Genomic DNA, 288,358 nt, shown 5'->3' with positions numbered 1-288,358 from the left:
GCTTGTTGGGAACACAAGTTACATTTCAGTTGCAAACTACTCTACATACATATATATGTGGAGGAACTACTTCTAAGTCGGTTTTACAGTGAAAACTGCAGGAACTTCAAACCGACACTAGGAAACAGACTGACAAACCCGAGTAAAATTTTCCCTGCAAATTGTTCCCTTTGTTCTAGATGAACGAAAGTCGTTCCACATGCTCAGTTCTGAGAGATAAGTGTGTGTGAAAGCCGTCCTTCACCTAGCTTGTTGGGAACACAAAGTTTCCATACACTTGCAAACTACTCTCTATACATATATACTGGGAGGTACAAGCTCCAACACTGTTTTACAGTGAAAACTGCAGGAAATTCAAACCGGCATTTGGAAACAGACTGAGAAACCAGAATAAAAGTTTCTCATGCAAACTGCACAATTTTTGCTTGATGAACGAACCTCTCCCCACATGCTCAGTTCTGAGAGATAATTGTGTTTGAAAGTCGTCCTTCACCTAGCTTGTTGTGAACACAAAGTTTCTATACAGTTTCAAATTACACTCCATATATATATATGGGGAGGTAAAGCTCCAACTCGGTTTTACAGTGAAAACTGCAGGATCTTCAAACCGGCACTAGGAAACAGAGTGAGAAACTAGAATAAATGTTTCTCCTGCAAACCGTTCCCTTTGTGTTAGATGAACGAACGTCGTTCCACATGCTAAGTTCTGAGAGATAAGTGTGTGTGAAAGCAGTCCTTAACTTAGCATGATGGGTACACAAAGTTTCTATACAGTTGCCAACTACTCTCCATACACATATATGGGGGGTCTAGCTCCAACTCGGTTTTACAGTGAAATCTGCGGGAACTTAAAACCGGCACTTGGAAACAGACTGAGAAACTAGATTAAAAGTTTGTCCTGCAAAGTGTTCCATTTGTGCAAGATGAACGAACGTCTATCCACATGTTCTGTTCTGAGAGATAAATATGTGTGAAAGCCGTCCTTCACCTACCTTGTTGGGAACACGAAGTTTCTATATAGTTGCAAACTACACTCCATAGATATATATGGGGAGGTACTAGCTCCAACTCGTATTTACAGTGAAAACTGCAGGAACTTCAAAGCGGCACTAGGACATATACTGAGAAACCAGAGTAATAGTTTCTCCTGCAACCCGTTCCCGTTGTGCTAGATGAATGAAAGTATCTCCACATGCTCATTTCTGAGAGAATATTGTGTGTGAAAGCCGACCTTCAAATAGCCTGTTGGGAACACAAAGTTTCTATACATTTGCAAACTAAACTCCATACAAATATATGGGGAGGTACTATCTCCAACTCGGTTTTACAGTGAAAAATGCAGGAACATCAAACCGGCACTAGGAAACAGACTGAGAAACCAGATTAAAAATTTCTCCTGCAACCCGTTCCATTTGTGCTACATGAACGAACGTCTCCCACATGCTCATTTCTGAGAGATAAGTGTGTTTGAAAGTGGTCCTTCACCTAGCTTGTTGGGAACACAAGTTTCATTTCAGTTGCAAACTACTCTACATACATATATATGTGGAGGAACTACTTCCAACTCCGTTTTACAGTGAAAACTGCAGGAACTTCAAACCGGCACTTGGAAACAGACTGACAAACCGGAGTAAAAGTTTCCCTGCAAACTCTTCATTTTGTTCTAGATGAAAGAACGTCTCTCCACATGCTCAGTTCTGAGATAGAAGTCTGTGTGAAAGCCGTCCTTCACCTAGCTTGTTGGGAACACAAAATTTCTATAAAGTTGCCAAATACTCTCCATACATATATACGGGGAGGTACAAGCTTCAACTCAGTTTTACAGTGAAAACTGCAGGAACTTCAAACCGGCAGTTGGAAACAGACTGAGAAACTAGAGTAAAAGTTTCTCCTTCAAACTATTCCCTTTGTGCTAGATGAACGAACGTCTCTCCACATGCTCAGTTCTGAGAGATAAGTTTGTGTGAAAGCCGTCCTTCACCTAGCATGTTGGGAACACAAAGATTCTATAGAGTTGCAAGCTACAATCCATTCATATATATGGGGAGGTACTAGCTCCAACACGGTTTTACAGTGAAAACTGCAGGAACTTCAAACCGGCACTTGGAAACAGACTGAGAAACCAGAGTAAAAGTTTCTCCTGCAACCTGTACACTTTTTGCTAGATGAACGAAACTCTCTCCACATGCTCAGTTCTGAGAGATAATTGACTGTAAACCGTCCTTCACATATCTTGATGAGGAACACAAATTTTCTTTTCAGATTCTAACTAACACTCCATAAATATATATATGGAGGTTCTAGCTACAACTCTATTTTACAGTGAAAACTGCAGGAACTTCAAACCGGCAATTGGAAACAGACTGAGAAACCTGAGTAAATGTTTCTCCTACAACCCGTTCCCTTTGTGCTAGATGAACGAACGTCTCTCCACATGCTCAATTCTGAGAGATAAGTGTGTGTGAAAGCAGTCCTTCAACTAGATTGTTGGGAACACAAATTTCCTATAGAGTTGCCAACTACTCTCCATAAATATATATGGGGAGGTACTAGCTCCAACTCGGTTTTACAGTGAAAACTGCAGGAACTTCAAAACGGCACTTGGAAACAGACTGAGAAACCAGAGTAATAGTTTCTCCTGCAATCTGTTCCCTTTGTGCTAGATGAATGAAGGTCTCTCCACATGCTCATTTCTGAGAGATAATTGTGTGTGAAAGCCGTCCTTCACCTAGCTTGTTGTGAACACAAAGTTTCTATAAAGTTTCAAACTACACTCCATATATATATGGGGAGGTACAAGCTCCAACTCGGTAATACAGTGAAAACTGCAGGAACTTCAAATCGGCACTAGGAAACAGACTGAGAAACCAGAGAATGTGTTTCCCCTGCAATCCGTTCCCTTTGTGCTATATGAAAGAACGTCGTTCCACTTGCTCAGATCTGACAGATAATTGTGTGTGAAAGCCGTCCTTCACCTAGCTTGTTGGGAACACAAAGTTTCTATACAGTTTCAAATTACACTCCATACATATATATGGGGAGGTACAAGCTCCAACTCGGGTTTACAGTTAAAACTGCAGGATCTACAAACCGGCACTAGGAAACAGAGTGAGAAACTAGAATAAATGTTTCTCCTGCAAACCGTTCCCTTTGTGTTAGATGAACGAACGTCGTTCCACATGCTAAGTTCTGAGAGATAAATGTGTGTGAAAGCAGTCCTTAACTTAGCATGTTGGGTACACAAAGTTTCTATACACTTGCCAACTACTCTCCATACACATATATGGGGGATCTAGCTCCAACTCGGTTTTACAGTGAAATCTGCAGGATCTTAAACCCAGCATTTGGAAACAGACTGAGAAACTAGAGTAAAAGTTTGTCCTGCAAACTGTTCCATTTGTGCAAGATGAACGAACGTCTATCCACATGCTCTGTTCTGAGAGAAAATTATGTGTGAAAGCCGTCCTTCACCTACCTTGTTGGGAACACGAAGTTTCTATACGGTTGCAAACTACACTCCATAGATATATATGGGGAGGTACTAGCTCCAACTCGTATTTACAGTGAAAACTGCAGGAACTTCAAAGCGGCACTAGGACATATACTGAGAAACCAGAGTAAAAGTTTCTCCTGCAACCCGTTCCCGTTGTGCTAGATGAACGAAAGTATCTCCACATGCTCATTTCTGAGAGATTATTGTGTGTGAAAGCCGTCCTTCACATAGCTTGTTGGGAGCACAAAGTTTCTATAAATTTGCAAACTACACTCCATACATATATATGGGGAGGAACTATCTCCAACTCGGTTTTACAGTGAAAAATGCAGGAACTTCAAACCGGCTCTAGGAAAGAGACTGAGAAACCAGATTAAAAATTTCTCCTGCAATCCGTTCCATTTGTGCTACATGAACGAACGTCTCCCACATGCTCAGTTCTGAGAGACAAGTGTGTTTGAAAGCGGTCCTTCAGCTAGCTTGTTGGGAACACAAGTTACATTTCAGTTGCAAACTACTCTACATACATATATATGTGGAGGAACTACTTCCAACTCGGTTTTACAGTGAAAACTGCAGGAACTTCAAACCGGCACTAGGAAACAGACTGACAAACCCGAGTAAAATTTTCCCTGCAAATTGTTCCCTTTGTTCTAGATGAACGAACGTCGTTCCACATGCTCAGTTCTGAGAGATAAGTGTGTGTGAAAGCCGTCCTTCACCTAGCTTGTTGGGAACACAAAGTTTCTATACACTTGCAAACTACTCTCTATACATATATACGGGGAGGTACAAGCTCCAACACTGTTTTACAGTGAAAACTGCAGGAACTTCAAACCGGCACTTGGAAACAGACTGAGAAACCAGAATAAAAGTTTCTCCTGCAAACTGTACAATTTTTGCTTGATGAACGAACTTCTCTCCACATGCTCAGTTCTGAGAGATAATCGAGTGTAAACCGTCCTTCACATAGCTTGTTGGGAACACAAATTTCCTTTTCAGATTCTAACTAACATTCCATAAATATATATTTGGAGGTTCTAGCTCCAACTCTATTTTACAGTGAAAACTGCAGGCACTTCAACCCGGCAATTGGAAACAGACTGAGAAACGAGAATAATAGTTTCTCCTGCAATCTGTTCCCTTTGTGCTAGATGAATGAAGGTCTCTCCACATGCTCATTTCTGAGAGATATTTGTGTGTGAAAGTCGTCCTTCACCTAGCTTGTTGTGAACACAAAATTTCTATACAGTTTCAAACTACACTCCATACATATATATTGGGAGGTACAAGCTCCAACTCGGTTTTACAGTGAAAACTGCTGGAACTTCAAACCGGCACTAGTAAACATACTGAGAAACCATAGTAAATGTTTCCCCTGCAAACCGTACCCTTTGTGCTAGATGAATGAAAGTCGTTCCACTTGCTCAGATCTGACAGATAAGTGTCTGTGAAAGCCGTCCTTCACCTAGCTTGTTGGGAACACAAAGTTTCTATACAGTTGCAAACTACACCCCATTCATATATATGGGGACGTACTAGCTCCAACTCGGTTTTACAGTGAAAACTGCAGGATCTCCAAACCGGCACTAGGAAACAGATTGAGAAACCAGAATAAATGTTTCTCCTGCAACCCGTTCCCTTTATGTTAGATGAACGAACGTCGTTCCACATGCTCAGTTCTGAGAGATAAGTGTGTGTGAAAGCCGTCCTTCACCTAGCTTGTTGGGAACACAAAGTTTCCATACACTTGCAAACTACTCTCTATACATATATACGGGGAGGTACAAGCTCCAACACTGTTTTACAGTGAAAACTGCAGGAACTTCAAACCAGCACTTGGAAACAGACTGAGAAACCAGAATAAAAGTTTCTCCTGCAAACTGCACAATTTTTGCTTGATGAACGAACCTCTCCCCACATGCTCAGTTCTGAGAGATAATCGAGTGTAAACCGCCCTTCACATAGCTTGTTGGGAACACAAATTTCCTTTACAGATTCTAAATAACATTCCATAAATATGTATTTGGAGGTACTAGCTCCAACTCGGTTTTACAGTGAAAACTGCAGGAACTTCAGAACGGCACTTGGAAGCAGACTGAGAAACCAGAGTAATACTTTCTCCTGCAATCTGTTCCCTTTGTTCTAGATGAATGAAGATCTCTCCACATGCTCATTTCTGAGAGATAATTGTGTTTGAAAGTCGTCCTTCACCTAGCTTGTTGTGAACACAAAGTTTCTATACAGTTTCAAATTACACTCCATATATATATATGGGGAGGTAAAGCTCCAACTCGGTTTTACAGTGAAAACTGCAGGATCTTCAAACCGGCACTAGGAAACAGAGTGAGAAACTAGAATAAATGTTTCTCCTGCAAACCGTTCCCTTTGTGTTAGATGAACGAACGTCGTTCCACATGCTAAGTTCTGAGAGATAAGTGTGTGTGAAAGCAGTCCTTAACTTAGCATGATGGGTACACAAAGTTTCTATACAGTTGCCAACTACTCTCCATACACATATATGGGGGGTCTAGCTCCAACTCGGTTTTACAGTGAAATCTGCGGGAACTTAAAACCGGCACTTGGAAACAGACTGAGAAACTAGATTAAAAGTTTGTCCTGCAAAGTGTTCCATTTGTGCAAGATGAACGAACGTCTATCCACATGTTCTGTTCTGAGAGATAAATATGTGTGAAAGCCGTCCTTCACCTACCTTGTTGGGAACACGAAGTTTCTATATAGTTGCAAACTACACTCCATAGATATATATGGGGAGGTACTAGCTCCAACTCGTATTTACAGTGAAAACTGCAGGAACTTCAAAGCGGCACTAGGACATATACTGAGAAACCAGAGTAATAGTTTCTCCTGCAACCCGTTCCCGTTGTGCTAGATGAATGAAAGCATCTCCACATGCTCATTTCTGAGAGATTATTGTGTGTGAAAGCCGACCTTCAAATAGCCTGTTGGGAACACAAAGTTTCTATACATTTGCAAACTAAACTCCATACAAATATATGGGGAGGTACTATCTCCAACTCGGTTTTACAGTGAAAAATGCAGGAACATCAAACCGGCACTAGGAAACAGACTGAGAAACCAGATTAAAAATTTCTCCTGCAACCCGTTCCATTTGTGCTACATGAACGAACGTCTCCCACATGCTCATTTCTGAGAGATAAGTGTGTTTGAAAGTGGTCCTTCACCTAGCTTGTTGGGAACACAAGTTTCATTTCAGTTGCAAACTACTCTACATACATATATATGTGGAGGAACTACTTCCAACTCCGTTTTACAGTGAAAACTGCAGGAACTTCAAACCGGCACTTGGAAACAGACTGACAAACCGGAGTAAAAGTTTCCCTGCAAACTCTTCATTTTGTTCTAGATGAAAGAACGTCTCTCCACATGCTCAGTTCTGAGATAGAAGTCTGTGTGAAAGCCGTCCTTCACCTAGCTTGTTGGGAACACAAAATTTCTATAAAGTTGCCAAATACTCTCCATACATATATACGGGGAGGTACAAGCTTCAACTCAGTTTTACAGTGAAAACTGCAGGAACTTCAAACCGGCAGTTGGAAACAGACTGAGAAACTAGAGTAAAAGTTTCTCCTTCAAACTATTCCCTTTGTGCTAGATGAACGAACGTCTCTCCACATGCTCAGTTCTGAGAGATAAGTTTGTGTGAAAGCCGTCCTTCACCTAGCATGTTGGGAACACAAAGATTCTATAGAGTTGCAAGCTACAATCCATTCATATATATGGGGAGGTACTAGCTCCAACACGGTTTTACAGTGAAAACTGCAGGAACTTCAAACCGGCACTTGGAAACAGACTGAGAAACCAGAGTAAAAGTTTCTCCTGCAACCTGTACACTTTTTGCTAGATGAACGAACCTCTCTCCACATGCTCAGTTCTGAGAGATAATTGACTGTAAACCGTCCTTCACATATCTTGATGAGGAACACAAATTTTCTTTTCAGATTCTAACTAACACTCCATAAATATATATATGGAGGTTCTAGCTACAACTCTATTTTACAGTGAAAACTGCAGGAACTTCAAACCGGCAATTGGAAACAGACTGAGAAACCTGAGTAAATGTTTCTCGTACAACCCGTTCCCTTTGTGCTAGATGAACGAACGTCTCTCCACATGCTCAATTCTGAGAGATAAGTGTGTGTGAAAGCAGTCCTTCAACTAGATTGTTGGGAACACAAATTTCCTATAGAGTTGCCAACTACTCTCCATAAATATATATGGGGAGGTACTAGCTCCAACTCGGTTTTACAGTGAAAACTGCAGGAACTTCAAAACGGCACTTGGAAACAGACTGAGAAACCAGAGTAATAGTTTCTCCTGCAATCTGTTCCCTTTGTGCTAGATGAATGAAGGTCTCTCCACATGCTCATTTCTGAGAGATAATTGTGTGTGAAAGCCGTCCTTCACCTAGCTTGTTGTGAACACAAAGTTTCTATAAAGTTTCAAACTACACTCCATATATATATGGGGAGGTACAAGCTCCAACTCGGTAATACAGTGAAAACTGCAGGAACTTCAAATCGGCACTAGGAAACAGACTGAGAAACCAGAGAATGTGTTTCCCCTGCAATCCGTTCCCTTTGTGCTATATGAAAGAACGTCGTTCCACTTGCTCAGATCTGACAGATAATTGTGTGTGAAAGCCGTCCTTCACCTAGCTTGTTGGGAACACAAAGTTTCTATACAGTTTCAAATTACACTCCATACATATATATGGGGAGGTACAAGCTCCAACTCGGGTTTACAGTTAAAACTGCAGGATCTACAAACCGGCACTAGGAAACAGAGTGAGAAACTAGAATAAATGTTTCTCCTGCAAACCGTTCCCTTTGTGTTAGATGAACGAACGTCGTTCCACATGCTAAGTTCTGAGAGATAAATGTGTGTGAAAGCAGTCCTTAACTTAGCATGTTGGGTACACAAAGTTTCTATACACTTGCCAACTACTCTCCATACACATATATGGGGGATCTAGCTCCAACACGGTTTTACAGTGAAATCTGCAGGATCTTAAAACCAGCATTTGGAAACAGACTGAGAAACTAGAGTAAAAGTTTGTCCTGCAAACTGTTCCATTTGTGCAAGATGAACGAACGTCTATCCACATGCTCTGTTCTGAGAGAAAATTATGTGTGAAAGCCGTCCTTCACCTACCTTGTTGGGAACACGAAGTTTCTATATAGTTGCAAACTACAATCCATAGATATATATGGGGAGGTACTAGCTCCAACTCGTATTTACAGTGAAAACTGCAGGAACTTCAAAGCGGCACTAGGACATATACTGAGAAACCAGAGTAAAAGTTTCTCCTGCAACCCGTTCCCGTTGTGCTAGATGAACGAAAGTATCTCCACATGCTCATTTCTGAGAGATTATTGTGTGTGAAAGCCGACCTTCACATAGCTTGTTGGGAACACAAATTTCCTTTTCAGATTCTAACTAACATTCCATAAATATGTATTTGGAGGTACTAGCTCCAACTCGGTTTTACAGTGAAAACTGCAGGAACTTCAGAACGGCACTTGGAAGCAGACTGAGAAACCAGAGTAATACTTTCTCCTGCAATCTGTTCCCTTTGTTCTAGATGAATGAAGATCTCTCCACATGCTCATTTCTGAGAGATAATTGTGTTTGAAAGTCGTCCTTCACCTAGCTTGTTGTGAACACAAAGTTTCTATACAGTTTCAAATTACACTCCATATATATATATGGGGAGGTAAAGCTCCAACTCGGTTTTACAGTGAAAACTGCAGGATCTTCAAACCGGCACTAGGAAACAGAGTGAGAAACTAGAATAAATGTTTCTCCTGCAAACCGTTCCCTTTGTGTTAGATGAACGAACGTCGTTCCACATGCTAAGTTCTGAGAGATAAGTGTGTGTGAAAGCAGTCCTTATCTTAGCATGATGGGTACACAAAGTTTCTATACAGTTGCCAACTACTCTCCATACACATATATGGGGGGTCTAGCTCCAACTCGGTTTTACAGTGAAATCTGCGGGAACTTAAAACCGGCACTTGGAAACAGACTGAGAAACTAGATTAAAAGTTTGTCCTGCAAAGTGTTCCATTTGTGCAAGATGAACGAACGTCTATCCACATGTTCTGTTCTGAGAGATAAATATGTGTGAAAGCCGTCCTTCACCTACCTTGTTGGGAACACGAAGTTTCTATATAGTTGCAAACTACACTCCATAGATATATATGGGGAGGTACTAGCTCCAACTCGTATTTACAGTGAAAACTGCAGGAACTTCAAAGCGGCACTAGGACATATACTGAGAAACCAGAGTAATAGTTTCTCCTGCAACCCGTTCCCGTTGTGCTAGATGAATGAAAGCATCTCCACATGCTCATTTCTGAGAGATTATTGTGTGTGAAAGCCGACCTTCAAATAGCCTGTTGGGAACACAAAGTTTCTATACATTTGCAAACTAAACTCCATACAAATATATGGGGAGGTACTATCTCCAACTCGGTTTTACAGTGAAAAATGCAGGAACATCAAACCGGCACTAGGAAACAGACTGAGAAACCAGATTAAAAATTTCTCCTGCAACCCGTTCCATTTGTGCTACATGAACGAACGTCTCCCACATGCTCATTTCTGAGAGATAAGTGTGTTTGAAAGTGGTCCTTCACCTAGCTTGTTGGGAACACAAGTTTCATTTCAGTTGCAAACTACTCTACATACATATATATGTGGAGGAACTACTTCCAACTCCGTTTTACAGTGAAAACTGCAGGAACTTCAAACCGGCACTTGGAAACAGACTGACAAACCGGAGTAAAAGTTTCCCTGCAAACTCTTCATTTTGTTCTAGATGAAAGAACGTCTCTCCACATGCTCAGTTCTGAGATAGAAGTCTGTGTGAAAGCCGTCCTTCACCTAGCTTGTTGGGAACACAAAATTTCTATAAAGTTGCCAAATACTCTCCATACATATATACGGGGAGGTACAAGCTTCAACTCAGTTTTACAGTGAAAACTGCAGGAACTTCAAACCGGCAGTTGGAAACAGACTGAGAAACTAGAGTAAAAGTTTCTCCTTCAAACTATTCCCTTTGTGCTAGATGAACGAACGTCTCTCCACATGCTCAGTTCTGAGAGATAAGTTTGTGTGAAAGCCGTCCTTCACCTAGCATGTTGGGAACACAAAGATTCTATAGAGTTGCAAGCTACAATCCATTCATATATATGGGGAGGTACTAGCTCCAACACGGTTTTACAGTGAAAACTGCAGGAACTTCAAACCGGCACTTGGAAACAGACTGAGAAACCAGAGTAAAAGTTTCTCCTGCAACCTGTACACTTTTTGCTAGATGAACGAACCTCTCTCCACATGCTCAGTTCTGAGAGATAATTGACTGTAAACCGTCCTTCACATATCTTGATGAGGAACACAAATTTTCTTTTCAGATTCTAACTAACACTCCATAAATATATATATGGAGGTTCTAGCTACAACTCTATTTTACAGTGAAAACTGCAGGAACTTCAAACCGGCAATTGGAAACAGACTGAGAAACCTGAGTAAATGTTTCTCCTACAACCCGTTCCCTTTGTGCTAGATGAACGAACGTCTCTCCACATGCTCAATTCTGAGAGATAAGTGTGTGTGAAAGCAGTCCTTCAACTAGATTGTTGGGAACACAAATTTCCTATAGAGTTGCCAACTACTCTCCATAAATATATATGGGGAGGTACTAGCTCCAACACGGTTTTACAGTGAAAACTGCAGGAACTTCAAAACGGCACTTGGAAACAGACTGAGAAACCAGAGTAATAGTTTCTCCTGCAATCTGTTCCCTTTGTGCTAGATGAATGAAGGTCTCTCCACATGCTCATTTCTGAGAGATAATTGTGTGTGAAAGCCGTCCTTCACCTAGCTTGTTGTGAACACAAAGTTTCTATAAAGTTTCAAACTACACTCCATATATATATGGGGAGGTACAAGCTCCAACTCGGTAATACAGTGAAAACTGCAGGAACTTCAAATCGGCACTAGGAAACAGACTGAGAAACCAGAGAATGTGTTTCCCCTGCAATCCGTTCCCTTTGTGCTATATGAAAGAACGTCGTTCCACTTGCTCAGATCTGACAGATAATTGTGTGTGAAAGCCGTCCTTCACCTAGCTTGTTGGGAACACAAAGTTTCTATACAGTTTCAAATTACACTCCATACATATATATGGGGAGGTACAAGCTCCAACTCGGGTTTACAGTTAAAACTGCAGGATCTACAAACCGGCACTAGGAAACAGAGTGAGAAACTAGAATAAATGTTTCTCCTGCAAACCGTTCCCTTTGTGTTAGATGAACGAACGTCGTTCCACATGCTAAGTTCTGAGAGATAAATGTGTGTGAAAGCAGTCCTTAACTTAGCATGTTGGGTACACAAAGTTTCTATACACTTGCCAACTACTCTCCATACACATATATGGGGGATCTAGCTCCAACTCGGTTTTACAGTGAAATCTGCAGGATCTTAAAACCAGCATTTGGAAACAGACTGAGAAACTAGAGTAAAAGTTTGTCCTGCAAACTGTTCCATTTGTGCAAGATGAACGAACGTCTATCCACATGCTCTGTTCTGAGAGAAAATTATGTGTGAAAGCCGTCCTTCACCTACCTTGTTGGGAACACGAAGTTTCTATATAGTTGCAAACTACACTCCATAGATATATATGGGGAGGTACTAGCTCCAACTCGTATTTACAGTGAAAACTGCAGGAACTTCAAAGCGGCACTAGGACATATACTGAGAAACCAGAGTAAAAGTTTCTCCTGCAACCCGTTCCCGTTGTGCTAGATGAACGAAAGTATCTCCACATGCTCATTTCTGAGAGATTATTGTGTGTGAAAGCCGACCTTCACATAGCTTGTTGGGAACACAAAGTTTCTATACAGTTGCAAAATACACTCCATACATATATATGGGGAAGTACTAGCTCCAACACGATTTTACAGTGAAAACTGCAGGAACTTCAAACCGGCACTTGGAAACAGACTGAGAAACTAGAGTAAAAGTTTCTCCTGCAACCTGTTCAATTTGTGCTAGATGAACGAACGTCTCTACACATGCTCAGTTCTGAGAGATAATTGTGTGTGAAAGCCGTCCTTCACCTAGCTTGTTGGGAACACAAAGTTTCTATACAGTTGCAAACTACCCTCCATACATATATATGCGGAAGTACTAGTTCCAACTCGGTTTTAAAGTGAAAACTGCAGGAAATTCATACCGGCCCTAGGAAATAGACTGAGAAACCAGAGAAAAAGTTTCTCCTGTAAAACGTTCCTTTGTGCTAGATGAACGAAAGTATCTCCACATGCTCATTTCTGAGAGATTATTGTGTGTGAAAGCCGTCCTTCACATAGCTTGTTGGGAGCACAAAGTTTCTATAAATTTGCAAACTACACTCCATACATATATATGGGGAGGAACTATCTCCAACTCGGTTTTACAGTGAAAAATGCAGGAACTTCAAACCGGCTCTAGGAAAGAGACCGAGAAACCAGATTAAAAATTTCTCCTGCAACCCGTTCCATTTGTGCTACATGAACGAACGTCTCCCACATGCTCAGTTCTGAGAGACAAGTGTGTTTGAAAGCGGTCCTTCAGCTAGCTTGTTGGGAACACAAGTTACATTTCAGTTGCAAACTACTCTACATACATATATATGTGGAGGAACTACTTCCAACTCGGTTTTACAGTGAAAACTGCAGGAACTTCAAACCGGCACTAGGAAACAGACTGACAAACCCGAGTAAAATTTTCCCTGCAAATTGTTCCCTTTGTTCTAGATGAACGAACGTCGTTCCACATGCTCAGTTCTGAGAGATAAGTGTGTGTGAAAGCCGTCCTTCACCTAGCTTGTTGGGAACACAAAGTTTCCATACACTTGCAAACTACTCTCTATACATATATACGGGGAGGTACAAGCTCCAACACTGTTTTACAGTGAAAACTGCAGGAACTTCAAACCAGCACTTGGAAACAGACTGAGAAACCAGAATAAAAGTTTCTCCTGCAAACGGCACAATTTTTGCTTGATGAACGAACCTCTCCCCACATGCTCAGTTCTGAGAGATAATCGAGTGTAAACCGCCCTTCACATAGCTTGTTGGGAACACAAATTTCCTTTTCAGATTCTAACTAACATTCCATAAATATGTATTTGGAGGTACTAGCTCCAACTCGGTTTTACAGTGAAAACTGCAGGAACTTCAGAACGGCACTTGGAAGCAGACTGAGAAACCAGAGTAATACTTTCTCCTGCAATCTGTTCCCTTTGTTCTAGATGAATGAAGATCTCTCCACATGCTCATTTCTGAGAGATAATTGGTTTGAAAGTCGTCCTTCACCTAGCTTGTTGTGAACACGAAGTTTCTATATAGTTGCAAACTACACTCCATAGATATATATGGGGAGGTACTAGCTCCAACTCGTATTTACAGTGAAAACTGCAGGAACTTCAAAGCGGCACTAGGAAATATACTGAGAAACCAGAGTAATAGTTTCTCCTGCAACCCGTTCCCGTTGTGCTAGATGAATGAAAGTATCTCCAAATGCTCATTTCTGAGAGATTATTGTGTGTGAAAGCCGACCTTCAAATAGCCTGTTGGGAACACAAAGTTTCTATACATTTGCAAACTAAACTCCATACAAATATATGGGGAGGTACTATCTCCAACTCGGTTTTACAGTGAAAAATGCAGGAACATCAAACCGGCACTAGGAAACAGACTGAGAAACCAGATTAAAAATTTCTCCTGCAACCCGTTCCATTTGTGCTACATGAACGAACGTCTCCCACATGCTCATTTCTGAGAGATAAGTGTGTTTGAAAGTGGTCCTTCACCTAGCTTGTTGGGAACACAAGTTTCATTTCAGTTGCAAACTACTCTACATACATATATATGTGGAGGAACTACTTCCAACTCCGTTTTACAGTGAAAACTGCAGGAACTTCAAACCGGCACTTGGAAACAGACTGACAAACCGGAGTAAAAGTTTCCCTGCAAACTCTTCATTTTGTTCTAGATGAAAGAACGTCTCTCCACATGCTCAGTTCTGAGATAGAAGTCTGTGTGAAAGCCGTCCTTCACCTAGCTTGTTGGGAACACAAAATTTCTATAAAGTTGCCAAATACTCTCCATACATATATACGGGGAGGTACAAGCTTCAACTCAGTTTTACAGTGAAAACTGCAGGAACTTCAAACCGGCAGTTGGAAACAGACTGAGAAACTAGAGTAAAAGTTTCTCCTTCAAACTATTCCCTTTGTGCTAGATGAACGAACGTCTCTCCACATGCTCAGTTCTGAGAGATAAGTTTGTGTGAAAGCCGTCCTTCACCTAGCATGTTGGGAACACAAAGATTCTATAGAGTTGCAAGCTACAATCCATTCATATATATGGGGAGGTACTAGCTCCAACACGGTTTTACAGTGAAAACTGCAGGAACTTCAAACCGGCACTTGGAAACAGACTGAGAAACCAGAGTAAAAGTTTCTCCTGCAACCTGTACACTTTTTGCTAGATGAACGAACCTCTCTCCACATGCTCAGTTCTGAGAGATAATTGACTGTAAACCGTCCTTCACATATCTTGATGAGGAACACAAATTTTCTTTTCAGATTCTAACTAACACTCCATAAATATATATATGGAGGTTCTAGCTACAACTCTATTTTACAGTGAAAACTGCAGGAACTTCAAACCGGCAATTGGAAACAGACTGAGAAACCTGAGTAAATGTTTCTCGTACAACCCGTTCCCTTTGTGCTAGATGAACGAACGTCTCTCCACATGCTCAATTCTGAGAGATAAGTGTGTGTGAAAGCAGTCCTTCAACTAGATTGTTGGGAACACAAATTTCCTATAGAGTTGCCAACTACTCTCCATAAATATATATGGGGAGGTACTAGCTCCAACTCGGTTTTACAGTGAAAACTGCAGGAACTTCAAAACGGCACTTGGAAACAGACTGAGAAACCAGAGTAATAGTTTCTCCTGCAATCTGTTCCCTTTGTGCTAGATGAATGAAGGTCTCTCCACATGCTCATTTCTGAGAGATAATTGTGTGTGAAAGCCGTCCTTCACCTAGCTTGTTGTGAACACAAAGTTTCTATAAAGTTTCAAACTACACTCCATATATATATGGGGAGGTACAAGCTCCAACTCGGTAATACAGTGAAAACTGCAGGAACTTCAAATCGGCACTAGGAAACAGACTGAGAAACCAGAGAATGTGTTTCCCCTGCAATCCGTTCCCTTTGTGCTATATGAAAGAACGTCGTTCCACTTGCTCAGATCTGACAGATAATTGTGTGTGAAAGCCGTCCTTCACCTAGCTTGTTGGGAACACAAAGTTTCTATACAGTTTCAAATTACACTCCATACATATATATGGGGAGGTACAAGCTCCAACTCGGGTTTACAGTTAAAACTGCAGGATCTACAAACCGGCACTAGGAAACAGAGTGAGAAACTAGAATAAATGTTTCTCCTGCAAACCGTTCCCTTTGTGTTAGATGAACGAACGTCGTTCCACATGCTAAGTTCTGAGAGATAAATGTGTGTGAAAGCAGTCCTTAACTTAGCATGTTGGGTACACAAAGTTTCTATACACTTGCCAACTACTCTCCATACACATATATGGGGGATCTAGCTCCAACACGGTTTTACAGTGAAATCTGCAGGATCTTAAAACCAGCATTTGGAAACAGACTGAGAAACTAGAGTAAAAGTTTGTCCTGCAAACTGTTCCATTTGTGCAAGATGAACGAACGTCTATCCACATGCTCTGTTCTGAGAGAAAATTATGTGTGAAAGCCGTCCTTCACCTACCTTGTTGGGAACACGAAGTTTCTATATAGTTGCAAACTACACTCCATAGATATATATGGGGAGGTACTAGCTCCAACTCGTATTTACAGTGAAAACTGCAGGAACTTCAAAGCGGCACTAGGACATATACTGAGAAACCAGAGTAAAAGTTTCTCCTGCAACCCGTTCCCGTTGTGCTAGATGAACGAAAGTATCTCCACATGCTCATTTCTGAGAGATTATTGTGTGTGAAAGCCGACCTTCACATAGCTTGTTGGGAACACAAATTTCCTTTTCAGATTCTAACTAACATTCCATAAATATGTATTTGGAGGTACTAGCTCCAACTCGGTTTTACAGTGAAAACTGCAGGAACTTCAGAACGGCACTTGGAAGCAGACTGAGAAACCAGAGTAATACTTTCTCCTGCAATCTGTTCCCTTTGTTCTAGATGAATGAAGATCTCTCCACATGCTCATTTCTGAGAGATAATAGTGTTTGAAAGTCGTCCTTCACCTAGCTTGTTGTGAACACAAAGTTTCTATACAGTTTCAAATTACACTCCATATATATATATGGGGAGGTAAAGCTCCAACTCGGTTTTACAGTGAAAACTGCAGGATCTTCAAACCGGCACTAGGAAACAGAGTGAGAAACTAGAATAAATGTTTCTCCTGCAAACCGTTCCCTTTGTGTTAGATGAACGAACGTCGTTCCACATGCTAAGTTCTGAGAGATAAGTGTGTGTGAAAGCAGTCCTTAACTTAGCATGATGGGTACACAAAGTTTCTATACAGTTGCCAACTACTCTCCATACACATATATGGGGGGTCTAGCTCCAACTCGGTTTTACAGTGAAATCTGCGGGAACTTAAAACCGGCACTTGGAAACAGACTGAGAAACTAGATTAAAAGTTTGTCCTGCAAAGTGTTCCATTTGTGCAAGATGAACGAACGTCTATCCACATGTTCTGTTCTGAGAGATAAATATGTGTGAAAGCCGTCCTTCACCTACCTTGTTGGGAACACGAAGTTTCTATATAGTTGCAAACTACACTCCATAGATATATATGGGGAGGTACTAGCTCCAACTCGTATTTACAGTGAAAACTGCAGGAACTTCAAAGCGGCACTAGGACATATACTGAGAAACCAGAGTAAAAGTTTCTCCTGCAACCCGTTCCCGTTGTGCTAGATGAACGAAAGTATCTCCACATGCTCATTTCTGAGAGATTATTGTGTGTGAAAGCCGACCTTCACATAGCTTGTTGGGAACACAAAGTTTCTATAAATTTGCAAACAACAATCCATACATATATATGGGGAGGTACTATCTCCAACTCGGGTTTACAGTGAAAAATGCAGGAACTTCAAACCGGCTCTAGGAAACAGAACGAGAAACCAGATTAAAAATTTCTCCTGCAACCCGTTCCATTTGTGCTACATGAACGAACGTCTCCCACATGCTCAGTTCTGAGAGACAAGTGTGTTTGAAAGCGGTCCTTCAGCTAGCTTGTTGGGAACACAAGTTACATTTCATTTGCAAACTACTCTACATACATATATATGTGGAGGAAATACTTCCAACTCGGTTTTACAGTGAAAACTGCAGGAACTTCAAACCGGCACTAGGAAACAGACTGACAAACCCGAGTAAAATTTTCCCTGCAAATTGTTCCCTTTGTTCTAGGTGAACGAACGTCGTTCCACATGCTCAGTTCTGAGAGATAAGTGTGTGTGAAAGCCGTCCTTCACCTAGCTTGTTGGGAACACAAAGTTTCTATACAGTTGCAAAATACACTCCATACATATATATGGGGAAGTACTAGCTCCAACACGATTTTACAGTGAAAACTGCAGGAACTTCAAACCGGCACTTGGAAACAGACTGAGAAACTAGAGTAAAAGTTTCTCCTGCAACCTGTTCAATTTGTGCTAGATGAACGAACGTCTCTACACATGCTCAGTTCTGAGAGATAATTGTGTGTGAAAGCCGTCCTTCACCTAGCTTGTTGGGAACACAAAGTTTCTATACAGTTGCAAACTACCCTCCATACATATATATGCGGACGTACTAGTTCCAACTCGGTTTTAAAGTGAAAACTGCAGGAAATTCAAACCGGCCCTAGGAAATAGACTGAGAAACCAGAGAAAAAGTTTCTCCTGTAAAACGTTCCTTTGTGCTAGATGAACGAAAGTATCTCCACATGCTCATTTCTGAGAGATTATTGTGTGTGAAAGCCGTCCTTCACATAGCTTGTTGGGAGCACAAAGTTTCTATAAATTTGCAAACTACACTCCATACATATATATGGGGAGGAACTATCTCCAACTCGGTTTTACAGTGAAAAATGCAGGAACTTCAAACCGGCTCTAGGAAAGAGACCGAGAAACCAGATTAAAAATTTCTCCTGCAACCCGTTCCATTTGTGCTACATGAACGAACGTCTCCCACATGCTCAGTTCTGAGAGACAAGTGTGTTTGAAAGCGGTCCTTCAGCTAGCTTGTTGGGAACACAAGTTACATTTCAGTTGCAAACTACTCTACATACATATATATGTGGAGGAACTACTTCCAACTCGGTTTTACAGTGAAAACTGCAGGAACTTCAAACCGGCCCTAGGAAACAGACTGACAAACCCGAGTAAAATTTTCCCTGCAAATTGTTCCCTTTGTTCTAGATGAACGAACGTCGTTCCACATGCTCAGTTCTGAGAGATAAGTGTGTGTGAAAGCCGTCCTTCACCTAGCTTGTTGGGAACACAAAGTTTCTATACACTTGCAAACTACTCTCTATACATATATACGGGGAGGTACAAGCTCCAACACTGTTTTACAGTGAAAACTGCAGGAACTTCAAACCGGCACTTGGAAACAGACTGAGAAACCAGAATAAAAGTTTCTCCTGCAAACTGTACAATTTTTGCTTGATGAACGAACTTCTCTCCACATGCTCAGTTCTGAGAGATAATCGAGTGTAAACCGTCCTTCACATAGCTTGTTGGGAACACAAATTTCCTTTTCAGATTCTAACTAACATTCCATAAATATATATTTGGAGGTTCTAGCTCCAACTCTATTTTACAGTGAAAACTGCAGGCACTTCAACCCGGCAATTGGAAACAGACTGAGAAACGAGAGTAATAGTTTCTCCTGCAATCTGTTCCCTTTGTGCTAGATGAATGAAGGTCTCTCCACATGCTCATTTCTGAGAGATATTTGTGTGTGAAAGTCGTCCTTCACCTAGCTTGTTGTGAACACAAAATTTCTATACAGTTTCAAACTACACTCCATACATATATATTGGGAGGTACAAGCTCCAACTCGGTTTTACAGTGAAAACTGCTGGAACTTCAAACCGGCACTAGTAAACATACTGAGAAACCATAGTAAATGTTTCCCCTGCAAACCGTACCCTTTGTGCTAGATGAATGAAAGTCGTTCCACTTGCTCAGATCTGACAGATAAGTGTCTGTGAAAGCCGTCCTTCACCTAGCTTGTTGGGAACACAAAGTTTCTATACAGTTGCAAACTACACCCCATTCATATATATGGGGACGTACTAGCTCCAACTCGGTTTTACAGTGAAAACTGCAGGATCTCCAAACCGGCACTAGGAAACAGAGTGAGAAACCAGAATAAATGTTTCTCCTGCAACCCGTTCCCTTTATGTTAGATGAACGAACGTCGTTCCACATGCTCAGTTCTGAGAGATAAGTGTGTGTGAAAGCCGTCCTTCACCTAGCTTGTTGGGAACACAAAGTTTCCATACACTTGCAAACTACTCTCTATACATTTATACGGGGAGGTACAAGCTCCAACACTGTTTTACAGTGAAAACTGCAGGAACTTCAAACCAGCACTTGGAAACAGACTGAGAAACCAGAATAAAAGTTTCTCCTGCAAACTGCACAATTTTTGCTTGATGAACGAACCTCTCCCCACATGCTCAGTTCTGAGAGATAATCGAGTGTAAACTGCCCTTCACATAGCTTGTTGGGAACACAAATTTCCTTTTCAGATTCTAACTAACATTCCATAAATATGTATTTGGAGGTACTAGCTCCAACTCGGTTTTACAGTGAAAACTGCAGGAACTTCAGAACGGCACTTGGAAGCAGACTGAGAAACCAGAGTAATACTTTCTCCTGCAATCTGTTCCCTTTGTTCTAGATGAATGAAGATCTCTCCACATGCTCATTTCTGAGAGATAATTGTGTTTGAAAGTCGTCCTTCACCTAGCTTGTTGTGAACACAAAGTTTCTATACAGTTTCAAATTACACTCCATATATATATATGGGGAGGTAAAGCTCCAACTCGGTTTTACAGTGAAAACTGCAGGATCTTCAAACCGGCACTAGGAAACAGAGTGAGAAACTAGAATAAATGTTTCTCCTGCAAACCGTTCCCTTTGTGTTAGATGAACGAACGTCGTTCCACATGCTAAGTTCTGAGAGATAAGTGTGTGTGAAAGCAGTCCTTAACTTAGCATGATGGGTACACAAAGTTTCTATACAGTTGCCAACTACTCTCCATACACATATATGGGGGGTCTAGCTCCAACTCGGTTTTACAGTGAAATCTGCGGGAACTTAAAACCGGCACTTGGAAACAGACTGAGAAACTAGATTAAAAGTTTGTCCTGCAAAGTGTTCCATTTGTGCAAGATGAACGAACGTCTATCCACATGTTCTGTTCTGAGAGATAAATATGTGTGAAAGCCGTCCTTCACCTACCTTGTTGGGAACACGAAGTTTCTATATAGTTGCAAACTACACTCCATAGATATATATGGGGAGGTACTAGCTCCAACTCGTATTTACAGTGAAAACTGCAGGAACTTCAAAGCGGCACTAGGAAATATACTGAGAAACCAGAGTAATAGTTTCTCCTGCAACCCGTTCCCGTTGTGCTAGATGAACGAAAGTATCTCCAAATGCTCATTTCTGAGAGATTATTGTGTGTGAAAGCCGACCTTCAAATAGCCTGTTGGGAACACAAAGTTTCTATACATTTGCAAACTAAACTCCATACATATATATGGGGAGGTACAAGCTCCAACTCGGGTTTACAGTTAAAACTGCAGGATCTACAAACCGGCACTAGGAAACAGAGTGAGAAACTAGAATAAATGTTTCTCCTGCAAACCGTTCCCTTTGTGTTAGATGAACGAACGTCGTTCCACATGCTAAGTTCTGAGAGATAAATGTGTGTGAAAGCAGTCCTTAACTTAGCATGTTGGGTACACAAAGTTTCTATACACTTGCCAACTACTCTCCATACACATATATGGGGGATCTAGCTCCAACTCGGTTTTACAGTGAAATCTGCAGGATCTTAAAACCAGCATTTGGAAACAGACTGAGAAACTAGAGTAAAAGTTTGTCCTGCAAACTGTTCCATTTGTGCAAGATGAACGAACGTCTATCCACATGCTCTGTTCTGAGAGAAAATTATGTTTGAAAGCCGTCCTTCACCTACCTTGTTGGGAACACGAAGTTTCTATATAGTTGCAAACTACACTCCATAGATATATATGGGGAGGTACTAGCTCCAACTCGTATTTACAGTGAAAACTGCAGGAACTTCAAAGCGGCACTAGGACATATACTGAGAAACCAGAGTAAAAGTTTCTCCTGCAACCCGTTCCCGTTGTGCTAGATGAACGAAAGTATCTCCACATGCTCATTTCTGAGAGATTATTGTGTGTGAAAGCCGACCTTCACATAGCTTGTTGGGAACACAAAGTTTCTATAAATTTGCAAACAACAATCCATACATATATATGGGGAGGTACTATCTCCAACTCGGGTTTACAGTGAAAAATGCAGGAACTTCAAACCGGCTCTAGGAAACAGAACGAGAAACCAGATTAAAAATTTCTCCTGCAACCCGTTCCATTTGTGCTACATGAACGAACGTCTCCCACATGCTCAGTTCTGAGAGACAAGTGTGTTTGAAAGCGGTCCTTCAGCTAGCTTGTTGGGAACACAAGTTACATTTCATTTGCAAACTACTCTACATACATATATATGTGGAGGAAATACTTCCAACTCGGTTTTACAGTGAAAACTGCAGGAACTTCAAACCGGCACTAGGAAACAGACTGACAAACCCGAGTAAAATTTTCCCTGCAAATTGTTCCCTTTGTTCTAGATGAACGAACGTCGTTCCACATGCTCAGTTCTGAGAGATAAGTGTGTGTGAAAGCCGTCCTTCACCTAGCTTGTTGGGAACACAAAGTTTCTATACAGTTGCAAAATACACTCCATACATATATATGGGGAAGTACTAGCTCCAACACGATTTTACAGTGAAAACTGCAGGAACTTCAAACCGGCACTTGGAAACAGACTGAGAAACTAGAGTAAAAGTTTCTCCTGCAACCTGTTCAATTTGTGCTAGATGAACGAACGTCTCTACACATGCTCAATTCTGAGAGATAATTGTGTGTGAAAGCCGTCCTTCACCTAGCTTGTTGGGAACACAAAGTTTCTATACAGTTGCAAACTACCCTCCATACATATATATGCGGAAGTACTAGTTCCAACTGGGTTTTAAAGTGAAAACTGCAGGAAAATCAAACCGGCCCTAGGAAATAGACTGAGAAACCAGAGAAAAAGTTTCTCCTGTAAAACGTTCCTTTGTGCTAGATGAACGAAAGTATCTCCACATGCTCATTTCTGAGAGATTATTGTGTGTGAAAGCCGTCCTTCACATAGCTTGTTGGGAGCACAAAGTTTCTATAAATTTGCAAACTACACTCCATACATATATATGGGGAGGAACTATCTCCAACTCGGTTTTACAGTGAAAAATGCAGGAACTTCAAACCGGCTCTAGGAAAGAGACCGAGAAACCAGATTAAAAATTTCTCCTGCAACCCGTTCCATTTGTGCTACATGAACGAACGTCTCCCACATGCTCAGTTCTGAGAGACAAGTGTGTTTGAAAGCGGTCCTTCAGCTAGCTTGTTGGGAACACAAGTTACATTTCAGTTGCAAACTACTCTACATACATATATATGTGGAGGAACTACTTCCAACTCGGTTTTACAGTGAAAACTGCAGGAACTTCAAACCGGCACTAGGAAACAGACTGACAAACCCGAGTAAAATTTTCCCTGCAAATTGTTCCCTTTGTTCTAGTTGAACGAACGTCGTTCCACATGCTCAGTTCTGAGAGATAAGTGTGTGTGAAAGCCGTCCTTCACCTAGCTTGTTGGGAACACAAAGTTTCTATACACTTGCAAACTACTCTCTATACATATATACGGGGAGGTACAAGCTCCAACACTGTTTTACAGTGAAAACTGCAGGAACTTCAAACCGGCACTTGGAAACAGACTGAGAAACCAGAATAAAAGTTTCTCCTGCAAACTGTACAATTTTTGCTTGATGAACGAACTTCTCTCCACATGCTCAGTTCTGAGAGATAATCGAGTGTAAACCGTCCTTCACATAGCTTGTTGGGAACACAAATTTCCTTTTCAGATTCTAACTAACATTCCATAAATATATATTTGGAGGTTCTAGCTCCAACTCTATTTTACAGTGAAAACTGCAGGCACTTCAACCCGGCAATTGGAAACAGACTGAGAAACGAGAGTAATAGTTTCTCCTGCAATCTGTTCCCTTTGTGCTAGATGAATGAAGGTCTCTCCACATGCTCATTTCTGAGAGATATTTGTGTGTGAAAGTCGTCCTTCACCTAGCTTGTTGTGAACACAAAATTTCTATACAGTTTCAAACTACACTCCATACATATATATTGGGAGGTACAAGCTCCAACTCGGTTTTACAGTGAAAACTGCTGGAACTTCAAACCGGCACTAGTAAACATACTGAGAAACCATAGTAAATGTTTCCCCTGCAAACCGTACCCTTTGTGCTAGATGAATGAAAGTCGTTCCACTTGCTCAGATCTGACAGATAAGTGTCTGTGAAAGCCGTCCTTCACCTAGCTTGTTGGGAACACAAAGTTTCTATACAGTTGCAAACTACACCCCATTCATATATATGGGGACGTACTAGCTCCAACTCGGTTTTACAGTGAAAACTGCAGGATCTCCAAACCGGCACTAGGAAACAGAGTGAGAAACCAGAATAAATGTTTCTCCTGCAACCCGTTCCCTTTATGTTAGATGAACGAACGTCGTTCCACATGCTCAGTTCTGAGAGATAAGTGTGTGTGAAAGCCGTCCTTCACCTAGCTTGTTGGGAACACAAAGTTTCCATACACTTGCAAACTACTCTCTATACATATATACGGGGAGGTACAAGCTCCAACACTGTTTTACAGTGAAAACTGCAGGAACTTCAAACCAGCACTTGGAAACAGACTGAGAAACCAGAATAAAAGTTTCTCCTGCAAACTGCACAATTTTTGCTTGATGAACGAACCTCTCCCCACATGCTCAGTTCTGAGAGATAATCGAGTGTAAACCGCCCTTCACATAGCTTGTTGGGAACACAAATTTCCTTTTCAGATTCTAACTAACATTCCATAAATATGTATTTGGAGGTACTAGCTCCAACTCGGTTTTACAGTGAAAACTGCAGGAACATCAGAACGGCACTTGGAAGCAGACTGAGAAACCAGAGTAATACTTTCTCCTGCAATCTGTTCCCTTTGTTCTAGATGAATGAAGATCTCTCCACATGCTCATTTCTGAGAGATAATTGTGTTTGAAAGTCGTCCTTCACCTAGCTTGTTGTGAACACAAAGTTTCTATACAGTTTCAAATTACACTCCATATATATATATGGGGAGGTAAAGCTCCAACTCGGTTTTACAGTAAAAACTGCAGGATCTTCAAACCGGCACTAGGAAACAGAGTGAGAAACTAGAATAAATGTTTCTCCTGCAAACCGTTCCCTTTGTGTTAGATGAACGAACGTCGTTCCACATGCTAAGTTCTGAGAGATAAGTGTGTGTGAAAGCAGTCCTTAACTTAGCATGATGGGTACACAAAGTTTCTATACAGTTGCCAACTACTCTCCATACACATATATGGGGGGTCTAGCTCCAACTCGGTTTTACAGTGAAATCTGCGGGAACTTAAAACCGGCACTTGGAAACAGACTGAGAAACTAGATTAAAAGTTTGTCCTGCAAAGTGTTCCATTTGTGCAAGATGAACGAACGTCTATCCACATGTTCTGTTCTGAGAGATAAATATGTGTGAAAGCCGTCCTTCACCTACCTTGTTGGGAACACGAAGTTTCTATATAGTTGCAAACTACACTCCATAGATATATATGGGGAGGTACTAGCTCCAACTCGTATTTACAGTGAAAACTGCAGGAACTTCAAAGCGGCACTAGGACATATACTGAGAAACCAGAGTAATAGTTTCTCCTGCAACCCGTTCCCGTTGTGCTAGATGAACGAAAGTATCTCCAAATGCTCATTTCTGAGAGATTATTGTGTGTGAAAGCCGACCTTCAAATAGCCTGTTGGGAACACAAAGTTTCTATACATTTGCAAACTAAACTCCATACAAATATATGGGGAGGTACTATCTCCAACTCGGTTTTACAGTGAAAAATGCAGGAACATCAAACCGGCACTAGGAAACAGACTGAGAAACCAGATTAAAAATTTCTCCTGCAACCCGTTCCATTTGTGCTACATGAACGAACGTCTCCCACATGCTCATTTCTGAGAGATAAGTGTGTTTGAAAGTGGTCCTTCACCTAGCTTGTTGGGAACACAAGTTTCATTTCAGTTGCAAACTACTCTACATACATATATATGTGGAGGAACTACTTCCAACTCCGTTTTACAGTGAAAACTGCAGGAACTTCAAACCGGCACTTGGAAACAGACTGACAAACCGGAGTAAAAGTTTCCCTGCAAACTCTTCATTTTGTTCTAGATGAAAGAACGTCTCTCCACATGCTCAGTTCTGAGATAGAAGTCTGTGTGAAAGCCGTCCTTCACCTAGCTTGTTGGGAACACAAAATTTCTATAAAGTTGCCAAATACTCTCCATACATATATACGGGGAGGTACAAGCTTCAACTCAGTTTTACAGTGAAAACTGCAGGAACTTCAAACCGGCAGTTGGAAACAGACTGAGAAACTAGAGTAAAAGTTTCTCCTTCAAACTATTCCCTTTGTGCTAGATGAACGAACGTCTCTCCACATGCTCAGTTCTGAGAGATAAGTTTGTGTGAAAGCCGTCCTTCACCTAGCATGTTGGGAACACAAAGATTCTATAGAGTTGCAAGCTACAATCCATTCATATATATGGGGAGGTACTAGCTCCAACACGGTTTTACAGTGAAAACTGCAGGAACTTCAAACCGGCACTTGGAAACAGACTGAGAAACCAGAGTAAAAGTTTCTCCTGCAACCTGTACACTTTTTGCTAGATGAACGAACCTCTCTCCACATGCTCAGTTCTGAGAGATAATTGACTGTAAACCGTCCTTCACATATCTTGATGAGGAACACAAATTTTCTTTTCAGATTCTAACTAACACTCCATAAATATATATATGGAGGTTCTAGCTACAACTCTATTTTACAGTGAAAACTGCAGGAACTTCAAACCGGCAATTGGAAACAGACTGAGAAACCTGAGTAAATGTTTCTCCTACAACCCGTTCCCTTTGTGCTAGATGAACGAACGTCTCTCCACATGCTCAATTCTGAGAGATAAGTGTGTGTGAAAGCAGTCCTTCAACTAGATTGTTGGGAACACAAATTTCCTATAGAGTTGCCAACTACTCTCCATAAATATATATGGGGAGGTACTAGCTCCAACTCGGTTTTACAGTGAAAACTGCAGGAACTTCAAAACGGCACTTGGAAACAGACTGAGAAACCAGAGTAATAGTTTCTCCTGCAATCTGTTCCCTTTGTGCTAGATGAATGAAGGTCTCTCCACATGCTCATTTCTGAGAGATAATTGTGTGTGAAAGCCGTCCTTCACCTAGCTTGTTGTGAACACAAAGTTTCTATAAAGTTTCAAACTACACTCCATATATATATGGGGAGGTACAAGCTCCAACTCGGTAATACAGTGAAAACTGCAGGAACTTCAAATCGGCACTAGGAAACAGACTGAGAAACCAGAGAATGTGTTTCCCCTGCAATCCGTTCCCTTTGTGCTATATGAAAGAACGTCGTTCCACTTGCTCAGATCTGACAGATAATTGTGTGTGAAAGCCGTCCTTCACCTAGCTTGTTGGGAACACAAAGTTTCTATACAGTTTCAAATTACACTCCATACATATATATGGGGAGGTACAAGCTCCAACTCGGGTTTACAGTTAAAACTGCAGGATCTACAAACCGGCACTAGGAAACAGAGTGAGAAACTAGAATAAATGTTTCTCCTGCAAACCGTTCCCTTTGTGTTAGATGAACGAACGTCGTTCCACATGCTAAGTTCTGAGAGATAAATGTGTGTGAAAGCAGTCCTTAACTTAGCATGTTGGGTACACAAAGTTTCTATACAGTTGCAAACTACCCTCCATACATATATATGCGGAAGTACTAGTTCCAACTGGGTTTTAAAGTGAAAACTGCAGGAAATTCAAACCGGCCCTAGGAAATAGACTGAGAAACCAGAGAAAAAGTTTCTCCTGTAAAACGTTCCTTTGTGCTAGATGAACGAAAGTATCTCCACATGCTCATTTCTGAGAGATTATTGTGTGTGAAAGCCGTCCTTCACATAGCTTGTTGGGAGCACAAAGTTTCTATAAATTTGCAAACTACACTCCATACATATATATGGGGAGGAACTATCTCCAACTCGGTTTTACAGTGAAAAATGCAGGAACTTCAAACCGGCTCTAGGAAAGAGACCGAGAAACCAGATTAAAAATTTCTCCTGCAACCCGTTCCATTTGTGCTACATGAACGAACGTCTCCCACATGCTCAGTTCTGAGAGACAAGTGTGTTTGAAAGCGGTCCTTCAGCTAGCTTGTTGGGAACACAAGTTACATTTCAGTTGCAAACTACTCTACATACATATATATGTGGAGGAACTACTTCCAACTCGGTTTTACAGTGAAAACTGCAGGAACTTCAAACCGGCACTAGGAAACAGACTGACAAACCCGAGTAAAATTTTCCCTGCAAATTGTTCCCTTTGTTCTAGATGAACGAACGTCGTTCCACATGCTCAGTTCTGAGAGATAAGTGTGTGTGAAAGCCGTCCTTCACCTAGCTTGTTGGGAACACAAAGTTTCTATACACTTGCAAACTACTCTCTATACATATATACGGGGAGGTACAAGCTCCAACACTGTTTTACAGTGAAAACTGCAGGAACTTCAAACCGGCACTTGGAAACAGACTGAGAAACCAGAATAAAAGTTTCTCCTGCAAACTGTACAATTTTTGCTTGATGAACGAACTTCTCTCCACATGCTCAGTTCTGAGAGATAATCGAGTGTAAACCGTCCTTCACATAGCTTGTTGGGAACACAAATTTCCTTTTCAGATTCTAACTAACATTCCATAAATATATATTTGGAGGTTCTAGCTCCAACTCTATTTTACAGTGAAAACTGCAGGCACTTCAACCCGGCAATTGGAAACAGACTGAGAAACGAGAGTAATAGTTTCTCCTGCAATCTGTTCCCTTTGTGCTAGATGAATGAAGGTCTCTCCACATGCTCATTTCTGAGAGATATTTGTGTGTGAAAGTCGTCCTTCACCTAGCTTGTTGTGAACACAAAATTTCTATACAGTTTCAAACTACACTCCATACATATATATTGGGAGGTACAAGCTCCAACTCGGTTTTACAGTGAAAACTGCTGGAACTTCAAACCGGCACTAGTAAACATACTGAGAAACCATAGTAAATGTTTCCCCTGCAAACCGTACCCTTTGTGCTAGATGAATGAAAGTCATTCCACTTGCTCAGATCTGACAGATAAGTGTCTGTGAAAGCCGTCCTTCACCTAGCTTGTTGGGAACACAAAGTTTCTATACAGTTGCAAAATACACCCCATTCATATATATGGGGACGTACTAGCTCCAACTCGGTTTTACAGTGAAAACTGCAGGATCTCCAAACCGGCACTAGGAAACAGAGTGAGAAACCAGAATAAATGTTTCTCCTGCAACCCGTTCCCTTTATGTTAGATGAACGAACGTCGTTCCACATGCTCAGTTCTGAGAGATAAGTGTGTGTGAAAGCCGTCCTTCACCTAGCTTGTTGGGAACACAAAGTTTCCATACACTTGCAAACTACTCTCTATACATATATACGGGGAGGTACAAGCTCCAACACTGTTTTACAGTGAAAACTGCAGGAACTTCAAACCAGCACTTGGAAACAGACTGAGAAACCAGAATAAAAGTTTCTCCTGCAAACTGCACAATTTTTGCTTGATGAACGAACCTCTCCCCACATGCTCAGTTCTGAGAGATAATCGAGTGTAAACCGCCCTTCACATAGCTTGTTGGGAACACAAATTTCCTTTTCAGATTCTAACTAACATTCCATAAATATGTATTTGGAGGTACTAGCTCCAACTCGGTTTTACAGTGAAAACTGCAGGAACATCAGAACGGCACTTGGAAGCAGACTGAGAAACCAGAGTAATACTTTCTCCTGCAATCTGTTCCCTTTGTTCTAGATGAATGAAGATCTCTCCACATGCTCATTTCTGAGAGATAATTGTGTTTGAAAGTCGTCCTTCACCTAGCTTGTTGTGAACACAAAGTTTCTATACAGTTTCAAATTACACTCCATATATATATATGGGGAGGTAAAGCTCCAACTCGGTTTTACAGTGAAAACTGCAGGATCTTCAAACCGGCACTAGGAAACAGAGTGAGAAACTAGAATAAATGTTTCTCCTGCAAACCGTTCCCTTTGTGTTAGATGAACGAACGTCGTTCCACATGCTAAGTTCTGAGAGATAAGTGTGTGTGAAAGCAGTCCTTAACTTAGCATGATGGGTACACAAAGTTTCTATACAGTTGCCAACTACTCTCCATACACATATATGGGGGGTCTAGCTCCAACTCGGTTTTACAGTGAAATCTGCGGGAACTTAAAACCGGCACTTGGAAACAGACTGAGAAACTAGATTAAAAGTTTGTCCTGCAAAGTGTTCCATTTGTGCAAGATGAACGAACGTCTATCCACATGTTCTGTTCTGAGAGATAAATATGTGTGAAAGCCGTCCTTCACCTACCTTGTTGGGAACACGAAGTTTCTATATAGTTGCAAACTACACTCCATAGATATATATGGGGAGGTACTAGCTCCAACTCGTATTTACAGTGAAAACTGCAGGAACTTCAAAGCGGCACTAGGAAATATACTGAGAAACCAGAGTAATAGTTTCTCCTGCAACCCGTTCCCGTTGTGCTAGATGAACGAAAGTATCTCCAAATGCTCATTTCTGAGAGATTATTGTGTGTGAAAGCCGACCTTCAAATAGCCTGTTGGGAACACAAAGTTTCTATACATTTGCAAACTAAACTCCATACAAATATATGGGGAGGTACTATCTCCAACTCGGTTTTACAGTGAAAAATGCAGGAACATCAAACCGGCACTAGGAAACAGACTGAGAAACCAGATTAAAAATTTCTCCTGCAACCCGTTCCATTTGTGCTACATGAACGAACGTCTCCCACATGCTCATTTCTGAGAGATAAGTGTGTTTGAAAGTGGTCCTTCACCTAGCTTGTTGGGAACACAAGTTTCATTTCAGTTGCAAACTACTCTACATACATATATATGTGGAGGAACTACTTCCAACTCCGTTTTACAGTGAAAACTGCAGGAACTTCAAACCGGCACTTGGAAACAGACTGACAAACCGGAGTAAAAGTTTCCCTGCAAACTCTTCATTTTGTTCTAGATGAAAGAACGTCTCTCCACATGCTCAGTTCTGAGATAGAAGTCTGTGTGAAAGCCGTCCTTCACCTAGCTTGTTGGGAACACAAAATTTCTATAAAGTTGCCAAATACTCTCCATACATATATACGGGGAGGTACAAGCTTCAACTCAGTTTTACAGTGAAAACTGCAGGAACTTCAAACCGGCAGTTGGAAACAGACTGAGAAACTAGAGTAAAAGTTTCTCCTTCAAACTCTTCCCTTTGTGCTAGATGAACGAACGTCTCTCCACATGCTCAGTTCTGAGAGATAAGTTTGTGTGAAAGCCGTCCTTCACCTAGCATGTTGGGAACACAAAGATTCTATAGAGTTGCAAGCTACAATCCATTCATATATATGGGGAGGTACTAGCTCCAACACGGTTTTACAGTGAAAACTGCAGGAACTTCAAACCGGCACTTGGAAACAGACTGAGAAACCAGAGTAAAAGTTTCTCCTGCAACCTGTACACTTTTTGCTAGATGAACGAACCTCTCTCCACATGCTCAGTTCTGAGAGATAATTGACTGTAAACCGTCCTTCACATATCTTGATGAGGAACACAAATTTTCTTTTCAGATTCTAACTAACACTCCATAAATATATATATGGAGGTTCTAGCTACAACTCTATTTTACAGTGAAAACTGCAGGAACTTCAAACCGGCAATTGGAAACAGACTGAGAAACCTGAGTAAATGTTTCTCCTACAACCCGTTCCCTTTGTGCTAGATGAACGAACGTCTCTCCACATGCTCAATTCTGAGAGATAAGTGTGTGTGAAAGCAGTCCTTCAACTAGATTGTTGGGAACACAAATTTCCTATAGAGTTGCCAACTACTCTCCATAAATATATATGGGGAGGTACTAGCTCCAACTCGGTTTTACAGTGAAAACTGCAGGAACTTCAAAACGGCACTTGGAAACAGACTGAGAAACCAGAGTAATAGTTTCTCCTGCAATCTGTTCCCTTTGTGCTAGATGAATGAAGGTCTCTCCACATGCTCATTTCTGAGAGATAATTGTGTGTGAAAGCCGTCCTTCACCTAGCTTGTTGTGAACACAAAGTTTCTATAAAGTTTCAAACTACACTCCATATATATATGGGGAGGTACAAGCTCCAACTCGGTAATACAGTGAAAACTGCAGGAACTTCAAATCGGCACTAGGAAACAGACTGAGAAACCAGAGAATGTGTTTCCCCTGCAATCCGTTCCCTTTGTGCTATATGAAAGAACGTCGTTCCACTTGCTCAGATCTGACAGATAATTGTGTGTGAAAGCCGTCCTTCACCTAGCTTGTTGGGAACACAAAGTTTCTATACAGTTTCAAATTACACTCCATACATATATATGGGGAGGTACAAGCTCCAACTCGGGTTTACAGTTAAAAATGCAGGATCTACAAACCGGCACTAGGAAACAGAGTGAGAAACTAGAATAAATGTTTCTCCTGCAAACCGTTCCCTTTGTGTTAGATGAACGAACGTCGTTCCACATGCTAAGTTCTGAGAGATAAATGTGTGTGAAAGCAGTCCTTAACTTAGCATGTTGGGTACACAAAGTTTCTATACAGTTGCAAACTACCCTCCATACATATATATGCGGAAGTACTAGTTCCAACTGGGTTTTAAAGTGAAAACTGCAGGAAATTCAAACCGGCCCTAGGAAATAGACTGAGAAACCAGAGAAAAAGTTTCTCCTGTAAAACGTTCCTTTGTGCTAGATGAACGAAAGTATCTCCACATGCTCATTTCTGAGAGATTATTGTGTGTGAAAGCCGTCCTTCACATAGCTTGTTGGGAGCACAAAGTTTCTATAAATTTGCAAACTACACTCCATACATATATATGGGGAGGAACTATCTCCAACTCGGTTTTACAGTGAAAAATGCAGGAACTTCAAACCGGCTCTAGGAAAGAGACCGAGAAACCAGATTAAAAATTTCTCCTGCAACCCGTTCCATTTGTGCTACATGAACGAACGTCTCCCACATGCTCAGTTCTGAGAGACAAGTGTGTTTGAAAGCGGTCCTTCAGCTAGCTTGTTGGGAACACAAGTTACATTTCAGTTGCAAACTACTCTACATACATATATATGTGGAGGAACTACTTCCAACTCGGTTTTACAGTGAAAACTGCAGGAACTTCAAACCGGCACTAGGAAACAGACTGACAAACCCGAGTAAAATTTTCCCTGCAAATTGTTCCCTTTGTTCTAGATGAACGAACGTCGTTCCACATGCTCAGTTCTGAGAGATAAGTGTGTGTGAAAGCCGTCCTTCACCTAGCTTGTTGGGAACACAAAGTTTCTATACACTTGCAAACTACTCTCTATACATATATACGGGGAGGTACAAGCTCCAACACTGTTTTACAGTGAAAACTGCAGGAACTTCAAACCGGCACTTGGAAACAGACTGAGAAACCAGAATAAAAGTTTCTCCTGCAAACTGTACAATTTTTGCTTGATGAACGAACTTCTCTCCACATGCTCAGTTCTGAGAGATAATCGAGTGTAAACCGTCCTTCACATAGCTTGTTGGGAACACAAATTTCCTTTTCAGATTCTAACTAACATTCCATAAATATATATTTGGAGGTTCTAGCTCCAACTCTATTTTACAGTGAAAACTGCAGGCACTTCAACCCGGCAATTGGAAACAGACTGAGAAACGAGAGTAATAGTTTCTCCTGCAATCTGTTCCCTTTGTGCTAGATGAATGAAGGTCTCTCCACATGCTCATTTCTGAGAGATATTTGTGTGTGAAAGTCGTCCTTCACCTAGCTTGTTGTGAACACAAAATTTCTATACAGTTTCAAACTACACTCCATACATATATATTGGGAGGTACAAGCTCCAACTCGGTTTTACAGTGAAAACTGCTGGAACTTCAAACCGGCACTAGTAAACATACTGAGAAACCATAGTAAATGTTTCCCCTGCAAACCGTACCCTTTGTGCTAGATGAATGAAAGTCGTTCCACTTGCTCAGATCTGACAGATAAGTGTCTGTGAAAGCCGTCCTTCACCTAGCTTGTTGGGAACACAAAGTTTCTATACAGTTGCAAACTACACCCCATTCATATATATGGGGACGTACTAGCTCCAACTCGGTTTTACAGTGAAAACTGCAGGATCTCCAAACCGGCACTAGGAAACAGAGTGAGAAACCAGAATAAATGTTTCTCCTGCAACCCGTTCCCTTTATGTTAGATGAACGAACGTCGTTCCACATGCTCAGTTCTGAGAGATAAGTGTGTGTGAAAGCCGTCCTTCACCTAGCTTGTTGGGAACACAAAGTTTCCATACACTTGCAAACTACTCTCTATACATATATACGGGGAGGTACAAGCTCCAACACTGTTTTACAGTGAAAACTGCAGGAACTTCAAACCAGCACTTGGAAACAGACTGAGAAACCAGAATAAAAGTTTCTCCTGCAAACTGCACAATTTTTGCTTGATGAACGAACCTCTCCCCACATGCTCAGTTCTGAGAGATAATCGAGTGTAAACCGCCCTTCACATAGCTTGTTGGGAACACAAATTTCCTTTTCAGATTCTAACTAACATTCCATAAATATGTATTTGGAGGTACTAGCTCCAACTCGGTTTTACAGTGAAAACTGCAGGAACATCAGAACGGCACTTGGAAGCAGACTGAGAAACCAGAGTAATACTTTCTCCTGCAATCTGTTCCCTTTGTTCTAGATGAATGAAGATCTCTCCACATGCTCATTTCTGAGAGATAATTGTGTTTGAAAGTCGTCCTTCACCTAGCTTGTTGTGAACACAAAGTTTCTATACAGTTTCAAATTACACTCCATATATATATATGGGGAGGTAAAGCTCCAACTCGGTTTTACAGTGAAAACTGCAGGATCTTCAAACCGGCACTAGGAAACAGAGTGAGAAACTAGAATAAATGTTTCTCCTGCAAACCGTTCCCTTTGTGTTAGATGAACGAACGTCGTTCCACATGCTAAGTTCTGAGAGATAAGTGTGTGTGAAAGCAGTCCTTAACTTAGCATGATGGGTACACAAAGTTTCTATACAGTTGCCAACTACTCTCCATACACATATATGGGGGGTCTAGCTCCAACTCGGTTTTACAGTGAAATCTGCGGGAACTTAAAACCGGCACTTGGAAACAGACTGAGAAACTAGATTAAAAGTTTGTCCTGCAAAGTGTTCCATTTGTGCAAGATGAACGAACGTCTATCCACATGTTCTGTTCTGAGAGATAAATATGTGTGAAAGCCGTCCTTCACCTACCTTGTTGGGAACACGAAGTTTCTATATAGTTGCAAACTACACTCCATAGATATATATGGGGAGGTACTAGCTCCAACTCGTATTTACAGTGAAAACTGCAGGAACTTCAAAGCGGCACTAGGAAATATACTGAGAAACCAGAGTAATAGTTTCTCCTGCAACCCGTTCCCGTTGTGCTAGATGAACGAAAGTATCTCCAAATGCTCATTTCTGAGAGATTATTGTGTGTGAAAGCCGACCTTCAAATAGCCTGTTGGGAACACAAAGTTTCTATACATTTGCAAACTAAACTCCATACAAATATATGGGGAGGTACTATCTCCAACTCGGTTTTACAGTGAAAAATGCAGGAACATCAAACCGGCACTAGGAAACAGACTGAGAAACCAGATTAAAAATTTCTCCTGCAACCCGTTCCATTTGTGCTACATGAACGAACGTCTCCCACATGCTCATTTCTGAGAGATAAGTGTGTTTGAAAGTGGTCCTTCACCTAGCTTGTTGGGAACACAAGTTTCATTTCAGTTGCAAACTACTCTACATACATATATATGTGGAGGAACTACTTCCAACTCCGTTTTACAGTGAAAACTGCAGGAACTTCAAACCGGCACTTGGAAACAGACTGACAAACCGGAGTAAAAGTTTCCCTGCAAACTCTTCATTTTGTTCTAGATGAAAGAACGTCTCTCCACATGCTCAGTTCTGAGATAGAAGTCTGTGTGAAAGCCGTCCTTCACCTAGCTTGTTGGGAACACAAAATTTCTATAAAGTTGCCAAATACTCTCCATAAATATATACGGGGAGGTACAAGCTTCAACTCAGTTTTACAGTGAAAACTGCAGGAACTTCAAACCGGCAGTTGGAAACAGACTGAGAAACTAGAGTAAAAGTTTCTCCTTCAAACTATTCCCTTTGTGCTAGATGAACGAACGTCTCTCCACATGCTCAGTTCTGAGAGATAAGTTTGTGTGAAAGCCGTCCTTCACCTAGCATGTTGGGAACACAAAGATTCTATAGAGTTGCAAGCTACAATCCATTCATATATATGGGGAGGTACTAGCTCCAACACGGTTTTACAGTGAAAACTGCAGGAACTTCAAACCGGCACTTGGAAACAGACTGAGAAACCAGAGTAAAAGTTTCTCCTGCAACCTGTACACTTTTTGCTAGATGAACGAACCTCTCTCCACATGCTCAGTTCTGAGAGATAATTGACTGTAAACCGTCCTTCACATATCTTGATGAGGAACACAAATTTTCTTTTCAGATTCTAACTAACACTCCATAAATATATATATGGAGGTTCTAGCTACAACTCTATTTTACAGTGAAAACTGCAGGAACTTCAAACCGGCAATTGGAAACAGACTGAGAAACCTGAGTAAATGTTTCTCCTACAACCCGTTCCCTTTGTGCTAGATGAACGAACGTCTCTCCACATGCTCAATTCTGAGAGATAAGTGTGTGTGAAAGCAGTCCTTCAACTAGATTGTTGGGAACACAAATTTCCTATAGAGTTGCCAACTACTCTCCATAAATATATATGGGGAGGTACTAGCTCCAACTCGGTTTTACAGTGAAAACTGCAGGAACTTCAAAACGGCACTTGGAAACAGACTGAGAAACCAGAGTAATAGTTTCTCCTGCAATCTGTTCCCTTTGTGCTAGATGAATGAAGGTCTCTCCACATGCTCATTTCTGAGAGATAATTGTGTGTGAAAGCCGTCCTTCACCTAGCTTGTTGTGAACACAAAGTTTCTATAAAGTTTCAAACTACACTCCATATATACATGGGGAGGTACAAGCTCCAACTCGGTAATACAGTGAAAACTGCAGGAACTTCAAATCGGCACTAGGAAACAGACTGAGAAACCAGAGAATGTGTTTCCCCTGCAATCCGTTCCCTTTGTGCTATATGAAAGAACGTCGTTCCACTTGCTCAGATCTGACAGATAATTGTGTGTGAAAGCCGTCCTTCACCTAGCTTGTTGGGAACACAAAGTTTCTATACAGTTTCAAATTACACTCCATACATATATATGGGGAGGTACAAGCTCCAACTCGGGTTTACAGTTAAAACTGCAGGATCTACAAACCGGCACTAGGAAACAGAGTGAGAAACTAGAATAAATGTTTCTCCTGCAAACCGTTCCCTTTGTGTTAGATGAACGAACGTCGTTCCACATGCTAAGTTCTGAGAGATAAATGTGTGTGAAAGCAGTCCTTAACTTAGCATGTTGGGTACACAAAGTTTCTATACACTTGCCAACTACTCTCCATACACATATATGGGGGATCTAGCTCCAACTCGGTTTTACAGTGAAATCTGCAGGATCTTAAAACCAGCATTTGGAAACAGACTGAGAAACTAGAGTAAAAGTTTGTCCTGCAAACTGTTCCATTTGTGCAAGATGAACGAACGTCTATCCACATGCTCTGTTCTGAGAGAAAATTATGTGTGAAAGCCGTCCTTCACCTACCTTGTTGGGAACACGAAGTTTCTATATAGTTGCAAACTACACTCCATAGATATATATGGGGAGGTACTAGCTCCAACTCGTATTTACAGTGAAAACTGCAGGAACTTCAAAGCGGCACTAGGACATATACTGAGAAACCAGAGTAAAAGTTTCTCCTGCAACCCGTTCCCGTTGTGCTAGATGAACGAAAGTATCTCCACATGCTCATTTCTGAGAGATTATTGTGTGTGAAAGCCGACCTTCACATAGCTTGTTGGGAACACAAAGTTTCTATAAATTTGCAAACAACAATCCATACATATATATGGGGAGGTACTATCTCCAACTCTGGTTTACAGTGAAAAATGCAGGAACTTCAAACCGGCTCTAGGAAACAGAACGAGAAACCAGATTAAAAATTTCTCCTGCAACCCGTTCCATTTGTGCTACATGAACGAACGTCTCCCACATGCTCAGTTCTGAGAGACAAGTGTGTTTGAAAGCGGTCCTTCAGCTAGCTTGTTGGGAACACAAGTTACATTTAATTTGCAAACTACTCTACATACATATATATGTGGAGGAAATACTTCCAACTCGGTTTTACAGTGAAAACTGCAGGAACTTCAAACCGGCACTAGGAAACAGACTGACAAACCCGAGTAAAATTTTCCCTGCAAATTGTTCCCTTTGTTCTAGATGAACGAACGTCGTTCCACATGCTCAGTTCTGAGAGATAAGTGTGTGTGAAAGCCGTCCTTCACCTAGCTTGTTGTGAACACAAAGTTTCTATAAAGTTGCCAAATACTCTCCATACATATATACGGGGAGGTACAAGCTTCAACTCAGTTTTACAGTGAAAACTGCAGGAACTTCAAACCGGCAGTTGGAAACAGACTGAGAAACTAGAGTAAAAGTTTCTCCTTCAAACTATTCCCTTTGTGCTAGATGAACGAACTTCTCTCCACATGCTCAGTTCTGAGAGATAAGTTTGTGTGAAAGCCGTCCTTCACCTAGCATGTTGGGAACACAAAGATTCTATAGAGTTGCAAGCTACAATCCATTCATATATATGGGGTGGTACTAGCTCCAACACGGTTTTACTGTGAAAACTGCAGGAACTTCAAACCGGCACTTGGAAACAGACTGAGAAACCAGAGTAAAAGTTTCTCCTGCAACCTGTACACTTTTTGCTAGATGAACGAACCTCTCTCCACATGCTCAGTTCTGAGAGATAATTGACTGTAAACCGTCCTTCACATATCTTGATGAGGAACACAAATTTTCTTTTCAGATTCTAACTAACACTCCATAAATATATATATGGAGGTTCTAGCTACAACTCTATTTTACAGTGAAAACTGCAGGAACTTCAAACCGGCAATTGGAAACAGACTGAGAAACCTGAGTAAATGTTTCTCCTACAACCCGTTCCCTTTGTGCTAGATGAACGAACGTCTCTCCACATGCTCAATTCTGAGAGATAAGTGTGTGTGAAAGCAGTCCTTCAACTAGATTGTTGGGAACACAAATTTCCTATAGAGTTGCCAACTACTCTCCATAAATATATATGGGGAGGTACTAGCTCCAACTCGGTTTTACAGTGAAAACTGCAGGAACTTCAAAACGGCACTTGGAAACAGACTGAGAAACCAGAGTAATAGTTTCTCCTGCAATCTGTTCCCTTTGTGCTAGATGAATGAAGGTCTCTCCACATGCTCATTTCTGAGAGATAATTGTGTGTGAAAGCCGTCCTTCACCTAGCTTGTTGTGAACACAAAGTTTCTATAAAGTTTCAAACTACACTCCATATATACATGGGGAGGTACAAGCTCCAACTCGGTAATACAGTGAAAACTGCAGGAACTTCAAATCGGCACTAGGAAACAGACTGAGAAACCAGAGAATGTGTTTCCCCTGCAATCCGTTCCCTTTGTGCTATATGAAAGAACGTCGTTCCACTTGCTCAGATCTGACAGATAATTGTGTGTGAAAGCCGTCCTTCACCTAGCTTGTTGGGAACACAAAGTTTCTATACAGTTTCAAATTACACTCCATACATATATATGGGGAGGTACAAGCTCCAACTCGGGTTTACAGTTAAAACTGCAGGATCTACAAACCGGCACTAGGAAACAGAGTGAGAAACTAGAATAAATGTTTCTCCTGCAAACCGTTCCCTTTGTGTTAGATGAACGAACGTCGTTCCACATGCTAAGTTCTGAGAGATAAATGTGTGTGAAAGCAGTCCTTAACTTAGCATGTTGGGTACACAAAGTTTCTATACACTTGCCAACTACTCTCCATAAACATATATGGGGGATCTAGCTCCAACTCGGTTTTACAGTGAAATCTGCAGGATCTTAAAACCAGCATTTGGAAACAGACTGAGAAACTAGAGTAAAAGTTTGTCCTGCAAACTGTTCCATTTGTGCAAGATGAACGAACGTCTATTCACATGCTCTGTTCTGAGAGATAATTATGTGTGAAAGCCGTCCTTCACCTACCTTGTTGGGAACACGAAGTTTCTATATAGTTGCAAACTACACTCCATAGATATATATGGGGAGGTACTAGCTCCAACTCGTATTTACAGTGAAAACTGCAGGAACTTCAAAGCGGCACTAGGACATATACTGAGAAACCAGAGTAAAAGTTTCTCCTGCAACCCGTTCCCGTTGTGCTAGATGAACGAAAGTATCTCCACATGCTCATTTCTGAGAGATTATTGTGTGTGAAAGCCGACCTTCACATAGCTTGTTGGGAACACAAATTTTCTATAAATTTGCAAACAACAATCCATACATATATACAGGGAGGTACTATCTCCAACTCGGTTTTACAGTGAAAACTGCAGGAACTTCAAACCGGCACTAGGAAACAGACTGACAAACCCGAGTAAAATTTTCCCTGCAAATTGTTCCCTTTGTTCTAGATGAACGAACGTCGTTCCACATGCTCAGTTCTGAGAGATAAGTGTGTGTGAAAGCCGTCCTTCACCTAGCTTGTTGTGAACACAAAGTTTCTATAAAGTTGCCAAATACTCTCCATACATATATACGGGGAGGTACAAGCTTCAACTCAGTTTTACAGTGAAAACTGCAGGAACTTCAAACCGGCAGTTGGAAACAGACTGAGAAACTAGAGTAAAAGTTTCTCCTTCAAACTATTCCCTTTGTGCTAGATGAACGAACTTCTCTCCACATGCTCAGTTCTGAGAGATAAGTTTGTGTGAAAGCCGTCCTTCACCTAGCATGTTGGGAACACAAAGATTCTATAGAGTTGCAAGCTACAATCCATTCATATATATGGGGTGGTACTAGCTCCAACACGGTTTTACTGTGAAAACTGCAGGAACTTCAAACCGGCACTTGGAAACAGACTGAGAAACCAGAGTAAAAGTTTCTCCTGCAACCTGTACACTTTTTGCTAGATGAACGAACCTCTCTCCACATGCTCAGTTCTGAGAGATAATTGACTGTAAACCGTCCTTCACATATCTTGATGAGGAACACAAATTTTCTTTTCAGATTCTAACTAACACTCCATAAATATATATATGGAGGTTCTAGCTACAACTCTATTTTACAGTGAAAACTGCAGGAACTTCAAACCGGCAATTGGAAACAGACTGAGAAACCTGAGTAAATGTTTCTCCTACAACCCGTTCCCTTTGTGCTAGATGAACGAACGTCTCTCCACATGCTCAATTCTGAGAGATAAGTGTGTGTGAAAGCAGTCCTTCAACTAGATTGTTGGGAACACAAATTTCCTATAGAGTTGCCAACTACTCTCCATAAATATATATGGGGAGGTACTAGCTCCAACTCGGTTTTACAGTGAAAACTGCAGGAACTTCAAAACGGCACTTGGAAACAGACTGAGAAACCAGAGTAATAGTTTCTCCTGCAATCTGTTCCCTTTGTGCTAGATGAATGAAGGTCTCTCCACATGCTCATTTCTGAGAGATAATTGTGTGTGAAAGCCGTCCTTCACCTAGCTTGTTGTGAACACAAAGTTTCTATAAAGTTTCAAACTACACTCCATATATACATGGGGAGGTACAAGCTCCAACTCGGTAATACAGTGAAAACTGCAGGAACTTCAAATCGGCACTAGGAAACAGACTGAGAAACCAGAGAATGTGTTTCCCCTGCAATCCGTTCCCTTTGTGCTATATGAAAGAACGTCGTTCCACTTGCTCAGATCTGACAGATAATTGTGTGTGAAAGCCGTCCTTCACCTAGCTTGTTGGGAACACAAAGTTTCTATACAGTTTCAAATTACACTCCATACATATATATGGGGAGGTACAAGCTCCAACTCGGGTTTACAGTTAAAACTGCAGGATCTACAAACCGGCACTAGGAAACAGAGTGAGAAACTAGAATAAATGTTTCTCCTGCAAACCGTTCCCTTTGTGTTAGATGAACGAACGTCGTTCCACATGCTAAGTTCTGAGAGATAAATGTGTGTGAAAGCAGTCCTTAACTTAGCATGTTGGGTACACAAAGTTTCTATACACTTGCCAACTACTCTCCATAAACATATATGGGGGATCTAGCTCCAACTCGGTTTTACAGTGAAATCTGCAGGATCTTAAAACCAGCATTTGGAAACAGACTGAGAAACTAGAGTAAAAGTTTGTCCTGCAAACTGTTCCATTTGTGCAAGATGAACGAACGTCTATTCACATGCTCTGTTCTGAGAGATAATTATGTGTGAAAGCCGTCCTTCACCTACATTGTTGGGAACACGAAGTTTCTATATAGTTGCAAACTACACTCCATAGATATATATGGGGAGGTACTAGCTCCAACTCGTATTTACACTGAAAACTGCAGGAACTTCAAAGCGGCACTAGGACATATACTGAGAAACCAGAGTAAAAGTTTCTCCTGCAACCCGTTCCCGTTGTGCTAGATGAACGAAAGTATCTCCACATGCTCATTTCTGAGAGATTATTGTGTGTGAAAGCCGACCTTCACATAGCTTGTTGGGAACACAAATTTTCTATAAATTTGCAAACAACAATCCATACATATATACAGGGAGGTACTATCTCCAACTCGGGTTTACAGTGAAAAATGCAGGAACTTCAAACCGGCTCTAGGAAACAGAACGAGAAACCAGATTAAAAATTTTCCTGCAACCCGTTCCATTTGTGCTACATGAAAAAACGTCTCCCACATGCTCAGTTCTGAGAGACAAGTGTGTTTGAAAGCGGTCCTTCAGCTAGCTTGTTGGGAACACAAGTTACATTTCAGTTGCAAACTACTCTACATACATATATATGTGGAGGAACTACTTCCAACTCGGTTTTACAGTGAAAACTGCAGGAACTTCAAACCGGCACTAGGAAACAGACTGACAAACCCGAGTAAAATTTTCCCTGCAAATTGTTCCCTTTGTTCTAGATGAACGAACGTCGTTCCACATGCTCAGTTATGAGAGATAAGTGTGTGTGAAAGCCGTCCTTCACCTAGCTTGTTGGGAACACAAAGTTTATATAAAGTTGCAAAATACACTCCATACATATATATGGGGAAGTACTAGCTCCAACACGATTTTACAGTGAAAACTGCAGGAACTTCAAACCGGCACTTGGAAACAGACTGAGAAACTGGAGTAAAAGTTTCTCCTGCAACCTGTTCAATTTGTGCTAGATGAACGAACGTCTCTACACATGCTCAGTTCTGAGAGATAATTGTGTGTGAAAGCCGTCCTTCACCTAGCTTGTTGGGAACACAAAGTTTCTATACAGTTGCAAACTACCCTCCATACATATATATGCGGAAGTACTAGTTCCAACTCGGTTTTAAAGTGAAAACTGCAGGAAATTCAAACCGGCACTAGGAAATAGACTGAGAAACCAGAGAAAAAGTTTCTCCTGTAAAACGTTCCTTTGTGCTAGATGAACGAAAGTATCTCCACATGCTCATTTCTGAGAGATTATTGTGTGTGAAAGCCGTACTTCACATAGCTTGTTGGGAGAACAAAGTTTCTATAAATTTGCAAACTACACTCCATACATATATATGGGGAGGAACTATCTCCAACTCGGTTTTACAGTGAAAAATGCAGGAACTTCAAACCGGCTCTAGGAAAGAGACCGAGAAACCAGATTAAAAATTTCTCCTGCAACCCGTTCCATTTGTGCTACATGAACGAACGTCTCCCACATGCTCAGTTCTGAGAGACAAGTGTGTTTGAAAGCGGTCCTTCAGCTAGCTTGTTGGGAACACAAAATTTCTATACAGTTTCAAACTACACTCCACACATATATATTTGGAGGTTCTAGCACCAACTCTATTTTACAGTGAAAACTGCAGGCACTTCAACCCGGCAATTGGAAACAGACTGAGAAAACTGAGTAAATGTTTCTCCTACAACCCGTTCCCTTTGTGCTAGATGAACGAACTTCTCTCCATATGCTCAGTTCTGAGAGATAAGTGTGTGTGAAAGCAGTCCTTCCTCTAGATTGTTGGGAACACAAAGTTCCTATAGAGTTGCCAACTACTCTCCATAAATATATATGGGGAGGTAGTAGCTCCAACTCGGTTTTACAGTGAAAACTGCAGGAACTTCAAAACGGCACTTGGAAACAGACTGAGAATCCAGAGTAATAGTTTCTCCTGCAATCTGTTCCCATTGTGCTAGATGAATGAAGGTCTCTCCACATGCTCCTTTCTGAGAGATATTTGTGTGTGAAAGCCGTCCTTCACCTAGCTTGTTGTGAACAGAAAGTTTCTATAAAGTTTCAAACTACACTCCATATATATATGGGGAGGTACAAGCTCCAAATCGGTTTTACAGTGAAAACTGCAGGAACTTCAAACCGGCACTAGGAAACAGACTGAGAAAACAGAGAATGTGTTTCCCCTGCAATCCGTTCCCTTTGTGCTATATGAACGAACGTTGTTCCACTTGCTCAGATTTGACAGATAATTGTGTGTGAAAGCCGTTTTCACCTAGCTTGTTGGGAACACAAAGTTTCTATACAGTTTCAAATTACACTCCATACATATATATGGGGAGGTACAATCTCCAACTCGGTTTTACAGTGAAAACTGCAGGATCTTCAAACCGGCACTAGGAAACAGAGTGAGAAACTAGAATAAATATTTCTCCTGCAAACCGTTCCCTTTGTGTTAGATGAACGAAAGTCTCCCCACATGCTCAGTTCTGAGAGGTAAGTGTGTGTGAAAGCCGCCTTCACCTAGCTTGTTGGGAACACAAAGTTTCTATACAGTTGCCAACTTCTCTCCATACACATATATGGGGGGTACTAGCTCCAACTCGGTTTTACAGTGAAATCTGCAGGAATTTAAAACCGGCACTTGGAAACAGACTGAGAAACTAGAGCAAAAGTTTGTACTGCAACCTCTTCCAATTGTGCAATTTGAACGAACGTCTATCCACATGCTCAGTTCTGAGAGATAATTATGTGTGTAAGCCGTCCTTCACCTAGCTTGTTGGGAACACGAAGTTCCTATATAGTTGCAAACTACACTCCATAGATATATATGGGGAGGAACTAGCTCCAACTCGTCTTTACAGTGAAAACTGCAGGAACTTCAAAGCGGCACTAGGAAATATACTGAGAAACTAGAGTAAAAGTTTCTCCTGCAACCCGTTCCCGTTGTGCTAGATGAACGAAAGTATCTCCAAATGCTCATTTCTGAGAGATAATTGTGTGTGAAAGCCGTCCTTCACCTAGCTTGTTGGGAACACAAAGTTTCTATACAGTTCCAAACTACACTCCATTCATATACATGGGGAGGTACTAGCTCCAACTCGGTTTTACAGTGAAAACTGCAGGATCTTCCAACTGGCACTAGGAAACAGAGTGAGAAACCAGAATAAATGTTCTCCTGCAACCCGTTCACTTTGTGATAGATGAACGAACGTCGTTCCACATGCTCAGTTCTGAGAGATATTTGTGTGTGAAAGCCGTCCTTCACCTAGCTTGTTGGGAACACAAAGATTCTATACAGTTGCAAACTACACTCCATATATATATATGTGGAAGTACTAGTTCCAACTCGGTTTTAAAGTGAAAACTGCAGGAAATTCAAACCGGCACTAGGAAATAGACTGAGAAACCAGAGTAAAAGTTTCACCTGCAAACCGTTCCCTTTGTGCTAGATGAATGAAAGTATCTCCACATGCTCATTTCTGAGAGATTATTGTGTGTGAAAGCCGACCTTCACATAGCTTGTTGGGAACACAAAGTTTCTATAAATTTGCAAAGTACTCTCCATACATATATATGGGGAGGAACTATCTCCAACTCGGTTTTACAGTGAAAAATGCAGGAACATCAAACCGGCTCTAGGAAACAGACCGAGAAACCAGATCAAAAATTTCTCCTGCAACCCGTTCCATTTGTGCTACATGAACGAACGTCGCCCACATGATCAGTTCTGAGAGATAAGTGTGTTTGAAAGCGGTCCTTCACCTAGCTTGTTGGGAACACAAGTTTCATTTCAGTTGCAAACTACTCTACATACATATATATGGGGAGGTACTAGCTCCAACTCGGTTTTACAGTGAAAACTGCAGGAAATTCCAACCGGCACTAGGAAACAGACTGACAAACCCGAGTAAAATTTTCCCTGCAAATTGTTCCCTTTGTTCTAGATGAACGAACGTCGTTCCACATGCTCAGTTCTGAGAGATAAGTGTGTGTGAAAGCCGTCCTTCACCTAGATTGTTGGGAACACAAAGTTTCTATACAGTTGCAAACTACTCTCTATACATATATACGGGGAGGTAAAAGCTCCAAATCGGTTTTACAGTGAAAACTGCAGGAACTTCAAACCGGCACTTGGAAACAGACTGAGAAATCAGAATAAAAGTTTCTCCTGCAAAATGTACACTTTTTGCTAGATGAACGAACCTCTATCCACATGCTCAGTTCTGAGAATAATCGACTGTAAACCGTCCTTCATATAGCTTGTTGGGAACACAAATTTTCTTTACAGATTCTAACTAACATTCCATAAATATATATTTGGAGGTTCTAGCTCCAACTCTATTTTACAGTGAAAACTGCAGGCACTTCAACCCGGCAATTGGAAACAGAGTGAGAAACCTGAGTAAAAATTTCCCCTGCAACCCGTTTTTTTTTGTGCTAGATGAACGAAAGTCTGCCACATGCTCAGTTCTGAGATATAATTCTGTGTGAAAGCCATCCTTCACTTAGCTTGTTGGGAACTCAAAGTTTCTATACAGTGGCCAACTACTCTTCATATATATATAAGGGGAGGTAGTAGTTCCAACACGGTTTTACAGTGAAAACTGCAGGAAATTCAAACCGGCAATTGGAAACATAGTGAGAAACCAGAGTAAAAGTTTCTCCTGCAATCTGTTCCCTTTCTGCTAGATGAACGAACGTCTCTCCACATGCTCAGTTCTGAGAGATAATTTTGTGTGAAAGCAGTCCTTCATCTAGCTTGTTGGGAATATAAAGTTTCTATAAAGTTGCAAACTACACTCCATACATATATATGGGGAGGTACTGGCTCCAACTCGGTATTAGAGTGAAAACTGCAGTACCTTCAAACAAGCAGTAAGAAACAGGCTAAGAAACCAGAGGAAAAGTTTCTCCTGCAAACCGTTCCCTTTGTGCTAGATGAACGAACGTCTCTCCACATTCTCATTTCTCAGAGATAAGTGTGTGTGAAAGCAGTCCTTCAACTAGATTGTTGGGAACAAAAAGTTCCTATAGAGTTGCCAACTACTCTCCATAAATATATATGGGGAGGTACTATCTCCAACTCGGTTTTACTGTGAAAATTTCAGGAACTTCATAACGGCACTTGGAAGCAGACTGAGAAACCAGAGTAATACTTACTCCTGCAAACTGTTCCCTTTGTTCTAGATGAATGAAGATCTCTCCACATGCTCATTTCTGAGAGATAATTGTGTTTGAAAGTCGTCCTTCACCTAGCTTGTTGTGAACACAAAGTTTCTATACAGTTTCAAATTACACTCCATACATATATATGGGGAGGTACAAGCTCCAACTCGGTTTTACAGTGAAAACTGCAGGATCTTCAAACCGGCACAAGGAAACAGAGTGAGAAACTAGAATAAATGTTTCTCCTGCAAACCGTTCCCTTTGTGTTAGATGAACGAAAGTCGTTCCACATGCTAAGTTCTGAGAGATAAGTGTGTGTGAAAGCAGTCCTTAACTTAGCATGTTGGGTACACAAAGTTTCTATACAGTTGCCAACTACTCTCCATACACATATATGGGGGGTCTAGTTCCAACTCGATTTTACAGTGAAATCTGCAGGAACTTAAAACCGGCACTTGGAAACAGACTGAGAAACTAGATTAAAAGTTTGTCCTGCAAACTGTTCCATTTGTGCAAGATGAACGAACGTCTATCCACATGCTGTGTTCTCAGAGATAATTATGTGTGAAAGCCGTCCTTCACCTAGCTTGTTGGGAACACGAAGTTTCTATATAGTTGCAAACTACACTCCATAGATATATATGGGGAGGTACTAGCTCCAACTCGTATTTACAGTGAAAAATGCTGGAACTTCAAAGCGGCACTAGGAAATATACTGAGAAACCAGAGAAAAAGTTTCTCCTGCAACCCGTTCCCGTTGTGCTAGATGAACGAAAGTATCTCCAAATGCTCATTTCTGAGAGATTATTGTGTGTGAACGCCGAACTTCACATAGCTTGTTGGGAACACAAAGTTTCTATAAATTTGCAAATTAACTCCATACAAATATATGGGGATGTACAATCTCCAACTCGGTTTTACAGTGAAAAATGCAGGAACATCAAACCGGCACTAGGAAACAGACTGAGAAACCAGATAAAAAATTTCTCCTGCAACCCGTTCCATTTGTGCTACATGAACGAACGTCTCCCACATGCTCATTTCTGAGAGATAAGTGTGTTTGAAAGCGGTCCTTCACCTAGCTTGTTGGGAACACAAGTTACATTTCAGTTGCAAACTACTCTACATACATATATATGTGGAGGAACTACTACCAACTCCGTTTTACAGAGAAAACTGCAGGAACTTCAAACCGGCACTTGGAAACAGACTGACAAACCGGAGTAAAAGTTTCCCTGCAAACTGTTCATTTTGTTGTAGATGAAAGAACGTCTGTCCACATGCTCAGTTCTGAGATATAAGTCTGTGTGAAAGCCGTCCTTCACCTAGCTTGTTGGGAACACAAAATTTCTATAAAGTTGCCAACTACTCTCCATACATATATAAGAGGAGGTACAAGCTTCAACTCAGTTTTACAGTGAAAACTGCAGGAACTTCAAACCGGCAGTTGGAAACAGACTGAGAAACTAGAGTAAAAGTTTCTCCTTCAAACTATTTCATTTGTGCTAGATGAATGAACGTCTCTCCACATACTCAGTTCTGAGAGATAAGTTTGTGTGAAAGCCGCCCTTCACCTAGCATGTTGGGAACACAAAGATTCTATAGAGTTGCAAGCTACACTCCATACATATATATGGGGAGGTACTAGCTCCAACACGGTTTTACAGTGAAAACTGCAGGAACTTCAAACCGGCACTTGGAAACAGACTGAGAAACCAGAGTAAAAGTTTCTCCTGCAACCTGTACACTTTTTGCTAGATGAACGCACCTCTCTCCACATGCTCAGTTCTGAGAGATAATCGAGTGTAAACCGTCCTTCACATATCTTGATGAGGAACACAAATTTTCTTTTCAGATTCAAACTAACACTCCATAAATATATATATGGAGGTTCTAGCTACAACTCTATTTTACAGTGAAAACTGCAGGAACTTTAAACCGGCAATTGGAAACAGACTCAGAAAACTGAGTAAATGTTTCTCCTACAACCCGTTCCCTTTGTGCTAGATGAACGAACAACTCTCCACATGCTCAGTTCTGAGAGATAAGTGTGTGTGAAAGCAGACCTTCCTCTAGATTGTTGGGAACAGAAAGTTTCTATAGAGTTGCCAACTACTCTCCATAAATATATATGGGGAGGTACTAGCTCCAACTCGGTTTTACAGTGAAAACTGCAGGAACTTCAAAACGGCACTTGGAAACAGACTGAGAATCCAGAGTAATAGTTTCTCCTGCAATCTGTTCCCTTTGTGCTAGATGAATGAAGGTCTCTCCACATGCTCATTTCGGAGAGATATTTGTGTGTGAAAGTCGTCCTTCACCTAGCTTGTTGTGAACACAAAATTTCTATACAGTTTCAAACTACACTCCATACATATATATTGGGAGGTACAAGCTCCAACTCGGTTTTACAGTGAAAACTGCTGGAACTTCAAACCGGCACTAGTAAACATACTGAGAAACCATAGTAAATGTTTCCCCTGCAAACCGTACCCTTTGTGCTAGATGAATGAAAGTCGTTCCACTTGCTCAGATCTGACAGATAAGTGTCTGTGAAAGCCGTCCTTCACCTAGCTTGTTGGGAACACAAAGTTTCTATACAGTTGCAAACTACACCCCATTCATATATATGGGGACGTACTAGCTCCAACTCGGTTTTACAGTGAAAACTGCAGGATCTCCAAACCGGCACTAGGAAACAGAGTGAGAAACCAGAATAAATGTTTCTCCTGCAACCCGTTCCCTTTATGTTAGATGAACGAACGTCGTTCCACATGCTCAGTTCTGAGAGATAAGTGTGTGTGAAAGCCGTCCTTCACCTAGCTTGTTGGGAACACAAAGTTTCCATACACTTGCAAACTACTCTCTATACATTTATACGGGGAGGTACAAGCTCCAACACTGTTTTACAGTGAAAACTGCAGGAACTTCAAACCAGCACTTGGAAACAGACTGAGAAACCAGAATAAAAGTTTCTCCTGCAAACTGCACAATTTTTGCTTGATGAACGAACCTCTCCCCACATGCTCAGTTCTGAGAGATAATCGAGTGTAAACTGCCCTTCACATAGCTTGTTGGGAACACAAATTTCCTTTTCAGATTCTAACTAACATTCCATAAATATGTATTTGGAGGTACTAGCTCCAACTCGGTTTTACAGTGAAAACTGCAGGAACTTCAGAACGGCACTTGGAAGCAGACTGAGAAACCAGAGTAATACTTTCTCCTGCAATCTGTTCCCTTTGTTCTAGATGAATGAAGATCTCTCCACATGCTCATTTCTGAGAGATAATTGTGTTTGAAAGTCGTCCTTCACCTAGCTTGTTGTGAACACAAAGTTTCTATACAGTTTCAAATTACACTCCATATATATATATGGGGAGGTAAAGCTCCAACTCGGTTTTACAGTGAAAACTGCAGGATCTTCAAACCGGCACTAGGAAACAGAGTGAGAAACTAGAATAAATGTTTCTCCTGCAAACCGTTCCCTTTGTGTTAGATGAACGAACGTCGTTCCACATGCTAAGTTCTGAGAGATAAGTGTGTGTGAAAGCAGTCCTTAACTTAGCATGATGGGTACACAAAGTTTCTATACAGTTGCCAACTACTCTCCATACACATATATGGGGGGTCTAGCTCCAACTCGGTTTTACAGTGAAATCTGCGGGAACTTAAAACCGGCACTTGGAAACAGACTGAGAAACTAGATTAAAAGTTTGTCCTGCAAAGTGTTCCATTTGTGCAAGATGAACGAACGTCTATCCACATGTTCTGTTCTGAGAGATAAATATGTGTGAAAGCCGTCCTTCACCTACCTTGTTGGGAACACGAAGTTTCTATATAGTTGCAAACTACACTCCATAGATATATATGGGGAGGTACTAGCTCCAACTCGTATTTACAGTGAAAACTGCAGGAACTTCAAAGCGGCACTAGGAAATATACTGAGAAACCAGAGTAATAGTTTCTCCTGCAACCCGTTCCCGTTGTGCTAGATGAACGAAAGTATCTCCAAATGCTCATTTCTGAGAGATTATTGTGTGTGAAAGCCGACCTTCAAATAGCCTGTTGGGAACACAAAGTTTCTATACATTTGCAAACTAAACTCCATACATATATATGGGGAGGTACAAGCTCCAACTCGGGTTTACAGTTAAAACTGCAGGATCTACAAACCGGCACTAGGAAACAGAGTGAGAAACTAGAATAAATGTTTCTCCTGCAAACCGTTCCCTTTGTGTTAGATGAACGAACGTCGTTCCACATGCTAAGTTCTGAGAGATAAATGTGTGTGAAAGCAGTCCTTAACTTAGCATGTTGGGTACACAAAGTTTCTATACACTTGCCAACTACTCTCCATACACATATATGGGGGATCTAGCTCCAACTCGGTTTTACAGTGAAATCTGCAGGATCTTAAAACCAGCATTTGGAAACAGACTGAGAAACTAGAGTAAAAGTTTGTCCTGCAAACTGTTCCATTTGTGCAAGATGAACGAACGTCTATCCACATGCTCTGTTCTGAGAGAAAATTATGTGTGAAAGCCGTCCTTCACCTACCTTGTTGGGAACACGAAGTTTCTATATAGTTGCAAACTACACTCCATAGATATATATGGGGAGGTACTAGCTCCAACTCGTATTTACAGTGAAAACTGCAGGAACTTCAAAGCGGCACTAGGACATATACTGAGAAACCAGAGTAAAAGTTTCTCCTGCAACCCGTTCCCGTTGTGCTAGATGAACGAAAGTATCTCCACATGCTCATTTCTGAGAGATTATTGTGTGTGAAAGCCGACCTTCACATAGCTTGTTGGGAACACAAAGTTTCTATAAATTTGCAAACAACAATCCATACATATATATGGGGAGGTACTATCTCCAACTCGGGTTTACAGTGAAAAATGCAGGAACTTCAAACCGGCTCTAGGAAACAGAACGAGAAACCAGATTAAAAATTTCTCCTGCAACCCGTTCCATTTGTGCTACATGAACGAACGTCTCCCACATGCTCAGTTCTGAGAGACAAGTGTGTTTGAAAGCGGTCCTTCAGCTAGCTTGTTGGGAACACAAGTTACATTTCATTTGCAAACTACTCTACATACATATATATGTGGAGGAAATACTTCCAACTCGGTTTTACAGTGAAAACTGCAGGAACTTCAAACCGGCACTAGGAAACAGACTGACAAACCCGAGTAAAATTTTCCCTGCAAATTGTTCCCTTTGTTCTAGATGAACGAACGTCGTTCCACATGCTCAGTTCTGAGAGATAAGTGTGTGTGAAAGCCGTCCTTCACCTAGCTTGTTGGGAACACAAAGTTTCTATACAGTTGCAAAATACACTCCATACATATATATGGGGAAGTACTAGCTCCAACACGATTTTACAGTGAAAACTGCAGGAACTTCAAACCGGCACTTGGAAACAGACTGAGAAACTAGAGTAAAAGTTTCTCCTGCAACCTGTTCAATTTGTGCTAGATGAACGAACGTCTCTACACATGCTCAGTTCTGAGAGATAATTGTGTGTGAAAGCCGTCCTTCACCTAGCTTGTTGGGAACACAAAGTTTCTATACAGTTGCAAACTACCCTCCATACATATATATGCGGAAGTACTAGTTCCAACTGGGTTTTAAAGTGAAAACTGCAGGAAATTCAAACCGGCCCTAGGAAATAGACTGAGAAACCAGAGAAAAAGTTTCTCCTGTAAAACGTTCCTTTGTGCTAGATGAACGAAAGTATCTCCACATGCTCATTTCTGAGAGATTATTGTGTGTGAAAGCCGTCCTTCACATAGCTTGTTGGGAGCACAAAGTTTCTATAAATTTGCAAACTACACTCCATACATATATATGGGGAGGAACTATCTCCAACTCGGTTTTACAGTGAAAAATGCAGGAACTTCAAACCGGCTCTAGGAAAGAGACCGAGAAACCAGATTAAAAATTTCTCCTGCAACCCGTTCCATTTGTGCTACATGAACGAACGTCTCCCACATGCTCAGTTCTGAGAGACAAGTGTGTTTGAAAGCGGTCCTTCAGCTAGCTTGTTGGGAACACAAGTTACATTTCAGTTGCAAACTACTCTACATACATATATATGTGGAGGAACTACTTCCAACTCGGTTTTACAGTGAAAACTGCAGGAACTTCAAACCGGCACTAGGAAACAGACTGACAAACCCGAGTAAAATTTTCCCTGCAAATTGTTCCCTTTGTTCTAGATGAACGAACGTCGTTCCACATGCTCAGTTCTGAGAGATAAGTGTGTGTGAAAGCCGTCCTTCACCTAGCTTGTTGGGAACACAAAGTTTCTATACACTTGCAAACTACTCTCTATACATATATACGGGGAGGTACAAGCTCCAACACTGTTTTACAGTGAAAACTGCAGGAACTTCAAACCGGCACTTGGAAACAGACTGAGAAACCAGAATAAAAGTTTCTCCTGCAAACTGTACAATTTTTGCTTGATGAACGAACTTCTCTCCACATGCTCAGTTCTGAGAGATAATCGAGTGTAAACCGTCCTTCACATAGCTTGTTGGGAACACAAATTTCCTTTTCAGATTCTAACTAACATTCCATAAATATATATTTGGAGGTTCTAGCTCCAACTCTATTTTACAGTGAAAACTGCAGGCACTTCAACCCGGCAATTGGAAACAGACTGAGAAACGAGAGTAATAGTTTCTCCTGCAATCTGTTCCCTTTGTGCTAGATGAATGAAGGTCTCTCCACATGCTCATTTCTGAGAGATATTTGTGTGTGAAAGTCGTCCTTCACCTAGCTTGTTGTGAACACAAAATTTCTATACAGTTTCAAACTACACTCCATACATATATATTGGGAGGTACAAGCTCCAACTCGGTTTTACAGTGAAAACTGCTGGAACTTCAAACCGGCACTAGTAAACATACTGAGAAACCATAGTAAATGTTTCCCCTGCAAACCGTACCCTTTGTGCTAGATGAATGAAAGTCGTTCCACTTGCTCAGATCTGACAGATAAGTGTCTGTGAAAGCCGTCCTTCACCTAGCTTGTTGGGAACACAAAGTTTCTATACAGTTGCAAACTACACCCCATTCATATATATGGGGACGTACTAGCTCCAACTCGGTTTTACAGTGAAAACTGCAGGATCTCCAAACCGGCACTAGGAAACAGAGTGAGAAACCAGAATAAATGTTTCTCCTGCAACCTGTTCCCTTTATGTTAGATGAACGAACGTCGTTCCACATGCTCAGTTCTGAGAGATAAGTGTGTGTGAAAGCCGTCCTTCACCTAGCTTGTTGGGAACACAAAGTTTCCATACACTTGCAAACTACTCTCTATACATTTATACGGGGAGGTACAAGCTCCAACACTGTTTTACAGTGAAAACTGCAGGAACTTCAAACCAGCACTTGGAAACAGACTGAGAAACCAGAATAAAAGTTTCTCCTGCAAACTGCACAATTTTTGCTTGATGAACGAACCTCTCCCCACATGCTCAGTTCTGAGAGATAATCGAGTGTAAACCGCCCTTCACATAGCTTGTTGGGAACACAAATTTCCTTTTCAGATTCTAACTAACATTCCATAAATATGTATTTGGAGGTACTAGCTCCAACTCGGTTTTACAGTGAAAACTGCAGGAACATCAGAACGGCACTTGGAAGCAGACTGAGAAACCAGAGTAATACTTTCTCCTGCAATCTGTTCCCTTTGTTCTAGATGAATGAAGATCTCTCCACATGCTCATTTCTGAGAGATAATTGTGTTTGAAAGTCGTCCTTCACCTAGCTTGTTGTGAACACAAAGTTTCTATACAGTTTCAAATTACACTCCATATATATATATGGGGAGGTAAAGCTCCAACTCGGTTTTACAGTGAAAACTGCAGGATCTTCAAACCGGCACTAGGAAACAGAGTGAGAAACTAGAATAAATGTTTCTCCTGCAAACCGTTCCCTTTGTGTTAGATGAACGAACGTCGTTCCACATGCTAAGTTCTGAGAGATAAGTGTGTGTGAAAGCAGTCCTTAACTTAGCATGATGGGTACACAAAGTTTCTATACAGTTGCCAACTACTCTCCATACACATATATGGGGGGTCTAGCTCCAACTCGGTTTTACAGTGAAATCTGCGGGAACTTAAAACCGGCACTTGGAAACAGACTGAGAAACTAGATTAAAAGTTTGTCCTGCAAAGTGTTCCATTTGTGCAAGATGAACGAACGTCTATCCACATGTTCTGTTCTGAGAGATAAATATGTGTGAAAGCCGTCCTTCACCTACCTTGTTGGGAACACGAAGTTTCTATATAGTTGCAAACTACACTCCATAGATATATATGGGGAGGTACTAGCTCCAACTCGTATTTACAGTGAAAACTGCAGGAACTTCAAAGCGGCACTAGGACATATACTGAGAAACCAGAGTAATAGTTTCTCCTGCAACCCGTTCCCGTTGTGCTAGATGAACGAAAGTATCTCCAAATGCTCATTTCTGAGAGATTATTGTGTGTGAAAGCCGACCTTCAAATAGCCTGTTGGGAACACAAAGTTTCTATACATTTGCAAACTAAACTCCATACAAATATATGGGGAGGTACTATCTCCAACTCGGTTTTACAGTGAAAAATGCAGGAACATCAAACCGGCACTAGGAAACAGACTGAGAAACCAGATTAAAAATTTCTCCTGCAACCCGTTCCATTTGTGCTACATGAACGAACGTCTCCCACATGCTCATTTCTGAGAGATAAGTGTGTTTGAAAGTGGTCCTTCACCTAGCTTGTTGGGAACACAAGTTTCATTTCAGTTGCAAACTACTCTACATACATATATATGTGGAGGAACTACTTCCAACTCCGTTTTACAGTGAAAACTGCAGGAACTTCAAACCGGCAATTGGAAACAGACTGACAAACCGGAGTAAAAGTTTCCCTGCAAACTCTTCATTTTGTTCTAGATGAAAGAACGTCTCTCCACATGCTCAGTTCTGAGATAGAAGTCTGTGTGAAAGCCGTCCTTCACCTAGCTTGTTGGGAACACAAAATTTCTATAAAGTTGCCAAATACTCTCCATACATATATACGGGGAGGTACAAGCTTCAACTCAGTTTTACAGTGAAAACTGCAGGAACTTCAAACCGGCAGTTGGAAACAGACTGAGAAACTAGAGTAAAAGTTTCTCCTTCAAACTATTCCCTTTGTGCTAGATGAACGAACGTCTCTCCACATGCTCAGTTCTGAGAGATAAGTTTGTGTGAAAGCCGTCCTTCACCTAGCATGTTGGGAACACAAAGATTCTATAGAGTTGCAAGCTACAATCCATTCATATATATGGGGAGGTACTAGCTCCAACACGGTTTTACAGTGAAAACTGCAGGAACTTCAAACCGGCACTTGGAAACAGACTGAGAAACCAGAGTAAAAGTTTCTCCTGCAACCTGTACACTTTTTGCTAGATGAACGAACCTCTCTCCACATGCTCAGTTCTGAGAGATAATTGACTGTAAACCGTCCTTCACATATCTTGATGAGGAACACAAATTTTCTTTTCAGATTCTAACTAACACTCCATAAATATATATATGGAGGTTCTAGCTACAACTCTATTTTACAGTGAAAACTGCAGGAACTTCAAACCGGCAATTGGAAACAGACTGAGAAACCTGAGTAAATGTTTCTCCTACAACCCGTTCCCTTTGTGCTAGATGAACGAACGTCTCTCCACATGCTCAATTCTGAGAGATAAGTGTGTGTGAAAGCAGTCCTTCAACTAGATTGTTGGGAACACAAATTTCCTATAGAGTTGCCAACTACTCTCCATAAATATATATGGGGAGGTACTAGCTCCAACTCGGTTTTACAGTGAAAACTGCAGGAACTTCAAAACGGCACTTGGAAACAGACTGAGAAACCAGAGTAATAGTTTCTCCTGCAATCTGTTCCCTTTGTGCTAGATGAATGAAGGTCTCTCCACATGCTCATTTCTGAGAGATAATTGTGTGTGAAAGCCGTCCTTCACCTAGCTTGTTGTGAACACAAAGTTTCTATAAAGTTTCAAACTACACTCCATATATATATGGGGAGGTACAAGCTCCAACTCGGTAATACAGTGAAAACTGCAGGAACTTCAAATCGGCACTAGGAAACAGACTGAGAAACCAGAGAATGTGTTTCCCCTGCAATCCGTTCCCTTTGTGCTATATGAAAGAACGTCGTTCCACTTGCTCAGATCTGACAGATAATTGTGTGTGAAAGCCGTCCTTCACCTAGCTTGTTGGGAACACAAAGTTTCTATACAGTTTCAAATTACACTCCATACATATATATGGGGAGGTACAAGCTCCAACTCGGGTTTACAGTTAAAACTGCAGGATCTACAAACCGGCACTAGGAAACAGAGTGAGAAACTAGAATAAATGTTTCTCCTGCAAACCGTTCCCTTTGTGTTAGATGAACGAACGTCGTTCCACATGCTAAGTTCTGAGAGATAAATGTGTGTGAAAGCAGTCCTTAACTTAGCATGTTGGGTACACAAAGTTTCTATACACTTGCCAACTACTCTCCATACACATATATGGGGGATCTAGCTCCAACTCGGTTTTACAGTGAAATCTGCAGGATCTTAAAACCAGCATTTGGAAACAGACTGAGAAACTAGAGTAAAAGTTTGTCCTGCAAACTGTTCCATTTGTGCAAGATGAACGAACGTCTATCCACATGCTCTGTTCTGAGAGAAAATTATGTGTGAAAGCCGTCCTTCACCTACCTTGTTGGGAACACGAAGTTTCTATATAGTTGCAAACTACACTCCATAGATATATATGGGGAGGTACTAGCTCCAACTCGTATTTACAGTGAAAACTGCAGGAACTTCAAAGCGGCACTAGGACATATACTGAGAAACCAGAGTAAAAGTTTCTCCTGCAACCCGTTCCCGTTGTGCTAGATGAACGAAAGTATCTCCACATGCTCATTTCTGAGAGATTATTGTGTGTGAAAGCCGACCTTCACATAGCTTGTTGGGAACACAAAGTTTCTATAAATTTGCAAACAACAATCCATACATATATATGGGGAGGTACTATCTCCAACTCGGGTTTACAGTGAAAAATGCAGGAACTTCAAACCGGCTCTAGGAAACAGAACGAGAAACCAGATTAAAAATTTCTCCTGCAACCCGTTCCATTTGTGCTACATGAACGAACGTCTCCCACATGCTCAGTTCTGAGAGACAAGTGTGTTTGAAAGCGGTCCTTCAGCTAGCTTGTTGGGAACACAAGTTACATTTAATTTGCAAACTACTCTACATACATATATATGTGGAGGAAATACTTCCAACTCGGTTTTACAGTGAAAACTGCAGGAACTTCAAACCGGCACTAGGAAACAGACTGACAAACCCGAGTAAAATTTTCCCTGCAAATTGTTCCCTTTGTTCTAGATGAACGAACGTCGTTCCACATGCTCAGTTCTGAGAGATAAGTGTGTGTGAAAGCCGTCCTTCACCTAGCTTGTTGTGAACACAAAGTTTCTATAAAGTTGCCAAATACTCTCCTTACATATATACGGGGAGGTACAAGCTTCAACTCAGTTTTACAGTGAAAACTGCAGGAACTTCAAACCGGCAGTTGGAAACAGACTGAGAAACTAGAGTAAAAGTTTCTCCTTCAAACTATTCCCTTTGTGCTAGATGAACGAACTTCTCTCCACATGCTCAGTTCTGAGAGATAAGTTTGTGTGAAAGCCGTCCTTCACCTAGCATGTTGGGAACACAAAGATTCTATAGAGTTGCAAGCTACAATCCATTCATATATATGGGGTGGTACTAGCTCCAACACGGTTTTACTGTGAAAACTGCAGGAACTTCAAACCGGCACTTGGAAACAGACTGAGAAACCAGAGTAAAAGTTTCTCCTGCAACCTGTACACTTTTTGCTAGATGAACGAACCTCTCTCCACATGCTCAGTTCTGAGAGATAATTGACTGTAAACCGTCCTTCACATATCTTGATGAGGAACACAAATTTTCTTTTCAGATTCTAACTAACACTCCATAAATATATATATGGAGGTTCTAGCTACAACTCTATTTTACAGTGAAAACTGCAGGAACTTCAAACCGGCAATTGGAAACAGACTGAGAAACCTGAGTAAATGTTTCTCCTACAACCCGTTCCCTTTGTGCTAGATGAACGAACGTCTCTCCACATGCTCAATTCTGAGAGATAAGTGTGTGTGAAAGCAGTCCTTCAACTAGATTGTTGGGAACACAAATTTCCTATAGTGTTGCCAACTACTCTCCATAAATATATATGGGGAGGTACTAGCTCCAACTCGGTTTTACAGTGAAAACTGCAGGAACTTCAAAACGGCACTTGGAAACAGACTGAGAAACCAGAGTAATAGTTTCTCCTGCAATCTGTTCCCTTTGTGCTAGATGAATGAAGGTCTCTCCACATGCTCATTTCTGAGAGATAATTGTGTGTGAAAGCCGTCCTTCACCTAGCTTGTTGTGAACACAAAGTTTCTATAAAGTTTCAAACTACACTCCATATATACATGGGGAGGTACAAGCTCCAACTCGGTAATACAGTGAAAACTGCAGGAACTTCAAATCGGCACTAGGAAACAGACTGAGAAACCAGAGAATGTGTTTCCCCTGCAATCCGTTCCCTTTGTGCTATATGAAAGAACGTCGTTCCACTTGCTCAGATCTGACAGATAATTGTGTGTGAAAGCCGTCCTTCACCTAGCTTGTTGGGAACACAAAGTTTCTATACAGTTTCAAATTACACTCCATACATATATATGGGGAGGTACAAGCTCCAACTCGGGTTTACAGTTAAAACTGCAGGATCTACAAACCGGCACTAGGAAACAGAGTGAGAAACTAGAATAAATGTTTCTCCTGCAAACCGTTCCCTTTGTGTTAGATGAACGAACGTCGTTCCACATGCTAAGTTCTGAGAGATAAATGTGTGTGAAAGCAGTCCTTAACTTAGCATGTTGGGTACACAAAGTTTCTATACACTTGCCAACTACTCTCCATAAACATATATGGGGGATATAGCTCCAACTCGGTTTTACAGTGAAATCTGCAGGATCTTAAAACCAGCATTTGGAAACAGACTGAGAAACTAGAGTAAAAGTTTGTCCTGCAAACTGTTCCATTTGTGCAAGATGAACGAACGTCTATTCACATGCTCTGTTCTGAGAGATAATTATGTGTGAAAGCCGTCCTTCACCTACATTGTTGGGAACACGAAGTTTCTATATAGTTGCAAACTACACTCCATAGATATATATGGGGAGGTACTAGCTCCAACTCGTATTTACAGTGAAAACTGCAGGAACTTCAAAGCGGCACTAGGACATATACTGAGAAACCAGAGTAAAAGTTTCTCCTGCAACCCGTTCCCGTTGTGCTAGATGAATGAAAGTATCTCCACATGCTCATTTCTGAGAGATTATTGTGTGTGAAAGCCGACCTTCACATAGCTTGTTGGGAACACAAATTTTCTATAAATTTGCAAACAACAATCCATACATATATACAGGGAGGTACTATCTCCAACTCGGGTTTACAGTGAAAAATGCAGGAACTTCAAACCGGCTCTAGGAAACAGAACGAGAAACCAGATTAAAAATTTTCCTGCAACCCGTTCCATTTGTGCTACATGAAAAAACGTCTCCCACATGCTCAGTTCTGAGAGACAAGTGTGTTTGAAAGCGGTCCTTCAGCTAGCTTGTTGGGAACACAAGTTACATTTCAGTTGCAAACTACTCTACATACATATATATGTGGAGGAACTACTTCCAACTCGGTTTTACAGTGAAAACTGCAGGAACTTCAAACCGGCACTAGGAAACAGACTGACAAACCCGAGTAAAATTTTCCCTGCAAATTGTTCCCTTTGTTCTAGATGAACGAACGTCGTTCCACATGCTCAGTTATGAGAGATAAGTGTGTGTGAAAGCCGTCCTTCACCTAGCTTGTTGGGAACACAAAGTTTATATAAAGTTGCAAAATACACTCCATACATATATATGGGGAAGTACTAGCTCCAACACGATTTTACAGTGAAAACTGCAGGAACTTCAAACCGGCACTTGGAAACAGACTGAGAAACTGGAGTAAAAGTTTCTCCTGCAACCTGTTCAATTTGTGCTAGATGAACGAACGTCTCTACACATGCTCAGTTCTGAGAGATAATTGTGTGTGAAAGCCGTCCTTCACCTAGCTTGTTGGGAACACAAAGTTTCTATACAGTTGCAAACTACCCTCCATACATATATATGCGGAAGTACTAGTTCCAACTCGGTTTTAAAGTGAAAACTGCAGGAAATTCAAACCGGCACTAGGAAATAGACTGAGAAACCAGAGAAAAAGTTTCTCCTGTAAAACGTTCCTTTGTGCTAGATGAACGAAAGTATCTCCACATGCTCATTTCTGAGAGATTATTGTGTGTGAAAGCCGTCCTTCACATAGCTTGTTGGGAGAACAAAGTTTCTATAAATTTGCAAACTACACTCCATACATATATATGGGGAGGAACTATCTCCAACTCGGTTTTACAGTGAAAAATGCAGGAACTTCAAACCGGCTCTAGGAAAGAGACCGAGAAACCAGATTAAAAATTTCTCCTGCAACCCGTTCCATTTGTGCTACATGAACGAACGTCTCCCACATGCTCAGTTCTGAGAGACAAGTGTGTTTGAAAGCGGTCCTTCAGCTAGCTTGTTGGGAACACAAAATTTCTATACAGTTTCAAACTACACTCCACACATATATATTTGGAGGTTCTAGCACCAACTCTATTTTACAGTGAAAACTGCAGGCACTTCAACCCGGCAATTGGAAACAGACTGAGAAAACTGAGTAAATGTTTCTCCTACAACCCGTTCCCTTTGTGCTAGATGAACGAACTTCTCTCCATATGCTCAGTTCTGAGAGATAAGTGTGTGTGAAAGCAGTCCTTCCTCTAGATTGTTGGGAACACAAAGTTCCTATAGAGTTGCCAACTACTCTCCATAAATATATATGGGGAGGTACTAGCTCCAACTCGGTTTTACAGTGAAAACTGCAGGAACTTCAAAACGGCACTTGGAAACAGACTGAGAATCCAGAGTAATAGTTTCTCCTGCAATCTGTTCCCATTGTGCTAGATGAATGAAGGTCTCTCCACATGCTCCTTTCTGAGAGATATTTGTGTGTGAAAGCCGTCCTTCACCTAGCTTGTTGTGAACAGAAAGTTTCTATAAAGTTTCAAACTACACTCCATATATATATGGGGAGGTACAAGCTCCAAATCGGTTTTACAGTGAAAACTGCAGGAACTTCAAACCGGCACTAGGAAACAGACTGAGAAAACAGAGAATGTGTTTCCCCTGCAATCCGTTCCCTTTGTGCTATATGAACGAACGTTGTTCCACTTGCTCAGATTTGACAGATAATTGTGTGTGAAAGCCGTTTTCACCTAGCTTGTTGGGAACACAAAGTTTCTATACAGTTTCAAATTACACTCCATACATATACATGGGGAGGTACAATCTCCAACTCGGTTTTACAGTGAAAACTGCAGGATCTTCAAACCGGCACTAGGAAACAGAGTGAGAAACTAGAATAAATATTTCTCCTGCAAACCGTTCCCTTTGTGTTAGATGAACGAAAGTCTCCCCACATGCTCAGTTCTGAGAGGTAAGTGTGTGTGAAAGCCGCCTTCACCTAGCTTGTTGGGAACACAAAGTTTCTATACAGTTGCCAACTTCTCTCCATACACATATATGGGGGGTACTAGCTCCAACTCGGTTTTACAGTGAAATCTGCAGGAATTTAAAACCGGCACTTGGAAACAGACTGAGAAACTAGAGCAAAAGTTTGTACTGCAACCTCTTCCAATTGTGCAATTTGAACGAACGTCTATCCACATGCTCAGTTCTGAGAGATAATTATGTGTGTAAGCCGTCCTTCACCTAGCTTGTTGGGAACACGAAGTTCCTATATAGTTGCAAACTACACTCCATAGATATATATGGGGAGGAACTAGCTCCAACTCGTCTTTACAGTGAAAACTGCAGGAACTTCAAAGCGGCACTAGGAAATATACTGAGAAACTAGAGTAAAAGTTTCTCCTGCAACCCGTTCCCGTTATGCTAGATGAACGAAAGTATCTCCAAATGCTCATTTCTGAGAGATAATTGTGTGTGAAAGCCGTCCTTCACCTAGCTTGTTGGGAACACAAAGTTTCTATACAGTTCCAAACTACACTCCATTCATATATATGGGGAGGTACTAGCTCCAACTCGGTTTTACAGTGAAAACTGCAGGATCTTCCAACTGGCACTAGGAAACAGAGTGAGAAACCAGAATAAATGTTCTCCTGCAACCCGTTCACTTTGTGATAGATGAACGAACGTCGTTCCACATGCTCAGTTCTGAGAGATATTTGTGTGTGAAAGCCGTCCTTCACCTAGCTTGTTGGGAACACAAAGATTCTATACAGTTGCAAACTACACTCCATATATATATATGTGGAAGTACTAGTTCCAACTCGGTTTTAAAGTGAAAACTGCAGGAAATTCAAACCGGCACTAGGAAATAGACTGAGAAACCAGAGTAAAAGTTTCACCTGCAAACCGTTCCCTTTGTGCTAGATGAATGAAAGTATCTCCACATGCTCATTTCTGAGAGATTATTGTGTGTGAAAGCCGACCTTCACATAGTTGTTGGGAACACAAAGTTTCTATAAATTTGCAAAGTACTCTCCATACATATATATGGGGAGGAACTATCTCCAACTCGGTTTTACAGTGAAAAATGCAGGAACATCAAACCGGCTCTAGGAAACAGACCGAGAAACCAGATCAAAAATTTCTCCTGCAACCCGTTCCATTTGTGCTACATGAACGAACGTCGCCCACATGATCAGTTCTGAGAGATAAGTGTGTTTGAAAGCGGTCCTTCACCTAGCTTGTTGGGAACACAAGTTCCATTTCAGTTGCAAACTACTCTACATACATATATATGGGGAGGTACTAGCTCCAACTCGGTTTTACAGTGAAAACTGCAGGAAATTCCAACCGGCACTAGGAAACAGACTGACAAACCCGAGTAAAATTTTCCCTGCAAATTGTTCCCTTTGTTCTAGATGAACGAACGTCGTTCCACATGCTCAGTTCTGAGAGATAAGTGTGTGTGAAAGCCGTCCTTCACCTAGATTGTTGGGAACACAAAGTTTCTATACAGTTGCAAACTACTCTCTATACATATATACGGGGAGGTAAAAGCTCCAAATCGGTTTTACAGTGAAAACTGCAGGAACTTCAAACCGGCACTTGGAAACAGACTGAGAAATCAGAATAAAAGTTTCTCCTGCAAAATGTACACTTTTTGCTAGATGAACGAACCTCTATCCACATGCTCAGTTCTGAGAATAATCGACTGTAAACCGTCCTTCATATAGCTTGTTGGGAACACAAATTTTCTTTACAGATTCTAACTAACATTCCATAAATATATATTTGGAGGTTCTAGCTCCAACTCTATTTTACAGTGAAAACTGCAGGCACTTCAACCCGGCAATTGGAAACAGAGTGAGAAACCTGAGTAAAAATTTCCCCTGCAACCCGTTTTTTTTTGTGCTAGATGAACGAAAGTCTGCCACATGCTCAGTTCTGAGATATAATTCTGTGTGAAAGCCATCCTTCACTTAGCTTGTTGGGAACTCAAAGTTTCTATACAGTGGCCAACTACTCTTCATATATATATAAGGGGAGGTAGTAGTTCCAACACGGTTTTACAGTGAAAACTGCAGGAAATTCAAACCGGCAATTGGAAACAGAGTGAGAAACCAGAGTAAAAGTTTCTCCTGCAATCTGTTCCCTTTCTGCTAGATGAACGAACGTCTCTCCACATGCTCAGTTCTGAGAGATAATTTTGTGTGAAAGCAGTCCTTCATCTAGCTTGTTGGGAATATAAAGTTTCTATAAAGTTGCAAACTACACTCCATACATATATATGGGGAGGTACTGGCTCCAACTCGGTATTAGAGTGAAAACTGCAGTACCTTCAAACAAGCAGTAAGAAAAAGGCTAAGAAACCAGAGTAAAAGTTTCTCCTGCAAACCGTTCCCTTTGTGCTAGATGAACGAACGTCTCTCCACATTCTCATTTCTCAGAGATAAGTGTGTGTGAAAGCAGTCCTTCAACTAGATTGTTGGGAACAAAAAGTTCCTATAGAGTTGCCAACTACTCTCCATAAATATATATGGGGAGGTACTATCTCCAACTCGGTTTTACTGTGAAAATTTCAGGAACTTCATAACGGCACTTGGAAGCAGACTGAGAAACCAGAGTAATACTTACTCCTGCAAACTGTTCCCTTTGTTCTAGATGAATGAAGATCTCTCCACATGCTCATTTCTGAGAGATAATTGTGTTTGAAAGTCGTCCTTCACCTAGCTTGTTGTGAACACAAAGTTTCTATACAGTTTCAAATTACACTCCATACATATATATGGGGAGGTACAAGCTCCAACTCGGTTTTACAGTGAAAACTGCAGGATCTTCAAACCGGCACAAGGAAACAGAGTGAGAAACTAGAATAAATGTTTCTCCTGCAAACCGTTCCCTTTGTGTTAGATGAACGAAAGTCGTTCCACATGCTAAGTTCTGAGAGATAAGTGTGTGTGAAAGCAGTCCTTAACTTAGCATGTTGGGTACACAAAGTTTCTATACAGTTGCCAACTACTCTCCATACACATATATGGGGGGTCTAGTTCCAACTCGATTTTACAGTGAAATCTGCAGGAACTTAAAACCGGCACTTGGAAACAGACTGAGAAACTAGATTAAAAGTTTGTCCTGCAAACTGTTCCATTTGTGCAAGATGAACGAACGTCTATCCACATGCTGTGTTCTCAGAGATAATTATGTGTGAAAGCCGTCCTTCACCTAGCTTGTTGGGAACACGAAGTTTCTATATAGTTGCAAACTATACTCCATAGATATATATGGGGAGGTACTAGCTCCAACTCGTATTTACAGTGAAAAATGCTGGAACTTCAAAGCGGCACTAGGAAATATACTGAGAAACCAGAGAAAAAGTTTCTCCTGCAACCCGTTCCCGTTGTGCTAGATGAACGAAAGTATCTCCAAATGCTCATTTCTGAGAGATTATTGTGTGTGAACGCCGAACTTCACATAGCTTGTTGGGAACACAAAGTTTCTATAAATTTGCAAATTAACTCCATACAAATATATGGGGATGTACAATCTCCAACTCGGTTTTACAGTGAAAAATGCAGGAACATCAAACCGGCACTAGGAAACAGACTGAGAAACCAGATAAAAAATTTCTCCTGCAACCCGTTCCATTTGTGCTACATGAACGAACGTCTCCCACATGCTCATTTCTGAGAGATAAGTGTGTTTGAAAGCGGTCCTTCACCTAGCTTGTTGGGAACACAAGTTACATTTCAGTTGCAAACTACTCTACATACATATATATGTGGAGGAACTACTACCAACTCCGTTTTACAGAGAAAACTGCAGGAACTTCAAACCGGCACTTGGAAACAGACTGACAAACCGGAGTAAAAGTTTCCCTGCAAACTGTTCATTTTGTTGTAGATGAAAGAACGTCTGTCCACATGCTCAGTTCTGAGATATAAGTCTGTGTGAAAGCCGTCCTTCACCTAGCTTGTTGGGAACACAAAATTTCTATAAAGTTGCCAACTACTCTCCATACATATATAAGGGGAGGTACAAGCTTCAACTCAGTTTTACAGTGAAAACTGCAGGAACTTCAAACCGGCAGTTGGAAACAGACTGAGAAACTAGAGTAAAAGTTTCTCCTTCAAACTATTTCATTTGTGCTAGATGAATGAACGTCTCTCCACATACTCAGTTCTGAGAGATAAGTTTGTGTGAAAGCCACCCTTCACCTAGCATGTTGGGAACACAAAGATTCTATAGAGTTGCAAGCTACACTCCATACATATATATGGGGAGGTACTAGCTCCAACACGGTTTTACAGTGAAAACTGCAGGAACTTCAAACCGGCACTTGGAAACAGACTGAGAAACCAGAGTAAAAGTTTCTCCTGCAACCTGTACACTTTTTGCTAGATGAACGCACCTCTCTCCACATGCTCAGTTCTGAGAGATAATCGAGTGTAAACCGTCCTTCACATATCTTGATGAGGAACACAAATTTTCTTTTCAGATTCAAACTAACACTCCATAAATATATATATGGAGGTTCTAGCTACAACTCTATTTTACAGTGAAAACTGCAGGAACTTTAAACCGGCAATTGGAAACAGACTCAGAAAACTGAGTAAATGTTTCTCCTACAACCCGTTCCCTTTGTGCTAGATGAACGAACAACTCTCCACATGCTCAGTTCTGAGAGATAAGTGTGTGTGAAAGCAGTCCTTCCTCTAGATTGTTGGGAACAGAAAGTTTCTATAGAGTTGCCAACTACTCTCCATAAATATATATGGGGAGGTACTAGCTCCAACTCGGTTTTACAGTGAAAACTGCAGGAACTTCAAAACGGCACTTGGAAACAGACTGAGAATCCAGAGTAATAGTTTCTCCTGCAATCTGTTCCCTTTGTGCTAGATGAATGGAGGTCTCTCCACATGCTCATTTCGGAGAGATTATTGTGTGTGAAAGCCGTCCTTCACCTAGCTTGTTGTGAACACAAAGTTTCTATAAAGTTTCAAACTACACTCCATATATTTATGGGGAGGTACAAGCTCCAAATCGGTTTTACAGTGAAAACTGCAGGAACTTCAAACCGGCACTAGGAAACAGACTGAGAAAACAGAGAAGGTGTTTCCCCTGCAATCCGTTCCCTTTGTGCTATATGAACGAACGTCGTTCCACTTGCTAAGATTTGACAGATAATTGTGTGTGAAAGCCGTTTTCACCTATCTTGTTGGGAACACAAAGTTTCTATACAGTTTCAAACTACACTCCATACATATATATGGGGAGGTACTAGCTCCAACTCGGTTTTACAGTGAAAAATGAAGGAACTTCAAACCGGCACTTGGAAACAGACTGAGAAACCAGAGTTAAAGTTTCTCCTTCAACCGGTTCCTTTCCGCTATATGAACGAACGTCTCTCCACATGCTTAGTTCTGAGAGATAATTGTGTGTGATAGCCTTTCTTCACCTAGCTTGTTGGGAAGAAAAAGTTTGTATAGAGTTGCAAACTACACTCCATATATATATATGGGGGTGTACTATCTCCAACTCGGTTTTACAGTGAAAAAAGCAGGAACTTCAAACCGGCACTAGGAAACAGACTGAGAAACCACAGTAAAACTTTCTCCTGAAACCCGTTCCATTTGTGCTACATGAACGAACGTCTTTCACATGCTCAGTTCTGAGAGGCAAGTGTGTTTGAAAGCGGTCCTTCAACTAGCTTGTTGGGAACAAAAGATACATTTCAGTTGCAAACTACTCTACATACATATATATGGGGTGGTACTAACTCCAACTCGGTTTTACAGTGAAAACTGCAGGAACTTCAAAGCGGCACTAGGAAACAGACTGACAAACCAGAGTAAAATTTTCCCTGCAAATTGTTCCCTTTGTTCCTGATGAACGAACGTCGTTCCACATGCTCAGTTCTGAGAGATAAGTCTGTGTGAAAGCCGTCCTTCACCTAGCTTGTTGGGAAAACAAAATTTCTATACAGTTGCAAACTACTCTCCATATATATATACGGGGAGGTACAAGCTTCAACTCAGTTTTAAGTGAAAACTGCAGGAACTTCAAACCAGCTCTTGGAAACAGACTGAGAAACCTGAGTAAAATTTCTCCTGCAATCTGTTCCCTTTGTGCGAGATGAACGAACGTCTCTCCACATGCTCAGTTCTGAGAGATAAGCGTGTGTAAAGCGCCCTTCAAATAGCTTGTTGGGAACACAAAGTTTCTTTTCAGATTCTAACTACACTCCGTAAATATATATTTGGAGTTTCTAGTTCCAACTCTATTTTACAGTGAAAACTGCAGGAACTTCAAACTGGCACTAGGAAACAGACTGAGAAACCTGAGAAAAAGTTTCTCCTTCAAACTGTTCCCTTTGTGCTAGATGAACGAACGTCTCTCCACATGCTCAGTTCTGAGAGATAAGTTTGTGTGAAAGCCGTCCTTCACCTAGCATGTTGGGAACACAAAGTTTCTATAGAGTTGCAAGCTACACTCCATACATATATATGGGGAGGTACTAGCTCCAACTCGGTTTTACAGTGAAAAATGAAGGAACTTCAAACCGGCACTTGGAAACAGGCTGAGAAACCAGAGTAAAAGTTTCCCCTTCAACCTGTTCCTTTGTGCTAGATGAACGAACGTCTCTCCACATGCTCAGTTCTGAGAGATAATTGTGTGTGAAAGCCTTCCTTCACCTAGCTTGTTGGGAACACAAAGTTTCTATAGAGTTGCAAACTACACTCCATACATATATATGGGGGGTACAATATCCAACTCGATTTTACAGTGAAAAATGCAGGAACTTCAAACTGGCACTAGGAAACAGACTGAGAAACAATAGTAAAACTTTCTCCTGAATCCCGTTCCATTTGTGCTACATGAACGAACGTCTCCCACATGCTCATTTCTGAGAGATTATTGTGTGTGAAAGCCGACCTTCACATAGCTTGTTGGGAACACAAAGTTTCTATAAATTTGCAAACTACACTTCATACAAATATATGGGAAGGTACTATCTCCAACTCGGTTTTACAGTGAAAAATGAAGTAACATCAAACCAGCACTAGGAAACAGACTCAGAAACCAGATTAAAATTTCTCCTGCAACCCGTTCCATTTGTGCTACATGAACGAACGTCTCCCACATGCTCATTCTGAGAGATAAGTGTGTTTTAAAGCGGTCCTTCACCTAGCTTGTTGGGAACACAAGTTACATTTCAGTTGCAAACTACTCTACATACATATATATGTGGAGGAACAACTTCCAACTCCGTTTTACAGTGAAAACTGCAGGAACTTCCACCCGGCACTTGGAAACAGACTGGCAAACCGGAGTAAAAATTTCCCTGCAAACTGTTCATTTTGTTCTAAATGAAAGAACGTCTCTCCACATGCTCAGTTCTGAGATATAAATCTGTGTGAAAGCCGTCCTTCACCTAGCTTGTTGGGAACACAAAATTTCTATACAGTTGCCAACTACTCTCCATATATATATACGGGGAGGTACAAGTTTCAACTCAGTTTTAAGTGAAAACTGCAGGAACTTCAAACCGGCTCTTGGAAACAGACTGAGAAACCAGAGTAAAAGTTTCTCCTTCAACCTGTTCCTTTGTGCTAGATTAACGAACGTCTCTCCACATGTTCAGTTCTGAGAGATAATTGTGTGTGAAAGCCTTCCTTCACCTAGCTTGTTGGGAACACAAAGTTTCTATAGAGTTGCAAACTACACTCCATACATATATATGGGGGGGTAAAATATCCAACTAGATTTTACAGTGAAAAATGCAGGAACTTCAAACCGGCACTAGGAAACAGACTGAGAAACCACAGTAAAACTTTCTCCTGCAACCCGTTCCATTTGTGCTACATGAACGAACGTCTCCCACATGCTCAGTTCTGAGAGACAAGTGTGTTTGAAAGCGGTCCTTCAGCTAGCTTGTTGGGAACACAAGTTACATTTCAGTTGCAAAGTACTCTACATACATATATATGGGGAGGTACTAACTCCAACTCGGTTTTACAGTGAAAACTGCAGGAACTTCAAACCGGCACTAAGAAAGAGGCTGACAAACCAGAGTAAAATTTTCCCTGCAAATTGTTCCCTTTGTTCTAGATGAACGAACGTCGTTCCACATGCTCAGTTCTGAGAGATAAGTGTGTGTGAAAGCCGTCCTTCACCTAGCTTGTTGGGAACACAAAGTTTCTATACAGTTGCAAACTACTCTATATACATATATACGGGGAGGTACAAGCTCCAACAAATTTTTACAGTGAAAACTGCAGGAAATTCAAACCGGCACTAGGAAACAGACTGAGAAACCAGAGTAAAAGATTCTCCTCCAACCTGTACCATTTTTGCTAGATGAACGAACCTCTCTCCACATGCTCAGTTCTGAGAGATAAGCATGTGTAAAGCGTCCTTCAAATAGCTTGTTAGGAACACAAAGTTTCTTTTCAGATTTTAACTACACTCCGCAAATATATATTTGGAGGTTCTAGTTCCAACTCTATTTTACAGTGAAAACTGCAGGAACTTCAAACTGGCACTAGGAAACAGACTGAGAAACCTGAGAAATAGTTTCCTCTGCAAACCATTCTTTTTGTGCTAGATGAATGAAAGTCTCTCCACATGCTCAGTTCTGAGATATAAGTCTGTGTAAAAGCCGTCCTTCACCTAGCTTGTTGGGAACACAAAGTTTCTATAGAGTGGCCAACTACTCTCCATACATATATATGGGGAGGTAGTAGCTCCAACGCTGTTTAACAGTGAAAAATGCAGGAATTTCAAACCGGCACTTGGAAACAGACTGAGAAACTAGAGTAAAAATTTCTCCTTCAAACTGTTCCCTTTGTGCTAGATGAACGAACGTCTCTCCACATGCTCAGTTCTGAGAGGTAAGTGTGTGTGAAAGCCGCCCTTCACCTAGCATGTTGGGAACACAAAGTTACTATAGAGTTGCAAGCTACACTCCATAAATATATATGGGGAGGTACTAGCTCCAACTCGGTTTTACAGTGAAAAATGAAGTAACTTCAAACCGGCACATGGAAACAGACTGAGAAACCAGAGTAAAAGTTTCTCCTTCAACCTGTTCCTTTGTGCTAGATGAACGAACGTCTCTCCACATGCTCAGTTCTGAGAGATAATTGAGTGTGAAAGCCTTCCTTCACCTAGCTTGTTGGGAACACAAAGTTTCTATAGAGTTTCAAATTACACTCCATACATATATATGGGGGGGTACAATATCCAACTAGATTTTACAGTGAAAAATGCAGGAACTTCAAACCGGCACTAGGAAACAGACTGAGAAACCACAGTAAAACTTTCTCCTGCAACCCGTTCCATTTGTGCTACATGAACGAACGTCTCCCACATGCTCAGTTCTGAGAGACAAGTGTGTTTGAAAGCGGTCCTTCAGCTAGCTTGTTGGGAACACAAGTTACATTTCAGTTGCAAACTACTCTATATACATATATATGGGGAGGTACTAACTCCAACTCGGTTTTACAGTGAAAACTGCAGGAACTTCAAACCGGCACTAGGAAAGAGGCTGACAAACCAGAGTAAAATTTTCCCTGCAAATTGTTCCCTTTGTTCTTGATGAACGAACGTCGTTCCACATGCTCAGTTCTGAGAGATAAGTGTGTGTGAAAGCCGTCCTTCACCTAGCTTGTTGGGAACACAAAGTTTCTATACAGTTGCAAACTACTCTGTATACATATATACAGGGAGGTACAAGCTCCAACAAATTTTTACAGTGAAAACTGCAGGAAATTCAAACCGGCACTAGGAAACAGACTGAGAAACCAGAGTAAAAGATTCTCCTCCAACCTGTACCATTTTTGCTAGATGAACGAACCTCTATCCACATGTTCAGTTCTGAGAGATAATCGAGTGTAAACCGTCCTTCACATAGCTTGTTGGGAACACAAATTTTCTTTTCAGATTCTAACAAACACTCCATAAATATATATTTGGAGGTTGTAGCTCCAACTCTATTTTACAGTGAAAGCTGCAGTAACTTCAAACGGGCAATTGGAAACAGACTGAGAAACCTGAGTAAAAGAATCATCTGCAACCAGTTTTTTTTTGTGCTAGATGAACGAAAGTCTCTCCACATGCTCATTTCTGAGAGATAATTGTGTGTGAAAGCCGTCCTTCACCTAGCTTGTTGTGAACACAAAGATTCTATACAGTTTCAAACTACAATCCATACATATATATGGGGAGGTACAAGCTCCAACACGGTTGTACAGTGAAAACTGCAGGAACTTCAGACCGGCACTAGGAAACAGAGTGAGAAACCATAATAAATGTTTCCCCTGCAACCCGTTCACGTTGTGATAGATGAACGAACGTCGTTCCACATGCACAGCTTTGAGAGATAAGTGTGTGTGAAAGCCGTCCTTCAAGTAGCTTGTTGGGAACACAAAGTTTCTATAGAGTTGCAAACAACTCTCCATAAATATATATGGGGAGGTACTAGCTCCAACTCGGTTTTACAGTGAAAACTGCAGGAACTTCAAACCGGCACTAAGAAAAATGCTTAGAAACCAGAGTAATAGTTTCTCCTGCAATCTGTTCCCTTTGTGCTAGATGAATGAAGGTCTCTCCACATGCTCACTTCTGAGAGATATGTGTGTGTGAAAGCCGTGCTTCACCTGGCATGTTGGGAACACAAATTTTCTATACAGTGGCAAACAACTCTCAATAAATATATATGGGGAGGTACTAGCCCCAACTCGGTTTTACAGTGTAAACTACAGGATCTTGAAACCGGCACTAGGAAACACACTGAGAAACCTGAGAAAAGTTTCTCCTGCAACCCGTTCCGTTTGTGCTAGATGAACGAAGGTCTCTCAACATGCTCAGTTCTGAGAGATATGTGTGTGTGAAAGCCGTCCTTAACCTAGCTTGCTGGGAACACAATGTTTCTATATATTTGCCTACTACTCTCCATACATATATATGGGGAGGCACTAGCTCTACCTCGGTTTTACAGTGAAAAAGCAGGATCTTCAAAACGGCACTAGGAAACACACTGAGAAACCTCAGTAAAGTTTCTCCTGCAACCCGTTCCCTTTGTGCTAGATGAACGAACTTCTCCCCACATGCTCACTTTTGAGAGATAATTGTTTGTGAAAGCCGTCCTTCACTTAGCTTGTTGGGAACACAAAGATTGTATAGAGTTGCAAACTACAGTCCATATATATATATGGGGAAGTACTAGCTCCAACTCGATTTTACAGTGAAAACAGCAGGAACTTCAAACCGGAAGTAGGAACCACACTGAGAAACCAGAGAAAAAGTTTTTCCTGCAACCCGTTCCATTTTTGCTAGATGAACGAACTTCTCTCCTCATGCTCAGTTCTGAGAGATAAGAGTGTTTGAAAGCCGTCCTTCACCTAACCTGTTGGGAACACAAAGTTTCTATACAGTTGCAAACTACTCTCCATACATGTATATGTGGAGGTACTAGCTCCTACTCGGTTTTACAGTGAAAATGCAGGAATTTCAACCCGGCACAAGGAAACAAACTAAGATACCTGAGTAAAAGTTTCTCCTGCAACACGTTCCCTTGTGCTAGATGAACGAACGTCTCTCCACATGCTCAGTTCTGAGAGATAAGTGTGTGTGAAAAACGTCCTTCATCTAGCTTCTTGGGAATACAACGATTCTATACAGTTGTAAACTACAGACCATACATACATACTGGAAGGACCTAGCTCCAACAGGGTTTTACAGTGAAAAATGCAGGAAGTTGAAACCGGCACTTGGAAACAGACTGAGAAATCAGAGATAAAGTTTCTTCTGCAGGGCTTTCCCTTTGTGCTAGATGAAAGAACTTCTCTCCACATGCTCAGTTCTGAGAGATAATTTTTTTGAAAAATATCCTTCACCTAGCTTGTTGAGAATACAAAGATTCTATACAGTTGCAAACTACAGTCCATACATATATAAGTGGAGGTACTATCTCCAACTCGGTTTTACAGTGAAAAATGCAGGAACCTGAAACCGGCACTAGAAAACACACTGAGAAACATCAGTAAAAGATTCCCCTGCAACCCGTTCATTTTGGGCTAGATGAACGAACGTCTCTCCACATGCTCAGTTCTGGGAGATAAGTGTGTGTGAAAGCCGTCCTTCACCTAGCTTGTTGGGAACACAAAGTTTCTATACATTTGCAAATTACTCCCCATACATATATAAGGGGAGGTACAAGCTCCAACACGGTTTTACAGTGAAAAATGCAGGAACTTCAAACCAGCACTAGGAAAAACACTTAGAAACCTGAGTAAGAGTTTCACCTGCAAACCGCTCCATTTGTTCTAGATGAACGAATATCTATCCACATGCTCAATTCTGAGAGATAAGTGTGTGTTAAAGCAGTACTTCACCTAGCTTGTTGGGAATACACAGTTTCTATACAGTTGCAAACCTCATTCCAAACATATATAATTGGAACTACTAACTCCAACTCGGTTTTACAGTGAAAACTGCAGGAACTTCAAACCGGCATTGGAAACACACTGAGAAACCTGAGTAAAAGTTCCTCCTGCAACCCATTCCCTTTGTGCTAGATGAACGAACGTCTCTCCACATGCTCAGTTCTGAGAGAGATGTGTTTGTGAAAGCCGTCCTTCACCTATCTTGTTGGGAACACAAAGTTTCTATACAGTTGCAAACAACTCTCCATACATATATATGGGGAGGTACTAGCTCCAACTCGGTTTTACAGTGAAAACTGCAGGAACTTCAAACCGGCACTAGGAAACACACTGAGAAACCTGAGTAAAGTTTCTCTTGCAACCCGTTCCCTTTGTGCTAGATGAATGAACGTCTCTCCACATGCTCAGTTCTGAGAGAGATGTATGTGTGAAAGCCGTGCTTCACCTAGCTTGTTGGGAACACAAAGTTTCTATACAGTTGCAAACTACTCTCCATACATATATATGGGGAGGTACTAGCTCCATCTCGGTTTTACAGTGAAAACAGCAGGTACTTCAAACCGGCACTAGGAAACACACTGAGAAACCTGAGTAAAAGTTTCTCCTGCAACCCGTTCCTTTGTGCTAGATGAACGAACGTCTCTCCACATGCTCAGTTCTGAGAGATAAGTGTGTGTGAAAGCCGTCCTTCACCTAGCTTGTTGGGAACACAAAGTTTCTATAGAGTCGCAAACTACTATCCATACATATATATGGGGAGGTACAAGCTCCAACTCGGTTTTACAGAGAAAACTGCAGGAACTTCAAACCGGCATAGGAAACACAATGAGATACCTGAGTAAAAGTTTCTCCTGCAACCCGTTTCCTTTGTGCTAGATGAACGAACGTCTCTCCACATGCTCAGTTCTGAGAGATAAGTGTGTGTGAAAGCCGTCCTTCACCTAGATTGTTGGGAACACAAAGTTTGTATACAGTCGCAAACTACTATCCATACATATATATGGGGAGGTACTAGCCCCAACTCGGTTTTACAGAGAAAACTGCAGGAACTTCAAACCGGCACTAGGAAACACACTGAGAAACTTGAGTAAAAGTTTCTCCTGCAACCCGTTCCCTTTGTGCAGGATGAACGAACGTCTCTCCACATGCTCAGTTTTGAGAGAGATGTGTGTGTGAAAGCCGTACTTCACCTAGCTTGTAGGGAACACAAAGTTTCTAAACAGTTGCAAACACCTCTCCATACATATATATGATGAGGTACTAGCTCAAACTCGGTTTTACAGTGAAAACTGCAGGAACTTCAAACCGGCACTACGAAACACACTGAGAAACCTGAGTAAAAGTTTCTCCTGCAACCCGTTCCTTTGTGCTAGATGAACGAACGTCTCTCCACATGCTCAGTTCTGAGAGATAAGTGTGTGTGAAAGCCGTCCTTCACCTAGCTTGTTGGGAACACAAAGTTTCTATAGAGTCGCAAATTACTATTCATACATATTTATGGGGAGGTACAAGCTCCAACTCGGTTTTACAGAGAAAACTGCAGGAACTTCAAACCGGCACTAGGAAACACACTGAGATACCTGAGTAAAAGTTTCTCCTGCAACCCGTTCCCTTTGTGCTAGATGAACGAACGTCTCTCCACATGCTCAGTTCTGAGAGATAAGTGTGTGTGAAAGCCGTACTTCACCTAGATTGTTGGGAACACAAAGTTTGTATACAGTTGCAAACAACTATCCATACATATATATGGGGAGGTACTAGCTCCAACTCGGTTTTACAGTGAAAACTGCAGGAATTTCAAACAGGCACTAGGAAACACACTGAGTAACCTGAGTAAATGTTTCCCCTGCAACCCGTTCCTTTGTGCTAGATGAACGAACGTCTCTCCACATGCTCAGTTCTGAGAGAGATGTGTGTGTGAAAGCCGTCCTTCACCTAGCTTGTTGGGAACACAAAGTATTTATACAGTTGCAAACTACTATCCATACATATATATGGGGAGGTACAAGCTCCAACTCGGTTTTACAGTGAAAACTGACGGAATTTCAAACCGGCACTAGGAAACACACTGAGAAACCTGAGTAAAGTTTCTCTTGCAACCCGTTCCCCTTGTGCTAGATGAACGAACGTCTCTCCACATGCTCAGTTCTGAGAGAGATATGTGTGTGAAAGCCGTGCTTCACCTAGCTTGTTGGGAACACAAAGTTTCTATACAGTTGCAAAATACTCTCCATACATATATATGGGGAGGTACTAGCTCCAACTCGGTTTTACAGTGAAAACTGCAGGTACTTCAAACCGGCACTAGGAAACACACTGAGAAACCTGAGTAAAAGTTTCTCCTGCAACCCGTTCCCTCTGTGCTAGATGAACGAACGTCTCTCCACATGCTCAGTTCTGAGAGATAAGTGTGTGTGAAAGCCGTCCTTTACCTAGCTTGTTGGGAAAACAAAGTTTCTATACAGTCACAAACTACTATCCATACATATATATGGGGAGGTACTAGCTCCAACTCGGTTTTACAGAGAAAACTGCAGGAACTTCAAACCGGCACTAGGAAACACACTGAGAAACTTGAGTAAAAGTTTCTCCTGCAACCCGTTCCCTTTGTGCAGGATGAACGAACGTCTCTCCACATGCTCAGTTCTGAGAGAGATGTGTGTGTGAAAGCCGTCCTTCACCTAGCTTGTAGGGAACACAAAGTTTCTAAACAGTTGCAAACACCTCTCCATACATATATATGATGAGGTATTAGCTCAAACTCGGTTTTACAGTGAAAACTGCAGGAACTTCAAACCGGCACTAGGAAACACACTGAGAAACCTGAGTAAAAGTTTCTCCTGCAACCCGTTCCTTTGTGCTAGATGAACGAACGTCTCTCCACATGCTCAGTTCTGAGAGATAAGTGTGTGTGAAAGCCGTCCTTCACCTAGCTTGTTGGGAACACAAAGTTTCTATAGAGTCGCAAACTACTATCCATACATATATATGGGGAGGTACAAGCTCCAAATCGGTTTTACAGAGAAAACTGCAGGAACTTCAAACCGGAACTAGGAAACACACTGAGATACCTGAGTAAAAGTTTCTCCTGCAACCCGTTCCCTTTGTGCTAGATGAACGAACGTCTCTCCACATGCTCAGTTCTGAGAGATAAGGGTGTGTGAAAGCCGTCCTTCACCTAGATTGTTGGGAACACAAAGTTTGTATACAGTTGCAAACAACTATCCATACATATATATGGGGAGGTACTAGCTCCAACTCGGTTTTACAGTGAAAACTGCAGGAACTTCAAACCGGCACTAGGAAACACACTGAGAAACCTGAGTAAAGTTTCTCTTGCAACCCGTTCCCTTTGTGCTAGATGAACGAACGTCTCTCAACATGCTCAGTTCTGAGAGATAACTGTGTGTGAAAGCCGTCCTTCAACTAGCTTGTTGGGAACACAAAGTTTCTACACATTTGCAAACACCTCTCCATACACATATATGGGTAGGTACGAGCTCCAAATCGGTTTTACAGTGAAAACTGCAGGAACTTCAATCCGGCACTAGGAAACACACTGAGAAACCTGAGTAAAAGTTTCTCCTGCAACCCGTTCCCTTTGAGCTAGATGAACGAACGTCTCTCCACATGCACAGTTCTGAGAGATTAGTGTGTGTGAAAGCCGTCTTTCACCTAGCTTGATGGGAACACAAAGTTTCTAAACAGTTGCAAACACCACTCCATACATATATATGGGTAGGTACTATCTCCAACTCTGTTTTACAGTGAAAACTGCAGGAACATCAAACCGGCACTAGGAAACACACTGAGAAACCTAAGTAAAAGTTTCACCTGCAACACGTTCCCTTTGTGCTAGATGAACGAACGTCTCTCCACATGCTCAGTTCTGAGAGAGATGTGTGTGTGAAAGCCGTGCTTCACCTAGCTTGTTGGGAACACAAAGTTTCCATACAGTTGCAAACTACTCTCCATACATATATATGGGTAGGTACGAGCTCCAACTCGGTTTTACAGTGAAAACTGCAGGAACTTCAAACCGGCACTAGGAAACACACTGAGAAACCTGAGTAAAAGTTTCTCCTGCAACCCGTTCCCTCTGTGCTAGATGAACGAACGTCTCTCCACATGCTCAGTTCTGAGAGATAAGTGTGTGTGAAAGCCGTCCTTTACCTTGCTTGTTGGGAACACAAAGTTTCTATACAGTCGCAAACTACTATCCATACATATATATGGGGAGGTACTAGCTCCAACTCGGTTTTACAGAGAAAACTGCAGGAACTTCAAACCGGCACTAGGAAACACACTGAGAAACTTGAGTAAAAGTTTCTCCTGCAACCCGTTCCCTTTGTGCAGGATGAACGAACGTCTCTCCAAATGCTCAGTTCTGAGAGAGATGTGTGTGTGAAAGCCGTCCTTCACCTAGCTTGTAGGGAACACAAAGTTTCTAAACAGTTGCAAACACCTCTCCATACATATATATGATGAGGTACTAGCTCAAACTCGGTTTTACAGTGAAAACTGCAGGAACTTCAAACCGGCACTAGGAAACACACTGAGAAACCTGAGTAAAAGTTTCTCCTGCAACCCGTTCCTTTGTGCTAGATGAACGAACGTCTCTCCACATGCTCAGTTCTGAGAGATAAGTGTGTGTGAAAGCCGTCCTTCACCTAGCTTGTTGGGAACACAAAGTTTCTATAGAGTCGCAAACTACTATCCATACATATATATGGGGAGGTACAAGCTCCAACTCGGTTTTACAGAGAAAACTGCAGGAACTTCAAACCGGCACTAGGAAACACACTGAGATACCTGAGTAAAAGTTTCTCCTGCAACCCGTTCCCTTTGTGCTAGATGAACGAACGTCTCTCCACATGCTCAGTTCTGAGAGATAAGTGTGTGTGAAAGCCGTCCTTCACCTAGATTGTTGGGAACACAAAGTTTGTATACAGTTGCAAACAACTATCCATACATATATATGGGGAGGTACTAGCTCCAACTCGGTTTTACAGTGAAAACTGCAGGAACTTCAAACCGGCACTAGGAAACACACTGAGAAACCTGAGTAAAGTTTCTCTTGCAACCCGTTCCATTTGTGCTAGATGAACGAACGTCTCTCAACATGCTCAGTTCTGAGAGATAACTGTGTGTGAAAGCCGTCCTTCAACTAGCTTGTTGGGAACACAAAGTTTCTACACATTTGCCAACACCTCTCCATACACATATATGGGTAGGTACGAGCTCCAAATCGGTTTTACAGTGAAAACTGCAGGAACTTCAAACCTGCACTAGGAAACACACTGAGAAACCTGAGTAAAAGTTTCTCCTGCAACCCGTTCCCTTTGTGCTAGATGAACGAACGTCTCTCCACATGCTCAGTTCTGAGAGATTAGTGTGTGTGAAAGCCGTCTTTCACCTAGCTTGATGGGAACACAAAGTTTCTAAACAGTTGCAAACACCACTCCATACATATATATGGGTAGGTACTATCTCCAACTCGGTTTTACAGTGAAAACTGCAGGAACATCAAACCGGCACTAGGAAACACACTGAGAAACCTAAGTAAAAGTTTCCCCTGCAACACGTTCCCTTTTTGCTAGATGAACGAACGTCTCTCCACATGCTCAGTTCTGAGAGATAAGTGTGTGTGAAAGCCGTGCTTCACCTAGCTTGTTGGGAACACAAAGTTTCCATACAGTTGCAAACTACTCTCCATACATATATATGGGTAGGTACGAGCTCCAACTCGGTTTTACAGTGAAAACTGCAGGAACTTCAAACCGGCACTAGGAAACACACTGAGAAACCTGAGTAAAAGTTTCTCCTGCAACCCATTCCCTTTTTGCTAGATGAACGAACGTCTCTCCACATGCTCAGTTCTGAGAGATAAGTGTGTGTGAAAGCCGTCCTTCACCTAGCTTGTTGGGAACACAAAGTTTCTATAGAGTCGCAAACTACTATCCATACATATATATGGGGAAGTACAAGCTCCAACTCGGTTTTACAGTGAAAACTGCAGGTACTTCAAACCGGCACTAGGAAACACACTGAGAAACCTGAGTAAAAGTTTCTCCTGCAACCCGTTCCCTCTGTGCTAGATGAACGAACGTCTCTCCACATGCTCAGTTCTGAGAGAGATGTGTGTGTGAAAGCCGTCCTTAACTTAGCTTGTAGGGAAAACAAAGTTTCTATACAGTTGCAAACTACTCTCCATACATATATATGGGGAGGTACTAGCTCCAACTCGGTTTTACAGTGAAAACTGCAGGTACTTCAAACCGGCACTAGGAAACACACTGAGAAACCTGAGTAAAAGTTTCTCCTGCAACCCGTTCCCTCTGTGCTAGATGAACGAACGTCTCTCCACATGCTCAGTTCTGAGAGATAAGTGTGTGTGAAAGCCGTCCTTTACCTAGCTTGTTGGGAACACAAAGTTTCTATACAGTCGCAAACTACTATCCATACATATATATGGGGAGGTACTAGCTCCAACTCGGTTTTACAGAGAAAACTGCAGGAACTTCAAACCGGCACTAGGAAACACACTGAGAAACTTGAGTAAAAGTTTCTCCTGCAACCCGTTCCCTTTGTGCAGGATGAACGAACGTCTCTCCACATGCTCAGTTCTGAGAGAGATGTGTGTGTTAAAGCCGTCCTTCACCTAGCTTGTAGGGAACACAAAGTTTCTAAACAGTTGCAAACACCTCTCCATACATATATATGATGAGGACCTAGCTCAAACTCGGTTTTACAGTGAAAACTGCAGGAACTTCAAACCGGCACTAGGAAACACACTGAGGAACCTGAGTAAAAGTTTCTCCTGCAACCCGTTCCTTTGTGCTAGATGAACGAACGTCTCTCCACATGCTCAGTTCTGAGAGATAAGTGTGTGTGAAAGCCGTCCTTCACCTAGCTTGTTAGGAACACAAAGTTTCTATAGAGTCGCAAACTACTATCCATACATATATATGGGGAGGTACAAGCTCCAACTCGGTTTTACAGAGAAAACTGCAGGAACTTCAAACCGGCACTAGGAAACACACTGAGATACCTGAGTAAAAGTTTCTCCTGCAACCCGTTCCCTTTGGCTAGATGAACGAACGTATCTCCACATGCTCAGTTCTGAGAGATAAGTGTGTGTGAAAGCCGTCCTTCACCTAGATTGTTGGGAACACAAAGTTTGTATACAGTTGCAAACAACTATCCATACATATATATGGGGAGGTACTAGCTCCAACTCGGTTTTACAGTGAAAACTGCAGGAACTTCAAACCGGCACTAGGAAACACACTGAGAAACCTGAGTAAAGTTTCTCTTGCAACCCGTTCCCTTTGTGCTAGATGAACGAACGTCTCTCAACATGCTCAGTTCTGAGAGATAACTGTGTGTGAAAGCCGTCCTTCAACTAGCTTGTTGGGAACACAAAGTTTCTACACATTTGCAAACACCTCTCCATACACATATATGGGTAGGTACGAGCTCCAAATCGGTTTTACAGTGAAAACTGCAGGAACTTCAATCCGGCACTAGGAAACACACTGAGAAACCTGAGTAAAAGTTTCTCCTGCAACCCGTTCCCTTTGTGCTAGATGAACGAACGTCTCTCCACATGCTCAGTTCTGAGAGATTAGTGTGTGTGAAAGCCGTCTTTCACCTAGCTTGATGGGAACACAAAGTTTCTAAACAGTTGCAAACACCACTCCATACATATATATGGGTAGGTACTATCTCCAAATCTGTTTTACAGTGAAAACTGCAGGAACATCAAACCGGCACTAGGAAACACACTGAGAAACCTAAGTAAAAGTTTCCCCTGCAACACGTTCCCTTTGTGCTAGATGAACGAACGTCTCTCCACATGCTCAGTTCTGAGAGAGATGTGTGTGTGAAAGCCGTGCTTCACCTAGCTTGTTGGGAACACAAAGTTTCCATACAGTTGCAAACTACTCTCCATACATATATATGGGGAGGTATCAACTCCAACTCGATTTTACAGTGAAAACTGCAGGAACTTCAAACCGGCACTAGGAAACACACTGAGAAACCTGAGTAAAAGTTTCTCCTGCAACCCGTTCCCTTTTTGCTAGATGAACGAACGTCTCTCCACATGCTCAGTTCTGAGAGATAAGTGTGTGTGAAAGCCGTCCTTCACCTAGCTTGTTGGGAACACAAAGTTTCTATAGAGTCGCAAACTACTATCCATACATATATATGGGGAAGTACAAGCTCCAACTCGGTTTTACAGTGAAAACTGCAGGAACTTCAAAGCGGCACTAGGAAACACACTGAGAAACCTGAGTAAAAGTTTCTCCTGCAACCCGATCCCTTTGTGCTAGATGAACGAACGTCTCTCCACATGCTCAGTTCTGAGAGAGATGTGTGTGTGAAAGCCGTACTTCAATTAGCTTGTAGGGAAAACAAAGTTTCTAAACAGTTGCAAACACCTCTCCATACATATATATGGGGAGGAACTAGCTCCAAGTCGGTTTCACAGTGAAAATTGCATGAACATCAAACCGGCAGTAGGAAACACACTGAGAAACCTGAGTAAAAGTTTCTCCTGCTACCCGTTCCCTTTGTGCTAGATGAACGAACGTCTCTCCACATGCTCAGTTCTGAGAGATAAGTTTGTGTGAAAGCCGTGCTTCACCTAGCTTGTTGGGAACACAAAGTTTCTATACAGTTGCAAACACCTCTCCATATATATATATTGGGAGGTACTAGCTCCAACTCGGTTTTCAAGTGAAAACTGCAGGAACTTCATACCGGCACTAGGAAACACACTGAGAAACCTGAGTAAAAGTTTCTCCTGCAACCCGTTCCCTTTGTGCAGGATGAACGAACGTCTCTCCACATGCTCAGTTCTGAGAGAGATGTGTGTGTGAAAGCCGTCCTTCACCTAGCTTGTAGGGAACACAAAGTTTCTAAACAGTTGCAAACAACTCTCCATACATATATATGATGAGGAACTAGCTCAAACTCGGTTTTACAGTGAAAACTGCAGGAACTTCATACCGGCACTAGGAAACACACTGAGAAACCTGAGTAAAAGTTTCTCCTGCAACCCGTTCCTTTGTGCTAGATGAACGAACGTCTCTCCACATGCTCAGTTCTGAGAGATAAGTGTGTGTGAAAGCCGTCCTTCACCTAGCTTGTTAGGAACACAAAGTTTCTATAGATTCGCAAACTACTATCCATACATATATATGGGGAGGTACAAGCTCCAACTCGGTTTTACAGAGAAAACTGCAGGAACTTCAAACCGGCACTAGGAAACACACTGAGATACCTGAGTAAAAGTTTCTCCTGCAACCCGTTCCCTTTGTGCTAGATGAACGAACGTCTCTCCACATGCTCATTTCTGAGAGATAAGTGTGTGTGAAAGCCGTCCTTCACCTAGATTGTTGGGAACACAAAGTTTGTATACAGTTGCAAACAACTATCCATACATATATATGGGGAGGTACTAGCTCCAACTCGGTTTTACAGTGAAAACTGCAGGAACTTCAAACCGGCACTAGGAAACACACTGAGAAACCTGAGTAAAGTTTCTCTTGCAACCCGTTCCCTTTGTGCTAGATGAACGAACGTCTCTCAACATGCTCAGTTCTGAGAGATAACTGTGTGTGAAAGCCGTCCTTCAACTAGCTTGTTGGGAACACAAAGTTTCTACACATTTGCAAACACCTCTCCATACACATATATGGGTAGGTACGAGCTCCAAATCGGTTTTACAGTGAAAACTGCAGGAACTTCAATCCGGCACTAGGAAACACACTGAGAAACCTGAGTAAAAGTTTCTCCTGCAACCCGTTCCCTTTGTGCTAGATGAACGAACGTCTCTCCACATGCTCAGTTCTGAGAGATTAGTGTGTGTGAAAGCCGTCTTTCACCTAGCTTGTTGGGAACACAAAGTTTCTAAACAGTTGCAAACACCACTCCATACATATATATGGGTAGGTACTATCTCCAAATCTGTTTTACAGTGAAAACTGCAGGAACATCAAACCGGCACTAGGAAACACACTGAGAAACCTAAGTAAAAGTTTCCCCTGCAACACGTTCCCTTTGTGCTAGATGAACGAACGTCTCTCCACATGCTCAGTTCTGAGAGAGATGTGTGTTTGAAAGCCGTGCTTCACCTAGCTTGTTGGGAACACAAAGTTTCCATACAGTTGCAAACTACTCTCCATACATATATATGGGGAGGTACTAGCTCCAACTCGGTTTTACAGTGAAAACTGCAGGAACTTCAAACCGGCACTAGGAAACACACTGAGAAACCTGAGTAAAAGTTTCTCCTGCAACCCGTTCCCTTTTTGCTAGATGAACGAACGTCTCTCCACATGCTCAGTTCTGAGAGATAAGTGTGTGTGAAAGCCGTCCTTCACCTAGCTTGTTGGGAACACAAAGTTTCTATAGAGTCGCAAACTACTATCCATACATATATATGGGGATGTACAAGCTCCAACTCGGTTTTACAGTGAAAACTGCAGGAACTTCAAAGCGGCACTAGGAAACACACTGAGAAACCTGAGTAAAATTTCTCCTGCAACCCGATCCCTTTGTGCTAGATGAACGAACGTCTCTCCACATGCTCAGTTCTGAGAGAGATGTGTGTGTGAAAGCCGTCCTTCACTTAGCTTGTAGGGAAAACAAAGTTTCTAAACAGTTGCAAACACCTCTCCATACATATATATGGGGAGGAACTAGCTCCAACTCGGTTTTACAGTGAAAAACGCATGAACATCAAACCGGCACTAGGAAACACACTGAGAAACCTGAGTAAAAGTTTCTCCTGCAACCCGTTCCCTTTGTGCTAGATGAACGAACGTCTCTCCACATGCTCAGTTCTGAGAGATAAGTGTGTGTGAAAGCCGTGCTTCACCTAGCTTGTTGGGAACACAAAGTTTCTATACAGTTGCAAACACCTCTCCATATATATATATTGGGAGGTACTAGCTCCAACTCGGTTTTCAAGTGAAAACTGCAGGAACTTCATACCGGCACTAGGAAACACACTGAGAAACCTGAGTAAAAGTTTCTCCTGCAACCCGTTCCCTTTGTGCTAGATGAACGAACGTCTCTCCACATGCTCAGTTCTGAGAGATTAGTGTGTGTGAAAGCCGTCTTTCACCTAGCTTGATGGGAACACAAAGTTTCTATACAGTTGAAAACACCTCTCCATACATATATACGGGGAGGTACTATCTCCAACTCTGTTTTACTGTGAAAAATGCAGGAACATCAAACCGGCACTAGGAAACACACTGAGAAACCTAAGTAAAAGTTTCCCCTGCAACCCGTTCCCTTTGTGCTAGATGAACGAACGTCTCTCCACATGCTCAGTTCTGAGACAGATGTGTGTGTGAAAGCCGTCCTTCACCTAGCTTGTTGGGAACACAAAGTTTTCATACAGTTGCAAACTACTATCCATAAATATATATGCGGAGGTACTAGCTCCAACTCGGTTTTACAGTGAAAACTGCAGGAACTTCAAACCGGCACTAGGAAACACACTGAGAAACCTGAGTAAAGTTTCTCTTGCAACCCGTTCCCTTTGTGCTAGATGAACGAACGTCTCTCAACATGCTCAGTTCTGAGAGATAACTGTGTGTGAAAGCCGTCCTTCAACTAGCTTGTTGGGAACACAAAGTTTCTACACATTTGCAAACACCTCTCCATACACATATATGGGTAGGTACGAGCTCCAAATCGGTTTTACAGTGAAAACTGCAGGAACTTCAATCCGGCACTAGGAAACACACTGAGAAACCTGAGTAAAAGTTTCTCCTGCAACCCGTTCCCTTTGTGCTAGATGAACGAACGTCTCTCCACATGCTCAGTTCTGAGAGATTAGTGTGTGTGAAAGCCGTCTTTCACCTAGCTTGATGGGAACACAAAGTTTCTAAACAGTTGCAAACACCACTCCATACATATATATGGGTAGGTACTATCTCCAAATCTGTTTTAGAGTGAAAACTGCAGGAACATCAAACCGGCACTAGGAAACACACTGAGAAACCTAAGTAAAAGTTTCCCCTGCAACACGTTCCCTTTGTGCTAGATGAACGAACGTCTCTCCACATGCTCAGTTCTGAGAGAGATGTGTGTGTGAAAGCCGTGCTTCACCTAGCTTGTTGGGAACACAAAGTTTCCATACAGTTGCAAACTACTCTCCATACATATATATGGGGAGGTACTAGCTCCAACTCGATTTTACAGTGAAAAATGCAGGAACATCAAACCGGCACTAGGAAACACACTGAGAAACCTGAGTAAAAGTTTCTCCTGCAACCCGTTCCCTTTTTGCTAGATGAACGAACGTCTCTCCACATGCTCAGTTCTGAGAGATAAGTGTGTGTGAAAGCCGTCCTTCACCTAGCTTGTTGGGAACACAAAGTTTCTATAGAGTCGCAAACTACTATCCATACATATATATGGGGAAGTACAAGCTCCAACTCGGTTTTACAGTGAAAACTGCAGGAACTTCAAAGCGGCACTAGGAAACACACTGAGAAACCTGAGTAAAATTTCTCCTGCAACCCGATCCCTTTGTGCTAGATGAACGAACGTCTCTCCACATGCTCAGTTCTGAGACAGATGTGTGTGTGAAAGCCGTCCTTCACTTAGCTTGTAGGGAAAACAAAGTTTCTAAACAGTTGCAAACACCTCTCCATACATATATATGGGGAGGAACTAGCTCCAACTCGGTTTTACAGTGAAAATTGCATGAACATCAAACCGGCACTAGGAAACACACTGAGAAACCTGAGTAAAAGTTTCTCCTGCAACCCGTTCCCTTTGTGCTAGATGAACGAACATCTCTCCACATGCTCAGTTCTGAGAGATAAGTGTGTGTGAAAGCCGTGCTTCACCTAGCTTGTTGGGAACACAAAGTTTCTATACAGTTGCAAACACCTCTCCATATATATATATTGGGAGGTACAAGCTCCAACTCGGTTTTCAAGTGAAAACTGCAGGAACTTCATACCGGCACTAGGAAACACACTGAGAAACCTGAGTAAAAGTTTCTCCTGCAACCCGTTCCCTTTGTGCAGGATGAACGAACGTCTCTCCACATGCTCAGTTCTGAGAGAGATGTGTGTGTGAAAGCCGTCCTTCACCTAGCTTGTAGGGAACACAAAGTTTCTAAACAGTTGCAAACACCTCTCCATACATATATATGATGAGGAACTAGCTCAAACTCGGTTTTACAGTGAAAACTGCAGGAACTTCATACCGGCACTAGGAAACACAATGAGAAACCTGAGTAAAAGTTTCTCCTGCAACCCGTTCCTTTGTGCTAGATGAACGAACGTCTCTCCACATGCTCAGTTCTGAGAGATAAGTGTGTGTGAAAGCCGTCCTTCACCTAGCTTGTTAGGAACACAAAGTTTCTATAGAGTCGCAAACTACTATCCATACATATATATGGGGAGGTACAAGCTCCAACTCGTTTTTACAGAGAAAACTGCAGGAACTTCAAACCGGCACTAGGAAACACACTGAGATACCTGAGTAAAAGTTTCTCCTGCAACCCGTTCCCTTTGTGCTAGATGAACGAACGTCTCTCCACATGCTCATTTCTGAGAGATAAGTGTGTGTGAAAGCCGTCCTTCACCTAGATTGTTGGGAACACAAAGTTTGTATACAGTTGCAAACAACTATCCATACATATATATGGGGAGGTACTAGCTCCAACTCGGTTTTACAGTGAAAACTGCAGGAACTTCAAACCGGCACTAGGAAACACACTGAGAAACCTGAGTAAAGTTTCTCTTGCAACCCGTTCCCTTTGTGCTAGATGAACGAACGTCTCTCAACATGCTCAGTTCTGAGAGATAACTGTGTGTGAAAGCCGTCCTTCAACTAGCTTGTTGGGAACACAAAGTTTCTACACATTTGCAAACACCTCTCCATACACATATATGGGTAGGTACGAGCTCCAAATCGGTTTTACAGTGAAAACTGCAGGAACTTCAATCCGGCACCAGGAAACACACTGAGAAACCTGAGTAAAAGTTTCTCCTGCAACCCGTTCCCTTTGTGCTAGATGAACGAACGTCTCTCCACATGCTCAGTTCTGAGAGATTAGTGTGTGTGAAAGCCGTCTTTCACCTAGCTTGATGGGAACACAAAGTTTCTAAACAGTTGCAAACACCACTCCATACATATATATGGGTAGGTACTATCTCCAAATCTGTTTTACAGTGAAAACTGCAGGAACATCAAACCGGCACTAGGAAACACACTGAGAAACCTAAGTAAAAGTTTCCCCTGCAACACGTTCCCTTTGTGCTAGATGAACGAACGTCTCTCCACATGCTCAGTTCTGAGAGAGATGTGTGTTTGAAAGCCGTGCTTCACCTAGCTTGTTGGGAACACAAAGTTTCCATACAGTTGCAAACTACTCTCCATACATATATATGGGGAGGTACTAGCTCCAACTCGGTTTTACAGTGAAAACTGCAGGAACTTCAAACCGGCACTAGGAAACACACTGAGAAACCTGAGTAAAAGTTTCTCCTGCAACCCGTTCCCTTTTTGCTAGATGAACGAACGTCTCTCCACATGCTCAGTTCTGAGAGATAAGTGTGTGTGAAAGCCGTCCTTCACCTAGCTTGTTGGGAACACAAAGTTTCTATAGAGTCGCAAACTACTATCCATACATATATATGGGGAAGTACAAGCTCCAACTCGGTTTTACAGTGAAAACTGCAGGAACTTCAAAGCGGCACTAGGAAACACACTGAGAAACCTGAGTAAAATTTCTCCTGCAACCCGATCCCTTTGTGCTAGATGAACGAACGTCTCTCCACATGCTCAGTTCTGAGAGAGATGTGTGTGTGAAAGCCGTCCTTCACTTAGCTTGTAGGGAAAACAAAGTTTCTAAACAGTTGCAAACACCACTCCATACATATATATGGGGAGGAACTAGCTCCAACTCGGTTTTACAGTGAAAATTGCATGAACATCAAACCGGCACTAGGAAACACACTGAGAAACCTGAGTAAAAGTTTCTCCTGCAACCCGTTCCCTTTGTGCTAGATGAACGAACATCTCTCCACATGCTCAGTTCTGAGAGATAAGTGTGTGTGAAAGCCGTGCTTCACCTAGCTTGTTGGGAACACAAAGTTTCTATACAGTTGCAAACACCTCTCCATATATATATATTGGGAGGTACTAGCTCCAACTCGGTTTTCAAGTGAAAACTGCAGGAACTTCATACCGGCACTAGGAAACACACTGAGAAACCTGAGTAAAAGTTTCTCCTGCAACCCGTTCCCTTTGTGCTAGATGAACGAACGTCTCTCCACATGCTCAGTTCTGAGAGATTAGTGTGTGTGAAAGCCGTCTTTCACCTAGCTTGATGGGAACACAAAGTTTCTATACAGTTGAAAACACCTCTACATACATATATACGGGGAGGTACTATCTCCAACTCTGTTTTACCGTGAAAACTGCAGGAACATCAAACCGGCACTAGGAAACACACTGAGAAACCTAAGTAAAAGTTTCCCCTGCAACCCGTTCCCTTTGTGCTAGATGAACGAACGTCTCTCCACATGCTCAGTTCTGAGACAGATGTGTGTGTGAAAGCCGTCCTTCACCTAGCTTGTTGGGAACACAAAGTTTTCATACAGTTGCAAACTACTATCCATACATATATATGGGGAGGTAGAAGCTCCAACTCGGTTTTACAGTGAAAACTGACGGAACTTCAAACCGGCACTAGGAAACACACTGAGAAACCTGAGTAAAGTTTCTCTTGCAACCCGTTCCCTTTGTGCTAGATGAACGAACGTCTCTCCACATGCTCAGTTCTGAGAGAGATGTGTGTGTGAAAGCCGTGCTTCACCTAGCTTGTTGGGAACACAAAGTTTCTATACAGTTGCAAACAACTATCCATACATATATATGGGGAGGTACTAGCTCCAACTCGGTTTTACAGTGAAAACTGCAGGAACTTCAAACCGGCACTAGGAAACACACTGAGAATCCTGAGTAAATTTTCTCTTGCAACCCGTTCCCTTTGTGCTAGATGAACGAACGTCTCTCAACATGCTCAGTTCTGAGAGATAACTGTGTGTGAAAGCCTTCCTTCAACTAGCTTGTTGGGAATACAAAGTTTCTACACAATTGCAAACACCTCTCCATACACATATATGGGTAGGTACGAGCTCCAAATCGGTTTTACAGTGAAAACTGCAGGAACTTCAATCCGGCACTAGGAAACACACTGAGAAACCTGAGTAAAAGTTTCTCCTGCAACCCGTTCCCTTTGTGCTAGATGAACGAACGTCTCTCCACATGCTCAGTTCTGAGAGATTAGTGTGTGTGAAAGCCGTCTTTCACCTAGCTTGATGGGAACACAAAGTTTCTAAACAGTTGCAAACACCACTCCATACATATATATGGGTAGGTACTATCTCCAACTCTGTTTTACAGTGAAAACTGCAGGAACATCAAACCGGCACTAGGAAACACACTGAGAAACCTAAGTAAAAGTTTCCCCTGCAACACGTTCCCTTTGTGCTAGATGAACGAACGTCTCTCCACATGCTCAGTTCTGAGAGAGATGTGTGTGTGAAAGCCGTGCTTCACCTAGCTTGTTGGGAACACAAAGTTTCCATACAGTTGCAAACTACTCTCCATACATATATATGGGGAGGTACTAGCTCCAACTCCGTTTTACAGTGAAAACTGCAGGAACATCAAACCGGCACTAGGAAACACACTGAGAAACCTGAGTAAATGTTTCTCCTGCAACCCGTTCCCTTTGTGCTAGATGAACGAACGTCTCTCCACATGCTCAGTTCTGAGAGATAAGTGTGTGTGAAAGCCGTCCTTCACCTAGCTTGTTGGGAACACAAAGTTTCTATAGAGTCGCAAACTACTATCCATACATATATATGGGGAAGTACAAGCTCCAACTCGGTTTTACAGTGAAAACTGCAGGAACTTCAAAGCGGCACTAGGAAACACACTGAGAAACCTGAGTAAAAGTTTCTCCTGCAACCCGATCCCTTTGTGCTAGATGAACGAACGTCTCTCCACATGCTCAGTTCTGAGAGAGATGTGTGTGTGAAAGCCGTCCTTCACATAGCTTGTAGGGAAAACAAAGTTTCTAAACAGTTGCAAACACCTCTCCATACATATATATGGGGAGGAACTAGCTCCAACTCGGTTTTACAGTGAAAATTTTTGAACATCAAACCGGCACTAGGAAACACACTGAGAAACCTGAGTAAATGTTTCTCCTACAACCCGTTCCTTTTGTGCTAGATGAACGAACGTCTCTCCACATGCTCAGTTCTGAGAGATAAGTGTGTGTGAAAGCCGTGCTTCACCTAGCTTGTTGGGAACACAAAGTTTCTATACAGTTGCAAACACCTCACCATACATATATACGGGTAGGTACTATCTCCAACTCTGTTTTACCGTGAAAACTGCAGGAACATCAAACCGGCACTAGGAAACACACTGAGAAACCTAAGTAAAAGTTTCCCCTGCAACCCGTTCCCTTTGTGCTAGATGAACGAACGTCTCTCCACATGCTCAGTTCTGAGAGAGATGTGTGTGTGAAAGCCGTTCTTCACCTAGCTTGTTGGGAACACAAAGTTTTCATACAGTTGCAAACTACTATCCATACATATATATGGGGAGGTAGAAGCTCCAACTCGGTTTTACAGTGAAAACTGCAGGAACTTCAAACCGGCACTTGGAAACACACTGAGAAACCTGAGTAAAGTTTCTCTTGCAACCCGTTCCCTTTGTGCTAGATGAACGAACGTCTCTCAACATGCTCAGTTCTGAGAGATAACTGTGTGTGAAAGCCGTCCTTCAACTAGCTTGTTGGGAACACAAAGTTTCTACACATTTGCAAACACCTCTCCATACACATATATGGGTAGGTACGAGTTCCAAATCGGTTTTACAGTGAAAACTGCAGGAACTTCAATCCGGCACTAGGAAACACACTGAGAAACCTGAGTAAAAGTTTCTCCTGCAACCCGTTCCCTTTGTGCTAGATGAACGAACGTCTCTCAACATGCTCAGTTCTGAGAGATAACTGTGTGTGAAAGCCGTCCTTCAACTAGCTTGTTGGGAACACAAAGTTTCTACACATTTGCAAACACCTCTCCATACACATATATGGGTAGGTACGAGCTCCAAATCGGTTTTACAGTGAAAACTGCAGGAACTTCAATCCGGCACTAGGAAACACACTGAGAAACCTGAGTAAAAGTTTCTCCTGCAACCCGTTCCCTTTGTGCTAGATGAACGAACGTCTCTCCACATGCTCAGTTCTGAGAGATTAGTGTGTGTGAAAGCCGTCTTTCACCTAGCTTGATGGGAACACAAAGTTTCTATACAGTTGAAAACACCTCTACATACATATATACGGGGAGGTACTATCTCCAACTCTGTTTTACCGTGAAAACTGCAGGAACATCAAACCGGCACTAGGAAACACACTGAGAAACCTAAGTAAAAGTTTCCCCTGCAACCCGTTCCCTTTGTGCTAGATGAACGAACGTCTCTCCACATGCTCAGTTCTGAGACAGATGTGTGTGTGAAAGCCGTCCTTCACCTAGCTTGTTGGGAACACAAAGTTTTCATACAGTTGCAAACTACTATCCATACATATATATGGGGAGGTAGAAGCTCCAACTCGGTTTTACAGTGAAAACTGACGGAACTTCAAACCGGCACTAGGAAACACACTGAGAAACCTGAGTAAAGTTTCTCTTGCAACCCGTTCCCTTTGTGCTAGATGAACGAACGTCTCTCCACATGCTCAGTTCTGAGAGAGATGTGTGTGTGAAAGCCGTGCTTCACCTAGCTTGTTGGGAACACAAAGTTTCTATACAGTTGCAAACAACTATCCATACATATATATGGGGAGGTACTAGCTCCAACTCGGTTTTACAGTGAAAACTGCAGGAACTTCAAACCGGCACTAGGAAACACACTGAGAATCCTGAGTAAATTTTCTCTTGCAACCCGTTCCCTTTGTGCTAGATGAACGAACGTCTCTCAACATGCTCAGTTCTGAGAGATAACTGTGTGTGAAAGCCTTCCTTCAACTAGCTTGTTGGGAATACAAAGTTTCTACACAATTGCAAACACCTCTCCATACACATATATGGGTAGGTACGAGCTCCAAATCGGTTTTACAGTGAAAACTGCAGGAACTTCAATCCGGCACTAGGAAACACACTGAGAAACCTGAGTAAAAGTTTCTCCTGCAACCCGTTCCCTTTGTGCTAGATGAACGAACGTCTCTCCACATGCTCAGTTCTGAGAGATTAGTGTGTGTGAAAGCCGTCTTTCACCTAGCTTGATGGGAACACAAAGTTTCTAAACAGTTGCAAACACCACTCCATACATATATATGGGTAGGTACTATCTCCAACTCTGTTTTACAGTGAAAACTGCAGGAACATCAAACCGGCACTAGGAAACACACTGAGAAACCTAAGTAAAAGTTTCCCCTGCAACACGTTCCCTTTGTGCTAGATGAACGAACGTCTCTCCACATGCTCAGTTCTGAGAGAGATGTGTGTGTGAAAGCCGTGCTTCACCTAGCTTGTTGGGAACACAAAGTTTCCATACAGTTGCAAACTACTCTCCATACATATATATGGGGAGGTACTAGCTCCAACTCCGTTTTACAGTGAAAACTGCAGGAACATCAAACCGGCACTAGGAAACACACTGAGAAACCTGAGTAAATGTTTCTCCTGCAACCCGTTCCCTTTGTGCTAGATGAACGAACGTCTCTCCACATGCTCAGTTCTGAGAGATAAGTGTGTGTGAAAGCCGTCCTTCACCTAGCTTGTTGGGAACACAAAGTTTCTATAGAGTCGCAAACTACTATCCATACATATATATGGGGAAGTACAAGCTCCAACTCGGTTTTACAGTGAAAACTGCAGGAACTTCAAAGCGGCACTAGGAAACACACTGAGAAACCTGAGTAAAAGTTTCTCCTGCAACCCGATCCCTTTGTGCTAGATGAACGAACGTCTCTCCACATGCTCAGTTCTGAGAGAGATGTGTGTGTGAAAGCCGTCCTTCACATAGCTTGTAGGGAAAACAAAGTTTCTAAACAGTTGCAAACACCTCTCCATACATATATATGGGGAGGAACTAGCTCCAACTCGGTTTTACAGTGAAAATTTTTGAACATCAAACCGGCACTAGGAAACACACTGAGAAACCTGAGTAAATGTTTCTCCTACAACCCGTTCCCTTTGTGCTAGATGAACGAACGTCTCTCCACATGCTCAGTTCTGAGAGATAAGTGTGTGTGAAAGCCGTGCTTCACCTAGCTTTTTGGGAACACAAAGTTTCTATACAGTTGCAAACACCTCACCATACATATATACGGGTAGGTACTATCTCCAACTCTGTTTTACCGTGAAAACTGCAGGAACATCAAACCGGCACTAGGAAACACACTGAGAAACCTAAGTAAAAGTTTCCCCTGCAACCCGTTCCCTTTGTGCTAGATGAACGAACGTCTCTCCACATGCTCAGTTCTGAGAGAGATGTGTGTGTGAAAGCCGTCCTTCACCTAGCTTGTTGGGAACACAAAGTTTTCATACAGTTGCAAACTACTATCCATACATATATATGGGGAGGTAGAAGCTCCAACTCGGTTTTACAGTGAAAACTGCAGGAACTTCAAACCGGCACTTGGAAACACACTGAGAAACCTGAGTAAAGTTTCTCTTGCAACCCGTTCCCTTTGTGCTAGATGAACGAACGTCTCTCAACATGCTCAGTTCTGAGAGATAACTGTGTGTGAAAGCCGTCCTTCAACTAGCTTGTTGGGAACACAAAGTTTCTACACATTTGCAAACACCTCTCCATACACATATATGGGTAGGTACGAGCTCCAAATCGGTTTTACAGTGAAAACTGCAGGAACTTCAATCCGGCACTAGGAAACACACTGAGAAACCTGAGTAAAAGTTTCTCCTGCAACCCGTTCCCTTTGTGCTAGATGAACGAACGTCTCTCAACATGCTCAGTTCTGAGAGATAACTGTGTGTGAAAGCCGTCCTTCAACTAGCTTGTTGGGAACACAAAGTTTCTACACATTTGCAAACACCTCTCCATACACATATATGGGTAGGTACGAGCTCCAAATCGGTTTTACAGTGAAAACTGCAGGAACTTCAATCCGGCACTAGGAAACACACTGAGAAACCTGAGTAAAAGTTTCTCCTGCAACCCGTTCCCTTTGTGCTAGATGAACGAACGTCTCTCCACATGCTCAGTTCTGAGAGATTAGTGTGTGTGAAAGCCGTCTTTCACCTAGCTTGATGGGAACACAAAGTTTCTAAACAGTTGCAAACACCACTCCATACATATATATGGGTAGGTACTATCTCCAACTCTGTTTTACAGTGAAAACTGCAGGAACATCAAACCGGCACTAGGAAACACACTGAGAAACCTAAGTAAAAGTTTCCCCTGCAACACGTTCCCTTTGTGCTACATGAACGAACGTCTCTCCACATGCTCAGTTCTGAGAGAGATGTGTGTGTGAAAGCCGTGCTTCACCTAGCTTGTTGGGAACACAAAGTTTCCATACAGTTGCAAACTACTCTCCATACATATATATGGGGAGGTACTAGCTCCAACTCGGTTTTACAGTGAAAATTGCATGAACATCAAACCGGCACTAGGAAACACACTGAGAAACCTGAGTAAAAGTTTCTCCTACAACCCGATCCCTTTGTGCTAGATGAACGAACGTCTCACCACATGCTCAGTTCTGAGAGAGATGTGTGTGTGAAAGCCGTCCTTCACTTAGCTTGTAGGGAAAACAAAGTTTCTAAACAGTTGCAAACACCTCTCCATACATATATATGGGGAGGAACTAGCTCCAACTCGGTTTTACAGTGAAAATTGCATGAACATCAAACCGGCACTAGGAAACACACTGAGAAACCTGAGTAAAAGTTTCTCCTACAACCCGTTCCCTTTGTGCTAGATGAACGAACGTCTCTCCACATGCTCAGTTCTGAGAGATAAGTGTGTGTGAAAGCCTTGCTTCACCTAGCTTGTTGGGAACACAAAGTTTCTATACAGTTGCAAACACCTCTCCATATATATATATTGGGAGGTACTAGCTCCAACTCGGTTTTCAAGTGAAAACTGCAGGAACTTCATACCGGCACTAGGAAACACACTGAGAAACCTGAGTAAAAGTTTCTCCTGCAACCCGTTCCCTTTGTGCTAGATGAACGAACGTCTCTCCACATGCTCAGTTCTGAGAGATTAGTGTGTGTGAAAGCCGTCTTTCACCTAGCTTGATGGGAACACAAAGTTTCTAAACAGTTGCAAACACCTCTCCATACATATATACGGGTAGGTACTATCTCCAACTCTGTTTTACCGTGAAAACTGCAGGAACATCAAACCGGCACTAGGAAACACACTGAGAAACCTAAGTAAAAGTTTCCCCTGCAACCCGTTCCCTTTGTGCTAGATGAACGAACGTCTCTCCACATGCTCAGTTCTGAGAGAGATGTGTGTGTGAAAGCCGTCCTTCACCTAGTTTGTTGGGAACACAAAGTTTTCATACAGTTGCAAACTACTATCCATACATATATATGGGGAGGTAGAAGCTCCAACTCGGTTTTACAGTGAAAACTGACGGAACTTCAAACCGGCACTAGGAAACACACTGAGAAACCTGAGTAAAGTTTCTCTTGCAACCCGTTCCCTTTGTGCTAGATGAACGAACGTCTCTCCACATGCTCAGTTCTGAGAGAGATGTGTGTGTGAAAGCCGTGCTTCACCTAGCTTGTTGGGAACACAAAGTTTCTATACAGTTGCAAACTACTCTCCATACATATATATGGGGAGGTACAAGCTCCAACTCGGTTTTACAGTGAAAACTGCAGGTACTTCAAACCGGCACTAGGAAACACACTGAGAAACCTGAGTAAAAGTTTCTCCTGCAACCCGTTCCCTCTGTGCTAGATGAAAGAACGTCTCTCCACATGCTCAGTTCTGAGAGATAAGTGTGTGTGAAAGCCGTCCTTTACCAAGCTTGTTGGGAACACAAAGTTTCTATACAGTCGCAAACTACTATCCATACATATATATGGGGAGGTACTAGCTCCAACTCGGTTTTACAGAGAAAACTGCAGGAACTTCAAACCGGCACTAGGAAACACACTGAGAAACTTGAGTAAAAGTTTCTCCTGCAACCCGTTCCCTTTGTGCAGGATGAACGAACGTCTCTCCACATGCTCAGTTCTGAGAGAGATGTGTGTGTGAAAGCCGTCCTTCACCTAGCTTGTAGGGAACACAAAGTTTCTATACAGTTGCAAACACCTCTCCATATATATATATTGGGAGGTACTAGCTCCAACTCGGTTTTAAAGTGAAAACTGCAGGAACTTCATACCGGAACTAGGAAACACACTGAGAAAACTGAGTAAAAGTTTCTCCTGCAACCCGTTCCCTTTGTGCTAGATGAACGAACGTCTCTCCACATGCTCAGTTCTGAGAGATAAGTGTGTGTGAAATCCGTCTTTCACCTAGCTTGATGGGAACACAAAGTTTCTATACAGTTGCAAACACCTCTCCATACATATATACGGGTAGGTACTATCTCCAACTCTGTTTTACCGTGAAAACTGCAGGAACATCAAACCGGCACTAGGAAACACACTGAGAAACCTAAGTAAAAGTTTCCCCTGCAACCCGTTCCCTTTGTGCTAGATGAACGAACGTCTCTCCACATGCTCAGTTCTGAGAGAGATGTGTGTGTGAAAGCCGTCCTTCACCTAGCTTGTTGGGAACACAAAGTTTTCATAAAGTTGCAAACTACTATCCATACATATATATGGGGAGGTAGAAGCTCCAACTCGGTTTTACAGTGAAAACTGACGGAACTTCAAACCGGCACTAGGAAACACACTGAGAAACCTGAGTAAAGTTTCTCTTGCAACCCGTTCCCTTTGTGCTAGATGAACGAACGTCTCTCCACATGCTCAGTTCTGAGAGAGATGTGTGTGTGAAAGCCGTGCTTCACCTAGCTTGTTGGGAACACAAAGTTTCTATACAGTTGCAAACTACTCTCCATACATATATATGGGGAGGTACTAGCTCCAACTCGGTTTTACAGTGAAAACTGCAGGTACTTCAAACCGGCACTAGGAAACACACTGAGAAACCTGAGTAAAAGTTTCTCCAGCAACCCGTTCCCTCTGTGCTAGATGAACGAACGTCTCTCCACATGCTCAGTTCTGAGAGATAAGTGTGTGTGAAAGCCGTCCTTTACCAAGCTTGTAGGGAACACAAAGTTTCTATACAGTCGCAAACTACTATCCATACATATATATGGGGAGGTACTAGCTCCAACTCGGTTTTACAGAGAAAACTGCAGGAACTTCAAACCGGCACTAGGAAACACACTGAGAAACTTGAGTAAAACTTTCTCCTGCAACCCGTTCCCTTTGTGCAGGATGAACGAACGTCTCTCCACATGCTCAGTTCTGAGAGAGATGTGTGTGTGAAAGCCGTCCTTCACCTAGCTTGTAGGGAACACAAAGTTTCTATACAGTTGCAAACTACTCTCCATACATATATATGGGGAGGTACTAGCTCCAACTCGGTTTTACAGTGAAAACTGCAGGTACTTCAAACCGGCACTAGGAAACACACTGAGAAACCTGAGTAAAAGTTTCTCCTGCAACCCGTTCCCTCTGTGCTAGATGAACGAACGTCTCTCCACATGCTCAGTTCTGAGAGATAAGTGTGTGTGAAAGCCGTCCTTTACCAAGCTTGTTGGGAACACAAAGTTTCTATACAGTCGCAAACTACTATCCATACATATATATGGGGAGGTACTAGCTCCAACTCGGTTTTACAGAGAAAACTGCAGGAACTTCAAACCGGCACTAGGAAACACACTGAGAAACTTGAGTAAATGTTTCTCCTGCAACCCGTTCCCTTAGTGCAGGATGAACGAACGTCTCTCCACATGCTCAGTTCTGAGAGAGATGTGTGTGTGAAAGCCGTCCTTCACCTAGCTTGTAGGGAACACAAAGTTTCTATACAGTTGCAAACACCTCTCCATATATATATATTGGGAGGTACTAGCTCCAACTCGGTTTTACAGTGAAAACTGCAGGAACTTGATACCGGCACTAGGAAACACACTGAGAAACCTGAGTAACTTTTCTCTTGCAACCCGTTCCCTTTGTGCTAGATGAACGAACGTCTCTCAACATGCTCAGTTCTGAGAGATAACTGTGTGTGAAAGCCGTCCTTCAACTAGCTTGTTGGGAACACAAAGTTTCTACACATTTGCAAACACCTCTCCATACACATATATGGGTAGGTACGAGCTGCAAATCGGTTTTACAGTGAAAACTGCAGGAACTTCAAACCGGCACTAGGAAACACAGTGAGAAACCTGAGTAAAAGTTTCACCTGCAACCCGTTCCCTTTGTGCTAGATGAACGAACGTCTCTCCACATGCTCAGTTCTGAGAGATTAGTGTGTGTGAAAGCCGTCTTTCACCTAGCTTGATGGGAACACAAAGTTTCTAAACAGTTGCAAACACCACTCCATACATATATATGGGGAGGTACTAGCTCCAACTCGGTTTTACCGTGAAAACTGCAGGAACATCAAACCGGCACTAGGGAACACACTGAGAAACCTAAGTAAAAGTTTCCCCTGCAACCCGTTTCCTCTGTGCTAGATGAACGAACGTCTCTCCACATGCTCAGTTCTGAGAGAGATGTGTGTGTGAAAGCCGTCCTTCACCTAGCTTGTTGGGAACACAAAGTTTTTATACAGTTGCAAACTACTATCCATACATATATATGGGGAGGTAGAAGCTCCAACTCGGTTTTACAGTGAAAACTGACGGAACTTCAAACCGGCACTAGGAAACACACTGAGAAACCTGAGTAAAGTTTCTCTTGCAACCCGTTCCCTTTTTGCTAGATGAACGAACGTCTCTCCACATGCTCAGTTCTGAGAGAGATGTGTGTGTGAAAGCCGTGCTTCACCTAGCTTGTTGGGAACACAAAGTTTCTATACAGTTGCTAACTACTCTCCATACATATATATGGGGAGGTACTAGCTCCAACTCGGTTTTACAGTGAAAACTGCAGGTACTTCAAACCGGCACTAGGAAACACACTGAGAAACCTGAGTAAAAGTTTCTCCTGCAACCCGTTCCCTCTGTGCTAGATGAACGAACGTCTCTCCACATGCTCAGTTCTGAGAGATAAGTGTGTGTGAAAGCCGTCCTTCACCTAGCTTGTAGGGAACACAAAGTTTCTAAACAGTTGCAAACACCTCTCCATACATATATATGATGAGGTACTAGCTCAAACTCGGTTTTACAGTGAAAACTGCAGGAACTTCAAACCGGCACTAGGAAACACACTGAGAAACCTGAGTAAAGTTTCTCTTGCAACCCGTTCCCTTTGTGCTAGATGAACGAACGTCTCTCCACATGCTCAGTTCTGAGAGAGATGTGTGTGTGAAAGCCGTGCTTCACCTAGCTTGTTGGGAACACAAAGTTTCTATACAGTTGCAAACTACTCTCCATACATATATATGGGGAGGTACTAGCTCCAACTCGGTTTTACAGTGAAAACTGCAGGTACTTCAAACCGGCACTAGGAAACACTGAGAAACCTGAGTAAAAGTTTCTCCTGCAACCCGTTCCCTTTGTGCTAGATGAACGAACGTCTCTCCACATGCTCAGTTCTGAGAGATAATTGTGTGTGAAAGCCGTCCTTTACCAAGCTTGTTGGGAACACAAAGTTTCTATACAGTCGCAAACTACTATCCATACATATATACGGGAGGTACTAGCTCCAACTCGGTTTTACAGAGAAAACTGCAGGAACTTCAAACCGGCACTAGGAAACACACTGAGAAACCTGAGTAAAAGTTTCTCCTGCAACCCGTTCCCTTTGTGCAGGATGAACGAAAGTCTCTCCACATGCTCAGTTCTGAGAGAGATGTGTGTGTGAAAGCCGTCCTTCACCTAGCTTGTAGGGAACACAAAGTTTCTAAACAGTTGCAAACACCTCTCCATACATATATATGATGAGGTACTAGCTCAAACTCGGTTTTACAGTGAAAACTGCAGGAACATCAAACCGGCACTAGGAAACACACTGAGAAACCTGAGTAAAAGTTTCTCCTGCAACTTGTTCCTTTGTGCTAGATAAACGAACGTCTCTCCACATGCTCAGTTCTGAGAGATAAGTGTGTGTGAAAGCCGTCCTTCACCTAGCTTGTTGGGAACACAAAGTTTCTATAGAGTCGCAAACTACTATCCATACATATATATGGGGAGGTACAAGCTCCAACTCGGTTTTACAGAGAAAACTGCAGGAACTTCAAACCGGCACTAGGAAACACACTGAGAAACCTGAGTAAAAGTTTCTCCTGCAACCCGTTCCCTTTGTGCTAGATGAACGAACGTCTCTCCACATGCTCAGTTCTGAGAGATAAGTGTGTGTGAAAGCCGTCCTTCACCTAGATTGTTGGGAACACAAAGTTTCTATACAGTTGCAAACAACTATCCATACATATATATGGGGAGGTACTAGCTCCAACTCGGTTTTACAGTGAAAACTGCAGGAACTTCAAACCGGCACTAGGAAACACACTGAGAAACCTGAGTAAAGTTTCTCTTGCAACCCGTTCCCTTTGTGCTAGATGAACGAACGTCTCTCAACATGCTCAGTTCTGAGAGATAACTGTGTGTGAAAGCCGTCCTTCAACTAGCTTGTTGGGAAAACAAAGTTTCTACACATTTGCAAACACCTCTCCATACACATATATGGGTAGGTACGAGCTCCAAATCGGTTTTACAGTGAAAACTGCAGGAACTTCAAACCGGAACTAGGAAACACACTGAGAAACCTGAGTAAAAGTTTCTCCTGCAACCCGTTCCCTTTGTGCTAGATGAACGAACGTCTCTCCACATGCTCAGTTCTGAGAGATTAGTGTGTATGAAAGCCGTCTTTCACTTGGCTTGATAGGAACACAAAGTTTCTAAACAGTTGCAAACACCACTCCATACATATATATGGGTAGGTACTATCTCCAACTCTGTTTTACAGTGAAAATTGCAGGAACATCAAACCGGCACTAGGAAACACACTGAGAAACCTAAGTAAAAGTTTCCCCTGCAACACGTTCCCTTTGTGCTAGATGAACGAACGTCTCTCCACATGCTCTGTTCTGAGAGAGATGTGTGTGTGAAAGCCGTGCTTCACCTAGCTTGTTGGGAACACAAAGTTTCCATACAGTTGCAAACTACTCTCCATACATATATATGGGGAGGTACTAGCTCCAACTCGGTTTTACAGTGAAAACTGCAGGAACTTCAAACCGGCACTAGGAAACACACTGAGAAACCTGAGTAAAAGTTTCTCCTGCAACCCGTTCCCTTTGTGCTAGATGAACGAACGTCTCTCCACATGGTCAGTTCTGAGAGATAAGTGTGTGTGAAAGCCGTCCTTCACCTAGCTTGTTGGGAACACAAAGTTTCTATAGAGTCGCAAACTACTATTCATACATATATAAGGGAAGTACAAGCTCCAACTCGGTTTTACAGTGAAAACTGCAGGAACTTCAAAGCGGCACTAGGAAACACACTGAGAAACCTGAGTAAAAGTTTCTCCTGCAACCCGATCCCTTTGTGCTAGATGAACGAACGTCTCTCCACATGCTCAGTTCTGAGAGAGATGTGTGTGTGAAAGCCGTCCTTCACTTAGCTTGTAGGGAAAACAAAGTTTCTAAACAGTTGCAAACACCTCTCCATACATATATATGGGGAGGAACTAGCTCCAACTCGATTTTACAGTGAAAATTGCATGAACATCAAACCGGCACTAGGAAACACACTGAGAAACCTGAGTAAAAGTTTCTCCTGCAACCCGTTCCCTTTGTGCTAGATGAACGAACGTCTCTCCACATGCTCAGTTCTGAGAGATAAGTGTGTGTGAAAGCCGTGCTTCACCTAGCTTGTTGGGAACAAAAAGTTTCTATACAGTTGCAAACACCTTTCCATATATATATATTGGGAGGTACTAGCTCCAACTCGATTTTACACTGAAAACTGCAGGAACTTCAAACCGGAACTAGGAAACACACTGAGAAATTTGAGTAAAAGTTTCTCCTGCAACCCGTTCCCTTTTTGCTAGATGAACGAACGTCTCTCCACATGCTCAGTTCTGAGAGATTAGTGTGTGTGAAAGCCGTCTTTCACCTAGCTTGATGGGAACACAAAGTTTCTATACAGTTGCTAACACCTCTCCATACATATATATTGGGTGGTACTAGCTCCAACTCGGTTTTACATTGAAAATTGCAGGAACATCAAACCGGCACTAAGAAACACACTGAGAATCCTGAGTAATAGTTTTCCCTGCAACCCGTTCCCTTTGTGCTAGATGAACTAACGTCTCACCACATGCTCAGTTCTGAGAGATAAGTGTGTGTGAAAGCCGTCCTTCACCTAGCTTGTTGGGAACACAAAGTTTCTATACAGTTGCAAACTACTATCCATACATATATATGGGGAGGTACTAGCTCCAACTCGGTTTTACAGTGAATACTGCAGGAACTTCAAACCGGCACTAGGAAACACACTGAGAAACCTGAGTAAAGTTTCTCTTGCAACCCGTTCCCTTTGTGCTAAATGAATGAACGTCTCTCCACATGCTCAGTTCTGAGAGATAAGTGTGTGTGAAAGCCGTCCTTCACCTAGCTTGTTGGGAACACAAAGTTTCTATACCGTTGCAAACTACTCTCCATACTTATATATGGGGAGGTACTTGCTCCAACTCGATTTTACAGTGAAAACTGCAGGAACTTCAAACCGCCACTAGGAAACACACTGAGAAACCTGAGTAAAAGTTTCTCCTGCAACCCGTTCCCTTTGTGCTAGATGAACGAAAGTCTCTCTACATGCTCAGTTCTGAGAGATATGTGTGTGTGAAAGCCGTCCTTAACCTAGCTTGTAGAGAACACAAAGTTTCTAAACAGTTGCAAACACTTCTCCATACATATATATGGGTAGGAACTAGCTCCAACTCGGTTTTACAGTGAAAATTGCATGAACATCAAACCGGCACTAGGAAACACACTGAGAAACCTGAGTAAAAGTTTCTCCTACAACCCGTTCCCTTTGTGCTAGATGAACGAACGTCTCTCCACATGCTCCGTTCTGAGAGATAAGTGTGTGTGAAAGCCGTGCTTCACCTAGCTTGTTGGGAACACAAAGTTTCTATACAGTTGCAAACACCTCTCCATATATATATATTGGGAGGTACTAGCTCCAACTCGGTTTTCAAGTGAAAACTGCAGGAACTTCATACCGGCACTAGGAAACACACTGAGAAACCTGAGTAAAAGTTTCTCCTGCAACCCGTTCCCTTTGTGCTAGATGAACGAACGTCTCTCCACATGCTCAGTTCTGAGAGATTAGTGTGTGTGAAAGCCGTCTTTCACCTAGCTTGATGGGAACACAAAGTTTCTATACAGTTGCAAACACCTCTCCATACATATATACGGGTAGGTACTATCTCCAACTCTGTTTTACCGTGAAAACTGCAGGAACATCAAACCGGCACTAGGAAACACACTGAGAAACCTGAGTAAAGTTTCTCTTGCAACCCGTTCCCTTTGTGCTAGATGAACGAACGTCTCTCCACATGCTCAGTTCTGAGAGAGATGTGTGTGTGAAAGCCGTGCTTCACCTAGCTTGTTGGGAACACAAAGTTTCTATACAGTTGCAAACTACTCTCCATACATATATATGGGGAGGTACTAGCTCCAACTCGGTTTTACAGTGAAAACTGCAGGTACTTCAAACCGGCACTAGGAAACACACTGAGAAACCTGAGTAAAAGTTTCTCCTGCAACCCGTTCCCTCTGTGCTAGATGAACGAACGTCTCTCAACATGCTCAGTTCTGAGAGATAACTGTGTGTGAAAGCCGTCCTTCAACTAGCTTGTTGGGAACACAAAGTTTCTACACATTTGCAAACACCTCTCCATACACATATATGGGTAGGTACGAGCTGCAAATCGGTTTTACAGTGAAAACTGCAGGAACTTCAAACCGGCACTAGGAAACACACTGAGAAACCTGAGTAAAAGTTTCACCTGCAACCCGTTCCCTTTGTGCTAGATGAACGAACGTCTCTCCACATGCTCAGTTCTGAGAGATTAGTGTGTGTGAAAGCCGTCTTTCACCTAGCTTGATGGGAACACAAAGTTTCTATACAGTTGCAAACACCACTCCATACATATATTCGGGGAGGTACTAGCTCCAACTCGGTTTTACCGTGAAAACTGCAGGAACATCAAACCGGCACTAGGGAACACACTGAGAAACCTAAGTAAAAGTTTCCCCTGCAACCCGTTTCCTCTGTGCTAGATGAACGAACGTCTCTCCACATGCTCAGTTCTGAGAGAGATGTGTGTGTGAAAGCCGTCCTTCACCTAGCTTGTTGGGAACACAAAGTTTTTATACAGTTGCAAACTACTATCCATACATATATATGGGGAGGTAGAAGCTCCAACTCGGTTTTACAGTGAAAACTGTCGGAACTTCAAACCGGCACTAGGAAACACACTGAGAAACCTGAGTAAAGTTTCTCTTGCAACCCGTTCCCTTTTTGCTAGATGAACGAACGTCTCTCCACATGCTCAGTTCTGAGAGAGATGTGTGTGTGAAAGCCGTGCTTCACCTAGCTTGTTGGGAACACAAAGTTTCTATACAGTTGCTAACTACTCTCCATACATATATATGGGGAGGTACTAGCTCCAACTCGGTTTTACAGTGAAAACTGCAGGTACTTCAAACCGGCACTAGGAAACACACTGAGAAACCTGAGTAAAAGTTTCTCCTGCAACCCGTTCCCTCTGTGCTAGATGAACGAACGTCTCTCCACATGCTCAGTTCTGAGAGATAAGTGTGTGTGAAAGCCGTCCTTCACCTAGCTTGTAGGGAACACAAAGTTTCTAAACAGTTGCAAACACCTCTCCATACATATATATGATGAGGTACTAGCTCAAACTCGGTTTTACAGTGAAAACTGCAGGAACTTCAAACCGGCACTAGGAAACACACTGAGAAACCTGAGTAAAGTTTCTCTTGCAACCCGTTCCCTTTGTGCTAGATGAACGAACGTCTCTCCACATGCTCAGTTCTGAGAGAGATGTGTGTGTGAAAGCCGTGCTTCACCTAGCTTGTTGGGAACACAAAGTTTCTATACAGTTGCAAACTACTCTCCATACATATATATGGGGAGGTACTAGCTCCAACTCGGTTTTACAGTGAAAACTGCAGGTACTTCAAACCGGCACTAGGAAACACACTGAGAAACCTGAGTAAAAGTTTCTCCTGCAACCCGTTCCCTCTGTGCTAGATGAACGAACGTCTCTCCACATGCTCAGTTCTGAGAGATAAGTGTGTGTGAAAGCCGTCCTTTACCAAGCTTGTTGGGAACACAAAGTTTCTATACAGTCGCAAACTACTATCCATACATATATATGGGGAGGTACTAGCTCCAACTCGGTTTTACAGAGAACACTGCAGGTACTTCAAACCGGCACTAGGAAACACACTGAGAAACTTGAGTAAAAGTTTCTCCTGCAACCCGTTCCCTTTGTGCAGGATGAACGAACGTCTCTCCACATGCTCAGTTCTGAGAGAGATGTGTGTGTGAAAGCCGTCCTTCACCTAGCTTGTAGGGAACACAAAGTTTCTATACAGTTGCAAACACCTCTCCATATATATATATTGGGAGGTACTAGCTCCAACTCGGTTTTAAAGTGAAAACTGCAGGAACTTCATACCGGAACTAGGAAACACACTGAGAAACCTGAGTAAAAGTTTCTCCTGCAACCCGTTCCCTTTGTGCTAGATGAACGAACGTCTCTCCACATGCTCAGTTCTGAGAGATAAGTGTGTGTGAAAGCCGTCTTTCACCTAGCTTGATGTGAACACAAAGTTTCTATACAGTTGCAAACAACTCTCCATACATATATACGGGTAGGTACTATCTCCAACTCTGTTTTACCGTGAAAACTGCAGGAACATCAAACCGGCACTAGGAAACACACTGAGAAACCTAAGTAAAAGTTTCCCCTGCAACCCGTTCCCTTTGTGCTAGATGAACGAACGTCTCTCCACATGCTCAGTTCTGAGAGAGATGTGTGTGTGAAAGCCGTCCTTCACCTAGCTTGTTGGGAACACAAAGTTTTCATACAGTTGCAAACTACTATCCATACATATATATGGGGAGGTAGAAGCTCCAACTCGGTTTTACAGTGAAAACTGACGGAACTTCAAACCGGCACTAGGAAACACACTGAGAAACCTGAGTAAAAGTTTCTCCTGCAACCCGTTCCCTTTGTGCAGGATGAACGAAAGTCTCTCCACATGCTCAGTTCTGAGAGAGATGTGTGTGTGAAAGCCGTCCTTCACCTAGCTTGTAGGGAACACAAAGTTTCTAAACAGTTGCAAAAACCTCTCCATACATATATATGATGAGGTACTAGCTCAAACTCGGTTTTACAGTGAAAACAGCAGGAACTTCAAACCGGCACTAGGAAACACACTGAGAAACCTGAGTAAAAGTTTCTCCTGCAACCCGTTCCTTTGTGCTAGATGAACGAACGTCTCTCCACATGCTCAGTTCTGAGAGATAAGTGTGTGTGAAAGCCGTCCTTCACCTAGCTTGTTGGGAACACAAAGTTTCTATAGAGTCGCAAACTACTATCCATACATATATATGGGGAGGTACAAGCTCCAACTCGGTTTTACAGAGAAAACTGCAGGAACTTCAAACCGGCACTAGGAAACACACTGAGAAACCTGAGTAAAGTTTCTCCTGCAACCCGTTCCCTTTGTGCTAGATGAACGAACGTCTCTCCACATGCTCAGTTCTGAGAGATAAGTGTGTGTGAAAGCCGTCCTTCACCTAGATTGTTGGGAACACAAAGTTTCTATACAGTTGCAAACAACTATCCATACATATATATGGGGAGGTACTAGCTCCAACTCGGTTTTACAGTGAAAACTGCAGGAACTTCAAACCGGCACTAGGAAACACACTGAGAAACCTGAGTAAAGTTTCTCTTGCAACCCGTTCCCTTTGTGCTAGATGAACGAACGTCTCTCAACATGCTCAGTTCTGAGAGATAACTGTGTGTGAAAGCCGTCCTTCAACTAGCTTGTTGGGAAAACAAAGTTTCTACACATTTGCAAACACCTCTCCATACACATATATGGGTAGGTACGAGCTCCAAATCGGTTTTACAGTGAAAACTGCAGGAACTTCAAACCGGCACTAGGAAACACACTGAGAAACCTGAGTAAAAGTTTCTCCTGCAACCCGTTCCCTTTGTGCTAGATGAACGAACGTCTCTCCACATGCTCAGTTCTGAGAGATTAGTGTGTATGAAAGCCGTCTTTCACCTAGCTTGATGGGAACACAAAGTTTCTAAACAGTTGCAAACACCACTCCATACATATATATGGGTAGGTACTATCTCCAACTCTGTTTTACAGTGAAAATTGCAGGAACATCAAACCGGCACTAGGAAACACACTGAGAAACCTAAGTAAAAGTTTCCCCTGCAACACGTTCCCTTTGTGCTAGATGAACGAACGTCTCTCCACATGCTCTGTTCTGAGAGAGATGTGTGTGTGAAAGCCGTGCTTCACCTAGCTTGTTGGGAACACAAAGTTTCTATACAGTTGCAAACTACTCTCCATACATATATATGGAGAGGTACTAGCTCCAACTCGGTTTTACAGTGAAAACTGCAGGTACTTCAAACCGGCACTAGGAAACACACTGAGAAACCTGAGTAAAAGTTTCTCCTGCAACCCGTTCCCTCTGTGCTAGATGAACGAACGTCTCTCCACATGCTCAGTTCTGAGAGATAAGTGTGTGTGAAAGCCGTTCTTCACCTAGCTTGTTGGGAACAAAAAGTTTCTATACAGTTGCAAACACCTTTCCATATATATATATTGGGAGGTACTAGCTCCAACTCGATTTTACACTGAAAACTGCAGGAACTTCAAACCGGAACTAGGAAACACACTGAGAAATTTGAGTAAAAGTTTCTCCTGCAACCCGTTCCCTTTTTGCTAGATGAACGAACGTCTCTCCACATGCTCAGTTCTGAGAGATTAGTGTGTGTGAAAGCCGTCTTTCAACTAGCTTGATGGGAACACAAAGTTTCTATACAGTTGCTAACACCTCTCCATACATATATATTGGGAGGTACTAGCTCCAACTCGGTTTTACATTGAAAATTGCAGGAACATCAAACCGGCACTAAGAAACACACTGAGAAACCTGAGTAAAAGTTTTTCCTGCAACCCGTTCCCTTTGTGCTAGATGAACTAACGTCTCACCACATGCTCAGTTCTGAGAGATAAGTGTGTGTGAAAGCCGTCCTTCACCTAGCTTGTTGGGAACACAAAGTTTCTATACAGTTGCAAACTACTATCCATACATATATATGGGGAGGTACTAGCTCCAACTCGGTTTTACAGTGAATACTGCAGGAACTTCAAACCGGCACTAGGAAACACACTGAGAAACCTGAGTAAAGTTTCTCTTGCAACCCGATCCCTTTGTGCTAAATGAATGAACGTCTCTCCACATGCTCAGTTCTGAGAGATAAGTGTGTGTGAAAGCCGTCCTTCACCTAGCTTGTTGGGAACACAAAGTTTCTATACCGTTGCAAACTACTCTCCATACTTATATATGGGGAGGTACTAGCTCCAACTCGATTTTACAGTGAAAACTGCAGGAACTTCAAACCGCCACTAGGAAACACACTGAGAAACCTGAGTAAAAGTTTCTCCTGCAACCCGTTCCCTTTGTGCTAAATGAACGAAAGTCTCTCTACATGCTCAGTTCTGAGAGATATGTGTGTGTGAAAGCCGTCCTTAACCTAGCTTGTAGAGAACACAAAGTTTCTAAACAGTTGCAAACACTTCTCCATACATATATATGGGGAGGAACTAGCTCCAACTCGGTTTTACAGTGAAAATTGCATGAACATCAAACCGGCACTAGGAAACACACTGAGAAACCTGAGTAAAAGTTTCTCCTACAACCCGTTCCCTTTGTGCTAGATGAACGAACGTCTCTCCACATGCTCCGTTCTGAGAGATAAGTGTGTGTGAAAGCCGTGCTTCACCTAGCTTGTTGGGAACACAAAGTTTCTATACAGTTGCAAACACCTCTCCATATATATATATTGGGAGGTACTAGCTCCAACTCGGTTTTCAAGTGAAAACTGCAGGAACTTCATACCGGCACTAGGAAACACACTGAGAAACCTGAGTAAAAGTTTCTCCTGCAACCCGTTCCCTTTGTGCTAGATGAACGAACGTCTCTCCACATGCTCAGTTCTGAGAGATTAGTGTGTGTGAAAGCCGTCTTTCACCTAGCTTGATGGAAACACAAAGTTTCTATACAGTTGCAAACACCTCTCCATACATATATACGGGTAGGTACTATCTCCAACTCTGTTTTACCGTGAAAACTGCAGGAACTTCAAACCGGCACTAGGAAACACACTGAGAAACCTGAGTAAAGTTTCTCTTGCAACCCGTTCCCTTTGTGCTAGATGAACGAACGTCTCTCCACATGCTCAGTTCTGAGAGAGATGTGTGTGTGAAAGCCGTGCTTCACCTAGCTTGTTGGGAACACAAAGTTTCTATACAGTTGCAAACTACTCTCCATACATATATATGGGGAGGTACTAGCTCCAACTCGGTTTTACAGTGAAAACTGCAGGTACTTCAAACCGGCACTAGGAAACACACTGAGAAACCTGAGTAAAAGTTTCTCCTGCAACCCGTTCCCTCTGTGCTAGATGAACGAACGTCTCTCCACATGCTCAGTTCTGAGAGATAAGTGTGTGTGAAAGCCGTCCTTTACCAAGCTTGTTGGGAACACAAAGTTTCTATACAGTCGCAAACTACTATCCATACATATATATGGGGAGGTACTAGCTCCAACTCGGTTTTACAGAGAAAACTGCAGGAACTTCAAACCGGCACTAGGAAACACACTGAGAAACTTGAGTAAAAGTTTCTCCTGCAACCCGTTCCCTTTGTGCAGGATGAACGAACGTCTCTCCACATGCTCAGTTCTGAGAGAGTTGTGTGTGTGAAAGCCGTCCTTCACCTAGCTTGTAGGGAACACAAAGTTTCTATACAGTTGCAAACACCTCTCCATATATATATATTGGGAGGTACTAGCTCCAACTCGGTTTTAAAGTGAAAACTGCAGGAACTTCATACCGGAACTAGGAAACACACTGAGAAACCTGAGTAAAAGTTTCTCCTGCAACCCGTTCCCTTTGTGCTAGATGAACGAACGTCTCTCCACATGCTCAGTTCTGAGAGATAAGTGTGTGTGAAAGCCGTCTTTCACCTAGCTTGATGGGAACACAAAGTTTCTATACAGTTGCAAACACCTCTCCATACATATATACGGGTAGGTACTATCTCCAACTCTGTTTTACCGTGAAAACTGCAGGAACATCAAACCGGCACTAGGAAACACACTGAGAAACCTAAGTAAAAGTTTCCCCTGCAACCCGTTCCCTTTGTGCTAGATGAACGAACGTCTCTCCACATGCTCAGTTCTGAGAGTTAAGTGTGTGTGAAAGCCGTCCTTCACCTAGCTTGTTGGGAACACAAAGTTTCTATACAGTTACAAACTACTATCCATACATATATATGGGGAGGTACTAGCTCCAACTCGGTTTTACAGTGAATACTGCAGGAACTTCAAACCGGCACTAGGAAACACACTGAGAAACCTGAGTAAAGTTTCTCTTGCAACCCGTTCCCTTTGTGCTAAATGAATGAACGTCTCTCCACATGCTCAGTTCTGAGAGATAAGTGTGTGTGAAAGCCGTCCTTCACCTAGCTTGTTGGGAACACAAAGTTTCTATACCGTTGCAAACTACTCTCCATACTTATATATGGGGAGGTACTAGCTCCAACTCGATTTTACAGTGAAAACTGCAGGAACTTCAAACCGCCACTAGGAAACACACTGAGAAACCTGAGTAAAAGTTTCTCCTGCAACCCGTTCCCTTTGTGCTAGATGAACGAAAGTCTCTCTACATGCTCAGTTCTGAGAGATATGTGTGTGTGAAAGCCGTCCTTAACCTAGCTTGTAGAGAACACAAAGTTTCTAAACAGTTGCAAACACTTCTCCATACATATATATGGGGAGGAACTAGCTCCAACTCGGTTTTACAGTGAAAATTGCATGAACATCAAACCGGCACTAGGAAACACACTGAGAAACCTGAGTAAAAGTTTCTCCTACAACCCGTTCCCTTTGTGCTAGATGAACGAACGTCTCTCCACATGCTCCGTTCTGAGAGATAAGTGTGTGTGAAAGCCGTGCTTCACCTAGCTTGTTGGGAACACAAAGTTTCTATACAGTTGCAAACACCTCTCCATATATATATATTGGGAGGTACTAGCTCCAACTCGGTTTTCAAGTGAAAACTGCAGGAACTTCATACCGGCACTAGGAAACACACTGAGAAACCTGAGTAAAAGTTTCTCCTGCAACCCGTTCCCTTTGTGCTAGATGAACGAACGTCTCTCCACATGCTCAGTTCTGAGAGATTAGTGTGTGTGAAAGCCGTCTTTCACCTAGCTTGATGGGAACACAAAGTTTCTATACAGTTGCAAACACCTCTCCATACATATATACGGGTAGGTACTATCTCCAACTCTGTTTTACCGTGAAAACTGCAGGAACATCAAACCGGCACTAGGAAACACACTGAGAAACCTGAGTAAAGTTTCTCTTGCAACCCGTTCCCTTTGTGCTAGATGAACGAACGTCTCTCCACATGCTCAGTTCTGAGAGAGATGTGTGTGTGAAAGCCGTGCTTCACCTAGCTTGTTGGGAACACAAAGTTTCTATACAGTTGCAAACTACTCTCCATACATATATATGGGGAGGTACTAGCTCCAACTCGGTTTTACAGTGAAAACTGCAGGTACTTCAAACCGGCACTAGGAAACACACTGAGAAACCTGAGTAAAAGTTTCTCCTGCAACCCGTTCCCTCTGTGCTAGATGAACGAACGTCTCTCCACATGCTCAGTTCTGACAGATAAGTGTGTGTGAAAGCCGTCCTTTACCAAGCTTGTTGGGAACACAAAGTTTCTATACAGTCGCAAACTACTATCCATACATATATATGGGGAGGTACTAGCTCCAACTCGGTTTTACAGAGAAAACTGCAGGAACTTCAAACCGGCACTAGGAAACACACTGAGAAACTTGAGTAAAAGTTTCTCCTGCAACCCGTTCCCTTTGTGCAGGATGAACGAACGTCTCTCCACATGCTCAGTTCTGAGAGAGATGTGTGTGTGAAAGCCGTCCTTCACCTAGCTTGTAGGGAACACAAAGTTTCTATACAGTTGCAAACACCTCTCCATACATATATATTGGGAGGTACTAGCTCCAACTCGGTTTTAAAGTGAAAATTGCAGGAACTTCATACCGGAACTAGGAAACACACTGAGAAACCTGAGTAAAAGTTTCTCCTGCAACCCGTTCCCTTTGTGCTAGATGAACGAACGTCTCTCCACATGCTCAGTTCTGAGAGATAAGTGTGTGTGAAAGCCGTCTTTCACCTAGCTTGATGGGAACACAAAGTTTCTATACAGTTGCAAACACCTCTCCATACATATATACGGGTAGGTACTATCTCCAACTCTGTTTTACCGTGAAAACTGCAGGAACATCAAACCGGCACTAGGAAACACACTGAGAAACCTAAGTAAAAGTTTCCCCTGCAACCCGTTCCCTTTGTGCTAGATGAACGAACGTCTCTCCACATGCTCAGTTCTGAGAGAGATGTGTGTGTGAAAGCCGTCCTTCACCTAGCTTGTTGGGCACACAAAGTTTTCATACAGTTGCAAACTACTATCCATACATATATATGGGGAGGTAGAAGCTCCAACTCGGTTTTACAGTGAAAACTGACGGAACTTCAAACCGGCACTAGGAAACACACTGAGAAACCTGAGTAAAGTTTCTCTTGCAACCCGTTCCCTTTGTGCTAGATGAACGAACGTCTCTCCACATGCTCAGTTCTGAGAGAGATGTGTGTGTGAAAGCCGTGCTTCACCTAGCTTGTTGGGAACACAAAGTTTCTATACAGTTGCAAACTACTCTCCATACATATATATGGGGAGGTACTAGCTCCAACTCGGTTTTACAGTGAAAACTGCAGGTACTTCAAACCGGAACTAGGAAACACACTGAGAAACCTGAGTAAAAGTTTCTCCTGCAACCCGTTCCCTCTGTGCTAGATGAACGAACGTCTCTCCACATGCTCAGTTCTGAGAGATAAGTGTGTGTGAAAGCCGTCCTTTACCAAGCTTGTTGGGAACACAAAGTTTCTATACAGTCGCAAACTACTATCCATACATATATATGGGGAGGTACTAGCTCCAACTCGGTTTTACAGAGAAAACTGCAGGAACTTCAAACCGGCACTAGGAAACACACTGAGAAACTTGAGTAAAACTTTCTCCTGCAACCCGTTCCCTTTGTGCAGGTTGAACGAACGTCTCTCCACATGCTCAGTTCTGAGAGATAAGTGTGTGTGAAAGCCGTCCTTTACCAAGCTTGTTGGGAACACAAAGTTTCTATACAGTCGCAAACTACTATCCATACATATATATGGGGAGGTACTAGCTCCAACTCGGTTTTACAGTGAAAACTGCAGGAACTTCAAACCGGCACTAGGAAACACACTGAGAAACCTGAGTAAAAGTTTCTCCTGCAACCCGTTCCCTTTGTGCTAGATGAACGAACGTCTCTCCACATGGTCAGTTCTGAGAGATAAGTGTGTGTGAAAGCCGTCCTTCACCTAGCTTGTTGGGAACACAAAGTTTCTATAGAGTCGCAAACTACTATCCATACATATATAAGGGAAGTACAAGCTCCAACTCGGTTTTACAGTGAAAACTGCAGGAACTTCAAAGCGGCACTAGGAAACACACTGATAAACCTGAGTAAAAGTTTCTCCTGCAACCCGATCCCTTTGTGCTAGATGAACGAACGTCTCTCCACATGCTCAGTTCTGAGAGAGATGTGTGTGTGAAAGCCGTCCTTCACTTAGCTTGTAGGGAAAACAAAGTTTCTAAACAGTTGCAAACACCTCTCCATACATATATATGGGGAGGAACTAGCTCCAACTCGATTTTACAGTGAAAATTGCATGAACATCAAACCGGCACTAGGAAACACACTGAGAAACCTGATTAAAAGTTTCTCCTGCAACCCGTTCCCTTTGTGCTAGATGAACGAACGTCTCTCCACATGCTCAGTTCTGAGAGATAAGTGTGTGTGAAAGCCGTGCTTCACCTAGCTTGTTGGGAACAAAAAGTTTCTATACAGTTGCAAACACCTTTCCATATATATATATTGGGAGGTACTAGCTCCAACTCGATTTTACACTGAAAACTGCAGGAACTTCAAACCGGAACTAGGAAACACACTGAGAAATTTGAGTAAAAGTTTCTCCTGCAACCCGTTCCCTTTTTGCTAGATGAACGAACGTCTCTCCACATGCTCAGTTCTGAGAGATTAGTGTGTGTGAAAGCCGTCTTTCACCTAGCTTGATGGGAACACAAAGTTTCTATACAGTTGCTAACACCTCTCCATACATATATATTGGGAGGTACTAGCTCCAACTCGGTTTTACATTGAAAATTGCAGGAACATCAAACCGGCACTAAGAAACACACTGAGAAACCTGAGTAAAAGTTTTTCCTGCAACCCGTTCCCTTTGTGCTAGATGAACTAACGTCTCACCACATGCTCAGTTCTGAGAGATAAGTGTGTGTGAAAGCCGTCCTTCACCTAGCTTGTTGGGAACACAAAGTTTCTATACAGTTGCAAACTACTATCCATACATATATATGGGGAGGTACTAGCTCCAACTCGGTTTTACAGTGAATACTGCAGGAACTTCAAACCGGCACTAGGAAACACACTGAGAAACCTGAGTAAAGTTTCTCTTGCAACCCGTTCCCTTTGTGCTAAATGAATGAACGTCTCTCCACATGCTCAGTTCTGAGAGATAAGTGTGTGTGAAAGCCGTCCTTCACCTAGCTTGTTGGGAACACAAAGTTTCTATACCGTTGCAAACTACTCTCCATACTTATATATGGGGAGGTACTAGCTCCAACTCGATTTTACAGTGAAAACTGCAGGAACTTCAAACCGCCACTAGGAAACACACTGAGAAACCTGAGTAAAAGTTTCTCCTGCAACCCGTTCCCTTTGTGCTAGATGAACGAAAGTCTCTCTACATGCTCAGTTCTGAGAGATATGTGTGTGTGAAAGCCGTCCTTAACCTAGCTTGTAGAGAACACAAAGTTTCTAAACAGTTGCAAACACTTCTCCATACATATATATGGGGAGGAACTAGCTCCAACTCGGTTTTACAGTGAAAATTGCATGAACATCAAACCGGCACTAGGAAACACACTGAGAAACCTGAGTAAAAGTTTCTCCTACAACCCGTTCCCTTTGTGCTAGATGAACGAACGTCTCTCCACATGCTCCGTTCTGAGAGATAAGTGTGTGTGAAAGCCGTGCTTCACCTAGCTTGTTGGGAACACAAAGTTTCTATACAGTTGCAAACACCTCTCCATATATATATATTGGGAGGTACTAGCTCCAACTCGGTTTTCAAGTGAAAACTGCAGGAACTTCATACCGGCACTAGGAAACACACTGAGAAACCTGAGTAAAAGTTTCTCCTGCAACCCGTTCCCTTTGTGCTAGATGAACGAACGTCTCTCCACATGCTCAGTTCTGAGAGATTAGTGTGTGTGAAAGCCGTCTTTCACCTAGCTTGATGGGAACACAAAGTTTCTATACAGTTGCAAACACCTCTCCATACATATATACGGGTAGGTACTATCTCCAACTCTGTTTTACCGTGAAAACTGCAGGAACATCAAACCGGCACTAGGAAACACACTGAGAAACCTGAGTAAAGTTTCTCTTGCAACCCGTTCCCTTTGTGCTAGATGAACGAACGTCTCTCCACATGCTCAGTTCTGAGAGAGATGTGTGTGTGAAAGCCGTGCTTCACCTAGCTTGTTGGGAACACAAAGTTTCTATACAGTTGCAAACTACTCTCCATACATATATATGGGGAGGTACTAGCTCCAACTCGGTTTTACAGTGAAAACTGCAGGTACTTCAAACCGGCACTAGGAAACACACTGAGAAACCTGAGTAAAAGTTTCTCCTGCAACCCGTTCCCTCTGTGCTAGATGAACGAACGTCTCTCCACATGCTCTGTTCTGAGAGATAAGTGTGTGTGAAAGCCGTCCTTTACCAAGCTTGTTGGGAACACAAAGTTTCTATACAGTCGCAAACTACTATCCATACATATATATGGGGAGGTACTAGCTCCAACTCGGTTTTACAGAGAACACTGCAGGTACTTCAAACCGGCACTAGGAAACACACTGAGAAACTTGAGTAAAAGTTTCTCCTGCAACCCGTTCCCTTTGTGCAGGATGAACGAACGTCTCTCCACATGCTCAGTTCTGAGAGAGATGTGTGTGTGAAAGCCGTCCTTCACCTAGCTTGTAGGGAACACAAAGTTTCTATACAGTTGCAAACACCTCTCCATATATATATATTGGGAGGTACTAGCTCCAACTCGGTTTTAAAGTGAAAACTGCAGGAACTTCATACCGGAACTAGGAAACACACTGAGAAACCTGAGTAAAAGTTTCTCCTGCAACCCGTTCCCTTTGTGCTAGATGAACGAACGTCTCTCCACATGCTCAGTTCTGAGAGATAAGTGTGTGTGAAAGCCGTCTTTCACCTAGCTTGATGGGAACACAAAGTTTCTATACAGTTGCAAACACCTCTCCATACATATATACGGGTAGGTACTATCTCCAACTCTGTTTTACCGTGAAAACTGCAGGAACATCAAACCGGCACTAGGAAACACACTGAGAAACCTAAGTAAAAGTTTCCCCTGCAACCCGTTCCCTTTGTGCTAGATGAACGAACGTCTCTCCACATGCTCAGTTCTGAGAGAGGTGTGTGTGAAAGCCGTCCTTCACCTAGCTTGTTGGGAACACAAAGTTTTCATACAGTTGCAAACTACTATCCATACATATATATGGGGAGGTAGAAGCTCCAACTCGGTTTTACAGTGAAAACTGACGGAACTTCAAACCGGCACTAGGAAACACACTGAGAAACCTGAGTAAAGTTTCTCTTGCAACCCGTTCCCTTTGTGCTAGATGAACGAACGTCTCTCCACATGCTCAGTTCTGAGAGAGATGTGTGTGTGAAAGCCGTGCTTCACCTAGCTTGTTGGGAACACAAAGTTTCTATACAGTTGCAAACTACTCTCCATACATATATATGGGGAGGTACTAGCTCCAACTCGGTTTTACAGTGAAAACTGCAGGTACTTCAAACCGGCACTAGGAAACACACTGAGAAACCTGAGTAAAAGTTTGTCCTGCAACCCGTTCCCTCTGTGCTAGATGAACGAACGTCTCTCCACATGCTCAGTTCTGAGAGATAAGTGTGTGTGAAAGCCGTCCTTTACCAAGCTTGTTGGGAACACAAAGTTTCTATACAGTCGCAAACTACTATCCATACATATATATGGGGAGGTACTAGCTCCAACTCGGTTTTACAGAGAAAACTGCAGGAACTTCAAACCGGCACTAGGAAACACACTGAGAAACTTGAGTAAAACTTTCTCCTGCAACCCGTTCCCTTTGTGCAGAATGAACGAACGTCTCTCCACATGCTCAGTTCTGAGAGAGTTGTGTGTGTGAAAGCCGTCCTTCACCTAGCTTGTAGGGAACACAAAGTTTCTAAACAGTTGCAAACACCTCTCCATACATATATATGATGAGGTACTAGCTCAAACTCGGTTTTACAGTGAAAACAGCAGGAACTTCAAACCGGCACTAGGAAACACACTGAGAAACCTGAGTAAAAGTTTCTCCTGCAACCCGTTCCTTTGTGCTAGATGAACGAACGTCTCTCCACATGCTCAGTTCTGAGAGATAAGTGTGTGTGAAAGCCGTCCTTCACCTAGCTTGTTGGGAACACAAAGTTTCTATAGAGTCGCAAACTACTATCCATACATATATATGGGGAGGTACAAGCTCCAACTCGGTTTTACAGAGAAAACTGCAGGAACTTCAAACCGGCACTAGGAAACACACTGAGAAACCTGAGTAAAGTTTCTCCTGCAACCCGTTCCCTTTGTGCTAGATGAACGAACGTCTCTCCACATGCTCAGTTCTGAGAGATAAGTGTGTGTGAAAGCCGTCCTTCACCTAGATTGTTGGGAACACAAAGTTTCTATACAGTTGCAAACAACTATCCATACATATATATGGGGAGGTACTAGCTCCAACTCGGTTTTACAGTGAAAACTGCAGGAACTTCAAACCGGCACTAGGAAACACACTGAGAAACCTGAGTAAAGTTTCTCTTGCAACCCGTTCCCTTTGTGCTAGATGAACGAACGTCTCTCAACATGCTCAGTTCTGAGAGATAACTGTGTGTGAAAGCCGTCCTTCAACTAGCTTGTTGGGAAAACAAAGTTTCTACACATTTGCAAACACCTCTCCATACACATATATGGGTAGGTACGAGCTCCAAATCGGTTTTACAGTGAAAACTGCAGGAACTTCAAACCGGCACTAGGAAACACACTGAGAAACCTGAGTAAAAGTTTCTCCTGCAACCCGTTCCCTTTGTGCTAGATGAACGAACGTCTCTCCACATGCTCAGTTCTGAGAGATTAGTGTGTATGAAAGCCGTCTTTCACCTAGCTTGATGGGAACACAAAGTTTCTAAACAGTTGCAAACACCACTCCACACATATATATGGGTAGGTACTATCTCCAACTCTGTTTTACAGTGAAAATTGCAGGAACATCAAACCGGCACTAGGAAACACACTGAGAAACCTAAGTAAAAGTTTCCCCTGCAACACGTTCCCTTTGTGCTAGATGAACGAACGTCTCTCCACATGCTCTGTTCTGAGAGAGATGTGTGTGTGAAAGCCGTGCTTCACCTAGCTTGTTGGGAACACAAAGTTTCTATACAGTTGCAAACTACTCTCCATACATATATATGGAGAGGTACTAGCTCCAACTCGGTTTTACAGTGAAAACTGCAGGTACTTCAAACCGGCACTAGGAAACACACTGAGAAACCTGAGTAAAAGTTTCTCCTGCAACCCGTTCCCTCTGTGCTAGATGAACGAACGTCTCTCCACATGCTCAGTTCTGAGAGATAAGTGTGTGTGAAAGCCGTTCTTCACCTAGCTTGTTGGGAACAAAAAGTTTCTATACAGTTGCAAACACCTTTCCATATATATATATTGGGAGGTACTAGCTCCAACTCGATTTTACACTGAAAACTGCAGGAACTTCAAACCGGAACTAGGAAACACACTGAGAAATTTGAGTAAAAGTTTCTCCTGCAACCCGTTCCCTTTTTGCTAGATGAACGAACGTCTCTCCACATGCTCAGTTCTGAGAGATTAGTGTGTGTGAAAGCCGTCTTTCACCTAGCTTGATGGGAACACAAAGTTTCTATACAGTTGCTAACACCTCTCCATACATATATATTGGGAGGTACTAGCTCCAACTCGGTTTTACATTGAAAATTGCAGGAACATCAAACCGGCACTAAGAAACACACTGAGAAACCTGAGTAAAAGTTTTTCCTGCAACCCGTTCCCTTTGTGCTAGATGAACTAACGTCTCACCACATGCTCAGTTCTGAGAGATAAGTGTGTGTGAAAGCCGTCCTTCACCTAGCTTGTTGGGAACACAAAGTTTCTATACAGTTGCAAACTACTATCCATACATATATATGGGGAGGTACTAGCTCCAACTCGGTTTTACAGTGAATACTGCAGGAACTTCAAACCGGCACTAGGAAACACACTGAGAAACCTGAGTAAAGTTTCTCTTGCAACCCGATCCCTTTGTGCTAAATGAATGAACGTCTCTCCACATGCTCAGTTCTGAGAGATAAGTGTGTGTGAAAGCCGTCCTTCACCTAGCTTGTTGGGAACACAAAGTTTCTATACCGTTGCAAACTACTCTCCATACTTATATATGGGGAGGTACTAGCTCCAACTCGATTTTACAGTGAAAACTGCAGGAACTTCAAACCGCCACTAGGAAACACACTGAGAAACTTGAGTAAAAGTTTCTCCTGCAACCCGTTCCCTTTGTGCTAGATGAACGAAAGTCTCTCTACATGCTCAGTTCTGAGAGATATGTGTGTGTGAAAGCCGTCCTTAACCTAGCTTGTAGAGAACACAAAGTTTCTAAACAGTTGCAAACACTTCTCCATACATATATATGGGGAGGAACTAGCTCCAACTCGGTTTTACAGTGAAAATTGCATGAACATCAAACCGGCACTAGGAAACACACTGAGAAACCTGAGTAAAAGTTTCTCCTACAACCCGTTCCCTTTGTGCTAGATGAACGAACGTCTCTCCACATGCTCCGTTCTGAGAGATAAGTGTGTGTGAAAGCCGTGCTTCACCTAGCTTGTTGGGAACACAAAGTTTCTATACAGTTGCAAACACCTCTCCATATATATATATTGGGAGGTACTAGCTCCAACTCGGTTTTCAAGTGAAAACTGCAGGAACTTCATACCGGCACTAGGAAACACACTGAGAAACCTGAGTAAAAGTTTCTCCTGCAACCCGTTCCCTTTGTGCTAGATGAACGAACGTCTCTCCACATGCTCAGTTCTGAGAGATTAGTGTGTGTGAAAGCCGTCTTTCACCTAGCTTGATGGGAACACAAAGTTTCTATACAGTTGCAAACACCTCTCCATACATATATACGGGTAGGTACTATCTCCAACTCTGTTTTACCGTGAAAACTGCAGGAACATCAAACCGGCACTAGGAAACACACTGAGAAACCTGAGTAAAGTTTCTCTTGCAACCCGTTCCCTTTGTGCTAGATGAACGAACGTCTCTCCACATGCTCAGTTCTGAGAGAGATGTGTGTGTGAAAGCCGTGCTTCACCTAGCTTGTTGGGAACACAAAGTTTCTATAGAGTTGCAAACTACTCTCCATACATATATATGGGGAGGTACTAGCTCCAACTCGGTTTTACAGTGAAAACTGCAGGTACTTCAAACCGGCACTAGGAAACACACTGAGAAACCTGAGTAAAAGTTTCTCCTGCAACCCGTTCCCTCTGTGCTAGATGAACGAACGTCTCTCCACATGCTCAGTTCTGAGAGATAAGTGTGTGTGAAAGCCGTCCTTTACCAAGCTTGTTGGGAACACAAAGTTTCTATACAGTCGCAAACTACTATCCATACATATATATGGGGAGGTACTAGCTCCAACTCGGTTTTACAGAGAAAACTGCAGGAACTTCAAACCGGCACTAGGAAACACACTGAGAAACTTGAGTAAAAGTTTCTCCTGCAACCCGTTCCCTTTGTGCAGGATGAACGAACGTCTCTCCACATGCTCAGTTCTGAGAGAGATGTGTGTGTGAAAGCCGTCCTTCTCCTAGCTTGTAGGGAACACAAAGTTTCTATACAGTTGCAAACACCTCTCCATATATATATATTGGGAGGTACTAGCTCCAACTCGGTTTTAAAGTGAAAACTGCAGGAACTTCATACCGAAACTAGGAAACACACTGAGAAACCTGAGTAAAAGTTTCTCCTGCAACCCGTTCCCTTTGTGCTAGATGAACGAACGTCTCTCCACATGCTCAGTTCTGAGAGATAAGTGTGTGTGAAAGCCGTCTTTCACCTAGCTTGATGGGAACACAAAGTTTCTATACAGTTGCAAACACCTCTCCATACATATATACGGGTAGGTACTATCTCCAACACTGTTTTACCGTGAAAACTGCAGGAACATCAAACCGGCACTAGGAAACACACTGAGAAGACTAAGTAAAAGTTTCCCCTGCAACCCGTTCCCTTTGTGCTAGATGAACGAACGTCTCTCCACATGCTCAGTTCTGAGAGTTAAGTGTGTGTGAAAGCCGTCCTTCACCTAGCTTGTTGGGAACACAAAGTTTCTATACAGTTACAAACTACTATCCATACATATATATGGGGAGGTACTAGCTCCAACTCGGTTTTACAGTGAATACTGCAGGAACTTCAAACCGGCACTAGGAAACACACTGAGAAACCTGAGTAAAGTTTCTCTTGCAACCCGTTCCCTTTGTGCTAAATGAATGAACGTCTCTCCACATGCTCAGTTCTGAGAGATAAGTGTGTGTGAAAGCCGTCCTTCACCTAGCTTGTTGGGAACACAAAGTTTCTATACGGTTGCAAACTACTCTCCATACTTATATATGGGGAGGTACTAGCTCCAACTCGATTTTACAGTGAAAACTGCAGGAACTTCAAACCGCCACTAGGAAACACACTGAGAAACCTGAGTAAAAGTTTCTCCTGCAACCCGTTCCCTTTGTGCTAGATGAACGAAAGTCTCTCTACATGCTCAGTTCTGAGAGATATGTGTGTGTGAAAGCCGTCCTTAACCTAGCTTGTAGAGAACACAAAGTTTCTAAACAGTTGCAAACACTTCTCCATACATATATATGGGGAGGAACTAGCTCCAACTCGGTTTTACAGTGAAAATTGCATGAACATCAAACCGGCACTAGGAAACACACTGAGAAACCTGAGTAAAAGTTTCTCCTACAACCCGTTCCCTTTGTGCTAGATGAACGAACGTCTCTCCACATGCTCCGTTCTGAGAGATAAGTGTGTGTGAAAGCCGTGCTTCACCTAGCTTGTTGGGAACACAAAGTTTCTATACAGTTGCAAACACCTCTCCATATATATATATTGGGAGGTACTAGCTCCAACTCGGTTTTCAAGTGAAAACTGCAGGAACTTCATACCGGCACTAGGAAACACACTGAGAAACCTGAGTAAAAGTTTCTCCTGCAACCCGTTCCCTTTGTGCTAGATGAACGAACGTCTCTCCACATGCTCAGTTCTGAGAGATTAGTGTGTGTGAAAGCCGTCTTTCACCTAGCTTGATGGGAACACAAAGTTTCTATACAGTTGCAAACACCTCTCCATACATATATACGGGTAGGTACTATCTCCAACTCTGTTTTACCGTGAAAACTGCAGGAACATCAAACCGGCACTAGGAAACACACTGAGAAACCTGAGTAAAGTTTCTCTTGCAACCCGTTCCCTTTGTGCTAGATGAACGAACGTCTCTCCACATGCTCAGTTCTGAGAGAGATGTGTGTGTGAAAGCCGTGCTTCACCTAGCTTGTTGGGAACACAAAGTTTCTATAGAGTTGCAAACTACTCTCCATACATATATATGGGGAGGTACTAGCTCCAACTCGGTTTTACAGTGAAAACTGCAGGTACTTCAAACCGGCACTAGGAAACACACTGAGAAACCTGAGTAAAAGTTTCTCCTGCAACCCGTTCCCTCTGTGCTAGATGAACGAACGTCTCTCCACATGCTCAGTTCTGAGAGATAAGTGTGTGTGAAAGCCGTCCTTTACCAAGCTTGTTGGGAACACAAAGTTTCTATACAGTCGCAAACTACTATCCATACATATATATGGGGAGGTACTAGCTCCAACTCGGTTTTACAGAGAAAACTGCAGGAACTTCAAACCGGCACTAGGAAACACACTGAGAAACTTGAGTAAAAGTTTCTCCTGCAACCCGTTCCCTTTGTGCAGGATGAACGAACGTCTCTCCACATGCTCAGTTCTGAGAGAGATGTGTGTGTGAAAGCCGTCCTTCACCTAGCTTGTAGGGAACACAAAGTTTCTATACAGTTGCAAACACCTCTCCATACATATATATTGGGAGGTACTAGCTCCAACTCGGTTTTAAAGTGAAAACTGCAGGAACTTCATACCGGAACTAGGAAACACACTGAGAAACCTGAGTAAAAGTTTCTCCTGCAACCCGTTCCCTTTGTGCTAGATGAACGAACGTCTCTCCACATGCTCAGTTCTGAGAGATAAGTGTGTGTGAAAGCCGTCTTTCACCTAGCTTGATGGGAACACAAAGTTTCTATACAGTTGCAAACACCTCTCCATACATATATACGGGTAGGTACTATCTCCAACTCTGTTTTACCGTGAAAACTGCAGGAACATCAAACCGGCACTAGGAAACACACTGAGAAACCTAAGTAAAAGTTTCCCCTGCAACCCGTTCCCTTTGTGCTAGATGAACGAACGTCTCTCCACATGCTCAGTTCTGAGAGAGATGTGTGTGTGAAAGCCGCCCTTCACCTAGCTTGTTGGGCACACAAAGTTTTCATACAGTTGCAAACTACTATCCATACATATATATGGGGAGGTAGAAGCTCCAACTCGGTTTTACAGTGAAAACTGACGGAACTTCAAACCGGCACTAGGAAACACACTGAGAAACCTGAGTAAAGTTTCTCTTGCAACCCGTTCCCTTTGTGCTAGATGAACGAACGTCTCTCCACATGCTCAGTTCTGAGAGAGATGTGTGTGTGAAAGCCGTGCTTCACCTAGCTTGTTGGGAACACAAAGTTTCTATACAGTTGCAAACTACTCTCCATACATATATATGGGGAGGTACTAGCTCCAACTCGGTTTTACAGTGAAAACTGCAGGTACTTCAAACCGGAACTAGGAAACACACTGAGAAACCTGAGTAAAAGTTTCTCCTGCAACCCGTTCCCTCTGTGCTAGATGAACGAACGTCTCTCCACATGCTCAGTTCTGAGAGATAAGTGTGTGTGAAAGCCGTCCTTTACCAAGCTTGTTGGGAACACAAATTTTCTATACAGTCGCAAACTACTATCCATACATATATATGGGGAGGTACTAGCTCCAACTCGGTTTTACAGAGAAAACTGCAGGAACTTCAAACCGGCACTAGGAAACACACTGAGAAACTGGAGTAAAACTTTCTCCTGCAACCCGTTCCCTTTGTGCAGATTGAACGAACGTCTCTCCACATGCTCAGTTCTGAGAGATAAGTGTGTGTGAAAGCCGTCCTTTACCAAGCTTGTTGGGAACACAAATTTTCTATACAGTCGCAAACTACTATCCATACATATATATGGGGAGGTACTAGCTCCAACTCGGTTTTACAGAGAAAACTGCAGGAACTTCAAACCGGCACTAGGAAACACACTGAGAAACCTGAGTAAAGTTTCTCCTGCAACCCGTTCCCTTTGTGCTAGATGAACGAACGTCTCTCCACATGCTCAGTTCTGAGAGATAAGTGTGTGTGAAAGCCGTCCTTCACCTAGATTGTTGGGAACACAAAGTTTCTATACAGTTGCAAACAACTATCCATACATATATATGGGGAGGTACTAGCTCCAACTCGGTTTTACAGTGAAAACTGCAGGAACTTCAAACCGGCACTAGGAAACACACTGAGAAACCTGAGTAAAGTTTCTCTTGCAACCCGTTCCCTTTGTGCTAGATGAACGAACGTCTCTCAACATGCTCAGTTCTGAGAGATAACTGTGTGTGAAAGCCGTCCTTCAACTAGCTTGTTGGGAAAACAAAGTTTCTACACATTTGCAAACACCTCTCCATACACATATATGGGTAGGTACGAGCTCCAAATCGGTTTTACAGTGAAAACTGCAGGAACTTCAAACCGGCACTAGGAAACACTCTGAGAAACCTGAGTAAAAGTTTCTCCTGCAACCCGTTCCCTTTGTGCTAGATGAACGAACGTCTCTCCACATGCTCAGTTCTGAGAGATTAGTGTGTATGAAAGCCGTCTTTCACCTAGCTTGATGGGAACACAAAGTTTCTAAACAGTTGTAAACACCACTCCATACATATATATGGGTAGGTACTATCTCCAACTCTGTTTTACAGTGAAAATTGCAGGAATATCAAAACGGCACTAGGAAACACACTGAGAAACCTAAGTAAAAGTTTCCCCTGCAACACGTTCCCTTTGTGCTAGATGAACGAACGTCTCTCCACATGCTCTGTTCTGAGAGAGATGTGTGTGTGAAAGCCGTGCTTCACATAGCTTGTTGGGAACACAAAGTTTCCATACAGTTGCAAACTACTCTCCATACATATATATGGGGAGGTACTAGCTCCAACTCGGTTTTACAGTGAAAACTGCAGGAACTTCAAACCGGCACTAGGAAACACACTGAGAAACCTGAGAAAAAGTTTCTCCTGCAACCCGTTCCCTTTGTGCTAGATGAACGAACGTCTCTCCACATGGTCAGTTCTGAGAGATAAGTGTGTGTGAAAGCCGTCCTTCACCTAGCTTGTTGGGAACACAAAGTTTCTATAGAGTCGCAAACTACTATCCATACATATATAAGGGAAGTACAAGCTCCAACTCGGTTTTACAGTGAAAACTGCAGGAACATCAAAGCGGCACTAGGAAACACACTGAGAAACCTGAGTAAAAGTTTCTCCTGCAACCCGATCCCTTTGTGCTAGATGAACGAACGTCTCTCCACATGCTCAGTTCTGAGAGAGATGTGTGTGTGAAAGCCGTCCTTCACTTAGCTTGTAGGGAAAACAAAGTTTCTAAACAGTTGCAAACACCTCTCCATACATATATATGGGGAGGAACTAGCTCCAACTCGGTTTTACAGTGAAAATTGCATGAACATCAAACCGGCACTAGGAAACACACTGAGAAACCTGAGTAAAAGTTTCTCCTGCAACCCGTTCCCTTTGTGCTAGATGAACGAACGTCTCTCCACATGCTCAGTTCTGAGAGATAAGTGTGTGTGAAAGCCGTGCTTCACCTAGCTTGTTGGGAACAAAAAGTTTCTATACAGTTGCAAACACCTTTCCATATATATATATTGGGAGGTACTAGCTCCAACTCGATTTTACACTGAAAACTGCAGGAACTTCAAACCGGAACTAGGAAACACACTGAGAAATTTGAGTAAAAGTTTCTCCTGCAACCCGTTCCCTTTTTGCTAGATGAACGAACGTCTCTCCACATGCTCAGTTCTGAGAGATTAGTGTGTGTGAAAGCCGTCTTTCACCTAGCTTGATGGGAACACAAAGTTTCTATACAGTTGCTAACACCTCTCCATACATATATATTGGGAGGTACTAGCTCCTACTCGGTTTTACATTGAAAATTGCAGGAACATCAAACCGGCACTAGGAAACACACTGAGAAACCTGAGTAAAGTTTCTCTTGCAACCCGTTCCCTTTGTGCTAAATGAATGAACGTCTCTCCACATGCTCAGTTCTGAGAGATAAGTGTGTGTGAAAGCCGTCCTTCACCTAGCTTGTTGGGAACACAAAGTTTCTATACCGTTGCAAACTACTCTCCATACTTATATATGGGGAGGTACTAGCTCCAACTCGATTTAACAGTGAAAAATGCAGGAACTTCAAACCGCCACTAGGAAACACACTGAGAAACCTGAGTAAAAGTTTCTCCTGCAACCCGTTCCCTTTGTGCTAGATGAACGAAAGTCTCTCTACATGCTCAGTTCAGAGAGATATGTGTGTGTGAAAGCCGTCCTTAACCTAGCTTGTAGAGAACACAAAGTTTCTAAACAGTTGCAAACACTTCTCCATACATATATATGGGGAGGAACTAGCTCCAACTCGGTTTTACAGTGAAAATTGCATGAACATCAAACCGGCACTAGGAAACACACTGAGAAACCTGAGTAAAAGTTTCTCCTACAACCCGTTCCCTTTGTGCTAGATGAACGAACGTCTCTCCACATGCTCCGTTCTGAGAGATAAGTGTGTGTGAAAGCCGTGCTTCACCTAGCTTGTTGGGAACACAAAGTTTCTATACAGTTGCAAACACCTCTCCATATATATATATTGGGAGGTACTAGCTCCAACTCGGTTTTCAAGTGAAAACTGCAGGAACTTCATACCGGCACTAGGAAACACACTGAGAAACCTGAGTAAAAGTTTCTCCTGCAACCCGTTCCCTTTGTGCTAGATGAACGAACGTCTCTCCACATGCTCAGTTCTGAGAGATTAGTGTGTGTGAAAGCCGTCTTTCACCTAGCTTGATGGGAACACAAAGTTTCTATACAGTTGCAAACACCTCTCCATACATATATACGGGTAGGTACTATCTCCAACTCTGTTTTACCGTGAAAACTGCAGGAACATCAAACCGGCACTAGGAAACACACTGAGAAACCTGAGTAAAGTTTCTCTTGCAACCCGTTCCCTTTGTGCTAGATGAACGAACGTCTCTCCACATGCTCAGTTCTGAGAGAGATGTGTGTGTGAAAGCCGTGCTTCACCTAGCTTGTTGGGAACACAAAGTTTCTATACAGTTGCAAACTACTCTCCATACATATATATGGGGAGGTACTAGCTCCAACTCGGTTTTACAGTGAAAACTGCAGGTACTTCAAACCGGCACTAGGAAACACACTGAGAAACCTGAGTAAAAGTTTCTCCTGCAACCCGTTCCCTCTGTGCTAGATGAACGAACGTCTCTCCACATGCTCAGTTCTGAGAGATAAGTGTGTGTGAAAGCCGTCCTTTACCAAGCTTGTTGGGAACACAAAGTTTCTATACAGTCGCAAACTACTATCCATACATATATATGGGGAGGTACTAGCTCCAACTCGGTTTTACAGAGAAAACTGCAGGAACTTCAAACCGGCACTAGGAAACACACTGAGAAACTTGAGTAAAAGTTTCTCCTGCAACACGTTCCCTTTGTGCAGGATGAACGAACGTCTCTCCACATGCTCAGTTCTGAGAGAGATGTGTGTGTGAAAGCCGTCCTTCACCTAGCTTGTAGGGAACACAAAGTTTCTATACAGTTGCAAACACCTCTCCATATATATATATTGGGAGGTACTAGCTCCAACTCGGTTTTAAAGTGAAAACTGCAGGAACTTCATACCGGAACTAGGAAACACACTGAGAAACCTGAGTAAAAGTTTCTCCTGCAACCCGTTCCCTTTGTGCTAGATGAACGAACGTCTCTCCACATGCTCAGTTCTGAGAGATAAGTGTGTGTGAAAGCCGTCTTTCACCTAGCTTGATGGGAACACAAAGTTTCTATACAGTTGCAAACACCTCTCCATACATATATACGGGTAGGTACTATCTCCAACTCTGTTTTACCGTGAAAAATGCAGGAACATCAAACCGGCACTAGGAAACACACTGAGAAACCTAAGTAAAAGTTTCCCCTGCAACCCGTTCCCTTTGTGCTAGATGAACGAACGTCTCTCCACATGCTCAGTTCTGAGAGAGATGTGTGTGTGAAAGCCGTCCTTCACCTAGCTTGTTGGGCACACAAAGTTTTCATACAGTTGCAAACTACTATCCATACATATATATGGGGAGGTAGAAGCTCCAACTCGGTTTTACAGTGAAAACTGACGGAACTTCAAACCGGCACTAGGAAACACACTGAGAAACCTGAGTAAAGTTTCTCTTGCAACCCGTTCCCTTTGTGCTAGATGAACGAACGTCTCTCCACATGCTCAGTTCTGAGAGAGATGTGTGTGTGAAAGCCGTGCTTCACCTAGCTTGTTGGGAACACAAAGTTTCTATACAGTTGCAAACTACTCTCCATACATATATATGGGGAGGTACTAGCTCCAACTCGGTTTTACAGTGAAAACTGCAGGTACTTCAAACCGGCACTAGGAAACACACTGAGAAACCTGAGTAAAAGTTTCTCCTGCAACCCGTTCCCTCTGTGCTAGATGAACGAACGTCTCTCCACATGCTCAGTTCTGAGAGATAAGTGTGTGTGAAAGCCGTCCTTTACCAAGCTTGTTGGGAACACAAAGTTTCTATACAGTCGCAAACTACTATCCATACATATATATGGGGAGGTACTAGCTCCAACTCGGTTTTACAGAGAAAACTGCAGGAACTTCAAACCGGCACTAGGAAACACACTGAGAAACTTGAGTAAAACTTTCTCCTGCAACCCGTTCCCTTTGTGCAGGATGAACGAACGTCTCTCCACATGCTCAGTTCTGAGAGAGATGTGTGTGTGAAAGCCGTCCTTCACCTAGCTTGTAGGGAACACAAAGTTTCTAAACAGTTGCAAACACCTCTCCATACATATATATGATGAGGTACTAGCTCAAACTCGGTTTTACAGTGAAAACTGCAGGAACTTCAAACCGGCACTAGGAAACACACTGAGAAACCTGAGTAAAAGTTTCTCCTGCAACCCGTTCCTTTGTGCTAGATGAACGAACGTCTCTCCACATGCTCAGTTCTGAGAGATAAGTGTGTGTGAAAGCCGTCCTTCACCTAGCTTGTTGGGAACACAAAGTTTCTATAGAGTCGCAAACTACTATCCATACATATATATGGGGAGGTACAAGCTCCAACTCGGTTTTACAGAGAAAACTGCAGGAACTTCAAACCGGCACTAGGAAACACACTGAGAAACCTGAGTAAAAGTTTCTCCTGCAACCCGTTCCCTTTGTGCTAGATGAACGAACGTCTCTCCACATGCTCAGTTCTGAGAGATAAGTGTGTGTGAAAGCCGTCCTTCACCTAGATTGTTGGGAACACAAAGTTTCTATACAGTTGCAAACAACTATCCATACATATATATGGGGAGGTACTAGCTCCAACTCGGTTTTACAGTGAAAACTGCAGGAACTTGATACCGGCACTAGGAAACACATTGAGAAACCTGAGTAACGTTTCTCTTGCAACCCGTTCCCTTTGTGCTAGATGAACGAACGTCTCTCAACATGCTCAGTTCTGAGAGATAACTGTGTGTGAAAGCCGTCCTTCAACTAGCTTGTTGGGAACACAAAGTTTCTACACATTTGCAAACACCTCTCCATACACATATATGGGTAGGTACGAGCTGCAAATCGGTTTTACAGTGAAAACTGCAGGAACTTCAAACCGGCACTAGGAAACACACTGAGAAACCTGAGTAAAAGTTTCACCTGCAACCCGTTCCCTTTGTGCTAGATGAACGAACGTCTCTCCACATGCTCAGTTCTGAGAGATTAGTGTGTGTGAAAGCCGTCTTTCACCTAGCTTGATGGGAACACAAAGTTTCTAAACAGTTGCAAACACCACTCCATACATATATATGGGGAGGTACTAGCTCCAACTCGGTTTTACCGTGAAAACTGCAGGAACATCAAACCGGCACTAGGAAACACACTGAGAAACCTAAGTAAAAGTTTCCCCTGCAACCCGTTCTCTCTGTGCTAGATGAACGAACGTCTCTCCACATGCTCAGTTCTGAGAGAGATGTGTGTGTGAAAGCCGTCCTTCACATAGCTTGTTGGGAACACAAAGTTTTTATACAGTTGCAAACTACTATCCATACATATATATGGGGAGGTAGAAGCTCCAACTCGGTTTTACAGTGAAAACTGACGGAACTTCAAACCGGCACTAGGAAACACACTGAGAAACCTGAGTAAAGTTTCTCTTGCAACCCGTTCCCTTTTTGCTAGATGAACGAACGTCTCTCCACATGCTCAGTTCTGAGAGAGATGTGTGTGTGAAAGCCGTGCTTCACCTAGCTTGTTGGGAACACAAAGTTTCTATACAGTTGCTAACTACTCTCCATACATATATATGGGGAGGTACTAGCTCCAACTCGGTTTTACAGTGAAAACTGCAGGTACTTCAAACCGGCACTAGGAAACACACTGAGAAACCTGAGTAAAAGTTTCTCCTGCAACCCGTTCCCTCTGTGCTAGATGAACGAACGTCTCTCCACATGCTCAGTTCTGAGAGATAAGTGTGTGTGAAAGCCGTCCTTCACCTAGCTTGTAGGGAACACAAAGTTTCTAAACAGTTGCAAACACCTCTCCATACATATATATGATGAGGTACTAGCTCAAACTCGGTTTTACAGTGAAAACTGCAGGAACTTCAAACCGGCACTAGGAAACACACTGAGAAACCTGAGTAAAGTTTCTCTTGCAACCCGTTCCCTTTGTGCTAGATGAACGAACGTCTCTCCACATGCTCAGTTCTGAGAGAGATGTGTGTGTGAAAGCCGTGCTTCACCTAGCTTGTTGGGAACACAAAGTTTCTATACAGTTGCAAACTACTCTCCATACATATATATGGGGAGGTACTAGCTCCAACTCGGTTTTACAGTGAAAACTGCAGGTACTTCAAACCGGCACTAGGAAACACTGAGAAACCTGAGTAAAAGTTTCTCCTGCAACCCGTTCCCTTTGTGCTAGATGAACGAACGTCTCTCCACATGCTCAGTTCTGAGAGATAATTGTGTGTGAAAGCCGTCCTTTACCAAGCTTGTTGGGAACACAAATTTTCTATACAGTCGCAAACTACTATCCATACATATATACGGGAGGTACTAGCTCCAACTCGGTTTTACAGAGAAAACTGCAGGAACTTCAAACCGGCACTAGGAAACACACTGAGAAACCTGAGTAAAAGTTTCTCCTGCAACCCGTTCCCTTTGTGCATGATGAACGAAAGTCTCTCCACATGCTCAGTTCTGAGAGAGATGTGTGTGTGAAAGCCGTTCTTCACCTAGCTTGTAGGGAACACAAAGTTTCTAAACAGTTGCAAACACCTCTCCATACATATATATGATGAGGTACTAGCTCAAACTCGGTTTTACAGTGAAAACTGCAGGAACATCAAACCGGCACTAAGAAACACACTGAGAAACCTGAGTAAAAGTTTCTCCTGCAACTTGTTCCTTTGTGCTAGATAAACGAACGTCTCTCCACATGCTCAGTTCTGAGAGATAAGTGTGTGTGAAAGCCGTCCTTCAACTAGCTTGTTGGGAACACAAAGTTTCTATAGAGTCGCAAACTACTATCCATACATATATATGGGGAGGTACAAGCTCCAACTCGGTTTTACAGAGAAAACTGCAGGAACTTCAAACCGGCACTAGGAAACACACTGAGAAACCTGAGTAAAAGTTTCTCCTGCAACCCGTTCCCTTTGTGCTAGATGAACGAACGTCTCTCCACATGCTCAGTTCTGAGAGATAAGTGTGTGTGAAAGCCGTCCTTCACCTAGATTGTTGGGAACACAAAGTTTCTATACAGTTGCAAACAACTATCCATACATATATATGGGGAGGTACTAGCTCCAACTCGGTTTTACAGTGAAAACTGCAGGAACTTCAAACCGGCACTAGGAAACACACTGAGAAACCTGAGTAAAGTTTCTCTTGCAACCCGTTCCCTTTGTGCTAGATGAACGAACGTCTCTCAACATGCTCAGTTCTGAGAGATAACTCTGTGTGAAAGCCGTCCTTCAACTAGCTTGTTGGGAAAACAAAGTTTCTACACATTTGCAAACACCTCTCCATACACATATATGGGTAGGTACGAGCTCCAAATCGGTTTTACAGTGAAAACTGCAGGAACTTCAAACCGGCACTAGGAAACACACTGAGAAACCTGAGTAAAGTTTCTCTTGCAACCCGTTCCCTTTGTGCTAGATGAACGAACGTCTCTCCACATGCTCAGTTCTGAGAGAGATGTGTGTGTGAAAGCCGTGCTTCACCTAGCTTGTTGGGAACACAAAGTTTCTATACAGTTGCAAACTACTCTCCATACATATATATGGGGAGGTACTAGCTCCAACTCGGTTTTACAGTGAAAACTGCAGGTACTTCAAACCGGCACTAGGAAACACTGAGAAACCTGAGTAAAAGTTTCTCCTGCAACCCGTTCCCTTTGTGCTAGATGAACGAACGTCTCTCCACATGCTCAGTTCTGAGAGATAATTGTGTGTGAAAGCCGTCCTTTACCAAGCTTGTTGGGAACACAAATTTTCTATACAGTCGCAAACTACTATCCATACATATATACGGGAGGTACTAGCTCCAACTCGGTTTTACAGAGAAAACTGCAGGAACTTCAAACCGGCACTAGGAAACACACTGAGAAACCTGAGTAAAAGTTTCTCCTGCAACCCGTTCCCTTTGTGCATGATGAACGAAAGTCTCTCCACATGCTCAGTTCTGAGAGAGATGTGTGTGTGAAAGCCGTTCTTCACCTAGCTTGTAGGGAACACAAAGTTTCTAAACAGTTGCAAACACCTCTCCATACATATATATGATGAGGTACTAGCTCAAACTCGGTTTTACAGTGAAAACTGCAGGAACATCAAACCGGCACTAAGAAACACACTGAGAAACCTGAGTAAAAGTTTCTCCTGCAACTTGTTCCTTTGTGCTAGATAAACGAACGTCTCTCCACATGCTCAGTTCTGAGAGATAAGTGTGTGTGAAAGCCGTCCTTCACCTAGCTTGTAGGGAACACAAAGTTTCTAAACAGTTGCAAACACCTCTCCATACATATATATGATGAGGTACTAGCTCAAACTCGGTTTTACAGTGAAAACTGCAGGAACTTCAAACCGGCACTAGGAAACACTGAGAAACCTGAGTAAAAGTTTCTCCTGCAACCCGTTCCCTTTGTGCTAGATGAACGAACGTCTCTCCACATGCTCAGTTCTGAGAGATAATTGTGTGTGAAAGCCGTCCTTTACCAAGCTTGTTGGGAACACAAATTTTCTATACAGTCGCAAACTACTATCCATACATATATACGGGAGGTACTAGCTCCAACTCGGTTTTACAGAGAAAACTGCAGGAACTTCAAACCGGCACTAGGAAACACACTGAGAAACCTGAGTAAAAGTTTCTCCTGCAACCCGTTCCCTTTGTGCATGATGAACGAAAGTCTCTCCACATGCTCAGTTCTGAGAGAGATGTGTGTGTGAAAGCCGTTCTTCACCTAGCTTGTAGGGAACACAAAGTTTCTAAACAGTTGCAAACACCTCTCCATACATATATATGATGAGGTACTAGCTCAAACTCGGTTTTACAGTGAAAACTGCAGGAACATCAAACCGGCACTAAGAAACACACTGAGAAACCTGAGTAAAAGTTTCTCCTGCAACTTGTTCCTTTGTGCTAGATAAACGAACGTCTCTCCACATGCTCAGTTCTGAGAGATAAGTGTGTGTGAAAGCCGTCCTTCACCTAGCTTGTAGGGAACACAAAGTTTCTAAACAGTTGCAAACACCTCTCCATACATATATATGATGAGGTACTAGCTCAAACTCGGTTTTACAGTGAAAACTGCAGGAACTTCAAACCGGCACTAGGAAACACACTGAGAAACCTGAGTAAAGTTTCTCTTGCAACCCGTTCCCTTTGTGCTAGATGAACGAACGTCTCTCCACATGCTCAGTTCTGAGAGAGATGTGTGTGTGAAAGCCGTGCTTCACCTAGCTTGTTGGGAACACAAAGTTTCTATACAGTTGCAAACTACTCTCCATACATATATATGGGGAGGTACTAGCTCCAACTCGGTTTTACAGTGAAAACTGCAGGTACTTCAAACCGGCACTAGGAAACACTGAGAAACCTGAGTAAAAGTTTCTCCTGCAACCCGTTCCCTTTGTGCTAGATGAACGAACGTCTCTCCACATGCTCAGTTCTGAGAGATAATTGTGTGTGAAAGCCGTCCTTTACCAAGCTTGTTGGGAACACAAATTTTCTATACAGTCGCAAACTACTATCCATACATATATACGGGAGGTACTAGCTCCAACTCGGTTTTACAGAGAAAACTGCAGGAACTTCAAACCGGCACTAGGAAACACACTGAGAAACCTGAGTAAAAGTTTCTCCTGCAACCCGTTCCCTTTGTGCATGATGAACGAAAGTCTCTCCACATGCTCAGTTCTGAGAGAGATGTGTGTGTGAAAGCCGTTCTTCACCTAGCTTGTAGGGAACACAAAGTTTCTAAACAGTTGCAAACACCTCTCCATACATATATATGATGAGGTACTAGCTCAAACTCGGTTTTACAGTGAAAACTGCAGGAACATCAAACCGGCACTAAGAAACACACTGAGAAACCTGAGTAAAAGTTTCTCCTGCAACTTGTTCCTTTGTGCTAGATAAACGAACGTCTCTCCACATGCTCAGTTCTGAGAGATAAGTGTGTGTGAAAGCCGTCCTTCACCTAGATTGTTGGGAACACAAAGTTTCTATAGAGTCGCAAACTACTATCCATACATATATATGGGGAGGTACAAGCTCCAACTCGGTTTTACAGAGAAAACTGCAGGAACTTCAAACCGGCACTAGGAAACACACTGAGAAACCTGAGTAAAAGTTTCTCCTGCAACCCGTTCCCTTTGTGCTAGATGAACGAACGTCTCTCCACATGCTCAGTTCTGAGAGATAAGTGTGTGTGAAAGCCGTCCTTCACCTAGATTGTTGGGAACACAAAGTTTCTATACAGTTGCAAACAACTATCCATACATATATATGGGGAGGTACTAGCTCCAACTCGGTTTTACAGTGAAAACTGCAGGAACTTCAAACCGGCACTAGGAAACACACTGAGAAACCTGAGTAAAGTTTCTCTTGCAACCCGTTCCCTTTGTGCTAGATGAACGAACGTCTCTCAACATGCTCAGTTCTGAGAGATAACTGTGTGTGAAAGCCGTCCTTCAACTAGCTTGTTGGGAAAACAAAGTTTCTACACATTTGCAAACACCTCTCCATACACATATATGGGTAGGTACGAGCTCCAAATCGGTTTTACAGTGAAAACTGCAGGAACTTCAAACCGGCACTAGGAAACACACTGAGAAACCTGAGTAAAACTTTCTCCTGCAACCCGTTCCCTTTGTGCTAGATGAACGAACGTCTCTCCACATGCTCAGTTCTGAGAGATTAGTGTGTATGAAAGCCGTCTTTCACCTAGCTTGATGGGAACACAAAGTTTCTAAACAGTTGCAAACACCACTCCATACATATATATGGGTAGGTACTATCTCCAACTCTGTTTTACAGTGAAAATTGCAGGAACATCAAACAGGCACTAGGAAACACACTGAGAAACCTAAGTAAAAGTTTCCCCTGCAACACGTTCCCTTTGTGCTAGATGAACGAACGTCTCTCCACATGCTCTGTTCTGAGAGAGATGTGTGTGTGAAAGCCGTGCTTCACCTAGCTTGTTGGGAACACAAAGTTTCCATACAGTTGCAAACTACTCTCCATACATATATATGGGGAGGTACTAGCTCCAACTCGGTTTTACAGTGAAAACTGCAGGAACTTCAAACCGGCACTAGGAAACACACTGAGAAACCTGAGTAAAAGTTTCTCCTGCAACCCGTTCCCTTTGTGCTAGATGAACGAACGTCTCTCCACATGGTCAGTTCTGAGAGATAAGTGTGTGTGAAAGCCGTCCTTCACCTAGCTTGTTGGGAACACAAAGTTTCTATAGAGTCGCAAACTACTATCCATACATATATATGGGAAGTACAAGCTCCAACTCGGTTTTACAGTGAAAACTGCAGGAACTTCAAACCGGCACTAGGAAACACACTGAGAAACCTGAGTAAAAGTTTCTCCTGCAACCCGATCCCTTTGTGCTAGATGAACGAACGTCTCTCCACATGCTCAGTTCTGAGAGAGATGTGTGTGTGAAAGCCGTCCTTCACTTAGCTTGTAGGGAAAACAAAGTTTCTAAACAGTTGCAAACACCTCTCCATACATATATATGGGGAGGAACTAGCTCCAACTCGGTTTTACAGTGAAAATTGCATGAACATCAAACCGGCACTAGGAAACACACTGAGAAACCTGAGTAAAAGTTTCTCCTGCAACCCGTTCCCTTTGTGCTAGATGAACGAACGTCTCTCCACATGCTCAGTTCTGAGAGATAAGTGTGTGTGAAAGCCGTGCTTCACCTAGCTTGTTGGGAACAAAAAGTTTCTATACAGTTGCAAACACCTTTCCATATATATATATTGGGAGGTACTAGCTCCAACTCGATTTTACACTGAAAACTGCAGGAACTTCAAACCGGAACTAGGAAACACACTGAGAAATTTGAGTAAAAGTTTCTCCTGCAACCCGTTCCCTTTTTGCTAGATGAACGAACGTCTCTCCACATGCTCAGTTCTGAGAGATTAGTGTGTGTGAAAGCCGTCTTTCACCTAGCTTGATGGGAACACAAAGTTTCTATACAGTTGCAAACACCTCTCCATACATATATATTGGGAGGTACTAGCTCCAACTCGGTTTTACATTGAAAATTGCAGGAACATCAAACCGGCACTAAGAAACACACTGAGAAACCTGAGTAAAAGTTTTTCCTGCAACCCGTTCCCTTTGTGCTAGATGAACTAACGTCTCACCACATGCTCAGTTCTGAGAGTTAAGTGTGTGTGAAAGCCGTCCTTCACCTAGCTTGTTGGGAACACAAAGTTTCTATACAGTTGCAAACTACTATCCATACATATATATGGGGAGGTACTAGCTCCAACTCGGTTTTACAGTGAATACTGCAGGAACTTCAAACCGGCACTAGGAAACACACTGAGAAACCTGAGTAAAGTTTCTCTTGCAACCCGTTCCCTTTGTGCTAAATGAATGAACTTCTCTCCACATGCTCAGTTCTGAGAGATAAGTGTGTGTGAAAGCCGTCCTTCACCTAGCTTGTTGGGAACACAAAGTTTCTATACGGTTGCAAACTACTCTCCATACTTATATATGGGGAGGTACTAGCTCCAACTCGATTTTACAGTGAAAACTGCAGGAACTTCAAACCGCCACTAGGAAACACACTGAGAAACCTGAGTAAAAGTTTATCCTGCAACCCGTTCCCTTTGTGCTAGATGAACGAAAGTCTCTCTACATGCTCAGTTCTGAGAGATATGTGTGTGTGAAAGCCGTCCTTAACCTAGCTTGTAGAGAACACAAAGTTTCTAAACAGTTGCAAACACTTCTCCATACATATATATGGGGAGGAACTAGCTCCAACTCGGTTTTACAGTGAAAATTGCATGAACATCAAACCGGCACTAGGAAACACACTGAGAAACCTGAGTAAAAGTTTCTCCTACAACCCGTTCCCTTTGTGCTAGATGAACGAACGTCTCTCCACATGCTCCGTTCTGAGAGATAAGTGTGTGTGAAAGCCGTGCTTCACCTAGCTTGTTGGGAACACAAAGTTTCTATACAGTTGCAAACACCTCTCCATATATATATATTGGGAGGTACTAGCTCCAACTCGGTTTTCAAGTGAAAACTGCAGGAACTTCATACCGGCACTAGGAAACACACTGAGAAACCTGAGTAAAAGTTTCTCCTGCAACCCGTTCCCTTTGTGCTAGATGAACGAACGTCTCTCCACATGCTCAGTTCTGAGAGATTAGTGTGTGTGAAAGCCGTCTTTCACCTAGCTTGATGGGAACACAAAGTTTCTATACAGTTGCAAACACCTCTCCATACATATATACGGGTAGGTACTATCTCCAACTCTGTTTTACCGTGAAAACTGCAGGAACATCAAACCGGCACTAGGAAACACACTGAGAAACCTGAGTAAAGTTTCTCTTGCAACCCGTTCCCTTTGTGCTAGATGAACGAACGTCTCTCCACATGCTCAGTTCTGAGAGAGATGTGTGTGTGAAAGCCGTGCTTCACCTAGCTTGTTGGGAACACAAAGTTTCTATACAGTTGCAAACAACTCTCCATACATATATATGGGGAGGTACTAGCTCCAACTCGGTTTTACAGTGAAAACTGCAGGTACTTCAAACCGGCACTAGGAAACACACTGAGAAACCTGAGTAAAAGTTTCTCCTGCAACCCGTTCCCTCTGTGCTAGATGAACGAACGTCTCTCCACATGCTCAGTTCTGAGAGATATGTGTGTGTGAAAGCCGTCCTTTACCAAGCTTGTAGGGAACACAAAGTTTCTATACAGTCGCAAACTACTATCCATACATATATATGGGGAGGTACTAGCTCCAACTCGGTTTTACAGAGAAAACTGCAGGAACTTCAAACCGGCCCTAGGAAACACACTGAGAAACTTGAGTAAAAGTTTCTCCTGCAACCCGTTCCCTTTGTGCAGGATGAACGAACGTCTCTCCACATGCTCAGTTCTGAGAGAGATGTGTGTGTGAAAGCCGTACTTCACCTAGCTTGTAGGGAACACAAAGTTTCTATACAGTTGCAAACACCTCTCCATATATATATATTGGGAGGTACTAGCTCCAACTCGGTTTTAAAGTGAAAACTGCAGGAACTTCATACCGGAACTAGGAAACACACTGAGAAACCTGAGTAAAAGTTTCTCCTGCAACCCGTTCCCTTTGTGCTAGATGAACGAACGTCTCTCCACATGCTCAGTTCTGAGAGATAAGTGTGTGTGAAAGCCGTCTTTCACCTAGCTTGATGGGAACACAAAGTTTCTATACAGTTGCAAACACCTCTCCATACATATATACGGGTAGGTACTATCTCCAACTCTGTTTTACCGTGAAAACTGCAGGAACATCAAACCGGCACTAGGAAACACACTGAGAAACCTGAGTAACGTTTCTCTTGCAACCCGTTCCCTTTGTGCTAGATGAACGAACGTCTCTCAACATGCTCAGTTCTGAGAGATAACTGTGTGTGAAAGCCGTCCTTCAACTAGCTTGTTGGGAACACAAAGTTTCTACACATTTGCAAACACCTCTCCATACACATATATGGGTAAGTACGAGCTGCAAATCGGTTTTACAGTGAAAACTGCAGGAACTTCAAACCGGCACTAGGAAACACACTGAGAAACCTGAGTAAAAGTTTCACCTGCAACCCGTTCCCTTTGTGCTAGATGAACGAACGTCTCTCCACATGCTCAGTTCTGAGAGATTAGTGTGTGTGAAAGCCGTCTTTCACCTAGCTTGATGGGAACACAAAGTTTCTAAACAGTTGCAAACACCACTCCATACATATATATGGGTAGGTACTATCTCCAACTCTGTTTTACCGTGAAAACTGCAGGAACATCAAACCGGCACTAGGAAACACACTGAGAAACCTAAGTAAAAGTTTCCCCTGCAACCCGTTCCCTCTGTGCTAGATGAACGAACGTCTCTCCACATGCTCAGTTCTGAGAGATAAGTGTGGGTGAAAGCCGTCCTTCACCTAGATTGTTGGGAACACAAAGTTTCTATACAGTTGCAAACAACTATCCATACATATATATGGGGAGGTACTAGCTCCAACTCGGTTTTACAGTGAAAACTGCAGGAACTTCAAACCGGCACTAGGAAACACACTGAGAAACCTGAGTAAAGTTTCTCTTGCAACCCGTTCCCTTTGTGCTACATGAACGAACGTCTCTCAACATGCTCAGTTCTGAGAGATAACTGTGTGTGAAAGCCGTCCTTCAACTAGCTTGTTGGGAACACAAAGTTTCTACACATTTGCAAACACCTCTCCATACACATATATGGGTAGGTACGAGCTCCAAATCGGTTTTACAGTGAAAACTGCAGGAACTTCAAACCGGCACTAGGAAACACACTGAGAAACCTGAGTAAAAGTTTCCCCTGCAACCCGTTCCCTTTGTGCTAGATGAACGAACGTCTCTCCACATGCTCAGTTCTGAGAGATTAGTGTGTATGAAAGCCGTCTTTCACCTAGCTTGATGGGAACACAAAGTTTCTAAACAGTTGCAAACACCACTCCATAAATATATATGGGTACGTACTATCTCCAACTCTGTTTTACAGTGAAAATTGCAGGAACATCAAACCGGCACTAGGAAACACACTGAGAAACCTAAGTAAAAGTTTCCCCTGCAACACGTTCCCTTTGTGCTAGATGAACGAACGTCTCTCCACATGCTCTGTTCTGAGAGAGATGTGTGTGTGAAAGCCGTGCTTCACCTAGCTTGTTGGGAACACAAAGTTTCCATACAGTTGCAAACTACTCTCCATACATATATATGGGGAGGTACTAGCTCCAACTCGGTTTTACAGTGAAAACTGCAGGAACTTCAAACCGGCACTAGGAAACACACTGAGAAACCTGAGTAAAAGTTTCTCCTGCAACCCGTTCCTTTGTGCTAGATGAACGAACGTCTCTCCACATGCTCAGTTCTGAGAGATAAGTGTGTGTGAAAGCCGTCCTTCACCTAACTTGTTGGGAACACAAAGTTTCTTTAGAGTCGCAAACTACTATCCATACATATATATGGGGAGGTACAAGCTCCAACTCGGTTTTACAGAGAAAACTGCAGGAACTTCAAACCGGCACTAGGAAACACACTGAGAAACCTGAGTAAAAGTTTCTCCTGCAACCCGTTCCCTTTGTGCTAGATGAACGAACGTCTCTCAACATGCTCAGTTCTGAGAGATAAGTGTATGTGAAAGCCGTCCTTCACCTAGATTGTTGGGAACACAAAGTTTCTATACAGTTGCAAACAACTATCCATACATATATATGGGGAGGTACTAGCTCCAACTCGGTTTTACAGTGAAAACTGCAGGAACTTGATACCGGCACTAGGAAACACACTGAGAAACCTGAGTAACGTTTCTCTTGCAACCCGTTCCCTTTGTGCTAGATGAACGAACGTCTCTCAACATGCTCAGTTCTGAGAGATAACTGTGTGTGAAAGCCGTCCTTCAACTAGCTTGTTGGGAACACAAAGTTTCTACACATTTGCAAACACCTCTCCATACACATATATGGGTAAGTACGAGCTGCAAATCGGTTTTACAGTGAAAACTGCAGGAACTTCAAACCGGCACTAGGAAACACACTGAGAAACCTGAGTAAAAGTTTCACCTGCAACCCGTTCCCTTTGTGCTAGATGAACGAACGTCTCTCCACATGCTCAGTTCTGAGAGATTAGTGTGTGTGAAAGCCGTCTTTCACCTAGCTTGATGGGAACACAAAGTTTCTATACAGTTGCAAACACCACTCCATACATATATATGGGTAGGTACTATCTCCAACTCTGTTTTACCGTGAAAACTGCAGGAACATCAAACCGGCACTAGGAAACACACTGAGAAACCTAAGTAAAAGTTTCCCCTGCAACCCGTTCCCTCTGTGCTAGATGAACGAACGTCTCTCCACATGCTCAGTTCTGAGAGAGATGTGTGTGTGAAAGCCGTCCTTCACCTACCTTGTTGGGAACACAAAGTTTTTATACAGTTGCAAACTACTATCCATACATATATATGGGGAGGTAGAAGCTCCAAATAGGTTTTACAGTGAAAACTGACGGAACTTCAAACCGGCACTAGGAAACACACTGAGAAACCTGAGTAAAGTTTCACTTGCAACCCGTTCCCTTTGTGCTAGATGAACGAACGTCTCTCCACATGCTCAGTTCTGAGAGATAAGTGTGGGTGAAAGCCGTCCTTCACCTAGATTGTTGGGAACACAAAGTTTCTATACAGTTGCAAACAACTATCCATACATATATATGGGGAGGTACTAGCTCCAACTCGGTTTTACAGTGAAAACTGCAGGAACTTCAAACCGGCACTAGGAAACACACTGAGAAACCTGAGTAAAGTTGCTCTTGCAACCCGTTCCCTTTGTGCTACATGAACGAACGTCTCTCAACATGCTCAGTTCTGAGAGATAACTGTGTGTGAAAGCCGTCCTTCAACTAGCTTGTTGGGAACACAAAGTTTCTACACATTTGCAAACACCTCTCCATACACATATATGGGTAGGTACGAGCTCCAAATCGGTTTTACAGTGAAAACTGCAGGAACTTCAAACCGGCACTAGGAAACACACTGAGAAACCTGAGTAAAACTTTCTCCTGCAACCCGTTCCCTTTGTGCTAGATGAACGAACGTCTCTCCACATGCTCAGTTCTGAGAGATTAGTGTGTATGAAAGCCGTCTTTCACCTAGCTTGATGGGAACACAAAGTTTCTAAACAGTTGCAAACACCACTCCATACATATATATGGGTACGTACTATCTCCAACTCTGTTTTACAGTGAAAATTGCAGGAACATCAAACCGGCACTAGGAAACACACTGAGAAACCTAAGTAAAAGTTTCCCCTGCAACACGTTCCCTTTGTGCTAGATGAACGAACGTCTCTCCACATGCTCTGTTCTGAGAGAGATGTGTGTGTGAAAGCCGTGCTTCACCTAGCTTGTTGGGAACACAAAGTTTCCATACAGTTGCAAACTACTCTCCATACATATATATGGGGAGGTACTAGCTCCAACTCGGTTTTACAGTGAAAACTGCAGGAACTTCAAACCGGCACTAGGAAACACACTGAGAAACCTGAGTAAAAGTTTCTCCTGCAACCCGTTCCCTTTGTGCTAGATGAACGAACGTCTCTCCACATGCTCAGTTCTGAGAGATAAGTGTGTGTGAAAGCCGTGCTTCACCTAGCTTGTTGGGAACACAAAGTTTCTATACAGTTGCAAACACCTCTCCATATATATATATTGGGAGGTACTAGCTCCAACTCGGTTTTAAAGTGAAAACTGCAGGAACTTCATACCGGAACTAGGAAACACACTGAGAAACTTGAGTAAAAGTTTCTCCTGCAACCCGTTCCCTTTGTGCTAGATGAACGAACGTCTCTCCACATGCTCAGTTCTGAGAGATTAGTGTGTGTGAAAGCCGTCTTTCACCTAGCTTGATGGGAACACAAAGTTTCTATACAGTTGCAAACACCTCTCCATACATATATAAGGGGAGGTACTATCTCCAACTCTGTTTTACCGTGAAAACTGCAGGTACTTCAAACCGGCACTAGGAAACACACTGAGAAACCTGAGTAAAAGTTTCTCCTGCAACCCGTTCCCTCTGTGCTAGATGAACGAACGTCTCTCCACATGCTCAGTTCTGAGAGATAAGTGTGTGTGAAAGCCGTACTTTACCTAGCTTGTTGGGAACACAAAGTTTCTATACAGTTGCAAACTACTATCCATACATATATATGGGGAGGTACTAGCTCCAACTCGGTTTTACAGAGAAAACTGCAGGAACTTCAAACCGGCACTAGGAAACACACTGAGAAACTTGAGTAAAAGTTTCTCCTGCAACCCGTTCCCTTTGTGCAGGATGAACGAACGTCTCTCCACATGCTCAGTTCTGAGAGATAAGTGTGTGTGAAAGCCGTCCTTCACCTAGCTTGTTGGGAACACAAAGTTTCTATAGGGTCGCAAACTACTATCCATACATATATATGGGGGGGTACTAGCTCCAACTCGGTTTTACAGAGAAAACTGCAGGAACTTCAATCCGGCACTAGGAAACACACTGAGAAACCTGAGTAAAAGTTTCTCCTGCAACCCGTTCCCTTTGTGCTAGATGAACGAAAGTCTCTCCACATGCTCAGTTCGGAGAGATAAATGTGTGTGAAAGCCGTGCTTCACCTAGCTTGTTGGGAACACAAAGTTTCTATACAGTTGCAAACTACTATCCATACATATATATGGGGAGGTACTAGCTCCAACTCGGTTTTACAGTGAAAACTGCAGGAACTTCAAACCGGCACTAGGAAACACACTGAGAAACCTGAGTAAAGTTTCTCTTGCAACCCTTTCCCTTTGTGCTAGATGAACGAACGTCTCTCCACATGCTCAGTTCTGAGAGATAAGTGTGTGTGAAAGCCGTCCTTCACCTAGCTTGTTGGGAACACAAAGTTTCTATACAGTTGCAAACTACTCTCAATACATATATATGGGGAGGTACTAGCTCCAACTCGGTTTTACAGTGAAAACTGCAGGAACTTCAAACCGGCACTAGGAAACACACTGAGAAACCTGAGTAAAAGTTTCTCCTGCAACCGTTCCCTTTGTGCTAGATGAACGAACGTCTCTCCACATGCTCAGTTCTGAGAGATAAGTGTGTTTGAAAGCCGTCCTTCAACTAGCTTGTAGGGAACACAAAGTTTCTAAACAGTTGCAAACACCTCTCCATACTTTTATATGGGGAGGTACAAGCTCCAACTCGGTTTTACAGTGAAAACTGCAGGAACTTCAAACCGGCACTAGGAAACACACTGAGAAACCTGAGTAAAAGTTTCTCCTGCAACCGTTCCCTTTGTGCTAGATGAACGAACGTCTCTCCACATGCTCAGTTCTGAGAGATAAGTGTGTTTGAAAGCCGTCCTTCAACTAGCTTGTTGGGAACACAAAGTTTCTATACAGTTGCAAACTACTATCCATACATATATATTGGGAGGTACTAGCTCCAACTCGGTTTTACAGTGAAAACTGCAGGAACTTCAAACCGGCACTAGGAAACACACTGAGAAACCTAAGTAAAAGTTTCCCCTGCAACCCGTTCCCTTTGTGCTACATGAACGAACGTCTCTCCACATGCTCAGTTCTGAGAGATAAGTGTGTGTGAAAGCCGTCCTTCACCTAGCTTGTAGGGAACACAAAGTTTGTAAACAGTTGCAAACACCTCTCCATACATATATATGGGGAGGAACTAGCTCCAACTCGGTTTTACAATGAAAATTGCAGGAACATCAAACCGGCACTAGGAAACACACTGAGAATCCTGAGTAAAAGTTTCTCCTGCAACCCGTTCCCTTTTTGCTAGAAGAACGAACGTCTCTCCACATGCTCAGTTCTGAGAGATAAGTGTGTGTGAAAGCCGTCCTTCACCTAGCTTGTTGGGAACACAAAGTTTCTATACAGTTGCAAACAACTCTCCATACATATATATGGGGAGGTACTAGCTCCAACTCGGTTTTACAGAGAAAACTGCAGGAACTTCAAACCGGCACTAGGAAACACACTGAGAAACTTGCGTAAAAGTTTCTCCTGCAACCCGTTCCCTTTGTGCAGGATGAACGAACGTCTCTCCACATGCTCAGTTCTGAGAGAGATGTGTGTGTGAAAGCCGTCCTTCACCTAGCTTGTAGGGAACACAAAGTTTCTAAACAGTTGCAAACACCTCTCCATACATATATATGATGAGGTACTAGCTCAAACTCGGTTTTACAGTGAAAACTGCAGGAACTTCAAACCGGCACTAGGAAACACACTGAGAAACCTGAGTAAAAGTTTCTCATGCAACCCGTTCCTTTGTGCTAGATGAACGAAGGTCTCTCCACATGCTCAGTTCTGAGAGATAAGTGTGTGTGAAAGCCGTCCTTCACCTAGCTTGTTGGGAAGACAAAGTTTCTATAGAGTCGCAAACTACTATCCATACATATATATGGGGAGGTACAAGCTCCAACACGGTTTTACAGAGAAAACTGCAGGAACTTCAAACCGGCACTAGGAAACACACTGAGAAACTTGAGTAAAAGATTCTCCTGCAACCCGTTCCCTTTGTGCTAGGTGAACGAACGTCTCTCCACATGCTCAGTTCTGAGAGAGATGTGTGTGTGAAAGCCGTCCTTCACTTAGCCTGTAGGGAAAACAAAGTTTCTAAACAGTTGCTAACACCTCTCCATACATATATATGGGGAGGAACTAGCTCCAACTCGGTTTTACAGTGAAAATTGCAGGAACAACAAACCGGCACTAGGAAACACACTGAGAAACCTGAGTAAAAGTTTCTCCTGCAACCCGTTCCCTTTGTGCTAGATGAACGAACGTCTCTCCACATGCTCAGTTCTGAGAGATAAGTGTGTGTGAAAGCCGTGCTTCACCTAGCTTGTTGGGAACAAAAAGTTTATATACAGTTGCAAACACCTCTCCATATATATATATTGGGAGGTACTAGCTTCAACTCGGTTTTACACTGAAAACTGCAGGAACTTCAAACCGGAACTAGGAAACACACTGAGAAATTTGAGTAGAAGTTTCTCCTGCAACCCGTTCCCTTTGTGCTAGATGAACGAACGTCTCTCCACATGCTCAGTTCTGAGAGATTAGTGTGTGTGAAAGCCGTCTTTCACCTAGCTTGATGGGAACACAAAGTTTCTATACAGTTGCAAACACCTCTCCATACATATATATTGGGAGGTACTAGCTCCAACTCGGTTTTACATTGAAAATTGCAGGAACATCAAACCGGGACTAAGAAACACACTGAGAAACCTGAGTAAAAGTTTTTCCTGCAACCCGTTCCCTTTGTGCTAGATGAACTAACGTCTCACCACATGCTCAGTTCTGAGAGATAAGTGTGTGTGAAAGCCGTCCTTCACCTAGCTTCTTGGGAACACAAAGTTTCTATACAGTTGCAAACTACTATCCATACATATATATGGGGAGGTAGTAGCTCCAACTCGGTTTTACAGTGAATACTGCAGGAACTTCAAACCGGCACTAGGAAACACACTGAGAAACCTGAGTAAAGTTTCTCTTGCAACCCGTTCCCTTTGTGCTAAATGAATGAACGTCTCTCCACATGCTCAGTTCTGAGAGATAAGTGTGTGTGAAAGCCGTCCTTCACCTAGCTTGTTGGGAACACAAAGTTTCTATACCGTTGCAAACTACTCTCCATACTTATATATGGGGAGGTACTAGCTCCAACTCGGTTTTACAGTGAAAACTGCAGGAACTTCAAACCGGCACTAGGAAACACACTGAGAAACCTGAGTAAAAGTTTCTCCTGCAACCCGTTCCCTTTGTGCTAGATGAACGAAAGTCTCTCTACATGCTCAGTTCAGAGAGATATGTGTGTGTGAAAGCCGTCCTTAACCTAGCTTGTAGAGAACACAAAGTTTCTAAACAGTTGCAAACACTTCTCCATACATATATATGGGGAGGAACTAGCTCCAACTCGGTTTTACAGTGAAAATTGCATGAACATCAAACCGGCACTAGGAAACACACTGAGAAACCTGAGTAAAAGTTTCTCCTACAACCCGTTCCCTTTGTGCTAGATGAACGAACGTCTCTCCACATGCTCCGTTCTGAGAGATAAGTGTGTGTGAAAGCCGTGCTTCACCTAGCTTGTTGGGAACACAAAGTTTCTATACAGTTGCAAACACCTCTCCATATATATATATTGGGAGGTACTAGCTCCAACTCGGTTTTCAAGTGAAAACTGCAGGAACTTCATACCGGCACTAGGAAACACACTGAGAAACCTGAGTAAAAGTTTCTCCTGCAACCCGTTCCCTTTGTGCTAGATGAACGAACGTCTCTCCACATGCTCAGTTCTGAGAGATTAGTGTGTGTGAAAGCCGTCTTTCACCTAGCTTGATGGGAACACAAAGTTTCTATACAGTTGCAAACACCTCTCCATACATATATACGGGTAGGTACTATCTCCAACTCTGTTTTACCGTGAAAACTGCAGGAACATCAAACCGGCACTAGGAAACACACTGAGAAACCTGAGTAAAGTTTCTCTTGCAACCCGTTCCCTTTGTGCTAGATGAACGAACGTCTCTCCACATGCTCAGTTCTGAGAGAGATGTGTGTGTGAAAGCCGTGCTTCACCTAGCTTGTTGGGAACACAAAGTTTCTATACAGTTGCAAACTACTCTCCATACATATATATGGGGAGGTACTAGCTCCAACTCGGTTTTACAGTGAAAACTGCAGGTACTTCAAACCGGCACTAGGAAACACACTGAGAAACCTGAGTAAAAGTTTCTCCTGCAACCCGTTCCCTCTGTGCTAGATGAACGAACGTCTCTCCACATGCTCAGTTCTGAGAGATAAGTGTGTGTGAAAGCCGTCCTTTACCAAGCTTGTTGGGAACACAAAGTTTCTATACAGTCGCAAACTACTATCCATACATATATATGGGGAGGTACTAGCTCCAACTCGGTTTTACAGAGAAAACTGCAGGAACTTCAAACCGGCACTAGGAAACACACTGAGAAACTTGAGTAAAAGTTTCTCCTGCAACACGTTCCCTTTGTGCAGGATGAACGAACGTCTCTCCACATGCTCAGTTCTGAGAGAGATGTGTGTGTGAAAGCCGTCCTTCACCTAGCTTGTAGGGAACACAAAGTTTCTATACAGTTGCAAACACCTCTCCATATATATATATTGGGAGGTACTAGCTCCAACTCGGTTTTAAAGTGAAAACTGCAGGAACTTCATACCGGAACTAGGAAACACACTGAGAAACCTGAGTAAAAGTTTCTCCTGCAACCCGTTCCCTTTGTGCTAGATGAACGAACGTCTCTCCACATGCTCAGTTCTGAGAGATAAGTGTGTGTGAAAGCCGTCTTTCACCTAGCTTGATGGGAACACAAAGTTTCTATACAGTTGCAAACACCTCTCCATACATATATACGGGTAGGTACTATCTCCAACTCTGTTTTACCGTGAAAAATGCAGGAACATCAAACCGGCACTAGGAAACACACTGAGAAACCTAAGTAAAAGTTTCCCCTGCAACCCGTTCCCTTTGTGCTAGATGAACGAACGTCTCTCCACATGCTCAGTTCTGAGAGAGATGTGTGTGTGAAAGCCGTCCTTCACCTAGCTTGTTGGGCACACAAAGTTTTCATACAGTTGCAAACTACTATCCATACATATATATGGGGAGGTAGAAGCTCCAACTCGGTTTTACAGTGAAAACTGACGGAACTTCAAACCGGCACTAGGAAACACACTGAGAAACCTGAGTAAAGTTTCTCTTGCAACCCGTTCCCTTTGTGCTAGATGAACGAACGTCTCTCCACATGCTCAGTTCTGAGAGAGATGTGTGTGTGAAAGCCGTGCTTCACCTAGCTTGTTGGGAACACAAAGTTTCTATACAGTTGCAAACTACTCTCCATACATATATATGGGGAGGTACTAGCTCCAACTCGGTTTTACAGTGAAAACTGCAGGTACTTCAAACCGGCACTAGGAAACACACTGAGAAACCTGAGTAAAAGTTTCTCCTGCAACCCGTTCCCTCTGTGCTAGATGAACGAACGTCTCTCCACATGCTCAGTTCTGAGAGATAAGTGTGTGTGAAAGCCGTCCTTTACCAAGCTTTTTGGGAACACAAAGTTTCTATACAGTCGCAAACTACTATCCATACATATATATGGGGAGGTACTAGCTCCAACTCGGTTTTACAGAGAAAACTGCAGGAACTTCAAACCGGCACTAGGAAACACACTGAGAAACTTGAGTAAAACTTTCTCCTGCAACCCGTTCCCTTTGTGCAGGATGAACGAACGTCTCTCCACATGCTCAGTTCTGAGAGAGATGTGTGTGTGAAAGCCGTCCTTCACCTAGCTTGTAGGGAACACAAAGTTTCTAAACAGTTGCAAACACCTCTCCATACATATATATGATGAGGTACTAGCTCAAACTCGGTTTTACAGTGAAAACTGCAGGAACTTCAAACCGGCACTAGGAAACACACTGAGAAACCTGAGTAAAAGTTTCTCCTGCAACCCGTTCCTTTGTGCTAGATGAACGAACGTCTCTCCACATGCTCAGTTCTGAGAGATAAGTGTGTGTGAAAGCCGTCCTTCACCTAGCTTGTTGGGAACACAAAGTTTCTATAGAGTCGCAAACTACTATCCATACATATATATGGGGAGGTACAAGCTCCAACTCGGTTTTACAGAGAAAACTGCAGGAACTTCAAACCGGCACTAGGAAACACACTGAGAAACCTGAGTAAAAGTTTCTCCTGCAACCCGTTCCCTTTGTGCTAGATGAACGAACGTCTCTCCACATGCTCAGTTCTGAGAGATAAGTGTGTGTGAAAGCCGTCCTTCACCTAGATTGTTGGGAACACAAAGTTTCTATACAGTTGCAAACAACTATCCATACATATATATGGGGAGGTACTAGCTCCAACTCGGTTTTACAGTGAAAACTGCAGGAACTTGATACCGGCACTAGGAAACACATTGAGAAACCTGAGTAACGTTTCTCTTGCAACCCGTTCCCTTTGTGCTAGATGAACGAACGTCTCTCAACATGCTCAGTTCTGAGAGATAACTGTGTGTGAAAGCCGTCCTTCAACTAGCTTGTTGGGAACACAAAGTTTCTACACATTTGCAAACACCTCTCCATACACATATATGGGTAGGTACGAGCTGCAAATCGGTTTTACAGTGAAAACTGCAGGAACTTCAAACCGGCACTAGGAAACACACTGAGAAACCTGAGTAAAAGTTTCACCTGCAACCCGTTCCCTTTGTGCTAGATGAACGAACGTCTCTCCACATGCTCAGTTCTGAGAGATTAGTGTGTGTGAAAGCCGTCTTTCACCTAGCTTGATGGGAACACAAAGTTTCTAAACAGTTGCAAACACCACTCCATACATATATATGGGGAGGTACTAGCTCCAACTCGGTTTTACCGTGAAAACTGCAGGAACATCAAACCGGCACTAGGAAACACACTGAGAAACCTAAGTAAAAGTTTCCCCTGCAACCCGTTCCCTCTGTGCTAGATGAACGAACGTCTCTCCACATGCTCAGTTCTGAGAGAGATGTGTGTGTGAAAGCCGTCCTTCACCTAGCTTGTTGGGAACACAAAGTTTTTATACAGTTGCAAACTACTATCCATACATATATATGGGGAGGTAGAAGCTCCAACTCGGTTTTACAGTGAAAACTGACGGAACTTCAAACCGGCACTAGGAAACACACTGAGAAACCTGAGTAAAGTTTCTCTTGCAACCCGTTCCCTTTTTGCTAGATGAACGAACGTCTCTCCACATGCTCAGTTCTGAGAGAGATGTGTGTGTGAAAGCCGTGCTTCACCTAGCTTGTTGGGAACACAAAGTTTCTATACAGTTGCTAACTACTCTCCATACATATATATGGGGAGGTACTAGCTCCAACTCGGTTTTACAGTGAAAACTGCAGGTACTTCAAACCGGCACTAGGAAACACACTGAGAAACCTGAGTAAAAGTTTCTCCTGCAACCCGTTCCCTCTGTGCTAGATGAACGAACGTCTCTCCACATGCTCAGTTCTGAGAGATAAGTGTGTGTGAAAGCCGTCCTTCACCTAGCTTGTAGGGAACACAAAGTTTCTAAACAGTTGCAAACACCTCTCCATACATATATATGATGAGGTACTAGCTCAAACTCGGTTTTACAGTGAAAACTGCAGGAACTTCAAACCGGCACTAGGAAACACACTGAGAAACCTGAGTAAAGTTTCTCTTGCAACCCGTTCCCTTTGTGCTAGATGAACGAACGTCTCTCCACATGCTCAGTTCTGAGAGAGATGTGTGTGTGAAAGCCGTGCTTCACCTAGCTTGTTGGGAACACAAAGTTTCTATACAGTTGCAAACTACTCTCCATACATATATATGGGGAGGTACTAGCTCCAACTCGGTTTTACAGTGAAAACTGCAGGTACTTCAAACCGGCACTAGGAAACACTGAGAAACCTGAGTAAAAGTTTCTCCTGCAACCCGTTCCCTTTGTGCTAGATGAACGAACGTCTCTCCACATGCTCAGTTCTGAGAGATAATTGTGTGTGAAAGCCGTCCTTTACCAAGCTTGTTGGGAACACAAATTTTCTATACAGTCGCAAACTACTATCCATACATATATACGGGAGGTACTAGCTCCAACTCGGTTTTACAGAGAAAACTGCAGGAACTTCAAACCGGCACTAGGAAACACTGAGAAACCTGAGTAAAAGTTTCTCCTGCAACCCGTTCCCTTTGTGCTAGATGAACGAAAGTCTCTCCACATGCTCAGTTCTGAGAGAGATGTGTGTGTGAAAGCCGTTCTTCACCTAGCTTGTAGGGAACACAAAGTTTCTAAACAGTTGCAAACACCTCTCCATACATATATATGATGAGGTACTAGCTCAAACTCGGTTTTACAGTGAAAACTGCAGGAACATCAAACCGGCACTAAGAAACACACTGAGAAACCTGAGTAAAAGTTTCTCCTGCAACTTGTTCCTTTGTGCTAGATAAACGAACGTCTCTCCACATGCTCAGTTCTGAGAGATAAGTGTGTGTGAAAGCCGTCCTTCAACTAGCTTGTTGGGAACACAAAGTTTCTATAGAGTCGCAAACTACTATCCATACATATATATGGGGGAGGTACAAGCTCCAACTCGGTTTTACAGAGAAAACTGCAGGAACTTCAAACCGGCACTAGGAAACACACTGAGAAACCTGAGTAAAAGTTTCTCCTGCAACCCGTTCCCTTTGTGCTAGATGAACGAACGTCTCTCCACATGCTCAGTTCTGAGAGATAAGTGTGTGTGAAAGCCGTCCTTCACCTAGATTGTTGGGAACACAAAGTTTCTATACAGTTGCAAACAACTATCCATAAATATATATGGGGAGGTACTAGCTCCAACTCGGTTTTACAGTGAAAACTGCAGGAACTTCAAACCGGCACTAGGAAACACACTGAGAAACCTGAGTAAAGTTTCTCTTGCAACCCGTTCCCTTTGTGCTAGATGAACGAACGTCTCTCAACATGCTCAGTTCTGAGAGATAACTGTGTGTGAAAGCCGTCCTTCAACTAGCTTGTTGGGAAAACAAAGTTTCTACACATTTGCAAACACCTCTCCATACACATATATGGGTAGGTACGAGCTCCAAATCGGTTTTACAGTGAAAACTGCAGGAACTTCAAACCGGCACTAGGAAACACACTGAGAAACCTGAGTAAAGTTTCTCTTGCAACCCGTTCCCTTTGTGCTAGATGAACGAACGTCTCTCCACATGCTCAGTTCTGAGAGAGATGTGTGTGTGAAAGCCGTGCTTCACCTAGCTTGTTGGGAACACAAAGTTTCTATACAGTTGCAAACTACTCTCCATACATATATATGGGGAGGTACTAGCTCCAACTCGGTTTTACAGTGAAAACTGCAGGTACTTCAAACCGGCACTAGGAAACACTGAGAAACCTGAGTAAAAGTTTCTCCTGCAACCCGTTCCCTTTGTGCTAGATGAACGAACGTCTCTCCACATGCTCAGTTCTGAGAGATAATTGTGTGTGAAAGCCGTCCTTTACCAAGCTTGTTGGGAACACAAATTTTCTATACAGTCGCAAACTACTATCCATACATATATACGGGAGGTACTAGCTCCAACTCGGTTTTACAGAGAAAACTGCAGGAACTTCAAACCGGCACTAGGAAACACACTGAGAAACCTGAGTAAAAGTTTCTCCTGCAACCCGTTCCCTTTGTGCATGATGAACGAAAGTCTCTCCACATGCTCAGTTCTGAGAGAGATGTGTGTGTGAAAGCCGTTCTTCACCTAGCTTGTAGGGAACACAAAGTTTCTAAACAGTTGCAAACACCTCTCCATACATATATATGATGAGGTACTAGCTCAAACTCGGTTTTACAGTGAAAACTGCAGGAACATCAAACCGGCACTAAGAAACACACTGAGAAACCTGAGTAAAAGTTTCTCCTGCAACTTGTTCCTTTGTGCTAGATAAACGAACGTCTCTCCACATGCTCAGTTCTGAGAGATAAGTGTGTGTGAAAGCCGTCCTTCACCTAGCTTGTAGGGAACACAAAGTTTCTAAACAGTTGCAAACACCTCTCCATACATATATATGATGAGGTACTAGCTCAAACTCGGTTTTACAGTGAAAACTGCAGGAACTTCAAACCGGCACTAGGAAACACACTGAGAAACCTGAGTAAAGTTTCTCTTGCAACCCGTTCCCTTTGTGCTAGATGAACGAACGTCTCTCCACATGCTCAGTTCTGAGAGAGATGTGTGTGTGAAAGCCGTGCTTCACCTAGCTTGTTGGGAACACAAAGTTTCTATACAGTTGCAAACTACTCTCCATACATATATATGGGGAGGTACTAGCTCCAACTCGGTTTTACAGTGAAAACTGCAGGTACTTCAAACCGGCACTAGGAAACACTGAGAAACCTGAGTAAAAGTTTCTCCTGCAACCCGTTCCCTTTGTGCTAGATGAACGAACGTCTCTCCACATGCTCAGTTCTGAGAGATAATTGTGTGTGAAAGCCGTCCTTTACCAAGCTTGTTGGGAACACAAATTTTCTATACAGTCGCAAACTACTATCCATACATATATACGGGAGGTACTAGCTCCAACTCGGTTTTACAGAGAAAACTGCAGGAACTTCAAACCGGCACTAGGAAACACACTGAGAAACCTGAGTAAAAGTTTCTCCTGCAACCCGTTCCCTTTGTGCATGATGAACGAAAGTCTCTCCACATGCTCAGTTCTGAGAGAGATGTGTGTGTGAAAGCCGTTCTTCACCTAGCTTGTAGGGAACACAAAGTTTCTAAACAGTTGCAAACACCTCTCCATACATATATATGATGAGGTACTAGCTCAAACTCGGTTTTACAGTGAAAACTGCAGGAACATCAAACCGGCACTAAGAAACACACTGAGAAACCTGAGTAAAAGTTTCTCCTGCAACTTGTTCCTTTGTGCTAGATAAACGAACGTCTCTCCACATGCTCAGTTCTGAGAGATAAGTGTGTGTGAAAGCCGTCCTTCACCTAGATTGTTGGGAACACAAAGTTTCTATAGAGTCGCAAACTACTATCCATACATATATATGGGGAGGTACAAGCTCCAACTCGGTTTTACAGAGAAAACTGCAGGAACTTCAAACCGGCACTAGGAAACACACTGAGAAACCTGAGTAAAAGTTTCTCCTGCAACCCGTTCCCTTTGTGCTAGATGAACGAACGTCTCTCCACATGCTCAGTTCTGAGAGATAAGTGTGTGTGAAAGCCGTCCTTCACCTAGATTGTTGGGAACACAAAGTTTCTATACAGTTGCAAACAACTATCCATACATATATATGGGGAGGTACTAGCTCCAACTCGGTTTTACAGTGAAAACTGCAGGAACTTCAAACCGGCACTAGGAAACACACTGAGAAACCTGAGTAAAGTTTCTCTTGCAACCCGTTCCCTTTGTGCTAGATGAACGAACGTCTCTCAACATGCTCAGTTCTGAGAGATAACTGTGTGTGAAAGCCGTCCTTCAACTAGCTTGTTGGGAAAACAAAGTTTCTACACATTTGCAAACACCTCTCCATACACATATATGGGTAGGTACGAGCTCCAAATCGGTTTTACAGTGAAAACTGCAGGAACTTCAAACCGGCACTAGGAAACACACTGAGAAACCTGAGTAAAACTTTCTCCTGCAACCCGTTCCCTTTGTGCTAGATGAACGAACGTCTCTCCACATGCTCAGTTCTGAGAGATTAGTGTGTATGAAAGCCGTCTTTCACCTAGCTTGATGGGAACACAAAGTTTCTAAACAGTTGCAAACACCACTCCATACATATATATGGGTAGGTACTATCTCCAACTCTGTTTTACAGTGAAAATTGCAGGAACATCAAACCGGCACTAGGAAACACACTGAGAAACCTAAGTAAAAGTTTCCCCTGCAACACGTTCCCTTTGTGCTAGATGAACGAACGTCTCTCCACATGCTCTGTTCTGAGAGAGATGTGTGTGTGAAAGCCGTGCTTCACCTAGCTTGTTGGGAACACAAAGTTTCCATACAGTTGCAAACTACTCTCCATACATATATATGGGGAGGTACTAGCTCCAACTCGGTTTTACAGTGAAAACTGCAGGAACTTCAAACCGGCACTAGGAAACACACTGAGAAACCTGAGTAAAAGTTTCTCCTGCAACCCGTTCCCTTTGTGCTAGATGAACGAACGTCTCTCCACATGGTCAGTTCTGAGAGATAAGTGTGTGTGAAAGCCGTCCTTCACCTAGCTTGTTGGGAACACAAAGTTTCTATAGAGTCGCAAACTACTATCCATACATATATATGGGAAGTACAAGCTCCAACTCGGTTTTACAGTGAAAACTGCAGGAACTTCAAACCGGCACTAGGAAACACACTGAGAAACCTGAGTAAAAGTTTCTCCTGCAACCCGATCCCTTTGTGCTAGATGAACGAACGTCTCTCCACATGCTCAGTTCTGAGAGAGATGTGTGCGTGAAAGCCGTCCTTCACTTAGCTTGTAGGGAAAACAAAGTTTCTAAACAGTTGCAAACACCTCTCCATACATATATATGGGGAGGAACTAGCTCCAACTCGGTTTTACAGTGAAAATTGCATGAACATCAAACCGGCACTAGGAAACACACTGAGAAACCTGAGTAAAAGTTTCTCCTGCAACCCGTTCCCTTTGTGCTAGATGAACGAACGTCTCTCCACATGCTCAGTTCTGAGAGATAAGTGTGTGTGAAAGCCGTGCTTCACCTAGCTTGTTGGGAACAAAAAGTTTCTATACAGTTGCAAACACCTTTCCATATATATATATTGGGAGGTACTAGCTCCAACTCGATTTTACACTGAAAACTGCAGGAACTTCAAACCGGAACTAGGAAACACACTGAGAAATTTGAGTAAAAGTTTCTCCTGCAACCCGTTCCCTTTTTGCTAGATGAACGAACGTCTCTCCACATGCTCAGTTCTGAGAGATTAGTGTGTGTGAAAGCCGTCTTTCACCTAGCTTGATGGGAACACAAAGTTTCTATACAGTTGCAAACACCTCTCCATACATATATATTGGGAGGTACTAGCTCCAACTCGGTTTTACATTGAAAATTGCAGGAACATCAAACCGGCACTAAGAAACACACTGAGAAACCTGAGTAAAAGTTTTTCCTGCAACCCGTTCCCTTTGTGCTAGATGAACTAACGTCTCACCACATGCTCAGTTCTGAGAGTTAAGTGTGTGTGAAAGCCGTCCTTCACCTAGCTTGTTGGGAACACAAAGTTTCTATACAGTTGCAAACTACTATCCATACATATATATGGGGAGGTACTAGCTCCAACTCGGTTTTACAGTGAATACTGCAGGAACTTCAAACCGGCACTAGGAAACACACTGAGAAACCTGAGTAAAGTTTCTCTTGCAACCCGTTCCCTTTGTGCTAAATGAATGAACTTCTCTCCACATGCTCAGTTCTGAGAGATAAGTGTGTGTGAAAGCCGTCCTTCACCTAGCTTGTTGGGAACACAAAGTTTCTATACGGTTGCAAACTACTCTCCATACTTATATATGGGGAGGTACTAGCTCCAACTCGATTTTACAGTGAAAACTGCAGGAACTTCAAACCGCCACTAGGAAACACACTGAGAAACCTGAGTAAAAGTTTATCCTGCAACCCGTTCCCTTTGTGCTAGATGAACGAAAGTCTCTCTACATGCTCAGTTCTGAGAGATATGTGTGTGTGAAAGCCGTCCTTAACCTAGCTTGTAGAGAACACAAAGTTTCTAAACAGTTGCAAACACTTCTCCATACATATATATGGGGAGGAACTAGCTCCAACTCGGTTTTACAGTGAAAATTGCATGAACATCAAACCGGCACTAGGAAACACACTGAGAAACCTGAGTAAAAGTTTCTCCTACAACCCGTTCCCTTTGTGCTAGATGAACGAACGTCTCTCCACATGCTCCGTTCTGAGAGATAAGTGTGTGTGAAAGCCGTGCTTCACCTAGCTTGTTGGGAACACAAAGTTTCTATACAGTTGCAAACACCTCTCCATATATATATATTGGGAGGTACTAGCTCCAACTCGGTTTTCAAGTGAAAACTGCAGGAACTTCATACCGGCACTAGGAAACACACTGAGAAACCTGAGTAAAAGTTTCTCCTGCAACCCGTTCCCTTTGTGCTAGATGAACGAACGTCTCTCCACATGCTCAGTTCTGAGAGATTAGTGTGTGTGAAAGCCGTCTTTCACCTAGCTTGATGGGAACACAAAGTTTCTATACAGTTGCAAACACCTCTCCATACATATATACGGGTAGGTACTATCTCCAACTCTGTTTTACCGTGAAAACTGCAGGAACATCAAACCGGCACTAGGAAACACACTGAGAAACCTGAGTAAAGTTTCTCTTGCAACCCGTTCCCTTTGTGCTAGATGAACGAACGTCTCTCCACATGCTCAGTTCTGAGAGAGATGTGTGTGTGAAAGCCGTGCTTCACCTAGCTTGTTGGGAACACAAAGTTTCTATACAGTTGCAAACAACTCTCCATACATATATATGGGGAGGTACTAGCTCCAACTCGGTTTTACAGTGAAAACTGCAGGTACTTCAAACCGGCACTAGGAAACACACTGAGAAACCTGAGTAAAAGTTTCTCCTGCAACCCGTTCCCTCTGTGCTAGATGAACGAACGTCTCTCCACATGCTCAGTTCTGAGAGATATGTGTGTGTGAAAGCCGTCCTTTACCAAGCTTGTAGGGAACACAAAGTTTCTATACAGTCGCAAACTACTATCCATACATATATATGGGGAGGTACTAGCTCCAACTCGGTTTTACAGAGAAAACTGCAGGAACTTCAAACCGGCCCTAGGAAACACACTGAGAAACTTGAGTAAAAGTTTCTCCTGCAACCCGTTCCCTTTGTGCAGGATGAACGAACGTCTCTCCACATGCTCAGTTCTGAGAGAGATGTGTGTGTGAAAGCCGTACTTCACCTAGCTTGTAGGGAACACAAAGTTTCTATACAGTTGCAAACACCTCTCCATATATATATATTGGGAGGTACTAGCTCCAACTCGGTTTTAAAGTGAAAACTGCAGGAACTTCATACCGGAACTAGGAAACACACTGAGAAACCTGAGTAAAAGTTTCTCCTGCAACCCGTTCCCTTTGTGCTAGATGAACGAACGTCTCTCCACATGCTCAGTTCTGAGAGATAAGTGTGTGTGAAAGCCGTCTTTCACCTAGCTTGATGGGAACACAAAGTTTCTATACAGTTGCAAACACCTCTCCATACATATATACGGGTAGGTACTATCTCCAACTCTGTTTTACCGTGAAAACTGCAGGAACATCAAACCGGCACTAGGAAACACACTGAGAAACCTAAGTAAAAGTTTCCCCTGCAACCCGTTCCCTTTGTGCTAGATGAACGAACGTCTCTCCACATGCTCAGTTCTGAGAGAGATGTGTGTGTGAAAGCCGTCCTTCACCTAGCTTGTTGGGTACACAAAGTTTTCATACAGTTCAAAACTACTATCCATACATATATATGGGGAGGTAGAAGCTCCAACTCGGTTTTACAGTGAAAACTGACAGAACTTCAAACAGGCACTAGGAAACACACTGAGAAACCTGAGTAAAGTTTCTCTTGCAACCCGTTCCCTTTGTGCTAGATGAACGAAAGTCTCTCCACATGCTCAGTTCTGAGAGAGATGTGTGTGTGAAAGCCGTGCTTCACCTAGCTTGTTGGGAACACAAAGTTTCTATACAGTCGCAAACTACTATCCATACATATATATGGGGAGGTACTAGCTCCAACTCGGTTTTACAGAGAAAACTGCAGGAACTTCAAACCGGCACTAGGAAACACACTGAGAAACTTGAGTAAAACTTTCTCCTGCATCCCGTTCCCTTTGTGCAGGATGAACGAACGTCTCTCCACATGCTCAGTTCTGAGAGAGATGTGTGTGTGAAAGCCGTCCTTCACCTAGCTTGTAGGGAACACAAAGTTTCTAAACAGTTGCAAACACCTCTCCATACATATATATGATGAGGTACTAGCTCAAACTCGGTTTTACAGTGAAAACTGCAGGAACTTCAAACCGGCACTAGGAAACACACTGAGAAACCTGAGTAAAAGTTTCTCCTGCAACCCGTTCCTTTGTGCTAGATGAACGAACGTCTCTCCACATGCTCAGTTCTGAGAGATAAGTGTGTGTGAAAGCCGTCCTTCACCTAACTTGTTGGGAACACAAAGTTTCTTTAGAGTCGCAAACTACTATCCATACATATATATGGGGAGGTACAAGCTCCAACTCGGTTTTACAGAGAAAACTGCAGGAACTTCAAACCGGCACTAGGAAACACACTGAGAAACCTGAGTAAAAGTTTCTCCTGCAACCCGTTCCCTTTGTGCTAGATGAACGAACGTCTCTCCACATGCTCAGTTCTGAGAGATAAGTGTATGTGAAAGCCGTCCTTCACCTAGATTGTTGGGAACACAAAGTTTCTATACAGTTGCAAACAACTATCCATACATATATATGGGGAGGTACTAGCTCCAACTCGGTTTTACAGTGAAAACTGCAGGAACTTGATACCGGCACTAGGAAACACACTGAGAAACCTGAGTAACGTTTCTCTTGCAACCCGTTCCCTTTGTGCTAGATGAACGAACGTCTCTCAACATGCTCAGTTCTGAGAGATAACTGTGTGTGAAAGCCGTCCTTCAACTAGCTTGTTGGGAACACAAAGTTTCTACACATTTGCAAACACCTCTCCATACACATATATGGGTAAGTACGAGCTGCAAATCGGTTTTACAGTGAAAACTGCAGGAACTTCAAACCGGCACTAGGAAACACACTGAGAAACCTGAGTAAAAGTTTCACCTGCAACCCGTTCCCTTTGTGCTAGATGAACGAACGTCTCTCCACATGCTCAGTTCTGAGAGATTAGTGTGTGTGAAAGCCGTCTTTCACCTAGCTTGATGGGAACACAAAGTTTCTAAACAGTTGCAAACACCACTCCATACATATATATGGGTAGGTACTATCTCCAACTCTGTTTTACCGTGAAAACTGCAGGAACATCAAACCGGCACTAGGAAACACACTGAGAAACCTAAGTAAAAGTTTCCCCTGCAACCCGTTCCCTCTGTGCTAGATGAACGAACGTCTCTCCACATGCTCAGTTCTGAGAGATAAGTGTGGGTGAAAGCCGTCCTTCACCTAGATTGTTGGGAACACAAAGTTTCTATACAGTTGCAAACAACTATCCATACATATATATGGGGAGGTACTAGCTCCAACTCGGTTTTACAGTGAAAACTGCAGGAACTTCAAACCGGCACTAGGAAACACACTGAGAAACCTGAGTAAAGTTTCTCTTGCAACCCGTTCCCTTTGTGCTACATGAACGAACGTCTCTCAACATGCTCAGTTCTGAGAGATAACTGTGTGTGAAAGCCGTCCTTCAACTAGCTTGTTGGGAACACAAAGTTTCTACACATTTGCAAACACCTCTCCATACACATATATGGGTAGGTACGAGCTCCAAATCGGTTTTACAGTGAAAACTGCAGGAACTTCAAACCGGCACTAGGAAACACACTGAGAAACCTGAGTAAAAGTTTCCCCTGCAACCCGTTCCCTTTGTGCTAGATGAACGAACGTCTCTCCACATGCTCAGTTCTGAGAGATTAGTGTGTATGAAAGCCGTCTTTCACCTAGCTTGATGGGAACACAAAGTTTCTAAACAGTTGCAAACACCACTCCATACATATATATGGGTACGTACTATCTCCAACTCTGTTTTACAGTGAAAATTGCAGGAACATCAAACCGGCACTAGGAAACACACTGAGAAACCTAAGTAAAAGTTTCCCCTGCAACACGTTCCCTTTGTGCTAGATGAACGAACGTCTCTCCACATGCTCTGTTCTGAGAGAGATGTGTGTGTGAAAGCCGTGCTTCACCTAGCTTGTTGGGAACACAAAGTTTCCATACAGTTGCAAACTACTCTCCATACATATATATGGGGAGGTACTAGCTCCAACTCGGTTTTACAGTGAAAACTGCAGGAACTTCAAACCGGCACTAGGAAACACACTGAGAAACCTGAGTAAAAGTTTCTCCTGCAACCCGTTCCTTTGTGCTAGATGAACGAACGTCTCTCCACATGCTCAGTTCTGAGAGATAAGTGTGTGTGAAAGCCGTCCTTCACCTAACTTGTTGGGAACACAAAGTTTCTTTAGAGTCGCAAACTACTATCCATACATATATATGGGGAGGTACAAGCTCCAACTCGGTTTTACAGAGAAAACTGCAGGAACTTCAAACCGGCACTAGGAAACACACTGAGAAACCTGAGTAAAAGTTTCTCCTGCAACCCGTTCCCTTTGTGCTAGATGAACGAACGTCTCTCAACATGCTCAGTTCTGAGAGATAAGTGTATGTGAAAGCCGTCCTTCACCTAGATTGTTGGGAACACAAAGTTTCTATACAGTTGCAAACAACTATCCATACATATATATGGGGAGGTACTAGCTCCAACTCGGTTTTACAGTGAAAACTGCAGGAACTTGATACCGGCACTAGGAAACACACTGAGAAACCTGAGTAACGTTTCTCTTGCAACCCGTTCCCTTTGTGCTAGATGAACGAACGTCTCTCAACATGCTCAGTTCTGAGAGATAACTGTGTGTGAAAGCCGTCCTTCAACTAGCTTGTTGGGAACACAAAGTTTCTACACATTTGCAAACACCTCTCCATACACATATATGGGTAAGTACGAGCTGCAAATCGGTTTTACAGTGAAAACTGCAGGAACTTCAAACCGGCACTAGGAAACACACTGAGAAACCTGAGTAAAAGTTTCTCCTGCAACCCGTTCCCTTTGTGCTAGATGAACGAACGTCTCTCCACATGCTCAGTTCTGAGAGATTAGTGTGTGTGAAAGCCGTCTTTCACCTAGCTTGATGGGAACACAAAGTTTCTAAACAGTTGCAAACACCACTCCATACATATATATGGGTAGGTACTATCTCCAACTCTGTTTTACCGTGAAAACTGCAGGAACATCAAACCGGCACTAGGAAACACACTGAGAAACCTAAGTAAAAGTTTCCCCTGCAACCCGTTCCCTCTGTGCTAGATGAACGAACGTCTCTCCACATGCTCAGTTCTGAGAGAGATGTGTGTGTGAAAGCCGTCCTTCACCTACCTTGTTGGGAACACAAAGTTTTTATACAGTTGCAAACTACTATCCATACATATATATGGGGAGGTAGAAGCTCCAAATAGGTTTTACAGTGAAAACTGACGGAACTTCAAACCGGCACTAGGAAACACACTGAGAAACCTGAGTAAAGTTTCACTTGCAACCCGTTCCCTTTGTGCTAGATGAACGAACGTCTCTCCACATGCTCAGTTCTGAGAGATAAGTGTGGGTGAAAGCCGTCCTTCACCTAGATTGTTGGGAACACAAAGTTTCTATACAGTTGCAAACAACTATCCATACATATATATGGGGAGGTACTAGCTCCAACTCGGTTTTACAGTGAAAACTGCAGGAACTTCAAACCGGCACTAGGAAACACACTGAGAAACCTGAGTAAAGTTTCTCTTGCAACCCGTTCCCTTTGTGCTACATGAACGAACGTCTCTCAACATGCTCAGTTCTGAGAGATAACTGTGTGTGAAAGCCGTCCTTCAACTAGCTTGTTGGGAACACAAAGTTTCTACACATTTGCAAACACCTCTCCATACACATATATGGGTAGGTACGAGCTCCAAATCGGTTTTACAGTGAAAACTGCAGGAACTTCAAACCGGCACTAGGAAACACACTGAGAAACCTGAGTAAAACTTTCTCCTGCAACCCGTTCCCTTTGTGCTAGATGAACGAACGTCTCTCCACATGCTCAGTTCTGAGAGATTAGTGTGTATGAAAGCCGTCTTTCACCTAGCTTGATGGGAACACAAAGTTTCTAAACAGTTGCAAACACCACTCCATACATATATATGGGTACGTACTATCTCCAACTCTGTTTTACAGTGAAAATTGCAGGAACATCAAACCGGCACTAGGAAACACACTGAGAAACCTAAGTAAAAGTTTCCCCTGCAACACGTTCCCTTTGTGCTAGATGAACGAACGTCTCTCCACATGCTCTGTTCTGAGAGAGATGTGTGTGTGAAAGCCGTGCTTCACCTAGCTTGTTGGGAACACAAAGTTTCCATACAGTTGCAAACTACTCTCCATACATATATATGGGGAGGTACTAGCTCCAACTCGGTTTTACAGTGAAAACTGCAGGAACTTCAAACCGGCACTAGGAAACACACTGAGAAACCTGAGTAAAAGTTTCTCCTGCAACCCGTTCCCTTTGTGCTAGATGAACGAACGTCTCTCCACATGCTCAGTTCTGAGAGATAAGTGTGTGTGAAAGCCGTGCTTCACCTAGCTTGTTGGGAACACAAAGTTTCTATACAGTTGCAAACACCTCTCCATATATATATATTGGGAGGTACTAGCTCCAACTCGGTTTTAAAGTGAAAACTGCAGGAACTTCATACCGGAACTAGGAAACACACTGAGAAACTTGAGTAAAAGTTTCTCCTGCAACCCGTTCCCTTTGTGCTAGATGAACGAACGTCTCTCCACATGCTCAGTTCTGAGAGATTAGTGTGTGTGAAAGCCGTCTTTCACCTAGCTTGATGGGAACACAAAGTTTCTATACAGTTGCAAACACCTCTCCATACATATATAAGGGGAGGTACTATCTCCAACTCTGTTTTACCGTGAAAACTGCAGGTACTTCAAACCGGCACTAGGAAACACACTGAGAAACCTGAGTAAAAGTTTCTCCTGCAACCCGTTCCCTCTGTGCTAGATGAACGAACGTCTCTCCACATGCTCAGTTCTGAGAGATAAGTGTGTGTGAAAGCCGTACTTTACCTAGCTTGTTGGGAACACAAAGTTTCTATACAGTTGCAAACTACTATCCATACATATATATGGGGAGGTACTAGCTCCAACTCGGTTTTACAGAGAAAACTGCAGGAACTTCAAACCGGCACTAGGAAACACACTGAGAAACTTGAGTAAAAGTTTCTCCTGCAACCCGTTCCCTTTGTGCAGGATGAACGAACGTCTCTCCACATGCTCAGTTCTGAGAGATAAGTGTGTGTGAAAGCCGTCCTTCACCTAGCTTGTTGGGAACACAAAGTTTCTATAGGGTCGCAAACTACTATCCATACATATATATGGGGAGGTACTAGCTCCAACTCGGTTTTACAGAGAAAACTGCAGGAACTTCAATCCGGCACTAGGAAACACACTGAGAAACCTGAGTAAAAGTTTCTCCTGCAACCCGTTCCCTTTGTGCTAGATGAACGAAAGTCTCTCCACATGCTCAGTTCGGAGAGATAAATGTGTGTGAAAGCCGTGCTTCACCTAGCTTGTTGGGAACACAAAGTTTCTATACAGTTGCAAACTACTATCCATACATATATATGGGGAGGTACTAGCTCCAACTCGGTTTTACAGTGAAAACTGCAGGAACTTCAAACCGGCACTAGGAAACACACTGAGAAACCTGAGTAAAGTTTCTCTTGCAACCCTTTCCCTTTGTGCTAGATGAACGAACGTCTCTCCACATGCTCAGTTCTGAGAGATAAGTGTGTGTGAAAGCCGTCCTTCACCTAGCTTGTTGGGAACACAAAGTTTCTATACAGTTGCAAACTACTCTCAATACATATATATGGGGAGGTACTAGCTCCAACTCGGTTTTACAGTGAAAACTGCAGGAACTTCAAACCGGCACTACGAAACACACTGAGAAACCTGAGTAAAAGTTTCTCCTGCAACCGTTCCCTTTGTGCTAGATGAACGAACGTCTCTCCACATGCTCAGTTCTGAGAGATAAGTGTGTTTGAAAGCCGTCCTTCAACTAGCTTGTAGGGAACACAAAGTTTCTAAACAGTTGCAAACACCTCTCCATACTTTTATATGGGGAGGTACAAGCTCCAACTCGGTTTTACAGTGAAAACTGCAGGAACTTCAAACCGGCACTAGGAAACACACTGAGAAACCTGAGTAAAAGTTTCTCCTGCAACCGTTCCCTTTGTGCTAGATGAACGAACGTCTCTCCACATGCTCAGTTCTGAGAGATAAGTGTGTTTGAAAGCCGTCCTTCAACTAGCTTGTTGGGAACACAAAGTTTCTATACAGTTGCAAACTACTATCCATACATATATATTGGGAGGTACTAGCTCCAACTCGGTTTTACAGTGAAAACTGCAGGAACTTCAAACCGGCACTAGGAAACACACTGAGAAACCTAAGTAAAAGTTTCCCCTGCAACCCGTTCCCTTTGTGCTACATGAACGAACGTCTCTCCACATGCTCAGTTCTGAGAGATAAGTGTGTGTGAAAGCCGTCCTTCACCTAGCTTGTAGGGAACACAAAGTTTGTAAACAGTTGCAAACACCTCTCCATACATATATATGGGGAGGAACTAGCTCCAACTCGGTTTTACAATGAAAATTGCAGGAACATCAAACCGGCACTAGGAAACACACTGAGAATCCTGAGTAAAAGTTTCTCCTGCAACCCGTTCCCTTTTTGCTAGAAGAACGAACGTCTCTCCACATGCTCAGTTCTGAGAGATAAGTGTGTGTGAAAGCCGTCCTTCACCTAGCTTGTTGGGAACACAAAGTTTCTATACAGTTGCAAACAACTCTCCATACATATATATGGGGAGGTACTAGCTCCAACTCGGTTTTACAGAGAAAACTGCAGGAACTTCAAACCGGCACTAGGAAACACACTGAGAAACTTGCGTAAAAGTTTCTCCTGCAACCCGTTCCCTTTGTGCAGGATGAACGAACGTCTCTCCACATGCTCAGTTCTGAGAGAGATGTGTGTGTGAAAGCCGTCCTTCACCTAGCTTGTAGGGAACACAAAGTTTCTAAACAGTTGCAAACACCTCTCCATACATATATATGATGAGGTACTAGCTCAAACTCGGTTTTACAGTGAAAACTGCAGGAACTTCAAACCGGCACTAGGAAACACACTGAGAAACCTGAGTAAAAGTTTCTCATGCAACCCGTTCCTTTGTGCTAGATGAACGAAGGTCTCTCCACATGCTCAGTTCTGAGAGATAAGTGTGTGTAAAAGCCGTCCTTCACCTAGCTTGTTGGGAAGACAAAGTTTCTATAGAGTCGCAAACTACTATCCATACATATATATGGGGAGGTACAAGCTCCAACACGGTTTTACAGAGAAAACTGCAGGAACTTCAAACCGGCACTAGGAAACACACTGAGAAACTTGAGTAAAAGATTCTCCTGCAACCCGTTCCCTTTGTGCTAGGTGAACGAACGTCTCTCCACATGCTCAGTTCTGAGAGAGATGTGTGTGTGAAAGCCGTCCTTCACTTAGCCTGTAGGGAAAACAAAGTTTCTAAACAGTTGCAAACACCTCTCCATACATATATATGGGGAGGTACTAGCTCCAACTCGGTTTTACAGTGAAAATTGCAGGAACAACAAACCGGCACTAGGAAACACACTGAGAAACCTGAGTAAAAGTTTCTCCTGCAACCCGTTCCCTTTGTGCTAGATGAACGAACGTCTCTCCACATGCTCAGTTCTGAGAGATAAGTGTGTGTGAAAGCCGTGCTTCACCTAGCTTGTTGGGAACAAAAAGTTTATATACAGTTGCAAACACCTCTCCATATATATATATTGGGAGGTACTAGCTTCAACTCGGTTTTACACTGAAAACTGCAGGAACTTCAAACCGGAACTAGGAAACACACTGAGAAATTTGAGTAGAAGTTTCTCCTGCAACCCGTTCCCTTTGTGCTAGATGAACGAACGTCTCTCCACATGCTCAGTTCTGAGAGATTAGTGTGTGTGAAAGCCGTCTTTCACCTAGCTTGATGGGAACACAAAGTTTCTATACAGTTGCAAACACCTCTCCATACATATATATTGGGAGGTACTAGCTCCAACTCGGTTTTACATTGAAAATTGCAGGAACATCAAACCGGGACTAAGAAACACACTGAGAAACCTGAGTAAAAGTTTTTCCTGCAACCCGTTCCCTTTGTGCTAGATGAACTAACGTCTCACCACATGCTCAGTTCTGAGAGATAAGTGTGTGTGAAAGCCGTCCTTCACCTAGCTTCTTGGGAACACAAAGTTTCTATACAGTTGCAAACTACTATCCATACATATATATGGGGAGGTAGTAGCTCCAACTCGGTTTTACAGTGAATACTGCAGGAACTTCAAACCGGCACTAGGAAACACACTGAGAAACCTGAGTAAAGTTTCTCTTGCAACCCGTTCCCTTTGTGCTAAATGAATGAACGTCTCTCCACATGCTCAGTTCTGAGAGATAAGTGTGTGTGAAAGCCGTCCTTCACCTAGCTTGTTGGGAACACAAAGTTTCTATACCGTTGCAAACTACTCTCCATACTTATATATGGGGAGGTACTAGCTCCAACTCGGTTTTACAGTGAAAACTGCAGGAACTTCAAACCGGCACTAGGAAACACACTGAGAAACCTGAGTAAAAGTTTCTCCTGCAACCCGTTCCCTTTGTGCTAGATGAACGAAAGTCTCTCTACATGCTCAGTTCTGAGAGATATGTGTGTGTGAAAGCCGTCCTTAACCTAGCTTGTAGAGAACACAAAGTTTCTAAACAGTTGCAAACACTTCTCCATACATATATATGGGGAGGAACTAGCTCCAACTCGGTTTTACAGTGAAAATTGCAGGAACATCAAACCGGCACTAGGAAACACACTGAGAAACCTGAGTAAAAGTTTCTCCTGCAACACGTTCCCTTTGTGCTAGATGAACGAAAGTCTCTCCACATGCTCACTTCGGAGAGATAAATGTGTGTGAAAGCCGTGCTTCACCTAGCTTGTTGGGAACACAAAGTTTCTATACAGTTGCAAACTACTATCCATACATATATATGGGGAGGTACTAGCTCCAACTCGGTTTTACAGTGAAAACTGCAGGAACTTCAAACCGGCACTAGGAAACACACTGAGAAACCTGAGTAAATTTTCTCTTGCAACCCGTTCCTTTTGTGCTAGATGAACGAACGTCTCTCCACATGCTCAGTTCTGAGAGATAAGTGTGTGTGAAAGCCGTCCTTCACCTAGCTTGTTGGGAACACAAAGTTTCTATACAGTTGCAAACTACTCTCCATACATATATATGGGGAGGTACTAGCTCCAACTCGGTTTTACAGAGAAAACTGCAGGAACTTCAAACCGGCACTAGGAAACACACTGAGAAACTTGAGTAAAAGTTTCTCCTGCAACCCGTTCCCTTTGTGCTAGATGAACGAACGTCTCTCCACATGCTCAGTTCTGCGAGAGATGTGTGTGTGAAAGCCGTCCTTCACCTAGCTTGTAGGGAACACAAAGTTTCTAAACAGTTGCAAACACCTCTCCATACATATATATTGGGAGGTAGTAGCTCCAACTCGGTTTTACAGTGAAAACTGCAGGAACTTCAAACCGGCACTAGGAAACACACTGAGAAACCTAAGTAAAAGTTTCCCCTGCAACCCGTTCCCTTTGTGCTAGATGAAAGAAAGTCTCTCCACATGCTCAGTTCTGAGAGATAATTGTGTTTGAAAGCCGTCCTTCACCTAGCTTGTTGGGAACACAAAGTTTCTATACCGTTGCAAACTACTCTCCATACTTATATATGGGGAGGTACTAGCTCCAACTCGGTTTTACAGTGAAAACTGCAGGAACTTCAAACCGGCACTAGGAAACACACTGAGAAACCTGAGTAAAAGTTTCTCCTGCAACCCGTTCCCTTTGTGCTAGATGAACGAAAGTCTCTCTACATGCTCAGTTCTGAGAGATATGTGTGTGTGAAAGCCGTCCTTAACCTAGCTTGTAGAGAACACAAAGTTTCTAAACAGTTGCAAACACTTCTCCATACATATATATGGGGAGGAACTAGCTCCAACTCGGTTTTACAGTGAAAATTGCAGGAACATCAAACCGGCACTAGGAAACACACTGAGAAACCTGAGTAAAAGTTTCTCCTGCAACCCGTTCCCTTTGTGCTAGATGAACGAAAGTCTCTCCACATGCTCAGTTCGGAGAGATAAATGTGTGTGAAAGCCGTGCTTCACCTAGCTTGTTGGGAACACAAAGTTTCTATACAGTTGCAAACTACTATCCATACATATATATGGGGAGGTACTAGCTCCAACTCGGTTTTACAGTGAAAACTGCAGGAACTTCAAACCGGCACTAGGAAACACACTGAGAAACCTGAGTAAAGTTTCTCTTGCAACCCGTTCCTTTTGTGCTAGATGAACGAACGTCTCTCCACATGCTCAGTTCTGAGAGATAAGTGTGTGTGAAAGCCGTCCTTCACCTAGCTTGTTGGGAACACAACGTTTGTATACAGTTGCAAACTACTCTCCATACATATATATGGGGAGGTACTAGCTCCAACACGGTTTTACAGAGAAAACTGCAGGAACTTCAAACCGGCACTAGGAAACACACTGAGAAACTTGAGTAAAAGTTTCTCCTGCAACCCATTCCTTTTGTGCTAGATGAACGAACGTCTCTCCACATGCTCAGTTCTGCGAGAGATGTGTGTGTGAAAGCCGTCCTTCACCTAGCATGTAGGGAACACAAAGTTTCTAAACAGTTGCAAACACCTCTCCATACTTATATATGGGGAGGTACAAGCTCCAACTCGGTTTTACAGTGAAAACTGCAGGAACTTCAAACCGGCACTAGGAAACACACTGAGAAACCTGAGTAAAAGTTTCTCCTGCAACCCGTTCCCTTTGTGCTAGATGAACGAACGTCTCTCCACATGCTCAGTTCTGAGAGATAAGTGTGTATGAAAGACGTCCTTCAACTAGCTTGTTGGGAACACAAAGTTTCTATACAGTTGCAAACACCTCTCCATACATATATATTGGGAGGTACTAGCTCCAACTCGGTTTTACAGTGAAAACTGCAGGAACTTCAAACCGGCACTAGGAAACACACTGAGAAACCTGAGTAAAAGTTTCCCCTGCAACCCGTTCCCTTTGTGCTAGATGAAAGAAAGTCTCTCCACATGCTCAGTTCTGAGAGATAAGTGTGTGTGAAAGCCGTCCTTCATCTAGCTTGTTGGGAACAGAAAGTTTCTATACAGTTGCTAACTACTATCCATACATATATATGGGGAGGTACAAGCTCCAACTCGGTTTTACAGTGAAAACTGCAGGAACTTCAAACCGGCCCTAGGAAACACACTGAGAAACCTGAGTAAAAGTTTCTGCTGCAATCGTTCCCTTTGTGCTACATGAACGAACGTCTCTCCATATGCTCAGTTCTGAGAGATAGGTGTGTGTGAAAGCCGTCCTTCACCTAGCTTGTTGGGAACACAAAGTTTCTATACAGTTGCAAACTACTCTCCATACATTTATATGGGGAGGTAATAGCTCCAACTCGGTTTTACAGTGAAAACTGCAGGAACTTCAAACCGGCACTAGGAAACACACTGAGAAACCTGAGTAAAAGTTTCTCCTGCAACACGTTCCCTTTGTGCTAGATGAACGAACGTCTCTCCACATGCTCAGTTATGAGAGAAAAGTGTGTGTGAAAGCCGTCCTTCACCTAGCTTGTAGGGAACAAAAAGTTTCTAAACAGTTGCAAACACCTCTCCATACATATTTATGGGGAGGTACTAGCTCCAACTCGGTTTTACATTGAAAATTGCAGGAACATCAAAACGGCACTAGGAAACACACTGAGAAACCTGAGTAAAAGTTTCTCCTGCAACCCGTTCCCTTTGTGCTAGATGAACGAACGTCTCTCCACATGCTCAGTTCTGAGAGATAAGTGTGTGTGAAAGCCGTCCTTCACCTAGCTTGTAGGGAACACAAAGTTTGTAAACAGTTGCAAAAACCTCTTCATACATATATATGGGGAGGAACTAGCTCCAACTCGGTTTTACAGTGAAAACTGCAGGTAATTCAAACCGGCACTAGGAAACACACTGAGAAACCTGAGTAAAAGTTTCTCCTGCAACACGTTCTTTTGTGCTAGGTGAACGAACGTCTCTCCACATGCTCAGATCTGAGAGATAAGTGTAAGTGAAAGCCGTACTTTAACTAGCTTCTGGGGAACACAAAGTTTCTATACAGTTGCAAACTCTTCTCGATACATATATATGGCGATGTACTAGCTCCAACTCGGTTTTACAGTGAAAACTGCAGGAACTTCAAACCGGCACTAAGAAAAACACTGAGTAACCTGAATAAAAGTTTCTCCTGCAACCCGTTCCCGTTGTGCTACATGAACGAACGTCTCTCCACCTGCTCAGTTCTGAGAGATAAGTGTGTGTGAAAGCCGTCCTTCACCTAGTTTGTTGGGAACACAAACTTTCTATACTGTTGCTAACTACTCTCCATACATATATATGGGGAGGTACTAGCTCCAACTCGGTTTTATAGTGAAAACTGCAGGAACTTCAAACCGGCACTAGGAAACACGCTGAGAAACCTGAGTAAAAGTTCCTCCTGCAACCAGTTCCTTTGTGTTAGATGAACGAACGTCTCTCCACATGCTCAGTTCTGAGAGATAAGTGTGTGTGAAAGCCGTCCTTCACCTAGATAGTTGGGAACACAAAGTTTCTATACAGTTGCAAACTACTCTCCATACATATATATGAGGAGGTACTAGCTCCAACTCGGTTTTACAGTGAAAAATGCAGGAACTTCAAACCGGCAATAGGAAACACACTGAGAAACCTGAGTAAAAGTTTCTCCTGCAACCCGTTCCCTTTGTGCTAGATGAACGATCGTCTCTCCACATGCTCAGTTCTGAGAGATAAGTGTTTGTGAAAGGCGTCCTTCACCTAGCTTGTTGGGAACAAAAACTTTCTATGCAGTTGCAAACTACTCTCCATACATATATATGGGGAGGTACTAGCTCCAACTCGGTTTTACAGTGAAAACTGCAGGAACTTCAAACCGGCACTAGGAAAAACACTGAGAAACTTGAGTAAAAGTTTCTCCTGCAACCCGTTCCCTTTGTGCTAGATGAACGAACGTCTCTCCACATGCTCAGATCTGAGAGATAAGTGTGAGTGAAAGCCGTCCTTTAACTAGCTTCTGGGGAACACAAAGATTCTATACAGTTGCAAACTCTTCTCCATACATATATATGGCGAGGTACTAGCTCCAACTCGGTTTTACAGTGAAAACTGCAGGAACTTCAAACCGGCACTAGGAAACACACTAAGAAACCTGAGTAAAGTTTCTCTTCCAACCCGTTCCCTTTTTGCTAGATGAACGAACGTCTCTCCACATGCTCAGTTCTGAGAGATAAGTGTGTGTGAAAGCCGTCCTTCACCTAGCTTTTTGGGAACACAATGTTTCTATACCGTTGCAAACTACTCTCCATACTTATACTTGGGGAGGTACTAATTCCAACTCGGTTTTACAGTGAAAACTGCAGGAACTTCAAACCGGCACTAGGAAACACACTGAGAAACCTGAGTAAAAGTTTCTCCTGCAACCCGTTCCCTTTGTGCTAGATGAACGAACGTCTCTCCACATGCTCAGTTCGGAGAGATAAGTGTGTTTGAAAGCCGTCCGTCACCTAGCTTGTTGGGAACACAAAGTTTCTATACAGTTGCAAACACCTCTACATACATATATATTGGGAGGTACTAGCTCCAACTCGGTTTTACAGTGAAAACTGCAGGAACTTCAAACCGGCACTAGGAAACACACTGAGAAACTTCGGTAAAAGTTTCTCCTGCAACCCGTTCCCTTTGTGCTAGATGAACGAACGTCTCTCCACTTGCTCAGTTCTGAGAGATAAGTGTGTGTGAAAGCCGTCCTTCACCTAGCTTGTTGGGAACACAAAGTTTCTAAATATTTGCAAACACCTCTCCAGACATATATATGGGGATGTACTAGCTCCAAATCGGTTTTACAGTGAAAACTGCAGGAACTTCAAACCGGCACTAGGAAATACACTGAGAAACCTCAGTAAAAGTTTCCCTGCAACCCGTTCCCTTTGTGCTAGATGGACGAACGTCTCTCCACATGCTCAGTTCTGAGAGATAAGTGTGTGTGAAAGCCGTGCTTCACCTAACTTGTTGGGAACACAAAGTTTGTATAGAGTTGCAAACACCTCTCCATACATATATATGGGGAGGTACAAGCTCCAACTCGGTTTTACTGTGAAACGGCAGGAACTTCAAACCGGCACTAGGAAACACACTGAGAAACCTGAGTAAAAGTTTCTCCTGCAACCCGTTCCCTTTGTGCTAGATGAACGAACGTCTCTCCACATGCTCAGTTCTGAGAGATAAGTGTGTGTGAAAGCCGTACTTCACCTAGCTTCTTGGGAACACAAAGATTCTATACAGTTGCAAACAGCTCTCCATACATATATATGGGGAGGTACTATTTCCAACTCGGTTTTACAGTGAAAACTGCAGGAACTTCAAACCGGCACTAGGAAACACACTAAGAAACCTGAGTAAAGTTTCTCTTGCAACCCGTTCCCTTTTTGCTAGATGAACGAACGTCTCTCCACATGCTCAGTTCTGAGAGATAAGTGTGTGTGAAAGCCGTCCTTCAACTATGTTGTTGGGAACACAAAGTTTCTATACAGTTGCAAACTACTCTCCATACATATATATGGGGTGGTACTTGCTCCAACTCGGTTTTACAGTGAAAACTGCAGGAACTTCAAACCGGCACTAGGAAACACACTGAGAAATCTGAGTAAAGTTTCTCTTGCAACCCGTTCCCTTTGTGCTAGATGAAAGAACGTCTCTCCACATGCTCAGTTCGGAGAGATAAGTGTGTTTGAAAGCCGTCCGTCACCTAGCTTTTTGGGAAACAGAAAGTTTCTATACAGTTGCAAACACCTCTACATACATATATATGGGGAGGTACTAGCTCCAACTCGGTTTTACAGTGAAAACTGCAGGAACTTCAAACCGGCACTAGGAAACACACTGAGAAACCTGAGTAAAAGTTTCTCCTGAAACCCGTTCCCTTTGTGCTAGATGAACGAACGTCTCTCCACATCCTCAGTTGTAAGAAATAAGTGTGTGTGAAAGCCGTCCTTCAACTTGCTTATTGGGAACACAAACTTTCTATACAGTTGCAAACACCTCTCCATACATATATATGGGGCGGTACTAGCTCCAACTCGATTTTACAGTGAAAACAGCAGTAAATTCAAACCGGCACTAGGAAACACACTGAGAACCTGAGTAAAAGTTTTTCCTGCAACCCGTTCAATTTGTGCTAGATGAACGAACGTCTCTCCACATGCTCAGTTCTGTAAGATAAGTGTGTGTGAAAGCCGTCTTTCACTTAGCTTGTTGGGAACACAAAGTTTCTATACAGTTGCAAACACCTCTCCATACATATATATGGGGAGGTACTTGCTCCTACTCGGTTTTACAGTGAACACTGCAGGAACTTCAAACCGGCAATAGGAAACACACTGAGAAACCTGAGTAAAAGTTTCTCCTGTAAACCGTTCCCTTTGTGCTAGATGAACGAACGTCTCTCCACATGCTCATTTCTGAGAGATAAGTGTGTGTGAAAGCCGTCCTTCACCTAGCTTGTTGGGAACACAAAGTTTCTATACAGTTGCAAACACCTCTCCATACATATATATGGGGAGGTACTAGCTCCAACTCGGTTTTACAGTGAAAACTGCAGGAACTTCAAACCGGCACTAGGAAACACACTGAGAAACCTGAGTAAAAGTTTCTCCTGCAACCCGTTCCCTTTGTGCTAGATGAACGAACGTCTCTCCACATGCTCAGTTCTGAGAGATAAGTGTGTGTGAAAGCCGTACTTCACCTATCTTGTTGGGAACACAAAGTTTCTAAACAGTTGAAAACACCTCTCCATACATATATATGGGGAGGTACTAGCTCCAACTCGGTTTTACAGTGAAAACTGCAGGAACTTCAAACCGGCACTAGGAAACACACTGAGAAACCTGAGTAAAAGTTTCTCCTGCAACCCGTTCCCTTTGTGCTAGATGAACGAACGTCTCTCCACATGCTCAGTTCTGAGAGATAAGTGTGTGTGAAAGCCGTCCTTCACCTAGCTTGTTGGGTACACAAAGTTTCTATACAGTTGCAAACACCTCTCCATACATATATATGGGGCGGTACAAGGTCCAACTCGATTTTACAGTGAAACTGCAGGACCTTCAAACCGGCACTAGGAAACACACTGAGAAACCTGAGTAAAAGTTTCTCCTGCAACACGTTCCCTTTGTGCTAGATGAACGAACGTCTCTCCACATGCTCAGTTCTGAGAGATAAGTGTGTGTGAAAGCCGTCCTTCAACTAGCTTATTGGGAACACAAAGTTTCTATACAGTTGCAAACACCTCTCCATACATATATATGGGGCGGTACTAGCTCCAACTCGATTTTACAGTGAAAACAGCAGTCAATTCAAACCGGCACTAGGAAACACACTGAGAACCTGAGTAAAAGTTTTTCTGCAACCCGTTCCCTTTGTGCTAGATGAACGAACGTCTCTCCACATGCTCAGTTCTGAGAGATATGTGTGTGTGAAAGCCGTCCTTCACCTAGCTTGTTGGGAACACAAAGTTTCTATACAGTTGCAAACATCTCTCCATTCATATATATGGGGAGGTACTAGCTCGAACTCGGTTTTACAGTGAAAACTGCAGGAACTTCAAACCGGCCCTAGGAAACACACTGAGAATCCTGAGTAAAAGTTTCCCATGCAACCCGTTCCCTTTGTGCTAGATGAACGAACGTCTCTCCACATGCTCAATTCTGAGAGATAAGTGTGTGTGAAAGCCGTTCTTCACCTAGCTTGTTGGGAACACAAAGTTTCTATACAGTTGCAAACACCTCTCCATACATATATATGGGGAGGTAGTAGCTCCACCTCGGTTTTACAGTGAAAACTGCAGGAACTTCAAACCGGCACTACGAAACACACTGAGAAACCTGAGTAAAAGTTTCTCCTGCAACCCGTTCCCTTTGTGCTAGGTGAACGAACATCTCTCCACATGCTCAGATCTGAGAGATAAGTGTGTGTGAAAGCCGTCCTTCAAATAGCTTGTTGGGAACACAAAGTTTCTATACAGTTGCAAACACCTCTCCGTACATATATATGGGGCGGTTCAAGCTCCAACTCGATTTTACTGTGAAACTGCAGGAACTTCATTCCGGCACTAGGAAACACACTGAGAAACCTGAGTAAAAGTTTCTCCTGCAACCCGTTCCCTTTGTGCTAGATGAACGAACGTCTCTCCACATGCTCAGTTCTGAGAGATAAGTGTGTGTGAAAGCCGTACTTCACCTAGCTTCTTGGGAACACAAAGATTCTATACAGTTGCAAACACCTCTCCATACATATATATGGGGAGGTACTAGCTCCAACTCGGTTTTACACTGAAAAAAGCAGGAAATTCAAACCTGCACGAGGAAACACACTGAGAAACCTGAGTAAAAGTTTCTCCTGCAAACCGTTCCCTTTTTGCTAGATGAACGAACGTCTATCCACATGCTCAGTTCTGAGAGATATGTGTGTGTGAAAGCCGTCCTTCACCTAGCTTGTTGGGAACACAAAGTTTCTATACAGTTGCAAACATCTCTCCATACATATATATGGGGAGGTACTAGCTCAAACTCGGTTTTACAGTGAAAACTGCAGGAAATTCAAACCGGCACTAGGAAACACACTGAGAATCCTGAGTAAAAGTTTCCCCTGCAACCCGTTCCCTTTGTGCTAGATGAACGAACGTCTCTCCACATGCTCAGTTCTGAGAGATAAGTGTGTGTGAAAGCCTTTCTTCACCTAGCTTGTTGGGAACACAAAGTTTCTATACAGTTGCAAACACCTCTCCATACATATATATGGGGAGGTACTAGCTCCAACTCGGTTTTACAGTGAAAAGTGCAGGAACGTCAAACCGGCAGTAGGAAAGACACTGAGAAACCTGAGTAAAAGTTTCTCCTGCAACCCGTTCCCTTTGTGCTAGATGAACGAACGTCTCTCCACATGCTCAGTTCTGAGAGATAAGTGTGTGTGAAAGCCGTCCTTCACCTAGCTTGTTGGGAACACAAAGTTTCTATACAGTTGCAAACATCTCTCCATACATATATATGGGGAGGTACTAGCTCGAACTCGGTTTTACAGTGAAAACTGCAGGAACTTCAAACCGGCACTAGGAAACACACTGAGAAACCTGAGTAAATGCTTCTACAGCAACCCGTTCCCTTTGTGCTAGATGAACGAACGTCTCTCCACATGCTCAGTTCTGAGAGATAAGTGTGTGTGAAAGCCGTCCTTCACCTAGCTTGTTCGGAACACAAAGTTTCTAAACAGTTGAAAACACCTCTCCATACATATATATGGGGAGGTACTAGCTCCAAATCTGTTTTACAGTGAAAACTGCAGGAACTTCAAACCGGCACTAGGAAACACACTGAGAAACCTGAGTAAAAGTTTCTCCTGCAACCCGTTCCCTTTGTGCTAGATGAACGAACGTCTCTCCACATGCTCAGTTCTGAGAGATAAGTGTGTGTGAAAGCCGTCCTTCACCTAGCTTGTTGGGAACACAAAGTTTCTATACAGTTGCAAACACCTCTCCATACATATATATGGGGCGGTACAAGCTCCAACTCGATTTTACAGTGAACCTGCAGGAACTTCAAACCGGCACTAGGAAACACACTGAGAAACCTGAGTAAAAGTTTCTCCTGCAACCCGTTCCCTTTGTGCTAGATGAACGAACGTCTCTCCACATCCTCAGTTGTAAGAAATAAGTGTGTGTGAAAGCCGTCCTTCAACTTGCTTATTGGGAACACAAACTTTCTATACAGTTGCAAACACCTCTCCATACATATATATGGGGCGGTACTAGCTCCAACTCGATTTTACAGTGAAAACAGCAGTAAATTCAAACCGGCACTAGGAAACACACTGAGAACCTGAGTAAAAGTTTTTCCTGCAACCCGTTCAATTTGTGCTAGATGAACGAACGTCTCTCCACATGCTCAGTTCTGTAAGATAAGTGTGTGTGAAAGCCGTCTTTCACTTAGCTTGTTGGGAACACAAAGTATCTATACAGTTGCAAACACCTCTCCATACATATATATGGGGAGGTACTTGCTCCTACTCGGTTTTACAGTGAACACTGCAGGAACTTCAAACCGGCACTAGGAAACACACTGAGAAACCTGAGTAAAAGTTTCTCCTGCAAACCGTTCCCTTTGTGCTAGATGAACGAACGTCTCTCCACATGCTCAGTTCTGAGAGATAAGTGTGTGTGAAAGCCGTCCTTCAAATAGCTTGTTGGGAACACAAAGATTCTATACAGTTGCAAACACCTCTCCATACATATATATGGGGCGGTACTAGCTCCAACTCGATTTTACAGTGAAAACAGCAGTAAATTCAAACCGGCACTAGGAAACACACTGAGAAACCTGAGTAAAAGTTTCTCCTGCAACCCGTTCCCTTTGTGCTAGATGAACGAACGTCTCTCCACATGCTCAGTTCTGAGAGATATGTGTGTGTGAAAGCCGTCCTTCACCTAGCTTGTTGGGAACACAAAGTTTCTATACAGTTGCAAACATCTCTCCATTCATATATATGGGGAGGTACTAGCTCGAACTCGGTTTTACAGTGAAAACTGCAGGAACTTCAAACCGGCACTAGGAAACACACTGAGAATCCTGAGTAAAAGTTTCCCATGCAACCCGTTCCCTTTGTGCTAGATGAACGAACGTCTCTCCACATGCTCAATTCTGAGAGATAAGTGTGTGTGAAAGCCGTTCTTCACCTAGCTTGTTGGGAACACAAAGTTTCTATACAGTTGCAAACACCTCTCCATACATATATATGGGGAGGTAGTAGCTCCAACTCGGTTTTACAGTGAAAACTGCAGGAACTTCAAACCGGCACTACGAAACACACTGAGAAACCTGAGTAAAAGTTTCTCCTGCAACCCGTTCCCTTTGTGCTAGATGAACGAACATCTCTCCACATGCTCAGTTCTGAGAGATAAGTGTGTGTGAAAGCCGCCCTTCACCTATCTTGTTGGGAACACAAAGTTTCTATACAGTTGCAAACACCTCTCCATACATATATATGGGGAGGTTCAAGCTCCAACTCGATTTTACTGTGAAACTGCAGGAACTTCATTCCGGCACTAGGAAACACACTGAGAAACCTGAGTAAAAGTTTCTCCTGCAACCCGTTCCCTTTGTGCTAGATGAACGAACGTCTCTCCACATGCTCAGTTCTGAGAGATAAGTGTGTGTGAAAGCCGTACTTCACCTAGCTTCTTGGGAACACAAAGATTCTATACAGTTGCAAACACCTCTCCATACATATATATGGGGAGGTACTAGCTCCAACTCGGTTTTACACTGAAAAAAGCAGGAAATTCAAACCTGCACGAGGAAACACACTGAGAAACCTGAGTAAAAGTTTCTCCTGCAAACCTTTCCCTTTTTGCTAGATGAACGAACGTCTCTCCACATGCTCAGTTCTGAGAGATAAGTGTGTGTGAAAGCCTTTCTTCACCTAGCTTGTTGGGAACACAAAGTTTCTATACAGTTGCAAACACCTCTCCATACATATATATGGGGAGGTACTAGCTCCAACTCGGTTTTACAGTGAAAAGTGCAGGAACGTCAAACCGGCAGTAGGAAAGACACTGAGAAACCTGAGTAAAAGTTTCTCCTGCAACCCGTTCCCTTTGTGCTAGATGAACGAACGTCTCTCCACATGCTCAGTTCTGAGAGATAAGTGTGTGTGAAAGCCGTCCTTCACCTAGCTTGTTGGGAACACAAAGTTTCTATACAGTTGCAAACATCTCTCCATACATATATATGGGGAGGTACTAGCTCGAACTCGGTTTTACAGTGAAAACTGCAGGAACTTCAAACCGGCACTAGGAAACACACTGAGAAACCTGAGTAAATGCTTCTACAGCAACCCGTTCCCTTTGTGCTAGATGAACGAACGTCTCTCCACATGCTCAGTTCTGAGAGATAAGTGTGTGTGAAAGCCGTCCTTCACCTAGCTTGTTCGGAACACAAAGTTTCTAAACAGTTGAAAACACCTCTCCATACATATATATGGGGAGGTACTAGCTCCAAATCGGTTTTACAGTGAAAACTGCAGGAACTTCAAACCGGCCCTAGGAAACACACTGAGAAACCTGAGTAAAAGTTTCTCCTGCAACCCGTTCCCTTTGTGCTAGATGAACGAACGTCTCTCCACATGCTCAGTTCTGAGAGATAAGTGTGTGTGAAAGCCGTCCTTCACCTAGCTTGTTGGGAACACAAAGTTTCTATACAGTTGCAAACACCTCTCCATACATATATATGGGGCGGTACAAGCTCCAACTCGATTTTACAGTGAACCTGCAGGAACTTCATACCGGCACTAGGAAACACACTGAGAAACCTGAGTAAAAGTTTCTCCTGCAACCCGTTCCCTTTGTGCTAGATGAACGAACGTCTCTCCACATCCTCAGTTGTAAGAAATATGTGTGTGTGAAAGCCGTCCTTCAACTTGCTTATTGGGAACACAAACTTTCTATACAGTTGCAAACACCTCTCCATACATATATATGGGGCGGTACTAGCTCCAACTCGATTTTACAGTGAAAACAGCAGTAAATTCAAACCGGCACTAGGAAACACACTGAGAACCTGAGTAAAAGTTTTTCCTGCAACCCGTTCAATTTGTGCTAGATGAACGAACGTCTCTCCACATGCTCAGTTCTGTAAGATAAGTGTGTGTGAAAGCCGTCTTTCACTTAGCTTGTTGGGAACAAAAAGTTTCTATACAGTTGCAAACACCTCTCCATACATATATATGGGGAGGTACTTGCTCCTACTCGGTTTTACAGTGAACACTGCAGGAACTTCAAACCGGCACTAGGAAACACACTGAGAAACCTGAGTAAAAGTTTCTCCTGTAAACCGTTCCCTTTGTGCTAGATGAACGAACGTCTCTCCACATGCTCAGTTCTGAGAGATAAGTGTGTGTGAAAGCCGTCCTTCACCTAGCTTGTTGGGAACACAAAGTTTCTATACAGTTGCAAACACCTCTCCATACATATATATGGGGAGGTACTAGCTCCAACTCGGTTTTACAGTGAAAACTGCAGGAACTTCAAACCGGCACTAGGAAACACACTGAGAAACCTGAGTAAAAGTTTCTCCTGCAACCCGTTCCCTTTGTGCTAGATGAACGAACGTCTCTCCACATGCTCAGTTCTGAGAGATAAGTGTGTGTGAAAGCCTTTCTTCACCTAGCTTGTTTGGAACACAAAGTTTCTATACAGTTGCAAACACCTCTCCATACATATATATGGGGAGGTACTAGCTCCAACTCGGTTTTACACTGAAAAAAGCAGGAAATTCAAACCTGCACGAGGAAACACACTGAGAAACCTGAGTAAAAGTTTCTCCTGCAAACCGTTCCCTTTTTGCTAGATGAACGAACGTCTATCCACATGCTCAGTTCTGAGAGATATGTGTGTGTGAAAGCCGTCCTTCACCTAGCTTGTTGGGAACACAAAGTTTCTATACAGTTGCAAACATCTCTCCATACATATATATGGGGAGGTACTAGCTCAAACTCGGTTTTACAGTGAAAACTGCAGGAAATTCAAACCGGCACTAGGAAACACACTGAGAATCCTGAGTAAAAGTTTCCCCTGCAACCCGTTCCCTTTGTGCTAGATGAACGAACGTCTCTCCACATGCTCAGTTCTGAGAGATAAGTGTGTGTGAAAGCCTTTCTTCACCTAGCTTGTTGGGAACACAAAGTTTCTATACAGTTGCAAACACCTCTCCATACATATATATGGGGAGGTACTAGCTCCAACTCGGTTTTACAGTGAAAAGTGCAGGAACGTCAAACCGGCAGTAGGAAAGACACTGAGAAACCTGAGTAAAAGTTTCTCCTGCAACCCGTTCCCTTTGTGCTAGATGAACGAACGTCTCTCCACATGCTCAGTTCTGAAAGATAAGTGTGTGTGAAAGCCGTCCTTCACCTAGCTTGTTGGGAACACAAAGTTTCTATACAGTTGCAAACATCTCTCCATACATATATATGGGGAGGTACTAGCTCGAACTCGGTTTTACAGTGAAAACTGCAGGAACTTCAAACCGGCACTAGGAAACACACTGAGAAACCTGAGTAAATGCTTCTACAGCAACCCGTTCCCTTTGTGCTAGATGAACGAACGTCTCTCCACATGCTCAGTTCTGAGAGATAAGTGTGTGTGAAAGCCGTCCTTCACCTAGCTTGTTCGGAACACAAAGTTTCTAAACAGTTGAAAACACCTCTCCATACATATATATGGGGAGGTACTAGCTCCAAATCGGTTTTACAGTGAAAACTGCAGGAACTTCAAACCGGCCCTAGGAAACACACTGAGAAACCTGAGTAAAAGTTTCTCCTGCAACCCGTTCCCTTTGTGCTAGATGAACGAACGTCTCTCCACATGCTCAGTTCTGAGAGATAAGTGTGTGTGAAAGCCGTCCTTCACCTAGCTTGTTGGGAACACAAAGTTTCTATACAGTTGCAAACACCTCTCCATACATATATATGGGGCGGTACAAGCTCCAACTCGATTTTACAGTGAACCTGCAGGAACTTCAAACCGGCACTAGGAAACACACTGAGAAACCTGAGTAAAAGTTTCTCCTGCAACCCGTTCCCTTTGTGCTAGATGAACGAACGTCTCTCCACATCCTCAGTTGTAAGAAATAAGTGTGTGTGAAAGCCGTCCTTCAACTTGCTTATTGGGAACACAAACTTTCTATACAGTTGCAAACACCTCTCCATACATATATATGGGGCGGTACTAGCTCCAACTCGATTTTACAGTGAAAACAGCAGTAAATTCAAACCGGCACTAGGAAACACACTGAGAACCTGAGTAAAAGTTTTTCCTGCAACCCGTTCAATTTGTGCTAGATGAACGAACGTCTCTCCACATGCTCAGTTCTGTAAGATAAGTGTGTGTGAAAGCCGTCTTTCACTTAGCTTGTTGGGAACACAAAGTATCTATACAGTTGCAAACACCTCTCCATACATATATATGGGGAGGTACTTGCTCCTACTCGGTTTTACAGTGAACACTGCAGGAACTTCAAACCGGCACTAGGAAACACACTGAGAAACCTGAGTAAAAGTTTCTCCTGCAAACCGTTCCCTTTGTGCTAGATGAACGAACGTCTCTCCACATGCTCAGTTCTGAGAGATAAGTGTGTGTGAAAGCCGTCCTTCAAATAGCTTGTTGGGAACACAAAGATTCTATACAGTTGCAAACACCTCTCCATACATATATATGGGGCGGTACTAGCTCCAACTCGATTTTACAGTGAAAACAGCAGTAAATTCAAACCGGCACTAGGAAACACACTGAGAAACCTGAGTAAAAGTTTCTCCTGCAACCCGTTCCCTTTGTGCTAGATGAACGAACGTCTCTCCACATGCTCAGTTCTGAGAGATATGTGTGTGTGAAAGCCGTCCTTCACCTAGCTTGTTGGGAACACAAAGTTTCTATACAGTTGCAAACATCTCTCCATTCATATATATGGGGAGGTACTAGCTCGAACTCGGTTTTACAGTGAAAACTGCAGGAACTTCAAACCGGCCCTAGGAAACACACTGAGAATCCTGAGTAAAAGTTTCCCATGCAACCCGTTCCCTTTGTGCTAGATGAACGAACGTCTCTCCACATGCTCAATTCTGAGAGATAAGTGTGTGTGAAAGCCGTTCTTCACCTAGCTTGTTGGGAACACAAAGTTTCTATACAGTTGCAAACACCTCTCCATACATATATATGGGGAGGTAGTAGCTCCAACTCGGTTTTACAGTGAAAACTGCAGGAACTTCAAACCGGCACTACGAAACACACTGAGAAACCTGAGTAAAAGTTTCTCCTGCAACCCGTTCCCTTTGTGCTAGATGAACGAACATCTCTCCACATGCTCAGTTCTGAGAGATAAGTGTGTGTGAAAGCCGTCCTTCACCTATCTTGTTGGGAACACAAAGTTTCTATACAGTTGCAAACACCTCTCCATACATATATATGGGGAGGTTCAAGCTCCAACTCGATTTTACTGTGAAACTGCAGGAACTTCATTCCGGCACTAGGAAACACACTGAGAAACCTGAGTAAAAGTTTCTCCTGCAACCCGTTCCCTTTGTGCTAGATGAACGAACGTCTCTCCACATGCTCAGTTCTGAGAGATAAGTGTGTGTGAAAGCCGTACTTCACCTAGCTTCTTGGGAACACAAAGATTCTATACAGTTGCAAACACCTCTCCATACATATATATGGGGAGGTACTAGCTCCAACTCGGTTTTACACTGAAAAAAGCAGGAAATTCAAACCTGCACGAGGAAACACACTGAGAAACCTGAGTAAAAGTTTCTCCTGCAAACCTTTCCCTTTTTGCTAGATGAACGAACGTCTATCCACATGCTCAGTTCTGAGAGATATGTGTGTGTGAAAGCCGTCCTTCACCTAGCTTGTTGGGAACACAAAGTTTCTATACAGTTGCAAACATCTCTCCATACATATATATGGGGAGGTACTAGCTCAAACTCGGTTTTACAGTGAAAACTGCAGGAAATTCAAACCGGCACTAGGAAACACACTGAGAATCCTGAGTAAAAGTTTCCCCTGAACCAGTTCCCTTTGTGCTAGATGAACGAACGTCTCTCCACATGCTCAGTTCTGAGAGATAAGTGTGTGTGAAAGCCTTTCTTCACCTAGCTTGTTGGGAACACAAAGTTTCTATACAGTTGCAAACACCTCTCCATACATATATATGGGGAGGTACTAGCTCCAACTCGGTTTTACAGTGAAAAGTGCAGGAACGTCAAACCGGCAGTAGGAAAGACACTGAGAAACCTGAGTAAAAGTTTCTCCTGCAACCCGTTCCCTTTGTGCTAGATGAACGAACGTCTCTCCACATGCTCAGTTCTGAGAGATAAGTGCGTGTGAAAGCCGTCCTTCACCTAGCTTGTTGGGAACACAAAGTTTCTATACAGTTGCAAACATCTCTCCATACATATATATGGGGAGGTACTAGCTCGAACTCGGTTTTACAGTGAAAACTGCAGGAACTTCAAACCGGCACTAGGAAACACACTGAGAAACCTGAGTAAATGCTTCTACAGCAACCCGTTCCCTTTGTGCTAGATGAACGAACGTCTCTCCACATGCTCAGTTCTGAGAGATAAGTGTGTGTGAAAGCCGTCCTTCACCTAGCTTGTTCGGAACACAAAGTTTCTAAACAGTTGAAAACACCTCTCCATACATATATATGGGGAGGTACTAGCTCCAAATCGGTTTTACAGTGAAAACTGCAGGAACTTCAAACCGGCCCTAGGAAACACACTGAGAAACCTGAGTAAAAGTTTCTCCTGCAACCCGTTCCCTTTGTGCTAGATGAACGAACGTCTCTCCACATGCTCAGTTCTGAGAGATAAGTGTGTGTGAAAGCCGTCCTTCACCTAGCTTGTTGGGAACACAAAGTTTCTATACAGTTGCAAACACCTCTCCATACATATATATGGGGCGGTACAAGCTCCAACTCGATTTTACAGTGAACCTGCAGGAACTTCATACCGGCACTAGGAAACACACTGAGAAACCTGAGTAAAAGTTTCTCCTGCAACCCGTTCCCTTTGTGCTAGATGAACGAACGTCTCTCCACATCCTCAGTTGTAAGAAATATGTGTGTGTGAAAGCCGTCCTTCAACTTGCTTATTGGGAACACAAACTTTCTATACAGTTGCAAACACCTCTCCATACATATATATGGGGCGGTACTAGCTCCAACTCGATTTTACAGTGAAAACAGCAGTAAATTCAAACCGGCACTAGGAAACACACTGAGAACCTGAGTAAAAGTTTTTCCTGCAACCCGTTCAATTTGTGCTAGATGAACGAACGTCTCTCCACATGCTCAGTTCTGTAAGATAAGTGTGTGTGAAAGCCGTCTTTCACTTAGCTTGTTGGGAACAAAAAGTTTCTATACAGTTGCAAACACCTCTCCATACATATATATGGGGAGGTACTTGCTCCTACTCGGTTTTACAGTGAACACTGCAGGAACTTCAAACCGGCACTAGGAAACACACTGAGAAACCTGAGTAAAAGTTTCTCCTGTAAACCGTTCCCTTTGTGCTAGATGAACGAACGTCTCTCCACATGCTCAGTTCTGAGAGATAAGTGTGTGTGAAAGCCGTCCTTCACCTAGCTTGTTGGGAACACAAAGTTTCTATACAGTTGCAAACACCTCTCCATACATATATATGGGGAGGTACTAGCTCCAACTCGGTTTTACAGTGAAAACTGCAGGAACTTCAAACCGGCACTAGGAAACACACTGAGAAACCTGAGTAAAAGTTTCTCCTGCAACCCGTTCCCTTTGTGCTAGATGAACGAACGTCTCTCCACATGCTCAGTTCTGAGAGATAAGTGTGTGTGAAAGCCGTCCTTCACCTAGCTTGTTGGGAACACAAAGTTTCTATACAGTTGCAAACACCTCTCCATACATATATATGGGGCGGTACAAGGTCCAACTCGATTTTACAGTGAAACTGCAGGACCTTCAAACCGGCACTAGGAAACACACTGAGAAACCTGAGTAAAAGTTTCCCTGCAACCCGTTCCCTTTGTGCTAGATGAACGAACGTCTCTCCACATGCTCAGTTCTGAGAGATAAGTGTGTGTGAAAGCCGTCCTTCACCTAGCTTGTTGGGAACACAAAGTTTCTATACAGTTGCAAACACCTCTCCATACATATATATGGGGCGGTACAAGCTCCAACTCGATTTTACAGTGAACCTGCAGAAACTTCAAACCGGCACTAGGAAACACACTGAGAAACCTGAGTAAAAGTTTCTCCTGCAACCCGTTCCCTTTGTGCTAGATGAACGAACGTCTCTCCACATCCTCAGTTGTAAGAAATAAGTGTGTGTGAAAGCCGTCCTTCAACTAGCTTATTGGGAACACAAAGTTTCTATACAGTTGCAAACACCTCTCCATACATATATATGGGGCGGTACTAGCTCCAACTCGATTTTACAGTGAAAACAGCAGTCAATTCAAACCAGCACTAGGAAACACACTGAGAACCTGAGTAAAAGTTTTTCCTGCAACCCGTTCCCTTTGTGCTAGATGAACGAACGTCTCTCCACATGCTCAGTTCTGTAAGATAAGTGTGTGTGAAAGCCGTACTTCACCTAGCTTCTTGGGAACACAAAGATTCTATACAGTTGCAAACACCTCTCCATACATATATATGGGGAGGTACAAGCTCCAACTCGGTCTTACAGTGAAAACAGCAGGAAATTCAAACCGGCCCTAGGAAACACACTGAGAAACCTGAGTAAAAGTTTCCCCTGCAACCGTTCTATTTGTGCTAGATGTACGAAAGTCTCTCCACATGCTCAGTTCTGAGAGATAAGTCTGTGTGAAAGCCGTCCTTCACCTAGCTAGTTGGGAACACAAAGTTTCTATACAGTTGCAAACACCTCTCCATACATATATATGTGGAGGTACTAGCTCCAACACGGTTTTACAGTGAAAACTGCAGGAACTTCAAACCGGCACTAGGAAACACACTGAGTAACCTGAGTAAATGTTTCTACAGCAACCCGTTCCCTTTGTGCTACATGAACGAACGTCTCTCCACATGCTCAGTTCTGAGAGATAAGTGTGTGTGAAAGCCGTCCTTCACCTAGCTTGTTGGGAACACAAAGTTTCTATACAGTTGCAAACACCTCTCCATACATATATATGGGGAGGTACTTGCTCCAACTCGGTTTTACAGTGAAAACTGCAGGAACTTCAAACCGGCACTAGGAAACACACTGAGAAACCTGAGTAAAAGTTTCTCCTGCAACCCGTTCCCTTTGTGCTAGATGAACGAACGTCTCTCCACATGCTCAGTTCTGAGAGATAAGTGTGTGTGAAAGCCGTACTTCACCTACCTTCTTGGGAACACAAAGATTCTATACAGTTGCAAACACCTCTCCATACATATATATGGGGAGGTACTAGCTCCAACTCGGTTTTACAGTGAAAACAGCAGGAAATTCAAACCGGCACTAGGAAACACACTGATAAACCTGAGTAAAAGTTTCTCCTGTAAACCGTTCCCTTTGTGCTAGATGAACGAACGTCTCTCCACATGCTCAGTTCTGAGAGATAAGTGTGTGTGAAAGCCGTCCTTCACCTAGCTTGTTGGGAACACAAAGTTTCTATACAGTTGCAAACACCTCTCCATACATATATATGGGGCGGTACTAGCTCCAACTCGATTTTACAGTGAAAACAGCAGTAAATTCAAACCGGCACTAGGAAACACACTGAGAAACCTGAGTAAAAGTTTTTCCTGCAACCCGTTCCCTTTGTGCTAGATGAACGAACGTCTCTCCACATGCTCAGTTCTGAAAGATAAGTGTGTGTGAAAGCCGTACTTCACCTACCTTCTTGGGAACACAAAGATTCTATACAGTTGCAAACACCTCTCCATACATATATATGGGGAGGTACTAGCTCCAACTCGGTTTTACAGTGAAAACAGCAGGAAATTCAAACCGGCACTAGGAAACACACTGATAAACCTGAGTAAAAGTTTCTCCTGTAAACCGTTCCCTTTGTGCTAGATGAACGAACGTCTCTCCACATGCTCAGTTCTGAGAGATAAGTGTGTGTGAAAGCCGTCCTTCACCTAGCTTGTTGGGAACACAAAGTTTCTATACAGTTGCAAACACCTCTCCATACATATATATGGGGAGGTACTAGCTCCAACTCGGTTTTACAGTGAAAACTGCAGGAACTTCAAACCGGCACTAGGAAACACACTGAGAAACCTGAGTAAAAGTTTCTCCTGCAACCCGTTGCCTTTGTGCTAGATGAACGAACGTCTCTCCACATGCTCAGTTCTGAGAGATAAGTGTGTGTGAAAGCCGTACTTCACCTATCTTGTTGGGAACACAAAGTTTCTAAACAGTTGAAAACAACTCTCCATACATATATATGGGGAGGTACTAGCTCCAACTCGGTTTTACAGTGAAAACTGCAGGAACTTCAAACCGGCACTAGGAAACACACTGAGAAACCTGAGTAAAAGTTTCTCCTGCAACCCGTTCCCTTTGTGCTAGATGAACGAACGTCTCTCCACATGCTCAGTTCTGAGAGATAAGTGTGTGTGAAAGCCGTCCTTCACCTAGCTTGTTGGGAACACAAAGTTTCTATACAGTTGCATACACCTCTCCATACATATATATGGGGCGGTACAAGGTCCAACTCGATTTTACAGTGAAACTGCAGGACCTTCAAACCGGCACTAGGAAACACACTGAGAAACCTGAGTAAAAGTTTCCCTGCAACCCGTTCCCTTTGTGCTAGATGAACGAACGTCTCTCCACATGCTCAGTTCTGAGAGATAAGTGTGTGTGAAAGCCGTCCTTCACCTAGCTTGTTGGGAACACAAAGTTTCTATACATTTGCAAACACCTCTCCATACATATATATGGGGCGGTACAAGCTCCAACTCGATTTTACAGTGAACCTGCAGAAACTTCAAACCGGCACTAGGAAACACACTGAGAAACCTGAGTAAAAGTTTCTCCTGCAACCCGTTCCCTTTGTGCTAGATGAACGAACGTCTCTCCACATCCTCAGTTGTAAGAAATAAGTGTGTGTGAAAGCCGTCCTTCAACTAGCTTATTGGGAACACAAAGTTTCTATACAGTTGCAAACACCTCTCCATACATATATATGGGGCGGTACTAGCTCCAACTCGATTTTACAGTGAAAACAGCAGTCAATTCAAACCGGCACTAGGAAACACACTGAGAACCTGAGTAAAAGTTTTTCCTTCAACCCGTTCCCTTTGTGCTAGATGAACGAACGTCTCTCCACATGCTCAGTTCTGTAAGATAAGTGTGTGTGAAAGCCGTACTTCACCTAGCTTCTTGGGAACACAAAGATTCTGTACAGTTGCAAACACCTCTCCATACATATATATGGGGAGGTACAAGCTCCAACTCGGTTTTACAGTGAAAACAGCAGGAAATTCAAACCGGCCCTAGGAAACACACTGAGAAACCTGAGTAAAAGTTTCCCCTGCAACCGTTCTATTTGTGCTAGATGAACGAACGTCTCTCCACATGCTCAGTTCTGAGAGATAAGTCTGTGTGAAAGCCGTCCTTCACCTAGCTAGTTGGGAACACAAAGTTTCTATACAGTTGCAAACACCTCTCCATACATATATATGTGGAGGTACTAGCTCCAACACGGTTTTACAGTGAAAACTGCAGGAACTTCAAACCGGCACTAGGAAAAACACTGAGTAACCTGAGTAAATGTTTCTAAAGCAACCCGTTCCCTTTGTGCTACATGAACGAACGTCTCTCCACATGCTCAGTTCTGAGAGATAAGTGTGTGTGAAAGCCGTCTTTCACTTAGCTTGTTGGGAACACAAAGTTTCTATACAGTTGCAAACACCTCTCCATACATATATATGGGGAGGTACTTGCTCCAACTCGGTTTTACAGTGAAAACTGCAGGAACTTCAAACCGGCACTAGGAAACACACTGAGAAACCTGAGTAAAAGTTTCTCCTGCAACCCGTTCCCTTTGTGCTAGATGAACGAACGTCTCTCCACATGCTCAGTTCTGAGAGATAAGTGTGTGTGAAAGCCGTACTTCACCTACCTTCTTGGGAACACAAAGATTCTATACAGTTGCAAACACCTCTCCATACATATATATGGGGAGGTACTAGCTCCAACTCGGTTTTACAGTGAAAACAGCAGGAAATTCAAACCGGCACTAGGAAACACACTGATAAACCTGAGTAAAAGTTTCTCCTGTAAACCGTTCCCTTTGTGCTAGATGAACGAACGTCTCTCCACATGCTCAGTTCTGAGAGATAAGTGTGTGTGAAAGCCGTCCTTCACCTAGCTTGTTGGGAACACAAAGTTTCTATACAGTTGCAAACACCTCTCCATACATATATATGGGGAGGTACTAGCTCCAACTCGGTTTTACAGTGAAAACTGCAGGAACTTCAAACCGGCACTAGGAAACACACTGAGAAACCTGAGTAAAAGTTTCTCCTGCAACCCGTTCCCTTTGTGCTAGATGAACGAACGTCTCTCCACATGCTCAGTTCTGAGAGATAAGTGTGTGTGAAAGCCGTACTTCACCTATCTTGTTGGGAACACAAAGTTTCTAAACAGTTGAAAACAACTCTCCATACATATATATGGGGAGGTACTAGCTCCAACTCGGTTTTACAGTGAAAACTGCAGGAACTTCAAACCGGCACTAGGAAACACACTGAGAAACCTGAGTAAAAGTTTCTCCTGCAACCCGTTCCCTTTGTGCTAGATGAACGAACGTCTCTCCACATGCTCAGTTCTGAGAGATAAGTGTGTGTGAAAGCCGTCCTTCACCTAGCTTGTTGGGAACACAAAGTTTCTATACAGTTGCATACACCTCTCCATACATATATATGGGGCGGTACAAGGTCCAACTCGATTTTACAGTGAAACTGCAGGACCTTCAAACCGTCACTAGGAAACACACTGAGAAACCTGAGTAAAAGTTTCCCTGCAACCCGTTCCCTTTGTGCTAGATGAACGAACGTCTCTCCACATGCTCAGTTCTGAGAGATAAGTGTGTGTGAAAGCCGTCCTTCACCTAGCTTGTTGGGAACACAAAGTTTCTATACATTTGCAAACACCTCTCCATACATATATATGGGGCGGTACAAGCTCCAACTCGATTTTACAGTGAACCTGCAGAAACTTCAAACCGGCACTAGGAAACACACTGAGAAACCTGAGTAAAAGTTTCTCCTGCAACCCGTTCCCTTTGTGCTAGATGAACGAACGTCTCTCCACATCCTCAGTTGTAAGAAATAAGTGTGTGTGAAAGCCGTCCTTCAACTAGCTTATTGGGAACACAAAGTTTCTATACAGTTGCAAACACCTCTCCATACATATATATGGGGCGGTACTAGCTCCAACTCGATTTTACAGTGAAAACAGCAGTCAATTCAAACCGGCACTAGGAAACACACTGAGAACCTGAGTAAAAGTTTTTCCTTCAACCCGTTCCCTTTGTGCTAGATGAACGAACGTCTCTCCACATGCTCAGTTCTGTAAGATAAGTGTGTGTGAAAGCCGTACTTCACCTAGCTTCTTGGGAACACAAAGATTCTGTACAGTTGCAAACACCTCTCCATACATATATATGGGGAGGTACAAGCTCCAACTCGGTTTTACAGTGAAAACAGCAGGAAATTCAAACCGGCCCTAGGAAACACACTGAGAAACCTGAGTAAAAGTTTCCCCTGCAACCGTTCTATTTGTGCTAGATGAACGAACGTCTCTCCACATGCTCAGTTCTGAGAGATAAGTCTGTGTGAAAGCCGTCCTTCACCTAGCTAGTTGGGAACACAAAGTTTCTATACAGTTGCAAACACCTCTCCATACATATATATGTGGAGGTACTAGCTCCAACACGGTTTTACAGTGAAAACTGCAGGAACTTCAAACCGGCACTAGGAAAAACACTGAGTAACCTGAGTAAATGTTTCTAAAGCAACCCGTTCCCTTTGTGCTACATGAACGAACGTCTCTCCACATGCTCAGTTCTGAGAGATAAGTGTGTGTGAAAGCCGTCTTTCACTTAGCTTGTTGGGAACACAAAGTTTCTATACAGTTGCAAACACCTCTCCATACATATATATGGGGAGGTACTTGCTCCAACTCGGTTTTACAGTGAAAACTGCAGGAACTTCAAACCGGCACTAGGAAACACACTGAGAAACCTGAGTAAAAGTTTCTCCTGCAACCCGTTCCCTTTGTGCTAGATGAACGAACGTCTCTCCACATGCTCAGTTCTGAGAGATAAGTGTGTGTGAAAGCCGTCCTTCACCTAGCTTGTTGGGAACACAAAGTTTCTATACAGTTGCAAACACCTCTCCATACATATATATGGGGCGGTACAAGCTCCAACTCGATTTTACAGTGAAACTGCAGGACCTTCAAACCGGCACTAGGAAACACACTGAGAAACCTGAGTAAAAGTTTCTCCTGCAACCCGTTCCCTTTGTGCTAGATGAACGAACGTCTCTCCACATGCTCAGTTCTGAGAAATAAGTGTGTGTGAAAGCCGTCCTTCAACTAGCTTATTGGGAACACAAAGTTTCTATACAGTTGCAAACACCTCTCCATACATATATATGGGGCGGTACTAGCTCCAACTCGATTTTACAGTGAAAACAGCAGTAAATTCAAACCGGCACTAGGAAACACACTGAGAAACCTGAGTAAAAGTTTTTCCTGCAACCCGTTCCCTTTGTGCTAGATGAACGAACGTCTCTCCACATGCTCAGTTCTGAAAGATAAGTGTGTGTGAAAGCCGTACTTCACCTACCTTCTTGGGAACACAAAGATTCTATACAGTTGCAAACACCTCTCCATACATATATATGGGGAGGTACTAGCTCCAACTCGGTTTTACAGTGAAAACAGCAGGAAATTCAAACCGGCACTAGGAAACACACTGAGAAACCTGAGTAAAAGTTTCTCCTGCAACCCGTTCCCTTTGTGCTAGATGAACGAACGTCTCTCCACATGCTTAGTTCTGAGAGATAAGTGTGTGTGAAAGCCGTCTTTCACTTAGCTTGTTGGGAACACAAAGTTTCTATACAGTTGCAAACACCTCTCCATACATATATATGGGGAGGTACTAGCTCCAACTCGGTTTTACAGTGAAAACTGCAGGAACTTCAAACCGGCACTAGGAAACACACTGAGAAACCTGAGTAAAAGTTTCTCCTGCAACCCGTTCCCTTTGTGCTAGATGAACGAACGTCTCTCCACATGCTCAGTTCTGAGAGATAAGTGTGTGTGAAAGCCGTCCTTCACCTAGCTTGTTGGGAACACAAAGTTTCTAAACAGTTGAAAACACCTCTCCATACATATATATGGGGAGGTACTAGCTCCAACTCGGTTTTACAGTGAAAACTGCAGGAACTTCAAACCGGCACTAGGAAACACACTGAGAAACCTGAGTAAAAGTTTCTCCTGCAACCCGTTCCCTTTGTGCTAGATGAACGAACGTCTCTCCACATGCTCAGTTCTGAGAGATAAGTGAGTGTGAAAGCCGTCCTTCACCTAGCTTGTTGGGAACACAAAGTTTCTATACAGTTGCAAACACCTCTCCATACACATATATATGGGGAGGTACTAGCTCCAACTCGGTTTTACTGTGAAAACTGCAGGAACTTCAAACCGGCACTAGGAAACACACTGAGAAACCTGAGTAAAAGTTTCTCCTGCAACCCGTTCCCTTTGTGCTAGATGAACGAACGTCTCTCCACATGCTCAGTTCTGTAAGATAAGTGTGTGTGAAAGCCGTACTTCACCTAGCTTCTTGGGAACACAAAGATTCTGTACAGTTGCAAACACCTCTCCATACATATATATGGGGAGGTACAAGCTCCAACTCGGTTTTACAGTGAAAACAGCAGGAAATTCAAACCGGCCCTAGGAAACACACTGAGAAACCTGAGTAAAAGTTTCCCCTGCAACCGTTCTATTTGTGCTAGATGAACGAACGTCTCTCCACATGCTCAGTTCTGAGAGATAAGTCTGTGTGAAAGCCGTCCTTCACCTAGCTAGTTGGGAACACAAAGTTTCTATACAGTTGCAAACACCTCTCCATACATATATATGTGGAGGTACTAGCTCCAACACGGTTTTACAGTGAAAACTGCAGGAACTTCAAACCGGCACTAGGAAAAACACTGAGTAACCTGAGTAAATGTTTCTAAAGCAACCCGTTCCCTTTGTGCTACATGAACGAACGTCTCTCCACATGCTCAGTTCTGAGAGATAAGTGTGTGTGAAAGCCGTCTTTCACTTAGCTTGTTGGGAACACAAAGTTTCTATACAGTTGCAAACACCTCTCCATACATATATATGGGGAGGTACTTGCTCCAACTCGGTTTTACAGTGAAAACTGCAGGAACTTCAAACCGGCACTAGGAAACACACTGAGAAACCTGAGTAAAAGTTTCTCCTGCAACCCGTTCCCTTTGTGCTAGATGAACGAACGTCTCTCCACATGCTCAGTTCTGAGAGATAAGTGTGTGTGAAAGCCGTCCTTCACCTAGCTTGTTGGGAACACAAAGTTTCTATACAGTTGCAAACACCTCTCCATACATATATATGGGGCGGTACAAGCTCCAACTCGATTTTAAAGTGAAACTGCAGGACCTTCAAACCGGCACTAGGAAACACACTGAGAAACCTGAGTAAAAGTTTCTCCTGCAACCCGTTCCCTTTGTGCTAGATGAACGAACGTCTCTCCACATGCTCAGTTCTGAGAAATAAGTGTGTGTGAAAGCCGTCCTTCAACTAGCTTATTGGGAACACAAAGTTTCTATACAGTTGCAAACACCTCTCCATACATATATATGGGGCGGTACTAGCTCCAACTCGATTTTACAGTGAAAACAGCAGTAAATTCAAACCGGCACTAGGAAACACACTGAGAAACCTGAGTAAAAGTTTTTCCTGCAACCCGTTCCCTTTGTGCTAGATGAACGAACGTCTCTCCACATGCTCAGTTCTGAAAGATAAGTGTGTGTGAAAGCCGTACTTCACCTACCTTCTTGGGAACACAAAGATTCTATACAGTTGCAAACACCTCTCCATACATATATATGGGGAGGTACTAGCTCCAACTCGGTTTTACAGTGAAAACAGCAGGAAATTCAAACCGGCACTAGGAAACACACTGAGAAACCTGAGTAAAAGTTTCTCCTGCAACCCGTTCCCTTTGTGCTAGATGAACGAACGTCTCTCCACATGCTTAGTTCTGAGAGATAAGTGTGTGTGAAAGCCGTCTTTCACTTAGCTTGTTGGGAACACAAAGTTTCTATACAGTTGCAAACACCTCTCCATACATATATATGGGGAGGTACTATCTCCAACTCGGTTTTACAGTGAAAACTGCAGGAACTTCAAACCGGCCCTAGGAAACACACTGAGAAACCTGAGTAAAAGTTTCTCCTGCAACCCGTTCCCTTTGTGCTAGATGAACGAACGTCTCTCCACATGCTCAGTTCTGAGAGATAAGTGTGTGTGAAAGCCGTCCTTCACCTAGCTTGTTGGGAACACAAAGTTTCTAAACAGTTGAAAACACCTCTCCATACATATATATGGGGAGGTACTAGCTCCAACTCGGTTTTACAGTGAAAACTGCAGGAACTTCAAACCGGCACTAGGAAACACACTGAGAAACCTGAGTAAAAGTTTCTCCTGCAACCCGTTCCCTTTGTGCTAGATGAACGAACGTCTCTCCACATGCTCAGTTCTGAGAGATAAGTGTGTGTGAAAGCCGTCCTTCACCTAGCTTGTTGGGAACACAAAGTTTCTATACAGTTGCAAACACCTCTCCATACATATATATGGGGAGGTACTAGCTCCAACTCGGTTTTACTGTGAAAACTGCAGGAACTTCAAACCGGCACTAGGAAACACACTGAGAAACCTGAGTAAAAGTTTCTCCTGCAACCCGTTCCCTTTGTGCTAGATGAACGAACGTCTCTCCACATGCTCAGTTCTGAGAGATAAGTGTGTGTGAAAGCCGTCCTTCAACTAGCTTGTTGGGAACACAAAGTTTCTATACAGTTGCAAACACCTCTCCATACATATATATGGGGCGGTACAAGCTCCAACTCGATTTTACAGTGAAACTGCAGGAACTTCAATCCGGCACTAGGAAACACACTGAGAAACCTGAGTAAAAGTTTCTCCTGCAACCCGTTCCCTTTGTGCTAGATGAACGAACGTCTCTCCACATGCTCAGTTCTAAGAAATAAGTGTGTGTGAAAGCCGTCCTTCACATAGCTAGTTGGGAACACAAAGTTTCTATACAGTTGCAAACACCTCTCCATGCATGTATATGTGGAGGTACTTGCTCCAACACGGTTTTACAGTGAAAACTGCAGGAACTTCAAACCGGCACTAGGAAACACACTGAGTAACCTGAGTAAATGTTTCTACAGCAACCCGTTCCCGTTGTGCTACATGAACGAACGTCTCTCCACATGCTCAGTTCTGAGAGATAAGTGTGTGTGAAAGCCGTTCTTCACCTAGCTTGTTGGAAACACAAAGTTTCTATACAGTTGCAAACACCTCTCCATACATATATATGGGGAGGTACTAGCTCCAACTCGGTTTTACAGTGAAAAGTGCAGGAACTTCAAACCGGCACTAGGAAACACACTGAGAAACCTGAGTAAAAGTTTCTCCTGCAACCCGTTCCCTTTGTGCAGGATGAACGAACGTCTCTCCACATGCTCAGTTCTGAGAGATAAGTGTGTGTGAAAGCCGTCCTTCAAATAGCTTGTTGGGAACACAAAGATTCTATACAGTTGAAAACACCTCTCCATACATATATATGGGGCGGTACTAGCTCCAACTCGATTTTACAGTGAAAACAGCAGTAAATTCAAACCGGCACTAGGAAACACACTGAGAAACCTGAGTAAAAGTTTCTCCTGCAACCCGTTCCCTTTGTGCTAGATGAACGAACGTCTCTCCACATGCTCAGTTCTGAGAGATATGTGTGTTTTAAAGCCGTCCTTCACCTAGCTTGTTGGGAACACAAAGTTTCTATACAGTTGCAAACATCTCTCCATTCATATATATGGGGAGGTACTAGCTCGAACTCGTTTTTACAGTGAAAACTGCAGGAACTTCAAACCGGCCCTAGGAAACACACTGAGAATCCTGAGTAAAAGTTTCCCCTGCCACCCGTTCCCTTTGTGCTAGATGAACGAACGTCTCTCCACATGCTCAATTCTGAGAGATAAGTGTGTGTGAAAGCCGTTCTTCACCTAGCTTGTTGGGAACACAAAGTTTCTATACAGTTGCAAACATCTCTCCATACATATATATGGGGAGGTACTAGCTCCAACTCGGTTTTACAGTGAAAACAGCAGTCAATTCAAACCGGCACTAGGAAACACACTGAGAACCTGAGTAAAAGTTTTTCCTGCAACCCGTTCCCTTTGTGCTAGATGAACGAACGTCTCTCCACATGCTCAGTTCTGTAAGATAAGTGTGTGTGAAAGCCGTACTTCACCTAGCTTCTTGGGAACACAAAGATTCTGTACAGTTGCAAACACCTCTCCATACATATATATGGGGAGGTACAAGCTCCAACTCGGTTTTACAGTGAAAACAGCAGGAAATTCAAACCGGCCCTAGGAAACACACTGAGAAACCTGAGTAAAAGTTTCCCCTGCAACCGTTCTATTTGTGCTAGATGAACGAACGTCTCTCCACATGCTCAGTTCTGAGAGATAAGTCTGTGTGAAAGCCGTCCTTCACCTAGCTAGTTGGGAACACAAAGTTTCTATACAGTTGCAAACACCTCTCCATACATATATATGTGGAGGTACTAGCTCCAACACGGTTTTACAGTGAAAACTGCAGGAACTTCAAACCGGCACTAGGAAAAACACTGAGTAACCTGAGTAAATGTTTCTAAAGCAACCCGTTCCCTTTGTGCTACATGAACGAACGTCTCTCCACATGCTCAGTTCTGAGAGATAAGTGTGTGTGAAAGCCGTCTTTCACTTAGCTTGTTGGGAACACAAAGTTTCTATACAGTTGCAAACACCTCTCCATACATATATATGGGGAGGTACTTGCTCCAACTCGGTTTTACAGTGAAAACTGCAGGAACTTCAAACCGGCACTAGGAAACACACTGAGAAACCTGAGTAAAAGTTTCTCCTGCAACCCGTTCCCTTTGTGCTAGATGAACGAACGTCTCTCCACATGCTCAGTTCTGAGAGATAAGTGTGTGTGAAAGCCGTCCTTCACCTAGCTTGTTGGGAACACAAAGTTTCTATACAGTTGCAAACACCTCTCCATACATATATATGGGGCGGTACAAGCTCCAACTCGATTTTACAGTGAAACTGCAGGACCTTCAAACCGGCACTAGGAAACACACTGAGAAACCTGAGTAAAAGTTTCTCCTGCAACCCGTTCCCTTTGTGCTAGATGAACGAACGTCTCTCCACATGCTCAGTTCTGAGAAATAAGTGTGTGTGAAAGCCGTCCTTCAACTAGCTTATTGGGAACACAAAGTTTCTATACAGTTGCAAACACCTCTCCATACATATATATGGGGCGGTACTAGCTCCAACTCGATTTTACAGTGAAAACAGCAGTAAATTCAAACCGGCACTAGGAAACACACTGAGAAACCTGAGTAAAAGTTTCTCCTGCAACCCGTTCCCTTTGTGCTAGATGAACGAACGTCTCTCCACATGCTCAGTTCTGAAAGATAAGTGTGTGTGAAAGCCGTACTTCACCTACCTTCTTGGGAACACAAAGATTCTATACAGTTGCAAACACCTCTCCATACATATATATGGGGAGGTACTAGCTCCAACTCGGTTTTACAGTGAAAACAGCAGGAAATTCAAACCGGCACTAGGAAACACACTGAGAAACCTGAGTAAAAGTTTCTCCTGCAACCCGTTCCCTTTGTGCTAGATGAACGAACGTCTCTCCACATGCTCAGTTCTGAGAGATAAGTGTGTGTGAAAGCCGTCCTTCAAATAGCTTGTTGGGAACACAAAGATTCTATACAGTTGAAAACACCTCTCCATACATATATATGGGGCGGTACTAGCTCCAACTCGATTTTACAGTGAAAACAGCAGTAAATTCAAACCGGCACTAGGAAACACACTGAGAAACCTGAGTAAAAGTTTCTCCTGCAACCCGTTCCCTTTGTGCTAGATGAACGAACGTCTCTCCACATGCTCAGTTCTGAGAGATATGTGTGTTTGAAAGCCGTCCTTCACCTAGCTTGTTGGGAACACAAAGTTTCTATACAGTTGCAAACATCTCTCCATTCATATATATGGGGAGGTACTAGCTCGAACTCGTTTTTACAGTGAAAACTGCAGGAACTTCAAACCGGCCCTAGGAAACACACTGAGAATCCTGAGTAAAAGTTTCCCCTGCCACCCGTTCCCTTTGTGCTAGATGAACGAACGTCTCTCCACATGCTCAATTCTGAGAGATAAGTGTGTGTGAAAGCCGTTCTTCACCTAGCTTGTTGGGAACACAAAGTTTCTATACAGTTGCAAACATCTCTCCATACATATATATGGGGAGGTACTAGCTCCAACTCGGTTTTACAGTGAAAACTGCAGGAACTTCAAACCGGCACTACGAAACACACTGAGAAACCTGAGTAAAAGTTTCTCCTGCAACCCGTTCCCTTTGTGCTAGATGAACGAACATCTCTCCACATGCTCAGTTCTGAGAGATAAGTGTGTGTGAAAGCCGTACTTCACCTAGCTTCTTGGGAACACAAAGATTCTATACAGTTGCAAACATCTCTCCATACATATATATGGGGCGGTTCAAGCTCCAACTCGATTTTACTGTGAAACTGCAGGAACTTCATTCCGGCACTACGAAACACACTGAGAAACCTGAGTAAAAGTTTCTCCTGCAACCCGTTCCCTTTGTGCTAGATGAACGAACGTCTCTCCACATGCTCAGTTCGGAGAGATAAGTGTGTGTGAAAGCCGTACTTCACCTAGCTTCTTGGGAACACAAAGATTCTATACAGTTGCAAACACCTCTCCATACATATATATGGGGAGGTACTAGCTCCAACTCGGTTTTACAGTGAAAACTGCATAAAATTTAAACCGGCCCTAGGAAACACACTGAGAATCCTGAGTAAAAGTTTCCCCTGCAACCCGTTCCCTTTGTGCTAGATGAACGAACGTCTCTCCACATGCTCAGTTCTGAGAGATAAGTGTGTGTGAAAGCCGTTCTTCACCTAGCTTGTTGGGAACACAAAGTTTCTATACAGTTGCAAACACCTCTCCATACATATATATGGGGAGGTACTAGCTCCAACTCGGTTTTACAGTGAAAAGTGCAGGAACTTCAAACCGGCACTAGGAAACACACTGAGAAACCTGAGTAAAAGTTTCTCCTGCAACCCGTTCCCTTTGTGCTAGATGAACGAACGTCTCTCCACATGCTCAGTTCTGAGAGATAAGTGTGTGTGAAAGCAGTCCTTCAAATAGCTTGTTGGGAACACAAAGATTCTATACAGTTGCAAACACCTCTCCATACATATATATGGGGCGGTATTAGCTCCAACTCGATTTTACAGTGAAAACAGCAGTAAATTCAAACCGGCACTAGGAAACACACTGAGAAACCTGAGTAAAAGTTTCTCCTGCAACCCGTTCCCTTTGTGCTAGATGAACGAACGTCTCTCCACATGCTCAGTTCTGAGAGATATGTGTGTGTGAAAGCCGTCCTTCACCTAGCTTGTTGGGAACACAAAGTTTCTATACAGTTGCAGACATCTCTCCATTCATATATATGGGGAGGTACTAGCTCGAACTCGGTTTTACAGTGAAAACTGCAGGAACTTCAAACCGGCCCTAGGAAACACACTGAGAATCCTGAGTAAAAGTTTCTCCTGCAAACCGTTCCCTTTGTGCTAGATGAACGAACGTCTCTCCACATGCTCAGTTCTGAGAGATAAGTGTGTGTGAAAGCCGTTCTTCACCTAGCTTTTTGGGAACACAAAGTTTCTATACAGTTGCAAACACCTCTCCATACATATATATGGGGAGGTAGTAGCTCCAACTCGGTTTTACAGTGAAAACTGCAGGAACTTCAAACCGGCACTACGAAACACACTGAGAAACCTGAGTAAAAGTTTCTCCTGCAACCCGTTCCCTTTGTGCTAGATGAACGAACATCTCTCCACATGCTCAGTTCTGAGAGATAAGTGTGTCTGAAAGCCGTCCTTCAAATATCTTGTTGGGAACACAAAGTTTCTATACAGTTGCAAACACCTCTCCGTACATATATATGGGGCGGTTCAAGCTCCAACTCGATTTTACTGTGAAACTGCAGGAACTTCATTCCGGCACTAGGAAACACACTGAGAAACCTGAGTAAAAGTTTCTCCTGCAACACGTTCCCTTTGTGCTAGATGAACGAACGTCTCTCCACATGCTCAGTTCTGAGAGATAAGTGTGTGTGAAAGCCGTACTTCACCTAGCTTCTTGGGAACACAAAGATTCTATACAGTTGCAAACACCTCTCCATACATATATATGGGGAGGTACTATTTCCAACTCGGTTTTACAGTGAAAACTGCAGGAACTTCAAACCGGCACTAGGAAACACACTAAGAAACCTGAGTAAAGTTTCTCTTGCAAGCCGTTCCCTTTGTGCTAGATGAACGAACGTCTCTCCACATGCTCAGATCTGAGAGATAAGTGTGAGTGAAAGCCGTCCTTTAACTAGCTTCTGGGGAACACAAAGATTCTATACAGTTGCAAACTCTTCTCCATACATATATATGGCGAGGTACTAGCTCCAACTCGGTTTTACAGTGAAAACTGCAGGAACTTCAAACCGGCACTAGGAAACACACTAAGAAACCTGAGTAAAGTTTCTCTTCCAACCCGTTCCCTTTGTGCTAGATGAACGAACGTCTCTCCACATGCTCAGTTCTGAGAGATAAGTGTGTGTGAAAGCCGTCCTTCACCTAGCTTTTTGGGAACACAATGTTTCTATACCGTTGCAAACTACTCTCCATACTTATACATGGGGAGGTACTAACTCCAACTCGGTTTTACAGTGAAAACTGCAGGAACTTCAAACCGGCACTAGGAAACACACTGAGAAACCTGAGTAAAAGTTTCTCCTGCAACCCGTTCCCTTTGTGCTAGATGAACGAACGTCTCTCCACATGCTCAGTTCGGAGAGAAAAGTGTGTTTGAAAGCCGTCCGTCACCTAGCTTGTTGGGAACACAAAGTTTCTATACAGTTGCAAACACCTCTACATACATATATATTGGGAGGTACTAGGTCCAACTCGGTTTTACAGTGAAAACTGCAGGAACTTCAAACCGGCACTAGGAAACACACTAAGAAACTTCAGTAAAAGTTTCTCCTGCAACCCGTTCCCTTTGTGCTAGATGAACGAACGTCTCTCCACATGCTCAGTTCTGAGAGATAAGTGTGTGTGAAAGCCGTCCTTCACCTAGCTTGTTGGGAACACAAAGTTGCTAAACATTTGCAAACACTTCTCCAGACATATATATGGGGATGTACTAGCTCCAAATCGGTTTTACAGTGAAAACTGCAGGAACTTCAAACCGGCACTAGGAAACACACTGAGAAACCTCAGTAAAAGTTTCCCTGCAACCCGTTCTCTTTGTGCTAGATGAACGAACGTCTCTCCACATGCTCAGTTCTGAGAGATAAGTGTGTGTGAAAGCCGTCCTTCACCTAACTTGTTGGGAACACAAAGTTTCTATACAGTTGCAAACACCTCTCCATACATATATATGGGGAGGTACAAGCTCCAACCCGGTTTTACAGTGAAAACTGCAGGAACTTCAAACCGGCACTAGGAAACACACTGAGAACCCTGAGTAAAAGTTTCTCCTGCAACCCGTTCCCTTTGTGCTAGATGAACGAACGTCTCTCCACATGCTCAGTTCTGAGAGATAAGTGTGTGTGAAAGCCGTCCTTCACCTATCTTGTTGGGAACACAAAGTTTCTATACAGTTGCAAACACCTCTCCATACATATATATGGGGTGGTACAAGCTCCAACTAGATTTTACTGTGAAACGGCAGGAACTTCAAACCGGCACTAGGAAACACACTGAGAAACCTGAGTAAAAGTTTCTCCTGCAAACCGTTCCCTTTGTGCTAGATGAACGAACGTCTATCCACATGCTCAGTTCTGAGAGATATGTGTGTGTGAAAGCCGTCCTTCACCTAGCTTGTTGGGAACACAAAGTTTCTATACAGTTGCAAACATCTCTCCATACATATATATGGGGAAGTACTAGCTCGAACTCGGTTTTACAGTGAAAACTGCATAAAATTTAAACCGGCCCTAGGAAACACACTGAGAATCCTGAGTAAAAGTTTCCCCTGCAACCCGTTCCCTTTGTGCTAGATGAACGAACGTCTCTCCACATGCTCATTTCTGAGAGATAAGTGTGTGTGAAAGCCGTTCTTCACCTAGCTTGTTGGGAACACAAAGTTTCTATACAGTTGCAAACACCTCTCCATACATATATATGGGGAGGTACTAGCTCCAACTCGGTTTTACAGTGAAAAGTGCAGGAACTTCAAACCGGCACTAGGAAACACACTGAGAAACCTGAGTAAAAGTTTCTCCTGCAACCCGTTCCCTTTGTGCTAGATGAACGAACGTCTCTCCACATGCTCAGTTCTGAGAGATAAGTGTGTGTGAAAGCCGTACTTCACCTAGCTTCTTGGGAACACAAAGATTCTATACAGTTGCAAACACCTCTCCATACATATATATGGGGCGGTACTAGCTCCAACTCGATTTTACAGTGAAAACAGCAGTAAATTCAAACCGGCACTAGGAAACACACTGAGAAACCTGAGTAATAGTTTCTCCTGCAACCCGTTCCCTTTGTGCTAGATGAACGAACGTCTCTCCACATGCTCAATTCTGAGAGATAAGTGTGTGTGAAAGCCGTTCTTCACCTAGCTTGTTGGGAACACAAAGTTTCTATACAGTTGCAAACATCTCTCCATACATATATATGGGGAGGTACTAGCTCCAACTCGGTTTTACAGTGAAAACAGCAGTCAATTCAAACCGGCACTAGGAAACACACTGAGAACCTGAGTAAAAGTTTTTCCTGCAACCCGTTCCCTTTGTGCTAGATGAACGAACGTCTCTCCACATGCTCAGTTCTGTAAGATAAGTGTGTGTGAAAGCCGTACTTCACCTAGCTTCTTGGGAACACAAAGATTCTGTACAGTTGCAAACACCTCTCCATACATATATATGGGGAGGTACAAGCTCCAACTCGGTTTTACAGTGAAAACAGCAGGAAATTCAAACCGGCCCTAGGAAACACACTGAGAAACCTGAGTAAAAGTTTCCCCTGCAACCGTTCTATTTGTGCTAGATGAACGAACGTCTCTCCACATGCTCAGTTCTGAGAGATAAGTCTGTGTGAAAGCCGTCCTTCACCTAGCTAGTTGGGAACACAAAGTTTCTATACAGTTGCAAACACCTCTCCATACATATATATGTGGAGGTACTAGCTCCAACACGGTTTTACAGTGAAAACTGCAGGAACTTCAAACCGGCACTAGGAAAAACACTGAGTAACCTGAGTAAATGTTTCTAAAGCAACCCGTTCCCTTTGTGCTACATGAACGAACGTCTCTCCACATGCTCAGTTCTGAGAGATAAGTGTGTGTGAAAGCCGTCTTTCACTTAGCTTGTTGGGAACACAAAGTTTCTATACAGTTGCAAACACCTCTCCATACATATATATGGGGAGGTACTTGCTCCAACTCGGTTTTACAGTGAAAACTGCAGGAACTTCAAACCAGCACTAGGAAACACACTGAGAAACCTGAGTAAAAGTTTCTCCTGCAACCCGTTCCCTTTGTGCTAGATGAACGAACGTCTCTCCACATGCTCAGTTCTGAGAGATAAGTGTGTGTGAAAGCCGTCCTTCACCTAGCTTGTTGGGAACACAAAGTTTCTATACAGTTGCAAACACCTCTCCATACATATATATGGGGCGGTACTAGCTCCAACTCGATTTTACAGTGAAAACAGCAGTAAATTCAAACCGGCACTAGGAAACACACTGAGAAACCTGAGTAAAAGTTTTTCCTGCAACCCGTTCCCTTTGTGCTAGATGAACGAACGTCTCTCCACATGCTCAGTTCTGAAAGATAAGTGTGTGTGAAAGCCGTACTTCACCTACCTTCTTGGGAACACAAAGATTTTATACAGTTGCAAACACCTCTCCATACATATATATGGGGAGGTACTAGCTCCAACTCGGTTTTACAGTGAAAACAGCAGGAAATTCAAACCGGCACTAGGAAACACACTGAGAAACCTGAGTAAAAGTTTCTCCTGCAACCCGTTCCCTTTGTGCTAGATGAACGAACGTCTCTCCACATGCTTAGTTCTGAGAGATAAGTGTGTGTGAAAGCCGTCTTTCACTTAGCTTGTTGGGAACACAAAGTTTCTATACAGTTGCAAACACCTCTCCATACATATATATGGGGAGGTACTAGCTCCAACTCGGTTTTACAGTGAAAACTGCAGGAACTTCAAACCGGCACTAGGAAACACACTGAGAAACCTGAGTAAAAGTTTCTCCTGCAACCCGTTCCCTTTGTGCTAGATGAACGAACGTCTCTCCACATGCTCAGTTCTGAGAGATAAGTGTGTGTGAAAGCCGTCCTTCACCTAGCTTGTTGGGAACACAAAGTTTCTAAACAGTTGAAAACACCTCTCCATACATATATATGGGGAGGTACTAGCTCCAACTCGGTTTTACAGTGAAAACTGCAGGAACTTCAAACCGGCACTAGGAAACACACTGAGAAACCTGAGTAAAAGTTTCTCCTGCAACCCGTTCCCTTTGTGCTAGATGAACGAACGTCTCTCCACATGCTCAGTTCTGAGAGATAAGTGTGTGTGAAAGCCGTCCTTCACCTAGCTTGTTGGGAACACAAAGTTTCTATACAGTTGCAAACACCTCTCCATGCATGTATATGTGGAGGTACTTGCTCCAACACGGTTTTACAGTGAAAACTGCAGGAACTTCAAACCGGCACTAGGAAACACACTGAGTAACCTGAGTAAATGTTTCTACAGCAACCCGTTCCCGTTGTGCTACATGAACGAACGTCTCTCCACATGCTCAGTTCTGAGAGATAAGTGTGTGTGAAAGCCGTTCTTCACCTAGCTTGTTGGGAACACAAAGTTTCTATACAGTTGCAAACACCTCTCCATACATATATATGGGGAGGTACTAGCTCCAACTCGGTTTTACAGTGAAAAGTGCAGGAACTTCAAACCGGCACTAGGAAACACACTGAGAAACCTGAGTAAAAGTTTCTCCTGCAACCCGTTCCCTTTGTGCAGGATGAACGAACGTCTCTCCACATGCTCAGTTCTGAGAGATAAGTGTGTGTGAAAGCCGTCCTTCAAATAGCTTGTTGGGAACACAAAGATTCTATACAGTTGAAAACACCTCTCCATACATATATATGGGGCGGTACTAGCTCCAACTCGATTTTACAGTGAAAACAGCAGTAAATTCAAACCGGCACTAGGAAACACACTGAGAAACCTGAGTAAAAGTTTCTCCTGCAACCCGTTCCCTTTGTGCTAGATGAACGAACGTCTCTCCACATGCTCAGTTCTGAGAGATATGTGTGTTTGAAAGCCGTCCTTCACCTAGCTTGTTGGGAACACAAAGTTTCTATACAGTTGCAAACATCTCTCCATTCATATATATGGGGAGGTACTAGCTCCAACTCGGTTTTACAGTGAAAACTGCAGGAACTTCAAACCGGCACTACGAAACACACTGAGAAACCTGAGTAAAAGTTTCTCCTGCAACCCGTTCCCTTTGTGCTAGATGAACGAACGTCTCTCCACATGCTCAGTTCTGAGAGATAAGTGTGTGTGAAAGCCGTACTTCACCTATCTTGTTGGGAACACAAAGTTTCTAAACAGTTGAAAACACCTCTCCATACATATATATGGGGAGGTACTAGCTCCAACTCGGTTTTACAGTGAAAACTGCAGGAACTTCAAAGCGGCACTAGGAAACACACTGAGAAACCTGAGTAAAAGTTTCTCCTGCAACCCGTTCCCTTTGTGCTAGATGAACGAACGTCTCTCCACATGCTCAGTTCTGAGAGATAAGTGTGTGTGAAAGCCGTCCTTCACCTAGCTTGTTGGGAACACAAAGTTTCTATACAGTTGCAAACACCTCTCCATACATATATATGGGGAGGTACTAGCTCCAACTCGGTTTTACAGTGAAAACTGCAGGAACTTCAAACCGGCACTAGGAAACACACTGAGAAACCTGAGTAAAAGTTTCTCCTGCAACCCGTTCCCTTTGTGCTAGATGAACGAACGTCTCTCCACATGCTCAGTTCTGAGAGATAAGTGTGTGTGAAAGCCGTCCTTCAACTAGCTTGTTGGGAACACAAAGTTTCTATACAGTTGCAAACACCTCTCCATACATATATATGGGGCGGTACAAGCTCCAACTCGATTTTACAGTGAAACTGCAGGAACTTCAATCCGGCACTAGGAAACACACTGAGAAACCTGAGTAAAAGTTTCTCCTGCAACCCGTTCCCTTTGTGCTAGATGAACGAACGTCTCTCCACATGCTCAGTTCTAAGAAATAAGTGTGTGTGAAAGCCGTCCTTCAACTAGCTTATTGGGAACACAAAGTTTCTATACAGTTGCAAACACCTCTCCATACATATATATGGGGCGGTACTAGCTCCAACTCGGTTTTACAGTGAAAACAGCAGGAAATTCAAACCGGCACTAGGAAACACACTGAGAAACCTGAGTAATAGTTTCTCCTGCAACCCGTTCCCTTTGTGCTAGATGAACGAAAGTCTCTCCACATGCTCAGTTCTGAGAGATATGTGTGTTTGAAAGCCGTCCTTCACCTAGCTTGTTGGGAACACAAAGTTTCTATACAGTTGCAAACATCTCTCCATTCATATATATGGGGAGGTACTAGCTCGAACTCGGTTTTACAGTGAAAACTGCAGGAACTTCAAACCGGCCCTAGGAAACACACTGAGAATCCTGAGTAAAAGTTTCCCCTGCAACCCGTTCCCTTTGTGCTAGATGAACGAACGTCTCTCCACATGCTCAATTCTGAGAGATAAGTGTGTGTGAAAGCCGTTCTTCACCTAGCTTGTTGGGAACACAAAGTTTCTATACAGTTGCAAACACCTCTCCATACATATATATGGGGAGGTACTAGCTCCAACTCGGTTTTACAGTGAAAACTGCAGGAACTTCAAACCGGCACTACGAAACACACTGAGAAACCTGAGTATAAGTTTCTCCTGCAACCCGTTCCCTTTGTGCTAGATGAACGAACATCTCTCCACATGCTCAGTTCTGAGAGATAAGTGTGTATGAAAGCCGTCCTTCACCTATCTTGTTGGGAACACAAAGTTTCTATACAGTTGCAAACACCTCTCCGTACATATACATGGGGCGGTTCAAGCTGCAACTCGATTTTACTGTGAAACTGCAGGAACTTCATTCCGGCACTAGGAAACACACTGAGAAACCTGAGTAAAAGTTTCTCCTGCAACCCGTTCCCTTTGTGCTAGATGAACGAACGTCTCTCCACATGCTCAGTTCTGAGAGATAAGTGTGTGTGAAAGCAGTCCTTCAAATAGCTTGTTGGGAACACAAAGATTCTATACAGTTGCAAACACCTCTCCATACATATATATGGGGCGGTACTAGCTCCAACTCGATTTTACAGTGAAAACAGCAGTAAATTCAAACCGGCACTAGGAAACACACTGAGAAACCTGAGTAAAAGTTTCTCCTGCAACCCGTTCCCTTTGTGCTAGATGAACGAACGTCTCTCCACATGCTCAGTTCTGAGAGATATGTGTGTGTGAAAGCCGTCCTTCACCTAGCTTGTTGGGAACACAAAGTTTCTATACAGTTGTAAACATCTCTCCATTCATATATATGGGGAGGTACTAGCTCGAACTCGGTTTTACAGTGAAAACTGCAGGAACTTCAAACCGGCCCTAGGAAACACACTGAGAAACCTGAGTAAAAGTTTCTCCTGCAAACCGTTCCCTTTGTGCTAGATGAACGAACGTCTCTCCACATGCTCAGTTCTGAGAGATAAGTGTGTGTGAAAGCCGTTCTTCACCTAGCTTTTTGGGAACACAAAGTTTCTATACAGTTGCAAACACCTCTCCATACATATATATGGGGAGGTAGTAGCTCCAACTCGGTTTTACAGTGAAAACTGCAGGAACTTCAAACCGGCACTACGAAACACACTGAGAAACCTGAGTAAAAGTTTCTCCTGCAACCCGTTCCCTTTGTGCTAGATGAACGAACATCTCTCCACATGCTCAGTTCTGAGAGATAAGTGTGTCTGAAAGCCGTCCTTCACCTATCTTGTTGGGAACACAAAGTTTCTATACAGTTGCAAACACCTCTCCGTACATATATATGGGGCGGTTCAAGCTCCAACTCGATTTTACTGTGAAACTGCAGGAACTTCATTCCGGCACTAGGAAACACACTGAGAAACCTGAGTAAAAGTTTCTCCTGCAACCCGTTCCCTTTGTGCTAGATGAACGAACGTCTCTCCACATGCTCAGTTCTGAGAGATAAGTGTGTGTGAAAGCCGTACTTCACCTAGCTTCTTGGGAACACAAAGATTCTATACAGTTGCAAACACCTCTCCATACATATATATGGGGAGGTACTAGCTCCAACTCGGTTTTACAGTGAAAACTGCAGGAACTTCAAACCGGCACTAGGAAATACACTGAGAAACCTCAGTAAAAGTTTCCCTGCAACCCGTTCCCTTTGTGCTAGATGGACGAACGTCTCTCCACATGCTCAGTTCTGAGAGATAAGTGTGTGTGAAAGCCGTTCTTCACCTAACTTGTTGGGAACACAAAGTTTGTATAGAGTTGCAAACACCTCTCCATACATATATATGGGGAGGTACAAGCTCCAAATCGGTTTTACTGTGAAACGGCAGGAACTTCAAACCGGCACTAGGAAACACACTGAGAAACCTGAGTAAAAGTTTCTCCTGCAACCCGTTCCCTTTGTGCTAGATGAACGAACGTCTCTCCACATGCTCAGTTCTGAGAGATAAGTGTGTGTGAAAGCCGTACTTCACCTAGCTTCTTGGGAACACAAAGATTCTATACAGTTGCAAACACCTCTCCATACATATATATGGGGAGGTACTATTTCCAACTCGGTTTTACAGTGAAAACTGCAGGAACTTCAAACCGGCACTAGGAAACACACTAAGAAACCTGAGTAAAGTTTCTCTTGCAAGCCGTTCCCTTTTTGCTAGATGAACGAACGTCTCTCCACATGCTCAGATCTGAGAGATATGTGTGTGTGAAAGCCGTCCTTCAACTATGTTGTTGTTAACACAAAGTTTCTATACAGTTGCAAACTACTCTCCATACATATATATGGGGAGGTACTTGCTCCAACTCGGTTTTACAGTGAAAACTGCAGGAACTTCAAACCGGCACTAGGAAACACACTAAGAAACCTGAGTAAAGTTTCTCTTGCAACCCGTTCCCTTTGTGCTAGATGAAAGAACGTCTCTCCACATGCTCAGTTCGGAGAGATAAGTGTGTTTGAAAGCCGTCCGTCACCTAGCTTGTTGGGAACACAAAGTTTCTATACAGTTGCAAACACCTCTACATACATATATATTGGGAGGTACTAGCTCCAACTCGGTTTTACAGTGAAAACTGCAGGAACTTCAAACCGGCACTACGAAACACACTGAGAAACCTGAGTAAAAGTTTCTCCTGCAACCCGTTCCCTTTGTGCTAGATGAACGAACGTCTCTCCACATGCTCAGTTCTGAGAGATAAGTGTGTGTGAAAGCCGTCCTTCACCTAGCTTGTTGGGAACACAAAGTTTCTAAACATTTGCAAACACTTCTCCAGACATATATATGGGGATGTACTAGCTCCAAATCGGTTTTACAGTGAAAAATGCAGGAACTTCAAACCGGCACTAGGAAACACACTGAGAAACCTCAGTAAAAGTTTCCCTGCAACCCGTTCTCTTTGTGCTAGATGAACGAACGTCTCTCCACATGCTCAGTTCTGAGAGATAATTGTGTGTGAAAGCCGTCCTTCACCTAACTTGTTGGGAACACAAAGTTTGTATAGAGTTGCAAACACCTCTCCATACATATATATGGGGAGGTACAAGCTCCAACTCGGTTTTACAGTGAAAACTGCAGGAACTTCAAACCGGCACTAGGAAACACACTGAGAACCCTGAGTAAAAGTTTCTCCTGCAACCCGTTCCCTTTGTGCTAGATGAACGAACGTCTCTCCACATGCTCAGTTCTGAGAGATAAGTGTGAGTGAAAGCCGTACTTCACCTAGCTTCTTGGGAACACAAAGATTTTATACAGTTGCAAACACCTCTCCATACATATATATGGGGAGGTACTAGCTCCAACTCGGTTTTACAGTGAAAACAGCACGAAATTCAAACCTGCACTAGGAAACACACTGAGAAACCTGAGTAAAAGTTTCTCCTGCAAACCGTTCCCTTTGCGCTAGATGAACGAACGTCTATCCACATGCTCAGTTCTGAGAGATATGTGTGTGTGAAAGCCGTCCTTCACCTAGCTTGTTGGGAACACAAAGTTTCTATACAGTTGCAAACATCTCTCCATACATATATAAGGGGAAGTACTAGCTCGAACTCGTTTTTACAGTGAAAACTGCATAAAATTTAAACCGGCCCTAGGAAACACACTGAGAATCCTGAGTAAAAGTTTCCCCTGCAACCCGTTCCCTTTGTGCTAGATGAACGAACGTCTCTCCACATGCTCAGTTCTGAGAGATAAGTGTGTGTGAAAGCCGTTCTTCACCTAGCTTGTTGGGAACACAAAGTTTCTATACAGTTGCAAACACCTCTCCGTACATATATATGGGGGGGTACTAGCTCCAACTCGGTTTTACAGTGAAAAGTGCAGGAACTTCAAACCGGCACTAGGAAACACACTGAGAAACCTGAGTAAAAGTTTCTCCTGCAACCCGTTCCCTTTGTGCTAGATGAACGAACGTCTCTCCACATGCTCAGTTCTGAGAGATATGTGTGTGTGAAAGCCGTCCTTCACCTAGCTTGTTGGGAATACAAAGTTTCTATACAGTTGCAAACATCTCTCCATTCATATATATGGGGAGGTACTAGCTCGAACTCGGTTTTACAGTGAAAACTGCAGGAACTTCAAACCGGCCCTAGGAAACACACTGAGAATCCTGAGTAAAAGTTTCCCCTGCAACCCGTTCCCTTTGTGCTAGATGAACGAACATCTCTCCACATGCTCAGTTCTGAGAGATAAGTGTGTGTGAAAGCCGTCCTTCACCTATCTTGTTGGGAACACAAAGTTTCTATACAGTTGCAAACACCTCTCCGTACATATATATGGGGCGGTTCAAGCTCCAACTCGATTTTACTGTGAAACTGCAGGAACTTCATTCCGGCACTAGGAAACACACTGAGAAACCTGAGTAAAAGTTTCTCCTGCAACCCGTTCCCTTTGTGCTAGATGAACGAACGTCTCTCCACATGCTCAGTTCTGAGAGATAAGTGTGTGTGAAAGCCGTACTTCACCTAGCTTCTTGGGAACACAAAGATTCTATACAGTTGCAAACACCTCTCCATACATATATATGGGGAGATACTAGCTCCAACACGGTTTTACACTGAAAACAGCAGGAAATTCAAACCTGCACTAGGAAACACACTGAGAAACCTGAGTAAAAGTTTCGCCTGCAAACCGTTCCCTTTTTGCTAGATGAACGAACGTCTATCCACATGCTCAGTTCTGAGAGATAAGTGTGTGTGAAAGCCGTCCTTCACCTAGCTTGTTGGGAACACAAAGTTTCTATACAGTTGCAAACACCTCTCCATACATATATATGGGGAGGTACTAGCTCCAACTCGGTTTTACAGTGAAAAGTGCAGGAACGTCAAACCGGCAGTAGGAAACAAACTGAGAAACCTGAGTAAAAGTTTCTCCTGCAACCCGTTCCCTTTGTGCTAGATGAACGAACGTCTCTCCACATGCTCAGTTCTGAGAGATAAGTGTGTGTGAAAGCCGTCCTTCACCTAGCTTGTTGGGAACACAAAGTTTCTATACAGTTGCAAACTACTCAACATACATATATATGGGGAGGTACTAGCTCCAACTCGGTTTTACAGTGAAAAATGCAGGAACTTCAAACCGGCACTAGGAAACACACTGAGAAACCTGAGTAAAAGTTTCTCCTGCAACCCGTTCCTTTTGTGCTACATGAACGAACGTCTCTCCACATGCTCAGTTCAGAGAGATAAGTGTGTGTGAAAGCCGTCCTTCAACTAGTTTGTTGGGAACACAAAGTTTCTATACTGTTGCTAACTACTCTCCATACATATATATGGGGAGATACAAGTTCCAACTAGGTTTTACAGTGAAAATTGCAGGAACTTCAAACCGGCAATAGGAAACACACTGAGAAACCTGAGTAAAGTTTCTCTTGCAACCCGTTCCCTTTGTGCTAGATGAACGAACGTCTCTCCACATGCTCAGTTCTGAGAGATAAGTGTGTTTGAAAGCCGTCCGTCACCTAGGTTGTTGGGAACACAAAGTTTCTATACAGTTGCAAACACCTCTACATACATATATATTGGGAGGTAGTAGCTCCAACTCGGTTTTACAGTGAAAACTGCAGGAACTTCAAACCGGCACTAGGAAACACACTGAGAAACTTGAGTAAAAGTTTCTCCTGCAACCCGTTCCTTTGTGCTAGATGAACGAACGTCTCTCCACATGCTCAGTTCTGAGAGATAAGTGTGTGTGAAAGCCGTCCTTCACCTAGCTTGTTGGGAACACAAAGTTTCTAAATATTTGCAAACACCTCTCCAGACATATATATGGGGATGTACTAGCTCCAACTCGATTTTACTGTGAAACTGCAGGAACTTCATTCCGGCACTAGGAAACACACTGAGAAACCTGAGTAAAAGTTTCTCCTGCAACCCGTTCCCTTTGTGCTAGATGAACGAACGTCTCTCCACATGCTCAGTTCTGAGAGATAAGTGTGTGTGAAAGCCGTACTTCACCTAGCTTCTTGGGAACACAAAGATTCTATACAGTTGCAAACACCTCTCCATACATATATATGGGGAGGTACTAGCTCCAACTCGGTTTTACACTGAAAACAGCAGGAAATTCAAACCTGCACTAGGAAACACACTGAGAAACCTGAGTAAAAGTTTCTCCTGCAAACCGTTCCCTTTTTGCTAGATGAACGAACGTCTATCCACATGCTCAGTTCTGAGAGATAAGTGTGTGTGAAAGCCGTCCTTCACCTAGCTTGTTGGGAACAAAAACTTTCTATACAGTTGCAAACTACTCTCCATAAATATATATGGGGAGGTACTAGCTCCAACTCGGTTTTACAGTGAAAACTGCAGGAACTTGTAACCGGCACTAGGAAACACACTGAGAAACCTGAGTAAAAGTTTCTCCTGCAAACCGTTCCCTTTGTGCTAGATGAACGAACGTCTCTCCACATGCTCAGTTCTGAGAGATAAGTGTGTGTGAAAGCCGTCCTTCAGCAAGCTTGTTGGGAACACAAAGTTTCTATACAGTTGCAAACACCTCTCCATACAGATATATGGGGAGGTACTAGTTCCAACTCGGTTTTACAGTGAAAACTGCAGGAAATTCAAACCGGCACTAGGAAACACACTTAGAAACCTGAGTAAATGTTTCTCCTGCAACCCGTTCCTTTTGTGCTAGGTGAACGAACGTCTCTCCACATGCTCAGATCTGAGAGATAAGTGTGTGTGAAAGCCGTCCTTCACCTAGCTTGTTGGGAACACAAAGTTTCTATACAGTTGCAAACACCTCTCCATACATATATATGGCGAGGTACTAGCTCCAACTCGGTTTTACAGTGAAAACTGCAGGAACTTCAAACCGGCACTAAGAAAAACACTGAGTAACCTGAGTAAAAGTTTCCCTGCAACCCGTTCCCTTTGTGCTAGATGAACGAACGTCTCTCCACATGCTCAGTTCTGAGAGATAAGTGTGTGTGAAAGCCGTCCTTCACCTAGCTTGTTGGGAACAAAAACTTTCTATACAGTTGCAAACTACTCTCCATAAATATATATGGGGAGGTACTAGCTCCAACTCGGTTTTACAGTGAAAACTGCAGGAACTTGTAACCGGCACTAGGAAACACACTGAGAAACCTGAGTAAAAGTTTCTCCTGCAAACCGTTCCCTTTGTGCTAGATGAACGAACGTCTCTCCACATGCTCAGTTCTGAGAGATAAGTGTGTGTGAAAGCCGTCCTTCAGCAAGCTTGTTGGGAACACAAAGTTTCTATACAGTTGCAAACACCTCTCCATACAGATATATGGGGAGGTACTAGTTCCAACTCGGTTTTACAGTGAAAACTGCAGGAAATTCAAACCGGCACTAGGAAACACACTTAGAAACCTGAGTAAATGTTTCTCCTGCAACCCGTTCCTTTTGTGCTAGGTGAACGAACGTCTCTCCACATGCTCAGATCTGAGAGATAAGTGTGTGTGAAAGCCGTCCTTCACCTAGCTTGTTGGGAACACAAAGTTTCTATACAGTTGCAAACACCTCTCCATACATATATATGGCGAGGTACTAGCTCCAACTCGGTTTTACAGTGAAAACTGCAGGAACTTCAAACCGGCACTAAGAAAAACACTGAGTAACCTGAGTAAAAGTTTCCCTGCAACCCGTTCCCTTTGTGCTAGATGAACGAACGTCTCTCCACATGCTCAGTTCTGAGAGATAAGTGTGTGTGAAAGCCGTCCTTCAACTAGTTTGTTGGGAACACAAAGTTTCTATACTGTTGCTAACTACTCTCCATACATATATATGGGGAGTTACAAGTTCCAACTAGGTTTTACAGTGAAAATTGCAGGAACTTCAAACCGGCAATAGGAAACACACTGAGAAACCTGAGTAAAGTTTCTCTTACAACCCGTTCCCTTTGTGCTAGATGAACGAACGTCTCTCCACATGCTCAGTTCTGAGAGTTAAGTGTGTGTGAAAGCCGTCCTTCACCTAGCTTTTTGGGAACACAATGTTTCTATACCTTTGCAAACTACTCTCCATACTTATACATGGGGAGGTACTAACTCCAACTCGGTTTTACAGTGAAAACTGCAGGAACTTCAAACCGGCACTAGGGAACACACTGAGAAACCTGAGTAAAAGTTTCTCCTGCAACCCGTTCCCTTTGTGCTACATGAACGAACTTCTCTCCACATGCTCAGTTCGGAGAGAGAAGTGTGTTTGAAAGCCGTCCGTCACCTAGCTTGTTGGGAACACAAAGTTTCTATACAGTTGCAAACACCTCTACATACATATATATTGGGAGGTACTAGCTCCAACTCGGTTTTACAGTGAAAACTGCAGGAACTTCAAACCGGCACTAGGAAACACACTGAGAAACCTGAGTAAAAGTTTCTCCTGCAACCCGTTCCCTTTGTGCTAGATGAACGAACGTCTCTCCACATGCTCAGTTCTGAGAGATAAGTGTGTGTGAAAGCCGTACTTCACCTAGCTTCTTGGGAACACAAAGATTCTATACAGTTGCAAACACCTCTCCATACATATATATGGGGAGGTACTAGCTCCAACTCGGTTTTACAGTGAAAACTGCAGGAACTTCAAACCGGCACTAGGAAATACACTGAGAAACCTCAGTAAAAGTTTCCCTGCAACCCGTTCCCTTTGTGCTAGATGGACGAACGTCTCTCCACATGCTCAGTTCTGAGAGATAAGTGTGTGTGAAAGCCGTTCTTCACCTAACTTGTTGGGAACACAAAGTTTGTATAGAGTTGCAAACACCTCTCCATACATATATATGGGGAGGTACAAGCTCCAAATCGGTTTTACCGTGAAACGGCAGGAACTTCAAACCGGCACTAGGAAACACACTGAGAAACCTGAGTAAAAGTTTCTCCTGCAACCCGTTCCCTTTGTGCTAGATGAACGAACGTCTCTCCACATGCTCAGTTCTGAGAGATAAGTGTGTGTGAAAGCCGTACTTCACCTAGCTTCTTGGGAACACAAAGATTCTATACAGTTGCAAACACCTCTCCATACATATATATGGGGAGGTACTATTTCCAACTCGGTTTTACAGTGAAAACTGCAGGAACTTCAAACCGGCACTAGGAAACACACTAAGAAACCTGAGTAAAGTTTCTCTTGCAAGCCGTTCCCTTTTTGCTAGATGAACGAACGTCTCTCCACATGCTCAGATCTGAGAGATATGTGTGTGTGAAAGCCGTCCTTCAACTATGTTGTTGTTAACACAAAGTTTCTATACAGTTGCAAACTACTCTCCATACATATATATGGGGAGGTACTTGCTCCAACTCGGTTTTACAGTGAAAACTGCAGGAACTTCAAACCGGCACTAGGAAACACACTAAGAAACCTGAGTAAAGTTTCTCTTGCAACCCGTTCCCTTTGTGCTAGATGAAAGAACGTCTCTCCACATGCTCAGTTCGGAGAGATAAGTGTGTTTGAAAGCCGTCCGTCACCTAGCTTGTTGGGAACACAAAGTTTCTATACAGTTGCAAACACCTCTACATACATATATATTGGGAGGTACTAGCTCCAACTCGGTTTTACAGTGAAAACTGCAGGAACTTCAAACCGGCACTACGAAACACACTGAGAAACCTGAGTAAAAGTTTCTCCTGCAACCCGTTCCCTTTGTGCTAGATGAACGAACGTCTCTCCACATGCTCAGTTCTGAGAGATAAGTGTGTGTGAAAGCCGTCCTTCACCTAGCTTGTTGGGAACACAAAGTTTCTAAACATTTGCAAACACTTCTCCAGACATATATATGGGGATGTACTAGCTCCAAATCGGTTTTACAGTGAAAAATGCAGGAACTTCAAACCGGCACTAGGAAACACACTGAGAAACCTCAGTAAAAGTTTCCCTGCAACCCGTTCTCTTTGTGCTAGATGAACGAACGTCTCTCCACATGCTCAGTTCTGAGAGATAATTGTGTGTCAAAGCCGTCCTTCACCTAACTTGTTGGGAACACAAAGTTTGTATAGAGTTGCAAACACCTCTCCATACATATATATGGGGAGGTACAAGCTCCAACTCGGTTTTACAGTGAAAACTGCAGGAACTTCAAACCGGCACTAGGAAACACACTGAGAACCCTGAGTAAAAGTTTCTCCTGCAACCCGTTCCCTTTGTGCTAGATGAACGAACGTCTCTCCACATGCTCAGTTCTGAGAGATAAGTGTGTGTGAAAGCCGTCCTTCACCTATCTTGTTGGGAACACAAAGTTTCTATACAGTTGCAAACACCTCTCCATACATATATATGGGGTGGTACAAGCTCCAACTAGATTTTACTGTGAAACGGCAGGAACTTCAAACCGGCACTAGGAAACACACTGAGAAACCTGAGTAAAAGTTTCTCCTGCAACCCGTTCCCTTTGTGCTAGATGAACGAACGTCTCTCCACATGCTCAGTTCTGAGAGATAAGTGTGTGTGAAAGCCTTACTTCACCTAGCTTCTTGGGAACACAAAGATTTTATACAGTTGCAAACACCTCTCCATACATATATATGGGGCGGTACTAGCTCCAACCCGATTTTACAGTGAAAACAGCAGTAAATTCAAACCGGCACTAGGAAACACACTGAGAAACCTGAGTAAAAGTTTCTCCTGCAACCCGTTCCCTTTGTGCTAGATGAACGAAAGTCTCTCCACATGCTCAGTTCTGAGAGAGATGTGTGTGTAAAAGCCGTCCTTCACCTAGCTTGTTGGGAACACAAAGTTTCTATACAGTTGCAAACACCTCTCCATACATATATATGGGGAGGTACTAGCTCCAACTCGGTTTTACAGTGAAAACTGCAGGAACTTCAAACCGGCACTAGGAAACACACTGAGAAACCTGAGTAAAAGTTTCTCCTGCAACCCGTTCCCTTTGTGCTAGATGAACGAACGTCTCTCCACATGCTCAGTTCTGAGAGATACGTGTGTGTGAAAGCCGTCCTTCACCTAGCTTGTTGGGAACACAAAGTTTCTATACAGTTGAAAACACCTCTCCATACATATATATGGGGAGGTACTAGCTCCAACTCGGTTTTACAGTGAAAACTGCAGGAACTTCAAACCGGCACTAGGAAACACACTGAGAAACCTGAGTAAAAGTTTCTCCTGCAACCCGTTCCCTGTGTGCTAGATGAACGAACGTCTCTCCACATGATCAGTTCTGAGAGATAAGTGTGTGTGAAAGCCGTACTTCACCTATCTTGTTGGGAACACAAAGTTTCTAAACAGTTGAAAACACCTCTCCATACATATATATGGGGAGGTACTAGCTCCAACTCGGTTTTACAGTGAAAACTGCAGGAACTTCAAACCGGCACTAGGAAACACACTGAGAAACCTGAGTAAAAGTTTCTCCTGCAACCCGTTCCCTTTGTGCTAGATGAACGAACGTCTCTCCACATGCTCAGTTCTGAGAGATAAGTGTGTGTGAAAGCCGTCCTTCACCTAGCTTGTTGGGAACACAAAGTTTCTATACAGTTGCAAACACCTCTCCATACATATATATGGGGAGGTACTAGCTCCAACTCGGTTTTACAGTGAAAACTGCAGGAACTTCAAACCGGCACTAGGAAACACACTGAGAAACCTGAGTAAAAGTTTCTCCTGCAACCCGTTCCCTTTGTGCTAGATGAACGAACGTCTCTCCACATGCTCAGTTCTGAGAGATAAGTGTGTGTGAAAGCCGTCCTTCACCTAGCTTGTTGGGAACACAAAGTTTCTATACAGTTGCAAACACCTCTCCCTACATATATATGGGGAGGTACTAGCTCCAACTCGGTTTTACAGTGAAAACTGCAGGAACTTCAAACCGGCACTAGGAAACACACTGAGAAACCTGAGTAAAAGTTTCTCCTGCAACCCGTTCCCTTTGTGCTAGATGAACGAACGTCTCTCCACATGCTCAGTTCTGAAGATAAGTGTGTGTGAAAGCCGTCCTTCACCTAGCTTGTTGGGAACACAAAGTTTCTATACAGTTGCAAACATCTCTCCATACATATATATGGGGAGGTATTAGCTCGAACTCGGTTTTACAGTGAAAACTGCAGGAACTTCAAACCGGCCCTAGGAAACACACTGAGAAACCTGAGTAAAAGTTTCTCCTGCAACCCGTTCCCTTTGTGCTAGATGAACGAACGTCTCTCCACATGCTCAGTTCTGAAAGATAAGTGTGTGTGAAAGCCGTCCTTCACCTAGCTTCTTGGGAACACAAAGATTCTATACAGTTGCAAACACCTCTCCATACATATATATGGGGAGGTACTAGCTCCAACTCGGTATTACAGTGAAAACAGCAGGAAATTCAAACCGGCCGTAGGAAACACACTTAGAAACCTGAGTAAAAGTTTCCCCTGCAACCGTTCCCTTTGTGCTAGATGAACGAACGTCTCTCCACATGCTCAGTTCTGAGAGATAATTGTGTGTGAAAGCCGTCCTTCACCTAGCTTCTTGGGAACACAAAGATTCTATACAGTTGCAAACACCTCTCCATACATATATATGGGGAGGTACTAGCTCCAACTCGATTTTACAGTGAAACTGCAGGAACTTCAAACCGGCACTAGGAAACACACTGAGAAACCTGAGTAAAAGTTTCTCCTGCAACCCTTTCCCTTTGTGCTAGATGAACGAACGTCTCTCCACATGCTCAGTTCTGAGAGATAAGTGTGTGTGAAAGCCGTACTTCACTTATCTTGTTGGGAACACAAAGTTTCTAAACAGTTGAAAACACCTCTCCATACATATATATGGGGAGGTACTAGCTCCAACTCGGTTTTACAGTGAAAACTGCAGGAAATTCAAACCGGCACTAGGAAACACACTGAGAAACCTGAGTAAAAGTTTCTCCTGCAACCCGTTCCCTTTGTGCTAGATGAACGAACGTCTCTCCACATGCTCAGTTCTGAGAGATAAGTGTGTGTGAAAGCCGTACTTCACCTATCTTGTTGGGAACACAAAGTTTCTAAACAGTTGAAAACACCTCTCCATACATATATATGGGGAGGTACTAGCTCCAACTCGGTTTTACAGTGAAAACTGCAGGAACTTCAAACCGGCACTAGGAAACACACTGAGAAACCTGAGTAAAAGTTTCTCCTGCAACCCGTTCCCTTTGTGCTAGATGAACGAACGTCTCTCCACATGCTCAGTTCTGAGAGATAAGTGTGTGTGAAAGCCGTCCTTCACCTAGCTTGTTGGGAACACAAAGTTTCTATACAGTTGCAAACACCTCTCCATACATATATATGGGGAGGTACTAGCTCCAACTCGGTTTTACAGTGAAAACTGCAGGAACTTCAAACCGGCACTAGGAAACACACTGAGAAACCTGAGTAAAAGTTTCTCCTGCAACCCGTTCCCTTTGTGCTAGATGAACGAACGTCTCTCCACATGCTCAGTTCTGAGAGATAAGTGTGTGTGAAAGCCGTCCTTCACCTAGCTTGTTGGGAACACAAAGTTTCTATACAGTTGCAAACACCTCTCCCTACATATATATGGGGAGGTACTAGCTCCAACTCGGTTTTACAGTGAAAACTGCAGGAACTTCAAACCGGCACTAGGAAACACACTGAGAAACCTGAGTAAAAGTTTCTCCTGCAACCCGTTCCCTTTGTGCTAGATGAACGAACGTCTCTCCACATGCTCAGTTCTGAAGATAAGTGTGTGTGAAAGCCGTCCTTCACCTAGCTTGTTGGGAACACAAAGTTTCTATACAGTTGCAAACATCTCTCCATACATATATATGGGGAGGTATTAGCTCGAACTCGGTTTTACAGTGAAAACTGCAGGAACTTCAAACCGGCCCTAGGAAACACACTGAGAAACCTGAGTAAAAGTTTCTCCTGCAACACGTTCCCTTTGTGCTAGATGAACGAACGTCTCTCCACATGCTCAGTTCTGAAAGATAAGTGTGTGTGAAAGCCGTACTTCACCTAGCTTCTTGGGAACACAAAGATTCTATACAGTTGCAAACACCTCTCCATACATATATATGGGGAGGTACTAGCTCCAAATCGGTATTACAGTGAAAACAGCAGGAAATTCAAACCGGCCGTAGGAAACACACTTAGAAACCTGAGTAAAAGTTTCCCCTGCAACCGTTCCCTTTGTGCTAGATGAACGAACGTCTCTCCACATGCTCAGTTCTGAGAGATAAGTGTGTGTGAAAGCCGTCCTTCACCTAGCTTCTTGGGAACACAAAGATTCTATACAGTTGCAAACACCTCTCCATACATATATATGGGGAGGTACTAGCTCCAACTCGATTTTACAGTGAAACTGCAGGAACTTCAAACCGGCACTAGGAAACACACTGAGAAACCTGAGTAAAAGTTTCTCCTGCAACCCTTTCCCTTTGTGCTAGATGAACGAACGTCTCTCCACATGCTCAGTTCTGAGAGATAAGTGTGTGTGAAAGCCGTACTTCACTTATCTTGTTGGGAACACAAAGTTTCTAAACAGTTGAAAACACCTCTCCATACATATATATGGGGAGGTACTAGCTCCAACTCGGTTTTACAGTGAAAACTGCAGGAAATTCAAACCGGCACTAGGAAACACACTGAGAAACCTGAGTAAAAGTTTCTCCTGCAACCCGTTCCCTTTGTGCTAGATGAACGAACGTCTCTCCACATGCTCAGTTCTGAGAGATAAGTGTGTGTGAAAGCCGTACTTCACCTATCTTGTTGGGAACACAAAGTTTCTAAACAGTTGAAAACACCTCTCCATACATATATATGGGGAGGTACTAGCTCCAACTCGGTTTTACAGTGAAAACTGCAGGAACTTCAAACCGGCACTAGGAAACACACTGAGAAACCTGAATAAAAGTTTCTCCTGCAACCCGTTCCCTTTGTGCTAGATGAACGAACGTCTCTCCACATGCTCAGTTCTGAGAGATAAGTGTGTGTGAAAGCCGTCCTTCAACTAGCTTGTTGGGAACACAAAGTTTCTATACAGTTTCAAACACCTCTCCATACATATATATGGGGCGGTACTAGCTCCAACTCGATTTTACAGTGAAAACAGCAGTAAATTCAAACCGGCACTAGGAAACACACTGAGAAACCTGAGTAAAAGTTTCCCCTGCAACCGGTTCAATTTGTGCTAGATGAATGAACGTCTCTCCACATGCTCAGTCCTGAGAGAGATGTGTGTGTGAAAGCCGTCCTTCACCTAGCTTGTTGGGAACACAAAGTTTCTATACAGTTGCAAACACCTCTCCATACATATATATGGGGAGGTACTAGCTCCAACTCGGTTTTACAGTGAAAAATGCAGGAACTTCAAACCGGCACTAGGAAACACACAGAGAAACCTGAGTAAAAGTTTCTCCTGCAACCCGTTCCCTTTGTGCTAGATGAACGAACGTCTCTCCACATGCTCAGTTCTGAGAGATACGTGTGTGTGAAAGCCGTCCTTCACCTAGCTTGTTGGGAACACAAAGTTTCTATACAGTTGCAAACACCTCTCCATACATATATATGAGGAGGTACTAGCTCCAACTCGGTTTTACAGTGAAAACTGCAGGAAATACAAACCGGCACTAGGAAACACACTGAGAAACCTGAGTAAAAGTTTCTCCTGCAACCCGTTCCCTTTGTGCTAGATGAACGAACGTCTCTCCACATGCTCACTTCTGAGAGATACGTGTGTGTGAAAGCCGTCCTTCACCTAGCTTGTTGGGAACACAAAGTTTCTATACAGTTGCAAACATCTCTCCATACATATATATGGGGAGGTACTAGCTCCAACTCGGTTTTACAGTGAAAACTGCAGGAACTTCAAACCGGCCCTAGGAAACACACTGAGAAACCTGAGTAAAAGTTTCTCCTGCAACCCGTTCCCTTTGTGCTAGATGAACGAACGTCTCTCCACATGCTCAGTTCTGAGAGATACGTGTGTGTGAAAGCCGTCCTTCACCTAGCTTGTTGGGAACACAAAGTTTCTATACAGTTGCAAACACCTCTCCATACAAATATATGTGGAGGTACTAGCTCCAACATGGTTTTACAGTGAAAACTGCAGGAACTTCAAACCGGCACTAGGAAACACACTGAGTAACCTGAGTAAATGTTTCTACAGCAACCCGTTCCCTTTGTGCTAGATGAACGAACGTCTCTCCACATGCTCAGTTCTGAGAGATAAGTCTGTGTAAAAGCCGTCCTTCACCTAGCTAGTTGGGAACACAAAGTTTCTATACAGTAGCAAACACCTCTTCATACATATATATGTGGAAGTACTAGCTCCAACACGGTTTTACAGTGAAAACTGCAGGAACTTCAAACCGGCACTAGGAAACACACTGAGTAACCTGAGTAAATGTTTCTACAGCAACCCGTTCTCTTTGTGCTACATGAACGAACGTCTCTCCACATGCTCAGTTCTGAGAGATAAGTGTGTGTGAAAGCCGTCCTTCACCTAGCTTGTTGGGAACACAAAGTTTCTATACATTTGCAAACACCTCTCCATACATATATATGGGGAGGTACTAGCTCCAACTCGGTTTTACAGTGAAAACAGCAGGAAATTCAAACCGGCCCTAGGAAACACACTTAGAAACCTGAGTAAAAGTTTCCCCTGCAACCGTTCCCTTTGTGCTAGATGAACGAACGTCTCTCCACAGGCTCAGTTCTGAGAGATAAGTGTGTGTGAAAGCCGTCCTTCACCTAGCTTCTTGGGAACACAAAGATTCTATACAGTTGCAAACACCTCTCCATACATATATATGGGGAGGTACTAGCTCCAACTCGATTTTACAGTGAAACTGCAGGAACTTCAAACCGGCACTAGGAAACACACTGAGAAACCTGAGTAAAAGTTTCTCCTGCAACCCGTTCCCTTTGTGCTAGATGAACGAACGTCTCTCCACATGCTCAGTTCTGAGAGATAAGTGTGTGTGAAAGCCGTACTTCACCTATCTTGTTGGGAACACAAAGTTTCTAAACAGTTGAAAACACCTCTCCATACATATATATGGGGTGGTACTAGCTCCAACTCGGTTTTACAGTGAAAACTGCAGGAAATTCAAACCGGCACTAGGAAACACACTGAGAAACCTGAGTAAAAGTTTCTCCTGCAACCCGTTCCCTTTGTGCTAGATGAACGAACGTCTCTCCACATGCTCAGTTCTGAGAGATAAGTGTGTGTGAAAGCCGTACTTCACCTATCTTGTTGGGAACACAAAGTTTCTAAACAGTTGAAAACACCTCTCCATACATATATATGGGGAGGTACTAGCTCCAACTCGGTTTTACAGTGAAAACTGCAGGAACTTCAAACCGGCACTAGGAAACACACTGAGAAACCTGAGTAAAAGTTTCTCCTGCAACCCGTTCCCTTTGTGCTAGATGAACGAACGTCTCTCCACATGCTCAGTTCTGAGAGATAAGTGTGTGTGAAAGCCGTCCTTCACCTAGCTTGTTGGGAACACAAAGTTTCTATACAGTTGCAAACACCTCTCCATACATATATATGGGGAGGTACTAGCTCCAACTCGGTTTTACAGTGAAAAATGCAGGAACTTCAAACCGGCACTAGGAAACACACAGAGAAACCTGAGTAAAAGTTTCTCCTGCAACCCGTTCCCTTTGTGCTAGATGAACGAACGTCTCTCCACATGCTCAGTTCTGAGAGATAAGTGTGTGTGAAAGCCGTACTTCACCTATCTTGTTGGGAACACAAAGTTTCTAAACAGTTGAAAACACCTCTCCATACATATATATGGGGAGGTACTAGCTCCAACTCGGTTTTACAGTGAAAACTGCAGGAACTTCAAACCGGCACTAGGAAACACACTGAGAAACCTGAGTAAAAGTTTCTCCTGCAACCCGTTCCCTTTGTGCTAGATGAACGAACGTCTCTCCACATGCTCAGTTCTGAGAGATAAGTGTGTGTGAAAGCCGTACTTCACCTATCTTGTTGGGAACACAAAGTTTCTAAACAGTTGAAAACACCTCTCCATACATATATATGGGGAGGTACTAGCTCCAACTCGGTTTTACAGTGAAAACTGCAGGAACTTCAAACCGGCACTAGGAAACACACAGAGAAACCTGAGTAAAAGTTTCTCCTGCAACCCGTTCCCTTTGTGCTAGATGAACGAACGTCTCTCCACATGCTCAGTTCTGAGAGATACGTGTGTGTGAAAGCCGTCCTTCAACTAGCTTATTGGGAACACAAAGTTTCTATACAGTTGCAAACACCTCTCCATACATATATATGGGGCGGTACTAGCCCCAACTCGATTTTACAGTGAAAACAGCAGTAAATTCAAACCGGCACTAGGAAACACACTGAGTAACCTGAGTAAAAGTTTCCCCTGCAACCCGTTCAATTTGTGCTAGATGAATGAACGTCTCTCCACATGCTCAGTTCTGAGAGAGATGTGTGTGTGAAAGCCGTCCTTCACCTAGCTTGTTGGGAACACAAATTTTCTATACAGTTGCAAACACCTCTCCATACATATATATGGGGAGGTACTAGCTCCAACTCGGTTTTACAGTGAAAACTGCAGAAACTTCAAACCCGCACTAGGTAACACACTGAGAAACCTGAGTAAAAGTTTCTCCTGCAACCCGTTCCCTTTGTGCTAGATGAACGAACGTCTCTCCACATGCTCAGTTCTGAGAGATAAGTGTGTGTGAAAGCCGTCCTTCACCTAGCTTGTTGGGAACACAAAGTTTCTATACAGTTGCAAACATCTCTCCATACATATATATGGGGAGGTACTAGCTCCAACTCGGTTTTACAGTGAAAACTGCAGGAAATTCAAACCGGCACTAGGAAACACACTGAGAAACCTGAGTAAAACTTTCTCCTGCAACCCGTTCCCTTTGTGCTAGATGAACGAACGTCTCTCCACATGCTCAGTTCTGAGAGATAAGTGTGTGTGAAAGCCGTCCTTCACCTAGCTTGTTGGGAACACAAAGTTTCTATACAGTTGCAAACACCTATCCATACATATATATGGGGAGGTACTAGCTCCAACTCGATTTTACAGTGAAAACTGCAGGAACTTCAAACCGTCACTAGGAAACACACTGAGAAACCTGAGTAAAAGTTTCCCCTGCAACCCGTTCCCTTTGTGCTAGATGAACGAACGTCTCTCCACATGCTCAGTTCTGAGAGATAAGTGTGTGTGAAAGCCGTCCTTCACCTAGCTTGTTGGGAACACAAAGTTTCTAAACAGTTGAAAACACCTCTCCATACATATATATGCGGAGGTAATAGCTCCAAATCGGTTTTACAGTGAAAACTGCAGGAACTTCAAACCGGCACTAGGAAACACACTGAGAAACCTGAGTAAAAGTTTCTCTTGCAACCCGTTCCCTTTGTGCTAGATGAACGAAAGTCTCTCCACATGCTCAGTTCTGAGAGATAAGTGTGTATGAAAGCCACCCTTCACCTAGCTTTTTGGGAACACAAAGTTTCTATACAGTTGCAAACACCTATCCATACATATATAAGGGGAGGTACTAGCTCCAACACGGTTTTACAGTGCAAACTGCAGGAACTTCAAACCGGCACTAGGAAACACACTGAGTAACCTGAGTAAATGTTTCTACAGCAACCCGTTCCCGTTGTGCTACATGAACGAACGTCTCTCCACATGCTCAGTTCTGAGAGATAAGTGTGTGTGAAAGCCGTCTTTCACTTAGCTTGTTGGGAACACAAAGTTTCTATACAGTTGCAAACACCTCTCCATACATATATATGGGGGGGTACTAGCTCCAACTCGGTTTTACAGTGAAAACTGCAGGAACTTCAAACCGGCACTAGGAAACACACTGAGAAACCTGAGTAAAAGTTTCTCCTGCAACCCGTTCCCTGTGTGCTAGATGAACGAACGTCTCTCCACATGATCAGTTCTGAGAGATAAGTGTGTGTGAAAGCCGTCCTTCACCTAGCTTGTTGGGAACACAAAGTTTCTATACAGTTGCAAACACCTCTCCATACATATATATGGGGGGGTACTAGCTCCAACTCGGTTTTACAGTGAAAACTGCAGGAACTTCAAACCGGCACTAGGAAACACACTGAGAAACCTGAGTAAAAGTTTCTCCTGCAACCCGTTCCCTTTGTGCTAGATGAACGAACGTCTCTCCACATGCTCAGTTCTGAGAGATAAGTGTGTGTGAAAGCCGTCCTTCACCTAGCTTGTTGGGAACACATAGTTTCTATACAGTTGCAAACACCTCTCCATACATATATATGGGGGGGTACTAGCTCCAACTCGGTTTTACAGTGAAAACTGCAGGAACTTCAAACCGGCACTAGGAAACACACTGAGAAACCTGAGTAAAAGTTTCTCCTGCAACCCGTTCCCTTTGTGCTAGATGAACGAACGTCTCTCCACATGCTCAGTTCTGAGAGATAAGTGTGTGTGAAAGCCGTCCTTCACCTAGCTTGTTGGGAACACATAGTTTCTATACAGTTGCAAACACCTCTCCATACATATATATGGGGAGGTACTAGCTCCAACTCGGTTTTACAGTGAAAACTGCAGGAAATTCAAACCGGCACTAGGAAACACACTGAGAAACCTGAGTAAAAGTTTCTCCTGCAACCCGTTCCCTTTGTGCTAGATGAACGAACGTCTCTCCACATGCTCAGTTCTGAGAGATACGTGTGTGTGAAAGCCGTCCTTCACCTAGCTTGTTGGGAACACAAAGTTTCTATACAGTTGCAAACATCTCTCCATACATATATATGGGGAGGTACTAGCTCGAACTCGGTTTTACAGTGAAAACTGCAGGAACTTCAAACCGGCCCTAGGAAACACACTGAGAAACCTGAGTAAACGTTTCTCCTGCAACCCGTTCCCTTTGTGCTAGATGAACGAACGTCTCTCCACATGCTCAGTTCTGAGAGATACGTGTGTGTGAAAGCCGTCCTTCACCTAGCTTGTTGGGAACACAAAGTTTCTAAACAGTTGAAAACACCTCTCCATACATATATATGGGGAGGTACTAGCTCCAACTCGGTTTTACAGTGAAAACTGCAGGAACTTCAAACCGGCACTAGGAAACACACTGAGAAACCTGAGTAAAAGTTTCTTTTGCAACCCGTTCCCTTTGTGCTAGATGAACGAACGTCTCTCCACATGCTCAGTTCTGAAAGATAAGTGTGTGTGAAAGCCGTACTTCACCTAGCTAGTTGGGAACACAAAGTTTCTATACAGTTGCAAACACCTATCCATACATATATATGGGGAGGTACTAGCTCCAACTCGGTTTTACAGTGAAAACTGCAGGAACTTCAAACCGGCACTAGGAAACACACTGAGAAACCTGAGTAAAAGTTTCTCCTGCAACCCGTTCCCTTTGTGCTAGATGAACGAACGTCTCTCCACATGCTCAGTTCTGAGAGATAAGTGTGTGTGAAAGCCGTCCTTCACCTAGCTTGTTGGGAACACATAGTTTCTATACAGTTGCAAACACCTCTCCATACATATATATGGGGAGGTACTAGCTCCAACTCGGTTTTACAGTGAAAACTGCAGGAAATTCAAACCGGCACTAGGAAACACACTGAGAAACCTGAGTAAAAGTTTCTCCTGCAACCCGTTCCCTTTGTGCTAGATGAACGAACGTCTCTCCACATGCTCAGTTCTGAGAGATACGTGTGTGTGAAAGCCGTCCTTCACCTAGCTTGTTGGGAACACAAAGTTTCTATACAGTTGCAAACATCTCTCCATACATATATATGGGGAGGTACTAGCTCGAACTCGGTTTTACAGTGAAAACTGCAGGAACTTCAAACCGGCCCTAGGAAACACACTGAGAAACCTGAGTAAAAGTTTCTCCTGCAACCCGTTCCCTTTGTGCTAGATGAACGAACGTCTCTCCACATGCTCAGTTCTGAGAGATAAGTGTGTGTGAAAGCCGTCCTTCACCTAGCTTGTTGGGAACACAAAGTTTCTAAACAGTTGAAAACACCTCTCCATACATATGTATGCGGAGGTAATAGCTCCAAATCGGTTTTACAGTGAAAACTGCAGGAACTTCAAACCGGCACTAGGAAACACACTGAGAAACCTGAGTAAAAGTTTCTTCTGCAACCCGTTCCCTTTGTGCTAGATGAACGAAAGTCTCTCCACATGCTCAGTTCTGAGAGATAAATTTGTATGAAAGCCACCCTTCACCTAGCTTTTTGGGAACACAAAGTTTCTATACAGTTGCAAACACCTATCCATACATATATAAGGGGAGGTACTAGCTCAAACTCGGTTTTACAGTGAAAACTGCAGGAACTTCAAACCGGCACTAGGAAACACACTGAGAAACCTGAGTAAAAGTTTCCCCTGCAACCCGTTCCCTTTGTGGTAGATGAACGAACGTCTCTCCACATGCTCAGTTCTGAGAGATAAGTGTGTGTGAAAGCCGTCCTTCATCTAGCTTGTTCGGAACACAAAGTTTCTAAACAGTTGAAAACACCTCTCCATACATATATAAGGGGAGGTACTAGCTCAAACTCGGTTTTACAGTGAAAACTGCAGGAACTTCAAACCGGCCCTAGGAAACACACTGAGAAACCTGAGTAAAAGTTTCTCTTGCAACCCGTTCCCTTTGTGCTAGATGAACGAAAGTCTCTCCACATGCTCAGTTCTGAGAGATAAGTGTGTATGAAAGCCACCCTTCACCTAGCTTTTTGGGAACACAAAGTTTCTATACAGTTGCAAACACCTATCCATACATATATAAGGGGAGGTACTAGCTCAAACTCGGTTTTACAGTGAAAACTGCAGGAACTTCAAACCGGCACTAGGAAACACACTGAGTAACCTGAGTAAATGTTTCTACAGCAACCCGTTCCCGTTGTGCTACATGAACGAACGTCTCTCCACATGCTCAGTTCTGAGAGATAAGTGTGTGTGAAAGCCGTCTTTCACTTAGCTTGTTGGGAACACAAAGTTTCTATACAGTTGCAAACACCTCTCCATACATATATATGGGGAGGTACTAGCTCCAACTCGGTTTTACAGTGAAAACTGCAGGAACTTCAAACCGGCACTAGGAAACACAATGAGAAACCTGAGTAAAAGTTTCTCCTGCAACCCGTTCCCTTTGTGCTAGATGAACGAACGTCTCTCCACATGCTCAGTTCTGAGAGATAAGTGTGTGTGAAAGCCGTCCTTCACCTAGCTTGTTGGGAACACAAAGTTTCTATACAGTTGCAAACACCTCTCCATACATATATATGGGGAGGTACTAGCTCCAACTCGGTTTTACAGTGAAAACTGCAGGAACTTCAAACCGGCACTAGGAAACACACTGAGAAACCTGAGTAAAAGTTTCTCCTGCAACCCGTTCCCTTTGTGCTAGATGAACGAACGTCTCTCCACATGCTCAGTTCTGAGAGATACGTGTGTGTGAAAGCCGTCCTTCACCTAGCTTGTTGGGAACACAAAGTTTCTAAACAGTTGAAAACACCTCTCCATACATATATATGGGGAGGTACTAGCTCCAACTCGGTTTTACAGTGAAAACTGCAGGAACTTCAAACCGGCACTAGGAAACACACTGAGAAACCTGAGTAAAAGTTTCTTCTGCAACCCGTTCCCTTTGTGCTAGATGAACGAACGTCTCTCCACATGCTCAGTTCTGAAAGATAAGTGTGTGTGAAAGCCGTACTTCACCTAGCTAGTTGGGAACACAAAGTTTCTATACAGTTGCAAACACCTCTCCATACATATATATGGGGAGGTACTAGCTCCAACTCGGTTTTACAGTGAAAACTGCAGGAACTTCAAACCGGCACTAGGAAACACACTGAGAAACCTGAGTAAAAGTTTCTCCTGCAACCCGTTCCCTTTGTGCTAGATGAACGAACGTCTCTCCACATGCTCAGTTCTGAGAGATAAGTGTGTGTGAAAGCCGTCCTTCACCTAGCTTGTTGGGAACACATAGTTTCTATACAGTTGCAAACACCTCTCCATACATATATATGGGGAGGTACTAGCTCCAACTCGGTTTTACAGTGAAAACTGCAGGAAATTCAAACCGGCACTAGGAAACACACTGAGAAACCTGAGTAAAAGTTTCTCCTGCAACCCGTTCCCTTTGTGCTAGATGAACTAACGTCTCTCCACATGCTCAGTTCTGAGAGATACGTGTGTGTGAAAGCCGTCCTTCACCTAGCTTGTTGGGAACACAAAGTTTCTATACAGTTGCAAACATCTCTCCATACATATATATGGGGAGGTACTAGCTCGAACTCGGTTTTACAGTGAAAACTGCAGGAACTTCAAACCGGCCCTAGGAAACACACTGAGAAACCTGAGTAAAAGTTTCTCCTGCAACCCGTTCCCTTTGTGCTAGATGAACGAACGTCTCTCCACATGCTCAGTTCTGAGAGATAAGTGTGTGTGAAAGCCGTCCTTCACCTAGCTTGTTGGGAACACAAAGTTTCTAAACAGTTGAAAACACCTCTCCATACATATATATGCGGAGGTAATAGCTCCAATTCGGTTTTACAGTGAAAACTGCAGGAACTTCAAACCGGCCCTAGGAAACACACTGAGAAACCTGAGTAAAAGTTTCTCCTGCAACCCGTTCCCTTTGTGCTAGATGAACGAACGTCTCTCCACATGCTCATTTCTGAGAGATACGTGTGTGTGAAAGCCGTCCTTCACCTAGCTTGTTGGGAACACAAAGTTTCTAAACAGTTGAAAACACCTCTCCATACATATATATGGGGAGGTACTAGCTCAAACTCGGTTTTACAGTGAAAACTGCAGGAACTTCAAACCGGCACTAGGAAACACACTGAGAAACCTGAGTAAAAGTTTCTTCTGCAACCCGTTCCCTTTGTGCTAGATGAACGAAGGTCTCTCCACATGCTCAGTTCTGAAAGATAAGTGTGTGTGAAAGCCGTACTTCACCTAGCTAGTTGGGAACACAAAGTTTCTATACAGTTGCAAACACCTCTCCATACATATATATGGGGAGGTACTAGCTCCAACTCGGTTTTACAGTGAAAACTGCAGGAACTTCAAACCGGCACTAGGAAACACACTGAGAAACCTGAGTAAAAGTTTCTCCTGCAACCCGTTCCCTTTGGCTAGATGAACGAACGTCTCTCCACATGCTCAGTTCTGGGAGATACGTGTGTGTGAAAGCCGTCCTTCACCTAGCTTGTTGGGAACACAAAGTTTCTATACAGTTGCAAACATCTCTCCATACATATATATGGGGAGGTACTAGCTCGAACTCGGTTTTACAGTGAAAACTGCAGGAACTTCAAACCGGCCCTAGGAAACACACTGAGAAACCTGAGTAAAAGTTTCTCCTGCAACCCGTTCCCTTTGTGCTAGATGAACGAACGTCTCTCCACATGCTCAGTTCTGAGAGATAAGTGTGTGTGAAAGCCGTCCTTCACCTAGCTTGTTGGGAACACAAAGTTTCTAAACAGTTGAAAACACCTCTCCATACATATATATGCGGAGGTAATAGCTCCAAATCGGTTTTACAGTGAAAACTGCAGGAACTTCAAACCGGCCCTAGGAAACACACTGAGAAACCTGAGTAAAAGTTTCTCTTGCAACCCGTTCCCTTTGTGCTAGATGAACGAAAGTCTCTCCACATGCTCAGTTCTGAGAGATAAGTGTGTATGAAAGCCACCCTTCACCTAGCTTTTTGGGAACACAAAGTTTCTATACAGTTGCAAACACCTATCCATACATATATAAGGGGAGGTACTAGCTCCAACTCGGTTTTACAGTGCAAACTGCAGGAACTTCAAACCGGCACTAGGAAACACACTGAGTAACCTGAGTAAATGTTTCTACAGCAACCCGTTCCCGTTGTGCTACATGAACGAACGTCTCTCCACATGCTCAGTTCTGAGAGATAAGTGTGTGTGAAAGCCGTCTTTCACTTAGCTTGTTGGGAACACAAAGTTTCTATACAGTTGCAAACACCTCTCCATACATATATATGGGGGGGTACTAGCTCCAACTCGGTTTTGCAGTGAAAACTGCAGGAACTTCAAACCGGCACTAGGAAACACACTGAGAAACCTGAGTAAAAGTTTCTCCTGCAACCCGTTCCCTTTGTGCTAGATGAACGAACGTCTCTCCACATGCTCAGTTCTGAGAGATAAGTGTGTGTGAAAGCCGTCCTTCACCTAGCTTGTTGGGAACACAAAGTTTCTATACAGTTGCAAACACCTCTCCATACATATATATGGGGGGGTACTAGCTCCAACTCGGTTTTACAGTGAAAACTGCAGGAACTTCAAACCGGCACTAGGAAACACACTGAGAAACCTGAGTAAAAGTTTCTCCTGCAACCCGTTCCCTTTGTGCTAGATGAACGAACGTCTCTCCACATGCTCAGTTCTGAGAGATAAGTGTGTGTGAAAGCCGTCCTTCACCTAGCTTGTTGGGAACACATAGTTTCTATACAGTTGCAAACACCTCTCCATACATATATATGAGGGGGTACTAGCTCCAACTCGGTTTTACAGTGAAAACTGCAGGAACTTCAAACCGGCACTAGGAAACACACTGAGAAACCTGAGTAAAAGTTTCTCCTGCAACCCGTTCCCTTTGTGCTAGATGAACGAACGTCTCTCCACATGCTCAGTTCTGAGAGATAAGTGTGTGTGAAAGCCGTCCTTCACCTAGCTTGTTGGGAACACATAGTTTCTATACAGTTGCAAACACCTCTCCATACATATATATGGGGAGGTACTAGCTCCAACTCGGTTTTACAGTGAAAACTGCAGGAAATTCAAACCGGCACTAGGAAACACACTGAGAAACCTGAGTAAAAGTTTCTCCTGCAACCCGTTCCCTTTGTGCTAGATGAACGAACGTCTCTCCACATGCTCAGTTCTGAGAGATACGTGTGTGTGAAAGCCGTCCTTCACCTAGCTTGTTGGGAACACAAAGTTTCTATACAGTTGCAAACATCTCTCCATACATATATATGGGGAGGTACTAGCTCGAACTCGGTTTTACAGTGAAAACTGCAGGAACTTCAAACCGGCCCTAGGAAACACACTGAGAAACCTGAGTAAAAGTTTCTTCTGCAACCCGTTCCCTTTGTGCTAGATGAACGAACGTCTCTCCACATGCTCAGTTCTGAAAGATAAGTGTGTGTGAAAGCCGTACTTCACCTAGCTAGTTGGGAACACAAAGTTTCTATACAGTTGCAAACACCTATCCATACATATATATGGGGAGGTACTAGCTCCAACTCGGTTTTACAGTGAAAACTGCAGGAACTTCAAACCGGCACTAGGAAACACACTGAGAAAACTGAGTAAAAGTTTCTTCTGCAACCCGTTCCCTTTGTGCTAGATGAACGAACGTCTCTCCACATGCTCAGTTCTGAGAGATACGTGTGTGTGAAAGCCGTCCTTCACCTAGCTTGTTGGGAACACAAAGTTTCTAAACAGTTGAAAACACCTCTCCATACATATATATGGGGAGGTACTAGCTCCAACTCGGTTTTACAGTGAAAACTGCAGGAACTTCAAACCGGCACTAGGAAACACACTGAGTAACCTGAGTAAATGTTTCTACAGCAACCCGTTCCCGTTGTGCTACATGAACGAACGTCTCTCCACATGCTCAGTTCTGAGAGATAAGTGTGTGTGAAAGCCGTCTTTCACTTAGCTTGTTGGGAACACAAAGTTTCTATACAGTTGCAAACACCTCTCCATACATATATATGGGGAGGTACTAGCTCCAACTCGGTTTTACAGTGAAAACTGCAGGAACTTCAAACCGGCACTAGGAAACACACTGAGAAACCTGAGTAAAAGTTTCTCCTGCAACCCGTTCCCTTTGTGCTAGATGAACGAACGTCTCTCCACATGCTCAGTTCTGAGAGATAAGTGTGTGTGAAAGCCGTCCTTCACCTAGCTTGTTGGGAACACATAGTTTCTATACAGTTGCAAACACCTCTCCATACATATATATGGGGAGGTACTAGCTCCAACTCGGTTTTACAGTGAAAACTGCAGGAAATTCAAACCGGCACTAGGAAACACACTGAGAAACCTGAGTAAAAGTTTCTCCTGCAACCCGTTCCCTTTGTGCTAGATGAACGAACGTCTCCCCACATGCTCAGTTCTGAGAGATACGTGTGTGTGAAAGCCGTCCTTCACCTAGCTTGTTGGGAACACATAGTTTCTATACAGTTGCAAACACCTCTCCATACATATATATGGGGAGGTACTAGCTCCAACTCGGTTTTACAGTGAAAACTGCAGGAAATTCAAACCGGCACTAGGAAACACACTGAGAAACCTGAGTAAAAGTTTCTCCTGCAACCCGTTCCCTTTGTGCTAGATGAACGAACGTCTCTCCACATGCTCAGTTCTGAGAGATACGTGTGTGTGAAAGCCGTCCTTCACCTAGCTTGTTGGGAACACAAAGTTTCTATACAGTTGCAAACATCTCTCCATACATATATATGGGGAGGTACTAGCTCCAACTCGGTTTTACAGTTAAAACTGCAGGAACTTCAAACCCGCACTAGGTAACACACTGAGAAACCTGAGTAAAAGTTTCTCCTGCAACCCGTTCCCTTTGTGCTAGATGAACGAACGTCTCTCCACATGCTCAGTTCTGAGAGATAAGTGTGTGTGAAAGCCGTACTTCACCTATCTTGTTGGGAACACAAAGTTTCCAAACAGTTGAAAACACCTCTCCATACATATATATGGGGAGGTACTAGCTCCAACTCGGTTTTACAGTGAAAACTGCAGGAACTTCAAACCGGCACTAGGAAACACACTGAGTAACCTGAGTAAATGTTTCTACAGCAACCCGTTCCCGTTGTGCTACATGAACGAACGTCTCTCCACATGCTCAGTTCTGAGAGATAAGTGTGTGTGAAAGCCGTCTTTCACTTAGCTTGTTGGGAACACAAAGTTTCTATACAGTTGCAAACACCTCTCCATACATATATATGGGGAGGTACTAGCTCCAACTCGGTTTTACAGTGAAAACTGCAGGAACTTCAAACCGGCACTAGGAAACACACTGAGAAACCTGAGTAAAAGTTTCTCCTGCAACCCGTTCCCTTTGTGCTAGATGAACGAACGTCTCTCCACATGCTCAGTTCTGAGAGATAAGTGTGTGTGAAAGCCGTCCTTCACCTAGCTTGTTGGGAACACAAAGTTTCTAAACAGTTGAAAACAGCTCTCCATACATATATATGGGGAGGTACTAGCTCCAACTCGGTTTTACAGTGAAAACTGCAGGAACTTCAAACCGGCACTAGGAAACACACTGAGAAACCTGAGTAAAAGTTTCTCCTGCAACCCGTTCCCTTTGTGCTAGATGAACGAACGTCTCTCCACATGCTCAGTTCTGAAAGAAAAGTGTGTGTGAAAGCCGTACTTCACCTAGCTAGTTGGGAACACAAAGTTTCTATACAGTTGCAAACACCTCTCCATACATATATATGGGGAGGTACTAGCTCCAACTCGGTTTTACAGTGAAAACTGCAGGAACTTCAAACCGGCACTAGGAAACACACTGAGAAACCTGAGTAAAAGTTTCTCCTGCAACCCGTTCCCTTTGTGCAAGATGAACGAAAGTCTCTCCACATGCTCAGTTCTGAGAGATAAGTGTGTGTGAAAGCCGTCCTTCACCTAGCTTGTTGGGAACACAAAGTTTCTATACAGTTGCAAACACCTCTCCATACATATATATGGGGAGGTACTAGCTCCAACTCGGTTTTACAGTGAAAACTGCAGGAAATTCAAACCGGCACTAGGAAACACACTGAGAAACCTGAGTAAAAGTTTCTCCTGCAACCCGTTCCCTTTGTGCTAGATGAACGAACGTCTCTCCACATGCTCAGTTCTGAGAGATACGTGTGTGTGAAAGCCGTCCTTCACCTAGCTTGTTGGGAACACAAAGTTTCTATACAGTTGCAAACATCTCTCCATACATATATATGGGGAGGTACTAGCTCGAACTCGGTTTTACAGTGAAAACTGCAGGAACTTCAAACCGGCCCTAGGAAACACACTGAGAAACCTGAGTAAAAGTTTCTCCTGCAACCCGTTCCCTTTGTGCTAGATGAACGAACGTCTCTCCACATGCTCAGTTCTGAGAGATAAGTGTGTGTGAAAGCCGTCCTTCACCTAGCTTGTTGGGAACACATAGTTTCTATACAGTTGCAAACACCTCTCCATACATATATATGGGGAGGTACTAGCTCCAACTCGGTTTTACAGTGAAAACTGCAGGAAATTCAAACCGGCACTAGGAAACACACTGAGAAACCTGAGTAAAAGTTTCTCCTGCAACCCGTTCCCTTTGTGCTAGATGAACGAACGTCTCTCCACATGCTCAGTTCTGAGAGATACGTGTGTGTGAAAGCCGTCCTTCACCTAGCTTGTTGGGAACACAAAGTTTCTATACAGTTGCAAACATCTCTCCATACATATATATGGGGAGGTACTAGCTCGAACTCGGTTTTACAGTGAAAACTGCAGGAACTTCAAACCGGCCCTAGGAAACACACTGAGAAACCTGAGTAAAAGTTTCTCCTGCAACCCGTTCCCTTTGTGCTAGATGAACGAACGTCTCTCCACATGCTCAGTTCTGAGAGATAAGTGTGTGTGAAAGCCGTCCTTCACCTAGCTTGTTGGGAACACATAGTTTCTATACAGTTGCAAACACCTCTCCATACATATATATGGGGAGGTACTAGCTCCAACTCGGTTTTACAGTGAAAACTGCAGGAAATTCAAACCGGCACTAGGAAACACACTGAGAAACCTGAGTAAAAGTTTCTCCTGCAACCCGTTCCCTTTGTGCTAGATGAACGAACGTCTCTCCACATGCTCAGTTCTGAGAGATAAGTGTGTGTGAAAGCCGTACTTCACCTATCTTGTTGGGAACACAAAGTTTCTAAACAGTTGAAAACACCTCTCCATACATATATATGGGGAGGTACTAGCTCCAACTCGGTTTTACAGTGAAAACTGCAGGAACTTCAAACCGGCACTAGGAAACACACTGAGAAACCTGAGTAAAAGTTTCTCCTGCAACCCGTTCCCTTTGTGCTAGATGAACGAACGTCTCTCCACATGCTCAGTTCTGAGAGATACGTGTGTGTGAAAGCCGTCCTTCACCTAGCTTGTTGGGAACACAAAGTTTCTATACAGTTGCAAACACCTCTCCATACATATATATGGGGCGGTACAAGCTCCAACTCGATTTTACAGTGAAACTGCAGGAACTTCAAACCGGCACTAGGAAACACACTGAGAAACCTGAGTAAAAGTTTCTCCTGCAACCCGTTCCCTTTGTGCTAGATGAACGAACGTCTCTCCACATGCTCAGTTCTGAGAGATACGTGTGTGTGAAAGCCGTCCTTTAACTAGCTTATTGGGAACACAAAGTTTCTATACAGTTGCAAACACCTCTCCATACATATATATGGGGCGGTACTAGCCCCAACACGATTTTACAGTGAAAACAGCAGTAAATTCAAACCGGCACTAGGAAACACACTGAGTAACCTGAGTAAAAGTTTCCCCTGCAACCCGTTCAATTTGTGCTAGATGAATGAACGTCTCTCCACATGCTCAGTTCTGAGAGAGATGTGTGTGTGAAAGCCGTCCTTCACCTAGCTTGTTGGGAACACAAATTTTCTATACAGTTGCAAACACCTCTCCATACATATATATGGGGAGGTACTAGCTCCAACTCGGTTTTACAGTGAAAACTGCAGGAACTTCAAACCCGCACGAGGTAACATACTGAGAAACCTGAGTAAAAGTTTCTCCTGCAACCCGTTCCCTTTGTGCTAGATGAACGAACGTCTCTCCACATGCTCAGTTCTGAGAGATAAGTGTGTGTGAAAGCCGTCCTTCACCTAGCTTGTTGGGAACACAAAGTTTCTATACAGTTGCAAACATCTCTCCATACATATATATGGGGAGGTACTAGCTCCAACTCGGTTTTACAGTGAAAACTGCAGGAAATTCAAACCGGCACTAGGAAACACACTGAGAAACCTGAGTAAAAGTTTCTCCTGCAACCCGTTCCCTTTGTGCTAGATGAACGAACGTCTCTCCACATGCTCAGTTCTGAGAGATAAGTGTGTGTGAAAGCCGTCCTTCACCAAGCTTGTTGGGAACACAAAGTTTCTATACAGTTGCAAACACCTATCCATACATATATATGGGGAGGTACTAGCTCCAACTCGATTTTACAGTGAAAACTGCAGGAACTTCAAACCGTCACTAGGAAACACACTGAGAAACCTGAGTAAAAGTTTCCCCTGCAACCCGTTCCCTTTGTGCTAGATGAACGAACGTCTCTCCACATGCTCAGTTCTGAGAGATAAGTGTGTGTGAAAGCCGTCTTTCACTTAGCTTGTTGGGAACACAAAGTTTCTATAGAGTTGCAAACACCTCTCCATACATATATATGGGGAGGTACTAGCTCCAACTCGGTTTTACAGTGAAAACTGCAGGAACTTCAAACCGGCACTAGGAAACACACTGAGAAACCTGAGTAAAAGTTTCTCCTGCAACCCGTTCCCTTTGTGCTAGATGAACGAACGTCTCTCCACATGCTCAGTTCTGAGAGATAAGTGTGTGTGAAAGCCGTCCTTCACCTAGCTTGTTGGGAACACAAAGTTTCTATACAGTTGCAAACACCTCTCCATACATATATATGGGGGGGTACTAGCTCCAACTCGGTTTTACAGTGAAAACTGCAGGAACTTCAAACCGGCACTAAGAAACACACTGAGAAACCTGAGTAAAAGTTTCTCCTGCAACCCGTTCCCTTTGTGCTAGATGAACGAACGTCTCTCCACATGCTCAGTTCTGAGAGATAAGTGTGTGTGAAAGCCGTCCTTCACCTAGCTTGTTGGGAACACATAGTTTCTATACAGTTGCAAACACCTCTCCATACATATATATGGGGGGGTACTAGCTCCAACTCGGTTTTACAGTGAAAACTGCAGGAACTTCAAACCGGCACTAGGAAACACACTGAGAAACCTGAGTAAAAGTTTCTCCTGCAACCCGTTCCCTTTGTGCTAGATGAACGAACGTCTCTCCACATGCTCAGTTCTGAGAGATAAGTGTGTGTGAAAGCCGTCCTTCACCTAGCTTGTTGGGAACACATAGTTTCTATACAGTTGCAAACACCTCTCCATACATATATATGGGGAGGTACTAGCTCCAACTCGGTTTTACAGTGAAAACTGCAGGAAATTCAAACCGGCACTAGGAAACACACTGAGAAACCTGAGTAAAAGTTTCTCCTGCAACCCGTTCCCTTTGTGCTAGATGAACGAACGTCTCTCCACTTGCTCAGTTCTGAGAGATACGTGTGTGTGAAAGCCGTCCTTCACCTAGCTTGTTGGGAACACAAAGTTTCTATACAGTTGCAAACATCTCTCCATACATATATATGGGGAGGTACTAGCTCGAACTCGGTTTTACAGTGAAAACTGCAGGAACTTCAAACCGGCCCTAGGAAACACACTGAGAAACCTGAGTAAACGTTTCTCCTGCAACCCGTTCCCTTTGTGCTAGATGAACGAACGTCTCTCCACATGCTCAGTTCTGAGAGATACGTGTGTGTGAAAGCCGTCCTTCACCTAGCTTGTTGGGAACACAAAGTTTCTAAACAGTTGAAAACACCTCTCCATACATATATATGGGGAGGTACTAGCTCCAAATCGGTTTTACAGTGAAAACTGCAGGAACTTCAAACCGGCATTAGGAAACACACTGAGAAACCTGAGTAAAAGTTTCTTCTGCAACCCGTTCCCTTTGTGCTAGATGAACGAACGTCTCTCCACATGCTCAGTTCTGAAAGATAAGTGTGTGTGAAAGCCGTACTTCACCTAGCTAGTTGGGAACACAAAGTTTCTATACAGTTGCAAACACCTATCCATACATATATATGGGGAGGTACTAGCTCCAACTCGGTTTTACAGTGAAAACTGCAGGAACTTCAAACCGGCACTAGGAAACACACTGAGAAACCTGAGTAAAAGTTTCTCCTGCAACCCGTTCCCTTTGTGCTAGATGAACGAACGTCTCTCCACATGCTCAGTTCTGAGAGATAAGTGTGTGTGAAAGCCGTCCTTCACCTAGCTTGTTGGGAACACATAGTTTCTATACAGTTGCAAACACCTCTCCATACATATATATGGGGAGGTACTAGCTCCAACTCGGTTTTACAGTGAAAACTGCAGGAAATTCAAACCGGCACTAGGAAACACACTGAGAAACCTGAGTAAAAGTTTCTCCTGCAACCCGTTCCCTTTGTGCTAGATGAACGAACGTCTCTCCACATGCTCAGTTCTGAGAGATACGTGTGTGTGAAAGCCGTCCTTCACCTAGCTTGTTGGGAACACAAAGTTTCTATACAGTTGCAAACATCTCTCCATACATATATATGGGGAGGTACTAGCTCGAACTCGGTTTTACAGTGAAAACTGCAGGAACTTCAAACCGGCCCTAGGAAACACACTGAGAAACCTGAGTAAAAGTTTCTCCTGCAACCCGTTCCCTTTGTGCTAGATGAACGAACGTCTCTCCACATGCTCAGTTCTGAGAGATAAGTGTGTGTGAAAGCCGTCCTTCACCTAGCTTGTTGGGAACACAAAGTTTCTAAACAGTTGAAAACACCTCTCCATACATATATATGCGGAGGTAATAGCTCCAACTCGGTTTTACAGTGAAAACTGCAGGAACTTCAAACCGGCACTAGGAAACACACTGAGAAACCTGAGTAAAAGTTTCTTCTGCAACCCGTTCCCTTTGTGCTAGATGAACGAAAGTCTCTCCACATGCTCAGTTCTGAGAGATAAGTTTGTATGAAAGCCACCCTTCACCTAGCTTTTTGGGAACACAAAGTTTCTATACAGTTGCAAACACCTATCCATACATATATAAGGGGAGGTACTAGCTCAAACTCGGTTTTACAGTGAAAACTGCAGGAACTTCAAACCGGCACTAGGAAACACATTGAGAAACCTGAGTAAAAGTTTCCCCTGCAACCCGTTCCCTTTGTGCTAGATGAACGAACGTCTCTCCACATGCTCAGTTCTGAGAGATAAGTGTGTGTGAAAGCCGTCCTTCATCTAGCTTGTTCGGAACACAAAGTTTCTAAACAGTTGAAAACACCTCTCCATACATATATAAGGGGAGGTACTAGCTCAAACTCGGTTTTACAGTGAAAACTGCAGGAACTTCAAACCGGCCCTAGGAAACACACTGAGAAACCTGAGTAAAAGTTTCTCTTGCAACCCGTTCCCTTTGTGCTAGATGAACGAAAGTCTCTCCACATGCTCAGTTCTGAGAGATAAGTGTGTATGAAAGCCACCCTTCACCTAGCTTTTTGGGAACAAAAAGTTTCTATACAGTTGCAAACACCTATCCATACATATATAAGGGGAGGTACTAGCTCAAACTCGGTTTTACAGTGAAAACTGCAGGAACTTCAAACCGGCACTAGGAAACACACTGAGTAACCTGAGTAAATGTTTCTACAGCAACCAGTTCCCATTGTGCTACATGAACGAACGTCTCTCCACATGCTCAGTTCTGAGAGATAAGTGTGTGTGAAAGCCGTCTTTCACTTAGCTTGTTGGGAACACAAAGTTTCTATACAGTTGCAAACACCTCTCCATACATATATATGGGGAGGTACTAGCTCCAACTCGGTTTTACAGTGAAAACTGCAGGAACTTCAAACCGGCACTAGGAAACACACTGAGAAACCTGAGTAAAAGTTTCTCCTGCAACCCGTTCCCTTTGTGCTAGATGAACGAACGTCTCTCCACATGCTCAGTTCTGAGAGATAAGTGTGTGTGAAAGCCGTACTTCACCTAGCTTGTTGGGAACACATAGTTTCTATACAGTTGCAAACACCTCTCCATACATATATATGGGGAGGTACTAGCTCCAACTCGGTTTTACAGTGAAAACTGCAGGAAATTCAAACCGGCACTAGGAAACACACTGAGAAACCTGAGTAAAAGTTTCTCCTGCAACCCGTTCCCTTTGTGCTAGATGAACGAACGTCTCTCCACATGCTCAGTTCTGAGAGATACGTGTGTGTGAAAGCCGTCCTTCACCTAGCTTGTTGGGAACACAAAGTTTCTATACAGTTGCAAACATCTCTCCATACATATATATGGGGAGGTACTAGCTCGAACTCGGTTTTACAGTGAAAACTGCAGGAACTTCAAACCGGCCCTAGGAAACACACTGAGAAACCTGAGTAAAAGTTTCTCCTGCAACCCGTTCCTTTTGTGCTAGATGAACGAACGTCTCTCCACATGCTCAGTTCTGAGAGATACGTGTGTGTGAAAGCCGTCCTTCACCTAGCTTGTTGGGAACACAAAGTTTCTAAACAGTTGAAAACACCTCTCCATACATATATATGGGGAGGTACTAGCTCCAAATCGGTTTTACAGTGAAAACTGCAGGAACTTCAAACCGGCACTAGGAAACACACTGAGAAACCTGAGTAAAAGTTTCTTCTGCAACCCGTTCCCTTTGTGCTAGATGAACGAACGTCTCTCCACATGCTCAGTTCTGAAAGATAAGTGTGTGTGAAAGCCGTACTTCACCTAGCTAGTTGGGAACACAAAGTTTCTATACAGTTGCAAACACCTCTCCATACATATATATGGGGAGGTACTAGCTCCAACTCGGTTTTACAGTGAAAACTGCAGGAACTTCAAACCGGCACTAGGAAACACACTGAGAAACCTGAGTAAAAGTTTCTCCTGCAACCCGTTCCCTTTGTGCTAGATGAACGAACGTCTCTCCACATGCTCAGTTCTGAGAGATAAGTGTGTGTGAAAGCCGTCCTTCACCTAGCTTGTTGGGAACACATAGTTTCTATACAGTTGCAAACACCTCTCCATACATATATATGGGGAGGTACTAGCTCCAACTCGGTTTTACAGTGAAAACTGCAGGAAATTCAAACCGGCACTAGGAAACACACTGAGAAACCTGAGTAAAAGTTTCTCCTGCAACCCGTTCCCTTTGTGCTAGATGAACGAACGTCTCTCCACATGCTCAGTTCTGAGAGATACGTGTGTGTGAAAGCCGTCCTTCACCTAGCTTGTTGGGAACACAAAGTTTCTATACAGTTGCAAACATCTCTCCATACATATATATGGGGAGGTACTAGCTCGAACTCGGTTTTACAGTGAAAACTGCAGGAACTTCAAACCGGCCCTAGGAAACACACTGAGAAACCTGAGTAAAAGTTTCTCCTGCAACCCGTTCCCTTTGTGCTAGATGAACGAACGTCTCTCCACATGCTCAGTTCTGAGAGATAAGTGTGTGTGAAAGCCGTCCTTCACCTAGCTTGTTGGGAACACAAAGTTTCTAAACAGTTGAAAACACCTCTCCATACATATATATGCGGAGGTAATAGCTCCAAATCGGTTTTACAGTGAAAACTGCAGGAACTTCAAACCGGCACTAGGAAACACACTGAGAAACCTGAGTAAAAGTTTCTTCTGCAACCCGTTCCCTTTGTGCTAGATGAACGAAAGTCTCTCCACATGCTCAGTTCTGAGAGATAAGTTTGTATGAAAGCCACCCTTCACCTAGCTTTTTGGGAACACAAAGTTTCTATACAGTTGCAAACACCTATCCATACATATATAAGGGGAGGTACTAGCTCAAACTCGGTTTTACAGTGAAAACTGCAGGAACTTCAAACCGGCACTAGGAAACACATTGAGAAACCTGAGTAAAAGTTTCCCCTGCAACCCGTTCCCTTTGTGCTAGATGAACGAACGTCTCTCCACATGCTCAGTTCTGAGAGATAAGTGTGTGTGAAAGCCGTCCTTCATCTAGCTTGTTCGGAACACAAAGTTTCTAAACAGTTGAAAACACCTCTCCATACATATATAAGGGGAGGTACTAGCTCAAACTCGGTTTTACAGTGAAAACTGCAGGAACTTCAAACCGGCCCTAGGAAACACACTGAGAAACCTGAGTAAAAGTTTCTCTTGCAACCCGTTCCCTTTGTGCTAGATGAACGAAAGTCTCTCCACATGCTCAGTTCTGAGAGATAAGTGTGTATGAAAGCCACCCTTCACCTAGCTTTTTGGGAACAAAAAGTTTCTATACAGTTGCAAACACCTATCCATACATATATAAGGGGAGGTACTAGCTCAAACTCGGTTTTACAGTGAAAACTGCAGGAACTTCAAACCGGCACTAGGAAACACACTGAGTAACCTGAGTAAATGTTTCTACAGCAACCAGTTCCCATTGTGCTACATGAACGAACGTCTCTCCACATGCTCAGTTCTGAGAGATAAGTGTGTGTGAAAGCCGTCTTTCACTTAGCTTGTTGGGAACACAAAGTTTCTATACAGTTGCAAACACCTCTCCATACATATATATGGGGAGGTACTAGCTCCAACTCGGTTTTACAGTGAAAACTGCAGGAACTTCAAACCGGCACTAGGAAACACACTGAGAAACCTGAGTAAAAGTTTCTCCTGCAACCCGTTCCCTTTGTGCTAGATGAACGAACGTCTCTCCACATGCTCAGTTCTGAGAGATAAGTGTGTGTGAAAGCCGTACTTCACCTAGCTTGTTGGGAACACATAGTTTCTATACAGTTGCAAACACCTCTCCATACATATATATGGGGAGGTACTAGCTCCAACTCGGTTTTACAGTGAAAACTGCAGGAAATTCAAACCGGCACTAGGAAACACACTGAGAAACCTGAGTAAAAGTTTCTCCTGCAACCCGTTCCCTTTGTGCTAGATGAACGAACGTCTCTCCACATGCTCAGTTCTGAGAGATACGTGTGTGTGAAAGCCGTCCTTCACCTAGCTTGTTGGGAACACAAAGTTTCTATACAGTTGCAAACATCTCTCCATACATATATATGGGGAGGTACTAGCTCGAACTCGGTTTTACAGTGAAAACTGCAGGAACTTCAAACCGGCCCTAGGAAACACACTGAGAAACCTGAGTAAAAGTTTCTCCTGCAACCCGTTCCTTTTGTGCTAGATGAACGAACGTCTCTCCACATGCTCAGTTCTGAGAGATACGTGTGTGTGAAAGCCGTACTTCACCTAGCTTGTTGGGAACACAAAGTTTCTAAACAGTTGAAAACACCTCTCCATACATATATATGGGGAGGTACTAGCTCCAAATCGGTTTTACAGTGAAAACTGCAGGAACTTCAAACCGGCACTAGGAAACACACTGAGAAACCTGAGTAAAAGTTTCTCCTGCAACCCGTTCCCTTTGTGCTAGATGAACGAACGTCTCTCCACATGCTCAGTTCTGAGAGATACGTGTGTGTGAAAGCCGTCCTTCACCTAGCTTGTTGGGAACACAAAGTTTCTATACAGTTGCAAACATCTCTCCATACATATATATGGGGAGGTACTAGCTCGAACTCGGTTTTACAGTGAAAACTGCAGGAACTTCAAACCGGCCCTAGGAAACACACTGAGAAACCTGAGTAAAAGTTTCTCCTGCAACCCGTTCCCTTTGTGCTAGATGAACGAACGTCTCTCCACATGCTCAGTTCTGAGAGATAAGTGTGTGTGAAAGCCGTCCTTCACCTAGCTTGTTGGGAACACAAAGTTTCTAAACAGTTGAAAACACCTCTCCATACATATATATGCGGAGGTAATAGCTCCAAATCGGTTTTACAGTGAAAACTGCAGGAACTTCAAACCGGCACTAGGAAACACACTGAGAAACCTGAGTAAAAGTTTCTTCTGCAACCCGTTCCCTTTGTGCTAGATGAACGAAAGTCTCTCCACATGCTCAGTTCTGAGAGATAAGTTTGTATGAAAGCCACCCTTCACCTAGCTTTTTGGGAACACAAAGTTTCTATACAGTTGCAAACACCTATCCATACATATATAAGGGGAGGTACTAGCTCAAACTCGGTTTTACAGTGAAAACTGCAGGAACTTCAAACCGGCACTAGGAAACACATTGAGAAACCTGAGTAAAAGTTTCCCCTGCAACCCGTTCCCTTTGTGCTAGATGAACGAACGTCTCTCCACATGCTCAGTTCTGAGAGATAAGTGTGTGTGAAAGCCGTCCTTCATCTAGCTTGTTCGGAACACAAAGTTTCTAAACAGTTGAAAATACCTCTCCATACATATATAAGGGGAGGTACTAGCTCAAACTCGGTTTTACAGTGAAAACTGCAGGAACTTCAAACCGGCCCTAGGAAACACACTGAGAAACCTGAGTAAAAGTTTCTCTTGCAACCCGTTCCCTTTGTGCTAGATGAACGAAAGTCTCTCCACATGCTCAGTTCTGAGAGATAAGTGTGTATGAAAGCCACCCTTCACCTAGCTTTTTGGGAACAAAAAGTTTCTATACAGTTGCAAACACCTATCCATACATATATAAGGGGAGGTACTAGCTCAAACTCGGTTTTACAGTGAAAACTGCAGGAACTTCAAACCGGCACTAGGAAACACACTGAGTAACCTGAGTAAATGTTTCTACAGCAACCAGTTCCCATTGTGCTACATGAACGAACGTCTCTCCACATGCTCAGTTCTGAGAGATAAGTGTGTGTGAAAGCCGTCTTTCACTTAGCTTGTTGGGAACACAAAGTTTCTATACAGTTGCAAACACCTCTCCATACATATATATGGGGAGGTACTAGCTCCAACTCGGTTTTACAGTGAAAACTGCAGGAACTTCAAACCGGCACTAGGAAACACACTGAGAAACCTGAGTAAAAGTTTCTCCTGCAACCCGTTCCCTTTGTGCTAGATGAACGAACGTCTCTCCACATGCTCAGTTCTGAGAGATAAGTGTGTGTGAAAGCCGTACTTCACCTAGCTTGTTGGGAACACATAGTTTCTATACAGTTGCAAACACCTCTCCATACATATATATGGGGAGGTACTAGCTCCAACTCGGTTTTACAGTGAAAACTGCAGGAAATTCAAACCGGCACTAGGAAACACACTGAGAAACCTGAGTAAAAGTTTCTCCTGCAACCCGTTCCCTTTGTGCTAGATGAACGAACGTCTCTCCACATGCTCAGTTCTGAGAGATACGTGTGTGTGAAAGCCGTCCTTCACCTAGCTTGTTGGGAACACAAAGTTTCTATACAGTTGCAAACATCTCTCCATACATATATATGGGGAGGTACTAGCTCGAACTCGGTTTTACAGTGAAAACTGCAGGAACTTCAAACCGGCCCTAGGAAACACACTGAGAAACCTGAGTAAAAGTTTCTCCTGCAACCCGTTCCTTTTGTGCTAGATGAACGAACGTCTCTCCACATGCTCAGTTCTGAGAGATACGTGTGTGTGAAAGCCGTACTTCACCTAGCTTGTTGGGAACACAAAGTTTCTAAACAGTTGAAAACACCTCTCCATACATATATATGGGGAGGTACTAGCTCCAAATCGGTTTTACAGTGAAAACTGCAGGAACTTCAAACCGGCACTAGGAAACACACTGAGAAACCTGAGTAAAAGTTTCTCCTGCAACCCGTTCCCTTTGTGCTAGATGAACGAACGTCTCTCCACATGCTCAGTTCTGAGAGATACGTGTGTGTGAAAGCCGTCCTTCACCTAGCTTGTTGGGAACACAAAGTTTCTATACAGTTGCAAACATCTCTCCATACATATATATGGGGAGGTACTAGCTCGAACTCGGTTTTACAGTGAAAACTGCAGGAACTTCAAACCGGCCCTAGGAAACACACTGAGAAACCTGAGTAAAAGTTTCTCCTGCAACCCGTTCCCTTTGTGCTAGATGAACGAACGTCTCTCCACATGCTCAGTTCTGAGAGATAAGTGTGTGTGAAAGCCGTCCTTCACCTAGCTTGTTGGGAACACAAAGTTTCTAAACAGTTGAAAACACCTCTCCATACATATATATGCGGAGGTAATAGCTCCAAATCGGTTTTACAGTGAAAACTGCAGGAACTTCAAACCGGCACTAGGAAACACACTGAGAAACCTGAGTAAAAGTTTCTCTTGCAACCCGTTCCCTTTGTGCTAGATGAACGAAAGTCTCTCCACATGCTCAGTTCTGAGAGATAAGTTTGTATGAAAGCCACCCTTCACCTAGCTTTTTGGGAACACAAAGTTTCTATACAGTTGCAAACACCTATCCATACATATATAAGGGGAGGTACTAGCTCAAACTCGGTTTTACAGTGAAAACTGCAGGAACTTCAAACCGGCACTAGGAAACACACTGAGAAACCTGAGTAAAAGTTTCCCCTGCAACCCGTTCCCTTTGTGCTAGATGAACGAACGTCTCTCCACATGCTCAGTTCTGTGAGATAAGTGTGTGTGAAAGCCGTCCTTCATCTAGCTTGTTCGGAACACAAAGTTTCTAAACAGTTGAAAACACCTCTCCATACATATATAAGGGGAGGTACTAGCTCAAACTCGGTTTTACAGTGAAAACTGCAGGAACTTCAAACCGGCCCTAGGAAACACACTGAGAAACCTGAGTAAAAGTTTCTCTTGCAACCCGTTCCCTTTGTGCTAGATGAACGAAAGTCTCTCCACATGCTCAGTTCTGAGAGATAAGTGTGTATGAAAGCCACCCTTCACCTAGCTTTTTGGGAACACAAAGTTTCTATACAGTTGCAAACACCTATCCATACATATATAAGGGGAGGTACTAGCTCCAACTCGGTTTTACAGTGAAAACTGCAGGAAATTCAAACCGGCACTAGGAAACACACTGAGAAACCTGAGTAAAAGTTTCTCCTGCAACCCGTTCCCTTTGTGCTAGATGAACGAACGTCTCTCCACATGCTCAGTTCTGAGAGATACGTGTGTGTGAAAGCCGTCCTTCACCTAGCTTGTTGGGAACACAAAGTTTCTATACAGTTGCAAACATCTCTCCATACATATATATGGGGAGGTACTAGCTCGAACTCGGTTTTACAGTGAAAACTGCAGGAACTTCAAACCGGCCCTAGGAAACACACTGAGAAACCTGAGTAAAAGTTTCTCCTGCAACCCGTTCCCTTTGTGCTAGATGAACGAACGTCTCTCCACATGCTCAGTTCTGAGAGATACGTGTGTGTGAAAGCCGTCCTTCACCTAGCTTGTTGGGAACACAAAGTTTCTAAACAGTTGAAAACACCTCTCCATACATATATATGGGGAGGTACTAGCTCCAACTCGGTTTTACAGTGAAAACTGCAGGAACTTCAAACCGGCACTAGGAAACACACTGAGAAACCTGAGTAAAAGTTTCTCCTGCAACCCGTTCCCTTTGTGCTAGATGAACGAACGTCTCTCCACATGCTCAGTTCTGAGAGATAAGTGTGTGTGAAAGCCGTACTTCACCTATCTTGTTGGGAACACAAAGTTTCTAAACAGTTGAAAACACCTCTCCATACATATATATGGGGAGGTACTAGCTCCAACTCGGTTTTACAGTGAAAACTGCAGGAACTTCAAACCGGCACTAGGAAACACACTGAGAAACCTGAGTAAAAGTTTCTCCTGCAACCCGTTCCCTTTGTGCTAGATGAACGAACGTCTCTCCACATGCTCAGTTCTGAGAGATAAGTGTGTGTGAAAGCCGTCCTTCACCTAGCTTGTTGGGAACACATAGTTTCTATACAGTTGCAAACACCTCTCCATACATATATATGGGGAGGTACTAGCTCCAACTCGGTTTTACAGTGAAAACTGCAGGAAATTCAAACCGGCACTAGGAAACACACTGAGAAACCTGAGTAAAAGTTTCTCCTGCAACCCGTTCCCTTTGGCTAGATGAACGAACGTCTCTCCACATGCTCAGTTCTGAGAGATACGTGTGTGTGAAAGCCGTCCTTCACCTAGCTTGTTGGGAACACAAAGTTTCTATACAGTTGCAAACATCTCTCCATACATATATATGGGGAGGTACTAGCTCGAACTCGGTTTTACAGTGAAAACTGCAGGAACTTCAAACCGGCCCTAGGAAACACACTGAGAAACCTGAGTAAAAGTTTCTCCTGCAACCCGTTCCCTTTGTGCTAGATGAACGAACGTCTCTCCACATGCTCAGTTCTGAGAGATAATTGTGTGTGAAAGCCGTCCTTCACCTAGCTTGTTGGGAACACAAAGTTTCTAAACAGTTGAAAACACCTCTCCATACATATATATGCGGAGGTAATAGCTCCAAATCGGTTTTACAGTGAAAACTGCAGGAACTTCAAACCGGCACTAGGAAACACACTGAGAAACCTGAGTAAAAGTTTCTCTTGCAACCCGTTCCCTTTGTGCTAGATGAACGAAAGTCTCTCCACATGCTCAGTTCTGAGAGATAAGTTTGTATGAAAGCCACCCTTCACCTAGCTTTTTGGGAACACAAAGTTTCTATACAGTTGCAAACACCTATCCATACATATATAAGGGGAGGTACTAGCTCAAACTCGGTTTTACAGTGAAAACTGCAGGAACTTCAAACCGGCACTAGGAAACACACTGAGAAACCTGAGTAAAAGTTTCCCCTGCAACCCGTTCCCTTTGTGCTAGATGAACGAACGTCTCTCCACATGCTCAGTTCTGTGAGATAAGTGTGTGTGAAAGCCGTCCTTCATCTAGCTTGTTCGGAACACAAAGTTTCTAAACAGTTGAAAACACCTCTCCATACATATATAAGGGGAGGTACTAGCTCCAACTCGGTTTTACAGTGAAAACTGCAGGAACTTCAAACCGGCCCTAGGAAACACACTGAGAAACCTGAGTAAAAGTTTCTCTTGCAACCCGTTCCCTTTGTGCTAGATGAACGAAAGTCTCTCCACATGCTCAGTTCTGAGAGATAAGTGTGTATGAAAGCCACCCTTCACCTAGCTTTTTGGGAACACAAAGTTTCTATACAGTTGCAAACACCTATCCATAGATATATAAGGGGAGGTACTAGCTCAAACTCGGTTTTACAGTGAAAACTGCAGGAACTTCAAACCGGCACTAGGAAACACACTGAGTAACCTGAGTAAATGTTTCTACAGCAACCCGTTCCCGTTGTGCTACATGAACGAACGTCTCTCCACATGCTCAGTTCTGAGAGATAAGTGTGTGTGAAAGCCGTCTTTCACTTAGCTTGTTGGGAACACAAAGTTTCTATACAGTTGCAAACACCTTTCCATACATATATATGGGGAGGTACTAGCTCCAACTCGGTTTTACAGTGAAAACTGCAGGAACTTCAAACCGGCACTAGGAAACACACTGAGAAACCTGAGTAAAAGTTTCTCCTGCAACCCGTTCCCTTTGTGCTAGATGAACGAACGTCTCTCCACATGCTCAGTTCTGAGAGATAAGTGTGTGTGAAAGCCGTCCTTCACCTAGCTTGTTGGGAACACATAGTTTCTATACAGTTGCAAACACCTCTCCATACATATATATGGGGAGGTACTAGCTCCAACTCGGTTTTACAGTGAAAACTGCAGGAAATTCAAACCGGCACTAGGAAACACACTGAGAAACCTGAGTAAAAGTTTCTCCTGCAACCCGTTCCCTTTGTGCTAGATGAACGAACGTCTCTCCACATGCTCAGTTCTGAGAGATACGTGTGTGTGAAAGCCGTCCTTCACCTAGCTTGTTGGGAACACAAAGTTTCTATACAGTTGCAAAAATCTCTCCATACATATATATGGGGAGGTACTAGCTCGAACTCGGTTTTACAGTGAAAACTGCAGGAACTTCAAACCGGCCCTAGGAAACACACTGAGAAACCTGAGTAAAAGTTTCTCCTGCAACCCGTTCCCTTTGTGCTAGATGAACGAACGTCTCTCCACATGCTCAGTTCTGAGAGATACGTGTGTGTGAAAGCCGTCCTTCACCTAGCTTGTTGGGAACACAAAGTTTCTAAACAGTTGAAAACACCTCTCCATACATATATATGGGGAGGTACTAGCTCCAACTCGGTTTTACAGTGAAAACTGCAGGAACTTCAAACCGGCCCTAGGAAACACACTGAGAAACCTGAGTAAAAGTTTCTCTTGCAACCCGTTCCCTTTGTGCTAGATGAACGAAAGTCTCTCCACATGCTCAGTTCTGAGAGATAAGTGTGTATGAAAGCCACCCTTCACTTAGCTTTTTGGGAACACAAAGTTTCTATACAGTTGCAAACACCTATCCATACATATATAAGGGGAGGTACTAGCTCCAACTCGGTTTTACAGTGAAAACTGCAGGAAATTCAAACCGGCACTAGGAAACACACTGAGAAACCTGAGTAAAAGTTTCTCCTGCAACCCGTTCCCTTTGTGCTAGATGAACGAACGTCTCTCCACATGCTCAGTTCTGAGAGATACGTGTGTGTGAAAGCCGTCCTTCACCTAGCTTGTTGGGAACACAAAGTTTCTATACAGTTGCAAACATCTCTCCATACATATATATGGGGAGGTACTAGCTCGAACTCGGTTTTACAGTGAAAACTGCAGGAACTTCAAACCGGCCCTAGGAAACACACTGAGAAACCTGAGTAAAAGTTTCTCCTGCAACCCGTTCCCTTTGTGCTAGATGAACGAACGTCTCTCCACATGCTCAGTTCTGAGAGATACGTGTGTGTGAAAGCCGTCCTTCACCTAGCTTGTTGGGAACACAAAGTTTCTAAACAGTTGAAAACACCTCTCCATATATATATATGGGGAGGTACTAGCTCCAACTCGGTTTTACAGTGAAAACTGCAGGAACTTCAAACCGGCACTAGGAAACACACTGAGAAACCTGAGTAAAAGTTTCTCCTGCAACCCGTTCCCTTTGTGCTAGATGAACGAACGTCTCTCCACATGCTCAGTTCTGAGAGATAAGTGTGTGTGAAAGCCGTACTTCACCTATCTTGTTGGGAACACAAAGTTTCTAAACAGTTGAAAACACCTCTCCATACATATATATGGGGAGGTACTAGCTCCAACTCGGTTTTACAGTGAAAACTGCAGGAACTTCAAACCGGCACTAGGAAACACACTGAGAAACCTGAGTAAAAGTTTCTCCTGCAACCCGTTCCCTTTGTGCTAGATGAACGAACGTCTCTCCACATGCTCAGTTCTGAGAGATACGTGTGTGTGAAAGCCGTCCTTCACCTAGCTTGTTGGGAACACAAAGTTTCTAAACAGTTGAAAACACCTCTCCATACATATATATGGGGAGGTACTAGCTCCAACTCGGTTTTACAGTGAAAACTGCAGGAACTTCAAACCGGCACTAGGAAACACACTGAGAAACCTGAGTAAAAGTTTCTCCTGCAACCCGTTCCCTTTGTGCTAGATGAACGAACGTCTCTCCACATGCTCAGTTCTGAGAGATACGTGTGTGTGAAAGCCGTCCTTCACCTAGCTTCTTGGGAACACAAAGTTTCTAAACAGTTGAAAACACCTCTCCATATATATATATGGGGAGGTACTAGCTCCAACTCGGTTTTACAGTGAAAACTGCAGGAACTTCAAACCGGCACTAGGAAACACACTGAGAAACCTGAGTAAAAGTTTCTCCTGCAACCCGTTCCCTTTGTGCTAGATGAACGAACGTCTCTCCACATGCTCAGTTCTGAGAGATAAGTGTGTGTGAAAGCCGTACTTCACCTATCTTGTTGGGAACACAAAGTTTCTAAACAGTTGAAAACACCTCTCCATACATATATATGGGGAGGTACTAGCTCCAACTCGGTTTTACAGTGAAAACTGCAGGAACTTCAAACCGGCACTAGGAAACACACTGAGAAACCTGAGTAAAAGTTTCTCCTGCAACCCGTTCCCTTTGTGCTAGATGAACGAACGTCTCTCCACATGCTCAGTTCTGAGAGATACGTGTGTGTGAAAGCCGTCCTTCACCTAGCTTGTTGGGAACACAAAGTTTCTAAACAGTTGAAAACACCTCTCCATACATATATATGGGGAGGTACTAGCTCCAACTCGGTTTTACAGTGAAAACTGCAGGAACTTCAAACCGGCACTAGGAAACACACTGAGAAACCTGAGTAAAAGTTTCTCCTGCAACCCGTTCCCTTTGTGCTAGATGAACGAACGTCTCTCCACATGCTCAGTTCTGAGAGATAAGTGTGTGTGAAAGCCGTACTTCACCTATCTTGTTGGGAACACAAAGTTTCTAAACAGTTGAAAACACCTCTCCATACATATAAATGGGGAGGTACTAGCTCCAACTCGGTTTTACAGTGAAAACTGCAGGAACTTCAAACCGGCACTAGGAAACACACTGAGAAACCTGAGTAAAAGTTTCTCCTGCAACCCGTTCCCTTTGTGCTAGATGAACGAACGTCTCTCCACATGCTCAGTTCTGAGAGATAAGTGTGTGTGAAAGCCGTCCTTCACCTAGCTTGTTGGGAACACATAGTTTCTATACAGTTGCAAACACCTCTCCATACATATATATGGGGAGGTACTAGCTCCAACTCGGTTTTACAGTGAAAACTGCAGGAAATTCAAACCGGCACTAGGAAACACACTGAGAAACCTGAGTAAAAGTTTCTCCTGCAACCCGTTCCCTTTGGCTAGATGAACGAACGTCTCTCCACATGCTCAGTTCTGAGAGATACGTGTGTGTGAAAGCCGTCCTTCACCTAGCTTGTTGGGAACACAAAGTTTCTATACAGTTGCAAACATCTCTCCATACATATATATGGGGAGGTACTAGCTCGAACTCGGTTTTACAGTGAAAACTGCAGGAACTTCAAACCGGCACTAGGAAACACACTGAGAAACCTGAGTAAAAGTTTCTCTTGCAACCCGTTCCCTTTGTGCTAGATGAACGAAAGTCTCTCCACATGCTCAGTTCTGAGAGATAAGTTTGTATGAAAGCCACCCTTCACCTAGCTTTTTGGGAACACAAAGTTTCTATACAGTTGCAAACACCTATCCATACATATATAAGGGGAGGTACTAGCTCAAACTCGGTTTTACAGTGAAAACTGCAGGAACTTCAAACCGGCACTAGGAAACACACTGAGAAACCTGAGTAAAAGTTTCCCCTGCAACCCGTTCCCTTTGTGCTAGATGAACGAACGTCTCTCCACATGCTCAGTTCTGTGAGATAAGTGTGTGTGAAAGCCGTCCTTCATCTAGCTTGTTCGGAACACAAAGTTTCTAAACAGTTGAAAACACCTCTCCATACATATATAAGGGGAGGTACTAGCTCCAACTCGGTTTTACAGTGAAAACTGCAGGAACTTCAAACCGGCCCTAGGAAACACACTGAGAAACCTGAGTAAAAGTTTCTCTTGCAACCCGTTCCCTTTGTGCTAGATGAACGAAAGTCTCTCCACATGCTCAGTTCTGAGAGATAAGTGTGTATGAAAGCCACCCTTCACCTAGCTTTTTGGGAACACAAAGTTTCTATACAGTTGCAAACACCTATCCATAGATATATAAGGGGAGGTACTAGCTCAAACTCGGTTTTACAGTGAAAACTGCAGGAACTTCAAACCGGCACTAGGAAACACACTGAGTAACCTGAGTAAATGTTTCTACAGCAACCCGTTCCCGTTGTGCTACATGAACGAACGTCTCTCCACATGCTCAGTTCTGAGAGATAAGTGTGTGTGAAAGCCGTCTTTCACTTAGCTTGTTGGGAACACAAAGTTTCTATACAGTTGCAAACACCTCTCCATACATATATATGGGGAGGTACTAGCTCCAACTCGGTTTTACAGTGAAAACTGCAGGAACTTCAAACCGGCACTAGGAAACACACTGAGAAACCTGAGTAAAAGTTTCTCCTGCAACCCGTTCCCTTTGTGCTAGATGAACGAACGTCTCTCCACATGCTCAGTTCTGAGAGATAAGTGTGTGTGAAAGCCGTCCTTCACCTAGCTTGTTGGGAACACATAGTTTCTATACAGTTGCAAACACCTCTCCATACATATATATGGGGAGGTACTAGCTCCAACTCGGTTTTACAGTGAAAACTGCAGGAAATTCAAACCGGCACTAGGAAACACACTGAGAAACCTGAGTAAAAGTTTCTCCTGCAACCCGTTCCCTTTGTGCTAGATGAACGAACGTCTCTCCACAAGCTCAGTTCTGAGAGATACGTGTGTGTGAAAGCCGTCCTTCACCTAGCTTGTTGGGAACACAAAGTTTCTATACAGTTGCAAAAATCTCTCCATACATATATATGGGGAGGTACTAGCTCGAACTCGGTTTTACAGTGAAAACTGCAGGAACTTCAAACCGGCCCTAGGAAACACACTGAGAAACCTGAGTAAAAGTTTCTCCTGCAACCCGTTCCCTTTGTGCTAGATGAACGAACGTCTCTCCACATGCTCAGTTCTGAGAGATACGTGTGTGTGAAAGCCGTCCTTCACCTAGCTTGTTGGGAACACAAAGTTTCTAAACAGTTGAAAACACCTCTCCATACATATATATGGGGAGGTACTAGCTCCAACTCGGTTTTACAGTGAAAACTGCAGGAACTTCAAACCGGCACTAGGAAACACACTGAGAAACCTGAGTAAAAGTTTCTTCTGCAACCCGTTCCCTTTGTGCTAGATGAACGAACGTCTCTCCACATGCTCAGTTCTGAAAGATAAGTGTGTGTGAAAGCCGTCCTTCACCTAGCTAGTTGGGAACACAAAGTTTCTATACAGTTGCAAACACCTCTCCATACATATATATGGGGAGGTACTAGCTCCAACTCGGTTTTACAGTGAAAACTGCAGGAAATTCAAACCGGCACTAGGAAACACACTGAGAAACCTGAGTAAAAGTTTCTCCTGCAACCCGTTCCCTTTGTGCTAGATGAACGAACGTCTCTCCACATGCTCAGTTCTGAGAGATACGTGTGTGTGAAAGCCGTCCTTCACCTAGCTTGTTGGGAACACAAAGTTTCTATACAGTTGCAAACATCTCTCCATACATATATATGGGGAGGTACTAGCTCGAACTCGGTTTTACAGTGAAAACTGCAGGAACTTCAAACCGGCCCTAGGAAACACACTGAGAAACCTGAGTAAAAGTTTCTCCTGCAACCCGTTCCCTTTGTGCTAGATGAACGAACGTCTCTCCACATACTCATTTCTGAGAGATAAGTGTGTGTGAAAGCCGTCCTTCACCTAGCTTGTTGGGAACACAAAGTTTCTAAACAGTTGAAAACACCTCTCCATACATATATATGCGGAGGTAATAGCTCCAAATCGGTTTTACAGTGAAAACTGCAGGAACTTCAAACCGGCCCTAGGAAACACACTGAGAAACCTGAGTAAAAGTTTCTCCTGCAACCCGTTCCCTTTGTGCTAGATGAACGAACGTCTCTCCACATGCTCAGTTCTGAGAGATAAGTGTGTGTGAAAGCCGTCCTTCATCTAGCTTGTTCGGAACACAAAGTTTCTAAACAGTTGAAAACACCTCTCCATACATATATAAGGGGAGGTACTAGCTCAAACTCGGTTTTACAGTGAAAACTGCAGGAACTTCAAACCGGCCCTAGGAAACACACTGAGAAACCTGAGTAAAAGTTTCTCTTGCAACCCGTTCCCTTTGTGCTAGATGAACGAAAGTCTCTCCACATGCTCAGTTCTGAGAGATAAGTGTGTATGAAAGCCACCCTTCACCTAGCTTTTTGGGAACACAAAGTTTCTATACAGTTGCAAACACCTATCCATACATATATAAGGGGAGGTACTAGCTCAAACTCGGTTTTACAGTGAAAACTGCAGGAACTTCAAACCGACACTAGGAAACACACTGAGTAACCTGAGTAAATGTTTCTACAGCAACCCGTTCCCGTTGTGCTACATGAACGAACGTCTCTCCACATGCTCAGTTCTGAGAGATAAGTGTGTGTGAAAGCCGTCTTTCACTTAGCTTGTTGGGAACACAAAGTTTCTATACAGTTGCAAACACCTCTCCATACATATATATGGGGAGGTACTAGCTCCAACTCGGTTTTACAGTGAAAACTGCAGGAACTTCAAACCGGCACTAGGAAACACACTGAGAAACCTGAGTAAAAGTTTCTCCTGCAACCCGTTCCCTTTGTGCTAGATGAACGAACGTCTCTCCACATGCTCAGTTCTGAGAGATAAGTGTGTGTGAAAGCCGTCCTTCACCTAGCTTGTTGGGAACACATAGTTTCTATACAGTTGCAAACACCTCTCCATACATATATATGGGGAGGTACTAGCTCCAACTCGGTTTTACAGTGAAAACTGCAGGAAATTCAAACCGGCACTAGGAAACACACTGAGAAACCTGAGTAAAAGTTTCTCCTGCAACCCGTTCCCTTTGTGCTAGATGAACGAACGTCTCTCCACATGCTCAGTTCTGAGAGATACGTGTGTGTGAAAGCCGTCCTTCACCTAGCTTGTTGGGAACACAAAGTTTCTATACAGTTGCAAACATCTCTCCATACATATATATGGGGAGGTACTAGCTCCAACTCGGTTTTACAGTGAAAACTGCAGGAACTTCAAACCGGCCCTAGGAAACACACTGAGAAACCTGAGTAAAAGTTTCTCCTGCAACCCGTTCCCTTTGTGCTAGATGAACGAACGTCTCTCCACATGCTCAGTTCTGAGAGATAAGTGTGTGTGAAAGCCGTCCTTCACCTAGCTTGTTGGGAACACAAAGTTTCTAAACAGTTGAAAACACCTCTCCATACATATATATGCGGAGGTAATAGCTCCAAATCGGTTTTACAGTGAAAACTGCAGGAACTTCAAACCGGCACTAGGAAACACACTGAGAAACCTGAGTAAAAGTTTCTCTTGCAACCCGTTCCCTTTGTGCTAGATGAACGAAAGTCTCTCCACATGCTCAGTTCTGAGAGATAAGTTTGTATGAAAGCCACCCTTCACCTAGCTTTTTGGGAACACAAAGTTTCTATACAGTTGCAAACACCTATCCATACATATATAAGGGGAGGTACTAGCTCAAACTCGGTTTTACAGTGAAAACTGCAGGAACTTCAAACCGGCACTAGGAAACACACTGAGAAACCTGAGTAAAAGTTTCCCCTGCAACCCTTTCCCTTTGTGCTAGATGAACGAACGTCTCTCCACATGCTCAGTTCTGAGAGATAAGTGTGTTTGAAAGCCGTCCTTCACCTAGCTTGTTGGGAACACATAGTTTCTATACAGTTGCAAACACCTCTCCATACATATATAAGGGGAGGTACTAGCTCAAACTCGGTTTTACAGTGAAAACTGCAGGAACTTCAAACCGGCCCTAGGAAACACACTGAGAAACCTGAGTAAAAGTTTCTCTTGCAACCCGTTCCCTTTGTGCTAGATGAACGAAAGTCTCTCCACATGCTCAGTTCTGAGAGATAAGTGTGTATGAAAGCCACCCTTCACCTAGCTTTTTGGGAACACAAAGTTTCTATACAGTTGCAAACACCTATCCATACATATATAAGGGGAGGTACTAGCTCAAACTCGGTTTTACAGTGAAAACTGCAGGAACTTCAAACCGGCACTAGGAAACACACTGAGTAACCTGAGTAAATGTTTCTACAGCAACCCGTTCCCGTTGTGCTACATGAACGAACGTCTCTCCACATGCTCAGTTCTGAGAGATAAGTGTGTGTGAAAGCCGTCTTTCACTTAGCTTGTTGGGAACACAAAGTTTCTATACAGTTGCAAACACCTCTCCATACATATATATGGGGAGGTACTAGCTCCAACTCGGTTTTACAGTGAAAACTGCAGGAACGTCAAACCGGCACTAGGAAACACACTGAGAAACCTGAGTAAAAGTTTCTCCTGCAACCCGTTCCCTTTGTGCTAGATGAACGAACGTCTCTCCACATGCTCAGTTCTGAGAGATAAGTGTGTGTGAAAGCCGTCCTTCACCTAGCTTGTTGGGAACACATAGTTTCTATACAGTTGCAAACACCTCTCCATACATATATATGGGGAGGTACTAGCTCCAACTCGGTTTTACAGTGAAAACTGCAGGAACTTCAAACCGGCACTAGGAAACACACTGAGAAACCTGAGTAAAAGTTTCTCCTGCAACCCGTTCCCTTTGTGCTAGATGAACGAACGTCTCTCCACATGCTCAGTTCTGAGAGATACGTGTGTGTGAAAGCCGTCCTTCACCTAGCTTGTTGGGAACACAAAGTTTCTATACAGTTGCAAACATCTCTCCATACATATATATGGGGAGGTACTAGCTCGAACTCGGTTTTACAGTGAAAACTGCAGGAACTTCAAACCGGCCCTAGGAAACACACTGAGAAACCTGAGTAAAAGTTTCTCCTGCAACCCGTTCCCTTTGTGCTAGATGAACGAACGTCTCTCCACATGCTCAGTTCTGAGAGATACGTGTGTGTGAAAGCCGTCCTTCACCTAGCTTGTTGGGAACACAAAGTTTCTAAACAGTTGAAAACACCTCTCCATACATATATATGGGGAGGTACTAGCTCCAACTCGGTTTTACAGTGAAAACTGCAGGAACTTCAAACCGGCACTAGGAAACACACTGAGAAACCTGAGTAAAAGTTTCTTCTGCAACCCGTTCCCTTTGTGCTAGATGAACGAAAGTCTCTCCACATGCTCAGTTCTGAGAGATAAGTGTGTATGAAAGCCACCCTTCACCTAGCTTTTTGGGAACAAAAAGTTTCTATACAGTTGCAAACACCTATCCATACATATATAAGGGGAGGTACTAGCTCAAACTCGGTTTTACAGTGAAAACTGCAGGAACTTCAAACCGGCACTAGGAAACACACTGAGTAACCTGAGTAAATGTTTCTACAGCAACCCGTTCCCGTTGTGCTACATGAACGAACGTCTCTCCACATGCTCAGTTCTGAGAGATAAGTGTGTGTGAAAGCCGTCTTTCACTTAGCTTGTTGGGAACACAAAGTTTCTATACAGTTGCAAACACCTCTCCATACATATATATGGGGAGGTACTAGCTCCAACTCGGTTTTACAGTGAAAACTGCAGGAACTTCAAACCGGCACTAGGAAACACACTGAGAAACCTGAGTAAAAGTTTCTCCTGCAACCCGTTCCCTTTGTGCTAGATGAACGAACGTCTCTCCACATGCTCAGTTCTGAGAGATAAGTGTGTGTGAAAGCCGTCCTTCACCTAGCTTGTTGGGAACACATAGTTTCTATACAGTTGCAAACACCTCTCCATACATATATATGGGGAGGTACTAGCTCCAACTCGGTTTTACAGTGAAAACTGCAGGAAATTCAAACCGGCACTAGGAAACACACTGAGAAACCTGAGTAAAAGTTTCTCCTGCAACCCGTTCCCTTTGTGCTAGATGAACGAACGTCTCTCCACATGCTCAGTTCTGAGAGATACGTGTGTGTGAAAGCCGTCCTTCACCTAGCTTGTTGGGAACACAAAGTTTCTATACAGTTGCAAACATCTCTCCATACATATATATGGGGAGGTACTAGCTCGAACTCGGTTTTACAGTGAAAACTGCAGGAACATCAAACCGGCACTAGGAAACACACTGAGAAACCTGAGTAAAATTTTCTCCTGCAACCCGTTCCCTTTGTGCTAGATGAACGAACGTCTCTCCACATGCTCAGTTCTGAGAGATACGTGTGTGTGAAAGCCGTCCTTCACCTAGCTTGTTGGGAACACAAAGTTTCTAAACAGTTGAAAACACCTCTCCATACATATATATGGGGAGGTACTAGCTCCAACTCGGTTTTACAGTGAAAACTGCAGGAACTTCAAACCGGCACTAGGAAACACACTGAGAAACCTGAGTAAAAGTTTCTTCTGCAACCCGTTCCCTTTGTGCTAGATGAACGAACGTCTCTCCACATGCTCAGTTCTGAAAGATAAGTGTGTGTGAAAGCCGTACTTCACCTAGCTAGTTGGGAACACAAAGTTTCTATACAGTTGCAAACACCTATTCATACATATATATGGGGAGGTACTAGCTCCAACTCGGTTTTACAGTGAAAACTGCAGGAACTTCAAACCGGCACTAGGAAACACACTGAGAAACCTGAGTAAAAGTTTCTTCTGCAACCCGTTCCCTTTGTGCTAGATGAACGAACGTCTCTCCACATGCTCAGTTCTGAGAGATAAGTGTGTGTGAAAGCCGTCCTTCACCTAGCTTGTTGGGAACACATAGTTTCTATACAGTTGCAAACACCTCTCCATACATATATATGGGGAGGTACTAGCTCCAACTCGGTTTTACAGTGAAAACTGCAGGAAATTCAAACCGGCACTAGGAAACACACTGAGAAACCTGAGTAAAAGTTTCTCCTGCAACCCGTTCCCTTTGTGCTAGATGAACGAACGTCTCTCCACATGCTCAGTTCTGAGAGATACGTGTGTGTGAAAGCCGTCCTTCACCTAGCTTGTTGGGAACACAAAGTTTCTATACAGTTGAAAACACCTCTCCATACATATATATGCGGAGGTAATAGCTCCAAATCGGTTGTACAGTGAAAACTGCAGGAACTTCAAACCGGCACTAGGAAACACACTGAGAAACCTGAGTAAAATTTTCTCCTGCAACCCGTTCCCTTTGTGCTAGATGAACGAACGTCTCTCCACATGCTCAGTTCTGAGAGATACGTGTGTGTGAAAGCCGTCCTTCACCTAGCTTGTTGGGAACACAAAGTTTCTAAACAGTTGAAAACACCTCTCCATACATATATATGGGGAGGTACTAGCTCCAACTCGGTTTTACAGTGAAAACTGCAGGAACTTCAAACCGGCACTAGGAAACACACTGAGAAACCTGAGTAAAAGTTTCTTCTGCAACCCGTTCCCTTTGTGCTAGATGAACGAACGTCTCTCCACATGCTCAGTTCTGAAAGATAAGTGTGTGTGAAAGCCGTACTTCACCTAGCTAGTTGGGAACACAAAGTTTCTATACAGTTGCAAACACCTATCCATACATATATATGGGGAGGTACTAGCTCCAACTCGGTTTTACAGTGAAAACTGCAGGAACTTCAAACCGGCACTAGGAAACACACTGAGAAACCTGAGTAAAAGTTTCTTCTGCAACCCGTTCCCTTTGTGCTAGATGAACGAACGTCTCTCCACATGCTCAGTTCTGAGAGATAAGTGTGTGTGAAAGCCGTCCTTCACCTAGCTTGTTGGGAACACATAGTTTCTATACAGTTGCAAACACCTCTCCATACATATATATGGGGAGGTACTAGCTCCAACTCGGTTTTACAGTGAAAACTGCAGGAAATTCAAACCGGCACTAGGAAACACACTGAGAAACCTGAGTAAAAGTTTCTCCTGCAACCCGTTCCCTTTGTGCTAGATGAACGAACGTCTCTCCACATGCTCAGTTCTGAGAGATACGTGTGTGTGAAAGCCGTCCTTCACCTAGCTTGTTGGGAACACAAAGTTTCTATACAGTTGCAAACATCTCTCCATACATATATATGGGGAGGTACTAGCTCGAACTCGTTTTTACAGTGAAAACTGCAGGAACTTCAAACCGGCCCTAGGAAACACACTGAGAAACCTGAGTAAAAGTTTCTCCAGCAACCCGTTCCCTTTGTGCTAGATGAACGAACGTCTCTCCACATGCTCAGTTCTGAGAGATAAGTGTGTGTGAAAGCCGTCCTTCACCTAGCTTGTTGGGAACACAAAGTTTCTAAACAGTTGAAAACACCTCTCCATACATATATATGCGGAGGTAATAGCTCCAAATCGGTTGTACAGTGAAAACTGCAGGAACTTCAAACCGGCACTAGGAAACACACTGAGAAACCTGAGTAAAAGTTTCTCTTGCAACCCGTTCCCTTTGTGCTAGATGAACGAAAGTCTCTCCACATGCTCAGTTCTGAGAGATAAGTTTGTATGAAAGCCACCCTTCACCTAGCTTTTTGGGAACACAAAGTTTCTATACAGTTGCAAACACCTATCCATACATATATAAGGGGAGGTACTAGCTCCAACTCGGTTTTACAGTGAAAACTGCAGGAACTTCAAACCGGCCCTAGGAAACACACTGAGAAACCTGAGTAAAAGTTTCTCCTGCAACCCGTTCCCTTTGTGCTAGATGAACGAACGTCTCTCCACATGCTCAGTTCTGAGAGATAAGTGTGTGTGAAAGCCGTCCTTCACCTAGCTTGTTGGGAACACAAAGTTTCTAAACAGTTGAAAACACCTCTCCATACATATATATGCGGAGGTAATAGCTCCAAATCGGTTTTACAGTGAAAACTGCAGGAACTTCAAACCGGCACTAGGAAACACACTGAGAAACCTGAGTAAAAGTTTCTCTTGCAACCCGTTCCCTTTGTGCTAGATGAACGAAAGTCTCTCCACATGCTCTGTTCTGAGAGATAAGTGTGTATGAAAGCCACCCTTCACCTAGCTTTTTGGGAACACAAAGTTTCTATACAGTTGCAAACACCTATCCATACATATATAAGGGGAGGTACTAGCTCAAACTCGGTTTTACAGTGAAAACTGCAGGAACTTCAAACCGGCACTAGGAAACACACTGAGAAACCTGAGTAAAAGTTTCCCCTGCAACCCGTTCCCTTTGTGCTAGATGAACGAACGTCTCTCCACATGCTCAGTTCTGAGAGATAAGTGTGTGTGAAAGCCGTCCTTCATCTAGCTTGTTCGGAACACAAAGTTTCTAAACAGTTGAAAACACCTCTCCATACATATATAAGGGGAGGTACTAGCTCAAACTCGGTTTTACAGTGAAAACTGCAGGAACTTCAAACCGGCCCTAGGAAACACACTGAGAAACCTGAGTAAAAGTTTCTCTTGCAACCCGTTCCCTTTGTGCTAGATGAACGAAAGTCTCTCCACATGCTCAGTTCTGAGAGATAAGTGTGTATGAAAGCCACCCTTCACCTAGCTTTTTGGGAACACAAAGTTTCTATACAGTTGCAAACACCTATCCATACATATATAAGGGGAGGTACTAGCTCAAACTCGGTTTTACAGTGAAAACTGCAGGAACTTCAAACCGGCACTAGGAAACACACTGAGTAACCTGAGTAAATGTTTCTACAGCAACCCGTTCCCGTTGTGCTACATGAACGAACGTCTCTCCACATGCTCAGTTCTGAGAGATAAGTGTGTGTGAAAGCCGTCTTTCACTTAGCTTGTTGGGAACACAAAGTTTCTATACAGTTGCAAACACCTCTCCATACATATATATAGGGAGGTACTAGCTCCAACTCGGTTTTACAGTGAAAACTGCAGGAACGTCAAACCGGCACTAGGAAACACACTGAGAAACCTGAGTAAAAGTTTCTCCTGCAACCCGTTCCCTTTGTGCTAGATGAACGAACGTCTCTCCACATGCTCAGTTCTGAGAGATAAGTGTGTGTGAAAGCCGTCCTTCACCTAGCTTGTTGGGAACACATAGTTTCTATACAGTTGCAAACACCTCTCCATACATATATATGGGGAGGTACTAGCTCCAACTCGGTTTTACAGTGAAAACTGCAGGAACTTCAAACCGGCACTAGGAAACACACTGAGAAACCTGAGTAAAAGTTTCTCCTGCAACCCGTTCCCTTTGTGCTAGATGAACGAACGTCTCTCCACATGCTCAGTTCTGAGAGATACGTGTGTGTGAAAGCCGTCCTTCACCTAGCTTGTTGGGAACACAAAGTTTCTATACAGTTGCAAACATCTCTCCATACATATATATGGGGAGGTACTAGCTCGAACTCGGTTTTACAGTGAAAACTGCAGGAACTTCAAACCGGCCCTAGGAAACACACTGAGAAACCTGAGTAAAAGTTTCTCCTGCAACCCGTTCCCTTTGTGCTAGATGAACGAACGTCTCTCCACATGCTCAGTTCTGAGAGATACGTGTGTGTGAAAGCCGTCCTTCACCTAGCTTGTTGGGAACACAAAGTTTCTAAACAGTTGAAAACACCTCTCCATACATATATATGGGGAGGTACTAGCTCCAACTCAGTTTTACAGTGAAAACTGCAGGAACTTCAAACCGGCACTAGGAAACACACTGAGAAACCTGAGTAAAAGTTTCTTCTGCAACCCGTTCCCTTTGTGCTAGATGAACGAAAGTCTCTCCACATGCTCAGTTCTGAGAGATAAGTGTGTATGAAAGCCACCCTTCACCTAGCTTTTTGGGAACAAAAAGTTTCTATACAGTTGCAAACACCTATCCATACATATATAAGGGGAGGTACTAGCTCAAACTCGGTTTTACAGTGAAAACTGCAGGAACTTCAAACCGGCACTAGGAAACACACTGAGTAACCTGAGTAAATGTTTCTACAGCAACCCGTTCCCGTTGTGCTACATGAACGAACGTCTCTCCACATGCTCAGTTCTGAGAGATAAGTGTGTGTGAAAGCCGTCTTTCACTTAGCTTGTTGGGAACACAAAGTTTCTATACAGTTGCAAACACCTCTCCATACATATATATGGGGAGGTACTAGCTCCAACTCGGTTTTACAGTGAAAACTGCAGGAACTTCAAACCGGCACTAGGAAACACACTGAGAAACCTGAGTAAAAGTTTCTCCTGCAACCCGTTCCCTTTGTGCTAGATGAACGAACGTCTCTCCACATGCTCAGTTCTGAGAGATAAGTGTGTGTGAAAGCCGTCCTTCACCTAGCTTGTTGGGAACACATAGTTTCTATACAGTTGCAAACACCTCTCCATACATATATATGGGGAGGTACTAGCTCCAACTCGGTTTTACAGTGAAAACTGCAGGAAATTCAAACCGGCACTAGGAAACACACTGAGAAACCTGAGTAAAAGTTTCTCCTGCAACCCGTTCCCTTTGTGCTAGATGAACGAACGTCTCTCCACATGCTCAGTTCTGAGAGATACGTGTGTGTGAAAGCCGTCCTTCACCTAGCTTGTTGGGAACACAAAGTTTCTATACAGTTGCAAACATCTCTCCATACATATATATGGGGAGGTACTAGCTCGAACTCGGTTTTACAGTGAAAACTGCAGGAACATCAAACCGGCACTAGGAAACACACTGAGAAACCTGAGTAAAATTTTCTCCTGCAACCCGTTCCCTTTGTGCTAGATGAACGAACGTCTCTCCACATGCTCAGTTCTGAGAGATACGTGTGTGTGAAAGCCGTCCTTCACCTAGCTTGTTGGGAACACAAAGTTTCTAAACAGTTGAAAACACCTCTCCATACATATATATGGGGAGGTACTAGCTCCAACTCGGTTTTACAGTGAAAACTGCAGGAACTTCAAACCGGCACTAGGAAACACACTGAGAAACCTGAGTAAAAGTTTCTTCTGCAACCCGTTCCCTTTGTGCTAGATGAACGAACGTCTCTCCACATGCTCAGTTCTGAAAGATAAGTGTGTGTGAAAGCCGTACTTCACCTAGCTAGTTGGGAACACAAAGTTTCTATACAGTTGCAAACACCTATCCATACATATATATGGGGAGGTACTAGCTCCAACTCGGTTTTACAGTGAAAACTGCAGGAACTTCAAACCGGCACTAGGAAACACACTGAGAAACCTGAGTAAAAGTTTCTTCTGCAACCCGTTCCCTTTGTGCTAGATGAACGAACGTCTCTCCACATGCTCAGTTCTGAGAGATAAGTGTGTGTGAAAGCCGTCCTTCACCTAGCTTGTTGGGAACACATAGTTTCTATACAGTTGCAAACACCTCTCCATACATATATATGGGGAGGTACTAGCTCCAACTCGGTTTTACAGTGAAAACTGCAGGAAATTCAAACCGGCACTAGGAAACACACTGAGAAACCTAAGTAAAAGTTTCTCCTGCAACCCGTTCCCTTTGTGCTAGATGAACGAACGTCTCTCCACATGCTCAGTTCTGAGAGATACGTGTGTGTGAAAGCCGTCCTTCACCTAGCTTGTTGGGAACACAAAGTTTCTATACAGTTGCAAACATCTCTCCATACATATATATGGGGAGGTACTAGCTCGAACTCGTTTTTACAGTGAAAACTGCAGGAACTTCAAACCGGCCCTAGGAAACACACTGAGAAACCTGAGTAAAAGTTTCTCCTGCAACCCGTTCCCTTTGTGCTAGATGAACGAACGTCTCTCCACATGCTCAGTTCTGAGAGATAAGTGTGTGTGAAAGCCGTCCTTCACCTAGCTTGTTGGGAACACATAGTTTCTATACAGTTGCAAACACCTCTCCATACATATATATGGGGAGGTACTAGCTCCAACTCGGTTTTACAGTGAAAACTGCAGGAAATTCAAACCGGCACTAGGAAACACACTGAGAAACCTAAGTAAAAGTTTCTCCTGCAACCCGTTCCCTTTGTGCTAGATGAACGAACGTCTCTCCACATGCTCAGTTCTGAGAGATACGTGTGTGTGAAAGCCGTCCTTCACCTAGCTTGTTGGGAACACAAAGTTTCTATACAGTTGCAAACATCTCTCCATACATATATATGGGGAGGTACTAGCTCGAACTCGTTTTTACAGTGAAAACTGCAGGAACTTCAAACCGGCACTAGGAAACACACTGAGAAACCTGAGTAAAATTTTCTCCTGCAACCCGTTCCCTTTGTGCTAGATGAACGAACGTCTCTCCACATGCTCAGTTCTGAGAGATACGTGTGTGTGAAAGCCGTCCTTCACCTAGCTTGTTGGGAACACAAAGTTTCTAAACAGTTGAAAACACCTCTCCATACATATATATGGGGAGGTACTAGCTCCAACTCGGTTTTACAGTGAAAACTGCAGGAACTTCAAACCGGCACTAGGAAACACACTGAGAAACCTGAGTAAAAGTTTCTTCTGCAACCCGTTCCCTTTGTGCTAGATGAACGAACGTCTCTCCACATGCTCAGTTCTGAAAGATAAGTGTGTGTGAAAGCCGTACTTCACCTAGCTAGTTGGGAACACAAAGTTTCTATACAGTTGCAAACACCTATCCATACATATATATGGGGAGGTACTAGCTCCAACTCGGTTTTACAGTGAAAACTGCAGGAACTTCAAACCGGCACTAGGAAACACACTGAGAAACCTGAGTAAAAGTTTCTTCTGCAACCCGTTCCCTTTGTGCTAGATGAACGAACGTCTCTCCACATGCTCAGTTCTGAGAGATAAGTGTGTGTGAAAGCCGTCCTTCACCTAGCTTGTTGGGAACACATAGTTTCTATACAGTTGCAAACACCTCTCCATACATATATATGGGGAGGTACTAGCTCCAACTCGGTTTTACAGTGAAAACTGCAGGAAATTCAAACCGGCACTAGGAAACACACTGAGAAACCTAAGTAAAAGTTTCTCCTGCAACCCGTTCCCTTTGTGCTAGATGAACGAACGTCTCTCCACATGCTCAGTTCTGAGAGATACGTGTGTGTGAAAGCCGTCCTTCACCTAGCTTGTTGGGAACACAAAGTTTCTATACAGTTGCAAACATCTCTCCATACATATATATGGGGAGGTACTAGCTCGAACTCGTTTTTACAGTGAAAACTGCAGGAACTTCAAACCGGCCCTAGGAAACACACTGAGAAACCTGAGTAAAAGTTTCTCCTGCAACCCGTTCCCTTTGTGCTAGATGAACGAACGTCTCTCCACATGCTCAGTTCTGAGAGATAAGTGTGTGTGAAAGCCGTCCTTCACCTAGCTTGTTGGGAACACAAAGTTTCTAAACAGTTGAAAACACCTCTCCATACATATATATGCGGAGGTAATAGCTCCAAATCAGTTGTACAGTGAAAACTGCAGGAACTTCAAACCGGCACTAGGAAACACACTGAGAAACCTGAGTAAAATTTTCTCCTGCAACCCGTTCCCTTTGTGCTAGATGAACGAACGTCTCTCCACATGCTCAGTTCTGAGAGATACGTGTGTGTGAAAGCCGTCCTTCACCTAGCTTGTTGGGAACACAAAGTTTCTAAACAGTTGAAAACACCTCTCCATACATATATATGGGGAGGTACTAGCTCCAACTCGGTTTTACAGTGAAAACTGCAGGAACTTCAAACCGGCACTAGGAAACACACTGAGAAACCTGAGTAAAAGTTTCTTCTGCAACCCGTTCCCTTTGTGCTAGATGAACGAACGTCTCTCCACATGCTCAGTTCTGAAAGATAAGTGTGTGTGAAAGCCGTACTTCACCTAGCTAGTTGGGAACACAAAGTTTCTATACAGTTGCAAACACCTATCCATACATATATATGGGGAGGTACTAGCTCCAACTCGGTTTTACAGTGAAAACTGCAGGAACTTCAAACCGGCACTAGGAAACACACTGAGAAACCTGAGTAAAAGTTTCTTCTGCAACCCGTTCCCTTTGTGCTAGATGAACGAACGTCTCTCCACATGCTCAGTTCTGAGAGATAAGTGTGTGTGAAAGCCGTCCTTCACCTAGCTTGTTGGGAACACATAGTTTCTATACAGTTGCAAACACCTCTCCATACATATATATGGGGAGGTACTAGCTCCAACTCGGTTTTACAGTGAAAACTGCAGGAAATTCAAACCGGCACTAGGAAACACACTGAGAAACCTGAGTAAAAGTTTCTCCTGCAACCCGTTCCCTTTGTGCTAGATGAACGAACGTCTCTCCACATGCTCAGTTCTGAGAGATACGTGTGTGTGAAAGCCGTCCTTCACCTAGCTTGTTGGGAACACAAAGTTTCTATACAGTTGCAAACATCTCTCCATACATATATATGGGGAGGTACTAGCTCGAACTCGTTTTTACAGTGAAAACTGCAGGAACTTCAAACCGGCCCTAGGAAACACACTGAGAAACCTGAGTAAAAGTTTCTCCAGCAACCCGTTCCCTTTGTGCTAGATGAACGAACGTCTCTCCACATGCTCAGTTCTGAGAGATAAGTGTGTGCGAAAGCCGTCCTTCACCTAGCTTGTTGGGAACACAAAGTTTCTAAACAGTTGAAAACACCTCTCCATACATATATATGCGGAGGTAATAGCTCCAAATCGGTTGTACAGTGAAAACTGCAGGAACTTCAAACCGGCACTAGGAAACACACTGAGAAACCTGAGTAAAAGTTTCTCTTGCAACCCGTTCCCTTTGTGCTAGATGAACGAAAGTCTCTCCACATGCTCAGTTCTGAGAGATAAGTTTGTATGAAAGCCACCCTTCACCTAGCTTTTTGGGAACACAAAGTTTCTATACAGTTGCAAACACCTATCCATACATATATAAGGGGAGGTACTAGCTCAAACTCGGTTTTACAGTGAAAACTGCAGGAACTTCAAACCGGCACTAGGAAACACACTGAGAAACCTGAGTAAAAGTTTCCCCTGCAACCCGTTCCCTTTGTGCTAGATGAACGAACGTCTCTCCACATGCTCAGTTCTGAGAGATAAGTGTGTGTGAAAGCCGTCCTTCATCTAGCTTGTTCGGAACACAAAGTTTCTAAACAGTTGAAAACACCTCTCCATACATATATAAGGGGAGGTACGAGCTCAAACTCGGTTTTACAGTGAAAACTGCAGGAACTTCAAACCGGCCCTAGGAAACACACTGAGAAACCTGAGTAAAAGTTTCTCTTGCAACCCGTTCCCTTTGTGCTAGATGAACGAAAGTCTCTCCACATGCTCAGTTCTGAGAGATAAGTGTGTATGAAAGCCACCCTTCACCTAGCTTTTTGGGAACACAAAGTTTCTATACAGTTGCAAACACCTATCCATACATATATAAGGGGAGGTACTAGCTCAAACTCGGTTTTACAGTGAAAACTGCAGGAACTTCAAACCGGCACTAGGAAACACACTGAGTAACCTGAGTAAATGTTTCTACAGCAACCCGTTCCCGTTGTGCTACATGAACGAACGTCTCTCCACATGCTCAGTTCTGAGAGATAAGTGTGTGTGAAAGCCGTCTTTCACTTAGCTTGTTGGGAACACAAAGTTTCTATATAGTTGCAAACACCTCTCCATACATATATATGGGGAGGTACTAGCTACAACTCGGTTTTACAGTGAAAACTGCAGGAACTTCAAACCGGCACTAGGAAACACACTGAGAAACCTGAGTAAAAGTTTCTCCTGCAACCCGTTCCCTTTGTGCTAGATGAACGAACGTCTCTCCACATGCTCAGTTCTGAGAGATAAGTGTGTGTGAAAGCCGTCCTTCACCTAGCTTGTTGGGAACACAAAGTTTCTATACAGTTGCAAACACCTCTCCATACATATATATGGGGAGGTACTAGCTCCAACTCGGTTTTACAGTGAAAACTGCAGGAACTTCCAACCGGCACTAGGAAACACACTGAGAAACCTGAGTAAAAGTTTCTCCTGCAACCCGTTCCCTTTGTGCTAGATGAACGAACGTCTCTCCACATGCTCAGTTCTGAGAGATACGTGTGTGTGAAAGCCGTCCTTCAACTAGCTTGTTGGGAACACAAAGTTTCTAAACAGTTGAAAATACCTCTCCATACATATATATGGGGAGGTACTAGCTCCAACTCGGTTTTACAGTGAAAACTGCAGGAACTTCAAACCGGCACTAGGAAACACACTGAGAAACCTGAGTAAAAGTTTCCCCTGCAACCCGTTCCCTTTGTGCTAGATGAACGAACGTCTCTCCACATGCTCAGTTCTGAGAGATAAGTGTGTGTGAAAGCCGTCCTTCATCTAGCTTGTTCGGAACACAAAGTTTCTAAACAGTTGAAAACACCTCTCCATACATATATAAGGGGAGGTACGAGCTCAAACTCGGTTTTACAGTGAAAATTGCAGGAACTTCAAACCGGCCCTAGGAAACACACTGAGAAACCTGAGTAAAAGTTTCTCTTGCAACCCGTTCCCTTTGTGCTAGATGAACGAAAGTCTCTCCACATGCTCAGTTCTGAGAGATAAGTGTGTATGAAAGCCACCCTTCACCTAGCTTTTTGGGAACACAAAGTTTCTATACAGTTGCAAACACCTATCCATACATATATAAGGGGAGGTACTAGCTCAAACTCGGTTTTACAGTGAAAACTGCAGGAACTTCAAACCGGCACTAGGAAACACACTGAGTAACCTGAGTAAATGTTTCTACAGCAACCCGTTCCCGTTGTGCTACATGAACGAACGTCTCTCCACATGCTCAGTTCTGAGAGATAAGTGTGTGTGAAAGCCGTCTTTCACTTAGCTTGTTGGGAACACAAAGTTTCTATATAGTTGCAAACACCTCTCCATACATATATATGGGGAGGTACTAGCTACAACTCGGTTTTACAGTGAAAACTGCAGGAACTTCAAACCGGCACTAGGAAACACACTGAGAAACCTGAGTAAAAGTTTCTCCTGCAACCCGTTCCCTTTGTGCTAGATGAACGAACGTCTCTCCACATGCTCAGTTCTGAGAGATAAGTGTGTGTGAAAGCCGTCCTTCACCTAGCTTGTTGGGAACACAAAGTTTCTATACAGTTGCAAACACCTCTCCATACATATATATGGGGAGGTACTAGCTCCAACTCGGTTTTACAGTGAAAACTGCAGGAACTTCCAACCGGCACTAGGAAACACACTGAGAAACCTGAGTAAAAGTTTCTCCTGCAACCCGTTCCCTTTGTGCTAGATGAACGAACGTCTCTCCACATGCTCAGTTCTGAGAGATACGTGTGTGTGAAAGCCGTCCTTCAACTAGCTTGTTGGGAACACAAAGTTTCTAAACAGTTGAAAATACCTCTCCATACATATATATGGGGAGGTACTAGCTCCAACTCGGTTTTACAGTGAAAACTGCAGGAACTTCAAACCGGCACTAGGAAACACACTGAGAAACCTGAGTAAAAGTTTCTCCTGCAACCCGTTCCCTTTGTGCTAGATGAACGAACGTCTCTCCACATGCTCAGTTCTGAGAGATAAGTGTGTGTGAAAGCCGTCCTTCACCTAGCTTGTTGGGAACACAAAGTTTCTATACAGTTGCAAACACCTCTCCATACATATATATGGGGAGGTACTAGCTCCAACTCGGTTTTACAGTGAAAACTGCAGGAACTTCAAACCGGCACTAGGAAACACACTGAGAAACCTGAGTAAAAGTTTCTCCTGCAACCCGTTCCCTTTGTGCTAGATGAACGAAAGTCTCTCCACATGCTCAGTTCTGAGAGATAAGTGTGTATGAAAACCACCCTTCACCTAGCTTTTTGGGAACACAAAGTTTCTATACAGTTGCAAACACCTATCCATACATATATAAGGGGAGGTACTAGCTCAAACTCGGTTTTACAGTGAAAACTGCAGGAACTTCAAACCGGCACTAGGAAACACACTGAGTAACCTGAGTAAATGTTTCTACAGCAACCCGTTCCCGTTGTGCTACATGAACGAACGTCTCTCCACATGCTCAGTTCTGAGAGATAAGTGTGTGTGAAAGCCGTCTTTCACTTAGCTTGTTGGGAACACAAAGTTTCTATATAGTTGCAAACACCTCTCCATACATATATATGGGGAGGTACTAGCTACAACTCGGTTTTACAGTGAAAACTGCAGGAACTTCAAACCGGCACTAGGAAACACACTGAGAAACCTGAGTAAAAGTTTCTCCTGCAACCCGTTCCCTTTGTGCTAGATGAACGAACGTCTCTCCACATGCTCAGTTCTGAGAGATAAGTGTGTGTGAAAGCCGTCCTTCACCTAGCTTGTTGGGAACACAAAGTTTCTATACAGTTGCAAACACCTCTCCATACATATATATGGGGAGGTACTAGCTCCAACTCGGTTTTACAGTGAAAACTGCAGGAACTTCCAACCGGCACTAGGAAACACACTGAGAAACCTGAGTAAAAGTTTCTCCTGCAACCCGTTCCCTTTGTGCTAGATGAACGAACGTCTCTCCACATGCTCAGTTCTGAGAGATACGTGTGTGTGAAAGCCGTCCTTCAACTAGCTTGTTGGGAACACAAAGTTTCTAAACAGTTGAAAATACCTCTCCATACATATATATGGGGAGGTACTAGCTCCAACTCGGTTTTACAGTGAAAACTGCAGGAACTTCAAACCGGCACTAGGAAACACACTGAGAAACCTGAGTAAAAGTTTCTCCTGCAACCCGTTCCCTTTGTGCTAGATGAACGAACGTCTCTCCACATGCTCAGTTCTGAAAGATAAGTGTGTGTGAAAGCCGTACTTCACCTAGCTAGTTGGGAACACAAAGTTTCTATACAGTTGCAAACACCTCTCCATACATATATATGTGGAGGTACTAGCTCCAACACGGTTTTACAGTGAAAACTGCAGGAACTTCAAACCGGCACTAGGAAACACACTGAGTAACCTGAGTAAATGTTTCTACAGCAACCCGTTCCCGTTGTGCTACATGAACGAACGTCTCTCCACATGCTCAGTTCTGAGAGATAAGTGTGTGTGAAAGCCGTCTTTCACTTAGCTTGTTGGGAACACAAAGTTTCTATACAGTTGCAAACACCTCTCCATACATATATATGGGGAGGTACTAGCTCCAACTCGGTTTTACAGTGAAAACTGCAGGAACTTCAAACCGGCACTAGGAAACACACTGAGAAAACTGAGTAAAAGTTTCTCCTGCAACCCGTTCCCTTTGTGCTAGATGAACGAACGTCTCTCCACATGCTCAGTTCTGAGAGATAAGTGTGTGTGAAAGCCGTCCTTCACCTAGCTTGTTGGGAACACAAAGTTTCTATACAGTTGCAAACACCTCTCCATACATATATATGGGGAGGTACTAGCTCCAACTCGGTTTTACAGTGAAAACTGCAGGAACTTCAAACCGGCACTAGGAAACACACTGAGAAACCTGAGTAAAAGTTTCTCCTGCAACCCGTTCCCTTTGTGCTAGATGAACGAACGTCTCTCCACATGCTCAGTTCTGAAAGATAAGTGTGTGTGAAAGCCGTACTTCACCTAGCTAGTTGGGAACACAAAGTTTCTATACAGTTGCAAACACCTCTCCATACATATATATGTGGAGGTACTAGCTCCAACACGGTTTTACAGTGAAAACTGCAGGAACTTCAAACCGGCACTAGGAAACACACTGAGTAACCTGAGTAAATGTTTCTACAGCAACCCGTTCCCGTTGTGCTACATGAACGAACGTCTCTCCACATGCTCAGTTCTGAGAGATAAGTGTGTGTGAAAGCCGTCTTTCACTTAGCTTGTTGGGAACACAAAGTTTCTATACAGTTGCAAACACCTCTCCATACATATATATGGGGAGGTACTAGCTCCAACTCGGTTTTACAGTGAAAACTGCAGGAACTTCAAACCGGCACTAGGAAACACACTGAGAAACCTGAGTAAAAGTTTCTCCTGCAACCCGTTCCCTTTGTGCTAGATGAACGAACGTCTCTCCACATGCTCAGTTCTGAAAGATAAGTGTGTGTGAAAGCCGTACTTCACCTAGCTAGTTGGGAACACAAAGTTTCTATACAGTTGCAAACACCTCTCCATACATATATATGTGGAGGTACTAGCTCCAACACGGTTTTACAGTGAAAACTGCAGGAACTTCAAACCGGCACTAGGAAACACACTGAGAAACCTGAGTAAAAGTTTCTCCTGCAACCCGTTCCCTTTGTGCTAGATGAACGAACGTCTCTCCACATGCTCAGTTCTGAAAGATAAGTGTGTGTGAAAGCCGTCCTTCACCTAGCTTGTTGGGAACACAAAGTTTCTATACAGTTGCAAACACCTCTCCATACATATATATGGGGAGGTACTAGCTCCAACTCGGTTTTACAGTGAAAACTGCAGGAACTTCAAACCGGCACTAGGAAACACACTGAGAAACCTGAGTAAAAGTTTCTCCTGCAACCCGTTCCCTTTGTGCTAGATGAACGAAAGTCTCTCCACATGCTCAGTTCTGAGAGATAAGTGTGTATGAAAACCACCCTTCACCTAGCTTTTTGGGAACACAAAGTTTCTATACAGTTGCAAACACCTATCCATACATATATAAGGGGAGGTACTAGCTCAAACTCGGTTTTACAGTGAAAACTGCAGGAACTTCAAACCGGCACTAGGAAACACACTGAGTAACCTGAGTAAATGTTTCTACAGCAACCCGTTCCCGTTGTGCTACATGAACGAACGTCTCTCCACATGCTCAGTTCTGAGAGATAAGTGTGTGTGAAAGCCGTCTTTCACTTAGCTTGTTGGGAACACAAAGTTTCTATATAGTTGCAAACACCTCTCCATACATATATATGGGGAGGTACTAGCTACAACTCGGTTTTACAGTGAAAACTGCAGGAACTTCAAACCGGCACTAGGAAACACACTGAGAAACCTGAGTAAAAGTTTCTCCTGCAACCCGTTCCCTTTGTGCTAGATGAACGAACGTCTCTCCACATGCTCAGTTCTGAGAGATAAGTGTGTGTGAAAGCCGTCCTTCACCTAGCTTGTTGGGAACACAAAGTTTCTATACAGTTGCAAACACCTCTCCATACATATATATGGGGAGGTACTAGCTCCAACTCGGTTTTACAGTGAAAACTGCAGGAACTTCCAACCGGCACTAGGAAACACACTGAGAAACCTGAGTAAAAGTTTCTCCTGCAACCCGTTCCCTTTGTGCTAGATGAACGAACGTCTCTCCACATGCTCAGTTCTGAGAGATACGTGTGTGTGAAAGCCGTCCTTCAACTAGCTTGTTGGGAACACAAAGTTTCTAAACAGTTGAAAATACCTCTCCATACATATATATGGGGAGGTACTAGCTCCAACTCGGTTTTACAGTGAAAACTGCAGGAACTTCAAACCGGCACTAGGAAACACACTGAGAAACCTGAGTAAAAGTTTCTCCTGCAACCCGTTCCCTTTGTGCTAGATGAACGAACGTCTCTCCACATGCTCAGTTCTGAAAGATAAGTGTGTGTGAAAGCCGTACTTCACCTAGCTAGTTGGGAACACAAAGTTTCTATACAGTTGCAAACACCTCTCCATACATATATATGTGGAGGTACTAGCTCCAACACGGTTTTACAGTGAAAACTGCAGGAACTTCAAACCGGCACTAGGAAACACACTGAGTAACCTGAGTAAATGTTTCTACAGCAACCCGTTCCCGTTGTGCTACATGAACGAACGTCTCTCCACATGCTCAGTTCTGAGAGATAAGTGTGTGTGAAAGCCGTCTTTCACTTAGCTTGTTGGGAACACAAAGTTTCTATACAGTTGCAAACACCTCTCCATACATATATATGGGGAGGTACTAGCTCCAACTCGGTTTTACAGTGAAAACTGCAGGAACTTCAAACCGGCACTAGGAAACACACTGAGAAAACTGAGTAAAAGTTTCTCCTGCAACCCGTTCCCTTTGTGCTAGATGAACGAACGTCTCTCCACATGCTCAGTTCTGAGAGATAAGTGTGTGTGAAAGCCGTCCTTCACCTAGCTTGTTGGGAACACAAAGTTTCTATACAGTTGCAAACACCTCTCCATACATATATATGGGGAGGTACTAGCTCCAACTCGGTTTTACAGTGAAAACTGCAGGAACTTCAAACCGGCACTAGGAAACACACTGAGAAACCTGAGTAAAAGTTTCTCCTGCAACCCGTTCCCTTTGTGCTAGATGAACGAACGTCTCTCCACATGCTCAGTTCTGAAAGATAAGTGTGTGTGAAAGCCGTACTTCACCTAGCTAGTTGGGAACACAAAGTTTCTATACAGTTGCAAACACCTCTCCATACATATATATGTGGAGGTACTAGCTCCAACACGGTTTTACAGTGAAAACTGCAGGAACTTCAAACCGGCACTAGGAAACACACTGAGTAACCTGAGTAAATGTTTCTACAGCAACCCGTTCCCGTTGTGCTACATGAACGAACGTCTCTCCACATGCTCAGTTCTGAGAGATAAGTGTGTGTGAAAGCCGTCTTTCACTTAGCTTGTTGGGAACACAAAGTTTCTATACAGTTGCAAACACCTCTCCATACATATATATGGGGAGGTACTAGCTCCAACTCGGTTTTACAGTGAAAACTGCAGGAACTTCAAACCGGCACTAGGAAACACACTGAGAAACCTGAGTAAAAGTTTCTCCTGCAACCCGTTCCCTTTGTGCTAGATGAACGAACGTCTCTCCACATGCTCAGTTCTGAAAGATAAGTGTGTGTGAAAGCCGTACTTCACCTAGCTAGTTGGGAACACAAAGTTTCTATACAGTTGCAAACACCTCTCCATACATATATATGTGGAGGTACTAGCTCCAACACGGTTTTACAGTGAAAACTGCAGGAACTTCAAACCGGCACTAGGAAACACACTGAGTAACCTGAGTAAATGTTTCTACAGCAACCCGTTCCCGTTGTGCTACATGAACGAACGTCTCTCCACATGCTCAGTTCTGAGAGATAAGTGTGTGTGAAAGCCGTCTTTCACTTAGCTTGTTGGGAACACAAAGTTTCTATACAGTTGCAAACACCTCTCCATACATATATATGGGGAGGTACTAGCTCCAACTCGGTTTTACAGTGAAAACTGCAGGAACTTCAAACCGGCACTAGGAAACACACTGAGAAACCTGAGTAAAAGTTTCTCCTGCAACCCGTTCCCTTTGTGCTAGATGAACGAACGTCTCTCCACATGCTCAGTTCTGAGAGATAAGTGTGTGTGAAAGCCGTCCTTCACCTAGCTTGTTGGGAACACAAAGTTTCTATACAGTTGCAAACACCTCTCCATACATATATATGGGGAGGTACTAGCTCCAACTCGGTTTTACAGTGAAAACTGCAGGAACTTCAAACCGGCACTAGGAAACACACTGAGAAACCTGAGTAAAAGTTTCTCCTGCAACCCGTTCCCTTTGTGCTAGATGAACGAACGTCTCTCCACATGCTCAGTTCTGAGAGATAAGTGTGTGTGAAAGCCGTCCTTCACCTAGCTTGTTGGGAACACAAAGTTTCTATACAGTTGCAAACACCTCTCCATACATATATATGGGGAGGTACTAGCTCCAACTCGGTTTTACAGTGAAAACTGCAGGAACTTCAAACCGGCACTAGGAAACACACTGAGAAACCTGAGTAAAAGTTTCTCCTGCAACCCGTTCCCTTTGTGCTAGATGAACGAACGTCTCTCCACATGCTCAGTTCTGAAAGATAAGTGTGTGTGAAAGCCGTACTTCACCTAGCTAGTTGGGAACACAAACTTTCTATACAGTTGCAAACACCTCTCCATACATATATATGTGGAGGTACTAGCTCCAACTCGGTTTTACAGTGAAAACTGCAGGAACTTCAAACCGGCACTAGGAAACACACTGAGTAACCTGAGTAAATGTTTCTACAGCAACCCGTTCCCGTTGTGCTACATGAACGAACGTCTCTCCACATGCTCACTTCTGAGAGATAAGTGTGTGTGAAAGCCGTCTT

The sequence above is a fragment of the Camelus bactrianus genome, chromosome X (genome assembly GCF_048773025.1).
Source record: "Camelus bactrianus isolate YW-2024 breed Bactrian camel chromosome X, ASM4877302v1, whole genome shotgun sequence".
Lineage (NCBI taxonomy): Eukaryota > Metazoa > Chordata > Mammalia > Artiodactyla > Camelidae > Camelus > Camelus bactrianus.
The sequence above is the reverse complement of the archived record's forward strand: the minus strand, read 5'-3'. Positions refer to the sequence as shown.